General features: G+C 42.9%; 4 protein-coding genes and 1 long non-coding RNA gene across 8 annotated transcripts; all 5 read left to right on the top strand.

Moving 5' to 3' along the window:
- Positions 1-3,726: 3,726 nt before the first annotated feature.
- ACSL6 (acyl-CoA synthetase long chain family member 6) lies at positions 3,727-47,113 on the top strand. Its single transcript, XM_065643831.1, has 21 exons — positions 3,727-3,805; positions 19,990-20,210; positions 21,419-21,533; positions 23,262-23,326; positions 23,482-23,583; positions 23,728-23,827; positions 24,375-24,553; positions 25,096-25,128; positions 26,120-26,171; positions 30,950-31,023; positions 34,140-34,217; positions 36,776-36,910; positions 37,842-37,976; positions 40,235-40,330; positions 41,157-41,229; positions 41,977-42,065; positions 42,570-42,686; positions 42,936-43,079; positions 43,819-43,920; positions 44,461-44,532; positions 46,668-47,113. The coding sequence occupies exons 1-21, from the start codon at positions 3,769-3,771 to the stop codon at positions 46,806-46,808; spliced, it is 2,160 nt and encodes a 719-aa protein (XP_065499903.1). The 5' UTR covers positions 3,727-3,768; the 3' UTR covers positions 46,809-47,113.
- Positions 47,114-52,930: 5,817 nt separating this feature from the next.
- On the top strand, positions 52,931-66,918 carry MEIKIN (meiotic kinetochore factor). 2 transcript variants are annotated; one of them, XM_065644338.1, is made up of 13 exons: positions 52,944-53,212; positions 54,787-54,874; positions 55,095-55,173; positions 56,195-56,255; positions 56,705-56,848; positions 57,284-57,403; positions 57,644-57,683; positions 58,914-58,972; positions 59,728-59,822; positions 60,150-60,314; positions 60,674-60,754; positions 61,835-61,958; positions 63,456-66,918. In XM_065644338.1, the coding sequence occupies exons 1-13, from the start codon at positions 53,035-53,037 to the stop codon at positions 63,500-63,502; spliced, it is 1,281 nt and encodes a 426-aa protein (XP_065500410.1). In that variant the 5' UTR covers positions 52,944-53,034; the 3' UTR covers positions 63,503-66,918. The 2 variants fall into 2 exon arrangements, with proteins under 2 accessions (XP_065500411.1, XP_065500410.1); XM_065644339.1 differs by lacking the exon at positions 60,674-60,754 and having other exon boundaries at positions 52,931-53,212.
- Positions 66,919-68,008: 1,090 nt separating this feature from the next.
- FNIP1 (folliculin interacting protein 1) lies at positions 68,009-135,427 on the top strand. 2 transcript variants are annotated; one of them, XM_065644448.1, is made up of 18 exons: positions 68,009-68,192; positions 97,615-97,741; positions 106,186-106,329; positions 110,591-110,691; positions 110,945-111,019; positions 111,515-111,606; positions 113,280-113,363; positions 114,340-114,411; positions 115,182-115,317; positions 115,871-116,072; positions 116,886-116,971; positions 123,173-123,319; positions 125,282-125,451; positions 126,795-128,220; positions 128,558-128,726; positions 130,583-130,780; positions 131,162-131,277; positions 132,209-135,427. In XM_065644448.1, exons 1-18 carry the CDS (start codon positions 68,104-68,106, stop codon positions 132,285-132,287), a joined length of 3,513 nt encoding a protein of 1,170 aa, XP_065500520.1. In that variant the 5' UTR covers positions 68,009-68,103; the 3' UTR covers positions 132,288-135,427. The 2 variants fall into 2 exon arrangements, with proteins under 2 accessions (XP_065500520.1, XP_065500519.1); XM_065644447.1 differs by lacking the exon at positions 68,009-68,192 and adding an exon at positions 90,003-90,641.
- A 1,486-nt stretch (positions 135,428-136,913) lies between these two features.
- LOC135994137 (uncharacterized) lies at positions 136,914-148,089 on the top strand. The gene is made up of 4 exons (XR_010606964.1): positions 136,914-139,198; positions 143,146-143,227; positions 143,382-144,784; positions 146,445-148,089. It is a non-coding gene; the product is annotated as an uncharacterized LOC135994137 (long non-coding RNA).
- A 2,514-nt stretch (positions 148,090-150,603) lies between these two features.
- Positions 150,604-271,178, top strand: RAPGEF6 (Rap guanine nucleotide exchange factor 6). Of its 2 annotated transcripts, XM_065644445.1 has the most exons (31): positions 150,604-151,364; positions 175,510-175,580; positions 176,198-176,254; positions 177,489-177,572; positions 189,644-189,713; positions 195,099-195,242; positions 224,899-225,030; positions 231,837-232,020; positions 232,858-232,994; positions 233,933-234,091; positions 234,648-234,800; positions 235,324-235,488; positions 236,136-236,243; positions 236,608-236,811; positions 237,488-237,596; positions 239,528-239,771; positions 240,101-240,258; positions 241,290-241,304; positions 243,232-243,472; positions 244,564-244,947; positions 246,805-247,016; positions 247,880-248,003; positions 250,425-250,448; positions 253,060-253,280; positions 254,813-254,998; positions 256,250-256,384; positions 257,759-257,872; positions 260,304-260,529; positions 261,447-261,958; positions 265,286-265,597; positions 267,213-271,178. In XM_065644445.1, the coding sequence occupies exons 1-31, from the start codon at positions 151,296-151,298 to the stop codon at positions 267,236-267,238; spliced, it is 4,980 nt and encodes a 1,659-aa protein (XP_065500517.1). In that variant the 5' UTR covers positions 150,604-151,295; the 3' UTR covers positions 267,239-271,178. The 2 variants fall into 2 exon arrangements, with proteins under 2 accessions (XP_065500517.1, XP_065500518.1); XM_065644446.1 differs by lacking the exon at positions 250,425-250,448.
- The last annotated feature ends 16,152 nt before the right edge of the window (positions 271,179-287,330 follow it).

The raw sequence follows: 287,330 nt of genomic DNA, 5'->3' as shown, positions 1-287,330 counted from the left end.
TGAGCACCCCAGCTGGGAGCACCTTGTGAGGACCATCCTTGCAAAAGGTTCCCCTAGTCCTACCAGCATCCTGATGGAAGAACAAGTCTTGATGGGGAGCGGCTGAGGGACCTGGGGGGTTCACCCTGGAGAACAGGACCTGAGGGGAGACCTTCTTGCTCCCTGCAACTGCCTGAAAGTAGGTTGCAGCATGGAGGGTGTTAGTCTCTTCTCCCAAGTAGCAAGTGAAAGGACAAGAGGAAATGGCCTCAAGTTGCACCAGGGAAGGTTCATATTGGATATTACAAAAAATTTCTTCCCGGAAGGAGTTGTCGGGCATTGGAACAGGCTGCCCAGGGCAGTGGTGGAGTCACCATCCCTGGTGGGGTTTAAAAGATGCAGAGATGAGGTTCTTAGGGACATGGGTTAGTGCTAGAGTTAGGTTATGGCTGGACTTGATGATCTTGAGGGTCTCTTCCAACCAAAACGATTCTATGATTCTATGTTGAATCTGTGAGAATAAGTTGATTCCCACCGGGCTGTGGCTGCTGTGGGTCCCCCCGTTGCACCCCACGCGTTCCTCTATCACGAGCCAGACGGGGTTTTGGGGACACCACAGTGCCCCCTTCCCTTTGCCCCCCCGGAATGCCCGACTCCTGGTTTTATTTTGCCTGAAAAGGGCTTGTGGGTTTTATTTTTTGTGCCGGCCGCCGCTCCCCGGGCAGGCAAATCCCGGCAGCTGAGAGGCTGCCGAGGGTGGTGTGATGCTCTGACCCGCCAACAACAATCCAGGGCTGTGTTTCCTTTCGGAAAAGGCATTTGCATTTCTTCTGTTCACTTGATTTGCTTAAATACATTTGAAAAGGCTAAAGCTCTGGGTCATTGAGACTGAAGAATGGGGCTGTCTGAGGGCCTCCCCCCACCTTAACCCTTGGAAACCTCGCTCCAGTGTCGTAGACATGGCTTAAAATATCCAGAAGGGGGGATTTAAAGGCTGATTTTGCAGCAGGGAAGGGGGCCGGGGCTGGAGAAGGGGAAAAGCCTGACGGCAAGGAGGGAGCAGAAAGGTGCCGTGTATCTCTCAACTGAAAATTCGCTTCTGGGCTGCCATAGAGAGATTCGGGGAGAGTTTACAAAATCTAGCATGGACAGAAATGCCATCATGAGGGCTTGAAAATCTCTGTGAGAACAGGAGAGCAGAAGCAAGTTACAGTAGTGTCAGGCACAGAAATGCACTGCACGCTGCAGGGTGTGAAATCAGGAAGTGGAACTGACTAGAAACAAAAATACAAATAACCTAATTGCTGCTTAAGTTAACAAAATTTTAAAAAATAAACAAAACCAAACTAAAGCAACAGGAAATAACCTTCAACCTAAAGCAAATGTTTAGAAACATGCAAACAATGTAACCACTTGTTATTAGTGTGAGAAGAAAAGAAAATTCCAGTGAAGTACTTCACTTTGTGTATTTAAGAACATCTCAAATCAGAGCCTAACCACAGATTTCTCAAAAAACCTTCTGTGAGATGATGCTGACCCCCCTTTTTCCCCCGTTTTGTGGCACAGTGCCAGGCCCTCGCTGCTGGGGGTACCAGCCCTGTTGATGTCCCAGGATGGAGAAGGGACCCCTTGGACCAGGGCAGGATACGGCCCTTGCACCTCACCGTGTGCTGCACCCGCCTGCAAAACGGAGACTGTGCTTCTGGGTGCCTGGAAGCTGTTTTGAGGATGACAGCTGGGAAGAGATACATAAGCAATAAAATCATCATTGTGGGTTTATTTTTGTTCCTTTGCCATCCATTGGTATCCCTGCAGTGTAAGGAAATGGAAGGCTAGAGAGAGAGGAGGCAGAAACACTTGCCTGGCAGCCTCATATCAGTGCTTCTAATTATTGAGACTCTGGGCAATGAGACTCCGTGGAGTGATGGAAGCCCAGGAGCTCACGGGCCAGCCCAGGGTAGTTTCCTGGTGGTACAGCCTCGGTTAGCTGCTTTGATGGCTCTGCATCCTCCTGGCTATAAGCTTCACTCTGTCTAAAATTCACCCTTAATCCGTTCTTCTCATTAATTTTGGAAAAGCATAAAAAGGTCTGAACTTTCCTGAATCGCTTGTTTTACTGAAGCCCTCCACGTGGCTGAAGGCACATCACCCGCTGTCACCTCCATGGAGGTAGGCAAGAGCATCCCTTACCAAGAGGTGCTTGAAAGAAGACTTCTAAATAAATGCAGCACAGTAACTTGTTTTTAATCGAGTGTTTGGTTAAAATCTCTATTCCCACATCCCCTAACACTCCATTGCCAAAACAACTGTGTTGTATCCAAGAGTTACAGCTACCCAAGGGCTCAGCCAGCCTTGGGCTGCTCACACACATGAAATATTTTCTGACTATGAAGTCTCTGTCAAGCTGTGGCTCATAAGGAGCAAAGGGCCAAAAATCTGAACTGGTGAATAGTGTCGAGGTCCCCTTAAGCCAGCACTGTGATGCTGATTTATACCTGCAGACCATTTAGGCCACTACTCCCTGCCCTACCCTGGCAATTTTATGAATTAAGCCTCATTACAGAACACCCACATCTGAGCCAAACAAGTGATGTTTGACAAACTTGCCTGAAATCTCATTAAATATCTGTCCCACTTCATTCACAAGTGTTGTGTTCTCTGAAAATTCTCTATTATGCACTCCAAGCGCATAATATAACAAGTATGATTTAGGACAGGTCAGACAGAAACTTTATTAACTATGATCATGGTTTAAGAGTGTTCAGGCAGCATCTCCTCCTCTGTTCCTCTCTGCCAAGTGATTGTGGAGATCCAGCCTTTATATGATTTCAGGAAAAAAAGAAAAAAAAAAAAAAAAGGAGGTGAGGAAATCACTAATTTCAATGTTAACAAAGCCAGGTGTTACCCCTGGAAGGGATGGACTCCTCAAGTGCTTTGCTAACCGCCACAACTTTAAGAAAGAATCAGTAAATAAGGGGGGGATACGGAAAGAGGGCTCCTGCCCTCCCCCACACCTGGGGAGTTGGGAGCAATCAGAAACTGTTTGCTTTCAATGGAAAGGAATGTTCTTTTAGTTAGGTTCACTGTCTTAGCCAGACCTCTCAGATCTTAAATGTTAATAATTTTGCCACCACAAATGAATTCCAAGGTTTCTGTTTTGTTATCAGTGTAAATTAACAAAACCTGGTTTTGGCTCAAATGCCAGACTTTTTCTTTTCTTTTAATATATATAACAACGTCAGGATGAAGTTGGCAATAGTTATTCTCTTGATATTTTACTGATTCAGATCAATTTACATTTATTCTGCTCAAGCTACAAAGTTTCTAATTTAGCAGACTAGGACTAGCAGGGCAGACTTTCTCAGTGTCAGAAATTTCATTTTACGATTACTTTTCCCCAAGGTAAAAAAAAAAAAAAAAGCCGTCTTTAATTTTAAACTCAACATTTGCAATTTTACATCCGAAAGCCTTGCCTCCACTCTTTTAGGAACGTAAAACTCAGTATGACAAATAGATGTGTCAAACCGATGCAATATTCAGCAGAAGGGGGAGTTTTGCCCCTCTGCAAGAAGCTGGAACAAGGCTCCCACCGCTGGGAGCTGGAGCCTCCAGTGCCTCAAGGGTTACACCGGGGCACTGCTGCGCTAATACAGCCTAAGCTGATATTAGCCGAGCTTAACTTCTTTCAGCAGTTTGCAGATGGGAAGGGGGTGGGACGTCCTGGAGTCAGCAGTTCTGCAACAAGTACATGCACGGCAGCTCCAGCGGCCTGAGACCAGCCATGAGCTGATGTGTACGAGGACAGAGGAGAATTTCTCTGCGGCTGGTAAGTCTGTGGCTATTTTTTTATTATTATCATTATTATTGAAGTGCAGGTGAGGAGCGTAGGTGGCTCTGGGCAGGACCTTGGGGGGCTTTGTCCAGCGCCGGGGCAGCCGCCAGCTTTGCGGCACTTGGGCTTTGGGATACTGAGGGACGCAAAACACAAAAAAGGGGTGTGGGGGAACCCTTGGTGCAGAGAGGGACCCCTCGGTGCAGACAGGGACCCCATGGGCTCTGTTGTTGTGGGAAAAAGTTATCTCGGCCGTGTTTCTTGGCGTTGTAATGTGGGGTGAGCCTGTCGGTGTGGCTGGTAGGACAGGGATGAAACACCAGCACCAGAAAGGGTTTGTGGCTTTTGCAGTTTCCTGTTGTTTCACGTGTTTCTAACAGCCTTAGAGGGGGGAAAAAGCTCCAGCCTGGCTCTGGCTGGAGATGCCAGCGCTGAAGGCGGCTGGTCCTGTGTAGACAGGGGAGCCCCAGGAACAGCAGCGGCTGCTGCTTCCAGCCCTGGGGCTCCAGGACCCCAGCACCTCTGTGGGCTCTGCCTGCACGCTGGCCAAGGTCACTTGGATACAGAGATGGGCTAGACACGAGAAAGAAATTGGTTACAATGAGGGTGGTAAAATACAGATTGTTCAGAGAGGTGGTGGATGCCCCATCCCTGGAGACATCTCGGGCCAGGCTGGACGGGGCTCTGAGCAACCTGGGCTGGTGCAGATGTCCCTGCTCGTGGCAGGGGGGGCACTGGATGACCTTTGAAGGTCCTTTCCAACCCAAACTATTCTGCAACTCTGTTCTTTGAAAGGTGGTTTCTAAGGGTGCAGTGGAAGGGCTCTGCCAATTTAGGCTTCGTTCCTCAAAATATCAGGGCTTGTTTGCAATAGCAGGAGCTCCGCAGAAGCTGGCAAACTCATTTAATTGTGGTTGACACCCGTCGGGTTTCTAGGCCTTCTGTATATCGAATTTCAACCACCCAGACTTCAAGGCAGGTACTTTGTGACAGACGTTGCTGTCTGTGGGACCTCCAAATACCGGTGGCTGACATGTGCCTTTGCCAAAGCTAGGCAGTGGTGGCAGGTTGCAAGTGTTAAACGTACTATATGGTCTGGTTCCTAACCAAACACTGTGGATTCACGCTGCCTTCAAACACATAACCGCGTGTGTGCCTCATCCATGTGGGAAGAGCCTGCTGTGTGTGGGGTGCAAATGCTGCTAGGGGTACCATGGAGTGAGGCACAGAGCATGGAAACCTTATCAGTAGGCATGGCATACCTGCTCAGGACATCATGTGGTTTCTTTTTTGCCATGTTGCGTTAGTGTGTGCCTGTCCCTGGTGTGTTCTGTCCTTGGGCATGATGAGGACAGATTGGGGTAAGGGTTGGGAATGTAAGAGGATGCTTTCAGGGGTTTCAGAGAGGCTCCTGGAGGGTACTTGCTTGTTCTTGGAGGTGTCCAGCATGGCAGGTCAGGCATGGCCACTGGGTGCACCTGCCAAAGTGGATGTGGGCAGCTGCGGGGCCTCCTTGGAAAAATCTTCTGCACCAACCACATGTGGTTATTTGCTGTTGAGCAATGCAGCGAGAGCAGTCCCTGACGCAGCAGCCATTTCTGCGGTGATCAGTCTGTTTTTTTTCACATGCAAGGGAGAAACATAAAGTTATGTTCCTTTAAAAGCACATTGATGTTCTCACACAGAGAAAATATGCGGAGATTATTTTGAGAAGCTCTGGCTGTTTGTGGGCACTGTGTTTCAGTGATGACCGCAGGCTGCTGGCACGGGGCCTCCGCTGCCCGCGCCTCTGCCTTCCAAGGATGGAGTTGCTTCCCTTCAGGTCCTTTGGCACATGACCTGCTTCCTTCTTAACCCTTATTTCCTTGTCCCTTGTTGCACTGCAAGGTTGCCAAATAAAGCCCTGAGCTTGTCAAAGCCGCCCTCAGCTGCTGGTTTGTTTTGGGGTGAAGCCTGGGCCTGATTTGGACAGTCACGTTATGTGTGCACGGGTCTGGAGAAAACCTTGCTCTCTCCAGGTGTGCTTATGACCTTCAGGGTCCCCTCGCTCCTTCCTATCTGTGTGGACAGGGTCCTTCAGAAAAGCACTACAACTTATAGGGCACTTGATTGGTAATTAACCTGGTCTAATTATAGACAGCTTACTGTGAGTGAGGGATACAACTGTATTATAGTTAGATCATGACACTACTGTTACTTTTTTTTTCTTTGTTTTAATCTCCCATTTTCAGTTTCATTTTCTAGGTTCAGATTCCATTGTGACAGTCATAATACCATCTTAATGGGCACACCTTTGAGACACAAGTGGCAGAGGACATTTTCGTCTGCTTGTCTGTTCGCATGGCTCTGCTTTTACCGTGGTGGCAGGCCAGAAAGTTTTGGAGCTCTTCAGGCTGTGATACTGACTTAAAGAGAATTGCTCCTTATAATAAAGACAGCGCTTAGCTACTATATGGTACAAGCTAGCAGGTCTCAGTCTACATCTTCTGCAGTGGCAGACAAGATCTGTGGTGTGATGCTGCGTGGGCAGCATCCTGCAGACAGCATGGGGCCTGATTTCCAGGGTCCCCATGGCTGGAGGCAATGCCAGCTGCAATTTGGCCTGCTTAGCCCTCCTGCAAATACTTTGTACATAACTGTTGATATTACAGAAGGCAAGATGAAACTGAAATTTGACCAAGTAAGAGTTACGGTCCAGTCTGAGCTTTTGGTGAAACAACGCAGCCTAATATACCACTGGGAAGTGGTGTACAAAATGTTCCTGTTCTTTGCTATCCTCTGCAAGACTAGCTCTGAGCATGCTGTTGCGTTGCCTCTTGAGCATTATGGAAAGTCTCCTGTTATAAGCTAGTTTAGGTTCCTGCGTCACTTTGGATGATGCATTCCCAGGGCTGCCGTACTTGCAATGGCCGTGCAGGATGCTCAGAGTGTTATTCAGAAACCACTTTATTCTGGTACCGCCGCCAAAAGAAACAGTAGCAACAAACCCACAAAGGTTTGCAGCTGGATCAGTGCCCCTGGGCTGCTTCTGTGCAAATGTTTGTGCTGGCACCCAGGAAAGGCAGGAGGCAGGCAGGAGGGCTCCTCGCACTGGCAGGACTTGCTGTGCCATCCAGCTGTTTCCAGCACATAGAGGGGATCCCAGGTCAGCTGTGGTCTCTCAGGGCAGGATGGCAGGTGGGTGTGTTGGGCTCGGGACCTGCCCTGCTCCCACTGGCCACGACCAGGTGAATCTCTGGGTGACTCCTATGACCAGTCCCTGTGACCATGTGCTACAGTTACAGCTGCCAAGGTCTCCAGCTGCCCTCTCTGCGTGACTCCTTCTGGCTCCATCATGCCACTGGTGCTTGTGATGCCATGTAGAATCATTGGAAGAGACCACCAAGGTCATTGAATCAAACCATAACCTAACTCTAGCACTTAGCCGTGTCCCTAAGAACCTCACCTCCATGTCTTTTAAACCCCTCCAGGGATGGTGACTCCACCACTGCCCTGGGCAGCCTGTTCCAATGCCCAACAACTCTTTACGGGAAGAAATTTTTTGTAATATCCAATCTGAACCTCCCCTGGTGCAACTTGAGGCCATTGTCCTTGTTCCTGGGGAGCAGAGCCCGACCCGCCCCGGCTCCAAGCTCCTTTCAGGCAGTTCAGAGATCAGAAGGTCTCCCCTCAGCTCCTGTTCTCCAGCTGAACCCCCAGCTCCCTCAGCCGCTCCCATCACACTTGTGCTCCAGCCCCTTCCCCAGCTTCATTGCCCTATATGATCACCTCAGGTAGGGATTTGGTTGGAAATGAAGCATTTTTTTTCTGTTACTTTTGCACAACAGTTAGTTTTGTACCAGCTCAGTTACCTGCTCCCGCCAACAGCCATGTGCCCATGGTGGGTGTAAGGCAGAGGGGAGCACCAGTTGGTGGGGAGGAGCCCCACGGCTCCGTCCATCAGTGATGTGGGTTTGGGTCACCCCAGCCTACTGAGAAGGAGGGTTTTTTCAGGAACATCAAGCAGAAATCAAACCTGGTGCAGTATGTGCATGCTGTAGGAGAGCAGCCAGGGCCAGCTCCTGCCTTCTGGTGTCCCTTCAGCTCCCCTGTGTCACTGCGACCGGTCTCGCACATACTGACCATGCAGACATGGCCAAAGGCCAGGTGTGAACGGTCATGGAGAGCTGAGCCAGGCTGGGACCTGCTGTGCCTGTCCTTGCCTGGCAGTGACCTGATGTGGGGGCAGAGCAGAACCAGCCCACGACAGCCAGGGCGATGCACATTTGTGTGCTTGTGGTAGCAAATTTTACCCAAAATCTCTGTTCTTCCAGCCCTGGGCTAAGGGCTTTGCAGACTGAGATGAACACAGGGGGCCTGGCTCTGGCACATGAAGGCAGGAAGATTGAAAATGAGTCCCGCAGCAAGCTGTGGAGGGGACTGCATCCCCCCTGGGTGTGTTGAAGGGCAGCGTGTAGTCTCTGCAGGGGTACAAAAAATGATCCCTGGGGCTTTGGGCAGCCCGTGGGTTGGGCTGGGAGTGCCAGTGCAGCTGAAGCAGACAGCACAATGGCAAATTGTAGCTGTTGCTGAGAAATGCGAGGTATGCTTTTCATAAAAGAAAACAAAACAAAATCAAAAAAACCCAATGAAATGGGAATTGGTGAGGTCCGGAGTGGAACTTCCCCAACTCTCTGAGTGCTGCGGTTGGACACCCCGTCCTTCCCTGCCCCCCACATCTGGCTGGTGGTTGCTGCGCCTCTGCATTGACCAGCACTGACACTGCTGCAAGAACTGCAGGTTTCTGAGGTTCTTAGCTGGACCATGGCCTCTAAAGGGCAGTACTAAGGTTTGTTTAAATCCAGTTGATATTTGAAGGCAAATGTCAAATCTTTGCCTGGCAACGAGCCACCAAGCTCTTTGCTGAGCATCTTCGTCTGTCCTGCTCTGTAAAGCTGGCTGTCAAGGCTGCAGCTGCCTTTTCCCTCTCTGTTCAGTGCTTCTCTTTGTACTCTGCCCCAGATAACTATTTTTATGCAATTATTTAATCTGTTTGTTTGCTACCTGTCACACAGCATTCAAGAACCATATAGTATATGGAACAATCAACCATCAAAGTCACTAAAAAAAGATGAGAACAGCAACCTTCCTCCCTCAAACCCCACAAGCTCCCTTTTTCACAAGAACTGAGATTTACAAATGATCACAGATGCCTCTGGGAAGTGAGGGAATTTTGCAGATGTTCTGGAAGCAGCTTCCAGAACTGAACCCCAGCCCTGGCAAGAGCAGCACCATTGTGCAATGCAGGGACACAAAACGGCCTCACTTTAAGGATGCCTGCAGGTCACAGCACTTAAACATGAGCCCCAGCAAACACGCATGGGATTCACTGGCACCTGTAAACTTTGTCATAAGGCTGAGGGGCAAATTCTCTCCCGCTTTAGTCATCTCTATGGGCTGCTCCCATGGGCCCTGTGATCGCAGGGAAGGGTCAGGCTGGGGTTCGCCCAGGCGAAACTTTGCAGTGCCTGAGCTGGTTTTGGCCCAGCTGTGCCAGCGGTCCTGCAGCTGCAGTCAGAAGAACAAGGAGCCAGAAAACCATCCAGCTTTGGGAGTTAGCTTTTTCTTCTGGCCGGATCACATTTTAGCTTGGAGGAATTGCCTGAGCACACAGCAGCGATGCTGGCATGAGAGTGGCAAGATGAGCGTGATGAGGGGGACGGTGGGTGCAAAAATAGCCCAGGTGGGTTTTGCCATCTGAACTTCATCCTCTGCAGCGACAGGCTGAGATTTCCAGCCTGGTCAGTGAAACCTTGTGACTCTGGTTCATCACATGCTTGTGCTGGGTAACATTTTAAGGACATTTCAGCAGCTGGAGGAGCTTTTTCATCACCATGTCTTAGGCAATTGATAGACTCCAGAGAGAACAGAGTTCTGAGCTGTTCAGTTTTTCCCTCCTGGTAGGAAAGTTAAAATACTTACACGGGCTTCCTAGTGCTTCGTTATCCATATGAGTGGCAGATCTGGACCAGGATCTCAGTGTCAGCTTTCCTTGTATGCATGAATCACAGTGGCTTCAGAGTACTGCTGTGCTGAGCTGCTCAGGGCCGTGAAAGGTATTTTTAGGTTGGTTCACATGTGCGAGCTGTGCCGAGTGTGGCGGGGAGGTGTGGGACCAGAGGATGAAGGCTTCCGTGGGCTGAATAGGTGGGCCTGGTGCAGCGAGATGAGGATGAGCTGATGGCGTGGCCCCTGTGTGGCTCTGAGCACAGGCGGTGGATTTTGCTCTCTGAAACACTAGAAGCATATAAAATAAGATCTCCACACAGCCACTGAATCATTTATTGAATAATTTCTCTTGGCAAGGGACAGGTACACTGTAGATATTTTAGATACTTTAAATACTTCTGTTTATGTGCAATTACTCTGCTTTTGCTGTTAAAATTGGACTTCCAGGACATTGAGCTCCTTGTTAGCATTTTTCCCTTTTTAGCAGATGCTTGCAAAGATCTTATGTCTTGCAAATGCGTTTCTCGGCAGGGCCTGGAGCAGAGGCCAATGCCGTTTCTCCCGGTTGCTTGGAGATTCCCATCCTTTGTCCGCATCTTGCCTTTGCTGTTGGGGTGGCGGGGGGTCAGTGGGTCCCCACGCCGGGTCCCCAGGAGCCACAGCAGAGCGTGGGGCAGGGGCTGGGCTGGGGAGGAGCCGGTGCTGTCCACACTTCAGACACTTGGCGAGAAGGAGGTTTGTTTGGGGAGCGTGAGATGTCTCTGCAATAATGGTACTGGCACAAGTGTTAATCATCAGTCATCCAGAATAGGGGGAAATTTTTATATATATATATATATATATATGTTCTTTATGTACATATATATGTGCATGCACTTACAAGCATATACATCCACATATGCATATATATAATTGTATGTGTATATATGTATATATAATGATACCAAATCTTTTTGTAGCCTTCTCTGAGACATTTTTTCTGCATCAGGCATTTTTCTGCCTGATTCTCCTAAAAAAAAAAATCCCTCTTAGATCACCAGTCCAAATTTATGCCCCAAACCCAACCACATGCTGAACCCCTTTCATTCATCCCTGTCCTCTCTGCGCAGTAACCAGAGGTCACGCAAAAGTGTTACCTGCTTCCTCACTGTGAACTTTATTTGCTTTATTCCTCTCCAGCAGATCAAAAGGCTTGACCAGATGTAAAGCCTTTTTCCAGGGCAGATAACTCTGCCATGCTGACCAGGCAGGGACAGCACGGGGGGGTGAGTGGGACAGGGATGGTCCCTGATGGCCTTGCCACAGCCCTACGTCTGCTTCCCACAACCCAGACCCCCAGTTCGGGGTCCACCGAGCCCCCAGCCGACTCCATGGGCACGAAAGCAATTTGAGATAAAGAGGCTTATGCACCATTGGAACCTTATTCTTTAATAGCCTTGTTGGCAAACGGCCAGTTTAACAGATTGGACTGGTCTGATTCCCAAAGGAACATGGAGAAGGATGTTTTTCATTAGTAAAAATAAAATATAAAAATCATAACCTGCTTTTATTACATTTCTTTCTCACTGGGTGCTTCTCCAGTATCTGCTCCTTGGAGGAGTGCTGCAGCCTGGCAGGCATTGTGTGCCTTTCCTCCCTTGTTCGCTATCCATGCAAACAGACGTCCAAGCACAAAACCATATTCTGCATCCATCGCCTCGCACACCTTCTTATGTTGTCTGAGTCCCGGCATAATAATCCAAAAAATGCAATTTTTATCTCTAAACTGGTGTGTTTCTCCCCTCCCCCCAGTTATGACTCACTGAGTTATAGTGGAACCATAGTCAATGAAGACTAATGCCTTTGCTTTGATTCTTAAGTTAAATATACAATTATGATTTGACTCTGCAAAGAACCTAAGTAAAACACAGTAATTGTGGTTTATATATTGTTGCACTTGGGAGTTATTTCACTCACAGTGAGTAAAATTAAGTACCTGCAAGAGTTTTTGTTCTGGTTTTGGTGGGTAGGGTGTTTTTCGTGGTGTGTTTTGTTGGTGGTGGTTTTTTTTAAATGGAAACCAGTTTTGACGGAAATATACTGTCCCAACAATCACAGCAGTGATACATGACACGGCAGCTGCTTCAGTTTGATCTGACTGAAGGTGAGAGACATTAAATGGGGAAAGAGGATATAGTGAAACATCTCATTTACAGGAGCAAAAGCAGGTAAAGTTTAAGAAAATTTTAAATAGTATTAGCCTCAGTTTGGCCGATAATCCCAATAATTGCTGAATCCCAAGTGGTTACAACTGATTAATCCTTGCAGAGCACAGAGGGTCCCTGTGCACACATCTGAGGAAGCGTGAGACGGGACAGGGCTGGGCGTTGCTGGTGCCCGAGCTGCTGGCACAGGGATGCAGCCAAGAAACGTCACATTTTGGGTCACTGTTGTGGCAACCTGTTTATACCACGATGACCTGTGTAGGCTGCAAGTGGACACGAGTCCTGCAGTAGTGTGTGAGCCAAGTATCGCTGGACTTCTGCTTCATTTTGGGGCTGTTTACTGTATTTCTGCCCCCTGATTCTTTCAGTTTTGGATACCTTTGGAGCTTATATTTTCCCCTTTATATTTATCACCCCCTGTACTCTCTCTCCAGCAGTTTGTGAGGCTCACAGGTTGTCTGGCCTCCTGTCTCCTGGCAGTGCAACCCTTCTGTAAGGTTGTCAGTAGCTATCCGTAATGATCAATAACTATACAATGGAATTTTCTCTCTGTGTTTAACACTGTTCAAGCTTTGTGCCTGCTATGAAGTGTGATATTACCATTTCCATAAACAATGTAGCATAAAACTATAAAAACAGAGAATAAAATTGACCTAATCTTAAACTAGCTGAAAATAGAAAGGTGGTCGAGTTTCTTAGGCTTCTCATATTTTCTCCTCTTTAATTGAAACAAATGAGAGAAAATCTGCAGGTTTGGAATAAACTGGATGTTGCATTTGTGGCTGCAGCACAACAAAGCTGGACTTCAGTTTTTGTGGTTGGGGATCTCATTAGATCACCCATTAGTCTGTTCCAGACAAGCCAGTGTCCCCAGTCCTCAGCAGAGCCTGACCACAACCCAGATGGGCCTTAGACTGGGAACAGAAGGTTCATCCAACACATCTTCTGTGCCTGTCCAAGCAACATTTGTGGAGGTGCATGGCAGAGGCTGGCTTGGTATCGTCTCTCGTTTTAATTACAGCGGTGATTAGGAATTCAGAGCTTGTGGTGTCCTAAGAGCTGCTGCCTTGGCCAAGCTGGAGAAAGTCAGTGGTACCTGAGCAGCACTTAATGACAGCAGCTCCTCCCAGAATTGCTATCGCGCTGCATGCTCACATGAAGCTTGGAAAAAGTTTTTAAAAAAAAAAGAAAAAAACAAACAAACCAAACAAAAAAACCCTGCAGTCTGCAAACAATACACAGAATCCCCAAATGCCCTTTGCTTGTGTGGTTACAGCAACCTCCGCACATGTGTTTCCAGAAACATGTTAATCATTGCAATAGCTTTTGTTAAAATTAGAAAATGGGTTCCAATGACGCAGCCAGCTAACACCTGCCAGTTTTGTGTGTCCCTGTGAATTTTGATGCTCCCTTACCCTCTGTAAATGGAGACCCGTGTGTGGTGACATAGTCACAAGATTATTTGAATCCTCATCTCAGAATCCCCTGAACCTTGTGTACAGAGTACAACGAGCGTGTTTTCTTCTGCAGGGGAAGGTCAAGGAGAACGGGCCAAACTTTGCTGGGTGCTTCCTTGTGCAAATCTTCTGCCGCCGACCCCGTTTCAGGAAAGCAACTACAAATCTCAGAGCCCGGGGTCTGCGGAGTTGAATGTGAGAAAACAGAGCTTTCGGAGTTAAAAAAACCTACTGTTTCACTTGAGCGAAATCCCTCTAAATCTGCCTCTCTGGATTGAGATGTCTTAGATCCTGTAAATTCCGTTTCCTCAGTGAAATGAGTGAGCAGCCGGTGCCGTAGCCAAGGACACGGGTTGATGGTGAGCACGGGGATGTTCCTCTTGCTGCAGCTCCCACGGGGAAGCTGTGGGTCCGCGGGCTCTGAGCGATGGTGGTGTCCCAAAAACGGGGTTCTGTCATCCGGTGTGCAAAAAAAAAAAAAAAAAGGCCAAATTGTAGCACACAGAGATGAGATATTTTTTGTTACAGAGTTGTGCAAGTCTGGGTGAGGGAATAAAGCCAGCATACCAGAAAGAAAAGTAGCAGCCATTATATACAAAATCTCATCACTGCTCAGGGCAGACCTAAAGAGCCAATTGGTTACACATTTGCATACTGGTTACATAATCATTTTAGCGTATAATGAGCAACATTCAGCTGAAGGACACTTTACCCTACAGTCTTGAGATATGTGTTAAAGCAAGACTCAACTAGGGGCTTCAAAATGTCTAGAGCTGCAAGGTCAGTAGTCTCTAGTTTGTGATTAGGTGTTTTGCAAGTCACTCTTACCTTGTTCGAGTAGCAGACTGACCTAAAACTGAAAGGATTTACATATCTTTAGGTTAGCAATTGCTGGCAGGATTCATTCTTCCAAGTGTTAATGACTACAACGGTCTGCAGCCACCTCAAATAGTTAATTCACTCAGACAGACCAACAAGCTGTTTATTTGATTTTGGTTTTGTGCTATAAAGTCAAATGTAAATAGCCTTTTTTGGTGCTTGAATACAGGGATAGTATTTAGACATTGTGCCCAGTTTCCAGCCTAAAATAAATCATCTGCCTCTTCCCTACCCTGCTGTGAATAAGCGGTGGGCAGGAGGATAAAGGCGTCTCAAAAGGAGTTCTCCTTCCCAAGCAGGCGCCCGGGTGCTGATGTAATGGTAGGAAGGATGTGATTGCATGGACGGGTAAAATGTTAATTACATTATGCATACACCAGTAGTTTGAGGCTGTTCCCACACTGGTTATTGTCACTAAAACTCCATTGACTGCACTGGAGTTACAGAATCACTTCCAGCAGGAAAAGATGAAAACCAAATCCCACAACAGTGCCATTTGTATCTAAAAAAAATAAATAGATAAGCATTGGCCCTGCAGTGATGGCTTGTTAACAAAGGCTGGTAAGCGATTCAAAGCCCAATGTCCCTCCTACCTACCCAAAGACTGACTGCAGAAGCCTTTTTCACCCCAAACCCGGGTTTTGGGGAGGCTTGGGGTGTGCCAGCCAACTCGGGCAGCCCCAGACTCTTGCCCATGGCTGTTCCCTCCCAGCAACTAACCGGCACCTTTTCCTTTCTCTGAACCGCTTTCTTCTGCCTCGCCTTGCATATTCATTTCTATCTGTCTGTCACGGAAATACTTCAGAATTCCAGTGGTAATGTGAAGTAATGGAAATGTCGGTGTTTCCACGTGCCACGCACACAGCCATGGTGCTCTGCTCGCTCATGGGGAGCGGGGCAGTGGGCTCAGTGCGGGTAACCGATATGGGGCAAAACCGCTGGAGATGGGGTGCAGAGGCTGTCCTGCTGCTGAGACTGAGATGACAGACAGACATCTGGGGTGCGATGGCTGCCTTGCTGATGGGAAACACAGCCCCACCATGCTGGCTTTTTTTTTTTTAATTATTATTATTTATTTTTCCTGATCATCCTCGGAGCAGGCTGTGGTCTGGGCAGCCTTGAGCTGTTTCTGCAGAAGAGGGAGAAGCAGCATCCCCGGGCTGGGAGGGTACTGAGGTGTTGGGGGTTTGAGGTGTTCCTCTGTTTCTCCTCTCTCTGGACCACACTGCTCCTCCCAAACACACCTGGGCCCTTTCCTGGCCACCTTCCCAAGGCAGGTTTGCTGCCCCACACAGATCAAGTACAGGCTCATCACAAATTCCTTTGGGATGCAAAATCAAGATTAAGAGTTGGGAAAGCCAATCCCCATGTGCTTTGTAGTGCAGAAGCTGAATGTGATCAGAAACGTGTCAGTGACTGAAGTTACAGGTCTCGAGTAGAATGAGAGGATTCAAAGGTGCTGAGAACTTCCCTTGACTGGGTAAGTTCACTCCTGAGAGCAGGATCTGGTTCTTGATGTATATGTTTAGTCTTCATTGAACTTAGATTATAAGTGGAAGTGGGAAAATATAAACAGATGAGTTTATGAAGATCCTCCTTACCACTAACACTTTTCCTTAGCTCTGCCAGGGATCCCAGCACACTTGTCGCTGCACAAAGGGACTTTGTGCTTTCAAGGGACTTCTGCTTTCAAGTGTATTTTCAGGGGACTTCTGCTTTCAAGTGTATTTTCAGACACAATTTCCCATTGCTGACATTTCCTTCACTGTGTCATTCTCTGAGGTGACCTGCAGTATATTTAAAATGAGTCACTAACAAGAAGTACTTACATGGTGGGGGTGGAGTGGTGGGTGTTTTGGCGTTGTTGTTATTCTTTTTTTGTGTTGTTGGTTGGTTGGGTTTTTTTTTCAGTTGAATTGTAAAGGATCTAAAAATCCTTGCAGACTTTATTATCACAGGAGTCTCGAAGTTCACCATAGAAATGTGCTGACCTCCGTGGGCCAGCAGTTTCCCTAGAGTAGGGAAAAGTGAATTTTTATTTTCCAGTCATATGCATTTAATCCAGCTGATGTGTTTATGAATGAGGGATTCAGCCAACTGTTCCAGGGACAGAATCTGCTGCACAACAAAAACTTCAGGTCGGTGTGAAATAATGTCCCAAGTAGGAATTTAGTAGAATGTGGTACAAGTGCTTAGAAATAATAAATATACCATGAGCATTTGACTGAGATGATTGTTCTGATTTTCCTCCTAGAGATGGATGGAATTAGTGCAATTTAAATAGTTTCACTGTAGGTCTTCCCTGTACCTTTGGCTGCTGCAGCACGTTTTACCACAACGCAGAGACAGATGCTGCCAAGAGTACCCTGTCCGTGGTGTCCCTGCCACCACCCCAAGAAGGGGAATACGTTCCACGCAAACCCAAGAAGCACCGTGCGCATCACTTTGCTCAAGCTAAATACCTCCCAGCAATTATAAATGATTCTTAATTCTGTATTAAGGCATCATACCTTTTTTTTGGCAGATTGAAAGTGTGCTTTTGATGCCTCTAGAGCAAATTTTTTCAAAATCCCAGCTACTGACCTAAATGACACCTGATGCAAAGTCAGTAAAGATGTAATCACATTTTCTTCACTACCTGTATGATAACAGAAATAGTTTTATTCCCATATTGTGTAGGGGCTGGCATCCAATACTTCCTGCTTTCAGCTTGGCTGCACAGGTGGATACAAACTGGTGCTTACAGGCTGATGTCAAGGGAGTTATTCTCAAGATTTCAGTGTAACCGGCAACCGTGGCAAATTGGGCGGCTGCCTTTGGCGGGACAGGCTGTGTTTCCGGGAGCAGTTTTAAGTGGGACTGACTGAAATGCTTTTGCACAAATAGCTAATTCATGAGTAAGTGAATAGCTCCCTTGCTGAGCTCTCCCACTTTTTGTAGTTTACTAGTAAAAGCGTGTTTGGCAAGCTGCTTTTCATAGCCTGATGTTGGGAAGTATTGAGGGGAGAAATCGGCGCTCTGTCTCAGTTCATCCTAACATCATTGCAGCCATGTAGTTAATATTTTATTGTACAAGCAGATTTCTGTAAAAATACTCAAAACTCAGGAGACAATTACTCCATGGATGGATATTGCCCGGTAACAACATCTGTATGCTATTCTATTTGCTGGGATCATCACAACCATTCTTGGAGGGGCTGGCTGTGCTCCCAGAGGGTTTGCAGAATTGGGAGCCCTTGGGGGAGCAGAAGTGGGTGCAGGATGCTGGGCTGGCACCGAGGTGCAGCGGTGGGTGCAGGATGCTGGGCTGGCACCGGGATGCCATGGTGGATGCGCGATGCTGGGCTGGCACCTGGATGCAGTGGTGGGTGCAGGATGCTGGGCTGGCACCGGGATGCCATGGTGGATGTGGGATGCTGGGCTGGCACCTGGATGCAGTGGTGGGTGCAGGATGCTGGGCTGGCACCGGGATGCCATGGTGGATGTGGGATGCTGGGCTGGCACCGGGATGCCATGGTGGGTGCGGGATGCTGGGCTGGCACCGGGGTGCAGCGGTGGATGTGGGATGCTGGGATGGCACTGGGGTGCAGCATCTCGCCCAAGGGGTGACTGCACTAGAGCCCACCTGAGTGAGATGGTCCTGAATGTGGGCTCTGTGGTACTGCCACCGCTCCCTGCTGCCTCCCACCACATTGTAGCCCCACAAGGGACCAGGTTAATTGTTCGCTGTGGTTTTTTGCTCATGCAAACTAAAAAGCCTCCTCCAGAGCTCTGTGCAAGGGGTGTCCCCCTGCTTGCAGCCTGGCCTGCACCGACCTCCAGAGCTCTCTTGGCAGAAAGACAGGAAAAGGCTGCGAGAGCGTAGTTGTGACCTTCAGCATAACCCAGACACTGTTCCCAGGAGGAAAAAAGCTGGTTTGTGGTAACGTCAGTGGTGCCATTGTGCAGGAATCCTGGCTCCCCCATGGGAGCAAAGCCCCTCCATTGATCACTCAGGAGCTGCACAAGTTGGAGCGAGGCCAGAGGGCAGGAGGAAAGGGGCAGCCTGGGCTCCTGCAGCAGAAAATCTTTTTCTTTACGATCTTGACTGCTAGTAAAGTCATAAATAGAGCTGTGGGGCTTAACAGGAAACCTCAACTGTTCGGAACCCCTCCTCTGCAGTGTCTACTCCAATGGTCCCTTGCAGGGCTGGTCCTTATTGGAGACTCCCTGGCAGGGAGTCAATACTGGGCCATTACTGTAAATACCAGTTATTTAAAATGCTTCCTGTGTACTCAACACCAAAACACAAGTCCCCTGAGGACAGCCTCACCTCGCATCCCAGGAGCAGTGAGCCAGGTGCCCAGCTCCTCTCTCCATTGAGTGTTTCTTTATATGTGAAAGGGAAAATTAAGGCAGTGTACAGTGACTCTACTTGGAAATGCACCCCCTCAGCTGCGTGCCCTCTGCTTTTCCAGTGAGGAGCTCTCACTGGTGAGTCTGGCACAAGCAAGAGCCATCCTCTCTGCGCTCACAGCGAAGAGATGCTGGCAGGTCTAAAGGGAATGAGCTGGGGATGGCGGAGTGTTACCATCCTGTGTCATAAAACTTGTCCCCTTGCCTGTCTCCTCCATGCACAGCCCTCTTTACAGAAATGGAGAAAAGGCGTTTCCTTTGTTTTTCGTTTCGGTACTGTTGGAGCTGTGCAGGGGCTGGCAGTGGGGGCTGGGGGATCCCCAGCACCCCCACTGTGTCCTGCCAGGAGCCAAGGCTCCAGCTTTCGATTTCCCATGCCAGGACTGCACCCTGAGGGACTACCCAGTGGGGAATGCCCCAGCATTTCTCCTCCCTCCAGGAGCCACCCATCGCCCCATCAAGCACCCAAAGGCATTGTGTCTGGTGGGGCTGCAGGGTGGGGACCCTGTGGTGGCCTGGTCCCAGCCTGATACCCTGGCACTCCCTTATCCCCGCTCTGCACTCCCTTCTTGTTTCTTCCAGGAAACATTTAGGTAATGAAACGAAACTTTCCTTGGCTTAAGTCACCTGTAATTTACCCTGATGTAAATAATAAGGAACTCAAAGCTGAGAATGCAAAGCTGGCAGAAAGTGCTGTTTTGGAGCATGTCTGCACCCTGTTTAGCACGCAGAGCCATGTGGGCTTTGCCCCGCTCCACGTGAGCTGAGGGCTTGTGGCCGGAGCTGGCACTGTGTTGCCTGTCGCCGTCCCTGCCCTGCTGCCCATCGCTGCCCCGCTACCTGTTCCTGCTGCGGGCTGTGGCTGTCACACAGCCCTGGTCCCGCTCGGGGAAGGCAGAGCAACCTCCTGACAGCCTTGAGGGTACAGTTGTAGCTGGATCCCAGAGCTTATCACAGCATCTGTCTGCTACAGATAACTGCAGCTGCATCGCCTCGTGTATGTGCGTACTCGTTTGTCCTTTAAGAGTGAGCTGTCTGCTCCTGCTCACCCTTGCAGGGATGTTTCCTCGTTTCTCTTATCTTTTCCATAGATGCTGCTCTTCTCAAGTTAAGGCTGTTGTTGGCCGGCAGCCCCATGGGTCAGCAAAGCAGCATGTTTGCAATGGCTGACAAGGGAAAGCACATTTTCCCCTTCCTGAGCTGCACAGAGACCCGCGCTGCCCGGGGCCTGACCATGTCCTTCTGCCTCTTGCAGAGTTTGCCATTTCGCTCGTGGAGAAGATGCAGGCTCAGGAAATCCTGCGGAGCCTGCGGCTCCCTGAGTTCGATGACCTTAGCCAGTTTTTCCGCAACCTGCCGGCCACGGCACTGGTGGGCATCGGTGCCTTCGCTGCCGTCGTCGCTTACTGGTTCGCCAGCCGGCCCCGGGCCGTGAAGCCGCCCTGCGACCTGCGGATGCAGTCAGAGGAGGTGGAGGTGAGGCCAGGGGCAGCCCGGGAGGAAGGTTGGGTTTTACCTGGGGTTTGCCTGCCTGGGAATGACAGCAGGGGATGCCAGGTGGTGCTTTTGTTTGTTTAGAGGGCTCCCCAAACTCATCCTGAACTCAGCTGTGTAATCTGCTGTGCCATGGATCACCTCGTTCCTTAATTCAATGTTTTCTGTAAAGTGGAGTACTAAAATATAGCCCATTCATTTTTTCTCTTAGATTTTCAGTAACATTTTGGTCTTAGTTTTGCTTAACGATTCATGACCTAAAATTACTGGAGCTGCCATTGTGTGGGAGAAACCACCAAAAGGCACCAGGTGCTAAGGTCAAATCAGCTGGCACTTCTTGTGTGTGCCCATCACTGACTTTGCTGCTGCAAACTCTGTAATAATAAGAAAAAGTAGACCCAAATCCATGCTTAGACGCTCAGGAGTTATCAATTTTCATGCTTGGAAGAGGTTTTAAAGTTTAATGAAGCTGTTCCATTTTAAAGAGCAGAAATATTTCTGAAAATTGTTTCTACTTAAGTTAATACCTGAAAGTGTAACGAGAATTTAAAGCCTTTTGTGATGTGCCATCTAAAACCTTATTGTCTTTAATTCCAACAACTTTTTTAAAGGTTGGGGGTTATTTACATTTTCCAAGGCAGTTTTCCCCTGTGCTTGAGGCTTTAGTGAGACTTTCTCTTGGCTCACAGCGTAGTCCTGGTTCAGTCCCTCTCACTCTGCCTGCTGCCCCTTGCTCACCCCTAAAACAGCCCTGCTGAGCCCAGGCACTGGGCTCTGGAGTCTGGCCTCTGCTTCAGTCTGTCCTTCGTGTTGGTCTAGATGTTCTTGAGAGGGTGCCGATGGTGCCTGTGGAGCCCAGAGCAACCCGTTTTCCCCCCGCACACGCCCACTCCATGACTTACAGGTTTATAATTTCTCCTCAGATCTCCTTGGGCAACATCAACCATCTCCTACGTCAATGAGCCGGGTCAAGCGCTCCTCTCTGGGCAGGTGGTGCTCCATGTTACTGGGGTGCTGAGGTGGACGTCCCACCTCTCCCATCCCTTTGGGTGTTGGGGCAGGAACACATCTGTGGCTGCAGAGGCTTCTCCTGCATTTGGGGAATGTGCTGCTTTATGGTTCGGGGTGTCCCCATCTCTGTTGGGTGGTGCTGATGACTGTGTCACGTTGTGTCATGTTGTGTTGCACAGGGCCAGGCTGGGGCACGCCGGTCGGTGATTGGGGACAACCCACAGCTGCTGACACACTACTACGATGACGCCAGGACCATGTATGAGGTTTTCAGAAGGGGATTCAGCATCTCAGGTGAGGGCACCATGACAAGGCGACCTAGGAGAGGTGGAGGACCAGATGATGCAGAGACCCAGCCAGTGTGGGAGGCTCAAAGGCTTAGGGAAGCTCAGAGAGTGTAGAGACTGAAAGAACATGGGAGCCCATAAAAGTTTGGGAGGCTCAAATGATCTAGAGACCCATCTGGACTCAAAGGCCAAAGGAGAATGGGAATCCACAAAAGTATAGAACATCAAATGAGCATAGCAGCCCAAAGAGTGGAGGTGCTGAAAAGGTGTGGGAGGATGGAAGCGATTGAGGGGACCACAGAGTGGGAGGCCCCGCAAGGGGGCATCTCAAAGAATGGGAGGCCCATGGAGTGGAGGCCAATAGAGTGGAAAAAAAGTGAGGGGAGACCCAGAGATGGAGGCCCAAATAGAGTGAGAGGCTGGGAAAGTGTGAGATGCAGAGAGCGGGAGGTCCGAGGAGTGGAGGCCAAGGGAGGAGGAGGCCAGCGAGGGGCCCGGTGGGTGCTGCAGCCTGCGCTGCCCATGGTGGTGTGGATGCTGCTTTCAGAGCATGGGTATTTAATTAGGGTTATTATTTGCAATGTGCGTTATTTTGCCCTTAATGCCATTGAGATTTACTGCACAGTTTCTCGGTACCACAAGATCTTTTTGCAGCCACTGGCAGACAGCTCAACAGCCTGAACTTTGCAGCATCAGTAAAGCTCGTCACGCATTATCCATTTCCAGAACATTTATGAATACATTAAAAGGGGTTGGTTGGGCATAGAACTGTGGAATCCAAAAGAGCTCTTCCTTCATTGCAAATGCTGATACTTATTTCTGCTTGTTACTGCTTTTTCATCAGTTACTCAGCCAGCTTACCTTTTATTCCACAACACACAGGGTAAAGGACTCTGCCAAAAGCTCTTAGGAAAGCTGAGTGTGGTGTATCAGTCCCTTGCCCTTACCTCATGATTGATGGTACCATCAAAGAGCTCTCACATGCTTGTGAGACATCATTTCCCACTCCAAAATGCCATGATGACTCTTAGCTATTCTATCATAGCTGTTTCTGTGTCTGCTGCTTACAACATCTCACCTCATTGAACACAATTTCATTGTCAGATTATTATTTTTGTTGCCTCCAGAAGCCTCAGTGGAATTGCAAATATTTCACCCTGCAGGACAGGGGTAAATAAATAACTCAGTAGGTGCACGTAGGGATGGATCTTGTGCAGGTAAGTACAGTTAGCAAATTAATTAAACTTCTCAAATATTCCTCCTGTCATGTAGTGCTGCATATTGTTTTACTCTCCTCCGGAGCAGGCTGCACTAAAAATCATAGAATCGTAGAATCTCAGTTTTCACTTTGAAGTGTTTAACTCAAAAGGCAGGGAAAGCAGCAGGAGCTGGTGTTTGGGATGAAAGCCCTCATCAGACACTGATGCTCACGCTGTCTTTGGAGAAATGTCTTTTACTGAGGCTGTTTTGGGGCAAACTGCTGCTGTCCCCTCTGCAGCTCAGGGAGGAGGATGGACGCGACTGTTGGGGAGATTCCAGCAGCTGGTCCCTCGTTAGCTGCACTCACGTGTTTAATTTGATCAGGCTTGCTGCGAGCTCTGCCCCAGGAGCAAGAGCCGACCCTGAGATCAACGGATTGACTGGGAGGGCTCTGCTGCATCCCCGCAGCGTAGTACCGTGTATTAACTCCTAGCACTGCCCCCATAACTCCATCCTCTCTGCTTGTGTCTTCCAGAAAACTGCCCCTGCCTGGGCTTCAGGAAGCCCAAGCAGCCCTACCAGTGGTTGTCCTACAAGGAGGTGAGCTGGAAATGACGACCCCAAAAAGTCCTCTCCCCCCATGCTCTTGCTCTGCCTGGCAGAAGATGGGGGTGTTAAGCTAAGACTTGGTTCGTTTAGTATTGCTTGTATTCCTCTTCTTCAATGCGTTTGTTTTTTTCCTCTCCAAATTCCAGGTGGCTGAAAGAGCAGAAGCTCTGGGTTCAGGGCTGCTTCAGCAGGGCTGCAAGCCATCCACAGAGCAGTTCATCGGAGTCTTTGCTCAAAACCGCCCGGAGGTGAGATTTTAAGTTCAACTTGATGCTGTTTTAATAATGTTCCGGAGTTGTGAAATTGCTTTGTACTCGAAGCTTGTTCTCAAGTGTGTTAAATCTGCTTCCATGGCCCCCTTCTCACCTTCATGCTTTGATGTCCTCCTGCAGTGGATCATTTCTGAGCTGGCTTGCTACACCTACTCCATGGTGGTGGTTCCCCTCTATGACACCTTAGGTCCTGGAGCCATTCGTTACATCGTCAACACAGGTAAAAACAAAATTGTTGTAATCTTCTCGGAAACCAGTTTTGTTGCTCAGAATGGTTCATTTTCTTCTGCTTTCCAAAGGACAGGTGAATTTACTCATTGAGTGTCTTGAAGTCACTCAGAGAGGTTTCTGGGCAGCGTGTGTCCCCAGGCTGGGTCAGGGCTGGCTCCGCTGCATTTCCCACGTGCCCGGTTGTGCGTGGCTGTGGATGGGGCTGCTCTGGTGGGGGAATTACTCCAGGGCCACCCACTCCTGTCCTGCTTCGTATTTTGCCTCCTAGATTTTTTAGCCCACGTGGTGAGCAATTTTATTTAGTATTTTGAACTGAATCCCAAAATAATTGTAGATGTCACTACAGCTTTGGCATTGGTTTAAGTTAGCTAAAATTGTAGTAATTTTCTAAGAGAAATGCGCGTTATATTTTGGGATTTGTGATGTTAGCCTGAAGTGAATATCAGAACTGATACAATGTTAGCTATGAGCCAGCGGCCAGTATTGCATTTAAAAAGATTTCCTGTAAACAGCCTGATTTCCTGCTTTTCTTCCAGCTGACATTTCCACAGTCATTTGTGACAAACCTGAAAAGGCCAGAATACTCCTCGACCATGTGGAGAGGAGAGAGACGCCAGGTCTGAGCTCCATCATCCTGATGGACCCCTTTGAGAAGGAGCTGACGGAGAGAGGCAGACGCTGTGGGGTTCGCATCCAGACCATGCAGGAGGTGGAGGTAAGCTTGCTCTCCCTCTCTTTTTTTTTAGTATATTTTGTAGTTTCTGTAAAAAGACGGTAAAATAAACAGGGATTTGTGAACTGCGTGGCAGATTCAGTGTCTGGAGAGCACAAAAGAGCAGTTTGTGGCTGTTAATATTGATGCACAGCTCAGTGCAGTTACCTCTTGAGTGTTATCCCTCGTTGATAGGAGAGCCAGCATTTCAAACCTTCCTACTCAAGTAAGATATCAATTGCTATTTAAGCCTGGAAAGGGGTGTTACTGTTCGAGACACTGTCCTCCTACATGTAAACCTACAGCCTTACACTTGTATGAAACAGCCTCGATCCAGCTCAACCAACCCAGGCGCTACTTGAAATCCTAGGATGGCATTTCAGTTGGTGCAAGAAACTTTGGGCAGAAAAGATGACCTAAGCATTAGCCACAAATGTTCCTGCTCCAGCTCACACTCTCCCTTAGTGGTTTGCAGATTATTAGCAAGTGGGTTACACGGCAGGGATTAAAGTGGAAATAATGTTTGTTGCTTTAATCTCTTTCAGGACTGTGGCCGTGAGAGTCGACATGTGCCTGTGGTGAGTGTTGGCGTGCTGCTTTCCCCACTTACAACTGCGTTTAGTTGTGTTACATTTATTTCACTGGCAAAAGGGTTTGCTCTGCGTAGAAGGACATGTATGTGTCCATAGGGACAATGCCTGGCGACCCTCTCTGCTTGGGAGGCAGTGGAGGAGCCCAGGGACCGTCCATACCATCCCCTGGAGATGTGCAGTATTTGCTTCATATCCTCCGCCTGGGACACTTAACTGAGATAGTTCATCCTTGTTGAATGTGTTAACAAGACAGTAATTAAATGGAAGTGTTAAGGCACACAAATTCTACTACCTTACCCAGGCAGCACTGGGGGAATGTGTTTGCACCCTTGGCTTTCTGGTGGGGTTTCTATAGCTCAGAAACACTACTTGGCGGTATTTCTCTGGGATATTTTTGGAAAATTGCATTGATATTTTTCACTGGCTGCTCATACTCATGCAAAACTTTCAAAAGCAGCCTTTGATTTTTTTCAGGCTGCTTATTTGTTCATTCGTGACCCAAAATAGCACACGCATGCAGTGGAGCTGAGAATACAGAGATGCTGCTGGAAATGGGAGCAATCAGTGCTTTTGAAAAGTTGTCCTCTGGCATGGATAACCACACATTTCCAGAATTCATCTGGAAATCAGTAAACTATCTCAAGTTTTCCCACACACATCTACAGGTATAGATGGTGTTCTTGAAAGTCCTAACTATAAGACAAATATTCCATCAAAGTCTTCTTACACTAAAGCACGCCCCTAATGCACCTGGAGCAAAACATAAGGGAGGAATAGATTCTGCATTGACTGAAGACATGCGATAAAAAGGGTTTTATGATGGTCTTTCATATTTGCCAAGGGGAATGAAAGTTTTTTATGGCAGAGCTGAAATATAATCGGTTTGATCTTTAAGTTTATACAAGGACAACCGTCTACCATTGACCCTTCTGCATTTGATTGATGAGATTTTCTTGTCTTCCTTGTGTATTTCTAGCCTCCTCGACCAGAAGATCTATCAATTGTCTGTTTTACTAGTGGCACAACAGGTAAAAAAGAATAGGCATTTTAATCTTGAAGTGTTAGAATATATTATCAAATTAATTATTAATACCACCTCACTATGTGCAAACTTGCTGTTATAGTGATATGGCGATGAGATTTCTATGCACTTTTAATATTTAAGTATATATACATTTCTGTAAATTGCAAATTAAAAATAATGGTATATTTATTTTTCACCTGAATTCCCTGATGTACACTTTGGCAGTATAGTTTTCCAGTTGTCTGGAAATCCACCCATGTTTCTGCTTCCCATTTTGCAGTGTAGTTGTGAAGTGCTCAGTTGCCTGGTATTTACCTTCTACAAATGTTTAAAAAAAACCCACCAAAAAATAAAACCCAAAACACCGGCTTGCTCGCACCTTGCCCATCTCCTCAGGCTGGGGATGTGCCTGGGCAGCCCGTGCTGCCGGGACTCACTTACCGCTGGCCCCTTTTTCTTGAAGAAAAGCAGCATTATTCTCCTGCCTGCCCATAGCAGACGCAGCACTTCCTCCACTCTCCATACCCTGGTTTTCATCCAGCTTGCAGGAATTTCCAGCTCTGGAGAACTCGACCTCCCTAACATCTACCAAAAAGCCGTACAGGCAGATGCACAAGGCGTGATTGCTTGGGCAGCTGCTTTTACACGTACCTGCAGGGAAGCACCATGTTCCAGGCACCTGTGCTCTCAGGATTGCCTAACGCTTGGTCCTACCCCAGGGCATCCTCGATTTGGCCTACACAAGCAGCAGATGCTGCTTGACACCGAGCTGCCCTCCAAGAGGAGGTTTGCTTGTGCTGCTCAACCTGCAGATCAGGCTGATCAATGGGGACATCTTCATCTTCCACCTCCTGGAGAAGATCCGTACTACAGCTCAGGTAGGCAACTGCTTCATCAAGTACAAATTCAAAATGTATTCAAAGGCTTTGGGTTTTTTTACCTTCGTGTATCATTCTTAGCTTTGAGATCTGTGCGCTTTAGAGTACCCAAGGCAGCGCACTGTGTGACTCTGCTGTGTCTCAGCAGTGGGAATTCCCCAACGGAGAAGGTTGAACCCCATGCGGGACACGTGTGCGCTGTGAGCACCGGCTGGGCAGTGCAAAGTGGCCAGGCACGAATGGCAACTGTGGGAAACCAAAGGAGCCATGCCCACAGATAGAGTGTGGATTTTAAAGTGCGGCAATTATTTCTTCAAGTCGCAGTTTTGTTTATATTTTTATTTCGAAATAAGAAATTTTGAATAGAGAAGGGCGTTTTGATTTTCTTTTTTTTTTTAATTTGCAAATGCAGACATGGGCCATTTTCTGACTTTGTAATTTTTTTAGGAACGTGTCTGAAGTTACAGAAATAGAACAACCAGGGTGTTGTGATTCTGTGATTTCTGTCTCCCACCCAAACCAGAGATTTCAAATTCTGCAGGTTATCTGCAAACTAAACTCTCACAGAGCAGTGCTTTGTGAATCATCGGCCCATATTCTGCTGCTGGAGGACTTTGCACATCATCTTCTGGCTTTTCCAGGGCTTGCATCAACACTCTAGTCTGTTTTCTGTGTTATATGGCCTGGCTTGTGTATAGCCCACGTCAGAATATTTTTAATGAACAGATTTAGATTTTTCTTCCAATGGATATGTTCTCAAGGGCTTATTCAATTCTGAAGGGCTCCAAATATTTTTGTATGGTCTGAAACAAATATTTACTACAGAGTTTGTAACCTGAAACTTGTAGAATTGGAAAAAAAATCAGCTGTTTATAAAAAACCGCACAGAAGTGGACTTTAATGTGTGCTTTCCTTTGATAGGGTCAAACATCTAAATGCCTCCAGAGGCTGAATGGAGAGTCTGAGATTGCTGAGCTCAGATGACAAGACCAACTTTTATTGTTTGTACCGAGAAATCATCAGCACTCAGAAATGGGCCAAAGACACACAGATGTCCCCAAACCATCAGGGTACAATTTTTCATGCTGGCTACTCCAGAGAAGCAAACTGACATTTTTCTCAAGGATCCACCTCTAACCGACTGGATAAAAATTGCTTCCCAGTGCGTCTGTCCCAGCCTGGCAGTGCTCACCCCTCACTGCCGGAGGCTCCCGGCGGGAGGAAAGCGCTTACATCCCAAAATGCTGATGGATCTGACCACGGAGTTGATGCTGGAGCTGCTACTTGAAAGACTCATTTATCAACATGGAAAAAGTTTTTCTGTTGCTTATGAGAAGTGTCAAACCAGCTTGGCACTGAGATAAGGAAAAATCGCCTTACCTGGGCTATTAACTGACGGGGATTGCAGAGCACCTGTTTCTGTAACAGGATGCTCACAAAGCGTGTGTTTACAAGGAAATTTGAACTTGAGAGCAGCGGTACGGATCAGGCGCTGATTTTTAAAAAGAAAAGCAGTATCACTGCCAACCTTTTCATCTCCGAGTGATAATTCTGGGAAAGGGCTTGCAGCAAGCACCACCTGTTCTGCTGGGTTAACTCTTAAAACAGAAGAACTAAAGGTCAAAATTTACAGGAATCTCCCAGTCTCAAAAGCTCCAGCTCCCCTGTGGCAGTGTGGTTTGTTCTGGATTCCTCCCGATGGAGGCTGTCCTGGCTCTAACACTGCTGCGACACCCCCGGGGATGCTGAACCTGCTGTGGGCAGGACACGGGGGAAGGGGTGGGAGGATCCAGGGGTCTCACCGTGATTTGAGCAGAAGTACTGAATCACCTGAATTTCCATAGAAAAAGAAGTCAGAGGTGGAGTAAGTAAACAAGTCTGAGTTCTCAAAGCATCTGAGAAATCTTCCAAAAAAAGTTTGGAGAGTTGTGTCAAGATGCAGGAGCCAGATCTGCTGCTGGTATAGCAGGAGGGCACAGTTTTGGATTTCAAAACAGTACTGAGCACATACTCTTCACCAGAGTACATCTTCTTCACCAGCCGTGACCTGTGGGGCCAACAACGCAGAGAAACTTGTGCAACACTATGGGAATAGAGCCACTTGTAGAATTGCAGGGCCTGAGCACACATATTTGGCCAGACACAACTAAAATAACATGAGCAATATCTGGGTGGTCGGCATGTATTTACAACCGACATTGTTTTTTGGAGTTTTCTGGATGTCTGGATCCATGTGTCACCCAGCTGTGAAAATAAGTGCCTCGAAACAAAACCTGCCTGGCTGAGCTGGTGCCCACAAGCCTGTGTGTACAACGTGTTGGGACAGGAGATGTGGTTGGCAAAGATGTTGGCCTTAGGTTCACCTCTGAGCTTCAGAGGAGGACAAATGCAAGTAGGACCAAAATAGCCTCCTGTGCACCGTGTTCACCTGCAAGTATTTGGGACTTGGAACACCAAATACGGATTTTTTGGTAAAATGCATTGTGTTCAAAATGTCCTGCTTTAGTGCAATAAATGTATACAATAATTACTACTTTTGTTTGGGCTTTTATTTAATTGAGAGGGTAGATGTGATGCCAGTGCAGCCGGCATGGCACAGGCCTGGCACCGCAGCTCCCGGAGCCGGGCTGTGCCCCCACCAAAGGGCTGCCAGCCACCCAGCCTGCAAACTGCTCCCAAACTGAGAACATTGAGCATATTTTCCTCTGCTGAAACGGATTCACAAAACACCATTGCCCCTTCCTAACCTGAGGAGGGAGGCCAGAATGAAATCCTGGCTGATTTGCAATTTTGCAAGGCTGTTGGTACGCCGGTACCCGCAGGTAAAGCTCCTCCAATCTGCTCCCGCACGGCGTAGCAGGAGCTGCGCTGCAGCGGTGTGATCGAATTAGAACAATCTGCTTAAAATCATGCTGGAAAAAGAGGGGCTGGCTCTGTAATCTTTATTCAGGCTAATCTACACCCTCTTTTGAAATAAACCCTTTGAGGGTGATGCAGAGGGACAGTGCTGTGACAGGAGGACACACAGAGTCCTCCATGCCAGCCCCGCAGGTGGGGCAATTTGGATGGAGCCCTTGGCTCCAGTTTGCACGCCCGGAGGTTTGAGCCTGTGCAGTCACTGCTTAACAAAGCCCGTATTTTAGCATTCAAACAGATACACAATGCAGAAGATGTATCATGGTGCAAAGGGGGATTCTCAGCTCAGAAGGGAAAAGCGGGTGAAAAAGCACATAGCAATGGTGGGGAGGTGCCTGCGCAGTGCCTAGCACTGGGATGTGAAATGGGGGATTTGCTGGCTCCCTGCTGGGTTTGGTGCTGTCTCCAGGACACCTCTGCTCTGCTGCTGACAATATTAATGACTTCTCTTAGTTGCAGTCTTATAGGGTCTTCTAATAGTGTAATTTTTACAATGTATTACGTGTTTTCTGCATTGTTTGTGTTATCCAGTGCACTGGCTAAGGAAGACTTTATCAGCCTTTTAAATGGGGTTTGTTGATATTCAAGATCATTATTAGCAAAAATCCATATGAAATAAATCTCACCTGGAGAGGGTGGGAACAGCTGCCAGGTCTGATGGCTGTGCTGAGCAAGCGGCTCCATCCAAGTGCTCTCATAAATTGCAGTTCGGCTATTTCTGGTGGAAACTGTTGTTCAGAGTTTCCAATAGAAATATTCATGTTATACAGTGATTACAGTATCTTTTTATTAAATTTTGAGAATTGCAATAAGTTTTTTTGCATGTTACTGCACAGAAATGACTGCAAACATTACCTAAGTTTTAAAATTCAAAAAGAGAACAGAATATTTTAACATTCTTCCTGTTTGTTTTTTGTTCGTTTGTTTTAAAGCTTTTGGAAGTGACCTGCTGGCTCATCTTTTAAAATCACTCTTTGTTTTCTTTCAGGAAACCCCAAAGGTGCTATGCTGACTCATGGGAACGTGGTTGCTGATTTTTCGGGCTTTTTGAAAGTGACGGAGGTGAATACCCTGATTTAGGAAATGTTGCCATGTGCAGAGTGTGCGTGTTAAGCTCTGTCCCTGCACGGGCTGGAGTTGTGCTCCTGCAGATAAGAGGTGAAATTTCTCTTACTCAGAAGGCCAAATCCATGGAAATGGGAGCAAGTTTGAGCTTACAGCACTGGAGGGCATTAAATCCCCTTTCCAGCACTGGCTGCCTGGCTCTGTGGGGCTCAAAGTACTTCTGAGGAGCAATGGTGGCTCCTGTAAATCATTTAACTCCTTTCAAAGAATTAGGAAAGCAAACGAGCCCTGTACAGTTGCAACTGGTGCTTGAAAAAGAGTACAGGGGTCCACTTCTAAGGATGCCCACAGCATGTCCTCGTTTATTTGAAAGCTTTCTGCATATAAAGTGTGTATATATGAGAACATATACATTTTTACAAAAATGGGTTAATTTCATTGGTATTAGAGTATATTTTGGTCTCCATTATACATATTTTCAAAAAAGCATAGCACAGGCCAAGCACATGTATAACATGTTCCATGCAATGTGTAAATTTGTGTTTAGAAACAATGCAGGAAGCAGAATTGCTTTAGGACAATATATGAAGGATTATATGCAGCTTGTACCTAACAAATATAAAGATTCCATTTTTTTGTAGTAAACAGGCAATTCTATAAAGTAGCAATGTACACATGGGGTGCACAATTCGTTACCTTATAACCTCTGCTGGTCTTGTCATTGCTGCTGAAAATACTGTAGTCTTATTATCTTAATCTTTGAACTTTCTGAGATTTCCAGAGCACCGTTGTAAAGAAACTTGGATACGTGGTGTGAGAAATCCCCCTGAACTCACGTGTTCAAGTATTTGCAAGGTTGTGACTCCAGTAATTTGCAGCTGAAATGTCAACGCAGCAACTGGCTGCAGCCCTCGGGCTTCGCAGCGCGGAGCTTTCACTGGGTCCAGAGGCAGCAGGATGCACAAACGAAAGCTGATGCGTAGATAAGCCTGAGCTTCTAAAGGGCAGGAACATTTATTTTGTAAGAAAACTAATACAGAGGGAGCTGAGGGAACTTGGCATCTTACAGGACTGCCCCACAGAAATGGGTTTAGTGTTCGCTGACAGCAGCGGGACTCTGATTAATGTCGAAGGTATCAGATCGAGGCGTAAGTCTGGTGTAAGTGGTCGTAAATTCGATAGCTTCAGTCAGCAGAGTGGTGTTGGCGAGAGTGTAAGTGCCCATAGCTGACCCACACGACTAGGGCAGGGTCTAACCACAGAGAAGAAATCGAGCGAAGTGCAAAATACTTGAAAGTAGTATCAATTAATAAAATAAAAATACCTAAAGCTGAGAAGTACTGTAGATTTGCTGTTTACATACTCTTGTGCCAGTTTTACTCAGTTCAGTGATTTTTTTTATAAATGGACCATTTTTTGAAGTGAACCTAGAGCTTCACTATAGGATTGTTCTCAAATGCCAAGAAGCTTTTTTCATTTTTATGTTTAACTGGACAACTGTGCCAGCTGTGAAATACTATTCCAATACTATTCAGTGTCATCATTTTGGTCCAATTTAAAACCAAATCATGTATTGTCTGGGCACTTAAAGCAGTGTAAAAAAAAAAAAAAAAGGCAGCATAGCTAGTGATGCTAATGGTTTTACATTACTGTGCTTGCAGAAAATAAGACCAATTTGAAAAAATGAATAAACAGATCTGCAGGCCCTAATAGCTTTATTCAGACTGACACATGAAATAATATGAAACAGGATGCTGAAAACGCCCACGTCGTCAATCATGTTTGACTTCACTAGGTAATGGTTGGGAGGGCACACCCAAATCTGACTTGCCCAGATTTAACTCCAATAAAATACTCCCTGAGGAAGAAACTCCTGTGACTCCATCCACTACTGTGTCCCAGGTCACGGACTATCGATTCTGTCACAGCAGTGGAGATGCAAAGTGGGTATAAACTGCTAATACTGTCAGCTAATAGATTTTATACCCATTTTCCACTAACCACTGGCCTTGGTGCGAGTTATTGGGTAATCAAGCTTTCAGTTTTTCTAATCCATAATATTATGGCAAGCCTTACCCTTGGGAATGCAGGTGGAAAGGGGGACATGGATGAGAATAAGGCTCTCGGGCCCTTTGTTTATTCAAGCCTGCAAGACAGAGTTAAAACCTTGGCCAACCTGAGATTTCGGTCATTTTTATTTTTTGCATAATTTATCCAGCCTTCTTTTTCCCACTGCGCCTGTCTGTGGGGCAATGATAATGGCCCTAAGATCACATTTTAATAACTTGAAATTATGAGAAACACTAACAGAAATTCTTAATTTTTAGAGCTGAAAAAAATCGCTAGTTTTTTTCAACATATTCTGATTCAAATCAATGATTAACCTAAGGAAAAGAAAAAATCTATAGCTCTGACTCTAGTAACACTGTGAATCTCTGATGGGCTCTGTGCAATGTGGAAAAATGGTGCATCTGTAGAGCCTCGCTGATTTCCAGGAGGCTTCTGTGGGTTTGCACCAGGATCCTGCAGATTTGCACCACGTTCTTCCAGGTTTGCACCAGGATCCTGCAAGTTTGCACCAGGTTCCTCCAGGTTTGCACCAGGGTCCTGCAGATCTGCACCAGGTTCCTCCAGGTTTGCACCAGGGTCCTGCAGATTTGTACCAGGTTCCTCCAGGTTTGCACCAGGGTCCTGCAGGTCTGCACCAGGTTCCTCCAGGTTTGCACCAGGATCCTGCAGGTCTGCACGCAGTTGCGAGTGCAAATCATGGTCTTAGGATCTCCTGGTAGAAAGCAATGAACGAAAATGGGGTTCTCTGTCAGAGTGAGCCTCTGATTCCAGCGTGAGCTGTGTGGATGCGATGTGCCTTCTGCCATGGAGAGACCTCTCCATTGCCCTCTGTGTACATCTCCGTGCTCTTTACTCCTCCCGCTAACCGAGCTTCATTGACACTGTGGCTTAACGCTTCACTTCGTCCGCTGCTCCCTTCCTCTCGACAATCTTTACCCTTTTGCTCCTCTGGTGCCATTTTTCTTTTTGTTGTTTTATGACTTTCTTGTTGTCTTCCTGTCAGTGTTTCTTTCCTTTCTGTCTCCCATGCCCTTCACCTGCAGAAAGTGATCTTTCCGAGACAGGACGATGTGCTCATCTCCTTCCTGCCTCTGGCTCACATGTTTGAAAGAGTTATACAGGTAAGAAACCTGCCCGAACTGACGAGGCCTCGTGGGGCTCCTTGTGTTTTCTTCCAGAGTCAGTGGTCTCCTACTTGTGAGGATGTACACATTTCCTATTTGCCTTTAGCACACATGTTTGAGAGAATGGTACAGGTAAGGTCCTAGTGTCAGTGGAAATCATTCGTTTCCACACCCCAAAAATAAATAAAACAAATAAAATACTAAAAAAACCAGAGATATCTTGGAGCGCTAAGAAAGCTTGTACTCCAGAAGTGCCACATACATGACCCCAGGGCCCAGCCTCTGCTGTTGGTGGCATGGCCTCGAGTCCTGAGCCATTCCAGGAGAGTTTCCGAGCTCTCCAGTTTACACCAGTGCCTCCGAGACTGGAAAACAGCCCTTTGCAAATGAGCAGAAACTGCTGCCTGCACAAGTTTGGGGGCAGCTTTTCAAAGGACTCTAGGATTGAGGTATCATGGCAGTAAAAAGAATTCCATGCCATTTTCTACATCAGCTAAAATATTTTTATTGCATAAACAAGCAGATCTGCAAAAAACTTGGAAAAGAGGAAACTAAGATAGCGATGTGACACACATGATCCTCGCAGCAGGGCAGCCCAGTGTGGGCATGAACTAGAAGCCTGAGTTCCCTGGAAATAGTGGCAAATAGGAGCTCTGACTTGTCCCAGCCCACAAAACTGACTTTTCGCTCCTCTTTTCTGAAAAGAGAGCTGATAATTTGTGCTGCAGTCGAGATGTTGGGCAAGTCAGATGAGACGAGCACATCGGTTCTCCCGGCCTGAGAAGCTGTGAACTAAAAACTGCTCCAATATGTGAAGATTGGATGTGGATTCAATAGCAGCTTAGTACTTTATGTTTTGGGCTGAAAGCATACTTTTTGAGTCAGACAAGCATCCAAATATAAGCCTCCAAATTCTGAGTAACATCTGTGCCAGTAATAATATATTCTGCCCTGTTAAAAAATTTGCAAATTGGAAGTGAAAGTCCATGAAAGATTTGGAGAATTACAGCCTAGCTGATCTTCACTTGTAAATCTAATTTTGAAAGGCAAGTTGGGCAGCATAACCCCTACTCAGACAAACTGCTCTGCCAGCAAACAAGAGTGTAATTCTTAAAAAGTCATCTGGCAGGGGGCTGGGGAGAGAAATTAGAAACATTCGAAATAAGCTCATTTCACAGGATGTTGCCATATTGAAAGGGGCAGGCCTCCAAAGGATGTTCAGGTTTATCCTCTCTGCTAAAAAAAAAAAAGCTCATTAATATAAAGATTTTTTTCAAAAGGGCTGAGAATAATTTTCAAAGTTTTCCTGAACAGCAAGCACTGTGTCAGCCTCCCTAGTTTTAGCCCACGTTATTAGTTCCTGGAACTTACAGTTAAAATTAAACAGATACATTCTTCAAAGCTAAAATTTCTAGTAGTTATTTATAATTCCCAGTGAGCAGACTTATTACATTTTCCATTGTTTTTTAATTTGTGTGCATGTGCAGTCTAAAACACAGACTTGGCAGTGTGATGTTCATTAAACCCACATCACATGTATAGAATTCCTGTGGTTTTAGTTGATGGAGAGATGGCCTCTAACTGGTAGACAGAGCAGTGAGAGCACTCTGGTTAGTATTACAGGTTTTTAGGAGGAGCACAAAAAGTCTTAGGTGTCTCTTAAGGAGTTTTTAACTGGTTCAGTTATCTGGGGGAGAAAAATCTACCAACAGTTGACGTTCACTGGTCCGGGCTCAGGAAGGCTGGGCTCAGCTCCTGGCATCACAGATGCCTTGCTGAGGACACCTTCTCCTGCTCGTGCTCCAGAAGCAGGGTAGTGATGCTGGTCTTGAAATTCCCAGGATAAAACACCAGTTTTACCAGTTAGTGACTAGTCCTCTGTGAGGTTACTGGTTACCAGAGCTGCTGCACATCCAGCTCTATTCTGACCTGATTAAGGTGGCCTCTTTTCTTTCCAAGTACAAAATTTCTGGATCTGTAGTTTCCATACAAGTAAAGCACCTTTTATGAAGTGGGCTTCTATTTCTGGGATACAGGATCAGGCACCATATTGCTAACGTAGTCTATATTCTTGTATTTAAACAAAACTAAAGTATTAACATCTAAAAATCGGCTGCTGCTCAATATGTTTTACCATATTTCTTAATATGCATTTCTTTAGTGACAACAGGTCCTTATGGTGTGACCTGCTATGGTAGTTCTGGGCTTCAGAGGAGAAGTTCAGATCCAGAATCTGACCATAACTCAGACTTTTCTATCCCCATATGTGGGGGATGAAGGGAAATCCCTTCTGAAAGCTTTGGTTTCTTGTTCTTCCAGAAACAATGGCAAATTTGGTGGATGCTGAATTGCCAGTACTGAAAATTGCCCAGAACTATCCCTATGTTTCTATACAGTGCAAAATTATCAGTTGCTTGCCTATGTATTTCTAAAGCCCTGTTTTTGTCTTACTGAGAGTAGAATCCCAGGAATGGCACTTCTGCACTCGGGAGGGATGCTCTGCCGTGGGAATTCCAAGCAAAGAGGTTACTTGTGTTCCTTTTTCTTCCCATCAGTCTGTGGTATATTGCCATGGAGGGCGAATTGGGTTCTTTCAAGGAGATATCCGTCTCTTATCTGACGATATGAAAGCATTGCGTCCAACCATCTTCCCTGTTGTGCCACGGCTGTTGAACAGGATGTATGATAAGGTGAGTTTAATTTTGTTCTTTTTTGTAATAATAAAGTTCAGGTCCCTTTATTACTTATCTGAAAGAATTTCATTAGTGACGGGGATTTCCTGAGCAGGTTATACTGTTTCTGCCTTACTGCAAACACATTCTTGCCCTGTGCAACTGATGTAGCTGCTCCAGTCTATAAGGTTTTGGAATGTGAATCTCTCTTTCTGGTGGCAATGACAGCTCGAAATCAGAACTGCACAAGGACTATGAGGATTTAGGCAGTGTAAAGGCAAAGTTGGCTTTTGGATCTAGAAATCTTAACTCAGAGATGGTCTTGAAAGGTATGTAAGACAGGCATGTCTGGTCATCATGTTAAATCTGTTTGACCAGCTGGGAACATTTGTTCCTCAGAAGACTTATCCCCTAAAGATGAGCTTAAGCACAAGCTACTGATTTAATTTTTCCCCAAGGTCAGGGCTGTTGGATCAGGGGTTCTGGCACCTCATTAGAGGGGTGGGTGCTGGAGGTTTCTCATTTGTAGGGATGTAGTTCATGCTGGTGATCTCAGGTAAATGCAGCCCCCATCACATCATTAGCAAATGCAGCTGCCAAGTATTCACGTCGCTCTTTCCTAGTTGCTCAGATTTCATGATTTCACTGAATCGTATTGTAGAAACCATATAGGAACACCAGTCATGTAAATCTAGTCAAAGCCTACCCTACCATCCTCTCCTTTTTCCCCAAAGGAACAATACGTACAATAACGAATGCAGCAAAACAAACCACTCTTTTTTTTTTTCCCTCCAAGAAAAAAGCCCTAGTATGGTCTTATTTAACTGTACTGCTAATGTGTTAATAACTACAGTCTAGCTGGCACGGGCAGAACTGCGTGGCTGTAATTGTAAGAACAGCTGTTGATGTTTTCTCTCCCATGCCGCGCTGCCACCCCGCACGCCCACAGATCTTCAGCCAGGCAGACACGTCCCTCAAGCGCTGGATCCTGGAATTTGCCGCTAAACGGAAAAAAGCAGAAGTTCGAAATGGGATCATTAGAAATGACAGCTTGTGGGACAAGCTTTTCTTTAATAAAATACAGGTAAGGAATTTAAGTAGTGAGTCTAAAGTCAAAGAACTGCCATGTCTTCTAACAATGACTAGTTTTCCATAAATTCAGCGTGGTCCACTTGCCTGATGATGAACTGCAGGCAATTGCTACTGACCAGCGAATAGCAGACTGGAAAACTGAAGAAATGGAGAACAGTTTGTTGTTCCACTAACTTTTGCATTAACTTTTGCCAAAATTTCAATTCTGTTAGGGATAGTTTTCCAGAGGGGAAAGGAGAAACACAAGGCAGACTAAGGCGGCTTTTGCCACGTGTCTCCTTCAGCAGCACTGAGAAATCACCCGTTTGCAAAATAGTGCCTATTTTTTGGCCGTTGTGGCCCTGCACTGGCACCAAGGAGGGGGATGCGGTGCAGTGCAGAGGCACTTGCCCTCTGCCAGGTGAGGTTGCCCAGAAGCAGGATCGTAGCCTCCAACACCAGGGCTGCTGTCACCTCCTTCGGTATTTGGGTGCTATGACTTGTGCGGACCGGGCACCCTCCACGGGCTCTGCCCCGGCTCACAGGTAAATGGTTTTTCCTCGCTCACACCAGCAACAAGCAGGGGGGAGTCCTGCATCGAACCCGCTCCTGTGTCCTCCCGCTGGGGATGAAATTTGGGAAGGCGGTCAGGAAAAGAGGAGTAACTGATCAAAGAGGTGTTGCTCTGAAGATTTTTGCAAATTCTCTACAGATACAGTTGGACTTAGGGTCAGGTTTCAGTTGGGCATATTCAAAACTGCTTTTTTTCCCTAGAAAAACAAGAATAAAGGTATAGAGAAAAATCCACAAGTAAATCACGACTTAACACCAGGGAAAAGAAATCAGAATGCCCGGCTGTGTGCTACACATCTGCTCAGGAAAAAAAAATTAAATTGGCTTTAAACCAGGTTTTCTGGGTGCTGTACTACTCCAGGAGGTTCTGATTACTTCATTTTTTTTAATTGGATAACTTATCTGGAGACGTGCCACTTTATTTTTAACTAAAGAAACTGACTGTACTTTTCGTCTGCAGATTAGCTGTCCTCAGTGTGCAAAGACAGCAGAGTTCACCCGATGCTGACAGGAGTGCAGACATGAGGCATGCCAGGCTGCATATTGATTCAGGGTCTGGCGAGACTGGCAGACTCACTCAGGAGTTGTTTTCTTTTGTGCTGGGTTTCCTTTTTACTTTTGGAATAAGAAAAAGGAAACGAAGGTGCAGGGAGAGAAGTAAAATGAAGCACAGGAATCAATGTAATACCCTCCAGAAATATTTGGAGGTCATCTGCCTTAAAAAAGGAGCAGCATTATTTCAAGTGTATTAAAAACAATGAGGTGCAAATAAGCAAAGAAAACCAGAAGAGGGAAGAGTCTGGCTGCTATCCAGGAGTTCCCCAGAGCCTGGTGAGCTTCCTGTAGGCCAGGGCTGCCTCCCCACAGGGCACAGAATCAGTCCAAGAATTGTTTTGGTTGGAAAAGACCTCTGAGATGAGGTTCTTAGGAACATGGTTTAGTGCCAGTGTTAGGCTGACTGGATGATTTTGAGGGTCTCTTCCATCCAAAGTGATTCTACAATTCTGTGGTCATTGAGCCCAACTGTTAACCCAGCACTGCCAAATCCTCCTCTAAACCATGTCCCTAAGAACCTCATCTGCTTGTCTGTTCAACCCCTCCAGGGATGGTGACTCCACCACTGCCCTGGGCAGCCTGTTCCGATGCCCAACAATCCCTTCTAGGAAGAAATTTTTCCCGATATCCAATCTGAACCTCCCCTGGTGCAACTTGGGGCCATTTCCTCTGGTCCTGTCGCTTATTCCTTGGGAGCAGAGCCCGACCCCCCATGCTCCAGGCTCCTTTCAGGCAGGTCAGAGATCAGAAGGTCTCCCCTCAGCTCCTGTTCTCCAGCTGAACCCCCAGCTCCCTCAGCCGCTCCCATCACACTTGTGCTCCAGCCCCTCACCAGACAGAGCAGCTCATACTCCGAGAGATGCAGGACTCCCACCCCTGTACATCAAATGTTTTTTTCTTGGGGCACCATTTCTACCTGCAAGGAAAACAGTTATTGCATTTAAAATTCAGCCGGCTTTTTACCCCTAAGGAAAGACTCAGGGCCACTTCATATTTCCATAGCCCGGCTGCCTCTATTCTAGATAGAGCATTTCGTGCAAGCTCTGTGTAAGTGACACAGAAACTGCTGGTTTTGCCTCCTGCAGTAGGTTGTGCTGCTTTCTTTTCTTTTCTTCTCTTCTCTCCTCTCGTGCGATCCAACAGGCGAGTCTCGGTGGGTGTGTTCGCATGATAGTGACGGGCGCTGCCCCTGCGTCTCCGACCGTGCTGGGCTTCCTCCGCGCGGCCCTCGGCTGCCAGGTGGGCTCGCGCGGCAATTCGGGGTGTTCGTGTTAGCAAGGAAACACATTGCATGGAAGGAAAGAGATGGGTTGGGACATCAGAGCAGCATTTAGGACAGCTTGACCAGGGTGGATCCAACAGCGGGTGCAGGGTGTGGGGCAGGCACAGCGCCCCGGTGTCCCCGCAGCCGTGGGGCGAGTGGGGACGAGCGGTGGCCCTGGGAAGGGAGCAGCAGGCAAGAGCTGCTTTCACTGCGGGCAGCTGCCCAAAGAACCCAGAGACTTATCCCACCCGTCTCTCAGCACTTAATGGAGTGTGTGCAATTAAATGTGCTTGTGCATGCGCTAGGAGCTTCATTACACAAGTTTTATTCTGTATATAAATGGAGAAAGGTAATATTCGGATGGCAATTTAACCCACTTAAGATGTCCACTGTGTTATTTCTCTCTGACTGGGAAGCCCAGGGCAACTAAAAGGCGCCATTCAATAACTTAAAACTAGGCCAAAAAAGTTTTAAAAGGTGTGTTTTCAAAAATGTCCCACAAAAATACCATTTTCCCCTGCTATTAAATTCCTCTTATACTTCTTGATTCAAAAGCTAAGCGCCGAACTTGTCTTTTCACTATTCTCAGGTCTACAGAGTCATGGTAACACATAGTCATGTAAATGAAATTCTATGTATCGCAAGAGCCATGGAAAGTGTCCCTGTGTTAAATGTGCACCTGTGCATTGCAGCTGGCAGGATTAGCTCACAGGACTGTGCAACAGGAGAAAATTCTTAGAATTTTCTTCTGTAATAGTGAAATCATCCACACTGTTTTAAGGATACCTCTTTCTTTGTCAGGTTTATGAAGGTTACGGCCAAACGGAATGCACAGCTGGATGCACCTTTACGACGCCAGGTGACTGGACATCAGGTAACAACTTTCTTCCACCATTTCCAGGAAGAAAAGAAATGCGCATTTCTCTAAAAACATCTGGGCTGTAACATCACAGGGTGTTATGCAACATTCACCACTGTGTGAATAATCTTTAGCAAACGTAATGTTCTTGAAAGTGTCACTAGTCTGGAATAAATACACAGGGATCAGATGTTGGGCTCGTTTGCCTGGGGAGATTTGGCATTTTCCCTTGAGCCGTTATTTGCAATACCCTCCTCTCTGCATTCCTGGCGCTGAGAGTCCTCTCTAGAGCACTGGAGCTGAATTTAAAAGAATGTTTGCTATAATTAAATGCTGGAACAAAGCAAAGATTAATACATTAATGTACTTAGTGAGCAAAGCCAGGCTTTGAATACAGATCCACCACTACTCGGTGCTTTTGATATTTCAGGTTTTCTAAACTTCTGAATCTTGACAAAATCAGAGCTTTGTGTGCTTTTATAATGAGTTTAGCTTAAAAAAGGGTTTAGTCTCTTACAGGTAAGGGATATATGGTCTGTATTTCAACATGTTTGAAAATCGTGTTTCTATGTATCCAGATAAGAGGTTTGGGTATTTAGTCTTAATAGTTCAAAACCTTAAATGAGGAAATTATTTCGGCACACAGACACAGCTCCTACAAGAACATCCAGGGTATCTGCAAGTACACAAGCAACTAATAATGAAATGTTAATTATTGTTTATAAGGGAGATAACAAGTGACTTGATAACTTTGATTTCTAGGTCACGTAGGAGCCCCTTTGCCCTGTAACTTAATCAGGTTGAAGGATGTGGAAGAGCTGAATTATTTTGCTTCCAAAGGAGAAGGAGAGGTAGCAACTCACATTTTTATATCAAATTCTCACTAATTAACTCTGTATTAAGTAGTTATGCAGTTACAGAAGCATTTTACCTTTCTAAGGTGCATGGTTGCTGATGTGGTATATATTACAATCAGGAAAGGAAAATGTCAATTCAGCAACAAAGCAGCAAAGTATTAATTAAAAAGGGGCTGTGGCAGTACTTCCAGCCAATGCCACGCCTGATTACTTTAAAAGCTAAAACTGAATTAATTAGTTCAGCTAAGAAAAGCCGAATTGCTGTGATTTCTGCATTGCTGATACTTCTATATTGCACAGAAATAAACTTACTGAAAGAACTTTTTTTAACTGCAAGCTGAATGCAAACCAACTTCGAACAAATCAGTTTTGCATTCATGGAGCACAGCCATTAAGTCAACCTTAGAATATTTCAATTCTAATCAATTACTATTCAGCTTGTTACTATTTACAGCAGAATAATAAAATTATTTATCAGTAACTCTGACTGTTTTGCAGATCTGTGTGAAAGGACCAAATGTTTTCAAAGGTTACCTGAAAGATGAAGAGAAGACGCGGGAAGCACTGGACCAGGAGGGATGGCTTCACACTGGAGACATCGGGAAATGGTTACCCGTGCGTACCGAGCAGATGCTTCATTCTTACATTAATTGCATTATCCCATGTAAATTTCCAAGCACCGAACTTAAATTTCCAAGCAGATCTGTCTTTACAGAGGTTTGAGTTTATATTTCGCAGAATAAGGTTGATATGTCAGTAAAACATTCTCTGGCAATTTAAAGAGCTCTGTTAAAAGCAGACTGCTTACTGGGTCTCTATGGTTAAACAACTTATCTGGGAACTTTCACTTCTTTCTCCTAACAGAATGGGACTCTTAAAATTATTGATCGGAAAAAGCATATATTTAAACTTGCTCAGGGAGAATATATTGCACCAGAGAAGATAGAGAATATCTATATCCGCAGCGACCCTGTTGCCCAGATCTATGTCCATGGAGACAGCTTGCAGGTAAAACCAAAGTTTTTTAGAAAATATTATTTTGTAATTACTTGTAAATAGAGGACAAGGGAGCAGGGCAGAACGAGGGAAAAGTGCGAGTGGATCCCCCTGGTGTCTCCCTCCTGTTCTGGAGCTGCTGGTGTGACCCTGAGCAGCTTGGAGGACATTGGGGCCAAAGATCAAGCCTTTAAATTTGCTTTAGAGTCACCCTTTGGGTCTCTAATGCTCTCCTTTGCCATGTCACCTGCGGTAAGCCAGACAAAGGCAAAGCCACCGCTGCTCCACGAGCACTGCCTACCCATTCTGACCCATCTTGTCCCGTTTATTTAGATATTTATACAAACACATACAGCTTCTGAAACCACTGCGATTCATCCATCTGCATTTATTGGTCATAAACATGAGGCTTCCCTTGGCATCGGAGTTTGCGTGTTATGAGCTATGTTCAGCTCCGATTTATGCTTGTGAAGAATTTAAGTAATTTAATAAGTGTCCAAGTGGAACACAAACCCAGCTGAAGGTGTTAAAATTGTTGGCAAGTGCAGGAACAGTCACCAAAAAAAAATTATCTGAGAAAAAGGCACAGAGACGAAAATATACTTCACTATCACATGTTAGCAATTTATCGACATAATTAAACAAGAAGTCATAAAGATGTAGCAAATTCAAACAACTTACGTATTCACTTCGATGTGGGGTCTTTAATGTTGTTCAGCCTTTTCCTGCGACTCTCCTTCCTCCCCAACAGGCCTTTCTGGTGGGAATTGTGGTGCCCGATTCCGAAGTTATGCCAAGCTGGGCAAAGAAAAGAGGGTTTGATGGAACATATGAAGAGCTCTGTAAAAATGAGGTTTGTCTTTCTATCTATCTGCACTACAGATGTTTTTTCACTGTAGCATAACCTAGTTAGAGTAGGTGTCTATTATTAGTTATCTCAGTGAGAAGAATTATTTCTTCACTGAAAATTGAGCGTCTGTCTTGCAGAGGAGTACAGCAGTAGGAGGGGTCGTGTTTGTTTAGATGTCATAAATAAGGATCCCAGCCTTATTTACACATCTCTCTAATACTGAGTAACTGAGTTGCATCACATCAATGGACAACGATGCCACTGAGTCATGCTGCTGGTGTCTGTGGGAAATAATTCTGCTTCTGAGTCTGGAAAAGGGTAGAAGAATTGCAAATGGAAGCATCTGTGCCATGTATGTTTGAAAAGATAACTTGCATTTAATGTTTGTACATTGCTTTAATATAAGATTTGCTAATTATGTATTAACTGTCAACAAGGTACTTGAGCTTTACTCAGAAACATGTTTTCTTGACGAACAACGACATTAATTGTGTGTAAGGCTGACTGTGGTATTTCATGAGGAATTTATGTGTTTCACCCCAGGAACTGCAGCGAGCGATAATGGAAGACATGGTACGGTTGGGTAAGGAGAGCGGACTTCATTCCTTTGAGCAGGTAAAATAATTAATACCTGATTCAGTGGGGTCAGACAGGCGGTTTGTCCATTTGTATTGAATGGGGATTTGTCAGCGTTTGTGATGCTACTACATACCCTTGTTGCAGCTGCACACAATGTTTTCTGAGAGAGCTTTATTGCTGGCAAGCTGTACTTGTTCCTTTGAAAAATATATCTGCTGTGATTCTGCCTTCCACTCATGCCTGAAATTCAACTTAAATTTAGTCAATGCTTGGGTGCATAGTTAAAAATCTAATCTAGGGACATGGATAATCTCCAGGGGTCAAGATAAATATCTGTAGGACTCTGATTCTTCTGCCACTGAAAGCGCTGTTAAGAAACTGGGTCACTAATTACCGTTCTTATAACTGACCTAGGAAGTGCTGCTGGTTTATTTATTTTCAGCCTGTGCACTAATTCTTTTCTAGTGCTTGTGTAAATATTTTGCAACAGGGCTACAAACACTTCAGAAGGAGAGATCTGAAATCAATCATGGATTACATAGCATAAAAAACACAGTTAAAAAATCCACCACGTGTCAAATTCTTGTTTCAGTTAAAATAATGAACGTCTTAATCATTACATATAATTAGCAAGGGCCTTTTTTGTTTAGGCTGTTTCTGGGTGGTAATTCTAATGAGTAATTCACCATATCTGAGTGCAGCAGGAGCACCATTAAACATAAACTTGTTATTCTTCATTTCTCTGTTACATATGAAATGATAGTAAAAAGAAATTAATTTTAAAATGAAATGCAATATAAAGCAAGGTTTGTAATGCACATAATTGCCTGTGGCAAGAAGTTCGTTTTGCTCCTGCCATAGTCTTCACAGTATGAAATATCCTCAAATAATCTATTCTACCAGCAGTTCGTAATTAATGAAGTAGGGAGGAAAGCTTTGCCATCTTTCTAAAAGTTAAGAAGAATTGTTTCACATTTCAAAACTGAAGGGCTTCAAAATTAACATCTCTGTTGCAAAACGTAATCTTAAAACCAAGCTTTGAGACAGATATTACAGCCAATGCTTTTGTGGGTTGGGACCCCCATTATGTGGAAGAGCCACTCTTTATCATCTCCTTATCACCCCCGTCCTTGGCTGCAGCTGCAGCAGCGCCAGCTCGGACCTCTGGCTTGGAAATGACAATTCTGGCTTCTGTAACCAGCAGCTTCCAGGCTGCAGGCACGCGAGGGAAGCATCAACAGCACAAACACTGGTTTTGTGAAGGACATCGCTGGGGACGGAACTGGCCCACAATGCTTGCAGGGGAAAAATGAATCGCATATCTAATGGCAGTTTAAAAATTGAATTTCAGTTTATATTCCTGCAACTCCCAGTCTAATAAAATGCAAACCAATCTGGTTTGGAGAATCACAAAAGCAGCAGATGGCTGGGGAATTTTGCTTTAAATTGGTGGGCTATGACCAGTCATGCAGCAGTTTTCTGCTTTCCCCCACACCAGCACTCCCAGAAACTCACTGGGAGGAAAATCTCGCTCCCATCTGTGCTGCCAGGCTCCCTGCTGTGCCCAGACACCACCACTAACAAGGGCAGCCGCGTAAAACCCTGCTTGCCTGGGATGAATGATTCTCTAGCTAGTAAAACACCACCAATTCTTCTTTAAAGATGATCCTCACGTCCCCTCTTTGTGCCTGCAAAGCTTCGTGACAATTTTGCAAGACGGAATCAGTGCTGTGTACTTTCTTTCGCAGTTTGGTTGAGATGATGTTTCTCAGCCCGTCCCCTCCTTCCATGGTCCCTCAGCCGTGCGAAGCTCCGCGATTATGATATTGCACATGGTGACACTGTCCCTCGTGCTCTGCCTCGCTGTGTTTTGGCCTTGGTTTCAGACCAAAAAAACCCAAGGAGGTTGATGTGCTCATTCTGTCGGGGGGCTCCGTTCTGCTCTGGCTGGCTCAAGCTCAAACAAGTGGGAGAGCAGGGGGTGGTGGAGGGTTTTAGTGTCACCTCGGAAAACTTGGGCAGGTGAGAAAAGTTCTGCGGACGCTGTGGAAGGGTCCCCTGGGCTCCGGGCACAGCCAGAGGTCACACAGCAAGGCTGGCGCAAGACGTCGCGTTTATTGAGTGTGATGGCTGTAATTTTTTGCTATAAATATATCCCTTTTTTATTTTAGGTCAAAGCCATTTACATTCACTCCGATATGTTCTCAGTACAAAACGGTTTGTTGACACCAACGTTAAAGGCTAAGAGACCAGAACTTAGAGATTACTTCAAAAAACAAATAGAAGAGCTATATTCAAGCATCTCCATCTGAAATAATGGGAAGAACCTTCTGAATAACGGACTTTGTAGCAATATTAGAATTATACTCAAAAGTACAGAGCCAGAATGACACAGCTGAAATGGATAAGCATCTGAATCTTACATCTGAGCCTTTCATTGTTCTAGGATTTCACCACTAACCAGAATTTTCCTTTTTTTTTTTTTTTTACCAGGTGTGATAAAACTTATTTTTTACTTTATGTACTCAGTAGGGTACTACTAAAAATTATGCTAAATTGCCACAAAATATACAGAAATGTCAATCTATGACCTAGTAAATTATGGAAACTTACCTTATTAATAACTACAAACATTTCTAAATAAAATAGGGAAAATTTCAGGTATGTCTGTTGATATTTGATTGTATATAGCCTAATACATCAGAAGCGAAAATTGTGGATAATTCAATAATGCGGTCTACCTCAAACAATCAGTGATTGATGGTGAAAGTCTATTTTCCCTGATCTGGAACTTCAAGCTGGATATTGGTTTATATATTAAGTAATAGTTTCATATTTTCCAGGACATAAATTACATTCATTTGATTTAATCATTAATGACCTAAGTAAGAACTAGAATAGAAATAGGAATGAATCTCCCACTATTTGTACTTAATAGACCTATTAGTATATTACATCTGACAGATTAATATTACTTTTAAATTACAAGAACAGGTTAGGAAGTGATAGGATAGGATTCCCTCTGTTTCCTTTTCATCTGAACTCAATTTCTCCATGGCACGCTGGGTTGACATGAGGGCTTCCTGCAGCACAGGACACTCACAGACATCTCAGCTACTCCAAGTGAGAAGGTTGCAGAAGCATCGCTGGCTCTGGGGTGGCTTTCTGTGGGAGTTCACGGTAACCCAGATGTTCCCGGTCCCTAATTTATTATTTTACATGCTGCTAATACTGTGTAGGTCTAACCTCCCTTTTGGAAACTGCTAAAGAAACGGAGCACAAGGTATAAGCTGTGATTCTGAATGGGGCTTAGCAAAACAAATTGATTTGGGGGAAAATTCAGCCTGAGTTGCGGTGTGGAAGAGGACGGAATATTGCTCCAAAAATCCCCCGTAGGCATGGGCGAGAGGCTGTGTTGGCCATTGCTGTGGTGCCACGGTGTGGTAAAGAATTGGAGGTGGTTGCAGAAAGGCTGCTAAGAAAACATCTCTACGTTCAGACATCTGGCAGCCTCAGTTCCCGCTGTCATCGCTTCCAGTGGCCTCTCTGGAATAAAGAGCCAGCTCTCTGGATGAAACCTCGGATTTCCCAACCAGCTGCGGCCATTAGAAATGGGGTAAAATCCCGTGGGGGAGAGGAACAGACTTCAGAGCTCTCTCCTGATATAAAGCACGGTACAAAACAATGAAAACTGTAACGTCAAGTTGCTTGAATACTTGGACTGTTGGTGGCTTCCTTCTGCTAAACAGGGTCTTAAATATGTACATGTATTTTAATAGCTGCTGTTTGTTGCACTGGTGCATACCAGCATGGGGCTGTGCGTGCTAGATCTTCTTTGCTAGGCCGGTGAAAGCACACTTATTTTCTCTTTTAAACTGGAATCTACTGTAGACTTTTGAAGCTAAAAGTTTACATTTTTAATCTGAATGATCTCTCATTTTCCCTCTGAAATTCCATTGCATGCTTCAAAATGAAATAAATTGAATTAATGAGTGTTACACGAAGACTGATTTATTGCAGCAATTTCAGAACAAAATGATACACAGGAAACTGTACCAGCTCACATAATCACTCTTCTAAAGAACATGGTGATCTGATTTATCAAATGTGGAATGATATGTCTGAATCCCTTTTTGCGCCTGATTCCTCATTTGATTGCAGTGCAATGACTCATATCAGTCCAAAGAAAATAAGAAATATTGCTGCTGTGATCCGATGGTATCATACATTCATTTCTCACCATCTACACAGCAACAATATCCCTGGGGAATTCGCGTCTGCCGCATCTACAGAGGACAGGAATTACTGTATAAAATCTGGCTCTTTAGGTCAAGTCCTAAAGGATTTTCGTCTCTGCAGAGTCTAGTTCATCTCCTTTTTGTATCAACCAAAACCCAGTCATTCTATAGGCATTTTTCAAAGCAATGAAGAATTATTCTCAGTATAATTTCCTGTTTTAATGCTACATACTTTTAAAATAAAAAAAAACTAGTCATCAAATAAGTACAGAAAAGCTATTTTCCACTAACCTTTTTCTACCCCATGAATTTAATTTCTTCTTCTGATAAGATGATTTCAGTTTACCAGATTTTCTAGATAACTAAACTTTGTATAAGTATGGAAGATCCCAATGTGAGTTTATTTATGGTTTGGACAGCCGTTATTTTTAAGTATATAATGCTGAATAATGAATCTCTAGTATTTTTTGGTATTTGATGCAAAATGTCAGATGCACTAGAGCCAAAGATATGAACACTTAAAGAATAAAAAAGAAAAAATACAGCCCCGACCACACTAGGATGATACGAAATTTGGGAGAAATTGTGTTATCACACCAGAAGTGCGAATACTTTCAGAACTTGTGAAAAGCTGTATAAATAAACTAAAAGCTCTCTCTAATGCTTCCTTGTGTAATCAGATTTTCCTCTGCAGGTCACTCTCGTCATAATCATGACAAAGTTGTAAGAGATTAAAACTTGAAAAGAACACATGCGTAACACATGAGTGAAGCACAAACATCATTCTCTTCAAATTCCAGGAATGTTTGTTTTGCATTGAGATTTCTTAAACTGAACTACTTGTGACCACTAAGGAAAAATCCCCAGGGCCGTGCCAATAAGCAGTTCGGGTTTTTTGTTTCCTCAATATAACCAATTACAAAATTAAACTATAATATTCATCTTATTGAAAGAGCTGGGACTCAAGTGCTGTAGCACAAATGTCAATGCAAGTCACCCTTCTCTGTAAAGAGCCCTATTCTTCTTGATGGCATCAGGGTGACAGATTTTAACTAATCACTGTCATCTGGGGGTTCATTCCACCACTAATTAATAAGCAAACCCAACAAGCCCACTGACGTGAGTGCAGCTCAGCTTGGAGCCCCCCTGTGATGGGGCTGTCACTCAGTGTCCCAAAACCACAGCTTTTTTGAGCAGCCAAGTCAGACAAAGCAGTTTTGCAACTTCTCCCTCGGTCGGGCTGCAGGACAAGGTGCTGTGTTCTCCCACATTTTAAACACGGGAGGTTCTTCCTGGGTCTGGTGCTACACCTGCGAAATCACTGGGATACTGCCTCCAGTGCTCATACATAAAAACCAGAATAAAATACATTTCCAGGAGGCAAATATTGTTTAGTTGTGTATTTTATATGGTTTTTGCTCAATGTATTGCACAAGTGTGAGCAGAAACTGTACCAGGCAGCTGTGAGCCCACATGGGCAGGAAATAAGCGACATTATTCTGTTCTGAGCAGCACATCTGCAGGTTAAAACACCAGGTGAGACAGATGGTGAGTTGTTTATGGATAAAAGTACTATTTTGCAATCTGTTGTCACTGTTGGAAGTATACAGCAGCATCGGTGAAGTCCAGTGTCATTTTTGCCATGAATATGAAATTCTTGCATATAACAAAATAATCTGACTTAATATTGAAACAAATTAGCTATAGGGTGTTGGTTGGTTGGTTTGTGTTTTGGTTTTTTGTTTGTTTGTGGTTTTTAAAATTTTTATTTTCCATGTGTTAAAAGCACATATTGCTGATCTATATGTAAATAAACTGCTACAAGATGAATGTAAACTGGGAAAATAACTATTTTTGCATGGTAACAGATTACTTAAAGACCTCTTGATGCCTTACAGAAAATTTGGAAAAGCATTTTATTTAGAGGCAATTCTATCTGTGTGTTTTTTTTATCTTTAGCTCACTTCGGTTTTGTCTGTGGGGGAAAAATCTATATATATATATATCAGAATTAGATCTTTGTTTCTTCTTGGAGTTAACATGCTTCGGTACTTTGCACCTTCAATGGTTTCTACACCACGTTTATTCCTGTTCAGTGATGAAGCTGAGGCTTTGCTTTTTGGTGGAGAAATCTGGATGCTTGTATTCTGAGAGGGAAAAAGTTTTAGAATTGTTCCAAAATAAAATGTTTTCTGAGGCATCTAGAGCCCCTTTAAGCCCTTCACTTCATTTCTGCTTTTTGTTATGTATTTTAGCAAAGTACAAGCAGTGAACAAATGAGGCATTTTCATAAGTGTTGCCGATTCTATTTTCAACCGAAAGTGAAGCGGTTAAAATAAAACATATGCATTTGTGTAAAAAAAAAAAAAAATCTTCAGTGTAATTAAAGATTTTTCAGTTTTGGTTTATTAGCGTGTATATAAAATAATCATCTACAGGGACTTTTGTAAAGAATTAAATTGTCATGTTTCTCAAAACTGCTCATAAAGCTTTCTCTTGGACAGACATACAATAAAAGTTCTTTTATAAATCTGTTGTTACTCCAGCACTCTGTCCTCACAGTCGTTATGAAGTCATTCAGAATGCGTGCCTGTACTAAACGTGTTGTAAAAAGAAAAATAGTTAAAAATAAAATAACAACCAAAGGCATATTGGAACCTGAGATTGATTTTAGCAATCTTCTACAAAAAAATGCTGCAAAGTTCTCTGAAGATGCAGCAGTCTCACTGTAATGGTTTCATTTTTTATTTTAAATCAATAATAATATAACCAAATGTATATGCTTGTTTAATATGAATTGACAATTCGGAATGCATAGTATTTTTTCAGACTACGTGTCTAAAACAATAAAGTTTAAAAGCATTCAGTCTCTATTCCAGTTTTTGCATGCACTTGTGTCTCTTTATTCACTTGGAAATCCTGTAATGCCAAAGAATTATCTCAAATTTTTTGTGTTAATGAAGCAATGAGCTTCCTCTGCTTTGTCAAGTTAAGTTGAAACATGAAGTCTGATCAATAATAGGAATATAACTTACACAATTTTGGCAGTGAGATGTGATATTATAAATCGATCAGCGTATTTATTCGCCAAAACCAGCGAAAGGGAGCAGCGGCATCCAGCACAGCTCCGGCAAAGGCCAGCAGTAGGGGAGCAGGACCAGGCAGGATTATTTATGGGCAAGGATGCATTTCATATCAGAAGCTGGTGGCCAGTGTTTGGTTCCAGGAAACCCCGTCCACGCCACCGGCCTCCAGGTGCCTTTGCCCCAGGCCTGGCCACAGCCCTGCGCACGCGCTCACCCTGGGCACCGCTGCCCTGCACCCTCGGCCAGCTCAGAGCCGCCCTCAACGTTTATTTACGCTCATTCAACACAAAACTCCTCAGCCCGCTCGCCTGCTGAGAAGGCACCAGGGCGAACTAGCTCTCCCTCTGCCTCCACAGCTACGGGAGCAACTGTGGCCAGCCCTGGGCTCCCCAGTTTAAGAAAGACAAGGAATTACTGGAGCGAGTCCAGCGGTGAGCTGTGAAGATGATGAGGGGTCTGGACCGTCTTTCTCATGAGACTGAGGGAGCTGGGTCTGTTCAGCCTGGAAAAGAGAAGCTGAGAGGGGATCTCATCAATGAGATAAATATCTCAAGGGTGGGTGTCAAGAGGATGGACCAGACTGTTCAGTGGTGCCCAACGATGGGATGAGGGGCAATGGGCACAGACTGAGGCACAGGAGGTTCCGTATGAATATGAGGAGAAACTTCTTGACTTTGGAGCCAGAGCCCTGGACCAGGCTGCCCAGAGAGGCTGTGGAGCCTCCTCCTCTGGAGACATTCAAACCCTCCTGGACGGGACCCTGTGCGATCTGCTCTGCTGACCCTGCGTTAGCAGGTGGGCTGGACTGGGGGATCTCCAGAGGTCCCTTCCAACCCCGGCCAGTCTGCGATCCTGTGATTCCGCGCTGCCCCCCCCGCAGGGAGCCGCCCGTCGGCGCAGCAAGACGCGCTCTCGCCACTTCCCCGGCCCAGCACCGGCTGCCCGTGGGGCCGCCCCTTTCCCCCCACGCAGGCCCGGGGGCAGCGGGCCGGCCCGCAGGGAACCCCCGCCCCGGTCCCGCCCCAGCGCGGCCCCGGGTGCCGCCCCCGGGTGCCGCCCCCTGCTGCCGCCGCGCATGCGCGCTGGGGGCGAGGGGCGGTTGTCGCGGGCGGGGCTGCTGAGGGGTCAGCGCCGCGGGCGGGCGGCTCTTGTTCCCTCAGGCAGCCGCCTGTCTCCTCTCGGCTCTCAGGGGCTGCTGAGGGGACCGGCCCGGCATGGAGCGGCCGCGGCGGCAGGGCGCTTCCCAGGGCAGAAGGCAGCCGCGGAAGAAGCGGCGTCCGTCGCCGCTGCCGGGCGCTGCCCCGGGCAGGGCCGGGAGCCGGGCCGGTGTGTCCCGGCCATGCCGGCGGCGCCTCTTCGGGAGCGCGGGCCCGCCCGGGCCGGAGCCCGGCAGTAAGCGCTTCGCCTCCCGCCGCCCGTGCTCGCGTAGCCCCGGGCGAAGGGCCGGGCCGGGCGGGGTCGGGGGCCCGGGAGGGGCGGCTGGGCCGGGGTGAGGGCGGGCGGCGGGAGCAGCACCGGGCTGCGCGCCCGCTTGTGTGCTGGGCTTAGTCCAGTACTTGTGTTTTCATGGCAATTTGAGGAGTGGGTGAGGTTAAGCCACCTTCCGGGGAAGGTTCGTGTCAATAGTGCTCTGCTAAATGTCCTTCCATCCACCCCCGGCGGGGTAGCGCTGGGTTTCTCACCATTTGTGTCCAACTGAGCTGGTCTGTGCGTGGTTGGGAAGCGGTTTGCTGTTCCTCATACCCCCTATGGCATAGAGAAAGCAGGCAGCTGATCTGGAAACAGAACCGTTTCCTCTGTTTTAGCTGTTAGTTAGTAATAAAAAGGGGTTTTCCTTTTGTAAGGTACCTTTTTTCCCCCATTCCTTTAGAAATGGCACAAAACCCTTGCCTAACCTTTGAGAGGATACTTGAAAAAGTTACTTGAAGTTGTTCCTTGAGACCTTAAAAGAAAAAAATGCAGTCAGAGGGGAAAGTATGGGATTCAGGTAAAGGCTGACAGTAATAGTGTAACTTGCTAAAGTAAATGGGGAAGACCAGAGTGAGATGTCTTGGTCCCACACTGGTCTTGGCAATTTAAATATAAGACTTTAAGCTATTGCTGCAGGGTATGACGAATTGAATTCTGTCTTGATCCTGTTCTGCTGGCTTGTACTCCAGTAGGTGTTTAGTGCTCATGTACTCGACTGGATGCAACTCACAGCCTTGACATCTGTTTGCTCCTCATACTTACAGACTCTGGGAGAAAGAGGAAAGGGATGAGTCCTGGGTTGAGTCTTGTTCATACATTGTCCTGTCCTGAACTCCCAGGGAGTTTCAGCTGAGCTGGGACAGGGCTCTGGGCAGCGCTGGGGAATGCAGGGCTTCAGACCCGTTCCTTAGTGTGAGGATAGATGTGCTTTTAACCTACTGTCACAAAAGTGTAACTCTAGAAAGTCTGGCTCCTTGCTACTGAAAATAAAACACAAAGCTAAACAACTTACAAAGTGGGTTTTAGGATAAGAAAATACATCTCTGAAATTTGCTGGTTGCTAAGTATAACTGTGTCATCATGGTCTTTGGGATTATATACATTGAGGACAAGTTTATGTAGAAATTCTTAGGAGACTCCTAATAAACTCCATTTAAAACTGATTTAGACTCCAATTACTCTGCACCCACGTGAAGGTCACTTTCAAAGTGTGGTTGTGTTTGGATTTGTTTTTTTCCTTTTACTCAACAGATTTCTAAAACACATCAGGTGTTTCTTGAAGTCTCCTATTTTTTGTCTTGTTGATATGCTGCTTGAAAAGAGCTTTGGTAAAAATAATAAACCAATTCAGATGTTACAGTGTTTGTGGTAATAGGTTCAAAAATAGTTATGGGCATGGAAAAGGGGGAAGAGTTAAAGGTGTGCCATTAGAAATAATAATCTAAAGTCTAATGTTAAGACTAAAATTACTGACCTAAATACTTATTATTCTCTAGGCCTGAAGGGAAGGTCCAGTGTGAAAAGCCTACCAAAAATTAAAGAAAATCTTGAAGTCAGCCAAGTGAGCCATTCATGCAATCAAAGGTCTGTTAAAACTCACTCAAATACACCATTATTAAAACTAGCTAAGAATTTGTATTGTTTTGTCTGCATGAGATGTCTCTTGGAGATACACAGAATTCTCAGTCCACTGATGTTTGTCAGACTGTTGGCACCTCGGAAACACATTTTGTAGTTTTTTGTCGCCTTCCTCTGGAGCAGCGTAGCTCTGTGTATCGAGCTTAGCTCTGTTCTTCCACCGCAGCAATCAAGTGAATGTCCAAGAAACAACAGACTTGGAAAAGAAAGAAGAGAAAATGGAAGAAAGCACTGTATCACTGAAGGTGAGAATGCTGTTGTGCTCTTTATCTACTAGTAATTTATGGAAGCTAAATCAAAGAAATATGAAATGTTAATTCTTTTTCTAATAAAGTAGATATTCCTGTGAGTTATGTGTGTGTGCGCATGTTTTTGAGCCTAAACTTGTGCTGTATTTTGGTGATATTTTCTCGTGTCTTTGGCCAGAATAAAAGCTGTTGGAGCTATTGGTAGCATGGCAAAACACCAATACTAATTATCCTTAATGAGGAAATGCCGTTAGCAACTGCATTGTATGGAAGATATCTTATTAGACTGTGATTGCAGAGAATTGTTCGCTTGTAGTTCAGACACAGACCTTGGGCAAGCCACCGTTGTGCTCTTTCTCGTGGTAGTACAACTGGAACAAAGTATTTTGAGATGACTGAGCAGAAGGGTTGTAGGAAAGTTAATACTGCAGTGGCAAGAAAATAATTCACCAGGTGTCTTGGAAACAAAATCTGCTACAGCAAAGGGCTCAAGTGATACTGGTGTAACACTATTTTTCTTTAAAACATTAGGTCTTATTTAGAGTCCGCCAATTATTTACACTTCCTGCAAATGCTTAATTTCATAGCATATACTATGTACACAACACAGTTGTTTGTATTTATATAAATGGTCTAGGATTCTGGAAGTGAGCAGCATGAATTTGGCCTCTAAAAACAATAAAAATCTAAAGACAGGGCAATTCAGTACCCCACTGCAATCTCATGCATAACTTAAGTTGACATCAATATGCTGTCACTGGAAGTCTCATCCAGCAAAGACTGTAGGATCAAATGATTGGCTATTCATGATGAATTTCAGAACTATAAGTCAGATCGCAGATTTGTGAATGATGCATGAAAAACCCTGCTACAAATTACACGGTGAATAGCACGTTTAGGTGGTAGAGTGCCAGACAATAAGCTTCTGAGTATCTGCTTATGTGAGAATACATTTAATTGCGTATCTCTGTCTACATCCAGTTTTCTCAGGTTGTTTGTGTTGGTCATTTAATTTTAGGAATCCCCGACAATCAACTTTGAAAGTAAAGAAAGTCTGAAAAATCCTGAAGTGACTTCAGGTGAGTATAATGGCAATACATTATATTATTTAAATATGTTTTTATATATTTAAAAAACTAAATGTAAAATTCATTATATAATTTTAATTATATTTCTGTAAAAGAGCCGGTGTGCTGTTCTTGTACTGCATGATAAATAATTTGTCCTTCTGAAAACAAACCTGCACAGGAATTACCTTATTGGAGGCTCAAGTCTTCAGGTATTCCTAGTGAGCCTTGAGCAAGGAAGGTGTCTTTTGTGAGCTTATGGTAGTGTAAACTGGGCTTCAGGATGTCCTTTGTTTCTTTAACTGTATTGTGAATCTGTATAAGATACTGACTTGACAATATTTAGCTCATCACAGGAATGAAACTCGGAGAAGGAAATCCTGATGGTTTGTACAAGATGATACTTTTTTTTTTTTTTGGTGGTGCATCTGTCACGCTGCCTTTTTTGTCTCTTTCTCTAGGTACAGGAATGACTCTTCCCACAGGTGTTTCAACCTTTCTCCTACAGTGTTTAGATGAAGATTCAACTGCAGATTATAACACAGGTGCTAGTGACAGCCTGAGCAGTTGCTTATCCCCTGAAACATTCAGAGATAATATTTCAGGTGAGACTTCTGGTGTTTTTGAGCTTTATGTGATGTAGAAAATGTGGAGGTACTATCTACAATAGAAAGACTAGTGGCTTTTCTTGCTGTGACTTGCCAGGTCAGATCTTTGCTATCAGCCAACCTGTGTTGAACATGGGGACTGTGTATCTGGTCCCCCAATCCAGAGTCAATCAGGTCCTGGTGTAATTTGAATTGTTCTGTAAACTTAAAGTATTTGCTGTTGACAGAAGCTGTTTGTTGGGGATGACCAACAAATCTGTATTGAGTCAAATTCCTCCCAAACTTCTCTGAGGCTGTTTGAGCCAAGACAATGCTTTCACTTTGCTTTGAAGTTCTGGTCTTGCAAATGCGGTTGCTTCCAGTTTGGTCACAAATTTAATAACTTAATGAATTTCGGTATAAGAAGCTTGTATTTCCATCTCTTATGTCCAGAAAGAAGTAATTTTTATGCTGTGGACTCTGGCAAATATAAGAACTCTACTCTCCTGGACTCCAGCAAAGCACTGACCATAGATAAGATACCCCGGATCTCAAATCTTTCACCAATATCAGGTAATTATTTTCTACAATACTTAAGAATATGTGCATAAACAAAGTTCACTGTAGTGCAATGAACCTGCATGAAATAAGTAATGATCATTCAATTTAAGGCATGCCTGCATAATGGGGAACAGCTCCCTGTTAGTGGTCTGTGTTTGCTTGTAATATTTTGCTTTATAATTTAGCACGCACTAAAAAATTGTCTGGTCTGCTCAGCTTTTTCTTCTAAAGTTTAGCTCTGATGTTTTTTAGAACCTGTACTGGAGGATTTTCAAGACCAATACACTAGAAGGTAATCTGCAATACAGACTCTTCGATGCACCTATATGTTCAGGTTTTTCTCTTTTGAATTATATTTAAAAGATAGGCCAGTATGAATAAGCCTCTGATCCTGCAAACGCTTCTGTTGAGTTTCAGTTACCTGTGTCCTCACTAATTTTGAAACTGGTGCATTAAGTCAGGTAAGAGTTTGCGTTATAGACTTTTGTTTTGGTCTTGCAGCTGTAGGGAAATGAATGTAAGAAAACTCGGTGAAGGATTTTATGGAAGGGGATAGTGACATTTATTTACAAAATCTCTAAATTGCTTTTATCCAACTGCCCTTACTCTGTCAGACTTCAGTTGGTCACCAGCATCAAGACGCATGCCCCACATGTCAGGCCAGGGTTGCCTGTGCAGAGTGTGAGGGGCACCTGCTGTCAAGTCCTCCTTAAGTCTCTGGCATTCTGTGCTTGCCCAGGACCAAACTAGGTTTGGAGCAGATCGTTCATGTTCTTTAGAAATCATCAGCTATTATGGAGCACTTCTTTGTTTCAGAATCTTGCCAACTTCAGCCTTCATAAATCTTGGGCCAAGTTGCTGCTGTTGTCAGTTTTTTCTTGTTTGGAACACGTGTCTAGCAGGAAGCAGCACCGTGTATGTGATCTACTGCAACCCTCATGCCATCCTCCTGTTGTTAGAATGCCAGGTTTTCTGCTGACAAGTCATCTGTGCTGTGTTTGTATCACAATGAAGAGTCTTGTCACAATTCTGCCTTCAGATCCTGACAGAAAAATCTGAGTAAAATGAGGGTTTTTTCTGGGAACAGTATCCTTTCTTTTAACCCTTGTGCTGCTGTCTCCAGGCTTACATGCAGATGTTTCCGTTCATAACTCATTTATACCAATCTTGCTGTGTTACAGATCTCTATACAATTCATTCTAAATTTTCTTGTGAATCTGTTTTTTCCCTGCATTTTCTTTAAATATGTTCTGTCCCACTATGCTTCAGTGCTGAGTACTTTACTGAATGTCTTCTGTAGGTCTTAAATTGCAAGTATCTTCAGAATAAGCTGTGTGACTTGATGATAAATTATCAAAAAACTGTGGAGTGTGATGAAGTAACTCAGTAACAATATTTTTTAGAAGAGCTTTACCCGTTTTCACTCAGTCTGTATCTTCCTAAGATTTCCTTATACATTGTTTTTTTTGAACATTAACATTCATTCAGAATAGCGGTTCACTTTTTTTTCCTCTTCTCCTAGAAAGAGACCATCAAATTGCAATTACAGTTCATCATTAAATGTTTCAACTACTGTGGCAGGTAAAATATGATCTGAAGCAGTTGTACTAGCTGTGAGACAACAGAATATTCTGCCCAGACTTAAATGACGATAGAATATCAGAACCAGGCTTCTACCAGATCATTTTTCCCTTGGCACAGGCTAAGCTCAATGGTATCTAGAAGTGTGAATTGAAAATCTTCCTTGTAAATAAGACTTGGTTCTAATTAAGATGTTAGGAGAAAAAACAAAAAATCCCCCCAAGCCTGTGTTTTTCCATTTACTCACCTGTGATGCTCAATGAAAATTAGCATTTCTTATTTAACTTACCCAGGAACAGAACTGTTTGTGTCACGCTCCTTACTTGAACTTATTTCATATCAGCTCCACCAATACTATGAGAAGTCCCTCCTGTAACTGCGGTTCTGAGCTGTGGCCCAGGTACCGCAGAATTTTCCCCTGCTGAATTTGGACTGTGAGAGCAGCAGAAGTTGCCACTGGCAAAACCGCTGTGATTATGCAGTTGCTCTGCTCCCACAGAGTGTGTGTCTAGCAGTGAATAGCCAGGTGAACATCAGATTAATGAGCAGCCTCCTTTCTTCAAGGAAAGAGAGAGGATTGAAGCAGCCCTGTTGGTGGGGGGAGGGAGATGAGGATTATATTGAAGGGAGGAAGTGTGTTTACATGGGTGGCTTTGGAATAATCCCTCTTTGAAAACCATCCCGTAAGAGACGGGTTGGAGAGTAGCTGTGGTCTTTGTCTCAAAATTAATTAATTTGTTGGAAATTTATCACAGGAAAAAAAGTCTGTAAAATTACAGCTGCAAGAGAGAGAACTCCAGACCTAAAAATGGGTATGCGCTGTTCTTCACCATTAGGACCGGCAAGAAAGGTGAAAGATCCTTAATAAATCAGCCAGGTTGTAATGTAGATTACTTGCTCCTTCCTTGTGTAGGTGGAGGACTCCACCTAGAAGCATAGTGGTTCCCTGGAAAGGGAGCCTGCAGGCAGTGACGGAGAGGGAAGCTGTAGCTTGCCTCTAACTGACAGCAGAAGTAGTCACGGGTGCCCCTGAGCTCGCTGGTTTTCAGACTGACCATGTCAGTGGTACCAACTCAGTTGTGTAGAGCTCAAGTATGACAGTGGGACTCTTTGTTAGTGCTTACTATACTACAGAGATTCACTTCATAACACAACATTTAGTTGTTTCACCCTTTAGCCTGACAATCAGACTGATGAACCCAAGTGGCTGAAGTGTAAGGAAGAACAAAAAAAATGTCACACGTTTGAAGAAGGTCAGCCTGATGCTCCAGGAAACACTTCAGCCAAATCAGAGGGGTTGACGGCAGAAGTACCGCCAGCCAAACAGACAGATGCGGTGGTGGTGAGTATTCCCATTGTGTCCTGCTGATTAGCAAAGGCATAAAACTGAAGCGAGAGTTTTGAACTATGACGAAAGTGACAACTAAATATGAGAAGTGGTAGGAAGTGCTTTATCCCCTTCTTGCAAAGGGGACCTGAAACGTGTGTTCTGTGCTGCAGTAAACTGCTTCTTTGTCTTAATTTTAGAGAGCATAACACCAAAACAAAGTGAATGACAGGAATTCAGTAGCTAAACCCTAGGAACTATTGGTAATTCTAACTGGAGTTGTTATAAATAGTATTGTGTGCTAAGGGAATACTGCAGGACTAATAATAAACAGCAAAGAATTGGAAACTGATACTGAATTATTCTCTGTTTAGCAAACAAGTCCCACCTTGCTGATCATGGAGGAAAATAAAGTCCTAAAAAATCTTGGTTCTGCTCAGCCTGTGGAGCGAGATGTGAGTGCCCTGATACTTTTCAAAATTATTAAAACCAAAAAAATTGTTATGCACAGCACAATCCAATTCTGGCTATGCTTCTGCAGCAGTGAGAATTGCACAACTACATGTTAAATTCAATCAGCTGGACAGTTAAAAAACTATAACAAAAAAACTAGGTATCTGTGTTGTATTTTTACAGTATCTTCTAATGTAAAAACAGCACCCCCTAGCCTTCATTGCATTACCACTTAGATGCAAACAAACTTGGTATTTAAATGCCAGTTTGAATTCTTTGTCAGTAGAGGTCATGTAGAACTACCACTTCTCTCTGCAGGAGCAGAAGTGATGTCACTGTCACTTCCATGCTACAGCTCCAAACTGAATCAGCAAACAGTACTCTTTTTTTTTTTTTTTTTTTTTTTTTTTAGAAAAAGGGAAACTGTTACAATAGAAAAACTGCTTAATTTTGCACCAGATTATTTGTCGGGAAGACATACTGGGCATTTGTTGGAGGCTGAAGACAGGAATCACTGAAATCCTGAATCATATCTTTGAAGCAATAGAACATATTTTGCATGAGCCAACAAGTGTTGGCCGGTTGGAGTTGTTGTCAATTATTTAACTGGGCAGTTATTGCTGTATGTTTTGTATTTTGATGGAGCTGTGGCTTCACTTGTCACCAGTGTGCAAAGCCTCACCTGGAGAAGACCTATTCCTGAATACCACAGGTCCATATGTAAATTTGGAATAAATTCTTCCTGCATCTCTAAGCTCAGAAAAAGAAATTATTCCTCAAAGTCCAGAAGAAAAGAATATTTTTCAGCTTCTAATTTTATTGCATTCTTTAAATCCATTTTTAGTATGCTAATATGTAATGTACTATTTATTTAAGCCTTGTAGTATTACAAACAGCTGGAGAGAATATTTTAAGCTTTGAACCTTTCTATCATCCTATTCAATAGCATGTTAAATACACACAGGTAGTCTTAAATCTTTTCTAATGACATCCCTTGAAATCTGCACCATCTCAAATTTCCTTAGAAGAGTATTTCTTCAAGGGAAATAACCATGCAAATGGAATGTCATTAATCTTTTCAGCCTCTGTGTGGCAGACGAGCAATCTGCTCCATTGTCAGAACTTCACCGTGCCGGAGGCGTCCCGGCCTTCACCAAACTCCAGTTAACACAAAAGCGTTCAGCCTTCCCCAAGGAGTGCCCGAAGGTAATCAAATATAGAATGGGTTCACTGTGCAGATGGGAACCGGCTATTTTAGTGTTAAAAGGGGGTTTTGTTTGTTGTTGTGGGTTTTTTTTTTTTTTAAGTCTGAATATTTGGAAGAATCATAAGGCTAAAGAGTAAAACACACTGAAAACTTCAAATTTCTGACTTAACAGTGTTCTCATGCAACAGCACTTCACTAACAAACTACATGATCGTTTTCTCCTCCAAGGATCTTCAGCATAGGAATTAACACAATCCAGCTGTTTCATAGGCTAGATCATTGAGGCCAGCAGGTGCTACCATGTAACTCTGGGAATGTCTGCACCTGTTCAAGTTACTCCTAAGGACAATTTTGAGTTTTACTGCTGGTATGGAGACTCCCTAGAAAAGCAGCAGCTTGTTTAGTAAATTGTTATCCTGGGCCGTATTTCTAGGGTGAATATGTCTTGACTTCAGCTTTCAGCCATGGGTGTGTTTTGTATCTTGCTCAGCTAAACTGAGCTCTTTAGCATCCAGTATTTTTTCACTCTGAAAGTAGCTCAAGGATTAGGGTATGTTTAAAGACTATCAGTTTTCTTTCTGAAGGTTTCTGTTCTTTTCTCCTTTCCCCTTAACATAGGGGAAGCTCCTTTCTTCACTTCCTAGATTTTGTTAAATGAAAATGAGAACTGTGTACAAAACTATCCCGTCACTGCCACAGAGGTGAAGTCTCCTCCCTTTCCCATCTCTCTTGAAGTTTCTCAGCGTGCCACTGGATGGCATGTGTCTTCCTAAGTTTGAAGGAGTTCCTTACAAAGTCTGCAAGTTCTTTGCAAGTTGCATTTGTTATGTATGCTGTTTTAATTTAATACAGAGATACTGTATAAGCATAATCACTTTCAAAAATACCGAATATACACACATTTTCAGTGGAATTGCAGTTTCCTTGGTCCAACTACTCTCCTACCTTATTTTAGCTGGAGTTACATAGAGCATCTAGAATGCAAGGAAGTGCTTTTAAGTGTGTATGTATTCATTAATGACAGCCATGTGATGCTTCTGTACAGAACAAGGAACAAGAATGACAAAGATATTAAGTTATGTGCTCGAGAGAGCTGTGGTAATACAGAACATAGGTTGTACTTGATAGCAAGTGGATCTTCGAAATCAGCAAGTGGTGGTGTCAGAACACAAGTTTGGTTTTGTTGCTGCTTTTCTAGAGGAGCCTGGGAATCAGCAATTTCACTGCCTAAAGGTGCTGGGGTGGCTTTTTATGCTGAGTGTTTTCCTCTCTGCTCACGGAGTCTTTCAGGTGATGCCCTTTGTCATTAGGAGTGTAAACACGCAAAACTATTGTTCTCACTGGCAGTTGACCTACAAGATTCAGATTCCTCCAAACACATGATAGCACAGGTATCTATTGAACATCTAAACAGCTCGTCAGATCAGTGAGCTTTCTCTTACACTTAAGGATGTGCCCCTTTACTGATGGTATTTAACTTATCACTTTTTTTGCAGATATTATTACAAGTACGAAAAATTGGATCTGCTGTAAACACAAATGAGATTTATGGATTTCAGCAGGAGATTTCAACAGAAGAAATAACTGTCTCGCTACTGTGGCAGAGAGGTGAAACAGAAATACTAACCAGTAATTAATGGCCGTACCTTTTTGGCGTATACATTGTTGGAAATTTAGTATGATGCTTTGCAGTAAGCTTGCGAATACTTTACTCAAGCACTTAATATTAAATTATTTTGTACAAGCAACTAGGTCTTATTGTGGGCATTTCTCTGTAAGGACTCCATAAAGATGATTCTTCATTCAGCTTAAAAAAAAGTGTGACTTGAGAACAGCAGACCAAATTATGTTAATGGAAATATTTTTGGCTCTTGCTGTGCCAAGATTTCTAGATTTCTCTAGTAGTGTTAGCATCTAAAGGTGTGACCCCTACTTGAGTTAAGAAGTATTAACACTGTTTATAAGGGCAACTGCGAATCCTGAAAATGGGTATGTAAAGCATCCATGTTCTCTCGGCGACTCAGAAATCAATAGTACGCCACCATTAAACTCCCTGAACGCTTAGGTCTGCAGAACTTTGGAGGCACAGGACTCTGTTCTGCTGTAAATTGATTTCTAAACACGAATATAGGTCGCCTTCACCCTCCCATCACTGCAAGGTGGCTCTTTGTGATCAGCACTGTTGCCATTCTAGACACATCCACTACCCAGCCACTGTCAGCTCGGAGTCCCTCCCATTTAATCTTGGTTATTTTGTAATATCACTGATCTCACTCAGAGTTTCTTCTAGCGGCTTCAGACTTGCGCAGAGGAAGTAGTTACTTTACGTGAATACAGGGGTAGAAAAAATCCTATTGTAGCTGAACTGTCTCAAGAGCCGGATATTGGTGTTCTGGATTTTCAGGTTCCTGCTTACACTACCTGGCACAGAGGTTAGATTCCCAGTGCTTTCCGTTCAGCTTGTGGATCATTAATCCATAAAGGTCATTCTTCAGCAGTGTGCCAAATGCCTCAGAAAACACTGACAAGTACAGAGTTTTTCTCCACTTGAATTCACTGCAGGCTAAAGTAATTTGGATCCTTGCAGTGTTCTCACTAGAACACCCCTTGCTCAGACTCTTTGTAGACATAACGGAAGTTTTTCAATGTCTTTAAAATGGCACTATGGCTTTCCAAACCTCTTGAATTCTGAGTTTGTTTCTTGGTATTATCACCCAGAATATTCATGCCCTGGAAGGTAGTTCTGTATTTCCAAAAAGTGCATGTCAAGAAGACTTAGAAAATCCTCAGCTGTAATTAGTTTGACTACATTTGAAAGTACCTGTGAAAGTTCAGACCCTGAGCCTTTTCCCATTGCTCTGGGGTAGAAGGAAGTATAAATACACGCAGCTGGATTAGACTATGAACAAGTATTGTATAAACATACGATATGGCTCAAGGTTAAAAATGATACCGTTATTTTTCCTTTAAGCATTAGTAGAATGAGCTCTGCCAATAACTCCTTGGAGTCCTCTTGAGTATGCTTCTAATTATCAATATCCTTGTTCTTGTGAATACCAAGCCACTGGTAATTATGCAATCTAGAGCCCCTAGGAGATAGAGGTGAGCTCCTTGATGTGCTTTAAGCAAAATTGAACGTTCTGTATCTAGTAAGGTATGATTGTTCAAGTATGGGATGGTTCAGAATAAAATAGGTGTTTATTGTAAGGATATTTTAAGAGTCCTAGGAAAAAACACTTATTTTGCCTCAAACCATTTTGTAGTTTCTATACAAGAGACAGGCTAATACTGACAAACTAATTGGAGAGTACAAGAGAAGAAAATATGGCGTGTTACTCTGGAGTTGGCTGTAGTAGCCTGAATATTGCCGAGTTTTGTGTTTGTTTTTCTTGATGCAATGAGGTGATATAGGAGGACAGAAATATCATGAACCATGGTCTCTCTTGTCCTTCCCTTCAGTTATGAAAGCACTGCTTCTTATTTTCATCTTTTGTCTGACTCTTGGAGAAAGTAATTAATTACCAGGCAAGCGCTCTGCCCCAGGGAAGGAAATTTTATTCATTTGGAGGCTGTAACAATATCTACTCTTGTTCTGTGTTTCTCAAAGGGAAGGCATTTTCCCATGTTTTGGTGTTAAACTGAAGAATGACTACATAACATTTCATTCAAAGTGGAAATGGGCTCTTCCATATTAGTGGATAAAGGTTATGGGTCACAGCCGGTTAACGGATCGGACAGAAGGGCTGATTTGTGCAATGATTCAAGAGACAAATCTGTTCCCTGTCATAGGGCTGCTCTGTCGCAGCCCAGACATGAGGAAGTCGCAATGGCTTGAATGGAATCTCTTACAGCGAGTCAGTCCGTACAAGAGCTGTGATAATACTTTATCACTAGGAATTGTGCATGCATGGTTAGTAAGTGTATTATACAGAAGTCTGTAAGACATTTTTCATTAACACCATTCAGTTCTTTTTCTTATCTGAAGTCTACTCCTAGGAACCTTTGGCTTGAAGTGCTCGGAGATGATGAAAGATGCTTCTTGCACCAGAGTGTTATAGGGGTATGTGTACCAGCTGTTAGACACAAATGGTTCTGCTTTAGTTACAGACAGGACAGGTTTGGGGCCCAAGACAAGGCATACTGAATGGACACATAAGTTGGAGTTCAGATTCTTTGTGTAAGTACAAAGATTTACCTACAGGGAGGTTTTTCCAAGAAAATGGATGATTAAACTTGTATTTATACACTTTTTTTATCTGACTGTCCATCCTCCATTCCCTTGATTAAGGTATGTCAGTCAGGCCTAGCAGAATCACTTGCTATTAATTTATGGGGTTTGGAACAGGTTAATATTTACTTTTCAAGGGACTCCAGCAGCTTGCATTGTACTGTACTTGAGATTAGCTAAATCTGCAGTGCTGTAAATTGTGAAATTGTATATCCTGGCCATTTTTTTTCATAGTGTTCCCTGAGGACTTTTTATGTTTCAGAGAATTTACATGCCTCTCTTGAAGCCACGAAGCTTTCGCAGGGTGAAAGGATGTAAAGGTTTGTCATCTGTAAATGTATGGCAGGCTGGTGTATCTTCCATACAGAACAAGAGGAAAAAGATGCATCTAAATGTTATTCCTATTTTCCATTAGAATTATCTTCAGCTCCTAGTAGGCTAATAACAAAGCTCATGCAGATGGCTGATTGGGAGGAACCATTATATAGATATGTTACAGCTGCCCTAAGTTACGCCTTTCTAAAACAATCTGCTTAATTTAATCTTACATCATATGCTGTTTCAATTTAATTCCATTTTCTAGGGAAAGCAAATGAGTTTTGTCAGTTCTTAATTAAACTTCTAGGACTGTTGTCTCTGAACAGGGAGACATTGAAGGAGACTGTTAAATGTTACCAGTGTTTCCATCTCATGTAAATATTTACTAATAAAGAGTTTTGCAAAAGTGCAAAGCTTTTTTTGATTTTATAAAGTCTACCACACTTCTTTTTTTTTTTCTTGCTTATATGTTTGTTCTGGATTCACCTGCTGGGTATTATGTGTAGCACAAGTGTGATGGGAGCAGCTGAGGGAGCTGGGGGGTTCAGGCTGGAGAACAGGAGCTGAGGGGAGACCTTCTGATCTCTGAACTGCCTGAAAGGAGCCTGGAGCATGTGGACCAGAGGAAATGGCCTCAAGTTGCACAAGGGGAGGTTCAGATTGGATATCGGGAAAAATTTCTTCCTGGAAGGGATTGTTGGGCATCGGAACAGGCTGCCCAGGGCAGTGGTGGAGTCACCATCCCTGGAGGGGTTGAACAGACATAGAGATGAGGTCCTTTGGGACGTGGTTTAGTGCTAGAGACAGGTTATGGTTGGACTCTGTGATCTTAAGGGTCTCTTCCAAACAAAATGATTCCATGACTATGTTAATGTTTTATTTGCAATGATGGTTTCCTCTGCATACAAATACATGTGGTCCACCTTCTGTGTAGGTTTTGAACTGAGTGCATTGCCGAATCATTTCATGTACCCAGGCAGGCACATGGGAAGAAGAAAGGAGGTCGGAGGTGGATTTTCTTTAGGAGTAAGAGAAGCCCGCTGTCCCTGAAATGCTGGGTACAGCAACGATTTGATACCCAGATCTTGACCTCTTTTCGCCTTTCTGCTGCTCGTGTCTTCAACTTCCCTCCGAGGAAGCAAAACAGAACAGCGGAGTGTTCTCACCGGCCCTCGCTGCCCGGCCCCCAGGGGAAATACCTGGGCTCTGCTGCCCATGCGCGGCCCCGGGTCCCCGCAGATGCCCGCGGGGAGCGGCCCCCGGCCCCTCACGCTGGCAGGCGGTGGCGGGTTGCGCAGTCCCCCCGCCGGCGCTCACCCGGTCCCCGCCGGCCGCCGCTTCCCGGCGGGGAGAGGCCGCGGAGCTCCGGCCCGGCCCGCTCCCCACGTGGGGCCGCCGCCGCAGCCAATCAGCGGCCAGCGCAGCGCCCGCCGGGCCCGCCCCGCCGCCCTCCCCTCCTGGCAGCGGCGGGTGACTAATGTCTGTCATATGACTGTGACACCGAATGGAGCCGGGCGGGCGGAACTAGCCGCGCCGAGGGGACGGCGCTGCGCGGAGCCCAGCGCCTCGGCGGCGGGGGCCAGCGGCGGCGCCCCAAGATGCCTCCCACCCTGTTCCAGAAGCTCTTCAACAAGAAGCACGGGCTGATCTCCCCGGCCAGGGACGCCCGGGACGACTGTGTCTTCAGGTAGCCGGCACGGGGCCGCCCTCCTTCCCCTGCCCCAAACTTCTGCGCCGAGTTCCCCGCCGCCCTCCGCCGCCTGCCCTGCCCCGGAGGAGAGCGGGCGGCAGCCCCTTCCCCCTCGGCCGCAGCCTCTTCCCCCTCGGCAGCCGGCCGTGCTGCAGCGGGGCCCCTTGGCGCGGCTCCCCCTGAGCTCGTACCGCTGGCCCCGGGGTCTGTCCCCCGTCTCGGAGCCCCGGGGCCGATGAGCTGCCTGGGCCCCTCATGCGGGAGCCCCCCGGGGCCGCCACGTCGGGGCCGCCGCGCTGCCCCCGCTCCCGGCTGCCTCTCCTCAGGGCTGGGTCGTGCCTCCCCTCCCCGGGCTGCCTCTCCTCGGCACGGCCCCTCCGCCCCGGGCCGCCCGCCGCGGAGCGGGGCTCAGCCCCAGGTCGGCCGGTCGCCGCTTTCTTGTCGGTGTCTCCCGGTCGCGATCAGCGGCGGCCCGCCCCGGGCAGGCTGTGGGGCCCCGGCCCCCGCGGCTCCCTCCGGGGATGCTGCGGGCCGGCCCGGGGGGAAAGGCGCCATTCCCGCGGGAGGCGAGCGGGCGGCTGGCGATCCCCAGGGACCCACCTCAGAAACGTGGAAGAAAGGGAGAGGAAACGTGAAGTTTTGGCCGCAGCCCGGAGAGGTGTAGGGTTTCTCGTGAAATTTGTCACGCTCTAACCGCAGCAAAAGTGGATCCGCCGAGAGGTGCCAAGCACAACGCGGGGAGGCGGAACAGGCGGCCCTTCTCCGGCGTCCCGTCCCCGTCCCCCCGAGGCGGGTGGCCGCGGGGTGACAGGAGCCCTCGGCGGGGTGTCGGTGGCGGCTCCGGTTCGCTGCCCTGGCCGGGGACCCGCTGCGGGGACAGGTTGTGCTGGAGGCTGCCGCGCCAGGGCCTAGAAATCACCCAGCGCCTCCTCGGGGGTTTGCTTGGAAGCAGGTAGTTTTTGTGGCTGTAAAACGAGCGCTGTTCCACGAGCAGGTGATGATCGCGCTCGGAAGCGATGGCAGTGCCTGTCCTGGCTGGTGGTGTGAAGAGGTAACCTGCAAAATCATTTTGAAGTGCAGAGCTGGCAACTCGGATGCAAATACAATCTGCTTCATTAGTAAGTTATGCACTTGAAACACTTCTAACAGTGCGGTAAAGCTCTCCTCCCACCTGCTGCCTTCAAATTTATTACCCACAAATGATCAGGCCTTGGGTTGCGCTATAAAGGGAGATCTCTGACCGATGGGCTTAATTTTATGTGGTGGCATATTCCTTTTAATCATAGTGATACAATTTAGCAATTTAGGTGGTTAAGAGTATATCTGCAGGAATTTAAACATCACGGTTTTCACAGAATATTGATGGGGGTGTTTTTTTGTGTGTCCTTAGAGAGTCAGGGCACATTCCTGGACCCTACCTGAAATCCAGTGCTTTAGCTGCTGGTACCACCTTTTGCAGACACTGATCACAGCTGCTCACACACCTCTCTGGTATTTACTGCAAAGGTGGTTCCTTTTTCAAGAGACAAAATGTTTTAATGATGTCTGTGTCATCTTATTTTCTAAATCGGCTTAATACTGGGATCAGACCCCTTGGTGTGGAGGGGGCACTGGGACTGCTCTGATTGCCTTTCCTTTTCCACCCTGTTAAGGCATTTGTTAGTGATGGATTTGTAGAGTGATGGTTAATTCAACAGCTGCAGGACAGACCCTGGAGCAGAAACATGGGGATCATGCCTGAGTTGAGCAGAGTTAGAGTGAGTGCTTGGCAAGGCCTCTTCCTCCCTCTTCACCTGCATCGTTCTGTGCCAACCTGGACGTGAAATTTAAAACAGATGTGTCACACTGTCTACTCTGAGCCTCCTCTGTTTATGTAGTGCTGCTTCAGTCTGTGATGTGAGCTGTCAATGGGTAACTAGTGAATTTGCAGGGTTTTTTTTTTTTTTTGTGGACTCACGGGTATAAAATCCCAGGAGGAGGCTGGTGGCTCTTCTGTCTGAGACTCTTGGGGGGATTGGGAGACCTCACTCTTCCTTAGAAGAGCCACATATTATTTTTTGAAGACTAATACAGATGCCTTCTATGCAGGTTGCCTAATGACTCCTTTCATTTTCCAAATGGGGATAAATCTTTAGTTAATCCTCACGATGTATGGTTTTATCAGTTACCACTGAAACTTTTGAATAATACACAAAATAAAGACTGTAACTTATTACAGATGGGTCTTTAGAAACTGGAAACAAATACTCTGGATGTTTAGATGGTTCCTGGTTCCGGTAAACCTGAAGGCAACAACCTCATCGGTTTCATTGGGACAAAGTCGTATTTATGGATTCATATATTATCTGTTTGTATCCTATATAACAGAACGTTTTCCAAATATTCTGACTACTGTTATTTCTCACTGTCTTCACTCTGAAAGCTTGGTCCTCTTACTGAAGAGACTCTGTAGAACAACCATAAAAAAACCCCATAAATTCTCTTAATACATTTTGGGAATAGTTAGAGAGAAAAGCCCAGCTACTCTGACAGTGACATCAGTATAGCAGAATATTTAAGGATTATTTTAATGCTCATTCTTTTTTTTTGACTGTGAATATATTTTGCGTTTCTGTCAGGCTTATTGTAAAAATTTACCAGGACATAAATTCTACTTAATCTGAGCTTACACTGTTTCAAAAATAAAATAATACTTTTCAGGGGAAACGTATTCTGTTGAGTTGTCGGTTTGTTTTTCCTGCCCAGGATCTCTTTCTGTGCTGTGGGTGTGTGAAATTTTATGAGTCTGGGTCTAGCTAGACTGTGTAAAATCCTTTATAACTAGAGGTGAACAGTTCTAGTGATGTCACCAGTAAGGTAGCAACTGGTATTTGCTAATGTCCCAGTTTGCCATATTTTTAAAAAATATATATATATATATATATAAGCAGTTTATTTTACAGAAGAACCCTTAGGAAATCGCAATAGATCCACTACGTGTTAGCATATTAGCTCTTCAGTTTAACCGAGGGCAATTAGCCAACTCGGCCCTTAGACTGAAATCTCTTGGTACAGCTCGACATTCCCATGGTGAGCAAGAATATTCAAAATTTTAGTGGTAAAGTCTGTTCACAGGAAACACAGAAACACCTCTAAGTATTCTGGAGAAAAGACAAGCCCTTAAGTTCCAAGGTGTAGAGTACCCACTGTCTACTACAAATAATACTCACGTGAGTGGATTTTCCCTGCAGGGAACTTTTACTATAAATAGGAGCTCTTGGCTGTATTGTGGCATCTGGCGCTGCTGGTGACAGGAGAGCTCAGCCCAGGCTGCTACAGTATGAGCAATATGAGATTTCAGGTATGTGGTTTTCTAGAATTTTAGAATCAAAGTATTACTGTTGTAAAAACACAGGAAGCTGTTCACATGAGTTGTGTGCTGTGCATGTCTAAAATTATATACACTTTTAAACAGCAGTTAAATGAACCCTCTTCCAGAATTTTCTGATCAATTTCCCCAGTAAAAAGGAAACAATCTTACAAAAACTTCCTTAAACTAAGCAGAAGCAGCCATGTGTTTCTGGTAAGTGTTACCTGGGCACACTAAGTATTCCCCTGCAGGTTTACATTACCATACCAGTTTCTCTTCTGGCTTTCTAGGGGTCTGCTTCGGTGCTTTGGAGAAGAGTGCTAATTCTGCTAAGCCACTCGTCACTCAGCCAGCTTTTTGTTCTTCAAAACGGGCTCAGTGGAATGAGCCCAAAGCTCAGTAGATTACAGAGAGGTCTCGGGCTTTATATCTTTGTTGTGAAGCTGTGTAGGCAGTATTTCCAATGGTAAATACAGCTGTAAGGACTGCAGCAGATCTCCTGTGGAGAGTGCGGCTGTTGAGGTTGTAATTGGGCTTGGAGCACTGTTAACTATTGCAGAGGGAGTGGGATGGTCCTGTAATACTGAATTGTGGGACTGGTACATTTTGATGTTGTATGTAGGAGGGCAACTCAGTGTTTCCATCTTCTGTATAAAGTTCAAGTACTTGTTCCCATGTGTCTCTAGACATCTTTCCCACCTAGCTCGGGGATAGAAGGGTTATTAATTTGGAACTCTTTTTACACTGCAGCTCAATACAAGTTTTGGTGTGTCTGTTTTTTTTTTTTTTTAATCCCCTGAGCTCTAAAGAACCATCTCACCCCCAGGGGCATTCCACCGATGTTTGCAAACTCTGTTTTGCTCTTGTTAAAGCACCTGTTGTAGAGGTACAGCTGTGTGGTGATTGTTCAAGCTTGAAAGAACCCCTTCCAGTTTTGAGTCTTACCAGCGGTGTGGAGTATCTTTGGGCACATTCTTCCTTTGGGGCTTTGCTTTGGTTATCTGGGTATTTCCAAGGACAAGTGGAGTTTTCTAAGTGGGAAGGTACAGGAATAAATAACTTTAAACGTTCTTTTCTTGATTTATGGAAAAGGCCATTTTTGGTCATCCTGGAAATGTGCTTTCTTGGGGTCTTTCTGTAATATGTGCTGCACCTTTATTGAGAGAATAGCTTGCCAGGTTCCTGAGATATGAAAGGCATAAGGCTGGCTGCAAAGTAGTATTTCTTGAAATCTGCCAAGGCAAGTGTCCCCCATCAGCCCAGAGTCTTTCTGTTCTCCGTGGCAGTGACTTTAAATGGTATCCTGAGATTTGTTTCCTTTCACATAATTTTTGGCAGCAGGATTCATCAAGGGAATTGCAATAAACCTAGAGTTGGAAATGGGTAGCATGATACAAAGATGCTTCACAAGTCAGTTCCTCTGCAGAGCTATTGTTCTTGCACAGTAAAAATGCTATATGCTTTCTTACAAAGGCGTAATTGCCTCTTGAAATGGGAGTTAATTGATTGAAATAAACTGCAAAGAGTCTCAGAGACATCTAACGACGTGTAGCTGGGGGCTTTTTAAATTGGAGGCTGGAGTAAGGTGAAGGAAGAACATGAAAGTTGTCTTTACATTGACTTTTCCAAGTCAAAGTTTTACCCATAAAACTTGTTGGTAAGTTTTCGCATTATTTCTGAAGATGGCTGGCACTGGTGACGTCAGTGATGTGGTATTGCTACAGGGACTGTTTTGCATTTGTTCCTCCTGGACTCCAAGCAGAGGTAACCACCACAGATTGCCATGTTGCTTTCCATTTTTAAGGAACAGCTCCATGAGACGCCAAAGGAGTTCAGAGCCAGCGGTGTCTGGACACTACAGTAACGTCAGGTCCAAGGTTTGAGAGAGAGCTTAAACAATCTAACTGACAAAAACACTGCCAAAATTCTTACTGAATTAACCTTCCAGAGCAAACAAGTGCTATTAATGAAATAGTGGGTTTTGATAGTTGTTCACTTCTGGCATTCTGCAAGTCTTTCACTGATAGTTGTAAAAATTCTGGAATTTTACTAACTCAAAGTCTATCCTCAAAAAGAGCTTTAGCTGGACTTCATTCTGTAATAGCTCCAGCTTTTCATCATTTCCAGTTATCTGATGGATTTAAAAAGCTTTTGTCCCATATTTTTTTAAGACTATTCAAATTCTTAAACATCTGGAATATTCTTATGTTTTTATTAAGCTCATATCTGCCCTTTAATGTTCCTTGGTTTTGTTTTTTATAAAAAAAATCCATCTTTTCTGTAACATCTCCGGAAGAGTTTTTGGCTTTTTGGTTGTATTCATTAGCTTGAGTGTAGCAAGTTTTAATAAATATTTCACTTTGATTTATGTGGTTTTCTCTATCGCTGTGATGACTTTGGTGTGTATTTTGAAATATATTGCTGTTTTCTGAAGTACTTCTTTTTGCCAAATTCTGTTTTGCATTTCCTGTCATCTGAGCTTTTATGTACCTTCCAGTGCTTTCTGTCAACTTTCATCTTAGAAGCAGAGACACAAAAATTAATAGGTTCTAGTAAGCACCTCTGGAGCACAGAGAAGGTTTTGAGAAATTCTGCAGAAGGGGCCACTCTCCAAGCCCTCCATCACACCTCTCTGTAGGTCTCCCAGTGCTTCTCCAGGTAGGCGCGCGTTACTGCTAAAAGATACAGCATGTCCTTGACATAGCTAAGACACAGCTTAAGGGTCACCCTTTTATATAGCATCTCCCATGCTGGTTGGGGTCTTGTGGTGACTTGAGAACTTGGCATCACAAGGTCACGCTGCCCTTAGTGGACATCACGAGGCTGGTGCTGTCAGCGTGCTCGGCTTCCTCCCAGCCGGCAACATCGCTGTCTCGCCCTGGGATGGTAGGGCTTGTCTGAGGATGGCCTGTGGTCTCCCGCCTCGCTCATCTGCCCTTGGAACTGTCATTTTCTTAGTTCCCCTTCCAGCTTCTCAGATCCTTCCTCTAAGTTAGAAATCATTTGGAGAAGAGGCTGAAGCAAGTGAATCATGTGGTGCCTTTTTACCACGTACTAGTTTGGGTCTTGCCAGCTGATCAGGTGAATCCTTTGATTTTACTTTGAGTATTTCTTGCATTTCCAAGGGTACACGCCAGACAAGCGTGTGTGGCCGTTTTCCCTCTGGAAGCCATGGATGTCTGCTGTCCTCTTGACCCAACAAGGCTGAGACAGACCCTGCATCTCTGCTTGTTCTATGGAGACAGGGTGAGCTGGCCCATGCTCTTCATTGGGGCAGAAGGAGTATATTGACTTCTTGCCATGGTTTCTGTGTGTCTGAAAAATGTGTGTGTAGGTATACTAGAGTAAAAATGCTTCTCTATGCTTGGGTTACGCTGGCAAGTGTTGTAGGAAGGTGTTTCTGCAAACTTGGGGGTGCTGGTTTTTTTTCTTCTTCTCCAGGTGAAGTCACAGGGGCATGAAGATGTCCCAAAAGCATGGGGTGCATGTACCTGTTTGTCTACTGTGTGGTTTTCTCATTTTCTGAAACAATTCCACTGTTCATTTTCTGGTGACTGAAGGTATGTTTACCTGACTTGGGTTGTAAACCCTGCTTTTGGGATGATCAGCTCCTCTGGTTGACCAAGGGATTGTGTTTTCAAAGGGGTTTATTTTTTGCTGTGTGTATGCTTCTGAGTTAGCGTATGCTCATGGTGACAGCTTGGATGAATTCAGGCTTCTGTTCTGGAATAAACCGGACCAGTGTGACTTGGAGCCCAAAACTTGTGTTGTAATTTTGGCTGCATGCTGGAGGTGACCACTTTAGAAGCATCTTTTTTGAGTGGAAAGTAACACGGTGGTTTCATGCTCAGCGGCTGTGTTCTCTCCTGTTGCTACATCTGGAGCAGAATGTCTGCAAGATCACATGTTTGTGAGTAACGTTAGGAAAAATGCAGAGCTCAGTTGCACCAGTGAATCCACAGCGTGGTTATGCTGGGCTTCCAGACTTGGCTGACAGCAGAATTTGTCTCTGAGGACTTGAAAAATTTTGCATTTGTGATATAGATAACCTTAATCTATAAAATGCCTGCTGGAGGAAAAAAAGTTATGCCCATTAAAAACAGGAAGTAATTTTAGTCATCTGTAAATGACTTGCTAATGCACCAGCTACCCCACCTTACTCTGAGTAGTAACAAAATTCATATATGGGAAATATTCCTTTGAAAAAACTCATTTGCACAAAATACATGTGATTGTGCTGCGCCTAAGGAATGTGACCATAACAATTACATTCAAAAGGGGCAGTCCTCTCTGCAGGATTAATCACCAATTTCTAAAAATACTTGCCCAAATGTGTTCTGCTTTGTAGAAGTGTGAACGGTTATTATGTACCCTTTGTGTTAAAAAGGATTTATTTATCTTTACAACAATGCATTGTGCTGTTGCTTGGTGCTCAACTGAAGCTTTTAATTGAGGTAATTCTGCATATTTGCGTAAGAAGTACAACCATTTTCTTTTCTGAAACCAATAGTTTCTGTAGATACTATTATTCAGAATACAATACGCTTCAGAGAAACTTGTTCAAACATGTGAATTGCAGCACAGAATACTACGCAAACTACATATAGAATATTAACAGTGCGTGCGTGTAGCATGCACTCACCGGTACAATGTCTTTGCACAAACTTTTCTGTCTTTTCTGAAAAAGTAATTTCATAGCCCTTACCATGTCATTAAACTTTTGGACTGAAGCAGTTTGACTACATGTAAAAGCTCTTTCTTTTAAACAGTGTTGCCTGATGCTTTTGGGGTGATAATCTGGGTATCCTCCAGCTTTTGTGTGTTTATCTTTGAAACTACAGCCTTGAAAGAAACCCCCGTTTTGTACAGGTGAAGGACTCTTTGCAGTGATGCTGGTGTCACTTGGTAACAAGTAGACGCCCGCTGTCCGCTTCCGCCTGACCAAGTGAACAACCCAACAAGACTCCGTGGTGGGGTGCAACACCAGCGTGGACCTTTGCTGAAAGCAGTGCTCTTGAAGCGTGGAAACGGTCATCTGACACCACTGATCCTTCTCCAGGATGTTTCCACAACATCATCAGCAGTGATTTTGGCCTAAAATTAGTAAAATACATCACAGAAACAATCGTACAAAATACATCACAGAAACAATTGTATCTCCTTTAATATAGGTACTGTTCGTGCCTGGCGCGTTCTTGATATTTGGTACTTCTCCAGATCTCCGTGTGCCTCATTAGCAGCGTCTTCAAACATCTTTCCCTTGCTCCAGCCAAAATGTCAACAAAACATAAAACTTCTAATAGTACCACAAACCCTCTACCCTTTCAGTTTGTGTGATATATAACTGGAAAGAAACAGGAGCCAAATTACAGTTCTCTGCCATCTGTTTTAGTTGATAAATGAAGAAACTTAGAGCTCAGTTCAGCCCTGACTTAAGGTCTTGGCATTGTGCCTGTTTAAGGCAGAGCAGTATCTTCGCCTCAGTTCCTGTGCCATTTTCCACTTTGAGAGAGAGAAGGTGTATTTTTTTGTTTGAGCATTGCCCATAGGAGCTGTTGCTTTGCTATATGCTTGCTTTGTTTTTCATTTCAGGCTCAGTATCTCTGGAAATGGTGGCTCAACCAGTGCTGCGCTCGGTCTCGCGCTCCTGTCTTAGTAATTTCTAAACCTTTTGATCGACTTCGGTCGTGTGTGGTGCAGAATGTGAGAGCAGAAGTCTGAGTGAGCTGAGTTTCTGTAACTTTAGTGAAAATCCTGCACATGCTGTTGGGTGCCTCCTGCCCATTAGTAGTTGGCTACACCTTGTTGTGTTGCTCTTTCCAACGGGCATGTCAGAAGAGACATGGGGACAGGCAGAGTATGGGCATATTGGAAGAAGACAGTAAACATGTGGCTTCAGGGTTTGCTCAGGGAACAGCTATAGTGTGACCACAAGAAAGTCTAGTCCTGAACTACTGTGAATACCACAATGTCAAAATCTCTGCTGAATTATTCTGCTTTCTAGCTAGTACTAAAATACACACCATCTTCTACATACCCACCTTTCTCTCGCCTCACACCTTCCATGTACAGCTTTGTCCCAAGGGAAAAACAGGCCTCCAAAGACCATGGGCTCAGTTTGCCACATCTGGGGGTGAATTATGAAAGAGGAGGTAAGTCAGAAGGAAGCATGTGTGAGCAGTTAGCTAAGAAATGAACTATCAAACAGGAATGATGTTCTCGTTGGGGGTTTTTTCCCCTTTGGAGACCTACCTAGAAAATGTTCTTACCATTTGGAGAGTTGGCTGAATGGTTCGTTGACTCCTTTTCATAAAACTTGACACCAGAAATTGTTAGAAAAGTGGTGTTAGTTCAGATGTTGATGAAAAATAGGTACAGATGATAAACTGTGAGTGGTTGTGTGTGCAGGGAAGAGAGGCTGCAAAACATGGGCTGACCATGCTCTCCTCCTCAGCAGCTTGTTCGAGCTGAGTGACATTATCTGAACATCTGAGAAGCTGTTAAGGAAGAAGTCTGCCAGAGGTTTCTTGTTCCTACAGGAAAAATAACTGTATTATCTCCAAAGACAGAGTTAAAGAAATGCCTCAAAGGTTAAGACAGTGAACTGGCTCACAGCGCTAACTGTGTTTCTGTTTAAAGGCAGCCGAAACTCTGCCATATAACTTAAATAGGAGGACAGAAAAAGGTGGTTGGTGTTTTTTCAGTACTTAAACATATTTCAGCTGCTATGGCTTACTGGAAATTACTTTCTTAGTAGAAAAGGAAATTGTTCTACTGACAGCATGGAGGGCTAAGAAGCTGTGAAAACGAGCATGGTGGTTTCTTATGTGTATTTTCTAGTCATAGAAGAGATGCTAATTGTGAACTCATGACCTTTTTTTTTTTTTCCAAAACAGACATAATTAAAAAGCATAGAATAAAAAAAAAATCAAAGTAACTTAAAAAAAATTCTTATGAGATTATAGCGGAATTATATCTTTATATAAACAGAAGTTTTTATCAGACTTTCTTTTTTCAGATAAGCAAAAATACCACTTTGGAATAAGACTGATTTAATTTGTTTGCTTTATATTGTAGTGGTTTTTGTCATAGTATCTTCTGTGCACTTCAAATGAATTATTTTGGTTAGTCTGAAAGTGTATCTATTTTAAAATGTGTCATCAGGTTTTCTTTTTCAATTTGAAGAATGCTCACACAACTGCTGGATAGCTTGTGTTTGTGTGTTGTTTTCATGATAGGGTTAGAAGGTAACACATTGGATGTTGGGATGTTTGTTTGTTTTTCTTTGTTTTTCCCCACCTGGATTTGGTATGTATTCATTTAAAGACTGGTCTTCTCTATTATGAGCCAGCAGGACAAATCGCTAAATTACACTCAGGAGATGACCTTCGTCCACACCCACACTGGAGAAAAAGCCATCATCTGTATGGTTAGAGAAAACAGAGGAAAACAAAATGTACAGGAAACAGGGAGTTTGACAAGAGATTGTTTCTATATAATTTTTTTAAAATAAGAGAAGCATAGAAATGAAGGCAAATACAACATGTCACAGTCCTATGAAGTGCTGAGCATCCTCAGTGTAACTCGGTGGGGTTTGAAGGCTTTCAGTGCTGCAGCCTTGAGCTTTGCTAGAGGATATTTATGCTGGGAAAAAAAGAGATCCTAAGAGCCCACTCCCAGATCTCTGTCTCATATGTATATATGTATATATACGTATATATATGTATATATGTATATAAAATCTATGTGTGTCTATATACATATATATGTATATTTCAAAATCTCCCCAGGTGCCTTCATTTGCTCCATGGCTCTGAGTGTATGTGCGCCCAAATAAACTCGCAGTCATCAGAAGACCACAAAGCAAGCGCCTCCTTACCTTGTCAAGCAGAGTGCTTGACTGTTGTCTTTCTAGTAAGGTCTTTTGTGAGATAAGTACATTCGGTATATGCATAGACTGTGTAGACAGGCCCAAATTGTTTTAATATAACGCCGGACAGGCTCGTTTGCTTTTTAGATCAGAACCATAGTTCCAACATATTTGTGTTAGGATCTGATTAGGGTAAATAGGTGCTGTATAAATATAAGCGAAGATACTAGCAACAGAAAAAATTGAGAGACTTTTGAAAACTGTGATCTTTATTTTCCTTCACTTTTTCTTGTCTGCAAGACAAGATTGTTCCCTGTGTTTATTGGTGCAGTGCTGAGCAGCTGGAGACCAGCGCTGGTGGATCTGGATGGAGAAGGGGCCAGGACTCTGGGCGGTCTGGCCGCACCTTCTGCATAGCAGCAGTGGTGCAAAGGGAGAGGGCGGCAGTGGGCTTTTATAATATTTGGAAGGTATAACATGAACAGTGACAGCTGCTAAGTACAGAAATTAAAACTCAGGCTGGAAATCCTGGATGTGAGTGTAATGAGTATAAAGTGGAGTTGCTCTGTTTTCAGAAAGATGAAAAGATAATGTGTGCAGGTGAAGTTGGAAGCCGTCATTTAATGCATATATTTTAAAGGATTCTTTCTGCTTGGTATTCCCTGAGTCTCTTAATGTTCTCCCTCATCATCACTCCCTGTTGTTTAGTGCTCTGCTTTGGAAACTAGTATTTACATGCATGTGCGTGCACACACATAGAGGAAGGAAAGAGTTAAAGCGCAGCTGACTTTCCCTTCCATTTTTGTGTTTTCTTCTTAGTTTTGTCCTGTCTGAGACCTGCATTGCTGCCTTGCCTTTCTGAAGGTTTCCCCTGGGTGCTGTGCCATCCCCTCCTCCTCCTGCCACAAGCAGCAGGGTGCATCCTGTTTGGGTTTACTGCTGTGTCACTTGAAATGACATGCGCTAGCACGAGGAGGGGAAAGGAAGAGCCAAGTGAGCGATAACTTTGCCAACAGCTCCTTTCAAAAAAAAAAAAAAAAAAAAATCCAACAAAAACCCAGTCCAAAATGTCCTGGTGGCATTGACAGCTATTGCTGCCCAGCACGTGAGCCTTTCTTCCCTGTTGATGCAGCAGGATAAATGGTTTCCTGTGGTGCTGTTACTGGTTCACAGCAGGATACCCGAAGCACTCGGCTTCGAGTTCCCCATCTTAGAGACGCGCATGTGGACGGACTGAACGGGGAGAAAAAAGATGAGGCAAGAAAATGCTTTTGAATGAGAAAGCAAAGTGATTCTGCCACTCCGTAAGAATGAGAGGAAACAGTAAATTATTTTTTTGTTCGTTTTAGACTGTGGTATGTGCAGTATGGAAGATGCAATGCTGATGCTGAACCGATCAGAGCTGGTCAGAAATGGCTTGTGCTGCTGCAACCCCCAGCGAGACCCTCTAGGAGACAGGCAGGAGTTGCTCCAGCCACGTCTGTTGGGTGGGAGTGTCTGTAACTACATACTCATCAAATCCATTGCCACTGACAAAAAGGAGTTTATTGAACATACACTAAATATATATATATAGAGAGAGAGATATTAAATGCAACCTCTCCCAGTGGAACAATGTAGGTTTTGTCAAGTGTTTCTGTTGATTCAGTGAGCTGTGAGGCCACGCTGGTTTGGAGTGTGTGTTCCAGCTCAGTCCCACGATAAGGTGTGTGTTTGGAGTGAGTTTCGGTGCAGATACCCGGGGAGGGGATGCCAAGCTGAACCTGCAATTTCTTTATCACAGACCAAGCTTTTAACAGTAAGAAAAGCTATGTGGACATATAGGGTCTGTTTTCAGGTGATGCTCAGAGCTTCTATGTACCCATCTTGCGGAGTTTTCAGTAAGACTCGACCAGTTCAGCTGTTCTGCAGTGGAAAATCCCTTTAGATGGGCAGGTGCGTTGAAAAGCTTGTTTTGTTTAATCATCATGGGCAGTGGGCAGTCCTACAGTCTATTTTCCATTCCTGCCATTCTTAGAAACCCAAGACTGTGAGCATGTAGTGGGACTTAGAAAACCGAAGGGAACGGCAGACAATGCGAGAGTAGAGTTCAGGATGACAGTGAGCAAAGCACTCTGTTGCAAACCCTGCAAACCACTTTGTTAAGCTTGATTTAAAGACTGAGCAGCTCCTTTAAGATGAGAGGGGCTACTAGCTAGCTGACAGCTAAATGCATTCTTAAATGCTCTTCTGCTTTGGGGAACCAAAGTATTCAGAACCTCACAGTTTTAGTGCATTTGTTCGTTAAGTGCCAGGCTGTTCCATTATTCTGGCAGTCTGTTTTTTGCAGATATTAAATAAAGTTGTATGGCCATGTGGCTTGTTCAGGCATCTGATTTTTATTTGTCCCCATGTCCTTATGAGTTACATAAAAGTAAAGTCAAGCAATGCCTTTTTGTCTGCTCTATATAGATCTACCTGAAATAGTTTCAGGTCACCTTTGCATGCTTAATTTGGAAAAGAATTGAGCAGCATGACTCCTGCCTTGGAGAATTGAGCAGTCTGGGCTCCTCACAGCAGTCTTGGGGCTCTTGCAATATCTACACAAATCAAGATCTCATCCCTTCTTCAAATTAAATAGGGGCCCGTTCAACTCGTAGAGCCAGAAAGGGAGGGATGTTCGCTCCAGGGGCTGGAACCAAGTTAGAAAAGTCTTCCCTCCTGAAAAGCAGCTGTTGGATAGATCCAGTCCACTTAGACCTTCATTAAAGTTATTTGGCAGATCTGTGACAGTGTCCCTAATTGTTTCTGGTTCAGAGCCTGGCAGTGAGGGTCTGGTTGGTAGTTGTGAGGGTTAACGAGGGGGGTGCTAAAGGCTCCCAGGCACAGAGCTGTCATGGAGCCAAGTAACCACACTGTGTGCAGAAAGGCTGAAGAATTGAGCCAAGCGTCGCATCGGACTTCCGAAGGTGTTGGAGGGTGCTCGGATCGCAAGGGACAAACACAGTAGTGTCGGACAGTTGCTGATTCACAGGGACTATCTATCATTAGCACTCGTGGGATATCAGTATAAATGAGCATCACGTACACATAGGCCAGACCAGGATCTCATTCCATAGATACTAATTTATTATACTTGTTTATACAATCATCCTCTGCCTTTAGTTTGCAGTTGTTCCTGTGTAACCGAGACAGGTTTTTGGTGAAATCTGAGGGGGAATAAGACTGAGTCAGCACTCTGCTTAAGCCATGTGCTTTACTTTAAGTATGTAAGTAGTTTCATTGCTCCCAATGAAACCGCTCATGTGCTTAGCATTAGGCATGTGTTTTAAATAAGTTGCTGATCCAGAGTCCAATTTTTTTTTTTTTAGTAAAATCTACACAAATGAGGGTAAGACTACAAACATACAATGTTTAAAATGTTACAAATCCAAGGTTTAAGGCAGTATTCTTCAGCAAAAAAGCTTTTGGCATTTAATGCATTTTAGTGACATGCTGATCTTAAATGTAGTTGATGGAAAAATGATCATCATCTGTTAATTCTATGTGACTGCCTTGATAAATGACCTGGTAACACAGCAAGCTCAAGTTCACCGTGGTCCTTTACAACACCAGGCTTTAGACTGAAAGCAGCATTTTGGGATTATCCCTACGTCAAACCTCAGTTGAACTGAGTGTGTATAAATAATTGTCCGCCAGATTTTCCTATTCAAATAGACACAGTTTGTGAAATTGGTTTACCATGTGCTGAAAATTTCTTTGATATTTTTAAAAGCCTGTTGCTATGGCAACCGGACCCCATAACAAAAAAGCTTTTTGGTAATATGATGGCTAAGAAATTCTGTTCACATTCAGGAATAAAGCCATAGCAAAATAGCTTGTATTCTTTTTTTTTCCAAAAGCAAACAAACAAACTAACCCCAGCAGAAAGCAAGATATCCCGAAGCAGCTTGGACCTGGCGGAGCAGCTGGACAGGCACACCCAGCTCGCAGAGCTCACACCGCCAGTGCTCCAGCTGGGCTCAGCTCTCACAGTGCACAATAACCAGGGAGTTCACAAGCATCTTGCTCTGAAATCGTTAAGATGTCTCTCTTTTTTTTTTTTTTTTTTTCATATGGAAAGGTTGAAGTGATTTGATGGTTTGGCTTATGGGTAAGGAAACATGAGTTTTGCTTCTCAGAACTCGATGTCCCCTTTGTGCTTTGCTAATACAGAAACTGGCAGAACAGGCATTACTTTTTCTTTGACGTTAGGGCTTGCAGCCCTGTTTCCTTGTGTCTCATGACTGAGTGAATCAACACCTAATTAAACAGTCACATGAGGGACAGAGTAAAATGTTGCTCAGACACTGATTGTTGTGAATCTTTGGAGAATAACTACTTGCATCTGTCTTCTTCCTTTTTCCAAGGAACTCGGAACAGCTGCAACATTGCTTCTTTTTTTTTTTTTTTTTTTTTTTTTAACCCCCAAGGGAAAAAAGATCATGTAAACCTCGGCTAAAGCCACGGTGTCTGTACAGATAAATGAGACCTGGGGTAGGGGAAAGAGAAGACTTGGAAGTACCGCACAAGATCTTGAGAAATCAGAATGACTGGAGTTTGTGCTGGGGATGACTTAGCTGAAAGCTCGGAGTTGTCATCCTCATGCATTTGACACTCCTGTAATTTAACTGAAAATGTGAATGTTGGGCAAGGAAGTTCTGAGTGGTCTGGGGGGATTCTTGATATTTTGAATATTAGTTGTAATTGTTTTGCTTGCAGTGCGTTATGAAGGGTCCATAACAATTGCTTTCCATCTCCAAGTGGCAAATACTTGTGTGCAGATTTATTGGGCTCTCAATTATCACCCAGTCACAAGTGCAGCCACCTTAATCAATTAGACGGACATGGCCCACAGCCAAGGAAAGCTCAAATCCCCGTGCTGCCTGCTCGTACCATATGACTTTCAACCACCAAGGCAATATTTTTTCCCCTTATAAAACTCACAAAACAAGTATTACAGGATGTTTTAATCAGCGTAAGCAGACAGCTGCCCTCACCCTGACACAGCGGTGGGCTCCCAGGGAGCGTGTGGGACGCACTGGGCTGCCAGCGGACGCCTGGGTCTATAGCGGGTGGCTTTACTGCCCCTGTGCCCTGGCGGCAGGGTTAGCGGTGGGTTGGGTGCTCCGTGGAGCGATGGTTCCAGGCTGAAGGTATCCACCGGGATGAAGGTGCCCACCACACACCAGCCTGGCCTCAGCAGGGGCTGGGGGCCCCGGGCACAGCATCGCCCATCCCTGCACAGCTCACAGGTTAAACAGCACAACGTGAAAAAATGCAGCTGTTTACATTCTAGTCTTTTAGCCTTCAAAGTTATTTGTGTCTTGATATATCTATCCGATAAAAAAATGCTTATTTGGATGTGCTTACTCAGTGTTGGCGCAGAAATCACATGGCATGTCAGGCATGGCTGGAGTACACTAGCAATTTGTTTATGTACCTTGCAGCGCTTTTTTTTTTTTTTTTTTTTTAAATCTCCTGAAGTAAGGTATTGAGAATCTCAGTTTTCACTTGTGTAAAAAGAAGAAAGCTGCTGTAGTCCTTACAGTTGCTGGGAAGAGCATGAAAATAAAAACCTTTAAGACTCTTTAAACTGGGGATAAATACAGGGAATTCAATGTTTGTCTACTAAAAAATTAAAATATCAGGATTCCTCGACCAGTGTACTCTTGTTACATCAGGAGTCATTGAAGGATTTGTTATTAATATTAGAATTGATAGCACTAGTGGAGCTATAGTGATCCCTCTAAGATGTGTTCATTTTCACGGCAACAGAGTTCTTGCAGTCAACCTTGACTCATATTAATATATCTTTTTTTCTCTTAATTGTATCATCTATTAATGTCAGCGATCTCCAAAATAAAAAGCAGCAAGTCATCACTGAGATACCTAAGCAGTAAACTTTGCACTTGATACATCTAAGCCCGTGAGCAGATTTTTGTTCTATCTATTACAGCACTGTGAAATAGTCACTCCTTTATCATGTCAGTAATTCCCAACAGCAGTAGCTCGGATCTAACAGAGATGCTGGTTTTCACAGGCAGAGTTTGCTTTGTTGTGTACTGGAAACTCTCATGTATCAGGCAGGGATAGATGCTGCATGTCACTGGGAATCATATTGTCATTCACATTTAGAAGAGGGGATGGAAAACAGAAGTTAGTTTTATGTGTGGATTTAAGGGTTGAAGAATCTATCTAGACATCTTCAGAATTATACAACGTAAAGCAGGGAAAAAGCGACTTCCACCCACAACCGTCCTCTGCTACACTAAATAATTCTGTGTGACTTCAGAAAATTCTGTATTTCCAACAACCGTTTATGTGTATCAAAAGCAATTTGTATTGGAATGTTTTTTCTTCCAAATTTTTCATTAAACACAAACAATACTGAGCTATTTGCACTTTATTTTTAATAGCTACAGCAAAAGATTATTCTACTCTGCACACCCGAGAGTGCACAATAAAATGTGCACAATAAAATAACTGTTTGGCAGGGGGAAAATGCCCTGTTGTCTTGCAGTACCAGTTGGTATGACAGAGGTTTGTTTGGTGTCTTATTTATAGTAGATTGCAATTGGAAATGTGATACAAAACAAACACCAATGTTCCAGTAGCTTAACCATGCATCAGATTTTTACTTTGATAGTTATTTTTATTTTAAGCATCTTTTATCATGACTTGAAAAATTACAACGGTGAAGGGATGGTCAGACTGCTGAGGTTTCAGCATCCACCTTCTTAAAAGAGATTTAATGTTCCATGTCGCACCCTCCAGGAATGCTCCCAGGCAGATGCATATTTATGCTGATGCTCCTTTACAGCGCCCGCTAGTACAGAGTTTATTCCAGTCATGAGACCTCTTGCTGCTGCTGAGAATCCTGTGTATGGAGAGCTTAGAAACTTTGGTTCTCTGGTGATTTTTTTTTTTAAATTATTACCTTTTTTTTTTAAATTGCATCTGAAAAGCACTTTTTTTCAGTATTTAAAAATCTGGTTACCATTCAGGGAAATCCTTAAAGGAAATCCTTCCTAACTTTTGCAAAACCTTTGGACTGCTTGCAGTGATCTTTCTTGACTTTGTGGCTCTTGCCGACCTTTGGCTGGGCTTCTGTTTTTTGTGTGCATAGCTATGTTTTGTTCAGGTATGTGTACGTGCTCCAGTTGCATGCAGAGGGTTTGTGCTTTAACACTCTGCACTCTTCTTCTCCACTAGTGAGGAAATCAGTGGATTTTTTTTTTTGCAGGGATACAAAAATGCACAGAGAGCACATTTTTAAAAAGTCTAGCTCAGTGGTAATCCTACTAGCGAGTATTTTGTAAAGAAATGGTATCCAAGTATTTCTAGGCAGATTTCAAGTAAAATCCTAATAGTTTTTCTCTCTTTTTGTCAAGTGTGTCATCTAGCTCCTACCTTGGTGCATTACTAAGCAATAAACATATCTTGGCTTGCCTACTAGCTCTTTATTAAGTGCATTTGCAACATGTGTAAGGGAAGCCTTCTTTCAGGAGAAAGACTCAAAAAACTCACTAAGGCAGTGGGGAACAAAAATGAATCATTTCATTACATTTTTAGCTTGTGGTCGGAGCAAACTGTTGTTTCCTCGGTTTAAAATCAGGTGATTTATACCCAAAAGGTGTGTATGAGCCTTTAAATGTTTTGAAAAATGCCTTTGGATAAAAAGAAGAAAGTAACTCTCTCTTTGGTCCTGTTTTATTTTGAGGATTTTGTTGGCTTATGTATTTTTAAGAAGCAGCCACAGCCCCAGTCTGGTGTGGGATGTGCTTCATCCCCGGGCTGGTCATCTGTGCACGGACCGGGATGTGTATGGGTGCTGAAGTGCCCTCCCGGGATCTCTCTGGAAGGTGATGGGCTAAGGCAGGAGGTGTTGATCACTTTCTTTTTTGAAGTTAAGTGTTTTTATGAAGCTAGATAATAATATCAGCTTTGTTATCTAAGTTCAAATAAAAAAAAAAAAGCCAGCAGTCTTTCAAAGAGATGGAGAGTATCATATTCCCTGCAAAAGCAAAGTACTGCCTAGGTGGTAAATGAGGGACTTTTTGCGGAATTGGGGGAAAAAAAGAAAAAAAAAAAGCTGCCTTTCTGGAGACACCTTTCAACAATAGATGATGCTCTAGGCCTGGTGCAAACTCTATAAAGCTTCCACAACATAGATAAAAGCAAGTTACTGCGTCTGGAACACAACCAATATTGTAATTACAGCTTTTTTACTAACTAATGGCCCATTTGGGATTTTATTTTTATTTTTCCCTCCTAGAAACAGTGCAGATAAGCAGCGAGGAGGAGCGGCTGCAGGGCTGTCAGTTGAGCAGGGGGGTTATGGTTCTGCCCACCCGCCCCGTGTCCCCCCATCTCTGCGCAGCCTGAAGCTTCTCTGAGCGCGGGTTTGCATCTGCAGTTGGCAGCCAGTAGGTTTGGATTTGAGTGCAGTCTTGAACCCAGGTTTAAAATACCATAAGTACATATTGGTGTGACCAGAACATCTCACCGTCCTCAGAATTTTAGAAACAGGCGTTGTTTTTGAAAACGTATCTCCTTTGTTTCCCATCAGTAAATAGGATGGTCACTGTGCCTGCGCTGTATAGCTAGAGAAGAGGATGGTGCACGTTCAATCTTAAAGAGGCTTAAAGAGGCCTGAGTGTTTTCTTGGATATGGGAATGGTGACTGTGATTGAGCCAACACTGACTACATGAAGTCCTTCCTCGAGCAATAAATATTCAGTAATGTGGCTAAGGCACTGTTTATTCTCCGTACGCTTTGAGTCTGTCTCTATTTGAAGAGAAATTCCTTCCAATGTTTTTCCTGGGCAGTTGTTGGACGGATGCTGGGTCTGCTTTCAAAGCACTTGTCTGTAATACGCATCAGGTTACCCTGAGGTAAAATGGAAACCTTAGATGTTACTCCTGTAAATAAAGGTTTACATAATACATTGCACTGAACTTCTCACCATTGCATGTCTAAGAAAAAAAGGTCACTTTTGACATCAGTAACCTTTAGAGAGTGATGCGTAAAGAAAGGTAAAGAAAGTGACTGTTCACAGCACATTCCTTGCACTAGATCAAGAAGGTAGCAGAGGGCAAATGTTACTGCTTGCAACTCCCAAGGCTTGGCATTTTAAGCCTTAAAGGCAAGATTTGGTTTTAAAGCATGGGTCCTGTAAACACCACATGCCCAATTTTGCTCATTTGAGTAATTCCATTGGATTCCCTGGCACTAGTCACCTATGAAAAGCCACGTCTATAATGTATGTCTGTGTGGGGTCAGGACCTCAGCTCTTCATTTCTAAATGAGAAATTTCCTATAACACATTAACAGTCACAAAAGAGAGTGGGTTTGAATTTGGAACCAATTATCTATTTCTTAGTTTTACTGCTTTTGTGTCAAGACACTTGCCCAGCACCAAACATAAAAATAGTACCTTCCTGTAGGTCAGCAGTAAAACTGTTGTTGTGTCAATAGATTGAGGATTTCTGCTTGAACTTAATCCAGGAGATGTGTAGCAGAAGAGGGAACTTGGTGTTCTTGGGTGGAATCCACCCTGGAGGGCAGAACATCCTCTGGGCTGTGGGGATTGTTAGGTCTGGGGGCCAGAGCCCATGAGCAAGTGCTGGAGCTCACCTGCCCCTGCTACCGCGGAATCGTCCATAGCCCTGAACTTTGTGTTGTGGGGTGCAGAGGAACAGGAGATCCTGATGATAAATGGATTTTTGCTGCCTTTGTATTTGAAATATTGGCAAAACGTGTAGATTTTCAGACGCTGAAAAAAGCTGTAGTAGGAGCTATAGTCTCCTGCCTTTATGTATTTCTTGATCGTTGCCCAAAGATAATACAAAATGAATAGTTTGAATGATTGCCCCCGCATATATCTGTGACAATACTTGATGGCTTCTAACGTACCCTGCTTTTTTGGATGCCCAGCCCCTTCTTCACTTCCCTGTCCATCTCTCTCACTCCTCCCCCACAATTTAGAGAAAAAAGTTCTTTAGATAGCAAGCCCTTTGCTTCTGTGATGTACCAGGCAGCCTTCCTAGCCTGGCCTGGGTTACCACAAGAGCAATCACAACCTTGTTTACAGCTATCGGGTCGGTCAGGATTTCTTTCTGGGTATTTTTTTTTTTTTTTCCGCTAAAATACCCTATATATTGCCATCCAATTGTCCTGCATATTCCTGACGCTTCACTTGTACCATTAACGAGCCCTCGCCCGGCATACAGTGCTTTCTTTGTTCTCATCCGCGCCGATGGGCAGGGGGAGCGGGTGGTCCACGGAGCGGGTTTCGCTGAGCTGCAAAAGCGCGGAGAACCGGCCACGCACCTGCCGGCAGCACCCCTGCCCTCTTCCCAAAACGCGTGCAGACGAGACCCCGTGCAGTTAAAGATTTAAAGGCCTTTATTTCGGTGGGGTGGCCGCAGGTGGCTGCGCTGACAGCTGGTCACATGATGGCTGTCAGCGCTGGCGCTTCACCCGCTGCCTCCGCTCCCGGCTCCGGCACAAGCATCCCGCTGCTTCCAGGAATGTGAAGGCTGGGGGTGCAGTCTGGAAGGAGGCCACCTTGCTTTGGCCCCCCCTTCCCCCTCCTCCTTCTTGTCCGAGCGGGCTGAATTCCCGACGGTCGCGGCTCGTGGAGGTGCAGGACGGCGGCCGCAGTTGCCAGGGGACTTGGGTCATGAGACTCAACTCCCATCGCGTCCGCTGGAGGAGGATGGATGGGACTGACATCTACGCCCCAGCGGCTGCCAAAGCAGCGCTTGGCTTTCCCATGAATTAGATCGATCTTCTCTGCAGCAATAGACGGGAAGAGACAAAGGAGCGGGGCAGGCGGGCGATATTTCCTTGAGCAGAAATCCCGGGCTGTGCAACAGAATGGAGGGGCAGGATTCGGGTTATGAAACTCCAGGGCAGCACAAGCGCAGCCTGGTGCAAATGCCTATATTGTGCTTCAGCAAAGTGCTTGCTTTAAGGTGGTTTTTGTGATCCTGTTGCTAGGATTAAGCCTTTTGCATTGCAGCATGGAGAGTCTTTTGTTTGAGTTAAATTCAGACCTCTTGATATGTCACCTGACAGTCTTGTGGTTTTGGATGAATATGGCTCATTGCTATTATTAACCTGAGTTGGCAGCCGGGCACAACAGGAGTTTACAGGGATTCTGAAAAGTGGAACTGCCCGGGGGACAAAGATGCTTCCCAGGTACGGTCACTGCACAGTTCTTGAGATTATTTTATTTATTTGAAAGCTTAATATTTTCATTGTGATGACAGTACGTCTTTTCCAGAGTTGTGAACCTTTTAGAGATTAAATTTTTTAATGATTCTTCTTACAATTGTATCCTAAATGACGCTAATGTATTTTGTTTCCCTAAATTGCTTCTGTTGTACTTTTGCAAAGGGAAGTGCAGTCTACTTGCATAATGTAAAAACATTGTGTTAAATGCTAGTGAAAGTATCTGAAAGGAACTGTGTCTGGTCCGTGTGTGGTTTTTATTAAAACTGGTTTTTCAGAAGAGCACACAGCTTCTGTGTGTGTGCGTGTATGTACATATATTTGCATGCATGTATGTGCTTAAATCAGCTAAAAGCTGCACAGGTACTTTTTGAAAGGACATGCATGAATTACTCCCAAAAATATTCTATGAAATTACTAATGCTAATTGTAAATTCTAAAGCTGTGTAAATTGCAAAGTTACTCAACATGCGACACGTCTCTAACAAAACCTTCCAACCTACTTATTTTCAGTATCACACTCCAGATTATGGTTAATGTGTTGACTAGACTGCACCTAACCTGTATAGGTCTTTTTGCTTGTGGAAAGGCATCTGGCTCATGTATTGGACTTCAGAGTAAAAATTAGGTATCTTAATGAGAGCCAAGTAAAAAAAAATGAAAATAAACCCAAGTCAGCTTCATGTACAGTTGAAGAATTGAACAGAGCCAAGAACCCTGGAAGCCAACTGAAGTTGAGGTCCAAGTTTATTATACTGAGTGTGAAATATCTGGCTGACTGCATATGTGCCTAGTGTACAATATGTGCTTAGTATAAGCAGCAGAAGTTTCCTGGAGCTGAAGTAGTGCAGCTATTCAAGGTGAGGATCGCTAAGCTGGTAAATGAGTGAGACAGATTTATAGATGTAGGATGGAGCTGACCTCTGCGGTGCTGCAGTGCCTGTGGACACCTCACCCTCCTTCAAAAATGAAAAAGGGACGGCTTGGATTGTTTATTTTTTTCTAAAGACGTGTTATTTCCTTGCAATGAACCTGGAAAACGTAAGCGTTGCAAGCAGTCACCTGTCACGGGTGGTTCTCCATGAGAGGATCCACTGCCTCTCAGTCCTTCCAAGCTACCCAGAGCCCAGGTCCTTTGCCTTTTGTGAAACCCCCGCTGAGGTGGGAAGGAGAGGACATGTCACCTAAAGTGCTGGTAAACTCCTTCCAGCCACTCATCACAGGCTCCCTCCGTGGCCTTGGTCAAGTCACAAATGCTGGTTTTCTCTGCAGAATCAGCAGGCGTTCACCACAACTGTCACACAGCCCTGCAGTGACCTCAGCTCTTGTAAAGACAATTATCTTGCAAAATTTTTTCTAAGTATAGGTCCCGTGGTTTCTCTAGTTTAGGGATCTTCTTCCTCCTCACGGCCTTATGGTCACGTTATGTCACCAGCATTGAAATGGAAGCTCTCGCTGAAAATGCCGACTTTGCGAATTGGAGATGCAGTCTGGATCATCCTTATCATGTGAATCCTGATAAAGTTTTTTTGCGTTTCAGGTGTTATTAAAAAAATAAATAGCCTGCCTGTGCCTCTTTAAAAAAGGCTAATGGATGGTCTTGGAAAGCTGGAAGCATCATTAACATGCCGTACATTGCTGTTTTCATTGCTTCCAAATTAGTTATGCTCTTTCAGAAAGGTCTGCACAGCTGTCCTTGTACAATAATGGTCAAATAATAAATGAATTATTGAATTGCAGTAAGAAGGTATTAAAATAAGTACAATATCTCCCATGTGTCTTATACTCAGCTTTTGTTGTATCTTCTCAAAGCCAAAAGAAAAAAAGAATCCAGTAACAGATAAAAGAATTGTGCAGGAGAAAGGAATCCCTTGTTGGAAAAGGCCTTTCAGTCAGGGGTGAGATTTGTATGATCTGATGGTTGGACCATTTGCAAGATCCTAAATTCTGCTAGGTATATATGTACAGGCGAACATGCTTTGATGTGAACACACGTCTCTGTGGAACGCAGAGACAATCTGCGTCCAGAATATCCCAGCGCACCCAGTGGAACAGTCTCTTATTAATATAAGCTCTTCAAGAGAGGGATGGTCAGTCCAATGCTTGCATCAAAGTTGTCTGGGTCAGAGCACCCCCATAACAACCACGGGATGTGAAGAGCATGGTCTGCAGGAGCTGGAGATGAGCCCTGGGGCTCCCTGGACCTCTGTGGTGCTGCTCACCCACCGGGGCGCAGCGACACCTTTCCTCGGCGCGGAGGGCACGGGGCAAGGTGGCCCTGCCGGCCGCTCTGCCCTGGCCGCGCTGCCAGCCTTTTAAAAAGGTGCTAGCACGAAAAACACGCAGAACAGATAAGCTAGCATAAACTATAAATATCATTTGCGTAGATGCTTTTAAAAATAGTTGGAAGTGATTCATCACTAGGCAGTTTTTATAACTATGGGTAACATGAGGTAGGAAAACAATAGTTTGACTGATAGTTTCAACTTACTTTTTCAATGATTAGTCATATTTTGGTTTTGAGCAACTTAACTTTTTTAGCGTACTCTTTTGCAATTCCTGCCTGCTTAAGGTCTTCATCAGTTTGCTTCAATTGCTTTTCTTTAAGACTTTTAAAAAATCTGTGTTAATTATTAGAAAGTAATTGGATACTACCTAAGCTGTATTAGTATGACGTTTTTTTAAAAGTAAGGCCTCAGGCAGGAGGAAAAATAGTATTAAACTAAACCCTTAATGTAATGAAGAGGTGCCGTTCATATTGTAGTGGAAATGAGGAGCAAAGAATGTCCTTGCTTTCAACTACAGGGAAAAATCTTGTCTTTTAATTGGTGGAGTGGTAACGAAAGATTTCTGTGTCTGTCGTTTCATCTATTAAAACTTGCACGGAGTGTAATAATACCAGTTTAAAGCCGTTCAGCTGCCTCTTGCTGAGAAATGTCTATAGCAGTAATAAATTCCAGGCATTAGATACATGAGAAAATCTATCCTTGGAGAGAATTTGGAGCTCTGGATTGCCATGCAAGTCACAGTAGAGGTGTCAGGAAGCATGTAATGGATCTGTAAATGTAAACTTCAAATAATATTCCTAGTGGTTGAATATGAAAAAGACAGGAAAACGAAACGGGTGAAAGAGAGAGAAGAGCTGAACAGTTGTAGCGCTTAAGTGTGAACGTGCATTAAAATATCATTTTTCGGGCCTTGATTTCATGATTATTAGTTTCTAATATATTTTCTTGTGGAAGTTTGCCTTTCTGTCCCAAATAATTCCTTTTCCTTTATGCTTTGTACTTGCATTAGCATCTGGGGGTGGGGGGGCTGGACCAGGTGGCCCCCAGAGGCCCCTTCCAACCTCAACCCGGTAGTGATTTTGTGAGATCTGGTTTTATGTGATTTGCTTCTGAAATATCCCACACAGCGTCCCTACATTGGTGATTTCTACCCCATTCTATTCACACGGGTATTTCTGAACATCTCATTCTAGAGGAATTACTATTGGTGTAGTGGAGGTCTCCACAGGCCTGTTCAGAAACATGGAGTGTCTCAAAAAGATGGACTCAATGTCAAATTGAAATTACTTGGAAATTGGGTCTGTCTTTTTGAGACATCCTGTAATTTGTTTATCGCTATTTCTTTTCTTGCACCAGATGTGAACTCACAGCACTGACTGTGGCAAAGTCACGGACGCTTCTGCTGGTGGAAAGATTGTTGGGTGTTTCTTGTTGGTAGTTTTTATGTTTGTTTGTTCGGAGTTTGGTTTTGTTTTGTTTTCCTTTAAATATGTTCAGTTTCAAAGAAAGATCAGAGAGTGGTAGATAGGTCACGCAGGAAAACGTCCTCATTAAGAGAGCCGTCATTTCCAGAACAGCGTGGGAGATGGAGACTCACCTTTCATTAACATTACTAGAACGTCTGATTCTACGTCTCCTGGTTTTCCTGTAAGAATCTCAAGAAAACATCAGTTAAATGTCAGAGTTAGTTTCCATTTATAAACAGAACTAATTATATTCAGAAGATCTAGGTCAGTTTTCATCCCCCCTGAGGAGCAGCGCTGGAGTGTTGCCCTGTTATATTTGTTTTGAGAATGTGCCCTGTGCATTGCATGTAGGAATTTGTACGTTTCTGGGGATAATCTGCTCAGATATCGCGCTTAATGGTACTTTAAAGCTTCTCCCCATCCCGCTTCCCCCAGACAAATGTGCTGGGCTGGGAGCGGTGGGTGAGCTGGAGGTGCCAGTCGGCCGCTGTTTACTGTCTGTCTAAATGAACTTTCCCCCAGCTCTCTTAAAAGTTTCTTCTGGTTTGGGAAGTGGCCCTTTATTGCCAGGGAATGTTTTTGCAAGGCCGAAATGTGCTTAAGGACTCTATTATGTAACACAGATAACGCTTATTTGGAATTATCGCGAATTAGGATGGATAATATCTACTAAATGCTTGTCTAGAGAAAGTTAAAATGTCATGTGAAGAAGCTGAGAAGTAAACAAGCTCTTGTTACCTTGATCAAATATGTTTCTGAATACAGCAAGAGTTTTATATTTAGCTTTCTCTCCTCTTCGTGTGTAATCTGCTCTGGGAGCTTTTTATAAGTAGACGACTTTCCTAAGATCTGGAACAGCTACTGCCCTTCTTTGCCAGTAATTTCAAAGTCAAATATCAAAAGTACTAGGTAATGGAAGATGTGCTTTTGTCTGAGGGCGAAGGAGATTCAAATACGTTGCAAGGGTGGAGCAAGCAATAAGCACCTTTTTGGCAAGCAATTTGTTGTTGTTGTTGTCACATACAGTGGCCTATCTGGAAGTAAAATTAGTTTCCTGACTTCCACTGATTTCACTTAACCCTAAGGAGGTGGTTCCTCCGGGAAGCCAGATTGTCCATGGTCTCATTTGGCTCCTCACCTTCAGCAGAAGTCGGGAACCGTCCCCAACTGTGGTGCCTTTGGGCCTCTCGGTAGCACTCTCCAAATGTGCATCAAACAGTATGGATTTGGTTTCCTCACGTTTTCAGAAATGCAAGATGGGGCTTATTAGCTGAGCCCTCGATAAATGAAAGCTCTGCTCTGAGTTTGTCACTGTGCTTGTGTTTTGGTGCAGAATTTGCTCAGTTTGCAGTCTGCCCTTGGCATGGGCATGGACCTCCGTGGACAATGCGTGGCCTTAGGTGCCCTAGCAGAGACGTTGCAAAGCTCTTTTCCCCCGAATCTAGACATCAAGTTATTTCAGTTTCAAATTGCTCAAGCTTTTTTCTTGTAATAAGTTGCTTTTGACATTTGTTGCACACTGTCTTCTCTGCAGCTTCTGTTTTTCTTTCCTGTTGCTAAATGGTGGGGCTGAGCAGATTAGCAAATGGATTTCCTCTCTCAAGAGAGCGAGTAACTGTATGACTTGGTGCTTAGTTTCACCTGGCTGGGACTACACTAAGTGTAAAGCCTTTGAATTTATATTGGACAGTCCTACAAACTTCTGATAGGCAACCGTGGCTTTGGTGATCAAACTGATTCTCTGCTGTGACCTGCTAAAGAAGTTGTTGGGTTACAAATTGTCATTAGTGTACTGATGAGATAAAGCATGGGCGCAGAGATGGAAACCTTTTGGTTGGTGTGAATTAGAAGGACAGAGGAGGGGAAAATTTACCGTAGCCTTGGAGTCTAGCATGCCACGTTTACTTTCATCTCCATTATCATTTATGGGTGTCTTTTTGCTGAAATGAATGTACAGCTGCTTCTTGTGAACTGGGAGCCTGGATCCTTCATTAATGGCTGGAAAGTTCCAGGTCCTCATTTCCCACCTTGCTATTTTATGCTAACGCCGCTTGCCTAAAAGCCAAGGATAGAATTTCATTTGATCTAGGAAATGGCTCGTAACTAGCTGAAAGATGATTCCTCTTCATTTCGTGGATAGAACAGGCATCTCGTTTCCTATCTTCCAAGAACTGAGAAGCTATCAGTGAAAATGGATTCCCGAGCCCATGGGCAACAATGTTTGCTGGGCTTTAAAGTGATGACTGGCTTTTTAAAATGGAAACGTAAGGTGTTGGCTACAAAGCAACCATAAAGGCAAGATCATGCCATGGTGGTCAAGCCTGAGCTGTGCAAGTTGTCCCTTTGCAGAGCTGCTGTGAAGTCAGCGGCCCTGGGGAAGGCAGAGGCTCAGCAGAGTCCTGTCCTTGCTCCTGGCTGCAGCAGCGCTTTCGGAAGAGGTGTGTTGGGAGGGACTGGGGTGTGTGCTTTGCTGACCCACACAGCAGCACTGCCTGCAATCGTATTGGCTTAAGTGGAGATTATTTCTAAGCCTGAATGCAGCAAGAACCTGAGTGTAGTCAGAACCAGGCTGCACGTGGCTCTCTGTTGCCCAGCATCACGGTGTGTTTATTAGTACCTGAGGAAGGTTAGGAAAGGTATTTTGCATTTTTTCAGCTGTGGAGTTCAGTGCCTTGCCAACCCATGGGGCTGAAAACCCATGGCTGCTAATGCAGAACTTCATTACTTAAGGGAGAGGTCAGTGTGAATGTATACTACTTTTTTTTTTTTTTTTTTCCCCTTTGAATTGTGAATGCTTTCAAGCTAATGCTTGCAATGATGAGGGACTCATTTTTTTGTCTTTAAACACAAAACCTGAGTTCTTCTGTGAATTTGATTTCAAGAAGGTAGAGCTTGAAGAAAACATGAAATATGCACAAGAGCTAGTAATGCTGTGCACATTGTTGTGGAGTGGTTGTAGTGGACTGGTGCCCTTTTATGCCAGTGTAATTTGGCTACTTGCAAGTGTAGGGGAAAGGAAAAAAAAAGCACAGTTCTGGCTATCAGATCAAAGGGGTTTATGAAATGACATTGTATTTGCTGGATTTTATGTTTTAATAAAGTTGGATATACAGATAATGTTGAAAGAACAGTGTAATAAAGAGATGTGGTAATTGATCCTTCTGCTCTTTTCTTTTTTAATTAAAGCTGGCCTTTGCCGGAGTTTGACCCGAGTCAGATCCGACTGATTGTGTATCAGGACTGTGAAAGAAGAGGACGGAATGTCCTATTTGACTCCAGTGCTAAAAGAAAAATAGAGGATGTTTCGGTGTCGGTGAGTATTTTACTTTATGTGCTTATAGTCTATGTTTTTTTAAATTGTAAGGTTGATAGATCACAAATGTTCTGTTTTATTCTCATTAACATTTAAATGTCGGTTATATGCAGGGCTATATTTAAATGCCTGTTAAGTTGCAAATTATTCAGGCTTCAGTGATTTCACTCTTAACAGCTTTAACTGCTATAGTGATCTTTTTATTCCTGGGCTCTTCTACTTTCTGCTCTTCCAGAGAGGAGGATTCCCTCCTGGGGCTGCAGCTGGCAGTGCGAGGGGCTGAGGCAGGGCAGAAACTGATACGTATGGATGTGCTTTTATGCCATGGTGGGGTCTGCATTCTTAATCGGAAGGTCCTCCCAGTCCTGTGTCCTCTTCTGTCCTGCTTGATTAGCTTTTGCCAGTTGTTGTTTCTGTGCTTTGCTGACAGTTGTTTCACACAAAGTTACTTGAAAACTTTTCCTCTCTTTTTGCCTTTGGCATGGTCTGCATGGTAATCTATTAATTGAAACCGTAGTGGATTCAGTCAGATGAGGATACTTCCTTCTAAGTGCTCTGGCCAGAAGATTAATTTCTAGCCACAGTGCTATTGTAAGTGGTTGTGTGAGGCCGGACGACTTATTTAGCTGCTTTGAACTTCCTTTTCACCATCTCTAAAAACATGTGCAAAACATTTTAAGCTCTGCAAGCAGAAAGCACTGCGTGAACTGAAATTTATGATCCCAGTTGCTTTTACCCATAGGACCTGCTAGGTTCTGTAAGCAGGAGTACACAAGATAACGTGTTACCCCCAAGCCCTGGTTTTCATGTTGGGTGTTGGAGTGCAGCCAGAAGATTCTTCATCCAGCTTTGTAAATTTTTCCAGCTTGTTGCTGAGTGCTGCCAGCCTGATGCTTCCCACCCTGGTCCCAAGTGCTTCCTCCATCCACACATCCTAACCCTGAGAGTCAGTTTGTGTCTCACCAGACACTAACTTCCAAGCTTCTCCATCGCTTACTCTGGCACTTTTATAGCCATGAATCAAGATCCCAATTTCCTAGTACTTTGTGAGAATTTGTGAGGTAAAGCAGGCTTCACAAATGTTGAACTAAATATAGCTTTCTTTTTATTTTTAACTTGTTAGAATGGCTTTATAATTTATAGGTTCCTGTTCTTGTAGGTGTTCTTGCCAGGAAAACAGGTTTTTAAAGACAAGAGTTCTTTAAAGTGGTTTATTGGTATGAATTGCTGGCTATGCTTATTACTATTACTTCATTACTTCTAAAGTATTACTTCATTGCTTCTAAAGTATTACTTCATTACTTCTAAAGTATTACTTCATTACTTCTAAAGTATTACTTCATTAATAAAAAGACACTGTACAGTATAAATCCTCTTGCCTTATTTTGGTTGATTTCTTGAAAGCCTAAATCCTCTTTAAGATAGATCTGTACTTGCATGGTGAACTCGCAAACTTCACTGCCTTGGTTAATTTCAGAAAGATTGGGGACTGTGGCAGCTCAACAGCAACAGAATAAATGGCTGATAATGAAGTTAATATGGTTCCATATTAATATCCCCTTTATTTTTCTTTGCTAAGGGGGAGGGGAGAGGGAAATAGCTGTATTCACCATCTCTGTGAAATGAGTATGTGACACTGGTGGAGGAAGACTCTTCCCAGGGTGTTTGCAATGCCTACCACTCAACTCTAGTAACTTGATATATTTCTTCTTTTTTGTGTTATTAGGAGAGTTTGAAAGAGAATATATTGAAATGTTTGTTTGCTATGATATCTGCCTGCTGCGGCACTCAGATAATGTCATATCAGGCAAAACTTGCCTCATAAAACAAAACTTTGCAATAGCAGAAACATTATGCAGGTAAAAACGTGCAGAAGAGTCCTCGGCTCGGCTTGCTGTGAGCTGAGTGCAGGCTTGCGCAGTTAGCAGTATGTACTGGCCATTTTCAAGGAATTGCATAGTTTATTTTTCTCGTTCGTTATCATGATTTTCATTAATAAAGACACACCCTGCCTATACAAAGCCCGATCTTGGCACTAAGCACATTCCAAAGCACTTTTGCCCTTTTGCAGCAAGACGTGTGTGGGCCGGGTGCTCTCCCTTCTGAAAGGGTATCTGTTCACCGCCTCCCAAAGGCCAACACTTTCTGCATCTCTCTCCCCCTTCCCCCTTTTCCTAATGTGATTTATACCTCTGGATTTACAAATAACACTAGGGGGGAGATTTGCAAGCGTGCCTAGCCATGGCCAGGCCATTCTGGTTGAAGTCTAATCAGTCTCATGCAGAGAACCCAGAGGGTGCCAGTTTTCTTTTATGTTGTGCTCTTCAGTTCCTATTTTCTGATACTTCTGAGACGTGTAACAAAATTGTCTAATTGAATGCAATTGTAATGTAAGATTTGTATGCCTGCAGCAAGGTGAGATGTACTTCGCTCTGTATATCTAATGTCTACAGATGTTGAGAGTTGTGTGTGGTGGATCAAGGTTGAACGTGGCTCAGTCATTTGAATTCTGTAAGAGGAGGTACGATTATAAAATTTAAGGAGCATCAGAGCAAACCTTTCCAGACACAGATGTTTCAAGAAATAAAACAGTAGGCTCTGGCTCTTTGAGTGAAAACTGCAGCGTTTGTGCTCACACCAAGTTGGGCTCTTCATATTATCTGTGAGGGAAATGTGACTGTAACACAAATAAGGGGGTTGTGTTTTCATTAGATATTAGATTGGCCTCTTTGCGTCTTCAATAAAGCTAAGTATTAGGTAAACAAGAATTTTGGAAGGACTTGTTGCACAGAGACAGACAGAAGGCAGCTGAGACTTTGCAGTATTGCCATTAAAATATTTTAATTGCGCAGAAGCGATGTTTTCCTCAGGTATTTCTGGAGTTAAACTTGGCGAGCAAAGCCAAGAAGCAGTCTGGTGACTGGGAGGGCTGGCGGCCGCGCACCGGGAATGTTGGCCGCGGGCTGTGCCAGGCGTTTCCCCGAGCCCAGGCAGGGATCCGCCTCGGGCAGCTGCGGGCGCTTGGCCTGGGGGAGGCAGAGAGATTCCCCTTTGTGAGTCCCGCACCTTTTTTGGTGCTGAGCAGGAGAGGATCTTCCCCGGCTTTCCAGGGCATGGGCTATTGATCAGCCGGGCTCTGCAAGCAGAGCTGAAAGGCTGGTGGCCTCGTGAGCATCAGAAGATTGGGCAGCTCTCCTGTTTGAGCTCTGCCGGGGTATCCCAGAAGACAGTGGCTGCGCTTTCCAGCCCTGTGACACTCAAGTCATGAACGAATGTATCACGACAGGCGTTTGCATATTGGGTATATCAGGGCAGTGTGTGATATGAGAAGTAGGCATTAGTGATGCCTTTACTAAACAGCTTCAGTCCACACCCAAACATCCACATCTCTTGAGTTTTTGGGTATCAAAGTACTTCTACAGGCAAGCTGGTGGGTTTGATCTGCTCTAGAGAGTTACTTCAGAGTTTGCCCCTCATACTAAGAAGTCTCTCATTTCTAATGAGACAGTATTACTTGATTTGCAGGTGATAGTATTACAGGCTATGACCGATTGCTACTGGCAGACTCATTTCTGTGCTTGTCTGCTCGTTTTGCTCCAGCATCTCCCTGCATGGCGCCCATTGGGTTGTGCAGAGCTCCCAAGCTTGAGCTGCATGTGAACACAGGTATACTCTTCCAAGAGCTGCAATACCCAGCCTGGTTTGAATTTCAAATCAAGCATGACAAGCAGCTCCTTCTCCTTTTTAAAGTGCAGAGGCCAAGTGGCCCAGCCAGTGCTGAGCTTTCAGCCTTGGCTCTGCCTTTCCTGACTCTTGTGTGCTTGGCTTCTCAACCTTGACACTGCATTCATGCTAACCTTACACAGAGACCGAGATGTATTTTACTCTGCTGCCAGTGTTGTGTGACGCATGAGTTATGTCACCATAAAATATCAGCATGCAAAGACCAGCTGAAGTATGAGGAGTTTTCCCCCAAGGGCTGGGGTAAGGATGGCACAGAAGTGGGGAGTAAACCAAAGAAGAAGGTGGGAAGGGAAACCTTGCGTCAAGGCTTTCCTTGGAGCAGACAGAATGAGTTCAGGGACGGGGGTTAGTTGTCTCATTTAACTGCTCATTTTCCCATTTTTATGATGTCTGCTTGTGATTTATGACAAGATGGCATTTGGGTTTGACTGCAGAGATGTGCTGATGGACAAGTAAGAAGCTAAAAGATTTCCTAAATCTAAAGATCAGCCTAGAGGAAGGTGTGGAGTCCAGGGAGGAAGAAAGGTGTCAAGGGACCACGAGGAAGAGGAGGGAGGAAAGAAGGCAAGAGCCAAGCTCTGCACTAAGCAGAGATCCAGAGTTCGGGTGCTTTGGCTGGGAAGGGGGAAAGACAAGGAATCAGACGAGGACAGTGGCTTGTTCCCAGGACCCAGGGTCAGAAGAGGATTTTCAGAAGCAGGGTTTGTTTTGGGTTTTTTTTAAGAAATGAAAGAGTAGCCCGGGGTGCAGAATTTGAGATTGAGAGGTGCGATAGTGGACTTGGATTTGGGGAGCAAAAAGTTTGCCACGTAACCTGGTCATCTTTATCTTTGGGATAATTTAACTGAAAAGTCATATGATACTCAGTCTCCTACTGTGGCAATTTCTATCGCTCCAAATGTCGTATTTATCCCAAAGTAGAAAAATGGCATGCTGATTTAAACAAGCCAGGATTAGCCACGTGTTCTAATATACTTCAGCACTGGATAAATGTTGAGCAGCAAATTGGTTTGAGGGATTAGTAATTAGTGAGCCTTTTGCTTTTGGGTGAGTTGTGTGAAATGGAAACTCTGGTCTCTGGCTCTTGGTGGGCAGGTTTGCAAAGACTCAGGCTGAGCATGCAGACCGAGTCGCACCTTCTTTGCCATGCTTATTCCCTCTAAACAGAAATGGAAGAACACAAGTGAAGTGGAGGAGTATAGGGTTGTCTTTACTTCTTTCACTGACCTGTGAGTAATAGAGGAACTTGATGATTCTGGAAATACAGGGAAAATGTAGCACTTGACAGCTGCGTTTTAGGAAAGATATCTGAACTTTTACAGCAGCACTCAAATATATATTAATAAAGCAAAAGAGTTAATTTATCTATTTTGCAATATTTTTTTCATCTTTGCTGAATAACCAGCTCTAGAAATGAAGTACAGAGCTCTCAAAAAATGGCAACTTTACTTGGATACATAGATTTCTCTATCACTACCACCACAGTGGTATTTGAGCACCTGCTGTTGCAGAGAGGTAGAAAAGAGTAAAACATATGATGACATTTCTCTTTCCTTCTGTCCCTCACAGCCCTAACACACATCAGTCTGGATTTAGTTCAATGCACCAGGCTCCTTTCAACTGTCTTATTATCCCCAACCCCAAACTCACCCAGCAGAAATTCTTCTTCCTGTGCACAGCACTGGGCACGTTCTTTCCATTTACCGAGGAATTTATAGACCTTGTGGCAGAGAGTTAAAGGTCTTTGCTGATAGAGCTGAAGATATTCCAGAAGCAGAACTGTAGGAGAAAACTACTTTGTACCCTGTCGTACTATAAAGCCATTTTACTCTAAGTTATCTGCAGCACTACCTGACAGGTCTTTGGAGCTGGGTGGCATCTGCAGCGAGTTGGCAGAGAAGGAACAAAGAGCGTGAGCCCAGCGGGGAGAGCAGCATGGCAGGCAGGACCGGCAGCTGCCTACGGCACCCTCATCCGTCCACCCTCATCCGTCCACCCTCATCCGTCCACCCTCATCCGTCCACCCTCATCCTTCCAGCAGATGCGCTGCTCACCAGCAACAGGGAGCATGCAGGGTGACTCCAGCAGCACCTTGTCCAAGGATCTGATTTGTTGCAACAAGGAAGGAAAATCCACAACTTTGAAATTTTCCCTCGTACAGTTCTTAAATAATGAGGTTGCCTTTTTATTTTTGGAAACATGGCTTGAACATCTTCAGAATATTTTATTGAAATGCAAGTAATCCCACTCTTTTGCATAATATCTTGAGATTTCTAATATCCCTTTCATTGATATTTGGAGTAAGAAACTACAGAGGAGAAGCGGTATTGCAGGTCCTTGTTGTCCAAATGGTTATTCTTATGTACATGCTAAGTTTGTCAAAGAGCAAACACCACAATTTGTCAGTGATCTGCATTTTAGGAGGGATTTACTGTTCGCAAGTTGATATCTGAAAGATTCTGACCTCTTTTACGGACTCCTCGCAGAGTCTTGGTTTATTAAACTCCACTGCAAAGACCAAACAGCCATTTTCCTGGTTTACTATTTAAATTAGGCAACTATTACTTCAAGATACCAGATTCCTCAGTGGATCTGGGGAAAGATACTGTTCAGAAAAATGCAGTGATCATGAGAAGAAATTATTTAAAAATAAGTAATTGGCAAACAGCCTTTTTTTTTTTAATGCATAGAATTTTTTTTTCACCTGTAGAAATGCATTTAGTGGCTTTACGGTCTCAAAGAAGCTTAGTTATAATTGTAACTTTGTAGAAGGAACTTTCAACATCTGATGGAAAATGCAAGCTGAAATGTGGTTTCCCTGCAAAAGCTTCTGTAACCCTGTGGATTTTATGCGGTTTTATCACATGATGCTTGCCTAGCCTAGGACATTGTTGTTTGTGTCAGAGATAAAATGCAATTCTAGTTCACGAGTTCCTACTGAAGTCATATGATGATCATTCACATGTTCCAGTCATTGTGTACTGTGCTCAAGCCACAGATACCAGCAATTAGCAAATCTGCATATTGCATGAATTCAACGTACACACCATGATGTGGTAATGAAGAGGATATTACTATATGTCAGTAAAGCCCAGGACTCAGCGGCTACTGAATATTTCCTTCCCCTCCACCACAGAATTACTGATTTGTTTGCACATTTTTCCTTAAGGCTTTCCGAGGCAGCAGCAGGGCAGGCTGCCGCGTGGAGCTCGATAATCCCTGACGTTTTCTGCTGGTTTGCTAAATCTCACCTACAGTTAAGGCCAAATAAAAGCAACCTGGCCCTAACTGTGGGTGAGATTTAAAAAAAAAAAAAAAAAAAATAAAGAAAAAGGTGGGCTGCAGAGCCTAGGACAGAGGTGTGGGATTCCCCTCTTGTCCCTCATCAAAACCACTCTTGGCAGTAAGGACAGTTGTCTTTTGTATAGCTGTTGCTGATACTTGAGCAGAGTCATGAAGTTAACACCCTATGCCTTGGATATTTCACACTTTTCCATCTGCCTTTTCCTTTTTTTTTTTTTTTTTTTTTTAATAGCTATTACAGATTTGAGACACACTTGTGTTTTTGAATGAAGGGGGAGCTTGTGATGTGGACCTGTGAGTCCAGAGATGAAGCTGTGAGGTATCACAGCACTTCTGGATTTCCATCTGTCCCTTGAACTTTGCTTCCAGCTTGCGCTTACTGGTTTGGTGTTTGTATAGGAAATGTTAATTTAGAAAGTCTTAAAGCAGAGTTAGTAGGCAATTTTGAGTAGTGTAGACTATTTCTGTCTCCTACTGCTGCCCACTAGCAAATGTAAATAATGTCAGCCTTATGTGAGTGTTTTGAAGTGTAATGAGTATGTGAAAAGTACGCTGAAACTTTTGGGTGAAGAGGATTGCCTAATGCTATATGTAAATAGCATTAACTAACACGGATCCTGATTCTGCTTGGGGTGCTGAGATTCGCAGGGGAAATCATAAATGTTTATAAATAGTGAACAAAACAGTTGTGGAGCATCTCCAGGGCCAGTGATGTGTAATACAGATCCCACCCATGCCGTGTGTCAGCTCCAGCTCCATCTGAGCCCTCTTAGCTCCCCTTTTTGCTGAGCTTTCTCTCTGAATCTCTACCAGAAATCACTCATTGGAACATATCACCTTTGTGCCACTCTTTAAAAAGACTGGGAGACTTAGACACAGCTAGGGGAGGACTATCAAAACAATGTATTTTCTCTCCACTTGTCACATGAATCTCTTTTGAATTCTGTGGTGTTCTTGCTTGCTAATTCCTGATTTGTGTTTTTTCTTGTACATCATGATCTGGCCCATCGTGCTTCTGTATCACCTCCACCCCAGTGGGCACAGGCAGCGACATGACAGGTGGAGCCTATTGTTACCATCCTTCCTTTGAGTGCTTTGATACCATCCTTTCTCCTAATCCTGGGTCTAAAAAAGTCATTTTTAAAGCTTCAGAGACAGATGGCTTCTTAGGAAAATGGAGTTGGAGTGACTTGTTAGCTCCTGGCTATTGGGAGCTCAGCTTGCTTTCCTAGAGCCAGGCTGCAAGAGACACCAATAAATATTCTGTTAAACTGTTTTCCTGGGGCATAAGCCTTTCTTCCATTAAATGTCTTGCCTAAACAGATAAGTGCAGTGCTCCTAAACAGTGATTTTGAGTCATGGGTCTTAGTGTGGCACATATGTTGTCTGTATTTCAGAAACTCTGCAGCGATGCTCAGGTGAGAGTTTTTGGGAAATGTTGCCAACTGAAGCCCGGAGGAGACAGCTCTTCTTCGTTGGATAGTTCAATCAATTCGTCCTCCTCATTCTCTGATCCAAAAGATCAATGCCCGAAATACCAGGTGAGTCATTCTTCCTTTTTTTTTTTTGCATAACCCATGTCAAATACTAACGGCAGGTGAGGTACTGAGTGTTGTAAAATGCTTGAAATTGGAGGCTGGCAGTGGAGAGCAGTTTTCAGTCAAAATCAGACTTTGGTCCCAACTCAGTAATGTTTAATTCTGCAGCTTTGGGTTTGAACCAGTCTAAAACCAACCAGCTGGTTCTCTTGAGATGTGTCTTGAATGGCAGTAGTTTCCCCAGGGCATTTGTTCTGTCTTATGACCCGGGTGGTAAAACTCGTTTGGTACAATCAGACTTGGCACACATATCTTATCTTGGTATAGGTGAGGTAGTTTATTTTACTTCATTGCTAAATAGCAGGGAAATAACAGAGAAACGTGCTATCTGCAGGGATAGTCCCTGTAACAGCTTTATAACAAGGGATTCAGTGCACTTGAGGTACATTTTACATAAGAGATTTTGGCCATGAGAATAGCTGGAGTCATCTGACACGGATATATTTCTGTCATCTCTCCTTCCATGGATCACAAGTGTTTTATATTAAGCCACCCTAAAATAGAACTAAGCCCTTCTACTCTTTGTAATGAAGTAATTGTGTGTTTGAGGGAAGCTGCTATCTCCACAGCCTGTTCTGAAGTACAGGACTACTGATGTCTTAATCTGCCGTAGATATAAATGAAGAACCTTTCGGTGCTGGCTTTCCCACTGTCATGTTAGCTCCTGCTATATTTGGCCAGCTGTGTATTCTTGTTTTCTCTTTCTCATCACGCTCTTTTCCACAGCTTTAGTAAGGTGGCCGAAGATCTGTTTTCCATTCCTCCCTTCCTGGAAGAGCATTTAGCTGAGGTTATGGAAGGAAGAGACGTTTCTGTCAGCAGCTTCCTTCCAGCACAAAATAACCTCCTTCGTGTATTGTGTGACCAACAAAAACGATGCCCCCACTATCCAGAAATTGTCTCTCTGGCTGGGTAGGCTCTGTGCAAACAATGGTCAATGTTAAAGGAAATTAATTGTAGTGGTTGGCATGACAGTGTATTTTAAAGCTGTGGAAAGTTTTCCCTTTTAAGTCCCCATTTCCTCACTCATATCACTTAGAATCTTACTGAGTTGAACTGAATTGATGTGTGGCTCTTTGACCGGCTCAGAAGGTGTGCGAGAAACTTTACACTTAAGTTGATCTGCCGCGGTGTATTTGTTGTAAACTATCTACTGTGTTCCCCATCCTCCTTCCGGTCCTCCCCAGCAAGTGAGTAGAGAGCCATAAATACAAGAGTTCTTTACTGCGCAATGAAATTTTGTATCTTGGATGCAGAAGGGCCAGAGTGACTTTGTCCAGACTTCAGCCAGCCTGGCATTTCCTATCCTCTAACTCTCTGTCTGGTAACCTCTGAAGTTAATTAACGTACTTGCAGCATTTATAAGTTGGTTTTTTTGCGTGTATGTATGTGGTGGGATTTTTTTTAAAGCTATAAAATGGAAGTCCTAATACTACAATGCTATAGGACTTAAATAGTTCTTTGTTTCCATGTTTAAATACACTTTGACTATATATGAGCAACTTTAATTAGAAGGAGGAATGCAGGGGTTTGTTCCAGGCTTCCATGTTTTTATGTATGTCCTATCTAGATCCCTCACAAATATGATTGGAATCCATTAAGATGAATCTGAATATGGTTCTAGGGTTGAGCAAAATTAATTTCACATTATGACGCCTCTGGACCTGCTTGTTGGTTTAGTCAGGACTGAAAGTCTGATTTGTTGATCATGGCATTTGACATTTATATCTGTACTGCATTTTTAATTTACATATGTACTTATTGATAGGACAATAGGTGCAATAAGTGGAATATTAAATGCTGTAAATATTTTATTCAGAAATGTAATTTACAAATAATGCAAATTTTATTCCCTCCAATATGCTAATGTGCAATAACAAACACTTGTGTGTATTTTATGATCAGTTTTTGTGAGCTTGTAAATATGACCTAGGGAACAGGTTTGTGTCCAAGCCGTCAGTGCCAGGGGTTGTGCCCTTTTTGCCAGATGCTCCTGGGCTATTTTTGAGTTTTTAATATTTAACCTCTTTCCTCAGTTGATTGCACTCTACTTTGGTCTTGAGTGACCTTTATTTTGCAGCACTGAAGGCCCAAAGAGTTGAGCTGTAGCAGTGTTTCCGTATTAAGTGTATTAAATATGTACGTCTTGTTATGCATGGTGAAATTATTAAGTGTAGATGAAATGCCAGACTGAAACTTGCCTTGGGTACATCTTATCATGCTCTTTGCCTTCAGCATCACTTGTGTCTGTCTTTCAGAGGAAAGGGAAACCCCTATAATTAAATTAGAAAGCACCTGATTTTCACTTGCCTTTTTTTTTTTTTAATTTGTTTGCTTGACAAGGAAGATCAATAATTTATCTTAAAGTATTTTTCCTCAGCTTTAGAATTAGATTTTCAAAGTAACAGAAAGTTGAAACCAAAACCAACCATCAGGGGCTTGACATTTATTCAGAATGAGTCCTTCAGTTGGAAATCTGCAGCAGATTTAAAAATAACAATCATAATGTTTGGCTGTAGTAATTTGCGGTGCTCTTACTTCACAATTTCGTGATGCTGGCAGGCCTGTCATTTCCTAGAGCCATTAACATCCATGCTTATATTTCCTTGGAGCTGCTGGGTCATACGGGCTGATTTTAAAGTCCAGTTTTTCCAGTACTGCCTCCAGTGCCCCCAGGCAGTGGGATATCCTGGGAGGGAAAGATGGAAATTTCTCTGAGACCCAGGTAATGATCACATTTTGCCCTGTCACTGACAAACCTTGCCATTGTATCCTCATTTTTGTAACTGCAGTTGCTAACTTAGTCATCACCTATCTTTCTTGCACAGATAGCAGATTTCAGAGGTTAATGGTATGTCTGTTAAAGTACCATCATCTTAATTGAGAGTGCTTGAGAAGAGCTAAAAATTGAAAAGCGTTACAGGTGTGTTGCCTTTTGCCCGATGAGCATTTCCCCGTTCCTGCCCTTGCTCTGCGGGCCGGTGTGAGTGGAAACATTGAGCAGTCATTTTCACATCGCTCCTTACTCCTGGTAGGAACTGTGGTGTGGACACCCCGTGCTTGGCTGTGCTCTGAGCCCACTGCTTGACACTGGGCAAAGTATTGAAATCTATTCCATGCCTGTGTAGGAATCTGGTGAGGATCCTGGTTGTTCAGAGCTTGGATAAGAGATATGGAGAGATGGTACTTAGCATTTTCCAAACACAAGGTTATTTCTCTGACTGGTTCTAGGAACTTTTTTTTTGGAAGGATTACTCTAAGGAAGTGTTAATAGTTATAATGCACTTCAAAGACCGTGTACTGATTTTTGGCACAGTACCTCACCTATGAACTGTGTGAGCTCTGTGACTGAAGGATCGCGATATTTTCAATTATTCAGGGCAAGGCACAAACAGAGCGCCAGCACTAATACTCTGCTTGCCTAGAGAAGAAGCAGCCCTGGATAAGGAGACAGTAATCTCAGTCATTGAGAGCACACAAATAAGATGACTGTCAGCTGAGCAGTCGTCTCCAGTCGATTGCCCTGAGTAAGATTTTAATTTTAGGGTTTTGTTTGCAGTATTTGATCTAGCCTATGATGCTGCATAGACGTTCCTCCTTTGTGTAAGCTGGTGTGCCTTACAGCAAACTCTCACCAACCAGAGCAGGAAATGCTTGGCTTAACCCTGGCACCGTGACGCTGCAGCCCTTTGCTGGTACTGTCACAGCAGCACCAGGGAGAGATGCACCAACTGTAAAACACCATCCATGGATGAGTTATGAATCGGTCTTTGTCAAAAAAGCACTGGGCCAGTTTGGCTCTGGTGCACAATCTGTGTAAGATCTCCAGTGAACTTGGGATTCTTCTTGTCCAGCAGACACAAGGTTTGGGCTTAATGGTTCTTATTCAGTAAAGTGTGTTATCACACTCTTAAAACGTTTAAATTTCCTGACTCGGCACAGCTTGAGTCTGCTGCCTCCCATAGATGGGTTAGGTTTGTTGGATGATTTTAGTGATTTAGCTCACAGACAATGTGAAGATCACTTTCTATGCTCACAATGTCTTCATTGAACTGTTCAACTTAGCATGTTCAACAGTGTTATAGCAAGATATATTTTGCATTTATCTTTCAAATAAACAATATTTTCCTTAGTCATAGGTTACCTTAATAGAAGTGTGCTTGTAAAATGCTTAAAAACAAACGTCGGTGGGGTTTTTTTGCAGGGTTCTCGGTGCTCCTCAGATGCTAACATGCTTGGAGAGATGATGTTTGGCTCTGTGGCCATGAGCTACAAGGGTTCCACATTAAAAATTCACCAAATCCGGTAAGATTATTTTTTTTACTGCTGGTCTTTTCAGAAGACTTACTCCTTGGTGCTTATATCTAATGAATTAATACCGCAAGTGCCAAGTAAAAGGATTTTCTGGGTTTGCTTAAAAGTTATTCTGATATCGCTTTTGGCAAAAAAGGCTGTTATGTTGTCTTTAGGTCTGTGAAACCTGGTGGGTTGTGAAATGGAAAAGAAAGCCTGTCCTAGCACTGGGTTTGTGACTGACAACGTCCTTTTTCTCCTCCAGTTCACCTCCTCAGCTGATGCTCAGCAAGGTGTTCACAGCTCGCACTGGAAGCAGCATCTATGGAAGTCTGAATACGTGAGTCTGTTACAAATGGTATCTCTATTGCGTATAAGCAGATGAATGTAAAACCACAGAAGACCTTTTTCTGGACCCTTTAGATTCTTTCTCTAGAAAAGTAACTTCTCCTTCCCTGATGTGTCACACCCTGTCACTAGTGTCCTCACCTCAGTTTGCTCTAAGTGAATGAATGAACCATTCCGCTAATGCCAACGTGGTGAAGCTTGGTATTGTAAGGTACAAAATACCTGCAGACAGAACACTGGAGTTGGGGAATTCAGTCTGAGATGAAGAAGAAAGTGTGACAAAAACATCTGGATTTAGAGAGTTCAGTGTTTAGTTTTCTCTGTATTAACTGACCCAGCTGAGAACATGGCTTAGGCTGTGAAAGCTTTCTCTAGTGGAAGCCTGCGTTGTTATCTTGCCCGTTCCATTTGGGCTATAATGAAGTCACGCTGTATTCTACTGAAATGCAAATCACTGATTTTCTTGTATGTTTGATGTTTGTTATAGGTTGCAGGACAGTCTTGAGTTCATTAATCAAGACAGCAATACGTTAAAGCCTGACCACAGTACAATTATGAATGGACTTCTTGGGAACATAGGTATTACAAACATTTAATTTCCTTTTATCTCTAACTCTTCTGCATAGTGTTACCAGCTCTGGAGCGAACAGTGGCTGAAAAACATGCAGTGAACTTCAGAAAAGCGTGGTTACTTAGAAGAACTTAGCTGAAAGGAAAGTTCACCAAAAGAGAATTTGTCTTGTTTTAAACAAAACCAGGATAACATTGTAGGAACCTTTTACTAAGTCAGGAAGGTTAAAAGATGCCTTTTTCTTAATATTCAGTATTCATTTCAGACTTCGGCTGTGATTTTTCCCAGTGCGTGATCGAATGAGGTGCCCGATCTAAGAGAGAGGGACTCACTTCTTCTGCTTTTAGGGTTTTGTTGTAGTTTGCACTTGGCAAAAGTTTGCTCTATCACCAGCGTGATCTAAACAGCGAGTTCACATTGAGATAAAGCAGCTATTATGGACTCTGCATGATCTAGGTGTAGCCAGTGCCACGTGTTCATCGCGTCCCGCTCCGTAGCAACGGCAACTCTTCCCACCGCGCAGAAAGGACAAGGGCCTGGGAGGTGCAGGCACCGCGGTGCAAGGGCGTGCAGCTAGAATTGACGAGATTGTCCTCTAGAAGAGGATGCTGAAACCTTATTTATGATCGAACTGCACACGTTTTCAGTCAGTTGGACAGTGTTTGTTTGCAGTTCCCGTTTCAGCACAGCAGGACTGTGGGTAACATAGCTGAAGAAGTTAATCTTCAACTGCAGCATTTCTAATACCTGTGTTCAATAGCAAAGACTGCTTCTGACTCACTGGCTCTCACCAGCCTCTGACAGGAGAAGGCTCTATGTGTTTTGGTTGGGAACTATTTATAATCTGCTTTTTTTAGATATGCTGGTTAAAAAAAATAATAGCAGCACTGGTTGTGTCCTTTCCTTTAATGAGTGAAAACTGAAGAGAATGGAAGGGAGCTTTGTTGAGGTGCAGCCTTCATCTTTTGTATAATCAGAAAACTGAGTGAGCGGTAGCTTCAAATTTGGAAGAGGGACTGGCAATTAACTCATTAAAAATACCCATGTGTTTTTTCTGGCTCCATGTACAGTTAAATACACTCCTTCCATGGTATATTCACAATCCAGTATTACTTCTAAAATGGACTACTAAGACGCCTAACATTTATTTTCTAAATTATCATTTCACTAAACTGATGCACTGACTGTTCTCAGCCTACTTCAGCCTATAATTTTCTGTTGGTTCTACTAAGATGAATTTCTGCCGCCTTCTCCCCCATCCTCCCTGTCGTCTTCAGTGACACTGTTCATCAGCCACCCCACCAGCGTGGATGTTATTAATAAAACAAACATTGTACTCCACGATGAATCTCCTGTTTGTGATCAAGTGAGGCTTTGAGCCTGCATAAATTAATCATTTTTCAGCTAAAAAATAAAAAGCCATTGGAGAGGAACCCCATCTTTGTATGGGAGACAGTGTAAAGCTGGATCTATTATTTTAATTCTATAAATACTATATAGTCCAACTGTAAGCTGTATCCTTGAATCAACGTTCTTGTTAAGCGTAAGAGCTGTTCTCCTGCATATATTACTCTGCATTTATGTTGGCTTATATCTTCTCCCTGCCCTGGCCCCCTCCCTACAGACTGTTCTGCTTTACTAACCTCATTCTTTCATGTGTATTTTACGTTTTGCCGTGTAGGTCTTTCACAGCTTTGCAGCCCCAGGCGGGCATTCTCAGAGCAAGGTCCGCTCCGCCTGATCCGGAGCGCCTCTTTCTTTGCAGGTTTGCAGTGTGCTGTGTGCTGTGCTGTGTGCCTAGTCTAGCCGGTGTGACAAAAAGTGTGGATTTGTAGTTTAGCTCTGGAAATAAGATTTCAATTTTTTTTTTTTTTTTAATATGAAATGAACAGTGATGTCTGCTCTCTTACTTTTCTGGATCCATGCTTTAAATCCCCAGAGGACAGCAGGCATTTTGATAGTCCTCTTTGGAGTTGGTTGGTTTTCTTGTTTTGTTTTGGAAGCATATATTTAATGGTGGATTCCATATCTCTAGGAATAAAATTGCCCAATAGTGTCAAGCTATTTTGATTGGGACTTGTTTCAACCAAACTATAAAAACTAAAGCTAACCTACGTTCATTTAAAATGGACATTTCTTGCTTTTAGTGGCTGGGTCTTATTTCCATGGCTGAGTAGCTTTTATTTCACACACACATTTGTAAAATATATCACCTTTAAAGACTATTGAGCCTGAGACACTTTTGATCTTGCGTATATGCAATCTGCAAATCTGGACAGTTTACGGCTTAGTTGAACAACCAGCGCACTGCTCACAACTTCCAAGTATTTATTTTCTTAAAGACAGCATTGTAAAATCCTTTAAAAATGATATATATAATACCTGAGAAAGCTGGTATATGAATGAAGTCACGTTTATATTGGTTTTTGGTCATTGTTTTGTCTCTTCACCGTGTACTACCTATGTGACCAGCGTCCTTTTGGTACACTAAAACTTAATTGGAAAATATCCGTGTAAAGAAACAAAGTGTACTAGTTCTAGTTTGTACTAAAAAATACATACGAGCTTTTCAGATAAGCAGTTTGGCTTGTTCAGCTAAGCAGCCTTTCTTGGTGATGGCCTTGCGCAGTGCTGTTGATCTGAATTAATGAGCATGTTTTTGTTTCATTAATTACATGGAGATCTGCAAACAAGAAAGGAACTGTATATTCCCCTGCTAATTGGTATTCCTTGTGTTACAGTTCACAGCAACCCTATGGATATGCCTGGGAGGGAGCAGAATGAGGACAGAGACAGCGGTATCGCAAGATCTGGTAATGGCAATTCCATGTGTTAACCCTGTAGACTCCAAAAATATTCAGTAATATCCGTCACTGAGATGTCTAGACATCATCAAATAGTTTTTCCTGTGCTGAAATGTGATTTTTCTGTTTTGTTATATATAAATATTATAGTAATGCATATCATGCATTATATATGTTAATGCATACCTATATGTTTATGTACAAATGTTGTAGGCATCAAGGGTGTTCCATTAGGATCCTCACAGGGCTAATCTAAACAGCGGTGCGATTTATTAACACATGCTGCAAATGAACAAGCCAAATTGATATTGAAATAAGTTTGCAGCATTTCTAAATGATACTTGTCATCCTTCCAAATTGAGGAGGATGGCAATGTTAAAACATGCATTTGGCTCCACAACACCCCTTTCCTCCCCCCAGATTCAGGATATTGGGCACTTAATTTTAGGATTGGAAAGGCTGTTAAAGGATGTGATTAATGTTACCCCTTTCCACAAAAAATTTATTTCCCGATACTCAGGGTTGATGAGCACAAGGCAGCCTGTATGTTGCCTGTTATGTAAAGCTGCAGGACGGTGCCACCCTTGTAGTGCTTGTATATCTTGTTAATGTTATTATAATCTGGTTATTTGTAGATAAGAAACATAGATAAGCAAAAAAGGAGGGACTTGAGAAGCAATGCCAGTTTATCTCAAGGGACTTCGTTCAGTTTGCTGATATTATTTTCCAAATGCTCTTTCTTCTGGAGAGATTTTTATTTATTCCTCTTATTATTGCAGCATCTCTTAGCAGTCTGCTCATCACTCCATTTCCATCTCCGGGCTCTTCGTTTAACAAAAGCTGTGCTAGCAGTTACCAGCGGCGTTGGCGTCGCAGTCAGACTACCAGCTTGGAGAATGGGGTCTTCCCTCGATGGTGAGCTGGGAATGAAAATGCTGGTTGCTGCCCATACATTTTCCACCATTGTCAGCTTGATTCTGCTCTTGCATATGTACATCTGCTCTCGCTGTTGCTTTCGGTGGGGTATTTACAGAGGTGTGAGTCAGGCTGCACTTCAACGCCTGATCTTTTTTAGTATCAGATTTCTTCATGGCATTCATTGTTTTGTACTCACTGGAAAGCCTTCAACAAAACGTAAACCTGTAGGCTGTACTTTTGAGGATAAGAAGCCCTAAAATGCAATTCAAAACACAAATTCCTGGCAGAGATAAGAGAGAACTAGAATACTATATTCTAATCCCACAAACACTTTGAATCTTGTTCCAGCCTTTGTGACTGCAGGATCAATTAATGGTTGCTTGTAAAAAATTGCAAAGTGGGATGTTATCAAAGGTGATGATTTAACAACACATGCAAACAAAAGGTGTTTATTGAAGTTAAATGTTCAATAATTGAATTACACAGGAAACTAAGGTACAGCTTTAAGCAGTGGATTACATTAACTTTCTATTTTTTTCCATGCTTCAAGGTCCATGGATGAAAGCTTTAACTTGTCAGATGACAGCTCTGGTCCTAGCCCAGGAATTGTTAGGAAGAAAAAGATAGCAATTGGAGTTATTTTTTCACTCTCAAGAGATGAAGATGAAAACAACAAATTTAATGAGTTCTTCTTCTCACACTTCCCTCTTTTTGAGAGTCACATGAACAAACTGAAGAGTGCAATAGAACAGGTAAACACAGTCCTCTTGATTCTTGCACTTGTATTGCTGTGTGTTCCCCCCATCCCTGTCAGATTTAACTCTCGACTCCTGTTACTATTTTACAAAAGTGGGATCAACTTGCTGTTGGGTATTGGACTTGCACCAGAGAAGAGCTTTGCTCTACATCATCTTTGTTTCTTATTGCTGGCAAAAGCACAACGCAGGGTGAAGACAGAGCGTGCTGCCTTGTGCTGCAGGGACTGCTGCAGGCCAGAGCGGTCGCTTGCCCGTGTAAGCTCCCAGTAAGGCCTGGACCAGCCGAAGGGGAAGGTGATTTTTAGGCCTCCTCTTCCTCCCTGCTTCAGCTGAATCTGGGTCTAGCGGATCGCAGGGTCAGAACCTATCTCTAGGCTATTCCAGACTGTAAATAAATATCCAGCTTTTTTTTTTCCCCTCTGTATTTTTACCTCCTGATTCTGTTCTGTAGGAAGTTTTCAAAGATCAAAGTTTCAAATGTGCACTTAGATTTACTTCAAATCTCTCTTCTAGGAAATACTTAGTGGTTACTTTGCTACTGCGGTGAAAACTTTGACCCCTTTTATGCCTTGAATGATGAAAAAGCACAGGAGCAGCAGAGGCTGCAAGTGCATGTGCCTCACCTATCCTTCCTCAGAAATGAAAGTTGGCACTTGTACCATAATTTTATCACTTAAAAAAAAAAAAAAAAAAGAGTATTTGCATGACCAGTTGTGTGAAAGATAAAGTCGAACACATGACTTTGTTTTCCATTATCTGTGTTTCTGTAGCTATGTGTTACTTACCTGTTTAATGATTGTTTTCAAGGCTATGAAAATGAGTCGTAGATCAGCTGATGCCAGTCAGCGGAGTTTGGCATATAACAGAATTGTTGATGCCCTGAATGAATTCAGGTGAGCAGTTTGTCTCCTATCTCTGTTTCTTCAAAAGCGCTCAAGTCTGTTTTAGAATTATCTTAGTGCAGGATAAGTAACTTATTATGTCTAAAGTCTTCTGCAAAAGTAAGTACAATAAAGGTATTGGTGATTGATAGCAAGCCACTGTATTCTGTGTTTTCAGATATTGCCAAGTGTGTATATCTATCAGGGCTTGGTGTGAACAGGACACGGTCAATCAAGGTTTTCTGTGCTTTAGGTCGTAATGAAGCTCCCAGCAACCTCTTAAATTACCTTTCATGGCCTGTTGAGAGGGGGAAAAGAATTGCAAAGTCGTATCAGGGGAATATTATATATTTTCCTGATGTGTGAGCAAAGCAAGACCTTTACCCTGCTCTAAGTTCTGCTCTAAAGGAGTTTCAGATAACCAGCTATGAAGAAGGACGTATCTTTTTCACACAGTAAAATGCAGTCCTGTAATCTCTTGCTATCAGTACCTGCAGAGCGTCTCTATTCAACTGTTAATATACAAAGTAACACAGATAAGCACATCCCTGGCATTTAACTGTATTTTCTTTCCATGGTTCAAGTCATGGGGAGGGAATTAAGATGAAATCCATCTGTTTCAAGTGATTCATCTCCTCCCAGATGGGAGTGGCAGGGTGCTTCCTTTTACAACCAGTGCAGAGCTACTTTAAAAAGACATTATAGAAGACAGTGCTTTGATGTTGTAAAAAGACAATCCTGACATCAGGATTGATTTTACCAAAGAGTGAAGGATCCTGAGGGATCACTCATTTTTCTACAATTCCACTTACTACCTGAGTGCCACGGATCAGGTGGTGTTGCAGGATGAAGCCGCAGTAAATTTTTTTTTTATTTTTTAGAACCTCGCCTCTGGGCGGTTGCGAGGGAGGGCAGGGGACACGTTGGGCAGGGACAGGAGGCAGGGAAGAGGGAGCACGTGGGCTTGCGGTGAGAGGTGGATGGGAGAAGTGGTGCCAAGAGAGGGAGCAGAGGGAGCTCGTGACTGCGGGGAGCCGAGACGAGTTCGGCAGCTCTGAGCAGCCGTGGTGGTTCCTCTGCTCCCCCAGCTCTGCCACCCCTCCCTGTCCTCACCCAGAGCCGCTTCTCTGCCCTCCCACCCCTTGATAACACCACCTCCCCAGCTGTTTTTCTGAAATTTCCCCCAAAACATTCCCCCTCAGGACACATTCAGCAGACTTTGCCGGTTCTCCTTTGTCCTTCCCAGTTAAAGAGTTCCAGGGCGGTGGGGAGGGGTGCGTATCCTGAGTTGAATGTAGGAAAAATTACTCTGAAAACACAGGCCAGATGCCCCTTGCTAGCTTTTTCCTCCTTGGAGGGCAGCTCGGCGGTGCTGGGATGGGATGCGGACGGCTGCTCTCGGCGGGCCGAGGAGGAAGACGCCGTCCCACTGGACGCGGCAGGGTTGGCACTCTGCTCTGGAGCCGATCGTTCACATGACACGGCCATTGTGTAACCAGCGGTGTGTCCAACTACCCGTTTTATGCAGAGGTTCCCATGGTGATATAAATATTACTCTTTAATAGTGTAACGAGGTAAATTAAATCCAGTTTAATTTCATATAAAGTAATTTCCTGGGGCAGCAGACTTTGGCGATTCCGGTTTTTTTTAAGCGGGAGCATTCAGAGATGCCCCCAGCCATGGCCGCTCCTGCCGCTGTGATGTCTTGGTGTGACAGCGTGCGCTGCCGTCAGAAAAAGCGTTTCTGTAACGTGCAAGAGCCACTTGCCTTGCAAAGCAATGCAGTAAGTGTCTGGTAAAAGAGAATAAAAAAAGGCATATTCAAATACTGAAGGCTGGATGCAAAGGTGCTTTGGCGCAGGTTCAGCAAACCCATTTAGGGCACTATTATCTCTTTAGGCTTTCCCACCGAAGTCACGGGGAAGTCAGGAGCCTGAGTCCTTTGGTGAACCTGAGACTTGTGTTGATTCCTGCCCTCTTAGCAAACTGTGCTGGAGGGAAGAAGGGTGCTGACTTCAGTGGGCTGGTGTTTCGTAAACGTAATCCTGTGCTGGTTTAACTCATTGCAGTATTTTTTTTAAGGAGAATTATTTAAAAAACAAACAAAAAACCAACAACAAAAGAAAAACCAAACAAACCCAGAATTTCAGAGGTTCTCAGGTGTAGCTGACGTGCACTCCTCTGGTGATTAGAATCGCCTCAGATAACTGGGACGTGGGGACAGGCCACACGCTGCCGTGCTGATCGGAGAAGGGAGGGACGCGTGTGACGGTTGTCACCGTGGCCTCTGGCGCCCTGGAGTCCCGCTCTGCGGGGCAGGGGCTGTGGGTCAGCCCCCAGCCTGCGCCAGGGTTATTGCAGGGACCTGCACAGTCAGACGGGCATTTACAGGCCTTTGCCTGCCGGCACTGGGAGCCGAGGGGGAGAAAAGATGGCAAAACAGACCCTTCCTTTGCTGCCGTCATCTCGTCCGAGGAAGCTGCCGCCTTTGAAAAGCCTAGGCTGCTTCTGCAAATTGATGCTATTGATAAATTTACCATCAGTTCGGTGCCCAACTCCAGGCCTACTGTTGTATCATTATTCACTTCACAGCAATTTTTAATTTTCTAAAGCACGGATGGATTTAGCTATTAACACTTGACTTAGAGGCTTGAAACTCTTTTCAGATGTCAGCCTTGCATACACATGACTTATGAAGTAAGCTACTTGCATAAATATTTCGACTCCCCTGGTCCCTGAGGCCAAGGCAGCACATTGATAATACAGATTATGCATCTGACTAATACCTGTGTGGCAAATATGCAGACTGGCAAGGAAACACTGAATGCAAGGCCTAGGGAAACACCTCTCTCTGTGTTCTGGCAGCCAGATTTGATGCTGGTTTATGCCAGTAATTTTTAAGCGGCTTATGCTGCTGTGAAGTGAGTGGTGCATTTTGCTCAGCGGTGCAGGCTGGCCTGTGCCAGCATGGGCACAGGAGTCGCGTCGGCTCATTGCAGTAATTATTGCCTTCATTTTCCTTTTTAAGGAAAAATCATCTTTGGAAGGAAGGCACGAGGATAGGGTGCAAATGTATGTGAATGAAGCTTTATAAACCACTGATATTTCTTCTTTTTTGAAACAATTCATGTGAATTAAGCTTTATAAACCACTGATGTTTTTTTCTTTTTTGCAACAATCCCTGAAGAGATCCTAAGCTCTGGCATTATGTTGCATCTCTCAAATAGCAGAGCGGCTCTCGGAGCCCAGTGCTGAGGGTTGGCAGTGTTTCCCTGGGGAGGAAGGGTGTTACAGAGGGATGCTCTCATCCCCGAGGAGCCGTCTGGCTCGTTCGGTTTGTCCAGCACCGGGGAAAGATGCTTGGACCAGTACTAAAACCCAGGACAAAGGCTGGGAAGGTATACGCGCGAAGGAGGAAGCAGAGAGCAGCTCAACACCGGCACCAGGAGCACCGTCCTGGCTGCCATCTGTGCCCACAGAGCCGGCAAACCCCAGCGGGTTTGCAGGAGGGGGTTGCTCAGGTCTTTGTTTTCCTGCGGCTGCGCTGGGCTTTGGTTTCACAGCGCCATTAGACACAAAGGTGTTTCCTGAGGAGCTCCCCCAGCCCCTGCGCCTGATGCACCCGTGGAGGTGCCCGTAAGCTCCAGCTGGTGCTCAGCCTCCCAGCAGCGTTTCCAAATGGAAACCATTTTAAATGTACTGGAACCCTCAAAAGAACAGAGGCTCTCACTAACTGGGTTTTCCCTTGCGTGCTGGTGTGCGCAGGGGAGGGGGCTGCTCACTGCAGATGGCTGAGAGAGGACAATTTGATTTTTAATGGTTGTTATTTTTTAAATCCGGTTAGCTTCCCTGCCGTGGTTTTTTGTTTGTTTGTTTTTTGTTTTTTGTTTTTTTTTTTAATTTTTTGTTGTTTAATAGATGGAAAGAGAGCATTTCCCCGCAGTCGCGGAGCTGGAAAGCAGTTAATCCTTGCCCTTGGTGTGTGTGCCATGGCTGCCTGCGCTGGCACGGAGGTTCCTGCGCCACAGTCACATGCCTGCTGGCCGCTGGCCAGGGCAATCCGATCTCTCTCTGAGGAAACACTATCGGTTGCAGATGCAGCCAGGGTTACCAGAATAGTAAATAACGAATCACAAGACTCGGTCTATCTTTTCAACGAAAACAAATATTTTAATATGTTGGGTTCGGTATAGAACTAGTTTTTTTTTTTTTTTTTTTTTCCCCTCAAAACAGCCGAGCTGCAAAAGGTTTGGCTTGGTTAGTTTGCATATGAAGGAGAAATAAGCTGTGTTTTACATTAAGTTGTTGGATTTATCTTCAGCTTCTAAGGTCAGCTGTGTCTGGGGGGTGTAAGTTCCGATACTTGTTTTGAACTTTGAAACTCATCGAGCTTTGAAATCCCTGGACTGGAGGTTTCTCCCTTTCTTTGGGCCTCTTTAACATCCACTCCAGTTAATGGGCTGTGAACAGAAAGCTTTCCCTTAACAATCCCACCTCTAGTCCCAACTCCCTACAGCCAAGGCCCGAAATCCCGGTGCCCCCAGAGCCCCCCGGCTCCCCTGGCCGTGCGGCAGTGCCGGCGTCCCCCGCTGCGTGTCCCCTCCCGTCTGACCCGGCAGGACTGGTGTGCCCAGGCCCATAGCCGGGCTGTGCTTTCCCCCCAGGAGAACACCAGTAGCAGAGGGTAACGTAGAGCAGCTCTGAGGCTGCTCCAAGCTGATCCAGCAAACCCTCTGGGTGCCGTGGGTCTGTAAGCACAAAGGTAACTTGATTTTCCCCTCTCCAGCCCATTTTCTGGCTTTTCCCATCGTGCCTGTGGCAGTGGGGTGTCTGAAAATCCAGCCTTTATGGAAAACGAGTTTGATTTGGACTATTGTGAACACACAGGATGGATTTTGTATTTAATGAAAACTGGTAGAAAAAATAAGTCAGGAAATGCCGCTGCGCCCCGTGAGTCACCCCCTTTCTTCTTGAGCAGTCTCGGTGGCTTCAGCACCGTGTCCCGTCACCTTTGCTGCCCTTTGGGGAGCTGCTCTGGGCTCTTGTCGCTGTACAGCTGCTTTCTTCTCTGCCAGACAACCAGGAACAGTTTCTCCCTCCCCAGCGCCCCTGGGCCGGTGCTGTTGTGCTGCGCTGCTGCTCTCGCTTCCTCGGGAGTTTCGCTTTAAACACTAAACCACGGAAGATTTGGCAGCTGCTGCTCGAGCGTGTTTGCCTGCCTGACGTGCAGCCATTGCTTTACTTCTGGAAGTGCCCATAAATTGTTAGACCAACATATCCGGAGAGGATCTTTGTAAATCAAGGGTGGTACTAGGGATAATGGGATAATGTAAATCTTTGTCTTGTAAAGCAAAAATATCTCTTCTAGGAAAAGTAGTGCTTTAGATGGGGATAAACCTGAATTCATCAGTCATTTCCTTTGTTGTTTTGTTTTGTTTTCAGGCTTACATTTTTACTGTGATATAAATACAGGTTCCCATAGTGTCATAATGTAGGCATTGTACTTAAAATGAAACTATAATTTGGTTTAGATTTTAGAGGAGTTTAACAGTAATCTGAGGGGTTTTAGTCTGGTGTTTTACTGCAGAGCCAAAGTTTTAATCATACATTTACCGTCATCTGTAGAATCAAAAAATATGTGGGTAGATGCATAATCCTTCAAACCGTGGGGTAACTTTGATTCTCATACACTCTATTTAAAGTGAAAGAAGTAATCTGGTCCCCTGCCCTACAAATCCACAGCTCAGTAGGTTTGGCCTGCAGATACACCAATCTTTTAAAGCAAGGAGGACATGAGGGTATATTTGTAAGTCAGATACACATAAACTTGCCCTAGTCATAAATAGCAGCACTGTGGCAGATTTATGTATTTTCAATTAAATGCAGAGAAAGCAGGGGGGATAACAGCAACAAAAAATCATTCATTTCCTCTCCGTTCAGAACAGGGCAGCTCTTGACTTGGCAGTGAGTGTTACTGTGCTTGGGATCAGTTTGGGTAGATGGATGAAGCACCGGTGGGGCTTAACTCTCTGAGGTGGAAATGTAAATTCATGGTATTGAATGAACAATGTGGTTTGGATAATGGTTGATGAGAGAAATCTTGTTTCTGACAGCAATGACAACTGCAACGAAATGTTGCAGTAAATTATTTGAATAGAGATCTCTGCCTTTCGTTATTTTGTTTAGTCTTCTGGACTTGTTTTTGTTTTCTAGAACAACTATTTGCAATCTCTACACGATGCCACGGATTGGGGAGCCTGTCTGGCTTACCATGATGTCGGGAACACCAGAAAAGAACCAGCTTTGCCATCGCTTCATGAAGGAATTCACCTTCTTGATGGAAAATGCTTCTAAAAACCAGTATGGTGGATTTTAGTTTTTAAATTACATACGTGTTTATGCCTTTTCATTTCAAACCATTTTTTTAATATGTTTTCAAAAACTGGGTAGTCAAAGAATCAAAAGACCATCTGTGAATGCCTTTTTTTTAAAACAAGAAAGAAGTATCTCAGTAAATTCCTGCTTCCCCACAATCCTCTAAATCTTGGTAGAGGCCAAACATTTGAAATGTATCCATAGGAAGCGCGTGATGGGTGTGTATGTCTGGAAGTGGCTGAACGTACCTTATGAAATGCATTAATCTGCCTTTCAGAATCGGTTATTGTATGATGAGCAAGGTCAGACATTCAGTAAGAGCCGTGTCTGTAATACTGTCTGACCGCAAATTGCTGTTAAACCTGACTTCTGTAAAACGCCACTAAAGAAATCGTGCGCTTCCTTAGTGCTCACCTTTCTGCCCTCAGGACAAAGCTAGGAGCGCTTGTTAAAAATTGAGAATGTTCTTGATAAACTTGGCAGAATCTGATAAATTTACTCTTTTGACAACACTTCATCCTCTTTCCCCAGGGCATGAGTAGGGGAAGTTTTTAAAGTGTTTGGCTCCCCCAAAGTCCTAAAACGAGCACAAACATGTGAAGTTGGAGTGGGAATGGCACTGAAAGAGCAGCTGTAACTCCAGGGAAACTGCTTTCTGCAGGATGGGGAAGGGGCTGCTGCTCACCTTCTGCCCGCTTTGCCACCAAATTGTCATCTTTTCTGTCCCCCAGACAGGAGGGTGACACTTTCTGGTCAGCATCTCCTGCCTCAGTGCAATGGGAGAAACCGTAGGGAGTTGTGAGTGCTTCACATGTATTTTCCTAGAGTAATTGCCTGCCCCAATGGAAGCTTTTTCCTGGGCTTAACTCCTTCTGTCTCTGCTGTTCTGAGCCCTGTACATCTTGGTTACATTTAAATGGTCGTTTGTTTGCATGCTTTATTTTAAATATAGTAAGATTTACACTGATGGGAGAAGGAGGAAAATCAAGCCACATATCCTTTTCAATCCGATTTTAAAATCTCCTTTCCTCCTTTGGCTGTCTCCAGCGAGGAAATGGCTAAATTTCAGCTGTCGGGTTCCTGATGCTTGTAAACTATTCCAACAGCATTATTTGGAGGCTTGCCGGCATCTGACTGTTTTCCTCCCGGGTACCTGAGCAGCTGTGGCCGCCAGCACCATCTGCGGGCGAGCGGGAGGCTCCTGCGCTTCTGCTCGCTCCTCCTGCCAGGAAAGGGCGCTGGGAAGGAAAGTGTTCCCTCCACGGAGCAGAAATCGCGCTCTAGCGTTACAATAAATCAGATAGTTAACATGTTTCAGACTGTTTTTTCGCCCTGCCTAGCTAGTGGAAACTGGTTTGCTGGTGTAAGGACACAGTCTTCCTGGCTGAGCTATTTCGTTTAGTGGTGGTATTACAGGAATTCGGGGCTTTTATTTTTGAAGAGGAGCAGCCATATGTGCTTAAATTGTATAACAGATGAAAGAACACAGCACCCAGCTGTTGTACGGGTTTGGTAGCAATAGCCTTCTTTTTCATCAATAGTCACAGAGCTTAAGGGTTCAAGATCTCCTTTGAGTACAGAGGCCATGCGGCGCCGCTGTTTATTTACCGCGAGCAAAGTAAGGTGGGTTTGAGATATTTTACAACATAAAGCTTGCAAAACGGGAAGTCTCATAATTACTGCCAAACAGGAACTGAGATGCCATAGGTCTAAAATATTTCATGTAACTTTAAACGTCTGTTCTTAAAAAGAGCTTTGCAGGAGTGGGAGGGAGGGTGCAGTCCTCCCTTATCTCCCCAAAGAACCAAGACCAAAGGGATGATCTCTGCCAACGTTGTTAGGTTGTTTCTGCAATCCTTGATCCATATAGACTGTAGAACTGCTGTCAGTTTAACATCCTGAGTGCGTACCTGGAAAAAAAACCAATGTTGAACATTTTGCTTTCAGGTTTTTACCAGCTTTGCTGACTGCAGTCCTGACTAACCACTTGGCCTGGGTCCCCACCGTCATGCCAAACGGCCAGCCGCCTATCAGGATCTTCCTGGAAAAGCATTCTTCCCAGAGCGTGGACATGCTGGCCAAAACTCATCCGTACAACCCCCTCTGGGCACAGCTCGGTATGTGGCGAACATCTCTCAACCATCCAACAGCTTTGCATCAATGGTTATGTGCACGGTGGTTTTTATGGATGCTTGTTACTTGCCACCCCCAAGTTAATTTTTTCTTTAATTCAAAATGAGACTAAAGTGTGTATTTCAAGCTTAGAGATAGTCACTGTATTTTTTTTAATATGTGCTGTAATTTCATAAGGTGTTATCATTTATAAAATGGCAGCCAAAAAGTAAAGCCCTCGTTAGTAATTTCTGGCAGGTCTCTTAAGGTGCCCTGGTGATGATGGAGGATTTCAGTCCTGCTCTGGTTGTCTCTCTGTAAGGATAATCAATTTTTATTTTTGGGGATGCTGCTATGAATAAGCCTGGTTCTGGAAAAAGCAAATCAAGGAAATCCATCTTTTGATAAGAAACAAACATTGCTGTTGGTATGACAGGCAAAGGAGTGATACAGGACAGGAAATCCTGAGTGGGCAACCCCTGGGTGAGGTGTCAAAGCCCACTGAGCAGCCAGCCACCCTGCCTTCTGATTGCTGAGCAGAGGAGATGAGATTCCTGCTCTCTGGTCAGGCTGTCACACAAAGTCTCGTGGAATTTGGTGAGGAAAAGAAAGTTTTGCAAGGTTGCCCTGTTCTGGTATGGGCAGGAATGGCTCAGGACTTGGCAAGAAGACTTGATTTCAGAGCTTGGGGGACTCAAGGGACCCACTGTGGTGAGCTTGGCCTTTGAGGCCTCTTGAATCCCTTGTCCTCCTGTCCCTGCATTCATCCAGTGCCCTAATACCTCCAGAACAACACGTGCACCGGCACTTGCCCAGGTAAATCTGGAGTACAGTCAAAACAACCCATCCAACCCCTAGCAGAGCTCCAGGGGAGGGCAGAAAAGAAGGCTGGCTTCAGCTGCGCACCCGCCACTGTCACTTTTTGTCCTCGTTCTTGGCATAGCTTTGTTTCTCCTTCCAGCTTTCTCTTGGTGGGTAAAAGTTCAGCCCAGTTTCCAGACTACCCAGGGTAATCCAGAGCAGATGCCTCCTCTCTGCCATGGCTATGTAAGGAACCCAGGAGACGAGCCTCCAAAGCTGGGCACTGAAGTTCTGTGGTGCAAATGCTCCTAATATGTGAGATCACATGTCCCCCTGACCAGCGTGTCACCTTACAAGTGATACCAACAGCATCTTTGGGATTCTCTGTATTGAAAGCAAAATACTAGCGTAGCTGTCCTCACTCTTCTGCTTTAGGTTTTTTCTGTTGTAGACCTGGCCTTTGAAAACTGGCCACAACAATAGTCTGTTAGAAGAATAATTTATTGTAAAGATGCAATGTAATTGTCTGTTTTATTTCCTGTCTTAGGTGACCTGTATGGGGCTATTGGCTCACCCGTGAGATTAGCAAAAACAGTTGTGGTGGGCAAAAGGCATGACCTGGTACAGAGATTGCTTTATTTCCTTACTTACTTCATCAGATGCTCTGAACTTCAAGAGACGCATCTTCTAGAAAATGGGGAAGATGAAGCCATCGTCATGCCTGGAACTGTTATAACTACCACACTGGAGAAAGGAGAAGTAGAAGAATCGGAGTATGTGCTTGTCACAATGCACAAGAACAGGGGCAACTTGCTACCAACTGAATCTGAAGAAATGACAGCTCCTAAGTGTAGCTGTAAATATTGCAAATGTCCGATTTCCCTTGCACAAAACATAGAAGGTGTTTCGCAGCAGGAGAGAGAAGATGCACAAAACACTCCTGAGGTAGAGCTGGAAAGTTCTTCAGATGAGAACAGAACTATTGTTCCTGACGATTGCCAGGAAGATGCTGTTGATGTTAAGCAACCGAGACCCTGCCTGGACACAAAACTAGAGACTGTGGTGTGCACGGGGTCAGCTTCGCCAGAAAAACGTGTGGTGACGGAATCTGGTCTGGAGCCAACGGCCAATGTGTGGAGGAACGAAGACTCGCTGGAATCAGGCAACCAGGTGGTCGGTGTACCCAGGTCACCCGGTTTAGCTGTGGAAAAGAAGCCGCCGGATAAGCTCTTCTGCGATGCGTTTCCTTGCAGCGCTGCTGAAGCTCAGACAAAGGTGACTTTCCTCATCGGAGATTCCATGTCACCCGATTCAGACATCGAACTCCGAAGTCAGGCAGTAGTGGAACAAATTACGAGGCATCACAGCCCACCAGCAACGGAGGAAGGAGCGTCTGCTGATCAGAACTGTGAAGCTAAACAAACTGTTGAGGACCAAAATAGAGACTGTGGGACAGCTAAGCCCTTTCCTCAAGTTGCTAGTGAGCATCAGAGCTGGAATCCAAATCCATACAATGCTGAGAGCATGAGTTTGTTTGATGAATACTTTACCGATGACAGTTCAATTGAAACCCGGACTATTGATGATATTCCAGGGCAAGCATCTACAGACCTTCTTTCTCACAACAGTAGTTTAGAGTTTTCTAAAAAGCCGTGTACAAAGACTAGCAAACCACCTAGTGAATTTTGTAAATTCATGGACTCTGTTCGACAAGAGACCTACAAAAACTGCTTTAATGAGCAGGACCAAAGAGAGAGAATCTCTATTCGTGTCCCCCATGGGGACAGAGAAACCGTAGAGAAAAAAGTCGCCCCAGGAATTGATTGGGACATTCCAAGAAATGAGAGTTCAGATAGTGCCCTGGGTGACAGCGAAAGTGAGGATACAGGTCATGATCTAACTAGACCAAGCGGCAACTACTATGGAGGAGAGCAAGAAGATTGGGCAGAAGAATATGAGATTCCTTTTCCTGGGTAAGTACTACTCAGCAGTCAGAGCGCCTCAAACGGACAGAGCCTCTTCCCATGTCACATGTTTGGAGGAACATAGCCCAACTTGGCATCAGTGGTTGGAAAAGCGTGTCTTGAGCTTGCTGCTTGTAAAAGAATATAGAGAGATCTGTGGTCTGGAAAAAAATATTAATTGTGCTTCCACAGTGATCCGACTGCAAAAGCTGACTTTAAACTCCTTCTTTTTAAAAAGTGCTTGAATGGAAGCTAGAAGAGATAGGACAAATGTGAGAATGCAACCTCTCTGTAGCTGAATTTGGTGTTTACTATTGTATATCTTTTTGATGTGCCTTTCTTGCAGGTCAAAATTGGTTGAAGTGAACTCTGTCCAGCCCAGTATTGCCAATTTTGGAAGATCCTTACTAGGTGGCTACTGTTCATCATATGTCCCTGACTTTGTTTTGCAAGGAATAGGAAATGATGAAAAGCTGAGGCACTGTTTGGTGTCAGATTTGTCGCATGCTGTGCAGGTAATTAAGCTATATTTGGTAAATGTATTTATCACAGTAGGGAAAGGCAAATATTTTTTGAATGTACAAACCTGCTGGAAGTGGAAATATTTACTGTTGCAGCTCTCTTCAGGTTTCTCCAGTCCCAGGTCACAAAGTTTTTGTTTCTGTTAATGTAACTCAGTTAATGTATTTGAAAAACATGGTTATTTCACTGTAAATCCAGAGCACAAAAACTTAGACTCCCGCTGCAGCCAGCTGAGAGGCTGGCGCCCTTGGGAACACGGATCTCTGTGCTACGCCGTAGAGAAACCATCGTCTCCCGTAGGCATGGCAGCCTGCTGATGGTTAAACTGGGATGGCATGATGTTAAAGAAGCCCAAACGCTGAGGTCACTGTGTATCTCTTCCCAGGCCCGTGCCCAGGAAAATCCTGCTCTAGTTGTTGTGCAGAAGCTCCTCTTTCTGTGCGCGTCTGACAACGTGCTGCTGCTTGTGGGGCAGAACGTGTTCTCTGCAGTGAAGCCATCAGGAATGCTCAGTATTTTGGGGACGTTACTCCTTTTTTAGCACTGTAGTTGAAGTGTCTGATAGTACTGGCTTTGTCAGAAAAGGAGAAACCAGTATGAAGATAATAGTCCTAAGGGGCTCATGCTTCTTGAGTGTGCTGGAAATCGTCTCTTTTCCACAGAGGCTTTTTCCCAGATGAACTGGGGCAGGACTGGGAAGCGTGGGATTTCCTACCCCTGTTCCAGTCACTGGGAGAGGAGCAGAAAGCAGCTGTCACCGAAAAGCGTGATGCTGCTCCGCTCTGCTTTATTCCCAAGGGAACAGGGGAAAGACCCATGCACAGACTGGTGAGCAGACAGGCTGGTTCCCCGGGAGCCTCCCCAAATGTCCCCTTTGTCCACAGCTCTTGTTAAGGATGTGCATCGCACCCCATGCGATGGCACCGCCACCTGTCCCTGCTGTCCCCTTGTGCCCAGCCCTGCGGGGGCAGTTCCGCACCCTCATGGCTGTTCTGGGTGCTGCTTTAGGCCGTTGTATTTTAGGCTGAATGTTTAAGCCTTTGGTGAAGCATAACTGAACTTCAGCCAAGAAAGACAGCAATGTGAGGTAGCTGCTGCTACAGAACAGATAGATCTGAAATACGGCCTAACAGTGGTGTGTGTCCACCAGCAGAATTAAAATTCAATTGCAAAAATCAAAAGATTGAGAGGATGCAAAAGGACCGAGCAAGATTTTATATGCGTATCTTCAGTAAAATAACTGCATTGTAGCCCTGTTTGAAGTCCCCGTGGGACTCTTTGGAAGGAGATGTTTCTAACGGTTGAACAAAAGAAGACAGTGGGGTTCCAAATAATCTCTTTTTAAAACCTCCGTGGCTTTAGATAGGAGGTGAAATGCTACTCAGAAGGAATGGAGGAGCTGGGTGCAGGCTTGGCTCCTGACTCCCTCTGCTGGCCTTCCCACAGAGGGAAACCAGTGACAACTGGGAATAAAACTGGCCTGGTTAACACAGCCATGTTGAACAGCAACTTGGATTTTCGGTACTTTCAGTTTTAGGGGTTTAAATTATGCTTTAGATATGTCAGTACTCTTTATAGCAAATATCAAAAGATTTCATTGTCAGCCAGTGACACACTTAAAAACCTGGAAGAAAATGTAAAATAGCACCTATCCTTCTAAGACTGTGCCTTACTCACAATAAAGCTCTGTTTTTAATAGACAGAATGCAATTCTTAGCAGATGTTACTGTATTTTAGATGAAGCAGCATCTGGGACACTGTCCCTGCTATCCAGGATGGTGATGTTTTGTGAAAAGACCGTTGTCCTTTGTCATTCTCATGGTTCTGCTATTCATTTTTCATTTTCTAGCATCCTGTTCTGGATGAACCGATTGCAGAAGCCGTCTGCATTATTGCAGACACAGACAAATGGACGGTGCAAGTGGCCAGTAGCCAGAGACGAATGATCGATAATAAACTGGGAAAAGAAGTGTTAGTCTCGAGTCTCGTCTCTAATCTGCTTCATTCCACTCTTCAGCTTTACAAGCATAATTTATCTCCAAACTTTGTAAGTATGAATGACAATGGAGAGGGTGATGTTTTTTAAAGCATCCTTTTGCTTCATAGATTAGAGAGGCTGTAAGGTTCTGCCTAGTTTATTTATCTGTAGCCACAATTTTAGCAGCCAGTGCGGCCCCCGATGTCACTGTTCGAGCTGCCCATTTAAACGCTGCTCTGTGATCAGGACAGCTGTCTCCTTAATTCTGATTTAACATGCAATCAAAGGCTTCTGCTCCAAAGTGAGAATCTTGCCAGTGAATATCTCACTAATTGTTCACCTAGACACGGCCACAGAAAAGGCAATAGACGTGTGAGGTCCATGCTGGTCTGCTCTGAGGCTGGCTGTGCTTTGCGTGATAGCACTGACACGACTCCCTTTGCTTTCTAGTGTGTTATGCACCTGGAAGATCGGCTGCAGGAGCTGTATTTCAAAAGCAAGATGCTGTCCGAGTATCTCAAGGGCCAGATGAGAGTTCACGTCAAGGAGCTGGGCGTTGTGCTGGGGTACGGTCACACACTCCTCCGTGCCCCGGGTTTCCTGCTGCCAAACCCTCCGCCTGCACTTGTTCTAAGCACAGTGAAATGGATTCCTAGATGGGACTGGAACCGTAGTGTGGCACAAATCACCCGTGGCCGCAGGCTTCTCCCTGGCCGTTGCTTGATCCCAAGGATCCCCCGGCCTTTCTCTCTTCCCCATGGGCAGGAAGATGGGCGCAGCGCTCCCGAGCTTGTCAGACTCCTTCCTTAGTTGGTCAGTCGTCACTGAACAACGCAGAGCACCCGATCCCTCCAGGTTGACTTTCCCTATATGACAGAAAACACCCGCTGTGCCCTACATGGCACATAATACCTCTCTGTGGGTGTGGGGCACAGGAGCTATTTACGGGGTGTTTATAGGAAGGCTCTGAATATCATTTGGGGCAGAGGGGCACAGGGTGAGCAGGAAGGCGCACGGAGCACGTGTGGAGCTGGAGCTGCAGCGCGGGCCAGGCCTTCCTGGGCAGCTGCAGAAGTAGTTTAGTCCAGTCCTCTGCTCCTGCACTCTGTCCCCAACCTTTACTTGGAGGGCAGAAAGGAATCTGTTGGTTTTCCTCCGTCCATCTGCTTGCTCACCTGTTTGTTTGCCCTGTGAAGAAAAACAAAAAACCAAACCGAGGCAGGTGGGAGCTACGGCAGCGTTGACAGTGCAGAGCTGCCGCTCATCAGGCGTGTCTGGAGGGGACGTTAGACACAAGCTGGTGTCTGGAGCGTGTGGCCCTGCCAGCAGAGCTGCGTTAGGGCAGAAGCGCAACTGGCCTCTGTTTTACTTGGAAAATGTCCTGCCACTCGGAGCACAAACACTTGTCCCGGAGCGGGCAATGTGTTTCCTAACACACGTGTTCAGCCCAGCTACGTTTCGGGTTAGATTAAATGTGACTCCTCTGCTTCCTTTCAGGATTGAATCCAGCGACCTCCCTTTACTGGCAGCTGTAGCAAGCACTCACTCGCCGTATGTTGCCCAGATCCTACTGTAAAATGCCAGAGGCCGCAGATGGTGACTTGTTTTCCCCTCTGGAAACAAAGTGGAAGACAACTTGGTCTGGCTTCTTTCTCTTTGAAGCAACTCAAACAAACTGCTCGTTGAGCTGCAGCACCTCCATATATGACTGCACGTTACACAAACAGTTGGAGACTTTTCCTCTCCCACTTGGTCGTTTATAAAAAAGGATAAAGAAAGGAAAAAAGAAAAATGGGTAAGCCCGAGATTTCAACCACAGAAAAGCAAAGATTTTAGCAAAAGCTGAAGATCTGCATTTTTTTATCTGTTTCTGCCACGGTGGCAAACTGTAATTTATACTGGGGAATGTGAGGAAGAACTGCTTTGAGAAACACATGATGCCGATTCTAAACTTAACCAGAGAATGGAGCAGCTGTCTTCAGACTGGCTTCTCCTGATGAGGATCTCGTTAAGATCTGTAATTCTCAAGCTGCAGTAATTTGTAAACAACTTCTACTTTCTCATGTCATAGTTGAAGTCTGGATACTTCCCAGAGGAAGAACAGGGGTTGGAGGGGTCGGTTTGTTTTGTAAAAAGCTTATTAATGACACTCAGCTCCAAAATTTATTTATGATCTTTCTTCTGGGGAGAGGGAATAGTGGGGAGAGGAGGGAGGAAGAGGCCAACAGACAAACTAGCGATGGAGATTCTCCTTCTTGGCCGGATGTTGTAACCAGTATTAAATGTTTATAATGTTTAAATCTTGCTTTATACTAAGTGATGTTTTTCTTCCACAACGTAATGGAAATGTTAAAAAAAGTATATAAAGAGAATGTTGGCTGAAATTTCCCCCTGGGGTCCCCAGAATGACGTGACTATTACCTCTAACTTTTTTATGGTCTATAATGTTCTTGCAACATCATATTCTTTTTACAGCAGTCAGTCAGCTATTGAAATAATGAACTAGAAATAATTGTACCAAAGCATCCGGGGAAAAAAAAGCAAATAGACTATTACCCTTAATTGCTCAGGTAACTAATTGATATATTTTTTAAAACCATTCTACAAAAAATGAACATTGATTACACCATAGTATAGTAATATCAAAATTATTTTTTAACAAACATACCCTTGATGCAGATGACTCTAATCCCTTTTCTACTCACTTGTGTAATTACCAGCAGGAGATGTTGTTTATTTTATTCTCAGCATTTCTCCTTTACTCAGCCATCACTGTTTTGTCACTGTATATACAATAGTTGTAGGAATAGCTGATGGACCCAATCTGGTGTAAGTAATGTAAATATGCAGTGGTAGGTGGATTATGTTTTCAAAGGCTCTACTACCTCAGTTTAACTGGACACTTCATTAGAGGCTTTTCTTTGCGTATTTGTCCTAGCAGCCAATTAATGTTGCTGATTTTTACGTTCTGTTTTCATCGATTACGTGCGGTATATTGAAATTCATGGATTATCCACAGAAGTAGGAGATATGTGTTCACTTGGTTGCTAAGCTCTCTAAACAGCTCTATAAATATGTCATTCTGTAATCTTTTCAATAGTACAGCACACCTGCGATTGTTGTTTGCAGAGTTATTTTAAATACAAATCTATTTTAGCCATTTGATAAACTTGAAAACAATAGGAAGGATCCCTGCCCTGCTGCTGCCAATGACAAAACTCTCCTCCCTTCCTTCGCTGGGGCCAGGATTTCACCCAGCGTGTTTTATCAGTAGTGTTTAAAATCTGTAACTTAAGTCTCTGTTCCAAGGAAGATCTACATGGCAAACCCACACCTGTGTCCCTGTAGGACTGAGTCTACCTTCATAAGAAAACCAAATGTTGATACAGGCAGTGTCATTTGAAACGATTTTGTATATAAAATCTAATGCTGACTGCTGCAGGGAAGAAACTTGTGTTTAAGATGTGACCTAAGGGTGTGTTTCTCCCCTGTTCTTCAAACGTCCTTTCTTCACCACACAATTGTATTGCATCTGGCTTTGGGAATGAGCACAAAACAGAGGGGCCCAGTTGTGCAAACATGTTTTTAATGAAAATATAGGATTGAGCTCTGAATACAAATTTTTAACTCTTCATTATGCTACATTATATAGCCAGTAGTTACGATTCTGAACGTTGTACGCAGATTTGCAGCTGTAACCGCTGGTGCTGGTGGAGGGGCCGCATGTCCCTGCCCTTGTCCCCAGGGAGGTCCCTGTCCTGGGATCACCCCTGGGACAACCCAGGTTGCTGGGGAGCTCCACACCGTGACCCCGGCACCTCCCGAACTGTCCTGTAATGCATCCTTACAGGAAAACACCATTTCTCCTCCATTTAACCATTATTAGGCAAATTGTGGGTATTGCTTCAGAATGGATTTGACTCTCCAGAAAGGCCCTTGCTCCACTTGAAATGAGTATTAACGTGAGCAGGAGAACAAGGCGGCTGTTGGGCAGCGTCCTTCTGCACCCAGTGCCACCCAGTCACGTCCTCGTCACCACGTGTTCCGTCAGGCCCCGGTGACGCGGCTTCCCCGTTGTCCCCCCACAGGCGCCAGTCCCCAGGCTGGTGGCATCCTCATGACCAGTGCTACCAGCGTGGTCAGACCGCAGCCAAAACCCTCCCGTGGTGGGGAGTTACTCTGTAAGTTCACGTCTGGGGTACATGAACAATGCGGTACGTATGTCTATTTGTTAAATAATACAAAAAGGGATCTTTTACAGGACTGTAGCATCGACTTTTAAGAAGTATATCGCGATTTGTTTTATGTTAATAGAAAACTAATGTTTGATTTCTATTTTTTTTTCCCACTATTACCCATCTCCATTAACATGTCTTAATTTTCTGGCTGAAAGCTAAGTGTACTAGGCACACCAATTAGCAAATTTGTTTTTGTTGCAATTGGCAAACACTGGGCTGCTAAGAACAAAAAATATTTAAAAGAAAGGATTTTACACCTTGCATATGTTTTCCCTATTACTTATTATAGATGTTTTATGACAATTTTTTGCTTTCTCTAAATTATTTAGATGGTGGTACTTGTAAAATGCTGGGTAAAATGTACATACTTGTTATCTCTTCTGTTTTTGTATATATTTCCCAAGATGTGCACTTGTATTATAATAACCATTCCCAATTTTAGGGGAAATTTGTGCAATAAATACAGTCTGTCAATTTACTTCTGCTACATTTTGTGTCTGTTTTTCTACATGCAGTATGAGATTTGGTGAGTTATAAACTACAACCATCTCCAGCTTGACATCTGTCCGTCTGCTATTGATGTCCCTTTTGGGATGTGCTTCCCAGTACTCAGAGGTGCTGCAGCCATTTATTTGGGGTCTCTTAAGGAATTATTTGTTTGAAATAATTGGTGTTTGAACTTGCTGTCCCGTCAGTTGTGATTGTCCTTGGCCCAAAAAGCGACAGGAAGATGGTCCTGACCCTCCGTGCTGACGCCTGACTTTGCATGAGGAGAACAGATGGATGCACAAAGCTGTGGTCCTTGCGCTGGTCCGTACGTCCATTCCCAGACTCACCTGCAGAGCAGGTTGTCACACCAGCAGAGCATTCGTAATTCTTCTGGTACAAGTTACCATATTTGTGCCCATCTGCCCAGTTACAATCCGTTTTCTGTCTCTCTGGGCTGCTGCACGGGAATAAAGGTTATGGCAAAGCCTTCACAAGGTTTTATTAAATATAAGTTGAAATTATGATGCAGTGCTGTCAAGAAAAGCGAAGTAATAATTGTACGACAAGAAAAAAATTAACTTGGAAAAATGTAGCAGGTCATGTACATACGGTGGCTTTTAAAGCATTCAGCGCAGGTCCTGGATTTTTGAAGATGGAATATACAATCAGCAGAAGCTGGAGACCTTTGCCTGAAGTAGCTGCAGACGCTGTTTTTGCTGAGCTTTCACGTGGTTCGCTTGCCCGGTACGTACCTCCCGGGTGCCCTCATGAGGTGCGGGGCGGCGCGGGGAGCAGCCGGCTGGGGTGCAGGGAAGCGGCAGCTCCCGGCCCCGTCCTGCCCGGATCCAACCTGCAGCGGAGACTCACGGACACGAGCCGTCTGGGGTCCCCACAGGCACCTGCCACGTCCTGTCTTGTACAAAGGTACCTGTTACCCGACTGCTTGAGAGAATGAGGGAGCTGGGTCTGTTCAGCCTGGAGAAGAGAAGCCGAGAGGGGTGGATGTCAAGAGAACGGACCAGACTCTGTTCAGTGGTGCCCAACGACAGGATGAGGGGCAACAGGCACAGACTGAAACACAGGAGGTTCCATCTGAATATGAGGAGAAACTTCTTTACTTTGAGGTGCCAGAGCCCTGGACCAGGCTGCCCAGAGAGGTTGCGGAATCTCCTTCTCTGGAGATGTTCAAACCTGCCTGGACGCATTCCTGTGCGATCTGCTCTGCTGACCCTGCGTTAGCAGGTGGGCTGGACGGGGGGATCTCCAGAGGTCCCTTCCAGCCCCGGCCAGTCTGCGATCCTGTGGTGCCGTGTCCCAGGGGACAGGCCGAATGCCGGGTCCTTCCAGCTGCAGAGGAGAATGGAAGTGGGACACACGTGCTGGAAGGCAGCTTTCCTGCTCCCCAACCAGTCTGCGATTCTGTGACTATTTTGTTTCATCTCTAGGAGGAACGAGAGCTTTAACAGCAAACTCATGGGTGTTTGAACTGCTCCTGTAACCCGAGCTTTCCCTCCAAGCAGGGTTGCTCGGACTGTGTGTTCTCAGTTCCCATCCTGCATAGCATGACACCAACTGGCTCAATGCCCCATGTGAGTGGGGCAACGTAACAGCAATCGATAGAGAATGATGGATACAGAAGGCAGAACCTGCGACCCCACGGCAGTGCTGGGGGGGTGAAGCGGCAGCACCGAGTCTGGGCTCCAGCAGAATCTGCGGCAGGGGACGCTCGGCCGTGGCTGGTGCCGCGGAGAGGCAGCGAGACTCAGCCGGGGGATGTCGGCGATGCCGCTGGAGCTGCCGCGGGGCTCCGGGGGCTGGGACTGGCTGGGCGCACCCACGGCAGGAGAGAGAACTTGGTGTTCCCGGAGGAGACGGTCATGAGCTCTCCTCCTGACAGGGGCTGTGCGAGGTGAGCCGGCGATCATGTGTCTGTGTGATGATGTTAGCAGTAAATTCAGCAATGTAATCACCGCAGCATCCAGAAAACGCTGATGTTAATGCCCAGAATTGATTTCCTTTTTAACTCTCCAGCTAGACTGGGACACAGCACTTGCTAGCCAATATTTTTAATGTATTGTTCCTCCTTTGCTGCAATTCCCTTAATTTTCCTGAAACAAAGGGGAAAGCTAATTCCCTTTTGCCTAGGCACGGGCAGGGGAGTGAGCCACAGGCATCCGAGCGCCACAGCATCGTTCACCTCTTGCGTGATTACCCAGGGGTCTGCAGAAGGGGAGGTGATTATGGTCATTATTGTCTGTGCGGCTGAGTACAGAGCAGCCCCGGGATGATCTGAAGCAGCTCCCGTGTCGCTGTGTCCCCGTGTCGCTGTTGGCCGCGCGGAGCTCCTGAGCAGCTCACTGCAGAACCACCGTTGCTTTCTTCTCTCTCTGCAAATGTGACTCAAACATTTATCATTAAAAATAGCGGCCTTGTAGCTGGAGTTAGGAATGAGCCTACACCCGGGAGGTACACGCGTCTTCTGGACTCTGTGCTGAACGTAACGCCTCTGTTTATGTGCTGCAGCCTGGACATTCTGTTCCAGCCAGTCCCTCGTTTTCTCACGGGCTGCGGGAGCAGTTACAGGCTCTGCGCACCGACCTGCCTGTGTACAACAACCTCATCTCTGTTATTGCTACGGGCAACTCTAAATACTCTGGTGCTCGCGTTTTTGAAAACTGTTGCTAGAGCTCGCTGGAGATGCTGCTTTACTGGAATTTATGCTTTTCAGCCCTGACAGTCGAAGAACCACAAGTTCAAATCCTGGGGGAAAGGAGGAGAAACACGAGCAGTGTTTGGATGCGGTAACGCCAGCAGCACCGCGCAGCTCCCACCCAGCAGAGCAGGGGTTCACTGCTCACCCCGGGCGTGCACTTCTATACTGTCCCTAACATGAAAACATTATTTTAAATATATTTCCTCCAGGTTTCAGCTGCAAGTGTGCCAGCTTTGTCAGAGTGACTGCAGGACACGCAGCTTGCTCAGCACTGAGATGTGGCGGTGTCAGATCCTGCCCTGACGTGGAGCTTCCCACGGAGCCACAGATCCCCACGGGGGATTCCAGCGGAGGGGCTGTGAGTCGGAGGCGCTGGGGCTCTCCTGTCCCCCGAGGGACACTGCTGGGCAGCGTTTTCTGCCAGGACCCCGGCTGCTGCCCGCCCTGCAAGGCTGGACACGTCGTGTGGCCTCTGGGAATGAAGAGCTTCATGTAAACCGTCACACACTTGGGTCTCGTGCAGGTCCTGTGCTCTCCTCAGCCTCCTCCGAGGAAGCACAGTAGCAGGAGGAAGCACATTGCTCCCCTTTCTTTGTTTATTTTCATTACCAAAAATATTTGTGCAGCGGCAGAATTTGATTTCTAAGCCTCTGCCTGTTCCAGCTGTTTGTTCGCAGCTGGAGCTGAAGGCATCTGCTCCGAGGGTGGGGAGTCACTGAGCTCCTGCGAACCAGCCGCAACAGGGCGTGGAGAGCTCTTAGCGCAATCAATCACTGGTAATTACCGCGCAGAAGAAAAAGGTGTAGAAGCAAGACAGACGACAGTAAGTAGCTGGTCCTGTGCTTTGAGACGTTCCTACTGAAGGAAAGGCTGCCTGAAGAACATCACAGGGCTTTGCGAGGCTTTGCCACAAGCCGGCATCTCCTGAGCAAGCTCGGAGGACGGCACAGCGACACGGGCTCCTTCTCCAGCTGTGACGTTCACACACGTCAGCTTGACGCCAGCGCGGTCGCTTCCTCGGCCTGGCACCGGTTGCTCAAAGCCCCGGTGAGTTTGGGCAATGCCCAGTCTGTGGGCAGAGCAGCTTGTGCCCACCGGCACCACCAGAGCCCCGCGGGGCTCGATACCCGGTTCTGGTGGCTTGCTCAGGCTGGGGCTCGGGTGCTCTGGTCCTGCCGCAGATACTCGCTGTTGTTGCAAGGCCAGGTTTGCACCAAAGCTCCGTCCTGGAGCCTGGCAACGAGATGGAGCCAGCTGGTGGGCGCTCAAACACCCAGGAGGCATCCGGGACCTGGCAGCAGGTCCTTATCGCACCATCTCAAAGGAAGTATTTGGGCCGTAGGTTGGTCCCGGGTTTCCAAAGCAGCACAGGAGATAAGCAGGTGCCTGTTTCTTGTGACACGGCTGCTCTGCCAGGCCCGGGCAGGGACAGGAGCCTCCAGTCTGCCCCAGTCCGGGTGCTGGTGGGGGGTGCCGGGGTGATCCACGTCTCGCTCCCCAAGCTCCTTTGGGCTGTTTGCTGTTGTTTGCTGTTGTTTTCCTTTGGTGACAGCTTTTCTGTAGATACGTCTTGTCAGAAACGAAGTTATAATCCAAGAAAAGTCTCCAACTTTTATTATCTTGGGGTGGTGGTGGTGGTAGGAGGGAAATGTTCTGCCCGGGCTCATCTTTCTCCCATTATAAAATCAGCACCTTGTGTGATCAAGAGGGAGCCGCTTCCTCCCACGTCGGTCCCAGCTCTGCCCCGGGGTCCCGTGGCCAGGGGTCCCCCGTGGGGCCGCAGGTGCTGGGGCCGTCTCTGGCCCCGCCAGGTTTTAGCCCATAAAGATGTTGTTCAATGCTGGTATTTTTTTGTTTCAAGATTTCATCTTTCCTGCACTTTATAACCAGCTGCGAGAGAGGAACTTTCTCCAACCACGGTGTCTTTGGCTGCTCTTGCTGTTCAGTTTGTAACCACCATAACCAGAGCGCCTGTTTAATCTGGAACTCGCCTTTTCTTCTTCGTTAACTCCTCAGTGTGAGTTTTGGTGTCTCTGGTGGGACAGACCCAGCTTTCTTTCTTAGGGAAAACCACCGAGGAGGAGCAGGGAGCTGCAGGGATGCCCCGCGGGGTTGGGGCGATGCGGTCCGTGAGATGCTGGGGCTGCCCTGTTGTTTCCCTCTCGAGCAGGACGGGCTGAAGTCGCAGCTCTGGGACACGCGTGCGTCGCTCCTGGCATCGCCCGCGCTGGGTGGGACAGCTGAAGGTGGAGTTTGTCCCAGCCTGTTAATGGAAAACAAATGTTTGCCTTGAGCGCCGTAGAAAATGAAACCCGTGTTTCTTATGGGAGTGTGTGCAGTCGGGCTGAAAAAGATGGGTGAGAGCATTTCCTTGAGAAGTGAGAGTCTGACTTCCTGAAGGCATCTGATTTTAGCTTTCTTGGCTAATAGGATGAATTTCTAGAACGTCTCTGCTGTCACTAAAAGAAAGGCGGTCTATAAACGGCCCAGCACCAGCACAGGAGGCAGGGAGGCAAAGCCCAAGTCTGCACAGGGGCGATCATGAAAAGTCACTCAGTCGGCTCCCGGCGCTGATTCTGGACCAGTGGTGGGATCACTCTGGAGCAAACACCCGCCTTTCGAGGCTCTGGTGTGGGGGTTGCAACACTTTTTCACGCTACAAAAGTGTTTATAAACAGGGACTTTTGGGAAGGGGGTACAAACAGGTTCGTGCGTTTGATTTTCCTGCCAGAGATGCTTTTTGCTTTGGAGAACTTCGATGCATCTGAAAAGAGTACATTCAGCGATTCTTCTATAATTACTTCAAAATTACAGCCACGAGCAATTATATTTTTCAATAGCTTATTGAGTGCACTGAATCCTAAGAAATTAACTACCCCATTTTCAAGGAGTAGATTTATTAATAGCAGCTGTAACTAGAAATCTTGTCTAATTTTGATCACTACCGAAAGAGCAGAAAGAATAGGGGCTCCTGTTTCCATGTATTAACAATATGACTGATAAAATTTGTGGGAGACATTCTTGGTGAACAAGATAATTACAGCTGTGTTGCTCGTGCTGCAATAATTAATGATCGTGTGCTTTATTCTCCAAGCTTGTTTTTCTTGTACAACTCCAACAGTTTAAATAAAGGCCTCGATCTCTGTCATTTCGCATGACATTGTTCTGAAGCTGGTTAGGCTGTAAAAGCCATCAGCCTGGAGGCAAATTTATTTTTCAAAATACGGTTTAAATCTGCAAACCATTTTTAAAATTATGGGTTAGTGAAAAGGAGGCCCTTCCCACGGAAACAGATGCAGGTTTTTAAGAACTGTAGGCTTGAACTGATTCAGTATTAACACCGAGAGCCCCGTCCTGGGCTGGTGAGAACCTCCACTGCTCCTGGCAACCGCAGCTCTTCACAGCTATGAATTCAGAATCCTATTTTTAGGGTGAAAATAATCCTTAACCTAAACACAACCTGTCAGATATGCTGCAGTCGACTGTCGCATCCTCGTCTGTTTTTTCCCAGGCTTGTTTGCTGGGAAGCTGCCGACCCCGCGGGATCAGGTTCCCTCCGGACTTGGGCAGGACTTTGTCCAGTGCAAGTCATCAGTCTCGGAAATACGGGGTGAATTCCCTCTTTTTCAGAACGTGTATAGTGGAGGCAGTTTTAGAGGAAATGTCTTCCGTCAGCAGTGTCCATCCTCTGCCTTCATCGCTTACACTCAAAGCATGAGAGCTCATTAAGTGTTTCTAACTAATTTGTAAGCAGCTATTTCCTCTCCAGCCTGGCAGCTAAAGATGCGGCTGAGCCCATTACTGGAGCATGTGGTGGTTCTGCCATCTCAGCAAGGAAAACCCTTTTGTCAACAGAACCTTAACCCCGTCCTTGCCCACGGTGTCACCAACAGGTTCACGGGCTGGACCCCTTCGCTGGGCTGTGTGACAGTCACCGCACTGTCACCTGTGCGGGGTCTCTGGCACCTGTCCCCACTCACAGCAAACCAGTGCCAGAGCCCCGGAGACACCAGCAACTGCTGGTGGTTCCCATCCCAGCCATGGGTCCCCGCCGAGCTCTGCTCTCTCGGTTTCTGACTGCAATAGTCTTCTGCCAGCTTTGGTTGCAGATTCGTTACCATTTGTGTGCACATCCTTGAAACCACAACTGGGAAAAATGCTGGGGTGGTTCCTGCCGCCTCGAGGTCTCCTTATCTGTGAGCCCTCAAACTGGTTCCGTTTCTCTTGGTACCTTCTTATGAAGTACAGCAATTTGTAATACCCTCCTGGAGACGAGCTCAGTTAGTAGTTCACAAAATAGCAACTGTTTATATAAAAGAAAACATTTCTACTGCAAAGGCATTCATTGCCTTGGATGCAATGAAACCCAACTGTTGAAACCAACAACTTTCTTGTTGGTTGGTTGGTTTTCTTGTTGAAAACCCAACTTTCTTCCGGAAAGAACCTGCCCACTGGCCAAAGCTCTGAGGAAAATATTAATCACTAAAACCGTTTGAAAAACTCAGATGTTGCGGTATGTACTGGTAGCATCCGTGGCTTTTGCCTTGCTGGCCCGGCACTGAGAATATTGCGAACGGCACGGTGGGGAGCTGCAGCGCACCTGCGACTTGTCAAAACACACACAGCCCCCTGCAGCTTTCCAGAAAAGTCAAAGTTTGCTGGTTGAAGTTGCACAGTCATTTCATATGCAGTTGTTAAAAATAATATTTCCTTGACAAGATTGTTCTTGGTGTCACGGTGTTTCTAGAACTCAGTTTGCTTCCTATAGGTCTCTACGTGAATTTCAGTGTGCAAATACATCTCCAGACACAGCTCTGCCGATACCCCATGGCGGCCTCCATCACCTCTTCAGTATTTCAGACTGGGGGACGCTTGCATTGCAGCTGTCACCAAGGTTAAATGAAATGCCTAAAAATCCAAAGAAATTGCTTCTGCTTCAATATCATCACTGTTGTCCTACCTGATAGATTTTTTCCTGATTTTTAAATTCACAGTATTATAGTAAGGAATTAAAGAAAAGCAGCCCGTTTGCTCTGAGCAAAAGCAATTACTTCCACGTGGGGTAAGTGATTCTAGGTAAGTGATATTTTGTGTACTTGGGTGGTATCTGGTTTTATTGGGCGGTGCGCTGAGCCACGCACTCGATAACTTGCATCACCGTATGATTCATACGCTCATCTGACCTTCATCTCGCTGCTGTTCTGCTTTTATTTCCTTTGCTCCCTACAAGTTGCAGCAAAGGAAGTTCCTCCTGTGCTTCACACACAAAGCTTCCCTTCATTCCAAGAAGACTGTGAACGGTTGCGCTTTGAGCATTTAAAAACCCAACTGGTACAATCAGCTATTTGAAAAGCACAGATGGAGCGACACGTCCCTCTCCCCTCACACGTACCCCCCACACTGTAGGCGGTTGGGACTTGCTGTATGTCGGCCATACCCTCCCCTCCGGGGTGAAATCCCTCTTGCGAGACCCCGCAGACCCTTGTGGGGATGAGAGGGCTTGCGGGGAGTGTCCTTCCCCGTTTTGTGTGCTGTTCTTCCAGGAGGAGCCCAGCTCTGTGCACTGGTTCTTGCTGGTCCTGTGCCTTCAGCCCTGCTCAGCGAGGCTGCTCCTCCTCCAGTCCCTCCCCTGCAACTGAGGGTGGATGGATGGACAGACATCATCCCTGGATGTCTTGGCTTTTTGATGCACGAAGGGAAAGGAGAGTCCGTCACTCTCTCAGCAGGAACACCTTGGTTTGCCGCAGCAGAGCTTCTGGGCTGTGGGACGAGGCCACCCCAGGCTCTGGGATGCTGCTGTGAATCCATGTCCCCTGCCACCACATCGACCGTGCCACAGAATTACTGTGTGACATGACCAGGCCCTTCAAGGAGGGGAGGAAGGGAGGGAAACCACACCAAGTGGAAGAAGAGTCATCTGCAGATCCTTTTAAAGTTAAAAATAGACAGGATTTTGTCTGCAGAAGGCTGTTCTGCTGTGCTGCGGACATCATGCGAGCACGCCGTACGCTTCTGCATTTGAAGACTAAACCCGACAACGCTGAAAACAGGAACTTTCTGGATATTCTGCATGCCTGAGATTTAATAGCTCATTAGCTCTGTAGGGTCATTAAGAGCCGGAGATCATAAGGAATAATAAGGATGTATGTCATCGTGTGAAGACAGATGATAAAAGCAACCGTCTCTGACACCTAGTGCTTCGATGTGAGGGGACCCAATTTACCAGCGCGGAGGAGCTGAGCGCTTGCTAACTCACTAATGTCAGCGGGAGCTGTCTATATGCTCTTCATCAGAAAAATCAGGCCGACAGCATCGAAAAGTGCCTAAAACCAGAGGATGATATAGGGACTTTTGTCCTACATAACTGTGCAATGAGTTCACTGAGCACTCCTGGCTCCCAGGCCTGATCCAAGTCTACTAAACTGCGCAACATTTCTTCATAATCAAATTATAGTTTATACACACACAGACACGCAAACACACAGACGTGTATCTTCCTAAAAACGTACAAAATATACGCACACAGCGAAAAGCTGAGGTGATTCTGGCTGAATTGTTGCACTGGTCTCGGCTATGCCAGCAATGCCCACAGTTGCAAATTACCCTGACACCGACACTTGCAGTAAGAAAATGGTAAGAATTGGGAGTCTTCCCCAGCCTTGGTCTTGATTCAAATGCTGTGATAGGTCTCATAGGCTTTCACAAATAAGTAGGATGTATTTGATTGCATACAGCAGAGAAATAGCATGTCAGGTGTTTATTATAAATTTCTTAATCTAGTTGATTGCCAGTTAAGAAAAAGTCTAGGCTGCAGGCCTGTTATTTGGCAGCAGAGAGGTCGTTTGTCATTTTTCCACATGCTCAGAGAATTGCTGCATTTACTTAAAAAAAGAGGGGAGGACTGAAATCCTATTTGCTCTAATCTTTATCATATTTAAACTGGCTGCTCTCTGCAGGCGTGCTCTGTTCTTTTACTCGCTCAACATTGTCAGCCCAAGTGTTGGCAACTTACAATTGTCATAGATACACAGAAAGATAATATTATGTTATGCAAGTGTTTGGCTTTTTGCCTCTGACAATAACTACTTGGTAAAAAAATACAAATACCTCTGCGTGTTCTCTCTGGGTTACAACAGGTCATCATCACAAAAATCCCCACTATGAAATCTTGCAACTTATAGTTGTACAACTTCAAGCAGGCCCCAAAAATTAATGAAAGAGATACCAGAAAATTTGGAATAAGGTACGTTGAATTGGCTCCTGATGCCAGATGACTGGTGGGGAGTTTCCCATGGCGAGAGTGTTCCTTTTTTTTTTTTTTACACTTTTTAGTCTTCATCTACATCCAGCCCATTCTCTTACTCTCCCTTTTCTAATGGTTTTCAGCATGAGGTTTCCTACAACAGCTGAAGAAAATCTTTCAGTTAAAGTTTTAATCTGATTATAACAACAAAGAAAATGCAAATGGGGTAGTCACTAGACTCCAGATTGCCTCCTGTCAGGGCAGGTTTTCCCCCGCCACCCTCATCTTTAATTTTTTCAGGCTAGAGCCTGGACATCTGTATGCTGTTGCTGGATACCTCTGATATCTAGACAGGGCCATATGTTCTTTCAGCTTTTGCCAGCAAAGTGCTGGGGCTGGAATCAAATATCTGTAGGTTGTGCGTAGTAACAATAAAATGGCAAAAGACAGACAAACCATTTGACGAAAGAGCCTGTTTCATACAGAATGACAGAGCTGTTCCATTGCAGAGTGTGTGGGTTTGGGGCAAGAACTGCTCTGAGCAAACCAGCTGTTTTTAGTTTAGGTGGTATTTTATTACAATTTTGAATGTTTTTGTCAGTTCTTATTCTGTTTTATCAGACATTTTTGATAACGTTCTATGCTACAAACCACGCCTGTGGCAGATCGGGTGCTCTGGTGACTGGCCAGGAGTCCTTTCCGTCCTGATCCCGCTCGCTCCCATTCGGCAGAGCTCAGTGATTTCCGCAGCAGGGAGGTGGGAGGTGCGGGACGGACAGCCAGCCATTCAGCTGCACCTTCTGAGTGCAGAGAGGGACAGGAATCCCCTTCTCGAGATGTGTCTTCTCCCATTTGGCCATGGAAGGAAAATAAGGTAGATGAGAACATCCACGTAAGCAGCGCAGGACAGCCAGCACTGTTTCAATATAAATAGCTCTTACTGTCCTCATCAGCAGCTTTCAGAGAGTCAACATCAATGCACGTCTTTGTTTTCATAGAAACTTTAGTAAATGAATAGCAAATAACCTAATTCACCGTTTGCTTCACCAGGTTGCTCCTAACTTGGGGATCAGGACTCCAGAAGCCGGGCATTGCCCAATACGATGGCGGGCGTGCGATGTTCCCACTGTGCATCCCCAAGCACGAAATATTTGTTATTTCAGAATTTCCACCCATCCTCTATCAGTCGAGACGAGACGATCCCTTCAGCCGGGAGCAAAGACGTAGGAAATGGTTAATTTCCCTGCGCAGGAGCTCTGGTTCACTTTGCTCCAGGGAGCAGCTGGGACTCCTCACCCTCTCTTTGCATGTTAATATTGTCTTAAAACCCTTCAATCTTCAGGTCGACTGTGTTCACAGTACATTCACACCAGCACTCAGCACGTTAGAGACCATCAAAGACGTGTGACAGGGAACAGGAAAAGCACGGAAAATTGCCGCTGAAGGTAAAGCATAAGTAGAGAAGGCCTCATATCCGCATTTTAAAGTTGTAAAGCTTCCCATTTGTGTCAGGCTGAAAAACAAAGGTTTGGCTGTCACGATGACTTCTGTAATTGCTTATGTGTACATGGCTTTCTAGTTTTACCCTTCAGGAAAAATCTGTAGAGGAAGGAAAGCCACGCTTGTCTTGAGTTAAAGGGAACAAAGACGGGATTTTAGTTAAAGAAAAAAAAATAATGATATAGCAGAAAGATAAAGATCTCACAATTCTCATGCTTCATTTCTACATTTTACCTTTATCCTTTGCACTGAAGCTCTAGGAATATGCACAGTGCAGAACTTTGCCTCATAAGGAGCAAAATTAGTGGTACAATACCAAACAACTGTTTCATTCTTGCTTTTGATTTTGCAAAAATAATTCTCTATTTCACATTTTCTGTAACATAATTTCGGATACTGAAAATTCGATATGGAAATGCTGTTTTAGACAGGAGATCAATGTTTTTATCTGGGTAACCTGATCAGTGCTGTGCCATTTGCAAAAATGTAACTTTCCTCCAAAAGGTGCACTTGCACAAAAATACTAATTATCCCTTTGCCTCCCTGATTTCATGCACTTTTACTGAACGATCACAAACCTTCTACTCAAGAAGTTAATCATCAGAATAAGCACATATGGTAAAACAGTCTAAAGAGATTCTTCCTATTGGGGGATCCCAGAACATTTTGTTTTCCTCCACTCAGGCAGAGAATTAGTTTGTATGTCGTCCTTGCGGCGTGTTAACCACATACCCAGTTAGTAGTTGTTGCCAGTGATGAGAATGGATCTCTGAAGAGGAATTTTCTTCCAAAACTAAGAAATTTTTTTAAAAATAGCCTAAGAGGCATATGGGAGAACGACAGGAAGGAAAGGCTGTAATAAAACTCACAGGAACAAGAAATATGTAGAATAGATAAAAATACAAGTAAAAAATAGTTCAGTGCATGATGATTGTGTATCTTTCCCACTGGGAGAGGTGAGGAAGTTGAGTTTTACCCTGAAGAATCTGGGATGTACCCATGGTGGTGAAAGGCATGAGATGAAAAGACATGTTTGGGAGTGTCGGTGAACACAAGCAATTGAAGGAACATACCAGGAGGAGGAGGCGTGCGTTGTAATTTAGCTGTTCTTCTCAAATCCACGGATGTTTTAAGCAGAAACATTTATTCTCCCGAGACTGAAAATAATCTGTATAAATAGCAAGACACCTTCGATTCTCCCACGTAAGACTACAGATATTGTTATTTTTCAATAAATAAAAAACTATGTGATAAGTAACGATGCTTTATTCAGGCAGTGTGACACAATGCAGACAAAAGGGAAACAAATTTTCCCCTCTGCACAGAGGACAGTCATCCTGCTTGGCCACATCCTTTAATCCCAGCCCTGAAATTACTCATTTGTGAAAGCTTCTTAATTGTCTTTAACTACATAGACTTCACCACGTGGAGACACAGGCTGTAACACCAGTAAGCAGTTACAATCGTGACACTCATTTCCATTGTTCTCCAGATATTTGGGAAAATAAACCTGACAGCTAAAATAGCCCCTGGAATAATTGCAGCTATTAGAGCCATTACCTACCCAAATTCAGGTATTTTTGGAGTGAGGAAAGTCTCGTTTCACGGGTCAGTTGAGCCAAGCAATTAAATTGGGATAACAGCTTTGGTTCCTATTGAGTTCCTCTGTCTGCCCTACTGCTCCACGCATGTCTGGTGGCTCATGTACAATAAGTAAGATAATTTGTGTGCCAAAGAAAAAGGAATTCATTGGCTACTAATTTTATTCCCGTGTTGAGTGCCTGCTTCTGCATTATTTTGATTACAGGAATGCTGAACAGCTAGAATAGGTGGGAAAATGAGTCGCCTTCTAAAAAAATGGGATGAGGATTAAAATTATTACAGATCCATGAGAACAGAATCATTACATTTTTTTTCCAGCCACCTGCACTTTGGGAGTATTGCCTAATCTTTTATGATACTTAACTATAAACTGAGCTGATAAAGAAAAAAATACTTTATTTGCTATTACATCTCTTAATAATGAAGGATTTATGCTTCAGTTCTTTTCTGCTTGCATCTCCTCTTTGGGAGGACTTTTTATCTCCAGCTTTTCAATTTGTGTTCCTGGCAGGCAGTCTCAGAAGATTCCCACACTACTGGAAATAATATTTTATGTACTAAAGTTGAAAAAGGATAACATGTTCTGCCAAATAACTTGTACAAACTTCTGACCTTTGGAACAATAATAGACGTGGTATTTAGAAATGTTAATCTCACCACGGAAGTTCAAAATGATGTAAAAAAGATAACAAATTAGTCTTGATAGACTTTAAGGGATGGGAATTGTGTCCTTTACCTGACTGCCATTTTTGAGAGCATCTGATACTGTCTCTCTAGTGGTCGCAGTGTCAGGACTTTGTGATGTTAAGAAGAGTTGCTTTTAAGATCCGGGTTATCCATTCCACCAAAAAAGTCTGCAGTGGAGGAAATGCCAAATTTTGTTTGAAGGAAACACTAGAAATATTATAAAACAACTTGCGATGGCCAATAAAGTCCTCCAGTACAACAAAGACTATTGTGCCATAAAGGGCAAGTGGTAAAAAGAACAGGAAGGAATAGCTGGAGAAAGGGAAGAAACAAAACCGCTCCTGTTTATTAGGAAGGAAAGAGAAAAAACAACAAAAAAACCCCCCAAACCAAAGGACAAACACAAGCTGTGTGCCTGCAGAGCTTTGATCTCATAAATGTATGAAACTGGACATGGCGTAAGGAATAAAATCTTACAAGGCGGCTTCTTCCTGGTGTCCCCGAGGGGCCGTTGTCACTGGAAACACAGGATTTGAGAGGACTCGGCACCAGCCCAGGTCCCCTCTGTGAAAACCCCACCGGACGGAATTCTGAGAGGTGCAACCGCTTATTTGGGGGCAAACGCCACAGCCCGTGGGGCGGCCTCTTCACCCACGAGGCCCCCACGGGCACGGCCTGCGTGGGGTCACGCGTCTGCGGGACCCGACCCCGGTGCCAGAGCTGGAGCCCGAGGCTTTGAGAGGCTCCGGAACGTTCCGTTCGTGAGGAGAAGGCGGGAGCGGAGCCCAGCGTGGGACGCTGCTTGGCGTGTGACACGAGCGTCTCTGCCCGCGGGCACTCCAGCCGCACAGTTATGTCCCAGGGGACGTCGAGATGCAACTGAGGCAGAGAACGGGTTGTCTCAGGTGTAAAGGTGGAACCGATGCTGGTTTTAGGAAAACTCTGTGGGCGCCCTGTGGAGAGGAGGAGGGCGCGGCGACACCGGCGCTGGCCGGGCCGCACTCCAACGGCTACCGGCTGCCTCTAACCGCGGGCCGGCGCTCGGCGGAGCCCGCAGCCCTGCTGGGAGCTCTCGGCTCCGCGGGCCGGGACAACGGACCCGATGCCCGGGCCGGCAGAACGGAACGAACCCGGCCCCGGGCCGGGCCCCGCCCGCCGCTCGGCCCGCCAGGCGCGCCCCGCAGCGCGCATGCGCCGAGCCCCGCCCAACCCTCGCGAGCCTTCCCTCCGCGCGGCTCTTTGACCCCGCCCCGTCCCCACCCCACAGCAGGCGGAGGGCGGTGCCTGCCCCAGCCCCGCCCTTCCTTCCGCCCCGCCCCTCGCCCTTCTTGCTGATTCTCTGGGTTAAAGAGCCCGCTCTCACACTTTTCTGTTTGGGGGGCGATGTGTGGTGGGTGAAGGGGGCAGCGGGCCAGGACGGCGGTGGTGGCTGCCGGCGGTCTGAGGGGAGGAGCGGGTCGAGCTCCGGGCGCGGGGCGAGGCGAGGAAGCCTCCGGCGCCGCGCGGCGCAAATTCTCGCCCGCCCGCGTCGCTTTGTGCGGCTCTGGCGGGCGGAGCCGCTCTGCTTAGGGGCCGAGCGCGCGGAGAGTCCCGCTCCGGCCGGTAACTTCCCGCAGCCCGCGCACTTCTCCTGCCGGCGGGGCCGCGCCGCCGCCTGGGCCCGCGCGATGGGGAGCGGCGGCGGCCGCCCGGGGAACGCGGCGGCGGGAGCCGGCGCCACCTGCCCCGCGCGCCGCTGCTGAGCCGGCAGCCGGAGGCGCCCCGCTCGCCGCGGAGGAGCCGCCCGCCTGGTGAGCAGCCAGCCCGGCAGCGGGCACCGCGCCCGCCCCGGGGCCCGCCCGGCCCCCTCTCCCGCCTCGGCCTTCCTCCCGCCCGGCGGCGGTGTGCGAGGCGGCGCGGCCTCCCCCGGCGCGGGGCAACGTTTCGGGGCGCGTCCCCGCCCCGCCACGGGGCAGCGGCGACAGGGGCCGCCCGGGCCGAGCTCCGAGCCGGCGGGTCCCGGGCGGCGGCCGCGGCTGAGCGGTGCGTCCCGTGTGCCCGGCCCGCCCGGGGGCAGCGCCCCCCGGCAGCGATTTCCGAGGAGTCCCGGCCCGGCAGGAGCAGGGGAGTAGAATGAGCTCTCCGGTGGACCCCAAGGTGAAACAGGCTTTGCGGAAGAAACCAGCAGAGAGGACGCCGGAGGTAAGGGGGCTGCAGCGCCTTCCCCGACGGCTCATTTTATTTTATTTTATTTTTAAATTTGAATTTTTCCCTTGCTTTGATCAGTGTTCCAGCAGGTTTTCTGCTCGGTGCGCGGCCCGTGTCTGTGTGCTGCACACGCCGAGGCCGGCGCTCGCAAACTTGTGTGCGCAGTTCGGTTATTTATTCATTTCTGCTTTGCAAAGCTGGACCTTTCAAGCCCAGCACTGTTTTAAGCGTCCGGTAACACGCTGGCTACAGACACAAGGTGCTTTAGGAACTACTTCAGGCAAGCTGTAGGGTGAAGAAGAAGAGCTATACCACTGAAAAGTGAAATTGTGCATATTTCAGTGATGCAAAACCTCTGGGAAAAGTTAGCGAGCTGAAAGACTTCGCTTACCTGTACGGTGATGCAGATTTAAGCAAAACCAAACTAATTATGCTGCACAAACTTCATAAAGAGATGTTTTTCTGGTGAGTGGGAGTGTAGAAATGTGCGAGGTTGGTTAGCTACAATAGAACGTATTTTCCAATTAACTGCCTTCTCTGGCCCTTCCCCACAAGCTAGTCTGTAATCAGCCATGTATTTTGGGGAATGCTAATGTCATGGAGCATTAATTTAATAATGAAATGTGTTAGATAGCATTTGCATTTCACTAAAAGGCTGGTTGGAGTTTGTTTGCTTACCCTAGCCTCTTTTTATTTGTTTGCCTTACCGTGATTTTTGATTTTTTTTTTTTTTAACGTGCTTAAGAATTAGTGGTATGAAATGTTATGCTCTTGAGTTTGTCCCTTTGAGACCGGGAAACATCTGTTCTCCCTTGATACTTCACAGAGAGCGCAATGTCCTGCCTGGTCTTCCTTATAAGTTAATTATCAAAAGGCTACTCGGGCAAACTGCTGCAGAGGCTGCTCAGAGTATGTCCTTGCAGGACAGAGACCCCCAGTTCCCTTCGGGTCAGTCTTTTAAGTGGGTGAAATACCAAATGTTTACTTGCCTTGGGACATCTGATACATTCCTCCTTGTGTCTTTGCTCCCTAAATTAGTGATGAGGTAGTCTCTACAAAAGAGCTGTCTCTCTGTTCTGTTTTCTTATTTTTATCACTCCGCTCTTGCTTCAGACCTTCCTTTCTTTCTCTTCAGCTGTGGTCTTCAGTTAGGAAAATTCCTTTGCCGGTGTGGTTTGCAGTGTTGGGCAACTGGCTTCATCACAGAAGTGTCATTCAGGAGCTCGCATACCGAGCTGGCTCGTCATGGCTTTGTCTTTGGGGCACAGGTAATCTGGCCTGGCCCAAAACATCTGCCCACTGCTGCTGCTTGCAATACCGACATCTCACAGCTGCGTGGGGCTTTTTGTTCTTCAGGACTCTTTTTTTTTTTTTTTTAAAGATATCCTCAATTTTCTCCCCCGTGGAATTGTCATGGAATTCTTTAGGGTTGTCACCTTATTTTGGCTAAAATTGCCTTAAAATGAATATGTCGCTTAACCTTGTAATGTTAAACTGTCAGCTGTCATGATGTCCAGCTGCACTGGACCACGCTTGTGGATCTGTGTAGATTCCCATTGAGACTGACATTAGGGTTGTGTGCAGGTTTGAATTTGCCAAGATATCTCAATTGTGGGGAAAAAAAAAAAATTCGCTAACTAATAGCACTCCTAAAATGATTTTAAAAAAAAAATCTTAATTCCCTTGTTAATGTGGCCCTTTTTAGGCAGGCACTTAGAGATACTGCACAGTGAGACTACTCGTGATTAAAGTTAAATGTGTACTTAAAACTTGGCAGGATTGGGTCCTCTGTTCCTGAGTGGATAATTACAGTCCAATCACTTTTGTGTTCTTGGGGTACTTTTATTTATACACATTTAGAAACTAAGCTGGGTTCAAGAAGGGTAGTTCCCTGTTCCAGTCGCAGGGTGTATCGGGGTCCTCTTGCTGGATCTGTGCTACCTGTTGAGACACAAAGCCAAAATCCAAACCTTCTCTCCCTGACCACGCTCTGCCAGATTTCCCAGGCTCCGAGATGTGATGACAGATGGATATAGGGTGATAAGAGAACCGGAGGAAACAATTGCAATGTAATTATTATTATTATTATTATTTTTAATTGTGTTAAGCATCCTGACTTGTCAACTTTCTTCTGTAGGCAGCAAGACTCGGGTCAGGGAGGTTGAAACCTACTTAGCACAGCCCTGGGGGTCAGACCCCGGTTTCGGGTGTCCCCGCGCAGGGTGGACAAGCTGGTGACTCCTGTCCCGAACTATCCAGTTGTGCACGGACAAAAAGTTCATCTTCATTGCTCCCCTCCTACTCTCCCAGCAAGGTATCATCAGCTCCTCCCACGTGAAATCAGCTGCGTGGGGCTGCTCCTGTGCTTTGACTGCGCTTTTATACAAGAAAACCCCCCAGAATTCCCCAAACTGTGATTGGGATTTTAGGATGAGCCGAAGCTGCTCGACCACCCGAGTTTCGATCACTTTCAGTCCCTTTCGGCCCTCCTGATCCTGCAGTGGATCGGAGCAGTTTACCTGGGTATCGCTAATTACAGGGTTGAGGCTGCGCTGATTAGTAGCATGGTCTGGTGCTTCATAACTATCATCTGTACAGCAGTGTCTGGAAAAATACCGATAAATAATCCACACATCAAATTTCGCTTATGAGTGGTATGATTATCTATATGATTGTGATTTTTAGGTCTTTTTCCTGACAAAATCTCTTAATTTGTAAGATCTAATGAACTAAGCAGGGAGATATTAAAATATTTTCAAAATTTACTTATTTTGGGGAATTATCTCGATGGCTTGCTCCAGTAAAAATTTAAATTCTTGATGCTACAAATATTTTTGTTTGGAAAATCTCTGTTAGGGCAAGTTTTCAGTGTTGTGGTAACATTCCAACATTTGCTAATTGTTTAAGTGTATAAGTTATGCATATTAGACATGTACACACTTGATTTTTTTTTTTGGTTGTTGCTGCTCAGATACTTCATGTGTTATAATCTTTAATTTATTTGGCAGAGGGAATTATTTTGATGAACTCCTAGAGACTGTAGCTAACATTTAATGATGTATACATTTTTCTGTAATTGCTGTTCTGTTACTCCGTTTAGAAATTTTCTTTGGTACTACCCAAGTCTGGGAAATCTCTTGAATTAATTTCTTTCTTTTATTTTCTTTCTTACCTCTGCCCTGGTGCATCATAAAATTGTACAGATACATGATGCAAGCTCAGCTTTCTTGTGGAAAGACTTTTAAAATGTTTGTTTGTGGGCTGATACCCACAGATGGGGCAGATTGTCACTCTAGGATGTGAGTCTTGCTTCTGCAGAATTTAGGACTCACTGGTTACATAGATTGAGTGTGACCACATGCTAACACCATAGAACTCTGTCTGTCTGTCTCAGATTCAGCCTGGAAGTGCAGAATTTGTGGGAGTTCTGCCAGATGTTATTTTCAATACCAGGTTATCCCAACAAATCACCTCTTCTGTGCACACTGTCTGGTCAGGTGGAGGAAACCTTGGCAGTAATTGGATACTTAATCACTTTTTTTTGAAAGAAACCATACTTATATTTAAACTGTAGGATTTCACACACTTGTTTAATATTTTAATATCTGCATTTGTCTTCCAGGGTTATGCTGATGTCTGTGTGCTGTTAAACGTGGGAGTATTTATACATGCAGATCCTGCAGTTCTTGCAGGTCGGGAATATGGGATTTAGGTAGTTCTGTGCTTTAGCTTTGTCTTGCACATCATCCTGCCTGCTTCTTGTGTCACAGGTGTGGATATTAAATTGGTAATTTGGGAATATTTTAATAGAAGGAAACCGTTCGTTCAAAACAGTAGGAGGGAAGGATGAATGTTGATGCCACTGTGAATGCTCTCTCATTAAAGGTTTAATTTTTGAAGCCCAGAATTCCTTATCAGATCGGTACAAAGGCTGGGCTGTTGGTCTTTTGGGGAGTGGTTCAATGCCTGCCACAGATAAGGTCTCAGTGGCTGATAGGGCAAAATAGCAAATTATTGTGCCCCTTTTTCTTTCTCTTTCTCTCTCCTTTTTTTTTTTTTTTTTTTTCCCCCTCCCATGAGCATCCTTTCTTCCATTTTTAGTGGATCCTTTTCCCAACATAGTCTCCTTTTAGTTTTTCATGACTTTGTTCTAGACGGTGTTTCCTTTCCGTGGTTCAGAAATCTTTGCCTTTATTGGACTTCAAAGACTTAGAGTTTATTTTTATACTCTAAGCTCTTGTATTTTCCTGTCTTTGTACTATGTCTTGTTTCAGTAATTCTTGATTAATGTTAATTCAACTTCATTTGGCAATACTAACTCCTCCTTCTCTTCCTGTTCCCTTTTTATTAATACAGTGGAAAGAGAAAAAAACTAATTTGCACAACTATGTCATAACAGGGTCTGCTATTTGGAGTGTGTATGTGATGCTTCTTGATGGCTTTATATATAGAGAAATAGAGCTGCATGAATCTAAATCATGCACAAATAGTACATTGATGGGCATTATAAAATGGCTGTAATAAATAAAATAAATTATTACTGACAGTATAACAAAGGCACTCTTGTACTGTAGCACAGCTGAGCCAAAGAGGAGAACATCTGCTTCTTGTTTCCAGAAATAACTGGTATTTTGAAGTGGGTTTTTTCATCCTTTTAATAATTTTCTGTAAACTCAGTAGGTGAAATAGAGGATTAGCCTTTGTTAAAATCCATTGTTTTTGTAGTTTGCAGTGAGCTTTTAGCAGTGTTAATGGAACAACGCTGCTGTTTTTGGAGAGCCATTTAACATAATCAGAATTGTAGAATCACTACAGGAATCTAGATGCTTGCCATTATCCTAAAGCTGAAAAGAATTTTTTATTAAATGAAGTTCTAGATGCTGGTTTGTATTTAATAAAAATTCCTTACTGTTAGGGTGCAGGCCTCCAAAACCAGGAAAGAGAAGTGATGGAAACCTGACTGTTGCCATCATTTTCTACTAACTAACCTCTCTTGCATTTTCATTGCCATTATTTTGTTAGTGATATATTCTTTTATAGGTGATAGTTTCTAAGACTTTGGAGGGCGAGTAACAATTCTGGAGCTCCGGTTGAAGACGACCAACAGTTACCTGGTGTAAAATAGATTGTTCTGTAGCTTTGTGCTTCGGTGTCTGTGCCAGAGGACCTCCCCAAACTGAACATCCAGTGTGAACCAACCGCTTTTATCCCGTACGCTGCAGACTTGGTTCGGTCTTTGCACGAGCGTGCTGGGAAGTGGGAAGAGACCTTTAAAGTTGATGTATTGGTTATCACCGGGTGATAACCGAAGTGATTGTGAACACGCACTGATGTGCCTGCAGTTTACTACTAATAAATTCCTGGCTGGGTTGTTGTGTGCCTTATGCAGATTGCCTTTCTGTACTCATGGGACAATTATTATTTACAGTTACAACAACATACCTTGTATTATAATTAGGAATACTTTAGAAGCAGTCTCGTAAAGGCGACAGATGCAGTTTAATTTTTGTTCTGTATGATTGAAAAATGCAGAAAAGTCGATAGTTTTATTAGCAAAAGTGCTCAGTAACCGCAGCTTTAGAGAAAGCCGTGGGTGCATGCATCCAGGCCTGCGTGCTGCTTCCGTGACACCACGTTCTATCAGCATCTTCCCAAGACCAGAAAAGGCCTAAACTGTGATGTTTTCCTAAGTGTAAGATCAGTCTCTTTAAATAAAATAAAAAGCTTTTTCCTTTTTATAGCCGTCTAGTAAAATTAAAGTTCAGAACAGTTGTACCTGAGGAGTGGATATCATATTGGTGGCTGACAGCTCTCAAGATTGTTATTAAGAGTCTTATTCACAAGCAGAATATAGTTTTTGTTAATGAAGCATGTCCTGAAATTCTTTATTACTTTAATGAAACAGCAGTAAGCCTCTTCCCCTCCTGCACTTCTGTGCCACATAGGAAGGTAAAACAAAGACACTTTTTTTTTTAATTTCCAAAATTGCTAATTAAAGTAACATATTTAAGCTCCTGATAAAGACAGTGTTGACAATCACGGCGGATTGTCCGCCAGGCTTCGGCACTTTGGGAGAGCTGCAGCTCATCAGCTGTCAGCCTGGTGAGTTAGGAAGTTTTTAGTGCTTACGTTTTTCCCATTTTGTCTTGTCAGAATGCTTTGAGTGGGTAGTTGTCTCTTACTTTTCTGTTTCTCAGTACAGTGTAGTATCGTGAGTCTTCAGTTAGTTTTCCTGTAATAAAAAAAGCCAAGCACTACCTCACTAAAATGCTTCTTGATAATTCCTTTTCATAAACTTTGTGTTTGCACCTTGTTTTCCGAGATAATCAAGAATGATGTTCTTCGATAGACACGTCTCAATCTTTTATTACAACAAAATAAAAATAAAGACCAATGGATGCATGTTTGCCGGTAGTCGGTCAGTCTTACTCAGCATCCCTGGGTTCAGTGCAGGTAAAACGTGGGGTCCCCATCTCCGAGACTGGGCAGTGCCAAATCTTTCTTCTGGATAATTAAAATTAACCTCCTTCTGCATTATTAATCTGTGACTGATTGTAGGATTGACTTTGAATTCACCAAGTCTTACTTAAAACCAGCGATATTTGGTTATTTTACTGCAGTTATTTTCAATGCTGTGTGGATGCACTTGTACAGTCAATTTGCTGTGTCTTGGCCAAGAGTACTCAACAACCTGGCATATGTTTCAGTATTCAAATAATTCAGATTATCGCTAGTTGGAACCGTAAGTGTAACACACTTTCTGAAGTTGAAATCAGTCCTAAATTAGTTGCACTTAAAATTTAAAATCCATCTGTTGTTTCAAATGAACCAAAATACAGTATTGGAGCATTTACTAGTGTTTAACCAAATGTTAATATATGTAAATATTCAGCTATAAGAGCTTCAATGTCTGTCTTAAAGAGGGGTTTTTTGTTTGTGTTTGACCAGCTTTTTTGAGCTTGTTTTTGTTGTGCTTTCAGCAGCAAAACTGAATGTGTTGCTCATATTAGTCTTTTGATTATTTATGTCTCAGAGACACAAATAATGTTATGTTGAGCCTTGGACAAGGTATCCTGTTCACAGAGGGCTTCTGGTTTAGCTGTTCTGCAGCTGTTATCTGTCTGGAATACCTGCAAGGAAACTTTGCTCGTGGTTCACAGAAATAAATATTTTTTTCCAGCTTTCTCAACAGTTAAGGCCTGTTGAGTTCAGTTAAATATAGATTCATGGTTCCAACCAAATAAATCAGGTTTCAGGGCACTGTTTTACTGAGTTTACTCAAGTGTCATTGACAAATAGATTTTTTTAAAAATTAAATTTAGAGTAACAAAGTTTCCTTGTTCAAAAAAATTAATATTAAACAAGTAGAGAAAATAGCATGAATATTGCTGGGCAGGTGAGTTTTTTGGTTTTAGAGTCTATGTCCATATTAACCCCTATTGTGGGTAAGGACATTGAAGACTGTCCTGGAAAGGAGAATTTAGGCAGGAGTGAAAGGAGTGAAAAAAACTAAGATGGAAACGGGAAAACGTAGCTCTTAAGGTTTTCTGAATTAGGTGTATGAATTATTCTGAAAAAAAGTCAAACCCACAGAAAAACCTCTCCATAACCATGGATGTACTAAAGAGAAAATCAAATTACAGTGGGCTAATAACTCTGTGGACAAGAGCTGGTATATTGGCTTTTTTGCAGAAAGTGCAGAGTTTGTGCTCAGTGAGTCACCCAGTTCCACATGAGGAGCTGAAAAGCTGTTCCCCGTCCTTGTTTGTCTACAGGATGCAACTTCCAATTCTGATTCATTAAAATGAAGCGGTGAGTAGGATTGTGGTTCTGTCACGGGACAGAAGTGAATGGATATCTTCAAGCATTGTCTTGGCCTTTTGAAACACGTAGTACTAGTCCAGCTCACCTGGAGAAAAGAGCCTGGTTAGGTCTAGCTGAGACAGAGCCACAAGTCTGAGCCTTGGGGAGCTGGAGGGATGTTGTGTGCTGGCTGGTCCTGTGGCTTCGGGCACTTCTTGTGTCTAGAAGTTGGTGGAACTGTTGAATCTGAACATCCTAACTGAATGTAATGAACAGACGGTATCTCTTTTGTGTGCAGTTACACAAAAAAGTCAGGTTATTGCCTAATCTTACTTGCTCCTGCTTGTTGGAGTTCATTTAAAGGAAGTGGGGCCACAACAAAAAGAGGTAACAAAACATTTTGCCTTTGTAATTGTATGTCAGCATTGTTTACTTTCTATGACCGTGTATGGGTGTTTACTGCACACCTTACATGTATGGTTTTTAGGTATCTTTTCTGGAAGGTATATATAAAATAAGGAAAAAGACGGCCGTGGTCTGCGTGTGCTGCTGGTTCTGCCGCAGACCTTGCTGGATCGGGGAGTGCTGGCGGGACCGCTGCTCCCTGACCTGGGGGAACGTCCCTGGTTGGTGACGGCAGCCGGTGATGTCCTCACTCGCCTTCCCTCTGGAAGGGCCGTCCTCAGCACAAAATAAGTGCTCTTGAGTATTTTGTGTCATGCTTTAATGTGTCCAGGGTCTGGTATGTGCAGGAACAGCTTTCTCTGAAACCCCTGTTACCAGTTGTGGTTTGATCTCTTTTCATTTCTTTTTTGTTGTTTCTTTTTTTTTTTTTTTTAAGCTTCTTATTCTATTATAATCCCAATACAGAGAGATACTGTAGCTCTGATTTCATTAGGATTGTGTCTCCTGATTCAGTGCTGGTTGTTGGTTAAAGGAATTTGAGAATCTGGTGTGGGTGTAGGTAACAATATTTAACCGAACATCTCCAGAATACATGAGGTTCCTAGCCTTCCTGTGAAATATTCTTGGAGCACAAAGTTTTCCCCAGGTCTCCCACCCTTCACTCTTCTTTCCTTCACCCCAGTTCAGAAGGTGCATCCAGGAGGTTTGGTGTTGCAGCCTGATTCCTGACAAGGGCCGATTGTATTTGGAGAAGGATTTTGTTGCGGCGCTGCTGCCCACGGTCACGGCGTGCAGATGGCTCTCACCGCTTCAACCTTTCAGTCTGTCCCAGCAGCAGCCCCCAGGAATCATATCGTAGAATCATCCAACACCAGGTTGGAAGGGACTACAGGGATCATCTGGCCCAGCCTTTCTTGGCAAAAGCCCAGTCTGGACAAGCTGGCCCAGCACCCTGTCCAGCTGCATCTTAGAAGTGTCCAGTGTTGGGGAATCCACCACTTCCCTGGGGAGATTATTCCAATGACTGATTGTTCTCATCAGGAGAAATTTCCCTCTTGTGTCTGATCGGAATCTCCCCAGGAGTAACTTGTACCCATTGCCCCTTGGCTTTTCCATGAACTCCTTGTAAAAAGGGAGTCTCCATCTTCTTTGTAACCACCCTTTCAATACTGGAACATGGTGATGAGCTCCCACACCATGGTTCACCTCGGCGGGGGGGTTCGGGTGGTCAAAGGGAGACTTCTTCTCTTGGGCTGGTCTTTCTGGTGGCTTCTGCTCTGACTTGGGCCGTGTCAGCACTGTCACATGTCTGCCTTCGAATGCCTTGGTGTGCAGCCTCTTTTTCTGTAGCAGCAAGCTTTTGGGATGGCCCAAAAGGGATGTGCATAATTCTGACTATTTTCATTGTTTTTTTGTTTGTTTGTTTTGTTCCAAGAAACTGGCTTTAGAAGATGCACGCAGTGGTTCTAGGGTTTTCTGGCCTGACAGCATAGTTGTCAACAAGGCTTTTGTATCTGGGAGTTTATTGCAAAACAGAAACTCACCGTTTTCACTGCATGATTGTCAGAGCACGCTGGAAGCTTACACAGATAGTATTTACAGATCTTTTTCAAGCTGTTGGGCAGAGTAACTGTAACTAAAGAATAGAGATCACAGCAGCTCGCTTTGCGATAATCTTCACAGTAAATGCAGGATTTAGGGCTCAACAGATGTGATTTTGCAGACTAGGTCATATGGTTATTATTGATCAAATATTTCAAGGCCTGGTTCTCTAAGCTGTGATGATAGGGCGGTGGTAAATTTAGCTTGTAGGAGGTTGAAAGATGACTCCTGTTTTGTGACGATCGCTGTCAGGGAAGGTCTGGATGCCGCACAACAGCTGTGGGGACGGGTCGTTCCGCACGGTCCTCAGCGAGTGCTGCCGCGTCTCCTGGTGTGAACTCCAGCCTGCGAAGGTCACACTGGTGACCACGCAGTCCGGTACCTGTAACTTTCCAGTAGCAAGCTCTGCTTGGTTCTTTTCAGAAGGTAATAAACCTTCTGCTTCGTATGAACCTTAAACCTTATTAAAGGAGAAAATGAAGTGAGAGTGGATCAGGGTGGCTGTTTCCCAGTGATCTTCCAGGGAGTGTGTGAGATGTCGTTGCTCTAAGATCTACTTTTCCTGTCCTTACTTCCAGTTACTGTTCCTGAAAAACTGGTTTTTCATTTTAATGGCATCTGTGACAGCTCCGAGAGTGAAACTAGAAATGATGATGGAGTCTTGGAATTCTTTATTGGAATTTATTTCCTACACTATATACCTTGGTCCGTGCAGTGGGGTCATGCACTTAGTTTCATCTGCTTAGCAATAATGTAACTGACTAATTAAAATTTAAGTATGTAATGTAACATTTTTCTAAAAAAATATTTTCTGTTGTATTATCTGAATTTAAATATTGAATTCCAGAGACTTCTTAGGTAGTAAGGATGTGTTTTACAAAACTGTTGACCTGAGCTAAAAGGCAAGCCTGGTGCCTTGTTACTGACCTTGCAATAAGAACTCTCCCTGGAGATACTCAAATAGTGAAGAAGGGCGAGAAAAGGGTGTGGAAGGAGGTGGGAGAGAACTGCAAGTACACTGGGCATTCAGGAAAGTTGCCAAAGGGAAGAAAAACACATTTCTTTTCTGCTTTTGTTCTCCAGAACTGCAAAGGGTGGAGGGCAAGGAGTCAAGATGTGTAGGTGTTAAATTCCTTGCAGAAAGAGTATTAAAGCCCCAAAATACCATGCTACATAAAAGTAAGCATAAAAAAGATAATAATTTTGAAAAGAAAATACCTTTGAGTAGTATACCAAAACTTATTTTGTATAAGCTTTACAGAGGAGTTTTCCTGTAATATTTATTTTGACAAAACCAATGTTTGCATCACTTTGGGTAAGGAGAACCTGGGTATCAGTTTATAGTGCAGATAAGAATAAGAAAATAATACTCAACAAACTTGCATCTATGCTGTTGGAGGAGAAATTGGGGTGAAAGTGCCCAGGTGTTGCCCACTTGTGCCCGGGCACTGCTTTTGGGGAGAGGAAGGAAGCAGAACCTTTTAAGCAGTTGTTGGAGCATCCCTGACATGCTGCTGGTGTTCGCCCCGTGACTCTGCTCATCCTCCGCAGGAGTGAAAAGCGCTGGCAATCTGCAGGTGGAAACGGGTCTCTTGGCATTAATAGGTGGCTTGTGGTGGCCTTGTCAATGGCAAAGAAGCTGCACGTTTCCGAGGACCATTCATTCCAGATAAACTTCCAGTTTGCAGAGTTTCTCCCACCTCCTCCAAGCACATGCAAAAAATGTTTTCATTAGGAAGTGCATGGGAAAACATATCTATAAAGGATGGTCAGAGCACTGATGGCCTTTCTTGTAAGAGGTCTGCTGTTGCCATAAAATAGCTGGGCTTACACTGGTATTGCCAGACAAGCTATTTCTAAAACTAGGAGGTCTTCTTGTTCCAGTAACCTCAGGCTTAAAATCTAGAGGGTTTTCCTTTGTTTGATGAAACTGTGATACTCCATTCTTCCTCTTTTGATGATTGCAATTCAGTATTTTGGAAATACCCTTAGTTCAGGGAAGCACGCACAAATTATTTAGCATTCTGCATCTGGTTTTGCTACGTTCCTTAGCTCTGCTAATTACTGGTTATCTTTTAGCATGTTGAGAGAGTCTAGCAAATTCTTACTGAATAGAACAAAAATAACTGCCTTAAGGGATTTTATCTTTGTAATCTTTTTGTGTCTGATTAAAGCAATGACATTTAAGCCATCCATCCTCCACAGACTGATTAAAAATGAGCCTCAAATGTTGGTCCTTTTTTGCTCTGGAGGGAAAGAATTCTTGTGGTGTGGTGGCGTGTTGCAGGCACGTACAGTTTGACCTTTTGGCCAAATATGAATTCCTACAAAGAGAGAGTTCCAGAACTGTTGTAAAGTTTTTCACCTTGACAATTTGCATTTGAAAGAGCTGGAGAGTGAGGTCTGCCTTTGTAAACCATATTGCGTATTTAGCATTAAAAGGTGATGGGATCACTTCTGCTGTTGAACCTCAATTCTGAGAGGTTTTTATGCTCTTGTCACAAAGGGTTGTGCTTGCCAGTAGCTACTAGACATTGTGGGTTATCTCGGGGGGATGTTCTACTTAAAGCTGGTTTGTTTACCCTGTGTTGTCAGGGTTCTATGTAATATTATCCAGCCTGCAGTAGGCCGTGTTGGTTTGGCTAAGTTAGAAGTGGGCTTTCCAACTGTTGCAGAAGGAGTTTCTGTTCCTGTTTCCCATCTGAAGTAGGAAGGAAACTGGCAGCCCTGCGTTGGGCTCCTGACCTCCTGTCAAAGAGATTTGTTGTTCCCATTTGTGTTGGATGATAAGGCTTTTTTTCAGCAAACTCTTCCAAAGATGCCATTATATGTGGCTTACAACATGCTTGGCGGAATCTTCAGAACGTGCTGGTACCTCCCAACCGATGGGCAGTCCTAGTACCAAAGTTAAAGGGTGTAATCCAGCTGGTGTGATCATTAGGAAAGATCTCTTGGCTTGCGTGTCAGTGCTAACCTACCATGTCAGCCTGGCCCCTGTGCCGATGGGTTGCAATTTGGGTATACATTAGCTAAAAGAAGGGAGTTATGGAGTATAACAGACCTGTAGGTAACAGATGTTGCATAAACAGAGTTGATCACAAACATATTTTTAAGAAAAGCTGAAAATTTCCCTTGTTCTTAGGTCACTGAAATCTAGCAAATGTGGCTGTGTAGAGTTTGGAGGTCACACAGTTCAGTGTTTAGTATTGCAAACAGTAATGTTGCTTTGAGATTTTTTTTTTAAATATATTTATGTCTGAAATAACTATATAGCTCTCTGTGAATCTTACGTAATAAAGTGAGAAGCTTTAGGTCTTCCCCTCTTTCTGACACTTGTACAGGGTGCATTTAGTAAGTACTGCAGCAGACGGGCTGCTTGAATGAGAGGTTGCCACGCTCTGTGTGCTGCTTTTCTTGAAAACACACAGCAGAGATGTCTCAGTTTTCAGTATTATTGTGTAAAATGTCTGAACTGTAATACTAGATCCTTCCATTTCTCCTAGCGGCTGGGCTGGGATGTAGAATGTGTGTTCTCCATGGCTGCCCAGAGACCGCGGTGGTGTCATCTCCTATTGCTGCATTCTGCTGCTGGGTCCAGGCTTCGCCTTTCATCATCCTGTGTGAATCTTCTTCTTTAATGTGAGCTGATAAGTCAAAAGTCTGAGTCTTAAATCAATGCATTGCATTGCTGCTTGTAACCCTAAGTTTGATACTCAGATTAAGTTTAGTATTTTTTTTTTCCATCTTCATTGAATAGTGGTAGTCTTGCTCTCCGAAAGCAGAAGTTGTCGTCTTAGATGAAATGCTGATTTGTTTAAAAGCAGGTTTATTATACTTCTGTAGAGGCTGTGGCTGAATAACACTGGAAGAGTGAGGTGTTGGAGGAATCTCTGGCATGTTGCGTTACAAATTAGTGTTGATCACGGTTTCATAGGAATGAGAGAGTTGAGATCGGCTTGTTTTGGGTTTGTATTCAAAGGTAATTATAGCTTTGGAAGTTTTCGGTCCCTCTGAGGATATAATGGCTGGTTGGAGGAAGTGTGCATATCATCTCATGTGCTACAACCCAACCGAAGTAGCCCATGTCTCACGTGTGATCAGTTAGTGCCTGTTTGATGTAGTACGGAGGTGGAGAAGGTGGTTGCTCAGCATCTCGTCTGTAATTCGGTGCATGTTAGTCATGAAGGTGGTTGCTGTTTGGGAAGCTGGGTGCCTGGTGGGGAGGCTGCAGGATCTGGAGCTGGAAATTCCCGAGTAACAATATTATCTTGCGGTGGATTCATTCCCTGACAGTACACTCATTTGTTGTTTTTCCTAGTGTTGAAGCTGTTAATTTTCTTAATTGAAATTATTCCCTTTGTAGCATTATGCATCAGTGATCAATTGTAATTATTAGGGAAGTGCACAGGTGTCAGTACCTCTGATATTTACGTCGATTTGATTTCAAACTTTAAACCCGTTAACCTAGATATATGAATAAATATACATAGAATATAACTTGTCAGTTTGGATCCGTAAGCTTCTTTGTGGTTTATGGCAGAGGTATTGTTGAGAAATACAAAAGTAGATCTTAAAGCAGTGGCGTAGTGTCATTTTTTAAGAGTTTTGCTGTGGTTTGCATTCAAATGTCACAGTAGGGTAAATTTGGCTTATTTTTTTGCTACAAGCGAAGATGCTAAAACTCAGTGATTGCACTTTTCTGTTTGGTGAGGGAAATATGTATGCTTGCTAATATATGGATATGCATGTACACAGGCATGTTAGCATTTCTCTGCATGTGAGAGGATATTGTAGTTGTGGCAGTAGTAGAATTTGATTGTGAGAATCTGCAGTGAGGTATTTTACAACTTCTCTGAGGGATATAGCCTATTCTAAATTACAGTAACTTTCCTGTATTGCTCTATCTGGTAGTGCTTGGGTACACTAATGTCAGGGAACAGGAGGAATTACTAGTAAACATGTTACTGTTGTTCTCTACAGGAATTCCTTTGCAGTTTGTAACAGCATTATTATGGGAATAAAATATCTGGAGCTTGATTTTTTTTTTTTTTTTTTTTTTTTTTTTTTTTTTCCTCCCCGATGGTTGGTACTTTCTTGCCTACTTCTCTTAAAAGAGCTGGGAGTTTCTTTGTGAATCAGGGAAGTCGATGTTTTTGGAGTCTGACAAAAAAAGGTTTAACTAAAATATTGCTATTTGATGGGCGTTTGTCCTCTGGAAGGGACATTGTTAATCTGACAAGTAGTCAGCTGTTTGACTGGCAAAGTGTTGACTGAACTCGAAGCATGAAATTGCCCATTCTGCTTGTTGATTTTGGGTGACTTTTCAAGAGCCTGAGTAAGGAGGCTGCTTTCATGGTCTTTGATCTCTTACTGAAAAATGTTTGGTGTAAAATCCTGCTCTTTGATAGATGTGAGCATTGAGATTAATTTTGGATATTCTCAGGATCCCATCCTATTGAACTCCAGGAGCTCAATGCTCTCAAGGCAGCTTGCTTTTTGGTTTCTTTTTAATTAATATTACCAGCATGTAAGTCTAAAAGATATTTTAAAACGAAGTAATGAGTGTCTGGGAACTTTATGGTAATGTTTGACTGCAAGGTACTTTTTCATAGCTGTACTTTTGTTCTGAACCATGATAAGGGCTGAACTGTTCTTCAGATATTCAAAACTCTCCATAAGCTGCTTGCTTTGAAGGAATAACATTTGACATTCCCGTCTCTCCAGTTCAGGGCCCTTGGTATTTCACTTTGCAAAATCAGCTTTTCCAAAGGAAGTTTCTTCTCTGGTAAAGTCAGAGTTCCAGAAATGCTAATGCAGTGTGATGAAACAGCAGTAAAAATAATATAAAATTTCCTCTCCCTCATTCCTTTGAATGTTTTTCTTTCTACCAAAGTCTTATATCAACATAGTCCAGGGTTTTAGGTGGAAGGTGTTTATCTGTATTGGGTGTGGGGAGCTATTGGTGAGTAGAGAAACTTTTTGTTTTATTTTCATGTAGAAATACTTAGCTCTTTTATTTTCAGAAGTATTCTGCTGAATGGAGGTACTTTCAGTCTATACATAAGCTGTAATAGTGGGTCTATGGCCTCTGTTCTTAAGTAAGATCCGACTTTTTCAAATCTTAATAAGGATACTTCTGTTCCTAGGAGTGGAATGTAATTCTTAAGTTTGTGCCTGTAGTTCTGTGTGCATGTTATAAGGAAATATAAAGATATAAGGAAACGATATTAACCCCATTGAGAGACTTAACTACTTTTGCAGGAAAACAAAAGATAAAAATCCAAATGTGCAGATGTTACTTCTGATAGTCTGCAAAAACAAAACCCAGATTTTAGTTTCCTATTTGTGGCTATGCTATTATAAACTGGAGCTGTCGATTGTAATTGCTTCCTGGATTTACAGAAGAGTGAAATGAAGTCCATTTTAATCTCTCTTCTCCTATATAAAGATACTACAATAACTAGACTGACATTTCCTCATTTGGAAAAAATGGTATCTGTCATCCATATGGGTAAATGTAAAGTTTACAAGTTTAGGCAGGAGTCTTGTATCCTGGTCATAACATGGACCACAGCTGTCTGATGGACACGTGCACCAGGAGATTGTGGGCATATGAAGGATTGTAATTCTAAGAAATCAAGTTCTCAGTCATTTGAAGCTGTTCAATGGATCAGATGTGGTGATCCTGTGTTACAAAATCATAATGAATGAATGGTGATTTTTAGGAAGGTCCTTTGAGCATTGCTCAAAACACCTTATAGTGAGTAAACTGCCAATTGAGGCCAGAAAACCGTCACCTGGTACCACAGATGGAAAACTTCTTTATGGAATATATGCTGTTTTTTCTGAATAATAGAATATGGCTCTGAAGTGTCTGACCCAGTTTATTTTATACAAATGTTATTGGGCGCAGTCTTGGGCAGTGATTTAGGCTCATGAGGAGTTTGCTGCTAGTGTGTTTTGTGAAAAGTTCTTTAATAAGGCTTTTTGCATTGGTGGTATTTCTTATATGGCATGATGACATGTTGTTCCTTACAGGTGCTACTTACACTGTGTCTTTCTCTGCAAAATATTTTGTTAAAGTCATTTGAGAAGGTTTTCATTCATCTCACTAATCCTTTCTCCTCCCTAATAGTGCCTTGTTGCTTGTATTTAATTTTTTTAAAAGGCCTCCAGCTAAAAAGGAGGATACTTCAAAGGGAGTTGTTACTCTAGATATGCTATCCAGCTCTAAGTGAAGAGTCCTGTGCTGATATTCTTTTGCATCCCTTGCACTTTAATAAAAATCGAAAGTTTATGTCACTGAACAGGGAGAGTAAATAATTAAGATGGAGGAGTTGCTTTTTGGTTCATCTCATCCTGTTAGTCGAGGGACCGCATACTCTGCTGCACACGTTTAAATGTATTTGATGGCTCCTCCTGCAGATGTCGGGGGAGCTGATGGTTTGTGTCGTCTGGGTCTGCAGGTTGAGCTTCTTGAACCAGCATCACTAAGGATGGTGAATTTGCTGTGTATATATCTGAATATGTAAAACGTGGATCAGAGAACTTAAGCGTGTTGCTGTATTTTTATTTCTGGTATTACATTATCAGGAAAGAATTTGGGAGTACTATTTTTACAATTGGCCTTAAACAGGGAATAAAGGAAACAGCACGGGTTCCAGCCTTCGATGAAGTAACAGGAAGGGAAGCAACGAAAACCATAAACTGTGCTGAGTAACATTTCCTCTCTCTTGCTACACCCCCTAAGGGTGACAAAGTCTGTATTGAGCCTGACAGGATTCCCAATAAAAGATGCTTTCAGTCTGTCCGAGGAGGCTGCTGAATCACGGGGCCGCGAGGGCTGGCGGGAGGACGGCCTGCCCCTCACGGCTGGCATGGCCTGGCGTGGCCTGCCTCTCACGGCTGGCGCGGCCTGCCCCTCACGGCTGGCATGGCCTGGCGCGGCCTGCTCCTCACGGCTGGCGCGGCCTGCTCCTCACGGCCGACATGGCCTGGCGCGGCCTGCCCCTCATGGCTGGCGCGGCCTGCTCGCCCTGCTCCAGGAATCACCTCTGTTCGCTCCGCTGGCATCGAGGCACTTCAAATCACAAATTTAATACGGAGAAGTTCAGCCACTGTCCAAGAGCATGTTAAAATCCTTGTCCTGATACCAAGCGAGTGCTTGATTCTGCCGGAGTTTGGCTCTGGCCGTGTTTCCTGCTTGGCACTGTCTGGTCAGAGCGCTGCAGAGAAAGCAGCAGCTCTGGCACAAACTGGGAGGCTGTGGCAGCTTTCAGCTGTGCAGCTTCCTTCCCTGCAAGATTTCATACCACATGGTCTTCTTGAGCGTCAGTGGACTTTGGGAAGGTGTTAGCATGTGGCTTAACTGTTGTTTCAAAGGCAGAAACGTGTATCTGTTTCTTTTAAAGTAAATTATCTGTAATACAGCTGAATCTGTAGCGCATCTTTAGAAGATACTAACATTTTTGTTTGCTCCGCAGTGTATAAAATACGCATCCCGGCAGGTGTGTTGGCTTACCTTGGTGAAAGCAGGAAGGCAGAATCCCATCAGCCCTTCTTTGCGCTTCCGTGAGGAGCAGGTTCTCCTGTATGAATCCTGGTGGCTTGGCAGGGCTGGGTGTGGGCAGCCTCTGGTGAGCCAACCATGTGTTCTTGCAACAGGAATGTGATGCATTTGGGGTGGAATTGAGAGACAGGTTTTGCGTAGCTCTTCAGGACAGGTTTGCATGTGAGAGCAATCTGTCTGGAACTTGCTGACACAGCCGTTTCTTACATGCACTTTGAAGTGGTGGTTCTGCTGTGCAAGTTTCTGCTCTTTTCTCATTCCCTGTGCAAAACTCTGGACTGACTGAATGCTACCTGCTAGTCTGCATTCTTTGAGACCCCTTGTTTAATGTTCAGTGTGGGTCTAGGGCATCTCTGAAGTCTGTACATAACATACCGGGCAGTTCTAAAGGGAGTCCAAGGGGATTTATGGTTTCCTCAGCTTCTCCAATACCTCAGTGCAATCACTGAGGATGGCTCTTTGTGAGATTTATCAGAATTTACAACTGTGAGGTCATTTCAGAACAATTTACTCTGTTTTCTGTAGAAATAGAACAGATTTCCTGCTTAGTGCTTTAAAATAATCATATGTCACTGGAACACCTGGCTGGGGTCACATCATGTGAAGCATCAGGTTTTCATTTTATGTTTATCAAGAGCAAAGTTGCTCCTGGTGCAATAATTTAATCCTCATTCCAGAGCATCACACTGCTTTTGTCCACATTTAACACTGAAGGGGGATTTGTCTTGGACCTTATTGCGAATTTACAGTGTATGAATGCAGTTGATGTGAATTACAGTTGTACTGGCTGGATTTGTTGGTGTTGGTTGGAAAACTTTGTATTCAGAACTCCATACTTGAGACAACTGTCGTTCCATTGGAGCCTTGATCCCAAGCTTTGTAAAGTTGCTCCCTGGATTAAAGGTGAAGATTGGGAGAGAAAAGAGTGAAGCAGAAGGAAACGATACAAGTACACAAACTTTACTCATCAGCTCAGGTGACAGGGAGGGACAAACTCCTTATTGAGGGTGGACATTAAATTGTTAAAAGTTAACTCCAATAAACTTCAAAGGTGACTGCAAAAATCAGTTCGGCCTTAGGAGACTAGTAAACTATGCTTCAGCAAGTTTTCTGGATTAATTGAAGGGTACCCAGGCCCTTGTATTGCTTGATGTGCTGCTGAGGTAAAGGTGGCCGTAGAGGGAGAGGATGGATTCCAGCAGCGCGCGGTGCTTCTGCACTGTTCTCCTTGTTCGGAAGCATCCAGATCTTTAGCTGTTTTTTAAAAATGATGAAACTAAGGGTGGTCACCACTTCTACGGCAGTTTTGAGGTTTGATTGTGTTTTCACGATGACTTTTTTGGCTGACTTTTTCTTATTTTTAAAGTTATATGTTTACATCTAAGAAATTATTATTTCATCATCCTTGTAAAAATCAGAAGTAGCACGTTATTTTCAAATAAAGGTGTTGTGGGGTAAATGAGTGGTGGCAGTAGTTATTTGGTTTGCTTTCATGTGATAAGTTTTCAGTTGATGCTACTTGGTGCTGCTTTTATTTTCCATTATTCTACAGTTGTGGCATCTTGCGTTAATTATGCGAGTTAGCATCTGGCAGGGGAAATGAGAAGTGGTCTCGTTATTCAGGTGCCTCACTTCACAGTATATTGGGATGGGGATGTTACTATAAAAGGAAGTTGATTTATATAACATTATATTGTTGCTCAAATCTCCATGTTTTTACATTGCCTTTGGTTTAGCGGCTGGGGCAGCTCATTGTCGGAAGGATGTGTGTGTCAGGGATGATAAAAGCTGCTTTGGGATGGAGCTGGGGGCTCTGGGGTGTTGGGGCTGGACCACGCGTTCCTTGGGGCTGGGTTGGGCGATAACGGTGCCACCGCAGAGCATTGATTTCTGCACTTCTGCCTAAACACACGCTATTTTATACAGTGGATTCCTTCACGTGAAGAATGTGAAGGAACAGATGTCCTCTGCTTTTTAAACTTAGCAGCTGAGAACACCTCCGCTCGCAAACTTGGTGCTTTGAGAACTGGAGGCAAAGAAAACATCCCATCCCAGGCAGCTTTGTGCAGCATCACTGAGGTTGCAATGTTCACATTTTGGCTCTCTGTAGTCTAGAAAACCTCCATCCTACCAAGATTAACAACTTCTGCCTGCGTCCCTCCACTCTTGCCCGAGCTCTGCTCCTTCCCTTAGCTCACTGGAGCTGCATTTTCAGCCAGTCGGATAGAAAATGTGAGTTAATTCCTCCTTAAATAACCTAGGCAAGGTAGTTTTCTGTCAAAGATTGAATAATATGTGTGGGCATACCATTTAAAGGTAGATACTGTGCTTTGTGTTCAGCTATTATTTCAGCTGATGAAAAGCTCTGAAAATGAAGATCACAAAATAATGTTGAACTGGGTCCCTGGTTTAGAGCACGTGGAGAAATCATTTTTCATCAATAATCGTATTTTGGTTGGGTTTTGGCAGAAAGAAGTACCTAAAGAGATGATAGGGAAGGGTATGGAAAGGCTCTGTAACTTTTCAGCAAATACTTTGCCTTCTCGTGTTGTAGGGCTGATTGTTGCCCTTTGGCATTGTCCTTTTACAGCCCTTTTCATAGAGGGTATCTGTGAAAATTATCTCTACCCTTTGTACTGTGGTTATATGTTTATCTGGTGTTTATAACTGGTGCGGCAACATAAATCTGTTTTTGAAAATAATCTTATTTTCAGTTTTATAAAGCTTGAAATAGAGAAATGAATGCTTTTGTCTCTGACGGGATGTTCTGTGCTGGCAGGTTCTGTGTGAGGTGGGCACAGCTCACTGCCTCCAGCTGGGGTGGGTTAAATTATGTTCCTTGCTTGCAAAAGTATAGAATGAGCCTCTAAAGATAGCATTGAAATTATGTTTGGGAGACTTACAAGCATTTATTCTTAAATGAGATGAGGCTAATGGACGACACTTCACCAAGGGTGATTGATATGTAATTTTCCTCTTATTAGGAAAAACTGGGCTAGGTTAGCTGCATGTAACCTCCCTTGTTAGACTTTGCAGGGGCATGTGAGGGAGAAGAAGAATTTTGCCCAGCTGGCTGTAAGGAATCTATTTAAACAAACACAGAAAGCAGTGTTTCAATGGGACATGTAAACCACATTGGGTTGGTATGTTTGGTGTGGCGGAGGAAAGAGGCAGCTGACAGACCTGCCTGGGAGATGCAATCACTGAGTTAGACCTTGTGCTTGGTGGTACCCAACAAAATCACCGGCTCTGCTTAATTAGAGAGCTGATTGCTTTAGAAGTCAGTTATCTTTAGGGAGAGTGTTACAAGTGCTGATTTAAAATGCCTGTAGAAGCTGGTGCATGGGTAGCTGATATGTATAGCTCGTTGAAATGTCACCTGGCTGGGCAGTGAACAATACGATGTTCCTCATTTCATTTATCACAATTAAAGCAGTAATGTCCAGCTTAAGGTCGGTGCGTTTGCTGTGAGGAGGCGATGGGAAGCTTTGCCTTCCTTGCGCTGTGCTCTGGCTCAGCTGTTCTTTCTGCAACAGCCGAAGTCTGAGCTGGGAGATGCTTCCCAGGCATTAATCCCTTTAAGCAAATGTTTATCTCTTTAATTTCCCAATTGTTTATTCATCAAGTTCCTAGATAAGCATGATGGGTCAGTACAGCCATTCCTGTTTGGTCAATCTGGGGCAGGAGACAGCCCTTGCTGAATTAACAAGGGGCTGTGCTCTCTTGAGCTGTAGGGAATAATTCTCAAGTAAGGACATGGTCCTTTTTCATATATGTATCTTGAAAACTTTGTAATGAAACACGAACATAAGCTTTTGTGCCACTTACAATTTTCTCTAACTCATGACAATAGAACTGCTAATCTAAAATGTATTTTAAAGACATTCTGTTATATCTTAGTCTCAATTATGTAGAAAAATGTTGGAAAATGTAGGAAAGCATATATAGACATAATGAGTTATGAAGACTGAAAAATTTAGCTTTAATCGTAACGCCAAATACTAACTCCCCATGGCTGCCTGGTAGTTCAGCATCAACAGGAGCCAAGAGCATCTGCACTCATCTGTCCTCTACCTGCCTGCCTGGGGGAGGAAGAACGTGGAACACAGGGGTTTCATTTCGATTGTTCCGTAGGTTCTTTAACTACTAAGATACTATACAATTGGAGGGTATCATTGCTGCGTTCCTGTGCCTGATGCTTTCTGGTGTTGTGGTCAAGGTGGTTCCTGCCCGGCAAGGGCAGCGCTGGGGACAGAGCTGGTTGGTCCCTGGGTGACCGTCCTGGGCTCTGCTGTTGGTGTCTGATCCCCACCAGCACGTGTTGTCCTTGGTTCACAGCGAGGGCTCCAGGGTGTTGCACTAAGGAAATCAAGTTTGTGGCAATTCACAGCTGGAGGATTAAAAGGAGATTGGACTGTGTGAAATGGGTGCTTTATAAATATATATGTTAAGCATTCAGACCCTTCTGTTTGATTTTTCACTGGTTTGGGTAATGACATTTAAAAAAAAAATAAAAGCAGAGTTTTATTTGTTTTACATGGCCTGCAATTACATATGACCTTTCATTTGGTATAAGTCTATATCCGTTATATTTCTAAACATTGAATATTAAGCCAAAGAACTTTTCTAAAGTAAATCCATTGTAAATTCTGAGGCTAGCATTCATATTGATTTATCTTTTGCAAACAGTGTAAATGCAGCACTTGAAAATTCAGAACATATTTTCTGAGGCCAAGCTGGAGAGACTGCTGTGTGGTATATAATGGCTTTGTTGTGCATGTATTTAATGCTAACAGCCCACCTGTTCAGGACAGTAAATTAAAAGATGAATAGCCCTAGTGAGCTTTTCCCCAGCATGTGGTCTGCACCATCAGCACAGATATTTTTGTGACTGAAGAGGATCCTGTGTAGTGAGAACTTGAAACAGCTGTATCTCCTAATTACAGCTTCTATGTAGAGTCCAATTTTTAAAGAGAAATAATATTCACGTTTTAATATTGCCGCTTCAAAAAAGTTGTTTGCCTCTGTGGTTGCTAATGGATGTCACTGGTGTGATGCCAAGCCTTGGTAGCAGGAGGCAGGCGGCAAATCTAAAACTTTGTTGTCTGTATCTTTCCCAAAGAGTATTTTGGAGTAACTTTGAATGTTACACTCCCGTCAAGGACTGGGCTGAGTTAGAGAGGGGTAGAGTTTGTGGTGGGGCTTCCAGCTACATCTGAGGTAGACATGAAATAGCTCTTCTTCCCTAAACATGACACTTCTACTATGAAAAGGGACTGTGGTTCTCTGCATCATACGTAGTGGCTAGACTTCGTGGTTTAGGTTTTCTCTAAGGTTCTTTGCTATTCGCAAACTAGTTTTGCAAAATTCCCTCTTCAATGCAGTTTTCAAATAAGGTTTCGAAAATTTTTGACCATGGGTGGATTGGACTGTCCTGTTTGGCTTATTCCACATGTTGCTGCTATATCTATTCATGTAAACAATATTTTCGGAGATATTTTTAATAGATATTTTTCAAGTACGTATTTATGCATCATTTGGACTTCACTCTTTTCACTTCTACAAGCTTAAGTGTGGACAGGGTTCTTCAAGTCTGCATGTGTTCTAACCTACCTGTCTACTCATTTGGGCTTCATCTCTGGAATTATCTTTGTGTAACATATTGTAGAATATGAGAAGGTAATGCTGAAGTGGTTAGATGCTGTGAATGAAGTTGCTAATGTCTTTTTTTTAATTTTTATGTTCTCTCTTTCATTTTAGGACTTAAGTACTATCTACTCTTTCCTTCATGGACTGGACATACTCTCACATTTCAGGGAACATCAGCTAAGGTAAAGTACTGCGGAGCGAGCTGGCATTGCAGAGCACAACTGGCATTTATGACTGTATTTTTGTGGGGATGAGCAAAGCGTTTGTCTGCCTCCTCTCAGAGGTGGCAGAACGTTGGCCAAGTCCATTGCTGAGCTAAGTCATTGCAATAATGTGGCATGGAATCTCAACTAATTAGCTCTGCTGAGAATGAAGGCAGAGCCCACCCCCACTTGTCTACAAAGGACTGTACAGACAGTGCCCTGTGCTAACTCTAGATTACAAAAGCTTTTTAATGCTTCAGACATTCAGATGATCTCAGAATACATAAAATGGAAGGCAAACAAAGCACAAAAAGTGCGTTGGAAGTATTTTAGTTCCTTCAATTCTGTTGCTATGGGTAATTCCAATGTGTGGGAGTGATTTAAACACTTAGAGAACATGCTGTATATTATCTATTTGGATAATGAAGAACACCGTAATAATTTGAATTTTTATGGTTAAGCACATCCTTTGTTTAGAACAAAAAAAGAGTTGAATTTGAGGTCTTAGAGCCTTAAAGCAATTCTACTGAAATGTGGTGATTAGTGACTTATAGTCTTTGGGGATTAAAATTGAACTTAAACTTCTTCTCCCTCAGAATAATGTCATCAAGTGCCCGCTATGAGAGGTACAAGGGCAACCAAGTTCTCTTTTGGTAAGTACATATTGCTTGTCGGACTTCTTCAGTACAAGCGTAAACAAAACCATTGGTTTGCACGCTGTCATATATCGCTTGCTTTTTCAGTAGTTGTAAATATGAGACTTTACAACATTTAAGCTTGGCCAGACTGGTTAAAAGCTTTGATGGGGTGGTTGTCACAGCCTTGGCACTTGAGAGGCGCCCATGAATTATCAGCACGGCTCCCGCGGACACCAGAGGTGTGTCTGTGCACAGGAGGATCAATGAAAAGCAGGTAGTGTCACCTCGGCGGATGCTGGGAACTGTGGTGACATCTCAGTAGGTGGCACTCTTCCCCTGGAGCTGACTCTGACCGCGCTGTTGGGAGGAGTGTCCTGGATCGGAGGAGGGATGGAGCTCAAATGTTATCTCTTCTTTAAATTACTATAATTAGTACTTCAGCGTAGGCTTCCTTTTAGGTTCCTGCTGGGAGGCAAATATATATATATTTTTTCTCATATTTTAGCATTTCTTACGGAGCATTTATCTTCTCACAGCTAATCCTAGCTCTCTGTGTAAGACATGTCTTCTAGCACACCTGGGTCTAGATGAGATGCCACCTGTTCGGGTGGCAGGTCGCGGTGTGTCTGTGAGCTTGTGTGCTGGGGAGGATGGGGCTGCTGGGCTGTGGCTGGGAGGTGTCAATGCAGCGCTCGAGGAACAGGCAAAATCTGCTGCAGTAAAACACAGGCAGTTCTGTGCAGACCCACCGCCCTGGGCTGGCCTTGGATCGTCCCGTCTGTCCACCTGCAATCAAGTGGCACAACGGGAGACGATACCGCATGTGCACACATGGAGGAATGCACAGCAGGAGTCACGTATAGGAGTCTCATATTTTATCCATAACACTTGATAGGTCTATGTAGTATTACTGTCCGTGTTGAATTGCTGATCACTTTAGCACAGAATAAAATTTTCCTGTATTAGTAGTTTTATGTACACTTTAATGGGAGTGAAATTTTTTTTACCGAAAATAAATAATTTCATTTTAATAAGACGTCAAATCATAATGTATAAGAAACGTTTTGGATGTAGACATTTTCAAAAATGTTAATTATTGGTAGCATTCAATGAAAATTCTTAGAATTCCAGTCCACATATGAAATTGGTAGAGTGGTAGATCATTATTATACTACAATAACATTTTGGATAATATATTACTGAGTCACTGTAAGAAGAAAGTAGACATTAATGGTTTCTTTTCTTACAGCTCAGAAACTATTGCAAGATGCTGGTATATACTGCTTTCTGGATCTGTACTCATGAAGGATTCCATGTTTTTACCACCTTGCAGGTATGTAAAGTTTTTGTTTGTTATTATTATTTAAGGTAGGGCAAGATCTCTTTTTTTTTTTTAAAAAAAATAAATGCTTTCTTATATGTTGATGTTACTGTAAATTTTCCACAAATTTTAAATATTTTTTTTTTGTTATTTTGTTTTTCTAAAGTTTGATAGTGGAAGAAATGTTCCGCTAATTTGATTTAAACTCCCATTCGCTCTTTCTGCACCTCGAAATTTCTGTGTGAAATACCTTACTTCGTGGGGTTTAAGTCTCATTTGGCTTTTTACATTTATAAGATAATTTGTTGTTAGCTTGTTAACTTGGAGGCTCTTTGAATAATTCCACTTGTGTAAGTGTTTAGTATAGCGTTCCCTGTCTCAGACAATGTGACTGCAGATCACAGCTACCACCATTTGCTCAGAGCCTGCGTTTCATGGCAGATAGGGTTTTTATGCGCAGCGGGAGAGCAGAGCCCAGCAGTACCAGAGTGCGTGGCAGGAGTCTGACTGTGCCTCACATTTGAAGCCCAGTGAACACTGTGATGGGCTTTCGGTGAAGCACAGTGTTTGACTTGAGCTGGACCTTGCTGTGCTCTCGTACTCTGCTTGACCTTCTGTATCACTCAGAAGTTTTACTTCACTGTATCTTGAAGCTGCACTTCTGTTCAAGCTGCACTCCTAGGCTAGGCAGGAGTGGTTTAGAAAAAAAATAAATAACAATTTAGATTGGCCTTCGTACCCAGTTTGGATAGTTTTTGGTGAGGTTATCGAAAGTGCTGTTGTCTGTTATCAAATGACATGAAGGCTTTTCCCTGCGGGATGGCTCTGTGCTGGCCTCCATCCCCCGCAGGCAGCGGGACACCGGTGACCCCCGTGGTGACGGCTGCTCCTGTGGTCACAGCGCGGTCCCCTTGCCTGCTCCAGCAGAAACACAGCCCAATCAGATTGATAATGAGTGGAGACCAACCTGCCGCAAATGTCTTTGTTTCTTTGCAAATGCACCTATGCTGAGGTGTCTATGAAACTAGGATTAATCAGTGGTGCTTTACTCAACATGAGTTGACCAGGAGTTGGTAGACTTAAAAATGTCAACTCCAACTCAAGTATATTCCCATGTACTTGAATTTCATGGTAGGTACCAACAAGAACATGCAGGACTGCATCTTTCAACTCTGTTGTTGCTAGTTTTAAGTGCCCTATAACAGTGGGATAAAATTAAACTACTTTCCCTGGTCTGAATACCTCATATAACATTTTTAGTTGAAGGAGCTGCACAGTCACCAGTCATCTACAGATTATTTTCATATGAAACAGTACTGTGAATAATTTAGTAGTATTTTTTATAATCATAATTAGCACCATTTTAATTACATTTAAAGCAATATTTAATCTTCTGCTTTATTCCTTGTCCCCAACCGCATTCGTGATTATGTGAGTCATTCTGAAAATGGCTTAAGTACATATCTGTAAGGAAATGCAACATTGCCTGCATTCTCATTGCCTTGGGTGTTACAGAGCTATCCTTTTTGATAGGAAACAAAAACAAGTTGTTTGTTTTTTACTTTTATTTAAGCTGTAACAGCGGAGATGACCCACAGTATCTCTTGCTGCAGTTTAGTGATGCCCCATGCTTTGATTTTTTGAAAATGACTGACAATCTTAGGAAATATTATTTACTGTAACAGGAAAAAAATTGTATGAGTTTAAAAGGGGATATGGAGGACATTTGTCCATTCAAAGAATTAATCTTTGTCTGATGAAGAGCTCGATGCCATGCTCTCTGTGCCTAATGAGCATATAATCCTATACCTGTATGGTATTAGTGAAACTAACTTTATGTATGAGTATGTTATTTGGGATATTGATTTATCTGTGCTTGTTTTTTATCTCGACAGTAGGAAAGTGGTGGGCAAGCATAGAGAATTAAAAGAAAACCACGCATGCAGTGTTCTGAGATGCTGAAGGGAATGGAGACATCCTTCCAGACAGTTAGGGGTTTTGGTAGGTTTACTGCTGCTCAGACACTGGCATCAGATAAAACTTACCTCTTTGATTAATTTAATATGATATTAATGCAACATATGGGCAGAGGTGAGTGAGGTTAGAGACAGGTGTCATCTGCACAAAGATCATGCGGGAGATGGGTGGTGGCTTTGAGATGTCCAGGGGGAAAATGAATGAGGATGAAATGGAATCTTTAATGAGAGGAACGTGGTGACTCCCAAGGATTAGCCTCCCAATTTAGGCTTTAATCTGGAGACCTCCTAGCGCTTTGGAAAGGTCAAGAGCTGAGTTTGAATAATGGTCATTTTGGAAGAACTGAGTAGACAGAGGCTGTTATCTGTAAAACAGATAATAGTCAGCCAATGGATTCTAGTTTGAAACTCAGTCTTTGCGTATAACGCCTCCCACTCCCCAGTTATCTCTTTGTAATGTTCATGTGGTAATTTCAATTTTTATATTTGTCATCTAGAGCATTTGACAAACCCTTCATATTTAAAGAACTTTTGTACATTTTAGGGTTCTTTTGCCAGGAATACTGGAACAGTTTTTCATAGAGAAGCAGGATATCAGTGTTATTCAGTTAGAGGAAACTGGTTTCCTGGGCAATAGGGGGTTTTTAAGGCCTCCTTTTCTTGTAAAGTTGTTGTTTTTAATCTATTTGGCAATCATTTCTCAAAATTTGAGATTGTATTATAAACTAACTGCCTAGCAACTTTTGTTTAATAATTGAATGAGAAACTGCTGTTACAGTTGATTGTTAATAAGATGCTTTCCGTCTCCATAAATACGACTGGAAGGTGATGATGATGATTTACGGTTTCCTGGTACCTCCTCACAATAGTTGTCTTTTTTCTGTCATCTGCCCCATGATGACCTTGATAGGTAGGAGGAGACTTTGGCAGACAACCGTGAACTTACCCTGGTCAAGATGTTGGTTACGCTCTCCTTTTGTGTGTCTCTTTTCATCTGCTGTCTACCATTCGATAATTTGAGAGTTGACAGAGCTTCAGGAAACCTTGCTTTTCTTCTGCAGATCTTTTTGAATAAAATATTCCTAGTTTCAAACCTGAAAGAGGCATAGCCCCATGGAAGCACAAGAAGGTGGGCAGTCACTGCTCTATTAACATTCTGTAAGTATTTGAATGAGTAAGGGTGTCAACTGTGGCTCACTGTGTTTGAGAAGGGCTTTTTATTCAACTTGGATGAATTTATATGCAAGTGGTAGTTCAGAAATTGGCTTTAAAATTGGAGGAGTCAAACTTGCATCCAGTTACGATAGATCTGTGCAATATTCTGACACTGATGATCTTGATAAGAAAAGCCCCATAAGATTTTTAAGGTAAGAAGCAGATCAGTCAGTAATATCGAGTACAAAGATGGCATAACCTTGATTACCCTATTGCCTGGAGAATGGATTTGTGAATAGATCTGGCGTAGTAGGAGAAGAATTTGCTTCTAACATGAAAGTGATGGCTGGAACAACAGAATAGGATTGATAGATTTTGTGGAAGGAAAATCATGTCAGCAAGTTAAAGAATTTTTGTGTTAACCTTGCTTGTTAATCAAGATAATTCATGTGAACAGGATATTTGAAGGAGATTACTCACAGCAAGATTAGCCATAGGAAATACATCAAGGGCTGGAGGAACTTTTGAAGCCAATTACGTGGATGACAGCCTCCTACAGCTGTGAGAATTGAACCTCCAACGGAAAAAAAACCCGAAGTCTTGAAACATTCAAGATGTAATCTTATTAAAAACAAACACTTCTCTTTTCTGAGCCCTTCCAAGAAATTAATGAACAGCCCTTCCAAAATCTCACGAGTGGATAAAATTCATATCATTGTCCTATTCAGGTAGTGAATTACTTTGCTAAAAACACTTAGTTTATCCAAAATGGACTTGTGGTCGTATTGTGGTATCTTTTCATGAGAGTTGTCGACATGTCAATGACTCAATTAAGCCATTTCTCTTTCTCTTTTCGGGTAAAAGGAGAAGGTGCAAATGCTTGGATCAAGAAAATTGTCATAATGAAAGAGGAATTCCAGCGAATTGGGTTGAAATTATTTTAGCTTGTTTTGTGTTAATATTTGTGAATAACACTATCTTAATATATTTTGAAACGTACTGGGACTGTTAATAGTTGTTCAGCCTATTCTATGTGAAGTACCAGAAGCACAGAAAATTCTGTGCTTTTACAGGACGATTAGCGTTGATCGATAAGGATGCACGATTAAAGACTTGCCATTTGCACAGCTGAAATGTCTTGTATTTTGAAAATCTTTAAATTTTGACGTAACTTTGTTTTCAAATATATTTATACCTCTAATATATCATCTAAAACCAGATCAGTTTTACTTGTAAAACCTGTGGTGCTGTTTTCTGCAAACTCTCTTAAACACTGCAAAAGTAAATGAGCTGCTCCAAGCTCCCTCATTCCCAGCATCTGCCAGTAAAAGGTATACTGGTGTTTTTCTCCCTCTGAGCCTTCCTTCTGGATTTAGCTTTATTAAATACTGCTTTCCACTTGACGTGTACCTGCTGTGTCCAAGTTCTGTCCCGGTGCTCTTCAGCCTCTGCTCTTCTCTTGTCTCTGTCCTTCTCTCTGCCCTTTCAGTGTGCAATTTCTTTTTCTCCATCAGCTGCCAAGGTTTAGATACATACGTGTTCACCAGTTCACTGCTGGCATCCAGGAAACATAATTTTTGACAAACTTGCAGTTGCCAATAAGGTTCCGAGTTGTGATGCTGTTTGAAAGAATTGTAATTTAAATCTCTTGTTGTTTCTGTGACTGTAAGAATTGCAGAGGTCTTGGGATGATACTCTGTCAATGTGTGTTTGCTTCAGACTTCAGAGCTCTTTGCAACTAACTGTTGTAGACTGTTTTTCTATTGTCAAGAAGAGAGTTTCAGGCTTACATCCCGTGTTTATCAAGACCAAATAGATTTTATACTCACATCTGGGTAAGAAGCAGTGGTTAGTCAGTGCATCTGCGGCTCTAGATGAGGTGCTGTTTTCCCCCGGGTATTTCTGCAAGTGGTGGCTGTAACTTGTAGCTTTGCCTGGCAGCCAGGTAGTAAACTAACGCTGTGATACCACTTGGGAATGCTCCCAATAAATGTATTTTGTAAAACTAATTAATTCAGCTATGGTTGTTCGTATTGAATTTTTTCTGGCAGTGCTAGTGCTGTGATGAAAACACTGAGGAAAAAGGGAACGTGGTGAGAACCCGCGTGTCCTGGTCTCCAAGGTGCAGCTCCCCGTACGAGAGCTGCTCCCTTGAGTAAGGGCTGGGGAGGTGTTGCAAACTAAGAGCACCTGCTGCATCTTGTTTGGCATGGAACAATCCTCTAAGAAAGCCAAAAGAGTATGTAGTGAAGGAAGACTGTATTCAGACCTGTCACAACTAAACGACCAAATAATCTTGTCCACAGTTCCCCACCCCCCAGTAATTTCTTTTTGTTCTGTTTGTAGTTTCTTTCAACAGCTGCACTGTAGAGGTTTTATGAAGTGCAAGGGATGCTGATCTCACCAAAGAAATATATATATTTTTTACTGGCTACACTAAAAAAGTCCGAAGGATGTGAAATTGGAAGCAAAGGGTAATGTGCAGTTTGTTTATATCTAAAATATGTTTTTACTAAGACTATCTAATCACATGGCCTGGAATAGCTGCAAAGCTTCACAGAAAGTGGTAGGTAAGATACAGGCTGCCTCACAGTATCATCGTGTTCAGAATATAAAGTAATTAGTATGGACATCTTGAGTTTGTAGCCTGCAAATTGAGTAGCATGTTATGCAGCCTCCAAAATCATTCCCAATTAAAACTTTCAGCAAGCTGAAGAGATAAACCTGCTAAATGTTGTTACTGAGAGCTAATGCCAAAATGGTTTTTGATGACTGAGCATTAATTGAAATTGGTATTTTGCATTCAGCCCTCTATCCTGGGGTTTCAGGTTTCCTTTAAATCATTTGCTGATGGACTTAAATATTCTAATATTTTTATAATTAAGTTACTTTGAAATGCTCGGGACTTGCACAGCATGGAGTATCTTGAAAACCCTGCCACCTACATTTGCTGTAGCTTTTGGTCTGTGCTCATGTCTTTTCCCCATCTCCTTACTCTGTTTTGCAAATCGAGAGCATTTGGGGCTGCTCAGCAGTTTGTAATGCAAAGGGAAACACTGCAAACTGGTGCAAGGGCTCCTGGCATCCCGTCCTGACAGTCCTGGGCGCTCCAGAAGGGGAACCGAGAGACTCCCCAGGACCCCAGTTCTTCAGATAATGGTCAGTCTGAGAAAAATCTAGAGAAATTAAGACCTCCATGCAGAAGCTCAGAAAAACAAGTTATTCCTGTGAGGAAATTCCTAGTGTCAATTCTGCCTTCTCTATCTGCAATCGCATTGCTGTGTTACTGCTGATTTAGGCAGCTGTGCAGATTTTCTCCTCTTGGTTACTTCTCAGGAATTTAAATGTAAAATTACATTTTTAGACTATTTATATTGGGGTTTAATAATACTAATGTCTCTTCCAAGCCTTTGATAATATACTTGTGTAGTACATTCAGTGGTAACTGAATGGATTTTATCTCGAATCTGAGCAGCAGCAACATTGCAGTAGATGTCCGGGTGTTTGCTGTTTTGCACAAGAGGAGGTATTTGAGAAGAGGAAAAATGAAATGCTTTTCAAATGAAGGATAAGCCCTGACTCGTGAAAAAATAAACACTTTCATCTGTTAAAAACCAAACATTTTTCATCTGTTAAATAAACAAACAACATGGCCTTTTTTTTTTTTTTTTTTTTTTAAATGCAACTTGTCTCTTCCAGGCCAAGTTGTGTGTGCACTTGCATGCAAAATGTTTTCACACTGGAGAAATCCAGCCAGGTAACTGGATGTGTGGGGTCACAGGGTTCTCTTTGCCGTGCCAAAAAGTACAATTTGTTTTCATCTTTATGTTCCTAACAGCAGCCTGCCAGGCAGACAGGCAGTTTGAGAGACAAGTATGTTCATAAGAACAAAATATCTGCAGAAAATTGCAAACCCTTTGTGATACTGATAAACTGGTTAATCGTTGTCCGAGCAGAGCCCTGCGTGTAACACAGTACTGAGAATTACTGCAGGCAGCTTTAGTCGACAGTCACAGATAGTTGTATGTATGATCGATACCAACTTATACAGCCAGGATAATTTTACGATTTTGTAGTTCCTAGAAAATATAGAACAAATCTTAAAGTGCCTGACATCTCGTCACTGAAAGCTTTGATGCGTGAAATATCTGAAAATACTGTTTCAGGATGTAGTAGAATATTGTGAAATGGAAGATGCCTGCTAATTAGTGTTCAAACAAATAATTCAGTCTCGGTCTCCATCTGTTTGTAGGCTGAAAGCTGTTCAGGACAGGCTGTGTTTTTACCTTTAAAGCATGTACTGTATTTTGAGTATTGAATAATGAGAAACCATCAGTAATTAATAACTTCAGCATATTGCTCAAGTTAAATGTGATGGCTATTCTTGAAATTTGTCAGTCTGGAAATTCCAGATGTATTTCAGCACCAAATAATCAGGTCGCCTAACAGCTGCATATTAAGCGTTTTTAAACGTGTGTTTAGAAAGCTATAAGTGTTTGTATACATCCTATTTAAACAACTACTTTATTGTGTTCAAAATATGTTAATGTTGGAAGCTTTTCTAAGTAGTTTGCTTTGTAAAAGTAAGGTTTGTTATAACAGATCCAGTGCCTTAAAGAAGCTTTAATGCCTTCCAGTATTTTGGGGAGTGGGCATGAGTTTGAAAACTGAAGTATTCTCAAATATCAACGGTGGCAAATCCTGCACTGGAAAAGGGACAGATGAACCAACTAAACCAGCTGATCCCGAGAACCGTGTTGTTTGCAGTTCTGACCTTCCATTGATGGCTGGTATATGGTATCATGCCAGTTTAACTTACATTCCTTTCTCACATGATGCAATTGCTTACGTATTTTTAATTATGAAAGCAGTGAATCAGGAGGAAAACAAGCTTTTTGCAAATGAGGCATCCATAAATGAAGGATAAACAAAGCTGCCTTTGGTACGTGGAAGGCTTTTTTTTTTTTTCTTCCCATGACGGTGTTGCAAGCCACAGAATCACAGAATGTCAGGGGTTGGAAGGGACCTCGAAAGATCGTTCAGTCCAATCCCCCTGATGGAGCAGGAGAAGCCAGTGAGTGAGTGTCTGAAAACTAATGATGCAGACGTAATAGATGAATATTAAGTGACAGGAGCATACAATAAAATTATAAATTAAAAAAGCGTAATGTAGTTTACAGTATTGACTTTTCTGGGCTTCCAACAGTGGGAAGCTATGGAATAATGATGTTAAATTTGAGGTTTATCTAGATAGTTTGTTGGCACGGAAATCTTCCTTCTCCTTTGGAAGAATGCGTGACACGAAAGCTTACTCTTGTCTTTCCAAATAGGATTATGTCTCCTCCATTTCCAAAGCTTTGTTCAACTTAACCTTTTCCATTTCCAGACATTCTCTTATGTTTTGATACTGAAATCAATTAATGGCTTGAGAGTTTTCATACCTTTGTAAGTACTGTACTATTAATTTTTTAAATGTAAACATTTAGCTGGAACATGGCAGGTTTAATACATGACTAGGTGACTCCAAAACCTAATAATTCTGTTCTTTTAGTTTCACAATGCTTGTTATTAATTTAAAGCTTGAAATTATTTCTTTTTTTAAGAAAAGTGAGTAACTGTTGATTACCCCAAATTTCCACAAAGACTTGAACCATCACTTCAGAGCAGATGTAGGTGACTCTGGACGCTGCTGCTTGCTCCTCCCCAGGTCTCCTCTCTCTATTTATTTCCCTTGGATGTGCGCACACTCTGCTTCTGGCTATTTTTAATTTTTGCTAACGTATTTGCCTGAACTAGTTAAGACACTAATTCGGTGACAGCAAACCAATAAAGCAAATATTTGAACTTTAATGTTGATTAATGGTCTTTAGTTTAAAAGAAAAAAATATATAATTGTGGCAAACGTCATACATTATCACCTTCTGTAAGTTAGAGAAACAGATGTACATCTTTGCTTATGTATTTGCTAATGATGTTTTATTCTTTATTACTACTGAAGAGTCTTCCCCGGTGAATTGTTTCAGGGCTGAGTTTCTGTTTATTCTAAACATTTCATTGTGTAATCTTACAAGACAATTAGGAATGAACATTATTTTGAAGCCTTGATTAAAACTGGCAGATTAATGAAATATACTGACATTGGAAAACTTCTTAAATGATAGAGAAGCTACACATTTGTATTCTTGAGAAAAATATGGAATAAGTCATTAAGAAAGTTAAAATCCATGTTTCTAAAACATGACGGGTATATTAATTAAGAAGAATATTGAAAATTGTTGTTTTTAAAATGTGATGGTAGTTATGGCTGGGGAAAAAACATATGACACCTCCTCATTTTGAAGGAGCTCTGTTGTGGTATAATTGATGAAACATCTCATGATGCACACCAGGAAATAATTAAACCTGACCTATTGACTTGTAAATATGAGTATTCTTTAGGATTAGAAGGGTGAGTTTTGTCTTTGGAACATAATCCTTTTCTGAGCGTTCAGTTGTTGTAAAGTGCTTGATGGACCAGAAATGATAGTGCCAAGAGCTTGACCTTTGCTACATGCGGTGTTCTTTTCCTGGCAGTATTTACAGCCATTACTTAATTAGCAAATGTTGGAACATAAGCAGAGGGGGGAGTTTGACAGGAGCTGAATTTCATGGATGTGTTTATGTAAAACAAAACAAGAAAACAACCCTCCCTCAACCTCCAGTAGTTTGATAAATTGTTGTTACACAATAAAAATACAGTGCTTGAACAACCTTCAGCAGAAAACTGTAGCTTTTCCGAATGACTGGGGATATAGCAATAGCAGTAATCTGTTTGTGACAAAACCGGTAATGATTATTTCTCTTTAGAAAGCTGCAAAAACGGTATCTTCTAGTTGCACGTAATTACTTTAGAATTTTGAGGGAAAAAATCTTGTCTTTCTCTTTGATACAATAGAAAACTAATTAGAACTGTTTAACTTTTTTTTTGCAATTGCAAATGATACTTGGCAAAGTTGGCTTTGCCTTGGTTTTTGGTTTGTGGAGAAATCGTAACATGGAATTTCAGTTCACCTGGAAGTTAGAGCTTATATTGAGCTTACTTGAAAAATGACATTTCTGTATTTTCTGAATTAAAGTAACTTTGTTGTAACAGCGGAAGTAGTTTGGCCATTCTTTTAGATATATTGCCAACACACAAGACTGTCGTGCCTGGATCACTTACTGCATGGAAAGCACATGAAAGAAGGCGTGAAAATTTTAGTGATGAGTTGCTCACTATAGGTGTGTGAAAATGCCAGTTTTTAACACGAAACTTGTGCTTCTCTGGCCTGCTATAGCATGGGGCGAGAAAATATCAGTTGTCATTTATGATTCCGTGGCAACCATGGAATTTAAAGATTTTTTCCTTTTTTTTTTTTTTAGTAGACCATTAGCAAAATCAAAACTTGACAGTTTAAACCACTGTGCTGCTTTAAATTGTAATACTTTATTGTAACAGATTACACTGATAATTTCTTTGTTGAAATAATCCGAAGCTTCACTTGAATAACTTCACAGTTCAGTTGCTTAAGTTCCTTTCCCCAAAATGCACATATCCAACAAAAGTTTATAAGCGTGAGTCTTTTAGATGTTTTGTACAAAGTGGTGGTGTTTCAGTGCATATTTGCTGTAGAGATGACCGTGTACGTAATAATATGTTTTGTGTGGCTGGAGTTGCACAGGTACTTTCCAAGCATAACCTTGATGAAATAGATGGAGCTGACCCACTTGTTCAGGATTTGTCTCCCCACTTGTCTTAGTCTCCTTCTAATTTACACCTTAATCTCTGCTTTAACTGATTCAGGAGTTATTTCGTCTGCTGATCTGTGTTAGAATGTCATTGCTGTTGACAGTGAGTTTGTAACACAGCAGCTACAGCTACTGGACTGCTAATCCAGCCACAATGCTGTTAATCAAGTAGTTATTTTCTAATTTAAGGTCTGTATGGGATCGCTGTCACCTGAGCTCAGTTGGTGGGATGGATCGAGTGTACCTAACTTGAGCTAACAGGTCTATAGTGAAGACAAAGTTACTTTGTGAAGCCAGAGATTTTTTCAATTCCAGGTGTTCCTACAGTCACAAATTAAGTGATTAAAGAGGTTATTGGTCTGTAACACCACCACCCCCTGCCCAGGTATCTCGCTGAGCTCTTTCTTGCTGGTAGTTCCAGCACCCTCAGATCTGCTTGGGTGGAACCTTCTCCAGAGTTGATTTCCCTAAAGTCACCTCTGTCCTTAGGTGTCCTGAAGGTATCACCTTTTAGAGTCCATCAGCTGAACCACATCACATTGCTTTTAGCCTCTTTTCCTGCATTACACTGCCCATCGTGTTTCATTGCATTTGTGTTTTTTCGTATTTATTAAACAGAACCTGTCACTATGATGTGCTCCTTGTGATGGTACAAGAAGCAACGTAAAGACAGAGGCCCCAAGTTAAGGCTCGGTTTTACAGAACAGGTTCTCTGTCCTCCCGTTTGCTGGGAGGATGAAGGGGTGACATCGAGTTGAGGGACCTGTCATTAAAAATACTGCGTGCAAAGTAGTACTTCGGAGTTCTTGGAATTTATGTATATTTGTTTCTACGAAGCCTGTTTAATGCTTAATTAAATTTTACTAATGTTTTCTTGTCAACACTGAAATGCATTGTGAGTGGTTTTGAGTATCTGCAATAATGATTTTACAAAAGAACATTCTTTATGTTAGGGCTTTACATAGCAGGGAATGATGAGAGGTGGTGAGTAAATAAAATATTATGATAATGGTGCTATCTGGTTAGAATTTTTCACACAATAGTTTTCATCAATTTTTCTTTGTCCTCTTTTGTTTTTAAGGATATTGTAACATACACCATTGCCAATTATTTTTATTATTGAAAAGGTAAAATAGGCTGTTCATCTGATTCTTTTTCATTTGCTTTTTTTTCATCCCACTCTAGTTTTGGCAAGCAGTCTGGAGGAAAACGAGGATGCGAATGTATCATATTGGAGCCTTCAGAAATGATTGTGGTAAGACAGATTTTTTCCAAATGTATTTAAATCTATTGCTGGTTTCAGCAAATTCTTTCTGTTTTATAGCAGAAAGCTTATTGTAAAGCATTCTATAAAATTGCATCAAAATTGCCTTGATTTCAATTATACCTATGGCTGCTATCGTACAGCAATAGCTATGTAAATTTAATCTAGATGGGTAAATGGTGATGATTAGGTCATTCTTTCTAAAATTATGCTTACTTGAGTTTCAAAAGCCTACCAGTGATGGCTGAGTTGAGCATTCCCGAGTGAGGCAATGATAGACTACTATCTCGAATATTTTATTTACACCCCCATGCCCCATTTCATTGCATTTTAGCAGCCATGCCAGCCATCCTGGATCTGGTAGGAAAGGCCTTCTTAGTCCTCGCCTTTGCAGTTCTACAGAGCATGAAGGCTTTTAAGTAAGAGGAGAAGGAACATAAGAGTTTTCAGCTTAGTCGTCATCAGCTTTTTCCATGGCCAAGTTTCCTTCTGCTTCAGAACACTACTGAGTTCGTATGTGCCAATAGATTGTAACTCAGTCCTTCCCGGGTTGATGTACACATACCGTCACAAGCTGGAATATTAGGATTGCGTTTCCGTCATGCAGACCAATGTTGTACCCGAGTAGTGTGGCTGGGGACACTAGAAGATCTCTTTCAATTTTGATCTTATGAGATCTTGCTAATAGAGCTGGAATAAAAATGTTTGTTTTTCTGGGAAGCCACATGTCCGTTAAGCAGGCTTAGATCTCTAAACTGCTATCGATTTAGCTCCCTTATATCTAGATATGGTAACACTAAATAGAACTAATATTTGAGGATGTCTCTTACTCATTGAGTCCATAAATGTTCAGCTTCTATGAGAAATGTGTTTCTCGCAATATGCTACCAGCTGTGGATGCCAGCGATGTCCTGTACCGAGTACGTTTGGTGTCTTTTGTGCCGTTCTTTCTGTGCAGCGTCAGTCCGGTTCTGCTCCCGGGCTTTGACAGCATCAGTAATTTGCTCTTTGCTGCAGCACATTTTAAGCCACAGTCTGATATGTCATGAAGTGAGCGTAGGTAAGCGTGCAGGAAGCCTACATCAGTCCTCTGGAGTGAAGTAGTTCATTTGTGTATTCCCAATTATCCTGCCTCTTCTCAAAGCTGGAGGTTTGGGGGGGAGATCTATGCCTTGAGGGGTGCCACAGGACTGCCTGGGTGATGATGTGTGCAGCCACGTCATGTGTATGCCCCAGGCACTCTCGTTTGCTGCTGCTGCTTCAGAGTTTTGCCTGTTAACTGCTGCTGCCAAGGATTTGACGTGCGGAGTACGCCCGAGTCCATGGCCTGGGCTGAGCTGGGCCTCGGCTGAGCCGGGCCTGGGTGAGCCAGGCATGGGGTGAGCTGGGCCAGACACCTCAATGCTCCTGGCATGTTGTAGCAAGAATGACAAACGCTCACTCACTTGGTCATATATAGACCTCTCGAATCTCTGCAATCCTTCAGGTTGATGTAACAGAAGAAGAATTTGGTCTGTTTGGCTCGGTTTCACTAACAAATGGGTTATACAACTCATACCCATCCTTATTTGGCCTTGTCACCATTGTTGTTAAAACAAACAACCCAAACCAAACCAACAACAAGATGCAAATTAAAAAGTAGCTTCTGTGTAGTGTGTACTACTGGAGAGAAAATGATCTTATTAAAATATTTTATTGAGAAACCAAAGAGTTTTGTGTATGCATAGCTTGAGTAGCTAAAACTGAGTTTTTTCAGAGGAGCACCCTGTCACAGTCTTCGGAGAAACCGGTTGTCCCTGCAGGCAAATGCACAACCTGGACAATCATCCTGTGTGTTTTAAACCTCTTGAACTTTCTGTAATTGTAGTTAAATCCCACTGAGAATATAGAGAGTATAGAGATACCTGGAAGTACCTTAAATCCTTTTCTGGAACTTCACTATATTTTTTTCTGTAGGAAAATCAGAAAATTAAAAGCACAAAATTGTTTCTTCATTATTTTTATTTTCATGTTTTACAGGTAAATTTAGCTAAAGATACTGTTAACTGTCAGTTTTCTAGGTAGGACTTCAAATGGGATGAGAAAAAAGCATCAGTGTGATGGTATGCACCTTGCTAATGTTCTGTGCTGACACAAGGTGTACTTGAGTTTCATTTCCATGATTAATTCTTATTAATTTATATTCTTTTATTTTCTCTTAATTTGCAACATACTAATAAGGTTTGATACATAAGGAATTTTTATCTTCAAGCAAAAGAATTAGCTACTTCAGTGTAGTTGAAGAACACCATCATTCTCTACTGCTGACTGTTTTGTTTTGTTGTGTATGTTGGTTTTTTTTACCCCCCTTATCCCTTCTTGTTAGAATGTAAATCAGCTCTGTAGTGGAAATCCTCTGGGAAGTGACCCATTTTAAAGGCCATAAAGTGTGGTCAACTTAAGTTAATGAGGATAACAGTGTGTGAATGAATGTTGTAGCTCATATTTTTGGAGCCTGAGCAATCTATTGAATTAATAATAGGCCCATTTATCATTTAAGAAAATGGCCCAGAATTGCAGCATATCTCAGTGTACTGAAGTGTCCTTTCTGTTGTTCCTTGGTGCTTTCATTTTCTTCTTCAGATCGTAAGTGTAAGACAGCGTGATATTTGAAGTTAGAAAATACTCCATTGTGGCACGGACTGCACGGTGGATTTGGGGACAGTCTTACAATCCTCCTCAATTTTTACGTGGCAGCCAGTGCTGTGGGTGAAGCCGGCTGTATGGAAGCATTCTTGATTAGAAACTAGTTGGTTAGTACGCTATTCTGGACTTCTCATTGCATATTGAAAATCAAATAATAATAAAAGTCTGCGGGGCAGCAGCGTCCATCTGAGCTGGCGGCCTGGTCCCCCCTGTGCTCCCACACCAGGACACAGCGCGCAGCATCCACAGAGATGCTGAATTGCTCCGTACCAGTGTTTGTCCCGTTCAGGGGGATGTGAGGAGGTTGGATAAGCTCTCTGCCAACAGAAACTTTTGGTTTTAAGCAGGTCAAAGCATGGCCGAGTGATGAGCAGTGCCAGGGAGCCCTGACCTGCTGATGTGCAGCGTATCAAAACTCATTTTTGTACGTTATTGTAAATCATAAGTACAAACAATGCAATGGTTGTCTGCACTCAAAATCCTGATGGTGCGGGTGGTACTAAACTGGAAGTTGTGTAGTGTGAAGCTCTTTCCTTGCTTTCTGTTGGGTTTTTTTTGTTTTGTTTTTTTTTTTTTAATTTTTTTTTGTCACAGCAGTGGCAATAACCGAAGGAAGCAGCTGGTCTCAGTTTGAGTTTCCACTAGCAGTTGCTTGTTTTGCCTTCGTGCTAACAAATAATACATTTACGCTCACTTGTTAGTTTTCAGTTAGAATTGTGGAAGAAAAATAACTTCATCTTTCACCGAGTGTTTGTTTTACTTCAGTCTTAAGAAGTCCCAAAATGAAAAGTTATTTTTATTAAATAAGGGTTCACAGTATTGGAAGAGTTGTTGTCTGACCACTCCAACAAGTCCTCGGTGTCCAGGTTAGTCCATTACATTGGAGAAACTCAGCACTTGTTTTAGTTTCTGTGATCCTGTAGGACTGAACACAGAGAAAAAAGGAAATAATGCATTTATTGAAGGGGCTCACATACTCTGGCACACATACAAAAATTATAAAGGAAATCCACATGATGTTGGTTATTTAATAGAGTAACTGTACAAAACCAAATTTTCTTAATTCTGGAAGCCTTCTGTATAATTTGGGAGCCACATTTTGCTAACTAGAAATCCATATTTTATGCTAGGTGAAGAAGGGCTTCTCTATCCAGTGTCTTGCTACTTTTAAAATTATACTAAGTGGTTTATTTAAAAGGATTTTTTTGTTTTATTTTTTTGTCAACCTATATGCCTTGTGTATATATGTGTGTGTATATATATGTATATTCTTTTTTTCTTACGTCCTTATACCATCATGCTTACAGCAACGGTGCTGCTGGATATCTTTGCTCATTGTTCTGTGCCTTTGCAAACAGGTAGTAAAATTCTAGTGAAAAGTGTGGTTGTCCCTTTCTGGGAGAACTCTGCTTTTCTTCTTGCTTTTTTGACAACACTGTGGTATCAGGTTCACCCTTCTTTTTTAACTATATCTTTAACCTATGTTGTGGTTGCATATTTTTCTCTATGGAATTAAAAATAACCCATAAGGCAAGCCCAGCTGCTTGCATCTTCCTATGACCTCAGACAGACTTAGCTATTTGGAAAAAGTGATGTGGAAAGTAGATGAGATCTTGCTTTTGTGATGGTTTAGGTATTTTTGTTACTTTATTGTTCCTGTCTGTTCATTTCTTTATACCTTTTGAATTTTAATTTTGAGATAATTTACCCAAGTACAGGACGTAAAGGCTGCATAAGACCACATAGAGGTTCTTCTCCTGTTCCAGTATTGAAGTCTTATGTTTAGGATTTTCAAGTGAAATTTGGGAAAAAAAAAAAAAAAAACCACAACAAAAAAACCCCCTCACTGAGGACAGTATAAACTCCTATATAGTAAATGTATAGTAGAGGAGCTTCTTGCCCAGCTGCTGCCTGTTTTCATGCACGTCTGTTCTGCTTCCTGCTAGGAGATATTTTTCCAAAACATCAGAAGGAAATGGGAAAGGATGAGACTGCTTTTTATAGAAAAAAAGGAATTGGAACTAGCGAGATCAAAAGGTTTCATGTTGGCTTTTACTAACAAGATAGATTTACCTGATTTTTAATGTTTAGTCACAAATAATATTTAACATTAAGATTTGAATCAGATTACAGTTATTTCTTCTTAATCTGCTGGAAGTGATTAGAAGTCAGTATGACATAGTTGAAGTAGCTATTTAGAAAAAGCTGGAGTATTTAAAGTTGTTCAGCTGTGACTGGTACTGGAAACAAGTTACACTTTTAAAAATTACATCAATAAGAATAGGATATAATGCAATGCCTTTAGCAGACTCTGAATACTCAAAGAAATAGTAACTTCTGTGTCGAAGATACACTTGAAACGAACTGTGTCTGTAACGTGTGTGGTACGTGTGGGCGTAAAAGCGTTTTCTACTGGTGAGTGACATTGTTTAGAGGATACGTGTGCCTTTTCTACCTTTTTTTTAAAAAACTGTTTCCTGGAAGGAAACTGTGGCCTCCGGCTCATTGTAATAACGTAGTTCTGAGACATGCAGCAGTGGTTCTCCGAAATGTCTGCAATCGTTTTCTCAAGACAAGTTTAACTGCTCTGAACTTGTTTGTTCCTTCCTCATGAGCTTCATACGGCTCCATCGACTTTCGGTGCTATGGAAGAACTGGATGTTTAACCAGGAGCCTGAACATGTGTTTCAGGTGGAGAACTCCAAGGACAATGAGGAAAACATCTTGCAAAGAGAAGTCCCGATCAGGCAGTCCCGTCGGAGGTTTCGGAAGATCAACCAGAGGGGCGAGCGTCAGACCATCACTGATAACGTGGATTCCAGCAGCTACTTGTCGGTGAGTCTGCTCTGCCTTGGCCCATCTCCTTGGCATCATGCCGTCTGTGTGGCTGGCTGCCCTTGGTTTTATTGAGAAAAGCTGGTGAGATGAAATTTGCCATGTTTGTCACTTTCGACAACACTTTTTTTCTTGTTGGGGAGCAGGAGAGTGCTTTGGATTTTAACAGGATAGGTGGAAGTAAAGGTTCAGGCACTAGTTAGAAAAGAGGTGTTTTGGTTTAGGGGTTTTCAGTTGAACGCTATAAATAAATGTTAAAATATTTGCTGGATGGAGAAATGGTCATTCTTGGTTTTTGTTGGTATGACCTGGAGTTCTTTTGGCAAGATGTAGGAATTGGTGGTTTTCTTTTTTTTCCTTAATAAATTTGAACTATGGTTTGGAATTTAATCAATCGTGAATGCTGTTCAATACAACATTAAGAATATCGTTGTACTTGGTTGTGTTTACTTGCTTAAAAATAGCATAGTGGTAATTCAAGCATCAAAAAGAGTAACGGCAACTCATTTGCTAGTCTTAAATAAATCAGACTGTATAATCTGCGCTGTGTGAAGGCACGTACGGCTGTGGTTTCAAGGCCACAATGCCTTTATATGGAGGTTAATCTTTACCATTATTTTTCACATACAGACTTCCTGTTTGGTAGCAGGGTATACCTGTGATCCAGACAGATTATTTCATTGAAAATAATTGTTCTGGATATTTTGATTTGCTTTGAAAATCAAAGGTTAAAAAACAGTACTAATGTTGAAGTACACAATCTGTCTTCAAGCACAGGAAAAAACAAATTCAATTTCTCCCCTTTTTTGCCCATCTTCCTTTTCATCTCCTCAAAAGGTACAAAGCCTCTTTCACTTGATACACTTCAAAATATCTGATGTGTGCAGTCTTGTAAGCAGCAAAGCTCTCGTTGCTGTGACAGGAAGAGAATACGCTGCTTGAAGTTTAAGGTCCTCCACCATCTCATTTCAAGAAGTGTCACGTGTTGGATTTTGTCATTAGTAAGTAATCTGAATCAGTTATTGACGAAATGAGATGTTGGATCCTCATCCTCTGGGCAGTTGTGCATAAGGCTTTATTAGGAATTAAATTCCAGTCTGTGGATGACAAAATCTGTCTCTTTGGTGTTTGTGATAATGAATAAGCTCGCAGGAAATAATTTTGAGACTTCGTCGCTAAGAGGAAAAGAATCCCAGGAGCAGCCGATGCTGGTGATACCTGTGTTGTGTGCCTGGAGGGACTCGGCATCTCTGGTCTAAGAAAGACCAAGTTATTCGTCTTCCTGAACGATTTCAGAGATTGTAGGTTATTGATGCAAGGAGTCAGTGTGCTACACTTGCAGAGTTGTGATTAGTCAACAAATGATGTCCTCCTTAGGACTTCATGTTGATTTATTTCTTTATGTTACCAACTACATGGAGCACATGCGTGTGTCTGCACGCGTAATTGCATGTTGCAAATCTAGTGGCTTCTTCAGCATTTGATGGGAAACGGTATAAACTTGATAAATCAACAGCATATTTCTAAGTCTGCTTTTATGTCAGTTAACTAGGGATATATAAAAAGAGGCCTGTTAATGCTGTTAGGTGTTTTCCTGGATGAACGAGTGCTAAGTGGCAAGGAGTGAACAACCACCTCTCTGATAGCAAATCTGCAAGCTGTTGGGTTTTCAGCAGCCTGAACCGAAATACCAATCCTTGCTTTGTAGACTGTGAGCTCCTAATTGGAAAGTGTCATGCAGTACTTGGTGTATCGAAAGTAATTTGTAGCTCAACAGATGACTAAGAAATTGAAACACGATAACCAGCTGCCTGTTTGACAAGTAAATAAAAATTGGGTGCCTATATTTTCCATATTCCATTATAATCCGATAAAATAATGAATTTTTCTGAGGGATGGTTCGTTCTCTGCCTAGGTTTAACTCTTACCTATATGAGTCTGCTCATACATGGCTGGTCTTGAAAAACAGACTTTATAATGTGGCCCTTCATCTCAGCTCATGTGAGAATGGGCAGGATAAGGAGGGGAGGCTTTTTGAATGAAACTCTTATTAGAGGAGAACTTGCAGTAACGTTTTCTGCCCGAGTGGGAAAAATTTACAGACTCGGCGGCAGGTTTCATCATGCCGATGAATGAAGGCAGTGTTGGATTTCACCCTCCAGCCTGGTGCTAAGTGCCCTTTGGCAGGCGGTGGGTGATGGACCTTGGGGACCCTCCTTGCTCGGGGTCGAGGCTCTGCGGGGACTCCGTGCTGTGATGTTGGAGGACTCAGTGTGACACTGTTTAAGTTTTTAAATGCCTCACCTCTCAGACATGGGTAGTTTTCTGCTTTTTAAAGAAAACTTAAATGCTATAGGTGTTGAAATTTGGTGTTTTCTCCCAGCTCAGAATTTTTCCTTTCATGATTAAATAGAAGATTCCTTGCGTTTGCTTTTAAGGGGGATTATCTATGCGATGTCCATCAACTCCTTAAAATGTAAATCTCTGTGCATTAAATATACTATGATTAGTATTTATGATTTATTTAATGTATTTTATGGAACACTGCTGAGCAGCTTGGTAGCACTTGTCATCTTCCGGGGAGCTGATCAATCTGACCTGGGGGTTAAAGTCCAGAGGGGGCTGAGGGGGGGCTCAGAGGGGCTGGGGGGGCTCAGAGGAGTTGAGGGGCTGAGGGGGGCTCAGAGGGGCTGGGGAGGCAGAGGGGCTGGGGGGGGCTCAGAGGGGCTGGGGAGGCAGAGGGGCTGGGGGGGGCTCAGAGGGGCTGGGGAGGCAGAGGGGCTGGGGGGGGCTCAGAGGGGTTGAGGGGCTGAGGGGGCAGAGAGGCTGGGGGGGGTGCTCCGAGGGGCGGGGCCAATGGCCTGCGGCGCGCGGGGGAGAGGGAGCGAGCTGCTATTGGTCGGCTGCGAGCGCTCCGGGCTGCCGCGCGGGGGCGTCCGGTCGCCATGGTGACGGACGCGGCCGTTGCCGCCTGAGCCGCCGGTGCGAGCGGTCGGGCCTCGGCTGCGGCGGAGCGGCCGGTGTGACAGAGCGGGAGTGCGGGGCTGGCGGAGCCAGCGGACGCGGAGACAGATATGCCTTGCGGGATCAGCTGCGGGCCCTTCTGGAGATGGGTATGAGCAAGGCCGGGCCCCATTGCCCTCGCCCCATTGCCCTCGCCCAGGCCTGTTGAGGACATGAGCCCTGGGGGTCACACCACAGAGTGCCAAGATAACGGCTGCCCTGGGACTGCTCCCCAGTAACCAGCGATAGGATGAGAGATGGCCTCCCGTTGTGCCAGGGGAGATTTAGATTGGATATTAGGAAAATTTCTTCCCGGAAAGGGCTGTCGGGCACTGGAACGGGCTGCCCAGGGCAGTGGTGGAGTCACCATCCCTGGAGGGGTTGAACAGACACAGAGATGAGGTTCTGAGGGGCGTGGGTTAGTGCCAGGGGTGGGTTCATGTTGGACTTGATAATCTTAAAGGTCTTTTCCAACCAAAATGATTCTAGAATTAAGGTTAATCTTTGTTTTTGTAAAAAAATTACCCATTAGCTTGTGACATGAGCTTGCATCTGCTTCTCACATGGAGTTCCCTGCTTGTTATTGCTGGAACTCATTCTGTAGAAAACCCTGTGAATGGCCATCAAATAAATATTTGTATGCAGATACTTTAAGTAATATTTGAAATGATTGTTACCGTCTTTGAGGCTCTTCCTTTCTCTTATGCCTTTTACTTGGCAAAAGAGCCATAGTACTGAATTTAACTGTATATCTTCAGGACAGTTGATATTCAAATTAAGGTGGGTATCTTCATTTCCCCCCCGCCTTGCTTTGAATGAACTAATGTTAAAAGTGTGTCATCTTGTGGGCTTCTTTGGTGGAGGAGTTATCATTTAGACTCCTTTACAACATTTTTGTGGTTCATAGAGCAATATTGTTTCACAAGAGCACTGGTCTGCAGAATAATAAGTAGTATTTAAAGTTGAGATGTGGTGTGGTTTTTTTTTTCCTTTTTCCAGTAAAATACAGTGAACATATGTGTTCTATATTTCTGTTTTTACCTTCAAAGCACATAATGACACAGATTTGTTCTCGCAATACATATGCAAGAAGGTGTGTTAGACTCGCTCTTGTTCGGCAAGTGAACAGCCTGAGGTCTGGCTTTGCTCACAGTTCTGTCCAGGTTCTGCTGGTGCTGGGCTTTTCACTTCTACAACATCACTAACCAGCAAGGTTGGGGGTTAAATGTGTTTTTGGCGAAACACTACTCGAATGGCGGTTTTTAGGATGTGGATGGGTCACGATGGCAGCCCGAGTGCACATGGCTGGCTCTGCCTGGGGCAGGTCTGGGCATCCATAATGACGTGGCATTTCCTTATCCCGGGGCATTTCTGGGCTCTGTTGCCTTTTTCATTTTTGTCACTTAACTCTCTGAATTTTCATGTCACCTCCACAGTGTCATCCTGACTGGGTGGGGAAAAGCGAGGCTGGAGTCATTTGGAGAAAGCTCTTGCTCACACTTAATGGATTAGAAAGAGATGTGCCATTGGTATTAATTATGCCTGTTTGTGCTTCAAATCTGACTTGTTAGTATGACTGCATCTCTTTTTGGAGATATGCACTCTGTGCATGGACTGTCTAATGTAGATAAGAATCCACACAGCAACCCAGAGTCACACAGCAGGACATCATCACAACTCAGATAAATACTTTGTCATTTCTAGTTTGTAGTCTAGTTCTTGACCCAATAAGTAATGCAACTGTATTTCTTAATTACAAAAGGAAAAAGTAATTGTGATCATCTTTGTTGAACTATGTTCCGAACTTTTGTGTCCACTCAGCAGGTACTTATAAAACTACAGCCAGACTGAAAACAGCTGATTTCTTTATGTTGATACTTTTAGGGAAAAATGTTTAATGGTAGTTCTGTTGCTTTATAGAAGTGAAATTGCTGTTTTGATCTTGGATCAACTAACCGGAAAGTAGAAGGTTCAAGCGTTTATATTCACTATTAAAAAATAAAGGAAGTTTTGCACTTATGTTTCTTGTAGAAGTCAAACCTAAATGGGGTTTAACAATTGATAGAAACTTCTACATTACCCTCAAATCTGTAAGCTCAAATCTTTTTTCGTTTGAATAAGATGTCTCTAATTTATTACCTACGTACGTTTTTGACAGTTCTTTTCTCTCTGTAATTTTTTGAATGAGGAATATTTGTATTTCTAAAAATAGTGCATGTATGATGTGATGCATATTTCTGTGGAGTTGTGACAACATTTTGACTTTTTTCAACTGTTAGTTCATTGTCAAGCAGAATAAAGAAATCAGCACCAAACTTTTACTAGTAATCTTCTTTCTCAGAGATGCAAATTCACTTTTTTTTTTCTTTAAATCTTGTAAGAGGATGATGAGGTTTGAAAGATTTATTATCATATTAAGTTTTACGGACAGTATCTTAATACTTGCATCATGTAAAAATTTTCCTGAAGCCTTGCAGAAACATTTATCTTCAGAGAAGTCTGTCACTGAAGACTGCTTGAGTGGCAAGTTTCTTGTTCTTTGATCATTGCTTAATGTAATCCTGTCAGAGGCTTGAGTTAGCATAGAGTATCTCACAATTTAGGAATTTCAGTCACATTTCAATATACTGGATCAAACCCATTAGGTTCTTTACTATCACTAATCCTTTTAAATGCTATAAACCACTATGGGTCTTTTATAATGTATTTTTAACTACCAGGTAAATACGCTGAAATGGTACCTTTTATTGATCTAAAACAAAGACCGACTTGCAGCATGCCTCCAGCTGCCTTTTGCTAAACTTGAACACAGCATCAGCTGTCATCTGTTTATTTGGAATATCAGTTAATTTAACGAGGCTGTGGCTGAGCTCTGAGTGGCTAAAGTCACTTGTTCTTGAGCTGGAGGATGATTCTCTTTTCAGCTTGTTGCTTTTTTTAATGTGTTTTTTTGTCCACACTTCCTCTTTTTGACACTCTTAAACTACCTGACAGAACTTCAGCTTTGTTAACTAAGGAATCAGAAGAAAATTTGGGTCTTTCTGAAATCTGTGAGTCTTGCTGTGTAGATACAGAAATTTATGTCATTGGTAGCTCTCTGGAGGCGTCATGAGATGCAAAAATATAATGCAAGTCCCTTCTTCCTGACACTGTTTATATTTACAACATGGAGATCTTCTTTGTTCTAATTTCCATCTTAAATTTCGCACGGTGCTGGATGACTTGCAGGTTGCACGTGCTGCAGAGCGGCAGCGTCTGCAAGTCCCCCTGTCAGCTGGGCTGCCCGGGCAGGACGACACCTGTACAACCTCCTGCGCACACTCGCTTCTTTGCATCTCTCTTGAACTCCTGCCATTTTCAGTTGTTTTCTTGCTTCTGCAACCAAAAAGAAGCTTCGTCTGCAGCACATTCACTTCCTGAGCAGACAGTCTGGGGCTGGTTGTGGCTGCACTCAAGCAGAGCCGGCTGTGGAGGAGAGACGGCAATGCACAAGCAAGGGAGGAACTGCCAAATCCACGTTCACTCATATTTTATTTGACATATTGATTTTTGTCTGCTTGTTTTGTCAGCAGCATTTCTGTCAAGGACTCCTTGAAAGTCTGTCGCTGGTTGTGATGGTCATTAAGGAAACACCAAATCCTCAAAGTGTGCCAGGCATTCAGATTCTTCCTAGGAATTTCCGTGGACTACCGGTGCTTCCCAAACCAAGTCATGACTGTTTGCTTTTATGCACAAAATAAGAAAATACTTACTGAAAGTACTGCCCTTCTGTTAAGATCTGTGGTTTTCAGATTAAAACTTTATTTTTTAAAAAATAACAATATGTGAAACAAGTAAACTCAAATTTATCCACAATGAAAGTGGTTGTAATTATTCAAATCTTGTATTCAGGAGTTTCGCTGAAGATTTTCCAGACTTGACAAGCAGATTATATATAAACTGTGAATTACAGAAATCACCTCAATTTGGAGGTGACATGTGCAGCTGTTTAACAGCATTTAAGAGTGATGCACAAATGAAACTACATCAAACTGAAACTAGGGAGGGTTTATTTTAAGCGAGCACCTGTATTTACTCAAATCTGGCTGCCGGCAGTAATGCACAGCCCTTCTCGTTGGTTACGGGAGAGCCTGCAGTGATGGGCAACGGCACTGTGTTGGGATGTGGCATCATTCTGCAGGACAGACGGCGGGATAGACAGACAGACGAGCATCCTCCCGTGCTGCCAGGGCAACAGCTCCGGTCCTGCAACAAGGTACCGAGCTGCTGTCAGGGGCAGCTGCGCTGTGAGGTTGCTGACAGGGCTGACTTACCCATCTTTCTTCAGGGCTTTTTATGTGTAAAATAACCTTTTCTACAGCTGAAGAAGCAGCTAATTTTTGCCACATGGACTCATACATATCTGTCAGCTGCTTTAAAAGGGTTTTCTCTCTCTTTTTTTTTGGTGTTTTTTTTTTTTTTTGGTCTCTCTTTCCTACCTGTGCTTACACCATTATTTTCTCTTGCTTCAAATACTTTCTTTTTTTAAAAAACCTTTCTGTATCTCAAGTAACTTGAGCACTTAGTTGTTCAGCTGCTCCCTCCCCAGGTGCTGGGGAAAGCCGTGGTGACGGTTGTCCCCGTGACCACAACATTGTCCCTGCAGCAGGTTTGTGTGACCTTCCCTTGCTCGGCAGAGCGGCAGAACTGCACTTGTCCATGTGATAATTCAATAAAAACTTGTGGAGATTTTTCCACTTGTTTCCTACTTGCAGTCCAAACCCATCAGTGTTTTTACAACATGAGCACTTTCACCAGGGAGCCTGGAACTGTTTGGAAATGGATCCTGAGCACAGTCCATCCTTCCCAGTGAAACCTCCCTGCTCCATTAACTGGGATTGAACTGGAGAGTTGCTCAGACCTAGACCTAAGCTGGTCCTGGCAGAGCTATGGGAGGGATGCACTGTTGTACTTGGTGTTGCTTCATGGCAGCTTGTGGCAGAAGAACCTTTCAGAAATTCTAGATATTTTGCAGAATAACATGCACAAGAAGTAAAAGCCAGGTCATTATGAAGGTGTTCTCCACATAATAATCAGTTATCTGTTTCTTCCTACTCCTTTCACTGCATAGACAAATTTACACCATGGTTAGAAATTAACTCAGTTCCTTGGAAAATGCCTGAGAAAATATTTTATGTAGCATGTTCAGAGAGTTGATTGCCGTTTTGATGGACCCTAAGGGGCTGGGTGACAGTTCCAAAGTCATTAATTCTTTATAAGGAGCCTCTTATGCAAACTAGATTGAGAATGATGTGTAAGGGTTGTGCCCACTGCTCATAACTGTATCACTGCACCCAAGAAAGACATTTCCATCTTTTTGGGGACTTCAAAACGTTTTGCATATAAGTTGCAGTTCTTTGTCAGATCCTTCTTTTCAACATTATTGTTTCAGTCTTTTGAAATGACATATTGAGTGGCTTCTTGTAGGAAACCCACAGGGTAGTAGCCAGCAAGCTGGTCGCCTGCGTGCAAGGGGATGGTAGCGTGTGTGGATTTGTTTTTTCTTTCCTGTCTTCCATCTGGGCTCTTTCTGTTCAATATGTCGTACTGAAGAGTAGCAGCCTGGCTGTATTCTCGCTTGTAGCCAACTCAACCTTTTGCTTCGGTTTAGGTTTATCACTCCTTAGAGGGAAGTAGTGATGTGAAGGGTCATTTTGTATTTCAGCCTGAAAAAGTGTAAGTTTGAGTCGTTGGGTTCAATGTCACATAGTGCTGAAGGACTTCTTTAAAGGACTGGGATGGTGTCATCTTCAACTCTGTATTCAAGTTAAAACGTTTTTCTAATTTAGAATATGGAAATTTGCATCAACTCAGTCATGTTCTTCAGAAGCTTTCTGGACCAAGTTAGGGACTGAGAATATCCTGAGCAATTTTCAGTTAAAATCACCATCAGAAAATGTCAGTGCATAACACAAGCATTTGGATGCCCTGTTTTCCTTGAAAAACTTGGCATGAAAACCACTATCTGTACAAGAGAATAGCTAGAAGAATATCTTTGGTTTTGGCATAGAACTGATTGCTATCTAATGACATTTAACAGCATTCGTAATTTTACACTTGATATGTGGAAACTTTCTTAATGGGGATATATTTGACAGATGAAATACTTGAAATAGGTGATTAAATGAAGTCTCTCGCTAAATGGGGCGATCATTGTAGCTTAATTCCTTGTTGATACTTTCTTCTTGCAAGTCAGAATTGTTTTCTGTCGCTGAGTATTAGAGTTTTTTGTTCTTACATGATGAAGTTTTAGTTTGAGGTAATGTAGCCACAATGCTTATATGGGCTTTATGATTTCAATTTTTGTTTCCTTTAGAGTTTGCTTAACAGTTGTGGTTTGTCAACTTGGAGCGTAGGTTTGGCATCTGGCCTGTCCCTTGCTTTAGCTGTTCAGTTTCTCAGACTGTGTGAGAATAACTGGGCTTTTGCTGCCATTTTGCTCAGAGTGGAGGGAGGGACCCCAAATGATGCTGGGGTAAAATTTCCAAGAGTGTAGTCAGCTTCCCACTTTCAAAGGCAGTGAGGGCTGGATGACATCAGAAAATGAGAAAATTTGGAAAGCGTTATGGTGTGACACTTGGTCTGGTGAGGGAAGAAGCCCTGCAGAGCTGCTCGGGGGCTGTGCTGCGCTCCCCAGCATGGCAGGTTTGGGGATCCCTGCATCGTGCTGTGGTTGCCCTTGTAGTAAACCCCTCGGGAGCACTACCTTACTCACCCTTTTCTCCCTTCTACTTGCTATTGCCCAAGCTCAGACTATGCTACACCTGGCTGGTCCCAGCCTGGATCCAGCGTCGGCCAAGATTCCTGTGCGTGAACTATGGCTGACTCCAGGCAAGTCTGTTCATTTACACTTTGCTGTCTAAAAGTGGTGCCTCCAGACATGGGTCTATTCCTAAGAAAAAACTGTTCATGAGATGTCATGCCTGAGATGATGCTTGTGTCACATACACTCTGCAAGCTGGGTGCCCTGGCTACTGTTAAATGAAAGTTGACTGGTCAAAATCACACTTGCTTAGAGAGAAATTTTGAAATTTGCTAGGAAGAGTCAGATCCCTCCCCCCTTCTTGCTTTCAGGCTTCCAGTTTGGTGTTAATCCTCAAGAAAAATGACAGAAGAAATATTGGGAGTGGCATTTTAATGATTTTTAACCTGATTGGTGGAGTTAATGTATTATTAACAAGGTCATTTAATCAGAGGCCTTTTTCTTGTGGGAGGTGTGCTGGTACCTTATGTTCTAAATGGTCTTAATCTGCTCATTTTAACTTGAGATACAGTTTTTATAAATGAGGGAAGAAAAAGTGGTATTTCATATTGGCTTTCATATCAGCTTTTTGGGGATGAAAATGAATATATACATTGATGGGCTTTACAACTTCCAAACCTGAAACTCCAACTGGCTTCCCAGGTAGGTGGCACCTGAGGAAATTACAGTCAGGCCCGTATCAGGTTTGGGCTCTGATTTTGGCATGGAGACTAGATTAAGGTAATGTTTTCGTGAGCAAAATTCTATATTCAGAGAATTGTAGGATGTTTTGGGCTGTAAGGAACCTTCCCAGCTCATCCAGTGCCATGAGCAAGGACATCTGCACCAGCTCAGGTTGCTCAGAGCCCCGTCCAGCCTGGCCTGGGATGTCTCCAGGGATGGGGCATCCACCACCTCTCTGGGCAACCTGGGACAGGCTCTCGCCACCCTCACGGTGAGGATTTTCTTCCTTATGACTAATATAAACCTACCCTCTTTCAGTATAAAGCCATTAGAGATTTCGTCCTTTCTGTATCTCTGGGTGGATTCAGTCCCTCAAACTGACCCTTCTGGGGTTGGTGCCCACTTCTTCTCGTCACCAGGGATTTTTGGGTAGTGTACTTTCCCAAACTTCCCCACCCCTTGCCGAAATGAGATGTCAGGAAGGAAGGGAGGAGCCTGATATGAATCATCTCTGTTCAAACCGTAGAAATGAACTTTTTGTTTGAGTCTGTAGCAGAGGGGACTGTCCTCTTCCTCCCGTGCTGGCCCTGGCCCTGTTTGCAATGCTGATCATGCTGCTGCCCGACTCTGCAGAGCGTCTGCACCAACAGTCAGATCTGCAGGAGAGCGCTGTAATTTATAAATATATTTAAGAAAGTATTATAAACCATATAAATCTGAATCGCCACAAATAGGAGATGACCTTTCCGTGCTTAACACAACAGCTGAAGAAAGATGGTCGGGGTAGTGCGAAAGCGATGGAGAAATTGAATCCATGGTGCCTTTTTATTGTTCCTCTGTATTGCTGGTGCTATATTTAGAAGCTTACATCACTTCGGGGATGATGACAGTCTCTGCCCTCCCTCTCCCGCTCCCTCCTGCTCTCCCTCCCTCCTTCCCTTAGGATGGATCGTGTTTTCATACCACTTGCGAGTCCTACAGATCTTTCGTTAGGATTTTTCTCCAGCCTGTTAGTAAGTGCTACCGTGGAAAGCCACAGACCTAAGGATGCGATTGTACCGTGTAATGTCACCCTGAAGGGGCAGGGGAGCCGGCAGTCCTGATTTCCCTGCCTCTGCCTGCTAAAAGGGTCAGGAACAGGGTGGAGAGTTGTATTCCCCCCCCACCTTTAAACAGAAATTCCTGAGAAGCCTTTGTGAGGGGCTAGCCCTTGCCATGAAAATACAATGATTCATTTAAGATGCTTAAGTTAAATGGGGGAGAAATGGGAGAAACATTCCACAGTGACACAGAATTGAGCGAGCTGTGCCAGTGTAGCAGGGGCTGCATCCAGCTCCCACTGCAGCTGCCTCTGCTGCTGCACCCACGCTCCCCACCTCCTGAAAAAAGATTTAAAGTACTCAAATATATTGAAATCACCTCTTGATGCAAGGTGCCCTTAATACTAAAATATTTCTGCGTTACGCCGTTGTGTTTGGCAATTCCCACTCGCAAAACTGTATTAGAATGAATTATTGTAGCCTGAAACATCTTTGCCCGAGTGTGTGCAATGACAGATTGCTTTCCAAGCAGCTGCTCTCCTTCCCCAGCCCCCAGCCGGGGCTTGGAGGCTGGATGCTCTACCTTAGCCGCTCTGTTCACGAGAGGGGAGTGCAAATTAAGGTACCTGCTCAGACCCAGGCCCCTCGGCTCGCTGGCACCTCGGCGGTTTCTTCTGCTTGTTCAGCCAGTGCCATGATGGTTTTGAGACCAGCGCCCGTTCCTCCCCTCCGGTGCTGCACAATGGGCTTTTCTTTCTCTGATTAATCAGGAAAAAGCGGTGCTGCTGGAGGGGTTCCTCCTGCTGCCGGCTGCGAGTGCGCTCTGCCTTTGCAGAACTTCAATTTGAGGTGTCCTTAAATGAGAGGAGACCCTAATCCTGCTGAACTGAGCGTGCATTTAAATTATGAAAGGCCTTACTGTCCTTTTAAAAACACCCCATTTTTCAGTGACTTGTTAGACAATTAGAACATGCAGATTTATTTACCAGTCAGGGGGATTCAGATAGTGTTATGGGAGGATAAAGGGAATATGATGCATAGAAACGTATAGAGTGATATTTCAAATATGGAAAGAAATTGGTGTTAAGAAACAAAGACCACCTTTAATTCAGAGGTTGTAGGCTGAAGGGCTTTTTTCCTTAAGATTCTCTAAAAACTTAGAATCTGGCTTAAAATAAAACTGATGATGTATTGTTTGTGATTCTACCCAATGCTGCAGTTCTTCATAAGTATTTTTCTCATGATCACTATGGAGCAGCTTTTATATCATGTTTTGTTTGTTTGGTTGGTTGGTTTTATTGTTGTTGTTTGGGATTTTTTGTTGTTTGGTTTGTTTTTTTTCATCTCAGTTGCTTTAGTTTTGAGATTCGCCCTTTAAGCAGACAGTTTATAAAAACTTACAGCTTTGTGCAGCAGGGGGCTGGGGCTGCAGAAATGTGTGTGTTTAAGGAAAGAAAGAAAAAAAGAAAAAAAAAAAGGAGGAGAAAAAAGAAAAAACCAAAACCCAACTCAGCAATGGGTGGGGGGATGCCCCAAAAGCTGGGCTGTGGAAGTAGGTCAGGTTTTCCCCGCTCGGGCTGGGGCGCAGGGCTGGTCGCAGCCCCCCGGGACCCTGCGGCCACGCTCATTGGCGGGCAGGCAGAGCGATGATGTCATCTGCACTTAAAGGCAAAACTAGAAGGAAATAGAATTTTATTCCCATTATTGAGCTGGTGTTTACAGGAGTTGTAAAATATGGCATCCGCGCTGTAGTCTGTAGTGGATGGGATTTAATGCAGAATGCAGCGGTTTAAAATGCGGCTGGGAGGTGAATGTCAATGTTGGTGCTGGCGGTGTGCGTGCAGGCGGGGAGAGGTTTCCTTTAGCTGGGTGGATTTGCTTTTCTCCTTGATATAAATTGTGATGGTGGTAACTATAACACAGGTAACACTGCATAGCAGTATTTGGGTGTTCATTGCTGCTGAAGATTTATCATTGTGGCGTGTTATTAGATTTTTAAGGTGGTTTTGAATGCAATTTTGTGAATTATTAGAAAAGATGCAGTACAGTTGTATGGAAGGGGAGGCTGACATATGTAGCCTATTGTTCAGTATTGAGGAACAGTACAAGAAACAGCTATTTGTACAGCTGGTGTAGTGCATTTTAAAAATCTGAAGTAATTATCTAAAATTCTTTCAGCTTTTAAAAATGAAATAGACTTTGAGTTTGCGAATTTTGCAAGTGCAGGAATGAAGTTCAGTTTTGCTTTTATGTTTAAATACAAATTAAACCCAGTAGTATTTATGAAGGCTGGTTATATCTGTTATTATTTCCATTGTTTGATAGAGGTTAATTGAGACATCAATACCTTCTCATTTATTTTTTTTTTTAAAGGCAATTTTGGAAGGTGCTAGGGGTAGGGTTTTTTCTTAGTTAAAGTGCAACTCCCATCATAAACCTGGGTTATATCCTGGGAAGAATTCAACTTCGGTATGACTGCTGGAAGGAGCCTGTGGTTTGACATGCGGTGGGGTGTCCCCTTGGTGCAACTTGACTTCCAAAATGTAAGAATCTTCTTCCACCTGCCCCTTGGCACGGTAGATGAAAAAGAACTTTGGGTGGATGGCCTCAAACCACCTGGTTTAGTATTCAAGGATAAGCAAGCAAACAAAAAAGTGGATTTTTGGCCCTTGCTGCCACTGGGCCACTCGTGGAAGCTCCTCTGCTGTATGGCCAGCAGGGCCTGGTTTGGATTTGGAGATTTACCCTTGAGTCTGATGCAAACTGGGCATAACGAGACACGTGACAATGAAAATCCTTTCCAAAGAGAGGAAAACGGAAACAGTGAGTGCCCCTTCTTGCAGATGAAATAAATGATCCAGAATACTAAATAATGGCTTTGACAGAGCCAGCACCCTCTGTCCCTCCCCACCTTTCTCCCCTGTGCGTTCCACCCTTCTAAGTCGTTTGCCTTCGAGGAACTGAAACCATCGCGGCGGCCCCAGCTCCAAGGTGGGGGATCTCGTAGGTGCTTCCTCAGAGCAGCTCTCCAGCAGGCTGGGCTGCCATCCAAGATACTAAGCTGCTTGCAAATATCTCAGGTTTTACTTGCAAAAATAAATTATGAAATTAAAGTGACTACTCTAGAATTAAGGTGATTTTGTTTAGAAGCAGAATTAGTCCTGATTTGGGGGGGGGGAACCCCACCCACCAAAACTTTTAACGTGGTTTCAAAAACACTAAAATTATGAGAATTATAAACATCACCTTGCAATAAGAAATTTACTGCCCGTTCTAGACAGAAATCTCCTAATGAGTGTATAGGATGAGATAAAAATGTTGAGGCTTTTGTGTGACATACATACATAAAAGCAGAAATTATTTTATTGTGAACTGGTTATGGGTGTATCGTGTGTGCATGCATGTGAATGCCTGCAGATATTTATTTTAGTTATTTATAAATTTGGATGCAAAGATGAGAAATAATCCACCTAAGTGCTGTTGAAAGTGTTAATAGATACAAGAGATTAAAAAAAAAAAAAAAGGAAAATATTCAGAACATATGCATTAATAGATCATAAAATGAAATAAAATATAATGTGGAGCAGGGGTGTTTTGCTGAGCAGCTGTACCGCTATGTGTGTTTATATTAGGTCAGTAAAGATGCTCTGTTGGCTGCATCTGCAGATACAGTAGCCAATTGATCTAATGCAGTTTCTAAAGGCTTTCTATCCAGGTGATGTCATCCTTTTAGCTCCCTTCCCCTCCCACTCTCTTTCCTCCTTATTAGATATTTCATCTTGCTGCGGAGCATCCAATCGATGGGAGCTTCTCCTGAGGGAGCTGCTGAGAAGCCAGCAAAGATAGTAGGAATTAGGACTCCAGCAGCCAGGCTTGCTGTAGCTATGGACGTACTGGTTTGTTGTGCATTACAGAAATGTTTTAATTGGAGAAGCTAGGCGTGGATTAACCGGGGTATCTGACTGATGCATTAGAATACTAAGCAACACTGCAGAGTTGTAAACTGCATTAAAAAAAAAAAAGGAGGGGGGGCAAAAGAGAAAAGGGTTTGTATCGCAGAGGCTTTTAATACATTCCACAGTGCAAACCTGTTAGAGCATATATCCTGGAGCTACAATCTGGACACTAATTCAATTTTTGCAGTTATGATGGACAAGAGTATAAAGAAGAAACTTTAATATCCAGGGTGTGGGATTCCTGAATCGCCTAAGATGCTGAAGAACCTCTGCAAAATTTCATCTATAATGTGAACGTGAAGTTTCTGAAAAGTGGACCCGAAGATAAGCCACTTGTAAATGCATTTTAGTGAAGAGAAAAAAGGAATTTGAAGAATTGATATCTCACCTTTTAATGCATTGTTGCTTTAACCTGCAGTTCTAATCCATTTCAGAATTAATTCAATTTTAGCAGCACTTTTTGGGTACATGCCTCTTGCCTGGGGGAACGTATGGATATTTGTATTTTAAAAGCTAGGAAACATTTTGATTTGAATTTATGTGCTTGTTAAAACCGGAACATTTTTATAGGAATTGCTGCTGCTGCTGCTAACTCACTGCAATACTGAAAACTCCTCAGATCTAGTGGAAGCTGTAATCGAATTCAGTGTGAAATTCAAGCCTGAGAAGTTGCGTACATGTATATTTGCTGCTTTGGTTTATGATTTTTAAAGAGAATCCAGAAGGGATTTTACTCCTTTTTTTTTTTTTTCTGTGGCATTTATTTGAGAAAGGAAACTTTTTTTCCCCAGCCTAAGAAATGGCTTTTCTCGTTCGATGTTATGCCAACTGCCTGCAACCGTGGGCCTCCAAAGTAAGTAAGATTTTTGTCTGTGTTGCATTTCTCTGACATATATTGACAACCGTGGTGCTGTTTGAATGTTCAGTTCTCAAACCCCGAGTGCTGCTCGGATGAGATGCTGCACTCGGGGCTGTGCATGGACTGTTCTTGTGGAATCATTTCTAAACGGGAAGAGGGGGACCTTGAAATCTTGGAATTGTTTTCTAGACGAATAGCTTACAAATTAATAGAAAGTATAAAAATGCCATTTGCTTATGAAATGTGTAAAGCTTGCTTTTTAGCCTATAAATACGAAGCAAGTGTTATTGAAGTGTAACATTTTTGTGACTGCTTGCATGTTTTGCTAACTTGAAAATATTGGTATACAAACCCACTGATGTTCCAATTTTCAAGCTGTATGAAGCTGTACTGGTTGTTTCCTTTGTGCAGCGTTGTGGAATTGGTTAATTATTTAGCTGAACTATGTAATTACAATTAGCTTTAAAGGGCCCAAATTATTTTGTGTCTGAAGATGCAGAAACTGGGGAGGGAAGGATGTTTCTCTTAAAGGAGGTAATGACATCTAGAACATTCGAGCTAAACCTACCTATTGAGATAAAAGCCTTTAAAGAAATAAAAAAATACAGTATTTGTCAGACTCTTACTATTTGATGTGCTTGTTCAGAAAATTAGCTGAGTTGCTGATGTTTTATTAACGCTACTGCCAAGGAGTAGTCACCCAAGACAAGGGAATTGCCTTATAAACCTGAGGCTGGGCGTATATTCATTATTATTTATTATTTATTACAAGTTTGTATTCGTATTGCAGCTCATACATGCTAGAATAAAGACCGTGCAACTTTTTGCATGTGAAAGCCGGCAGGGCTTGAAGGCAAAACCCTTCTGCTCTTGACATCACAAGATATGACATTGACTTTGGAGCAAGAAATTTGCTCTTGACTTTGGTCTCAAAAAGTTTAGAGTCTAAGTGACATGATGGTGTGGAGCAGCAGAGCTGGGTGTGTGGAGTCCTTGTGCAGGGTGGGGTTTTTTTTGTTGTTGTTTTTTTTTTTTACTGATAAAATACAAATGGAACCTCACTGTGTATGGGGGCAAAAATGTTGAGCTTTGGGGTCTCTGTATGGAGTTGTCAAAGTCAATGTGTAAATTGGTGGGTGTATGTGTGGCTGAATTTTGCCTGTTTTGCGTGTGCTGAGTCCACCCCATCACGAGGGAAAGCGGAGCTGCTGGTACCCCGTTGCCTTGAAGGGCTCAACCAGGTAATTGCGGCTCCTCACCTTAGAGATGCTGCTGGCAAGCGTTGGCCTGTTTGTATCATCATCTGTGTCTCCATCTCCATGTAGACCCCTTCGCTTTCTTCCCTTCCTGCTCTATAGACATTAACTATGAAAGGATCAGTTTACTTAAGCTTGGCTTACCTGCACCACTCTTATTAAGGAGTTGTGAACGTGTAATATTGCTTAAAAAATGGGAATGCTTAGTCACGTTGGTACTTCAGCTGAGATTGCTCTTTCTGTAGAGTTTGGGCCAAAGTGAGGAACCACAGAAAAGCAGCCCTGTGCTCAGATAAGGGTTTTGCAGGGGTAAGATAACAGTAAAAAAAAAAAATCATAAAGGTTTTTGACGCCCCGTGTCAGTTCTTTGGATGATACCCAGTGGATTACTGCCATACCGGTCAAGCCATTTATTCACTCATTTACTATTCATAAATAAAATGGTATAAAGTGTTGGGGAGGGGGAAGAATGTTTCTCTTTCCCTTCCTTTCCTTTTTTTTTTTTTTTTTTTTTTTAATGGCTAATACAAACTGATAAACTGGTTTTGCAATCCAATCCATAAGTAAAAGTTCTTTAAAAGCACCTCTAATCCTCTTCTACAAAGCCCCCCAAAACTCTTGTAGACCCCCACAAACTTTTAAACTGATCTGTTCATGATGTTCTGCAACTGTGAGGAGAAATGTGCATAGGATTAAACACACTGATCAGCTGAATTATGTCCAAGTTTGTTCCATTTTGGTTTCAGCTGAGCTTTGTACCACAAATCTGTTTCTGTGACAGATGTTTTATAATAATACATATTATAGCAAAATAACTGATGTCAGAGTTTTAAATATGCAAGTTTCTAACTTTTAACTTGAAAGTGTATTTTATGATACTATTTTGAAACTAGAACCATTTTTTGCCATAGAGCAGTGAATATCTAATTTTTCATTTACTTTCTCAGTGATTAAATTCAAAATTTCCTAGATTTATGTAGATATCTGTCCCAGAATTTTTTTAATTAGTTGCTTTTAAACTGGTATAGGACAATAGTCTGAAAATGGGCTGTTGACTCAGTTGTAATTATAGCTGTTCCGAGTGTGCCAGTGTAATGATACATCTATTTAATCAGAGCAAAATGAAGACATGTTTCAGATGACTAATCAGAAAGGTAAGCTTTCGTAAAGGTATGTAAAGGAGAACACTTGGGAAGGTTAACCTTCACTGAGGAGGTTAATTTGGCTGTGAGTGACCCACGGGAGAAGCAGCTTTAGGAGCTCCGTCACCTCCTGGTAGAGATTTTCCGAGCACCAGAATTGCACACACCAGTTTGCATTGCACACACCAGTTTGCATTACGTGCACCCCTCATCTCCGAGAAACTCTGCTGCTTTTGGATTCCGAAAGTAAAAGGGATGGACTAGATATCTGTAAAGTAATGGATGCAATCTCTTCTCCTGCATGGAGGGAGGACAAACTGAGACAGAGACCTCCGAGGTTATGAATTTCTGCATTGCACCCAAAGATGAGCTGTATGAGCTTTTTGGCCCTTCTGTGCAGGCTCTTTTAGAGCTCAGCGTTATTTCTCAAGACTCTGCTGATACATGGAAATGTGTCCAAGAGAAATCACCATCTCCTTTGCAGAAAGATGATGGTCGTTCCTCTGTCAGTTGTGTCTGGAGGTACCAGGACAGGGGCAGAATCCCGCATCAGAAGAAATGGTCTTTGCCTGTGCACTTTCTGGAACGATAGACTACCAAAAAAAAAAAAAAAAGAGATAAATAGATGCAGGTGTTCCTATGCAAACATGGTGAATATGCTGAGCAGCGAGGAGTGTGGAGAGCAGTGATCAAAGCAGCCCTGGCTGTCAAGTCGCTGCCGCTCCAGAGGAGGATGAAGGTTAGAGGACTTTGCATTGGTCTTGTGGAGATCTGCTTCTGTTTGCAAGGACAAGAGGCATTCAGCTGATATTAAACTAAATTCCTCTGATACCAATGCAATATTTTAAGGCAAAAAATTTAAATATTTCTTATGTATCTCAGCAAGATTCTGATTGTCTTTGTAATTCTGGTCATAACTTCCTCAGTGTCTGTTAAATTGTCTGTAATGCACTTTGTGGTATTAGACTCTTAAACGGAGACGCGTTATGAAGTCACTCTGAAAGAAAGCTCTAAACTTAATGATTTAGATATATATGGTTCTCCTGTAATAGGAATTTTATGCACATCCTAACAATTTCCCAAGCCTAGAACGCATACACATTTGTGTAGCAGGAGGGTCTGATGGGGAAAATACGGAGTGGTTGGATAATCTATCTATAGAGGATATTTAAAAAGGGATGCTTTTTGAGATAATGTGCTTTTTATAGAAAATAAGGGGGTTTGAATTAACATCTAAGGTTCTAAAATGTTTGTTCCTGAAGGAAAACAGTTTCATTTAAGATCCCAGGTGCATGTTAAACTTGTCTTATGACTGTAGACAGTAATTTATTTTCTCTGGGCTTCTGTGTTGTTCTTCTCTTTCTGCCGTTTAGATAAAAATCTAATAATGCTGAGCATAATAACAAGATACGTTTGCTCGGTACAAGTTTGTGTTTGGGTTAGAGCGGAAGACTCAGAGTAATTTTTCAGTCCCATTCCTATTTCTGCTGTTGTCTCAGAGGGACACGTGATGCAAGTTTTAGTTACCCGTAACTAAAATCAGTGTAACACCATCTTCTGATTCCAAAGGGTATCAGTTTGGCCTCCAAGATCTTGAGTTGAAACCTTCATGCAATTAAAGATTATTTTCAGCTCCTCAGAAGAAAAAAGCAGAGCTTGGATAGTGTGTCCTTGATTTGATTCGATGTCGTCCTTGTCTGTGTTAATGAACTTACATGGAACATAGCCCTGGTAGTACGAATTTTAAATGTTTTCAGGATGACTAGCTGATCCTTTGCTTTCTTTTCTCGGTCTGTGCGAGTCTGTGTGCAGTGGGTGAGTTCCTCCAGTCTGGTTGCTGACTGTTTTCTCCCCTTCTCTGAGCTTTGGTTTGCATGGTTGAGCCCTCTTTTGAATTTTTGGAGTTTTCAACCAGCTCCTCATCATATTTATGATCTCTCCTTTTCCATATTTTTTGACCTTTTTTTCCCCTCCATCCCCTGCAACAGAAGGATTGCCTTGTTACCCCATCAGAATTGGTTTGTAGGAGCACAGCCTCTTGGTTACTCGATATTCCAATCCCTGAGTGCTTGGACTGATGAATGCCAATTTTCTTTGCGCTTAGTTAAAAGTTTAGCTCTGGAGTTTTTTTTTATAACAACTTGCAAGATACTTTCCGCAAAACTTTTTAAATGTACTTTTTGTTTGATAGTTTATAAAGATAAAAATGGTTTAATATGAGCTCTGTGGCCATTTACTCTAGAAAGCTTGGATTTTCTTATACTCTTGTATATAGTATGTTGAGGTTAAATGCAAGTACACATCGTACTACTTTTCAACAAAAAAAAAAAGCCTTTTCCTGAAGTATTGTTTTTGTCGGAAATCGGCTCCTAATACACAAATAAACGCCTATCTGTTCATTTATTTCCTTTGTTTGGTTTAAACCAGCTTTGTTACAATTCTGCTTACAGCTACAGCTGAGTTCGGGACCACCCTGTTTTGCTCCTCTCACTTCCACGAATGCATTTCTTTATGAATACAGAAAGAAAGCGTAGCTGGAAGACTGGCGTTCTTTTGTTTCTCTGCATATGCAGGACCTGGGGGCCCCTTAGCTCTGAGCTGAGAGGTGCTCGGTGTTGCTCACAGCGTCGGCGTCCTCGCCCTGAGCTCCCTGCGTCCCCGCAGCCCAGTGGCACTTGCATGATGTCATTACAGCGACGTCAGCTTGCAGCAGCCTGGGGCTGTGCGAAGAGGGACCATCATCACCACGGTAGCGTTGATAACTGACTCAGCTGAGGTGAAACTCGCTGCAGATGAGGAATTTTGGGTGCCCTGCGGTGTTGTCCCAGGGCGAGAGCTCCCTGCCGTCGACTGCTGCCCTTTGGTGACCTGGGAACACACTTTACAGCATCACCAGCTGCTGGCATGGCTTGTTTGCTGCTGTAATTATTTAGACATGGCTTTTTTTTAGTCTTGTATTATTTTTCAGTGGCAAGAGCAGTGAAATTTGAACTCTTGGCATTGAAAATAAGTCTTTTTGAACACTCCTGTTACATTTTCATAATAACAAAACACAATTCTTGATATTTTAAAAATGTTACACTGTGAATGGACCAGAGAAGAGTTGATCTATATTAGTTGGTGGTTGTAAAACATGCAACTTATGTTTGCGTGTCCGATATTCCCAGTATTATGGAGCTCTCATCAATACTGGTACATTTTTTCACAGGTGAATTTTCACAGCTCAAGTCCCCATTTCTTCTCCAAAGCAGAGATATTTGCATGTCAGACACTTAGCATTATCATGAGTTAAGGCATAGCAGTAATCTATAATTTAGACATATGAAAACCAAATTAAAATTGCATTACATGTGTGGTTTAAGGCAACACCAGAATTTAGTTTGAAATTCTGTCCTCATGTCACCTTATTGTAACTAAGGAAACGTAACACTTGAGAGGATTTTATTTTTTACATGCTGTAGGAGCCATGAAGACCAAAAAGCTCTTGGCTGCCAGGGGCGTAGAACAGCCTCTAGGGGTTTTTAATTCTTTTAGATGTTTTGTGTTGTGGCTTTTTTTTTTTTTCTTTCTAAGCCTGGGGTTATTTTAGGAAGGCTACAAGGATAGTTTTGAGGGCAGTGCAAGGCTGTCACGAATGGTATCAACTTGGTCCTTGTTTCTTTGAGATTCATGTCTGTAGCACCAATAATACTGGAGTAAGTATGTACTGTGGCCAGTGAATTGAAACAAATATTGAAATATATATTGTCAGCAAGCCCATCTTTTGTATATTTCAAAAAAGATGATGATCTAAGGTTTGTTTAGTTGGATAGGCATCATTTTTCTTTGCATGATGTTGGAGGTCATAGGATTTTATCTGAACCTGTTGGCAATTTGATCCATCAGTTCGCTCTAAAAACAAAACAAAAGACATCACTGATGCTCTTTAAAAATCTGAAGAAATCTTCTTTTGTGTCACTGGTGGAACATCTGTGGTCTTTAAGGAGAAAATGGTTTTGTTTGCATTCAATTGGCTGAGGACTGATGTCAGCACAGGCGGCTCGGCTGGGCTCAGCTGCCCCTTGCTGCGGATCCTTAAGTGGCCTCTTTCTGAATCTCTGAGGAGCAAGTTTCTCCTCTCCCATTACCACAGCTCTATGTGTATTTTAAACATTTTTAAACTGGAGCAGAGTTGGAGCTCATCTGTAAAGGTGAACATAAACCAGAGCTAATGTACATAAATCCTTTGGAAGCAGGCTAATGAAAACGCTGCAGAATAACTTCAGAGAACTCCAGTTGGTTTTGGTGGTTTCCAGTTGTTTTTGGTGAGATGGTTAAAGTAATTTACTGATGCCAAGAAAATATGTCTGAGAGGGTGGGTTTTTTTCCTTTTATGTGTGGGTGAGGTTTTTTTTTTGTTTTAGATGGAATGAATGGGGTGGGTGAGAACAAAAAGTGGGATACAGAAAGGTTTGCTTGGTGAGAGACTGACTGCATGTCAGTGGGAGTAAGCACCGCTGCTTTTGTTTTGGTAGGAATAATAGAACTAATTAAAGAAATTTATTGTCTTGTGAAAATGAACAAACTGACGATGGAACTGCAGGCACATAGTGAGACCACCAAAACAACTGGCAAATAAGATGCCACAATGCCGACTTTGCTCAAGTTGGAGGCGAAGGGAAACAGCATTGACTGTAAAGCCAGCAAGGGGTCTGGCAGAGAAACTACCAAGGTACCAGAGCTAAACCGAAATCCGGAATAGTGCTGCTGTGCCCAGCAGAGCCACTTGGCCGCTTCTGGGCAGAGCTTTTCTTCTGCCGTGGTGGGGGTTTGGTTTGTAGGAAATCACAAAGGTATTGGAGATGTACGTGGGAGTGCAAAGGGAAGGGGAAAGCGCCCAGCAGGGCTGCCAAAAAACAGGGAAACCCGAAGACTGGAAGTGCAAATGGGAATTACAAGGAAGGTGTTTAGACAGAACTAATTCATTCTAATATTAACTCTGTGAAAGGTGTTGAGTCAAGGGCGTCAGAGGTAATGGCGTATGAAGGGAATGGAAGGATGGAGTGATGAAAAGTGGGAGCTGGCAGAGGGCTCAGAGGGCTGTGTCCCCTTCAGTTCTGTGATCAGGTGGTCTCTTTAATTTGGCACTTTTTAATTTTTCAAACTGAAGGCAAACATGCTTTTTTTAACAGTCTAGACTTTCTGTGTCATCTGAGAAAGGAAAATTGGAACCCTTAAACCACTTGGGTGCAAGGGAGGCTGGGCAGGAGCATTTCTGAAAGCTCAGAGGTCATCATGTGCGATCACAGTTAATGATCCAAGGGTGTGTTAATGGGTTCCAGCTTAAAACAGTGAAAACCTCTTAATGGAAAACCTCAAGCAATAAACAAAATAATAAATATGTATGCCTTAAGACTGGGATTGTTAGGCTGTGAGAGCTGGTGGGGTTGGTGTGGCAGCGGGTGGTGGTTTTTAGGGTGACACAGCAGAGGTGTGTGTGCCCTGACCCTGCTCGTCCTCGGGGGTTTCATGGCAATAAAACCCCATGTTGGTGCTGAAGATTATTACTCTTGTTGGCAACATTTCAGGGAACTTCAGAAAAGCAAATAAGGTATGAGGTTACTGACAATCTGTAAAACCAAGGACATAAAATTTTGCTTACGCGGCCTGTAGAAGGACAGACTGTTCCCTCAGAGGCTGATGTTTCTGATGTGTACAGGCTAGGTCGATTGGTTGTAAACATCCATACAGGGACCTCGGAAAACTGATGAAAAACTTTGCTGTCAAGGAGTATCAAAGAATGAGGCGAAACTTCTGCTTCCTTATTGACCTTTCTTTCCATTAATTTGAATTTTTAATGGACACTGTACATTGAGAGAATTACGCAGACCTTTAGTAATTTGGTTTCAGGTTTAATAAACATGCCATTTACTGCAGGTTGAAACACAATGTTGAAGCTTATTTAACATGTAGAAAAAGATAATTCATAGGTCTTGTGTCCATCCATCAAGACTATTTTGCAAATTCATGTTGTCTGTGCCTTTTCAACATGAGTTTTTCGGATATCCAAACTGTACCAGGAAACACCGATATTTATTTTAAAAACTTGTGGTACAAAGGCACAGATATGGTTTTCCATAGGGAAAAGAGACCAGGAAATGCAAAAATAAGTCATGTAGGAAATACAGCATGAAGAGCTGTGCTGAAATAGGTTCTTCTGATTCCTTTCCCTGGAAAGAAGGGTAAATACAAAGACAAAAGTCTCAGTTTAGCACTCCTATAACAAAACTTCACTTACAACTTCTGTGATTGCCTTTCTCTTTATATAAGCTCTGCAATGAATTTTCTATAGCCTTAATTTTTAGCAAAACCTCCCAGGTGAGCACATAAAGGAAAGTTCTCCTCAGGGTAACAGTCATTTTTAGTGTGCTTCTCAAAAGAGTTAATTGGTGGTCATCTTGTCGAAGATCACGTCATCTGCTCTGTGATACGGGGCATGTGCAATCTTAAAAATCTGTTATACCAGAATTGGCTTTTAATTTAATTCCCGAGTATTCTGTGTGATTTCACTGCTGAGAGTAAATGGTGTTTACGTAAGAAGTAAATGTCCCTGCAGACGCACTCGATGTAGGCCTGTAGAAATGGTCTGTTAGTTTGCGAAATGGACCATGTATTGGAATTTATACTTCAATTAATTTCAAAATTGCAGACCTAATGCTTGAAGGAAGTTGGCAAATTACTTCTTGTATAGCAAGTGTTGCCATAGGTATAGATAGAAATACTACTGCAAAGCTAAATTAAATACTAATTTAGAAAATTAGTGTTAGTTGGGAAATCTCTGCTCAGACACGCGTCTTCCAGTTGCATGGCAGTTTTTGTTGTCTTGCCTGCGTCTTTGGTTATCAGACACCTCAAACTGGATGTCTTAAAAATTAGATACTTCCAAATGAGATCAAGTGAGATGCAGTTCAGTCAACTGCACTGGATAGCTTGAAAATTATTTGTAAAAGGTCAGTGTAGTTGTAATTGTTGCGGAGTGTTCTGTGGCTACGGAGGAGAAGTACTGCCTCGCTGTAAATTTGGTGTGGTTTTGGTGATGAAAGCGTAGTGAAGTAATAAAACTGAAGAGTGTTACCTTTCTGTTATCCAAGAGGAAATGAACAGGACGTCATCTGGTTGATTCACCTCTGATACTCATCAGATGCAGAAAAAGCTGAATAACCCATGAGATTTTGGCAATTGTGCAGCAGTGTCAGTTTGTCAGTGTTGGCACCAACGTGGTCGTTTTTGGAGAGGGACCCAAGGTGGGATTATTTAGCACCCTGCCCCATCACATCTTGAAAACTTCACATTTTGTGTGACCAGACAGATTGACGCTCCTATTAGGACGAGCTCCCGAAGGATTTAGTGTTTTTTCTTTCTTTTGTTCCTATTGCAATTTGCAATATCTCTTTAAAAATTGCCTCGTCGATTCTGATTTTCTTGGGTGTAATCACCGACAGTATTTGCCAGACTCTGTGGGAGGGCAGAGCTGTGGGTGGCTGTGCAGACCATAACTTCTATTTCCTTAACTTCCTTTCACGTACAACTCTGAACCGCAGTACGGCATTTCAGCGGGGGGTTTGGTGCTAAATATCTCTTTGTTGGGAAAGGTCAGTCACAAGGATGTGCTGGCACCGATGTAGGGACTGGCTGTGCCAGCACATCGAATGCGCTCATATTCAAATTCCAAATTATCCTTTCTTGTGAAAAAATGAAATTGTGATGGTTTAAAGTGGTAAGTAAGTAGTCTATTTCTGTGCTGAGTGTTTATTAGAATTTCATGAATGTTTGGGGCTTTCCTATCTGTGGATGCTGGAACATACAACTAGTCAGAAGATAATTCAGGTATCTATGTCTGCATCTGAAAGCATCTAATAAGGACATACTGACGTTCACCTATTTTGAACTTGTTTCCTGAACACATAATTTTTCAAGATGTTGGTGCAATTGTAACAATAATTTATAAGCTTCTCCCACAAAAAAATCATAGTCGAATAAAAAGTGAACGTTACTCACCAATAGTTAAGACAATGTTATATACAACACTTTCAGCAACTTCACCACCACATCCAGCAAGTCTTTCCCGTGTCCGCTGTCCTGTTACAGAAACACCCTGTCCATGTATTGCTGCTTAGTGAGCTCTGAAAAAAAGAACAATCAGTTTGGGTAATAAAAATGACACACGAAGACAGAAGCTGTGATTTATTTTGGGAGATGGAGTAGAGTGACAAGCAGCACTTTAAAGGTCACTTGTCTCAAATAAACCTTATCTCTCTCTCAAGTTTAAAGAGATATTGCAGTGTTCCCTTGCATCTAACCTGCATTAAATGTCTTTTTATGAGAACATATTGCAGAGTCCAGCCGGAGCATCGTATATGCCCATGTGCTTTATAGGTGATTGAAATGAATGTGAGTGCTGGCAGGGGAAGGGAGATCAGTTTTAAGTGATTAACGAGTTGATTAGAAATACTCGTTTGGGAAGGCTGGCGGTGTTTTGGAGTTGGTCTTCAATGTGTATTTGTGAAAATGGCATTCAAAGTACATACACAACTTACTTATTTTGAGAGATGTGTCTTGCTCCAGCACTACTTCTCAACCTAGGTATATAGAACAGCCTTCATCATAAGAATCTTAAAATTTAAACTAAATTAGGGAAGAAAAACTTTATGTGGCAGTTTGTATCTATGTGTGTGTCTCTCTGCCTTTGAGCCAGAATGGGCTTCAATAACACCAGTTTTTGGGAGACAGCAGGTCCCTTCCAAGCCAAACTGTCGTATGATTCTTGTTATCCTGGGAAATCTCACAGAATTGGTTCCGCTTTTGGTCCTGCTTGTTGTCTTTCTGGAGCCATTCTGAAAGTCTGAAAATCATTATGAACCTGGATAGCAGGGAGCTTAAATTAGATTTCCTTGTATCTGTATTACCACAGTCAGCATGGGACTTGCTCATGGACGGAGAGAAATCTGATTGAATCTGAACTCGGAGCTGGTGGTTGGAACCAGGAGGTTATAAAGACAGGGACAGGCTGAGGAGGTTGCAGCAGAACTGCAGTCTCGTTAAGCTGGGAGTAATTAATCCGTGTGGGTTGATTTGTTCTGTAATGTACTAAAACTTCCTGCTTTGCTTTTATAGGTTTTTGTTCTCGTCATTAAGAGGTCGCGTCTCGGTGCACGTCGGCTCTTGCCGCGTGCGCTGGAGATGCCGACTGCACCTTTGGGCTGCGGGATTGAATTTTGTCAGCCGAGTGGTTTGACCTTTTTGCTGTTCTCAAACCCTGAGAATAGATTTTTTTTTTTTTTTTTCGGTCTGTAAAACCTTTTGGTGGCTAAACATAGTCTTCAAAGTGCTGTGTTTCCTTCATATTTGGATGAAGTTCACTATTTTATACCTATTGCTTGGAGATTTTTTTAATGGGAGTTTGTGAAAGCTAGCAATCTCTCACTTTTCAAACTTCTTCCTTTTCCAAATACATGTGAAAGTAGATATTAATTTACAGGTTGGATATTTTATACTTTATAAGTAAAATAAATACAAAACTAGTATAATGTAAATATTAGGATAGTGGAAAATAGTTTTGCAGTCTTTCCCTTTCCCAGAGTTACTTTGCAATTAATGATCTGTGCTGGTTTTTAGAGCCTGTAGGATGGTTGGATTTGAATAGCAATTGCCAATGAGAATATCATTGCGAATTACAGGTGACACAACATCCCCCATGTTTCTCATAAAAGTTTTGATAATCAAAATTATGTTACACGTGTCAGAGGTGCTCTCAACTTTTGTTCTGGACGCGGGAAAGGTTTCAAGAGACCAACCGTGCCACTTACGGTTTTGGAAAATACGTGAACAAGTATTTGGTAAAGTGCTTCTCTTGTGCTCTTTAAAAAAATTGACATAAAAAACGTGATTCCAAATGAAGATCTGGTTTGAATATCAAGTGGCTGACACAACTGGGTGGAATTTTGTTTGTTTTGTAGAAGAAACTTTTCATTTTGATGGTGGTACTTGATGCTGTCAGAGTAGTTTTGGCCTTTTTTGCATCAGAACATTTTTTTTTAAAGGAATAATGCATAATTTTATCACTTAAAAATGGGACACATTTTATCATAAAAACTGTGATTCTCTGATACGATGTTCTTACCATATAGTTGAGCGTAAATTTTAAAAATACCAGATGTAAATGTGGCAGAAAATAGATGGGGAGCTGAATTAAAGGACTGGCTATTTTATAGTGTTCTATGTAGGCTTTTGAAGGATCAAAGCCACTACTGGCTTTTACTTTTTTTCAATAGAACATGTTTGTGGGCTTCAATCATGCACTAAAATTTATATATCTATATATGTGTGTTCATTTACAGATAGATTTATAGAAGTAGTATTGTACATGCATGTACAATTTATGAAGAGTGCATAATATTCTTTCTATGTACTTAATTTCCTAAAGAAGAATCAAAAGTGTTTTATGGACCAAAACTTTTGTTTCCTTTTTTTTTTTTTTAATATATATATTGATGGTTTCTAGAGGCTATTCTTGAACTAAGGCATGAACTGAATTTATAAACCTGCTTCATATTGGGTTGCAACATAAGCAAATATTTAAGAGTGTGGGCTCTTTGACCGATGTAACTATTTGCCATCTGATGTGCTCTCAATCCTGTCGGTGTATGTCAGTGAGCTCTAAAGAGGCTAGAGTTTTGTTTTATGGAAAGGTGTGTTGGTTTTTGTCAGTCATAAAATCTGAAGTGTGACTGGGCAAGCTTAGTCTAAATAAGCTTTTTCTCAAAATGTACATCAAGTTACAAATGCATATTCAAATGTTTAACAAAAGTTTTATGGATAACTTTGTCTTCCAATCAGACTTACACATCTTTTTCCCTTTCTTTTTCCTGCCTTTTCCCAAATCCATTTTATTTACAGCTTCCAGCTGATCTTACCAAGATGCATCTTACTGACAATCCTCATCCTCAGGTGACTCACGTCCCTTCAAGCCAGTCGGGATGTAGCATTGCCAGTGATTCGGGGAGCAGCAGCCTGTCTGATATTTATCAGGTATTATTGCTTTTGTTTCTTACTTTTCCTTCCTTGGTGTTAAACGTTCCATGAACAAAACCAGTGGCCCTTTAGCCAAGATTTCCCCTCTTGATGCTTCTGCATATCTCCGTGTTGTTCCTGTGACTTGCGACCACCACACGAAAGTGAAACAAACTTCTTTCAAAGCTCTTTTTGTTGCTTTTCGCATCTTTATTTACCAACAAGTGTGCTGTTGCTTTCAGTGTCACAGCTGATGATTTATGGGACCGTTTTCTTTCTTTCTGAAATGGAGTAAATTTCATGAAATTGTTCTTGTGTTTCAAATACCTTCCTTGATTATTTCTATTTATTGCTAATAACAGATGTTCTGTTCTGCAAACAAAAGCATGGTAATAAACGTGACCTCTGCACTAATTGAGTATAGAAATTCTAGTTTGCTTGCTTGAGAATAGCAGTTGTCTGAAATCCAGAGATATCTGTATGTAAGGAAATTAAAGCTAACATACTTAATAAGTTACCTGTCACGTGTCAAATTGCAGAGGTAGTTTCCTGGGTTTTTTGTTCTGATTGATGAGGATGCTAATCTTGAGTTTCTCTTGATCAGTAATTTCACTTTTTTTTTCAACTTTCAAGTTGAAGTCTGACTACAATACTGAGTATATAGCAACCATTTAGCACGACATAGTTGTAACTTGATTTTAGACACCTCTTCTCTTGGGTGCTGTTTCTATACACTGAACAGAGATTGGTGACGTATCTTATTTATGGCAAAGTATTGCCAGGTAACTTTAAAAATAAACCATTAAAAGCAAAAACCATTTTAGAACATTAAGTGTCTCTACGCATTTTTGTCCTATTTAATCTGTTATTTTACTTCTTCTTTAGATGTGCTTGCTGCCAGGTGGGTCAGGAGTAACTTGCATCCCTGAGAGAGTCTTCTTAAAATGCTCTGAATTCTCTGATTTCTGAGAGGCGGTGCTGGAAGACTTTGTTCTATATCTTGATTTGATTAGTCAGAATCACCAGAACTAGTTGTGTATAGTACCTTAACATCTCGTATGTTGGGATGCTTTTTGACAGTTTTCCTGACCATTGTCTGCCTGTCTGTCTACCTGAGCAGTTTGGAGAGGTGGCTCTGAGTGAAAAGCACTTTAAATATATTATTGATAAAGAAAATATCATTCCAGTAATGAGTGAATATCATGTGTGGTTAGTTACATTTGAAATGCTTTATGTCTACTCATCAGAAAATGCCAAAAGAGCATAATTATTAAACAAATAGAAATTATATAAATAAAAGAAATAAAGGAGTAGCATATTTATATGCACCGCAGCATATAAACAGTGGTGAAATGTATTTTTTTACCCTAAGGAATTATTAATTTATTAATGTGAAAGTTACTGCAGGTTTTCTATTAATTTTGAGGAGTGAGGACCCTTAAGGTAAGAATCTCCTTTTCCGTGACATTAGCCCATCTGTGTTTGCATCCTGAAGGAACACAGACATCTGTAAATTTTGCTGACACTCCCTGGGCAGTTGGGGTGATGTCCGAGGCATGTTACCCCGTAGACTCATGTGAGGCCTTCAAAGGCAATATTACAGCAATGTCACTAGTCCTGAAAGATAGCATTGGAGAATCAAGCGTTTGAACTGTGGGTGAAGAATAGATGGGCAACAGGCATGTCATGAGGGGAAAAAACCCACTTCTTATATTTTTAGTGAATTTTTTGTATCTTGTTCTCATATGCATAATGTGCAAATAGTAACCTGTCAAAAGCTGCTGGGTATTTTATGGGCTTTATGGCAGTCGCTGTAACAGTTTTGGCGAAGTCGCTTATTTGTCACACAGTTATAAGCGCACGGATAGATAATGTGTAATAGTGTCATGGTACAGTATTTTAACATAGCACTATATTGCAGTGATGCATCAATATAGACAGATTTTGAAATCTGAAGGAAAAAGAAAAATGTTTCCCCCAATATTCATCGTGATATTATGAAGGCAGAGAATCTCTTTGATACACAATAAACCTGCATGTTGAGTATAATGAATCGGCTCAGTAGCTGGAAGCATTTTGGGTACATTAAAATACAGCGCTCCAGGAAGGACTTGGAAAGTGCTGCTTTGCTTTTGCAGTCAGCTTCATACCTATTACATACCAAACTCTCTAGGAGTATCATTAGAATCACAGAATCATTAATGTCAGCAGAGGAGAGCATTTTTGAATAATTTTGATTAAAGTAGCCTTGAAATGACCTTTTGAATTAATGGTAGCTTAACATTAATTTTTTACAGTAAGTAGTGCAAACATGATTCCAGAGTAGGAAAATACGATTAGGATGGTAGAACCAAAGAATGACACAAATTTTATTAAGATATTTGGAAAGGGTTTCCATTCGTCTGTGTACACTATATTAATCGATAGTGTTGAAATGAAGTTTCACGTGTTCCAGTTGTTTTGCAGTCCAGGATGTTAAACAGGAAATGATGAACATAAAGCTTAAGGTGAGATCAGCAGCAAAGGAGTCCTGCCCACAAGCAGTGCCATGAAAACATTGTGCTAAAACGCTTAGTCAGTTGTAGAAACTTCTGAAAACAAATATAAGAAGACAGTTTTCTCCCTTTTCCTGTACTATTACTGCTCCCTGTTGGAACTTGCAGTCTTTATGTGGTAAAATATCCAAATGTACGTATTGTAAAGTCCAACTTGCTTAGAATATTGCAGAGAAGTTATTTTTCTGTTGGACCGTAGACATTTTTTTTTAATATAGGAAAAAAAATATTCCCAACAATTTTTAAAACAACTTCTTGAATTTGTTTGAAGTGGATTGATTTTTTTTTTTTTTTTTTTTCTTTCATTCAACCCACTTTGTACTGCATGCTTGGTTTCAGAACTATGGGGAGGCTGCATGGCTATGTGTACAGAAGTTGAAATGAGAGATTATAACTTCTGCAAACAGCTGCTGTGACCTGCTGTAGGTATCCTCAGGGAAAAATAATTCAACAGGTATTACAGAGAGAAAACACCTTTCTTTGCCCTTTCGCAGGTGGCCAGCAATGGTACCATCGGGAATCCAGAGCGTATCTGACGTAGGTGGGCAGGGTCTCACTTCTGCCATAGTGAGTTAGTTACCTGATAAGAAGCTTGCGGTGCACTTCTCTGTATGACCAGCACTTTTGTATCTATTTTTTCTTATCTGTTTAGTTCTGTCAGTGATGTGCCTGAAGTTTCTTTCTCTCTCTCTCTCTTTTTTTTTTTTTTTTTTTTTTTAAATCTTTCATTTATCCCTTTGGCAGTATATATTATTCGTGGGTAGAAACATCATTGCCCAGCAATAATTCAAATTGTGGTTAAGGTTGTGATATTAAAATGGATTATCTATAAAATATGCATCAGAGAGTAGGCCTTACTGAGGGTTTTTCTGTCAATTCTGAAAAAAGGCTTGGACATTTTTTCTGATAAAATTGACAGGAGAGAAGGGGAAAAAAAACCAACTTGTTCTTAATAGCAGGTTGCATCTGGAGTCACAAGCACTAAAATACATTATCATATGGAGTTACTATGGCACAGGAAATCTTTTACATGAGGCTTTTCTTTTTTTCCTGTCACTGCCTTTTTCTGACACACGTTGTGGTGGAATATACATATAATTATCACCAAAACTTTGCAAGGGCTAATTCTTACGTCTTTGGCTTCCAAAGTGGAGACCAGTGTACAGGACATATTTGTGATCAACATTTGGCAAACATATCTGAAACATGTAAATTGGCAAAATCTGCACTGCTGTATATACAGTAATAATAGTATGATTTTAAAATAGAAAATCTTTTGTCAGTAAGCTGGTGTTACCTTTCCAAATGATCTATGTGAGTCTGTTCTTGCTGCCTTCTCAGTAGATATTCTTGCCCTATAGTCCCAATCCTGAAAATCCCGATTTGTGTCAGATTTGAGTATTGCAGCTTCTGGTTTCATTTTGCAAATTAGTAGTTCATAAATGCATCCATTAAGAATGATTTTGATATTTGATAATGGAAACAGCTGGGGCATCGTGCTTGGGAAGAGCAGCTCCTTGTGCAGACAGCTTGACGAGCAAAACCCTCCTGTCCCTGCCCACGCTTTGTCAACCAGCTGCACGTCAGGTTCGAAACACAGCTTGAGGACCTTCTCTTACTTCATAGCTCGATCAAATTAGAACTTCTTTATCAAGACAGGATTTGTTTATTGTCCTATACAGGATATACAAGGAAAATTTTAAAGAATCACTTTTCTGTAGAACCTATAGAATCAGTTTTGTTACCTTAGCTTGAGGTTATCAAAGTGGGAATTAGTACTGTAGTCTCTCTGATTCTGCCTGGAAAAGCTGATCGAAATTGTGGCTTTTTAGAAGAAGAAATGCTAGAAAAGTCCTTGAATAAAATGCTGTATTGATCATGTGCCGCTGAGACTCTCCAAGCACAATTTGCACTTGGGCTTAATTCCAGAACTGTTAATGTGAGCTACATAAGCCAGTAAAGTGATGTAATATAGAACAGATTTAACCCTATATGTATTATTATCCTACTCTGAAAGAAATACTTATGTTAAATCATTTAAGCCCGATTTAGCAGGCTCGCTGGGTAATTATTAAAATGAAGACCAGCTGAAGGTTCCAAGGTTATATCTAAACCCCAGTATTTTTCTGTCTAGTGAAAGAAGGAAACGCTGCTCATCTCTCGAAGTGCTGGGACTTGCATTAGCCCGTCAACATGGAGGTGTAGGAAGACAGAGGCAGTGCAGTCTGCTGGGTTTAAATCACTTAAAATGTGTGTTGTTTTTTATGAGGCGAGGAAGGCAGGAGACCAGAATGGCTGAGCAAGGACCTCCTGGTCAAACTAAGGCACAAGAAGGAAACGCACAGAGTGGAACCAGGGACATGTGTCCTGGGAGGAACATGGGGACACTGCCTGGACAGGTGGGGTTGGGACCGGGAAAGGATGGGGCTGGATTTGGCACGGGATGTAAAGAATAACAAGAAGAGCTTCTACACGTACATTGGTCAGAAAAAGAGGATTAAAGAGAGCGTCCTGCCCTCCCCACCGTAAATAAGAGGAGAACTGGTGATACAGAGAAGGCTGAGGCACTCAGCAATTTTTTTTGCCTCAGTTTTCACTCATGCTCATTCTTCCAACATCTCTCAAGTTCCTGAACCTCAAGGTGGGGACTATGGAAACAAAGTCCTTCCCATGGGAAGAGAAGATCAGGTTTGAGACCACCTGAGGAACTTGAACATACACAAGTCGATGGGACCCAACAAGATGTACCCCGGGGCCCTCAGGGTGTTGACTGATGCAGTTGCTCAGATTCAAAAAGTCGCGGCGGTCAAGGGAAGTCCCAATTGCCTGGAAAAAAGGGAATAAGGCCCCAGGAAGACCTTTCAGTGCTTACAGGAATCTCATAAGAGACTTTCTACCAGGGCCTGTAGTGACAGGGCAAGGACAACAGTTTTAAACAGAAAATGGCAGATTTAGCTTGGATATAAGGAAGAAATTTGTTACACTGAGGGAGCTGAGATGCTGGAACAGGCTGCCCAGAGAAGCTGTGGCTGCCCCGTCACTGGAGGTGTTCAAAGCCAGGTTGGACAGGACCCCATCCTTTATTTTGGAGATTTTGTGAACCTGCTGAGCATTTGATGCACAGGTTTGTCATCAGTGTTTTTGTAAAATCTCAAGAATTTTTTTTTAAAGCAAAAGTGAATTTTGTAAGTATCTTCATTAAAAAAACCAACTGAGTTTTCTGCAAGTCTCTATATAATTGCTTTATACTTCTCAGTGACATATCTTGTTCAAATTTTTGAGTTTGAACATAAAAATGATTTGCATGCTGACTTAAACTAAAAAAAAGTGATCGAACAACTACTCTGTGGAAATTGAAAATTTGAAACTAGTTTTTTTTTTTTTTTGCCTTCCATCTGTCTGGAAAGTTATTTTCATGCAATTACATCATTTAAACTTTACATAAGGAATTATTGCAAATTATTCCTATGCGATTCTGCTTTTTGTTGCCAGCATTGCATTCTCCTTCACTGTTGCTTTATGTGTCTGCTCCATGTGGTGTCTATATTGCCATCTATTGATGACAGTAGAAATGTGTCTACAGGCGTTGGGTAACCAGTGGTGTAACTGAATTATGTTATTATTTCCTTAATAATACAGACTCTCAAATTGTGAAAAAAACCCATTTTGTTTACATGAATCAGCAAGAAAGAGTAAATGCTATAAAGTGAGAATCAGCTAATATGGGAAAGAATCAGGATACTTATATCCGTCCGTCCTTCCTTCCTCTCTTCCTTCCTTCCACTCCCAATTTATATATTCCACGTGACATACTTGCTCCATGCCAGGATTAAAATTCATGTTATAAAACTGAAATTAAAAATGAGATCAAATCGCTTTCATTTTAGCCACTCAACCTGCTTTGTTTTTCCCATGTTACACGGTTAGTATTGATGGGTTTATATTGCCTGTAGTTTGTTGGGCTGTGGAGGGATATAAATAAAGACAGATAACAAATGTCCCAGTATGTTAATTTTGTTTTCAGAACTTGTGATCATAATTCCTGTAGCATGGTGTTGCTCTATGCCAATGATAGATATTGGTACCATCCTGTAACTGTAGATTTCAGTGTAACATGTTTATTTCAGTGTTCAGAAAGAGAGCTCTTACAATTTCTAGTTTGAATTGTTGGGCACAATTTCTTTTGTCATATTAACTACCTAAGATAAGACCATGAATCATCAAACTGAAGACACTGAACTCTTTGTCTGATGGATATTTTCTCTGTAGGCTACAGAAAGCGAGATGGGAGACGTTGATTTAACAGGCCTTCCAGAAGCCCCTGTAGACTCTGAAGATGAAGAAGAAGAAGAGGATGAAGATATTGACAGAACTTCAGATCCACTTCTAGGGCGAGATGTTGTACGAGAGTGCCTTGAGAAAGAGCCTGCAGATAAAACTGACGATGATATTGGTGAGGAGGAAAAAAATAGATCTTTACGTAAAACTATGTCATACAACTTCTGTAAGAGAAGCATGTCTGAAAACTATTTAATGAATTAATGTTAAATGTATATCCTCATAACTATGAATGATGCCTTCCAGAGGTCACTCTGCTCTAGTGATACTGTTGATTGAATGATTTCTTCTCTTACTGAGACAGTATTTGTTCTGAGAAACTAAATATTATAAAATACTGCCTTTGAGATGGTGACGATGGTATTAGCATCGTTGTATGTGTTGATATAAGGGAGGGATAGGTAGCAAGGTACTTTTGACTGCCTGAAACTGTTGAATCAGTTATTAAATATCAGAGAGAATGTACTACTACTGCAGTATAGATCTACATAATTGTAAAGTGGAAAACATTTATGATGAAAATAGTTTACTGTGATGTTTAACTAGAAATTTGCATTAGTTTAATAGTAAAATTTGTGTTATGCTGTACTTCATATCACTTCTTTAAACACTGGGAAATAATTTCATGCTTCTATCAAGCTTATAATTACTGTACTGTAAGGGTATTTTTACATTTTCTACATGTTTGAAGCTGAAGTGCTTTTACACTGTAGCCAGACTGCTGCCGTGAGAGTCAATCAGAGCACCATCAATGCCGTAGAGCCGAGTTCTGGTTGTCAATGACAGAATGCGCACTGGGCTCATTTAGCCACAGGCACTAATGGGGATTCTAACACCACCGAGCAATTTTTCCATTAATTTAACTGAGATTTAGTATACCTGTGGAGGCTAAGGTATCTAGGAAACCCTTGGGCCTTGCAGTCTTCATACCAATGTTTCCTTTGTCTAACAGAGCAATTATTGGAATTTATGCATCAACTCCCTGCCTTTGCAAACATGACGATGTCTGTGAGACGAGAACTTTGCTCAGTGATGATATTTGAAGTAGTAGAGCAAGCAGGAGCCATCATACTTGAAGACGGTCAAGAAGTAAGTTACTGCTTACAACACAATTTGAGTGCCATAGGCAGTAGGTGACCAAGGGCATCTGAGGGCAAAAGGCTGGAAAAATCTGTTTTCCATATCCACAACTCTCCCGCACCTGAAAGTTAGAGAGTTCTTATCTCATCGTGATCCGTATCCTAAATCCCCAAACCTTCACCCATGCCTTTGGGAGATTCTGCCTGTGTATTACTGTCTCATTCAAGACTTCAACATGGCCAAGTGTAGCCATAAACGAGCACTGAGGATGTTGTTATCAGGTAAGTGCTAACAGCTGGAGGAAATACTTCGAAGATTATTTGTGACATAGAAGAATGCATCATTTCCGTTGGTAAAATAACTCTCTTTTAAATTAAAGTAGGTTTTTTTAAATACTAACATGAAGAGGTATCCTTGCCCAAAAATGTAGGTATTATAACATAAATGTCTTAATTAGGAGCAGTTTCTTAACATATTCAGTGGGAGGAGACAGATGTTCAAATTAGTCAGTGCTCATTTCTCTCTGTCCTTGGATCCAGACCTCTGGAATGGCCATAGCAGGTCGTCCCTGCAAGAGGACCAGGCAAACTCTCGTCTCTGGTCGTGACCAACTGGGTACCCAGGGGAAAAGTGTTCTGACTAAATGGTATAAATATATTGTAGCAATTAGCCCACTGATTTAAAAACGCAATCTATTAATCAGCATTCCTCCCTACTGAATTAGTTCTGACATGAATGAAGAATGCTGAAAAGCATTCTTGTTTTAGTCATCTTTTTTGCTTGCCTTACAGTGCAGATTTTTAGTGAATTAAGTGTTGCAAAACTGTAGTGGCAACAAACTGGAGACCGCAAGAATAAGTCTTTATGAGATAAGAGCATTGGAACAGCTTATAAAAGTTGTCGAATTAGCTTGACTTTTAAAATGTGTGGTTTTTTACTTCCTCTAGCTTGATTCTTGGTACGTTATTTTAAATGGCACAGTGGAAATCAGCTATCCTGATGGGAAGAGTGAGAGTCTCTGTATGGGAAATAGTTTTGGGATTACTCCCTCTCTGGACAAACAGTACATGAATGGAGTGGTCAGAACCAAAGTAGATGATTGCCAGGTAAGATTGCAATTCTATACAACTACCTCGTGTTTTTAAGCATCTAATAAAAGAAAACAGACTACTTTCATCTTAAGGCATGATCTTCATTCCAGGAGCAGAAAAAAGGAGATTGGTATTTTATGAGTCAAGGACTCCGATGTTGAGTTAGTTGTACACTCTTTAGTAGCTGGGATTTATTTTACACCGCTGCTATGGGAGAAACGGGAACTTGTGCTTTGTGCTGCAGTGTGAGTGGAGTCTACTCGGTCACACTGTGCGTGTGATTGACATGCAGTGAGAATAGATAAATAGAAAATACCCATTTCCACTTCTTACAGGCTTTGTCCTCTATATGTTTAGCCCATTTGAACAACTTTTTGGAGATGTAAGAAGATGACCAGTTCTACTTGTCTTCTGTTTCTAACTTTATCTCTCATGTAGTTGGGCAGAACAGAGTGGGGTTGGTATCAAATGCTGTGCTGTCATAATTTTGTCAGAACAGCCCGGAGCTACGGATAGGCGATACGTTCATGTTTGGGATATTTATTAACAATCCTGTGTTGTTTGGGGATAGTTTGTGTGTATAGCCCAGCAAGACTACTGGAGGATTCTGAACCACGTGGAAAAAAACACTCATAAAGTGGAGGAAGAAGGAGAAATTGTTATGGTGAAGGAGCACAGGGAGCTGGATCGCAGTGGAACCAGAAAAGGACACATAGTTATCAAGGTGAATTTATTTCTGTGCTTTTCTTTAATCTATGAAACCCTTATTTACTAGTAAATAAATACAATTTTGGTTTGAATCTACAAGACATACTCAGTTTTGCCTGTCTCAGCTCAAAACTGATGGGAAGGAATTGATATTATTTTACAAATTTACTTCCATCTCCTTTTTAATAAAATTAGACCTCTTCAGCACATATATTAAGTTTTGTATTGGGAACACCCTTTGTGCATCTTTATGTATTGACCTGTTTTTTGTAATCTGGAAGAGGAACTTAAACTGTTGATTAAAAACAAAATTAAGGGAAGTTATTAATTGTTTTAGCTAGGTATTACCTATGCAAAACATTTAGGCTGAGAGAAACATGAAGATTTGGTTTAAACACACTAGTGTGTTTTGTCCTGAGTTGACCATAACTGAAACATGAAAAGGGAGTACACTGTTCACATGGTTTTCTGTTAAGATACTCTCTAGAGAGAGATAGTGATGAGATATATCAGTTATTTTTTGCATTTAATTTTTTAAGGCAACACCTGAGCGACTCATCATGCACTTAATAGAAGAACATTCTATTGTGGATCCAACCTACATCGAAGATTTCCTTTTAACGTACAGAACGTTTCTAACAAGCCCCCTGGAAGTTGGAAATAAACTCTTGGAATGGTTCACAGTGGACAGCCTCAGGGACAAGGTTGGTTTGAGTCTAAGAGATTAGTATTTCTGGTGAAAATGTCACCCAATTGATTCCTTTTTGTGTTGCTGATAAACTAGGATTATGCTCCAACTATTTTATATGAACTATTTTAAAGCAACATGTTTCACTAGTATCAAGAAAGGATTCTACTCTGTGTTGTATGGGTATGGTGTCCTAAATTAGGTATGAGACTGCTTCTTTTCTGCAGAATGATAAATACTCTTTTCTATTTAATTTAAAGATATAAATGCCAGTCCCTGAAATCCTTTTTCACCAGAAATGCAGGGAAATTGTGCTCATGATCTCTTGGACATAGCATCTTTCTTTTCACAACAGCATTGTGCTTGTCTTCCATAATTTGCTACTGTAGAGCTTTTCAGTTTGTTGAGCGCATTTTGTTTGAGCAGCTTATTACAAACTCTGCTCAAGACAGGTGCAGCTGATAAAAATGCATAAATAGAACCAAGTTCAAGGCTATGTAGCTGTATGCATGTACGCATGAAGAATGTTGAGTCTGGAACTCGTATCCATGTCCAATTTGTTGAAACTTGTGGCAGTAAGATTCTTAGCCAGCGGTTTTATGTGAGAAGAATCGTAGGTACCTTTATATATACATAATTTTTTTTTTTTTTTTTTTTTTACAGGTTACCAGAGTGGTCTTACTGTGGGTGAACAATCATTTTAATGACTTTGAAGGAGATCCTGCTATGACTCGCTTTCTGGAAGAATTTGAAAAGAACTTGGAAGATGCGGTAGGAGCAAAAAGGAATGACTTCCGTACTTTGTAATGCTACACGTTTTCATTTTCCAGTGTGTTACCAGTGACTAAGACATTGTAGTCACGAAGTCTAACAGTCAATAGATGGCTTTTAACATGGATATATTTGTTCTTAAATATATATTTAGATATAAAGCCCATATAAAATAGTACATATGGCACTTGTTTATGTGGTTTTGCATTACTGCAAAAGAGACAAGGTTTATTCAGTAAGATTCCAATACATGGCATCGTAAGTCCTTTTGCTGGCACTTTGGTGGGTTTTTTTTCACAGCTGTCTTTCCATTTCCAGTAGAGAAAATATTTTACTCCATTTTGTTGTATCTTCTCTGTTACAGAAAATGAAAGGACATCTCAGATTGCTGAACATTGCCTGTGCTGCCAAAGCAAAATGGAGACAAATTACCCTGCAAAAACCTTCTAGAGATTCACCATTGTTCTTCAGCCTCCTTGGAGGAAGCGACAAGGGTTTTGGTATTTTTGTAGAGACTGTGGAAATGGGCAGTAAAGCAGCAGAAGCTGGACTCAAGCGTGGTGATCAGGTAAAAAGAATAAAGTTAATTTAAAATGTCCATCTCTTATTTTACTAAAAAAAAAATCTGATTCAACCAACTGTAGTGTTCCCAACAAAAAGAATGTGGTGTTTACTAAGAACAAACAACTGACCAGTATTCTGCTGTGAGTGGAACAGTTCAGCTTCAGTCTGCACGTGTTAAATGGGTTTCTATTAAATAGTTTTCAAAGTATTTAAAATATTTAAATATTTCAAAAACAGAATGGGAAAAGAAACCAAATTGTGGTTATCTTAGGGAACTTTGAGTGGAGACATAGTTAAGTTGAAGCTACCAGATTGCTTTATTGAATTAATTTCCCCCTAGTGTAAATCATCCCCTTGTACTGAGGCAATGACAGTTCACACCAGGTGAGAATCTGGCCTTTGATGCAATATCAGTTCTATGGTTCACAATCCACCATTTTTGATTCAGGTGCAGTTCCTAATTGCAAGAATGTCATATTATCACAGAAAATAAATTGATTTAAAGCATTTGTCAGGGAGAAATGGAGGTACTGGCTTGTTCACAGCATATAACTTCACTGACATGATGAAAATATTTATTTTACAAGGATGGTATGCTAACTTCTGGAAAGTTCTTCCCTTTGTATTTGTAAGCCTGTCGTAAACAGTCGTTCTTCTAATAATCCAATTTTTTCTTAAAGATAATGGAAGTAAATGGACAGAATTTTGAGAACATTACCTTTGTAAAAGCTCTGGAAATCTTGAGGAACAACACTCATCTCTCCATTACTGTAAAAACAAACATTTTTGGTGAGTAGACTTCATATATAATGTATTGCTGTATATGTGAAGAAAAACTCCAGTCTTTCTGGCTTTAGAAGTGCAACAAGATTCCACTTCCCGCCCCCCCGCCCCCTGCCCCGTTACTCGCTGTAGGAGTGCGAAGTTGTGCAGAATTCCCATCCTTGTGCCTCCATTTGCTCCGATAAGTTCTGGTGTGCCAAGGGCTGGGCGGCACAAAGCCAGCGCAGGCAGCTCTTTCCTCCCCGAGAAATCCTCAACTGACTGTTTAAGTGGCTTTAGTGTCCCTTCATGCAATATGGCTGAAACAGAGCCAAGGGACCTGGGCCAAATTATTTCTGCCAAGAAACAGCAAAAATGTAAAACTGGGCTTTCATAAAACTTTTTATAATGGCTGCAAGAACGACAGGATAAATTGCCTTTGTATCTAAAAAGGAAAAGGGGATGTAAAAAGCAGTGTGACATATAAATGTTGGCTTTTAATTGTCAATGTGAAGATAAACGCATAAATACCTCTTTAAAATCTCAGTCAAACCATCTGTTCTTTTTCCATAATCCTGTTCAGGCAACAGAATAACCGTAGCTACAGCAAGACCGAGACTGTGCACAAGATAGTTTCTTCCCTGTAGTCGCATCTGAGACCTTCTGATGGGTTCCTTTTCTTCTTCCTCCACTTAGCTGCCCTTGTTCACTATTGATTTTCTTTTCAATTATTATTTTCTGTTTAGTACTGTGCAAGTAAAAATTTCCAAGGTTCTGCTTATTAGCATAATTGCAAAAAAGCATAAAACAACTGTGGTAGCCGATGGTCCAGACTCATGTGAAATGACATAAAAGAAAGCATAACTGTAACTGAGACAGTGAAAGATTGTTCATTTGTATTATAAATGTAAGCAACCTACTTTTATGAGTAGATTCTAATATCTTCCTGCTAGCTGATACAATTTTAAGGTGATTTCTCTGATAAATGTTAATGCATTCATGTCTTGAAGCTTTTTTCAACAGTGATACTTATTATCCTGTCTTTGAGTGCTAAGTGCCTGGTGCTGGCAATGAGTAACTCCTGTTCTTATATTTGAATCCATAATGTGAGGCTTCTAACCTTAAATTTTATTGTGTAATAGAAATATGCTATTTGTCGGGGACTTCCTATACGGAAGGTCCTGATTGCCTTGCTCACAGCAGCAATCTGAGTAATTCGCTCTGTAAAGTTCTGCCTTCTCCCAGTATTGCCATGTTTCTGACAGAAAATATGGTAATTCTGACTTGAGTGATTTTAAAATGTTTTAAAATATTTTAAAAATATGTTTAAAAATAATTTATTTTGATAAACAAGTTTGAACGATTTGTTTTCACCTTTTATGTTTTTCCATGAAATTATGTCTTTGGGAATGCCCATGTTGGTAATGGACTGGCTTAGTTTGATAAATGCAATAGGAAATTTCATGCAGCTTCTGTTCAGTAGTGTTACTAAAAGCAAACAAAGGCAGTTTTGGAAAATATCAGTCTGACTTGCAGTTATTCTTGAGGAAACATCTGCACTCCATTACCTAAAAGATGCAGACAAAAAAGTCAATAAATACCTAGAGCTGATGGCAATGAACACAATGTTTCCTTATTATCTATCCGGTAAGGGTAGACTAGGTCTATTAAATTTGCTGTGATATGTGCTAATTCTGCTCTGTAGAATGTTTGATCTTTTTTATTAAACATTTATTTAGGGGCTACTCTTTCTGCCAAGGTAATCAAAAGCAACACTTAAATGGGAAAAGATCCACACCCTTCGAATCAAAATTAAAATGCAATGTATTTCTTGCTTTGTACCTCTTTGGTTCACTTTTTCTGCAGGGATGTGAGAAACAAAAGGTTCAAGGGGAAAGAATTCACTAAAGTTTTAAGCGTGCAAAGGTTAATCATGGTGATTGTATCTTCTCTTACAGTGTTTAAGGAGCTGCTCTGCAGGATAGGACAAGAGAAGAATGGAATTCCACATATTCCGAAAATTGCAGAAAAGAAAAACAACCGTTATTCCATCCCAGATATGCCTGGAGATGTGGAACAGATGTTTCCTCGTGAAAAGGGAAACAAGAAAATGAAAGCAAACACTGTATCTGGTGGGAGAAACAGAATCAGGAAAATTTTAGACAAGACCCGATTCAGCATCTTGCCTCCAAAACTGTTCAGGTTTGTCAGACTCTTCTGCTCAAAAAGTAATTGTTCCTTATTAAGTTGTTACATTTTAGTTGCTTAGTATCTTCAGTCATTATATCCAGGTTGTATATGTTTAAAAAAAAAATGCAGCAAATCTGTGATCCATAAATGCAGAAAAAGACCAAAACATCTTTTCTCTCCCAGTGAACACTTTAAAATATGCTTTTCCTCTGTCCTTGTTTGAAAGCCTGTCTACAACGTGTAATTAAAACATCCGAGTGCCATTATTTTCCTTAGTTTTGTTCATCCCGAGATGAATATAAGGACTTCATGCAGGTTGTTGAAAGCAGATTGTTTTGCAGTGACGGCAGCGTGAGCCAGTCGCAGGACGACAGCATCGTGGGGACACGGCAGTGCCGGCACAGCCTGGCCATCATGCCCATCCCGGGAACGCTCTCCTCCAGCAGCCCCGACCTCCTGCAGCCCACCACCAGCATTCTGGATTTCTCTAATCCTTCAGGTAAAACAGCAGCCTTGGCTTCATTTACAGGATGATTACAAGGCAACTGGTTCGGGGGGAAATTACATCTCTTACCAGCTTCAGACATGCTGAGTGCAGTTGCTATCCAAACTGGAGATGCACTGAAAATCCAAACTGCCTGAACCTTTCTTGCCTGTGTTTTTGTAATGTGACACTTAGCTTGTTTTTTCACAAAGAAATGTATTTTGCCACCTCTGAGAGTCTTTAATTTGCTGGAGTTTACCAGAGCTCTGGTGGAAGCAGATTGTCCTTGTCCTCACCTTTCTCTTTTGTCATCTCTTCCCGATGCTAGTACTGGTGATTTGACTTGTCCATCCATCATTTTTCAATATAAATTTCAAGCAGTATTGTGAGTAGAATAGCACTGCCATAGTACCAGCATAGCGATATTAAGGTTTAGTGTTTTACAAACATTATTCAACTGTATGTCTGAAAAAAACCAAAAAATGTTTTGAGCTGTGCAGTCCATGTTTTCATTGGCATTCCTGTAGGAATACAGTTCATGGGCTGGCTGCAGGAGACATCTGTTGTTATACACAGTTGCCTGTAATCATGTCAGAATCTAGTTTCCCTATTTCAAGTGTAAGTTCTGTGTATAATTAAATATTCTGTAAAGCCCCTTGTGGCTATGACCAATGTTTATGTAAACTTGCAGATTTCCTCTTTAAAAGGGATGCACACAGATATATCCTATTGAGTGCATAAGTATCCATAGCAAATAAGTTCCCTTTTTGCTGCAAATCTGGGTTCTTGCTGTCTGCATGAGGGCTGCACACATGTTCTCTAAGAATATTCATTTAATACTGTCCAAGTTACAGCATAATATGGAACGTGTATAACTAGTACTTCTTACCTTTAAGTTTACTATAACAAATACGCTGTCATTTTTGAATGGCAGAGAAAACCAAAATATTTCTGACAATGTACTGCATACCCTTGATAAGTTTTGTAAACATCTAAATCTTGATTTGGTGTTGACACAGTTTTTTTTCTTTTTTTCCTGCCTGCAGCTGTTGGGTTTTACTGTAAGTATCCTGATGTGTAGCGTCCTGTAGACCTTAATATTGCATGGCTTGCCTGTTAAACTTAACACTTTCATATGCTGCATTCATGTAGTTATTACTGTTAGAGCATTGGATAGTCTTGTGTCCTGTAATCTTCCCTTAAATAAAACAAATCCATGGGTTCTCTTTACGGGCAGGCTGGGACCTGCATTTTATTCCTGTTTCTGCGACCAACACACTCGATGACCTTTGGCAGGTTCCTTTGCTTCTCTGTGACCTCACTGTAAGGGAATGAGGTTCCTGACATCACTTTTATAGAAAACGAAGTTTTAGATGATAATGTAGTTCGAGATACAGTTTGTTCTTCTGGTGGACTTTGTGTAACTAAAAGTATGTGCATGCAAACTTGAAATGTGTTTTGTATTCTCAACACAAGCTGAATAATGCATAAGAAAATAATTTTTATTAATGTTTATCTGCTTAGAAGCAAAGACCGTGAAGACAGACATGTCCTTGTCACATAAGTTTCCCTTACCTGTCATGAGTTAGGCTGAGTTTTGGTTGCATGGTCATGGTGATACCAGGGCATAGATGTTTGCCTCTTCTCTTGATTTATTATGATTTTTATAAGCGCAGACATTTTCCAAATTTTTCGGTGTCACTTTCACCACTTTGATTCTGAAATATGTAAATAATGTTTATTTTTTCGCCTTTATTGCCCCCATTCACGTATGCATGGAGCTTTTCAAATTCAACTAGTCCTCAGCTTTTAAGGAGACTGTTCTGGTAACGTGATAGTCGCAATAATGAAACTGTTATCTGATTGAAAACTAATTCTACTTTTTTTTTTTTTTTTAATAGTTTCCTCCCATCTCCCAATTTATTTGCAGCTAATGTTAAGGCTTTCTTTTTCCAATGGGTGGAAACTTTTGATGCTGGATCATAAATTACCTGCTCACTTTTTCCCCTGAAATTCCTGCTACTTGCCCCCATAACACCATTAAGTCCTGATGCAAGAAAAAGTAACCCCAAGCTCACTGTCCCCTTAAAAGAGGTCTTCATTTCTTCCTTAAGCAGTGGATTTTGACAGAAGAAAGTTAATGTATAGGTGATGGTGCAAGCAGCATGTAAAGGTTCTCAGGTCTGCAGAAAACTTGGGAAGTTTTAGTTTTCAGAGTTTAGGGAGGGGGAAAACTCTTTCCCTGACTTTCAAATTAGTGTGCGCTCTGAGTCTTGACCTTTTTTTCCCCACTCAGTTTTTTTTTTTGAAAATCAAGCCTTCTGTAATAACTAATGGAGAAAATTATTTACAGTCATCAAGCTGTAGACTAAACGCTTTAGATATTTACTTCCTGCTGTAGGCTGCCTCAGATAAAGCTATTCTCTAATGCATTTACAATACATAAAATGTGCTATAAATAAATACACTAGCCAAAGAATTAACTGCTGGCACCAGCTTAGTTCCTTCAGGATGAGAGAGCGAGTGTAAAAGTTTGCAGCTAGTTATGGGAGTAATAAAATCTCCTTTTCCTCTTCACATCTTCCTGTCCCCAGCCCATCCTCACGTGCTCAATGGCTTCTCCGTCCCTGGAAGAGTTCCCCAGCACAAATGTTGGTTCCGGCTCTCACAAAGATGAAAGCCAAGGAAAGAATGATGCTTACAAAACTGAGACATGCTGAGCAGGACAGTCTTGTACTTTGATTGTGGTCACGGGATAATACAGAAATCAATTGAGCTGTGGAAATGCAGAAAGAAGATTTGTCTTTTTTTCCCCTCTCAAAGTTGGAGGAAATGACTGAATATTTATCAAGTCCAGCATGGCTTTTTTTTTTTTCCTTGCTAGCTGTTTGTTTGTTTTCTGGCTATCAAACGATACAGTAAATGACCTTGTGTCTTTTCAAGGGAAAAGGAGCTTCATACCTTAAAGGTGGTGTTCTGTTGTTCTAGATATCCCGGATCAAGTCATAAGGGTTTTCAAAGCAGATCAGCAGAGCTGTTACATTATCATCAGCAAAGACACTACGGCAAAAGAGGTGGTGAGTCACGCCGTCCACGAATTCAACCTGACGGGAGCCCCCGAGACCTACTCGCTGTGCGAAGTGTCCGTCAGCCCCGAGGGAGTCATCAAGCAGCGGAGGCTCCCAGACCAGTTCTCCAAATTAGCCGACAGGATTCAACTCAACGGACGGTAAATGGACCCTAGTTTGGATTTATTTGCCTTTTTTTAGGATGGAAATATTGAAAAGAAACATTGGGGAGAGATGCTTTGATTAAAATAGACACAGTCTCATAGAAGAACAAACAAGTAAATGTCAGTAACTTGCATTTCTCTCTCCTCTTTTTCTTTCTTGTTTCACCTTCCTTTTCTGCACCCAAAAAAACCCTTCCCAAAACTACAACAAGCTTGCTTGATGACAACTGAATTTAGCAAATCAAGCTAACTTATATAGTGGCTTACACGTAAACAGAAAAAATATTATATTTATTCTAGCACTTTCCACATGTACTTCATGATTAAAACATACGATTTAATTTCTTTCTTGCTGATGTTATGTTCCAATGAACTGATATTAACCTGAGATAAATGCTTCCATTTTTATGTAAACTGTTACGAATGTTTCTGAATTGTTAAGTGCTTCAGTTTTATCTGGTGACCTGATCCATACCAGAAGAAAGTTTATTAAGTAAAAAATTATTTAGTCTTTGCTAGGCAACAGAGGGAATTTATAAGGATTAAACTTCTGTATATCTGAAAGTGATCTGCTTGGGACCATGGAAATGAATTTTCCAGATGTGTTTTCATTTCCCGAATACTATGTGCTTCATGTAAATATTAATACACCACACTGAAGTTATGTAAGAAACCACATTCCATTTGTGTAAGAAATGAAGAAATACATTAACAAGAGATTTCTCAGGACTATTGTATATTTAAAGTGTTACTTCACTGCTGACTTTACAAATGGAAAAGTAACTGACCTTTTTCTGAAGGTGAACACTACAGCATATTGTGGAATACAGTATAGAAAATATTAGCAAGGAGGTAGATTAAAACAGCTTCTGAATTGTTTTTTTACTGTTGCAATGGTGGTAAAGTACAAGGTTACGCTGTCCTTTCTTGCCTCTTACTCTGGGTTGTCAACAATAACATAGAAATATTAATACTCTCATATGAGCACCCCTCTGGTGTCAGTAATGTCTGGTCCAGTTCACCGTCCGTGTTCACAAACCGTCTGCAGAGCGTCTCTAATGTTTTATTGTAACGCAATTATTCTTTAGGTATTATCTAAAGAACAATATGGAGACAGAGACCTTGTGCTCTGATGAGGATGCTCAAGAGCTGCTGAGAGAAAGCCAAATCTCCCTCCTCCAGCTGAGCACCATTGAGGTGGCCACTCAGCTTTCCATGAGAGACTTTGAATTATTTCGCAATATCGAACCTACAGAATACATCGATGACCTTTACAAGCTGGACTCCAAAACAGGGAATGCTCACCTGAAACAGTTTGAGGATGTCATAAATCAAGAGACATTCTGGGTTGCCATGGAAATTTTAGCAGAGCCCAACCAACTCAAAAGAATGAAGATTATTAAGCATTTCATTAAAATTGCCCTCCACTGTCGAGAATGCAAGAACTTCAATTCCATGTTCGCGGTTATAAGGTAAAAACACTTCACACTTGTCAGATCTGATTTGTGCTGTCAAAGGCAATTCTGTTCATCTAAATGAAAGGAAATAGGTATATCCTGAACAGATTACCAACACTGTTGGGTGATTTTAAGGGAATTACCGAGCTTTTCGAAAGCCAGGTGTCCAGTGTTGTCGCTGCAGCCTTGTCCTTCCTCAGCCTCATCAGCTCAGTTGTGCAGCGGTGCTGGATGTGACTGTCCGTTCTTTACCTGGCAGGGAGACAGAGGATTTGGCCAGAAGTGCTGTTTGGTTGATGAACTTCAGAAACGTACCTGAACATTGCTGTCATTTTCCGTGATTCCCGCACCCAATTTCCCTTCTTTTTACGGTCGTTGTAACTTTTTTCAGTTTGCACTGAGTCATATCTGTGATGATGAGATTACTTTATTTCTTCCTTTCATTGTAAGGACTTCCTCAAATCAGTCTTGGTTTAGATTAATTTTCTTTTTCATTCTTTCCTGTCATCCACTTGCTTCTCTATTTTTTTTTTTCTTCTTCATTTGTACATTTATACTTTTCTGATTTATACTAGATGCTGCTACTTTAACAGCATTTAAGCATTTCCTCTATTTGCAGTTATGTTATAACAAGGTTTTACTTTAAGGGGAAAAAAAAAAAACGGTGCTGAGATTCATCAGACAAAGATTCATGCTGTATCCCAGCACCAGCACTATCTTTGAAAATACCATTTTAAAATGTTTTCTTCCATGTCTAGACAGTTTATCAAATGGTATTGATTTCAGTTTAGTCATACATTAAATAATTAATGAATTTCCTTGGAAGGGTACTGGGCAGCCGTTGGGACTGTGGTTACTCATTATGTGGGGAATACATATGTGGATACAGAATCTAATTTCTATATTCTGCTCCCTGGTTTCTCATGGTTCATTGTAGGTGGAGAAATGACTCTTCCTACTTCTCAGTGAAGTCTAATCAGGCCATGACTGCAGTGGACTTCGGTCAAAAAAACCCTCAAATAAATTAGCTTTTGTTTTACCCTTATTTCCAGAGGAGTATGTTTTTGTTAGCATATGCCACAGGAGTTTTTGTTCTTGCCTTGCACCGTGTATCAATATGATGCCATATGTTTCACAAAATACGAAGATGCCATCCTAACATAGTGTGTGAAAGAGGATCTGTGTCGTGGCATATGCCTGATTTTTCGCATGAGAGAAGGCTTTGTTTGTGATTTGCCAATAGCATGGAGGCAATCTGTATAAGAAAAATAAAACAAATACAAAATAAGTTTTTGAAATTTTCCAAATGAGAACAAAATCTTCTTAGAATAGCAAATTCAGTAATTGTATGATTCTGAATTTACTAATGAATGCTGGAGAATATCGCTTTCCAGTTAGTTCTGGATTTATTTTCACTTAATGAGAATGAGGGCACAGTAACGATTTTAACATACCTGATGTGTCTAATTCTCAGTCTGGTGCTCGTTTACAAGTGCTGCCATCCTCTTAACTCTGACCGTGCCCTTTTGTCACCTCATTAATTTTTCACCCTTTTTGTCCTTATCAGGGTATTCATTTTTACAGGGGAGAAATGGTTCTTAAGTTAAATGGGCATTGAGAGTTTTGAGAGAAATCTGTACCACGTGAACAGGAAGCAGTCGTACTTTTTGCAGTTCTCTTTTTCACATGCTCACACGAGTGAACAGCGGAGTTTTGTTGGGATGGACTCGCAGCCTGGTGTTCACCCAGCTTTACAGTTAGCCTTGTGAAACCTACTTTTAATCCTTAAAAAAAAAAAAACCAACCCTTTACTTCCTTATGAGAAGTAATGATTCTGCTAACAGCTAATGTTGAAACGTATCTGCCTTACAGCGGGTTAAACCTGGCACCAGTAGCACGTCTCAGAGGCACTTGGGAAAAGCTACCCAGCAAGTATGAAAAGCACCTCCGAGACCTGCAAGATCTTTTTGATCCATCTCGAAACATGGCAAAATACCGCAACATCCTTAGCAGCCAGAGCATGCAGCCTCCAATTATTCCACTTTTTCCTGTTGTCAAGAAGGATATCACGTTTCTGCATGAAGGTAATTTCAAACATAGGGAAATTATAAACCGAGCACTGAATATGCTTTAGCCCGTTCTTCAGTGCTCCATGATTCAATAAATGTCTAAAAGAAGCTGCCACCAATAGGATGCTTTTGATGTGGCCTTTGTAGGAGTAAAATAAATTACATCTCTGAATGCATAATAGGAGAGACTGATCCTAGACAAAAAATAAAAATTAGGTGCATATTTTTAATATTTCAAAAGCGATACTTAATCTTCATCACCTGTCCTAAGGTTTAGGGTGGAAGAGCAGGTGAGTGTGACAACTGGTGGTTACACTACTTCAAATGTATTTCTCTTAAATGTTTCTAGATTTTTGTTCCATGTTGCGGCTTTCAGACAGCTACGATGATATAATGCCTCCTACTCTTGCTTTCAGCATTTTCAAGGGTTTTTGTTTAAAAATTTCCATTTTTTTCCTTTTAGACAAAGTTCTGTTCACAATTGGTTAAGGTGTTAAGCATTTCCACATATGCCCAATTCTTGGTTGTGATGTTTCAGAACGATTTGAACTAACTTCAGAATGTGAACGCTGTTGATGTCAGTTCTGTATTTCTATTATTTTAATATCTATGCCAATGAATTTGGGCATAGTTCACTTACTCCTTTTTTTTTCCTGGTAATACTTGTTACTTTAGAAATAAATGAACAAGAACAATGCTCGGGAGTCTGAGTGGGCCTGAGCATGATTTGTGTTTTGCCAGAGTTTCCTGTTTTCTTGCTTAAAGCAGTTTTGGTGTTGGAGGGGCAGGGAGGATGGAAGCGCTTAGAAACACATTGCCCATTAAAACAGTATTCTTACTCTCTTTTTTTTGTATATGTATGTGTTTCAATTATGCAGGAAATGATTCTAAAGTGGATGGCCTGGTAAACTTTGAGAAACTCCGAATGATTGCCAAAGAAATTCGCCAAGTTGTCAGAATGACCTCAGCAAACATGGATCCGGCGGTGATGTTCAGACAAAGGTGCGCAATTTAGAAAGACAGTAGGATTGAAGGTGTCTCCGAGTGGGTCGGGATCTGGGTTTGTGTGTGTTTGTGTTAAATTTCATTGTGTAACTTACCCATTGTCATTTACCATCAGTACCACAACCTTTATCAAATTCTGACCACACCATTGATGCTTCCACAACCCGCTTTTAATGACTAATAAATCAATTTGTCGTCTTTAAAAAGCAAAGAATAGGCTCTAATTTTAACGATTCATATTTTTGCTCAGTAAAATGTTAGTGTCGAGAGAGGTTTTGGAGAGGTATAATATTAGAGGGAGACCATGTCTCTCTCTATGTATATCTATGTATATAGAGAGATATATATATATAAAGTGTCTAAAAATCACCCATGTATAAATCTGAAGTGCTGGTTCAAATCAAGCCCCACTAATAACATGTTAAAACCAAACAAAATATTTTTTATTTGCTCAAAATACAGCTTGCTCCACCTACATAATATTTGATATCTTCAGACTGTAAACAGGTGGAGGGTGTTTTGGTTTTTTTTTTCTGATGCACGCATAGTACATCAGGCTCTATGTTAACAAACTGCAGAATAAAAGCACCACAACTTCTAATCTGCTGCTGATTAGCTCCATATTATATTTAGTGGAACTAAATAATTTCCTGCATCTGTTCGCATCCCACTGGCTGAACTAAAAGCATCAGCATCGCTGTGTCGGTGCCGCGTCTGATGCCTGTCGGTCCCTGCCCTCCAGAATAAGGTGCCAGACAAAATCCCTCAGGATTCAGTTCAGGTGGGGAGTTGGTGACAAGGTGATGTCCTGTGCTGAATCACAACACTGTGTCTACTTCAAAAAATGCCAGAATAGCCTTTCGAGACGCCTGGTAGGTGTGTGTCCCCGGCAGCGAGAGCTCTCTGGATGCTGTGGAGGGACCAGAGCCCAGAGAAAGGTTCCTGGAGAGGTTTTTGGGTGAAGCATCCTTTGCTTTCTACAAGCACTAAATTCCAGTTGAGAGGTCACCTGAGCAGGTGTAATTATCTTCGATTTATGAATTTGGTTACATCTGTGCAATGGAAGGATAGAGCATGTGCAAGGATACGTAGCAACCGTAAGAGCATAGAGATTTGATTCCCTGTGTTCTTGCAGTGGTCAGGATCCACAGACAATCCTGAATCCTCGCTGTTTTCTTTGCAAGGCTGACTATCAGGAAACATAAGTATTTTGTTTACAATTGGTCCAATTGAGGTTTGAGGCAAAAATAACAGATTCCTTGTTCATGTTGTTTAAAGGTTCCTAGGGACATGGTTTAGAGGTGGACTGGGCAGTGTTGAGTTAATGGTTGGACTTGATGATCTTAAAGGTCTTTTCCATCCAAAACAATTCTGCAATTCTAAGACGGATTCATTTCAAAGAGGAGACTCAACTTCATACTATTGGATTTGAATTACCAAAATTTTCTTTTAAAGGAAAGTTATAAGGCTACTTGCTGATAAGTTATGATTACTTTTCAGAAACTTTGGCATTCACAGATGAAATCAGTCTATAAATAAATTTCCCTGATGCCCTGTGCGCTAAGACCTAATTTGGTCTAATCATTAAATGAATTTAATAGTAAATAGTTACCTTTACTATGTTTTTCAGAATTACGGAACACATTTTAATGACCATAATTTAAATTATGCACACTGACATAAAATGCTTAGGCATCTAATTTTAGAGAGAGTGCCAAAGATTAAAAGAAAATAATTCCATGTTTTCACGTCATTTATATTCATTTTCATTGCCTCTGGTGTTTGATCTATCAGTTTGTGTTATGAAGCACCAATAAATGCTTTTGAAGATTAAAAATGAACAAGAAAATATGTTTGTTAGCGGTAACATGAGACTTGCTAACAAGTTCATTACAGATTAATGTAGAGCATCTAGTTTTTTGGCGTGTATTTGGCAACTAGCTCATTTTCCAGCCAAGCAATCAAGAGAAAACAACATCATAAACTTGAATACTGATGATGATTTCTCATACACTTACTGCAGTCCTAATGCAAGGAATAAATTAATTTAATCACGCTTTCTGCAATATGAATACGTTAAACAGTTTTCGCTCACTCCATCAAAATTGAATTTGACTTATGGGAAATACTTAACAAGAAAATTGAATGCAAGTTTGTTTTTTAAATTTGTAGGTTAAACTTAAAAATAAGCAAAAAACTGGTAGATAGTCTTCCATATTAAAGTATTTGAGCAAGTCCTGCCCTTGCATTCCATTAAAACATTGTGTTATTGTTTGAGAAGAATTTTGCTGTATAGAAATTTTTTCTTTTCTGTTCTTTCCTGTCTACATCTTTCTTCCTGACTCTCAACTGTTTTATTTTTTTCCTGTGCTTTTCTGTTCAAATACATGCTTCAATGTATATGGCTCTTGCTTACAGGAAGAAGAGGTGGAGAAGTTTGGGGTAAGTGTAGAGATGAATGCAACTAAGATAAATAAAGATTATGCAACTCTTTAACATACTGCATCCTCCTCGTTAGTGCATGCATCTGAAATACAGCATGCATTTTATTAACCTTGCAATACATGTTTTTCGGAAAAACAGGAATAAGGGGTAACAGTCAGCATTACACTGCAGCTACAAAAATTCTGAGTTGCTTTTGTGTACTAGATAAGTCATTTGAGTTTTGGCTTTATGCATAAAAAAATCCTCCTGTGCGGTTATATTGGAAGGCAGACTGTTCGGGGAAATAAAGAACTTGCCTTTAAACATGTAACAGAAAAGTTTAAGCCGTTCCGCATTTTAAACTATAGTGACACTTCGCATTGTGATAAGGATACAGTAATTTCCCCCAAAGTTTGAGTTCAGTCTTTATTTATTTTTAGTATATATTTAAAATGTATCGCACATTCCATATACCAAAATCCTCATTGATTTCACTGGGAGTCTTGATTGTGCAAGGACTGAATAATGAAGTGACTACAAATGAGAGTACCAAGATTGGCAAGTGAAATTCCCAGCTGACAGGTGGCAGTGGTTTTCAAGATGACATTGTAGCCATATTTTGTATGTTCTTACATGTATTTTTTCCCATAAATCATGTGTACCTAAGTTGACATTTTACATAGAGGACGGAGGCAGAAATGCTCATGGTGCTTTGCCCTCCTACAATCGCTTTGCAAGCGGTGGAAGAGCCTGTTGTGGCAACACGATTTATCAGCAGCGGGTGTCCGGGCACGGGTTGTTCCCCCAGCAAGGATGGGGATGGTGCAAACTGCTGAGAGCAGGTTTGGATGCTCGTCCCCGGTGTGAGATCCGCAGCATGTGGATGCCCCAGGGGCAGGAGGGCTCAGCTGGCAGCGTTAGGTGCTCAGCAATCAGCTCATGGGGAGAAATACCTGGGATCCAGCCGGAGCCACCGAAATTTCTAACCCTTGGGATTACTGTCAACACAAGTGAATAAGGAAAACTCATTTTTAAAGGAAATGGCATTAAATTGCCGTAAAAAAATCAAGTCCAGACTTAAAAGAAATACAGTGTGTACATAAGCAATAAATATTTATATCATTAAAAATAAACATAATGTAGTTTCCTATTTCATTATATAATAGATCCGTAGGAGATAGGAGTGCCCCCTTGGTTTGGATAGGTGTGAACAGTCCATTGTGCCTTTTGCTACTGTTTGACTGTAATAAATTATTTTTAATTTAATTAAGCTATACATTTTTGCCAGTTTTTAATCTTATATTTTCTCTTCAACTGATTTATCTAACATCTTTGAAAATATTGCAGTCAGCTGTTTCCCACCATTTCTTAATTTTTAAGCTCAATGTACTTGATTCCTTAGAATTCCTCAAACAATATGTTTCATTCTGACTCTTCTAGCTGTTATGGCTCTTCTGTGCTGGAAATTGTTTGTTCTGCCACTTGTGATTCTATAAACACTCCCAAGATCTTGACAAACATCTTTAGAAATAATTTAGCCTTTAAAAATAAGTTATTCTTCTGAAAGTTTAAAAAAACCCCCAAAACCAAAAAAAACCCCACAAACAAAAAAACCCCACCAAACAAACAAACAAACAAAAAAGCCAAAAAAAAAAACCACAAACAACTTTATAAACAACTTTGTTGACACTTTCCATTAGAATTTTCATATAACATATACTGTGACCTCACTTTATTGAAAAATGGGTTAGAACTGGTGCGGGCGTAGGACTTTTGACAGTTCAGAGGTGATGTGTATATTTGAATGATACCAGTATCCGTTGTTTGGTCACTGATTCAGTGTGACCAGGAGTGACTGTCAGGGAGGGTTACTGATGTACGTGAACCATTTGGGGATGATTTATTTTTTGCTTCTGTTGCTGATAGAATTGGCGGCTCAAAATTAGGAGCACTGAGGAACATCATCTTTCATAGGTGGAAGTCTGGGCATATGTATATTATCGCTGCCTTGCTGACCTTAGTTGGGATACATTTTTTTAATGAGCTGCTCTACTGCGGATGTTTTTAGTTAATTGGAGAAAGAAGTTAAGTGCGTAATATAATGTACTTTGCATATGTAACGTAATTTTTCCCCTTATTTGAGCATTGTCAGCAGCTCAGTTTTCTAAGAGGATTACACGAGTCACTCACTTCTGTACTCAGCTGAATTGCAAGAAGTTTCTGTTGTAAGCCTGATGCAGATAGTGGTACCAAATTCCTTAATCGAATAAAGTTATCAAGTTTGTCCACTCTTAAAATCCACAGCTGAAGTAGTCTGTGTGGGTTTTGCAGAACAAGACTGCGATTTGTTAGCAGAGCTAAACGGGTCCTTTAGGCAGCGTTGTGCCTCATTCTTGCTGGTTCCGCACTTTCATGCGCAATCCTTTTCTAGGCTCAAATTGCTGCTATCAATTTACCAGAATATTTTAAGACAAGTGTTGTTTTAATGCTGTTCATCTTTTTAACTCATTTACATCAGCATGCACTAGCCCTAACTGAAGATAATTGGTATTAATCTGCTTTGGCGTATGCTACTGTAGCTCCTCTTTGCTATTGAGAACTAAAAATTTACCGCTTTGCTTTTTTCTAGGTCTCTGAGCCAGGGCAGCACAAACTCCAACATGCTGGATGTACAGGGAGGTGCTCACAAAAAACGTGCCCGACGTAGCTCGCTTCTGAATGCCAAGAAGCTGTACGAGGATGCCCAGATGGCGAGGAAGGTGAAGCAGTACTTGTCCAACCTCAGCGTGGAGACAGACGAAGAGAAGATTCAAATCTTGTCGCTTCAGTGTGAGCCAGCATATAGCACTCGTAAGTAAGGGATCTAGGATGGTGGTGTGGTTTGTAAAAATAAATGTATAATATAAATATATTATAAATAACATATATTGTATATTATATATAAGTAATATATAAAAATAAATTTATAAAAACCGAGATTTATAAAAATCTTGTTCCTTCCCTAGAAATACTCACTTAAGATATTTCTCCCCTCATGAAGAAATACTCTAGTATTAATAAGTGTATTCAGTATGAATAAATTCATGTAGTAACAGTTTCAGCAAACCGGCATTTATCTTCTGATCTTGGTTGAGCTCAGGAAAACTGCAGTGATGTTTTCTATTTTGACCTATAGTTCCTAAACAGTGTGTCTTTTCATCAGCCTGGAAGGAAATTCAATAGTACATCAGCTCTATTCTTGCCCTGTTGTCCTTGTACAGAATTAGGAAGGATAAAAGTAACATCTACCATATGAACAGCAAGAAAATGAAAAGAGACAAAATCAATATAGAAACTGCAATGGATTACAGCTTTGAATAAATGAAGATTGTTGAGAAGGAGAAGTTAGGTCAATATTGACTGATGGGATTGACGTGGCTTGACAGTCAAAAATTGAGGGCTACAGCAGGACAGGTTTCATCATTTGAACTCCAGTGCAACTGTCCAACTAAACAAACCGTTACCTGACCTGCTGTCTTACACAGTTCAGGAAGTTCTTATTTAAAAATCAGAAATGGTAAATACTTTTTATTTTGATCCTTAGAAATTTTCACTTGCTTGAAAGGCAGGTTTGTTTCAAAACAGAAGAGTAGCAACCTTGCTCATCAAAATAACGTTTGATTCTCCTCTGTTATCCAAATGTAGAATTATAAGACCTTTTGTCCTCAAATACTGTTTTGTCTCTGACAAGGTAAGTTAAAAGCATGACTAGGAGATGGCATCTTGAAGATAAAATGTTACACCCTTTCCATTATTCAATATTAAGAATGCAAATCCCTGTTATTTCATAAAGTGCCTTCCTATGCATTTTTTTAACATTTCCTTTTAAATAACACTGATGTAGGAATCTTGAAAATGGCCGTAATTGATTCCCTTTTTAAAAATTTTAAATTCTGTGTATTCACACTGGTCTTGTGCTTGAGGTCACCAGAAATCACAGATAGCTCTGACTAGAAATATGCACAGCATCATTCGTTGCTAGCAGAGGCGTGCAGCTTGTGCCGTGTTCAGCCAGTAATTCTGAAGGAGATGCCGTTATGCTTTAGCACCTTCTGTACAAAAGTCTACAACATGGACTTTAATTGTGGTAGAAATTAATCATATTTTTTGTCTTTTGATAAAGTACCTTTAAGAAACTTTAAAGACACCAGGTTTTTTAATGCCATTTCACATAACAGCCTCTTCGGTATAACAAGATAGGTGTGTTTGGAATAGAAATAGTTTCAAACACGTTTTATCTGCTTCGTGCCATGGTGGCTTTGTCTGGAGAGTTGTACTCAAATGACTGTTAGAATCCTGCAGTTCACAGTGCAAGATATTTATGTGCCATTTTTCCATAACAGTGACAAAGAATTTAAGTGAAAGAAGAGGAGCAAAATCCTCAGAAATGTCTCCAGTACCCATGAGGTCAATTGGCCAAAGCACTAAAGCCCATCAGCAAAACAGGATGAGTCAAGTTCTTCAGGTTCCGACTGTGAATTTATACCCCAGTAGGAAAAAGGGGCTGACAAAGGATCATGTCACATTCAGTGAGTATCTTCAGTTCACCTGTCTGGAGAGTTTTATCGGTTAAGTAAATAAGAGGGAGGAGCTGTTTGTAGCTGGGTGGAGCATTTGAGATACCATTGGGCTTCATTTACTTCGTTCCATTTAAAATAGCTGAAGCGTGTTACTGTGTTTTAAAGGAGTGTGCCATGTACTTAGTCATTTCCACAATTTTTAATAACGTTTCTTAAAACACCTAATAGCAAAGCACTGTCTCCAAATATACTCTTTATTTTTTTTTTCTTGAGCTAAAGAGTGTGTTCTAATTAAAGTGATATTAATATCTCTCTTGAACCGATCAGATGTAGAGTGTTAAGTCTTTTACTGTGTATTTCTGCATTCTAAAGGTATCTTACACACATGGAGGAGAACAACATTGCTTGTTTGCTTACCTGACAAAATTAAGCATTAAATATTTTGGCGAAATCATTGAAACAAATCACAGACATTTATTATTTTAACCTGAGAACACCGTTATAACAATATTATTGTCAAATGGAGCAACGTGTGCTATTAGTTGCTCCTAGTGAGCATCAGTTTTTTTCTGTCTCCATATTGGCTAGTTACAAAGCAGTATTAGGTATTAAAATACTTTTGTCCTATTTGCATAACCGTTGTATCATTTGAAAGCTACAGTTGTGGGTTATTAAATAGTGTTAGTTGCAGTCAGTGAATGATATGAAATGATTCTGTGATACACTGAGCATCAATATCTATTAAAATAGCTTCAGAAAACAGTATATTGCAGCATACAAAATAATGTTTCCAGCTAGTATTTATTTCAAGTCTCCCCTTAAAAGCCTATGCAACTTGCTGTGTTCCAGCGGCTTTGCTGAGAGGTGTTCCTTCATTCCCGTGTTAAGTGTTAATCTAACAATCTATTGAGAACTTAAATTAACCTCTCAGCACTGTGTCCTCTGTAAAGTGAACAAGAAATACCAAATTATCAGTTTGCAAAGTACAGTGGCACGAAGGTTTTGCTAAACTTCATAAGTAAGTGCTGATTTGAAAGCTCCTGATTCAGAAGATCTTGAACTGACTTGTTGGCTGTGACAGAAATAGTTTTAAATTTTAAATGCATGCTGCCTCCATGTGCAGAATTCGTCTGAGCATCTGCTCCTCTCTTTGCTGAATACTCCAGTGGTTGTTTAACATGGTGTTGTTTGTAGTTTACACAGCTATCACTAACTTGAAAGAAGAATAATATGCAGTAAGTGATTCTGTTGTTTTGGTAGGTACAGGCTCCCCACAGAAGTCATTAAGCTTGTCGGAGGAAGTAAGTAGTAAGAAACAAGCGGATGACACCATGTCCATGGCGTCATCTTTGCATTCCAGCCCCCCTGCTTCTCCTCAGGGCTCTCCACGCAAAGGTACGTGAGCTGCGGGGACGTTCCTGGGACGCAGGTCAGCATCCCTCTTGGGAGCTCCTGCCTGTGTTGGACTAAAACCAGGGTGGGCAGTAGAAGGAATATTTGTTGGTTATGGCATGTAAGAGAAATCGTAGTTTAGAGTCTTCATGTCAAGGACAGAATCATGTCTAAGAATAGACATAGATTTTTAATGTATTTATATGTTTTGGCCTTGAAAGTCACCTACTGTTTAAAAAGGGGAACAGGTTTTTATCTTAAAAACTACTTAAGTACTGACAGAATTCCCAATAGATCTTAAGTGCTGACACCTGCCAGTGTATCAGTTCGCATTTAGGTGGCCGGTTATACGAATGGGATTTGCAAACCTGGGGATTTCTTGAAGACAACAGAGTTGCGCAGAAACTGTGGCTGTTGAGGCATCTTATGTTTTTGCCTCAGGTAGCTGGAATATCAGGTGATTAGATGGAGCTGGAGATAAAATGCTGTCGTAGTTCTCCAGAACACACGGTTTGGTAGCTGCAAAAATAGTGCATCCAGATCCTCAAGTCGCTATTCATATATTTTGTTCTTGTGCACAGGGCTTTGTATACATCCCTGTCTATCATGATGCCCTGAGAATCCCTTTATTTTTGATGTCTTCGTCTTAAAAGACCTGCATCACTTCATCATTAGTCAACCTTGGATGGGAATTCATTTGAAATCTCTTTAACACCACTCTGTAGTCGACCGGTGCGGTCGGTGTTGGACGGTGTAAGGCGTCTCTCCCTCCCTTCTGTGCCGCTTTGACTCACTGAGGGATTCGCATGGCACCGCACGGCGACTTTCTGCATCTTCTCACCCTTTCAGTGGGAGATCGTGCTGCTCCGTCTACTTCTGCCTTCACAAGATCCTCTTTCCTTTAGGAGAATGCCACTTCTTTTACTTAAACACAGCATCTGTATAAAAAGCTTAATTACTTGTGTTGCCCAACTTAGCTCCACTGAGAGTTTTGAGCATTGCTTATAAACATGTTATTTTTGTTAACTTTCATCTTGCTCTTTGAAAAGAATACTTTGTTCTTCGGGATTATTTCATTAATTCAACTTGCTTTAAGCGTATTTTTAGCACTGATCTAATTTGACTGGGGTAATCCGTACTTTGTATGTGTTGTGTTAATGGCTCATTGAACTAAAATTAGGTGCTCCACAGACAGCTGAAAGATACAATTATAGGCATGAACACGTTCCACTTGATCTTAGATTTCATTTTCTTTTGAGCTATGCCCAAGTGATATGCAAATAGCATTGAAAAAAATTGTTTTGAAATCAGCACATTATTTTTGCTGTGATTTATCTCGTCACTTACCAAGACCTGCCTGTCTGTACTTTATTGTAGTTGGTAACATCCAAAGGTCGGATAACTGCAGTCAGATGAATCTCTCTGGCTCTTCCTCATCACTCGCCAGCGAAACCAGCAACAAGAACAGTGGACAACGCAGCTACGGAATAGGTGGGGCTTATTTACAAAAGAAAATTTGGATGATTGTCAAAGCAAGAGACAGTTCTGACATAAGTGAAAAGGGAGAAAGAGAGGATGAGAGTGAAAAGGCAGAAGCTGAGCACAGGAGAACGATGGGACTCCGGTTTAGAAGACTTAGGGAAAGAAGCTTCTCCAGGGAAAGAACAGCTTTTACTGCAAAAAGGGAACCAGAGCACGTTGAAGCCTCGGAAGGGAGTGAAAACCAAAAGGAGAAAGACAGTGATGCTCTGAGTACAGCGAGTATCTGTAGCAACAGCAATCTGTGGACATCTTACTGCCTGTGCATGAAGTCTAGAAGGAGAAGGAAGACGATATGATGTATTTTTAGAATAAAGATTGTGATGTCCACTTTGCGTCAGATATAGCAATATTGTCTAAGTTATTTTAGCATTATTCATTGATATGTTTAAGCTGTTCAGTGTGTTTCCCTTCCAGATATTTGTGTCAGTTATGTGTAGCTAATCACCCTTACAGTGCAGTGAAGACAATAATGTGAAGTTTAGAAAATCAAGGAACAGGTACAGTGACAGTTCTGTTACTTAGTGTTTCGCAAATGCCAGTGAAACAGTAAGTTCTGCAACATTCTCTTAATTAGGCTCTAGATAGTCCCTCATATGATATAAATCAAATGCTCAATTCCAGTTGGTGTATATTTGCATTGGTTACGTCGTCTTTAATCTTTTCAGCCCAGCAAAGACTTGCATTTAGTCTGTTTGCATATGTGTGCCGTTATTTAATGACTCAACTTTCAGATAGTGTTAATCTTTTTAATGAAGAAGAGGCCTTTTGCTGTCCAGATCTTTGAAGTTCTTGAAGAGAGCATCTTAAAATTACATGCACTGTGAGAATATTACTTGCTGCAGTACAGTTGTGTTCTTAGCTTGATAGTATTGATATTTAATGCTCATATTTGCTCTTAAAATCTCACAGCAATAATCCAGTTTAAGCTGTGAAATCTCTCAATTTATGAGCTGTATGCTCAATGGCACGTATGCCAGTGGCTCTACGTGCCGTATTGTATGACCTTTATATTTTTTTACAGACTTTATGGCATCAGTCTTCTGTATTAAGTTGTGTGTATCACTGGTGTGGCTTCTGCACTGCCTGAGTGTTTCATGTTTTCAGCCAATTGGTGTAAATATATGGCAGTCAGCTCAAAGGCACATGTAGGTAGAAATGAAGTGAAAAATTGAGTGATTGGCAGGAATTTGAGAAAAATGCTTATCTGAGGGGTGTGTCAACAGTGTATTAATATGGGCTCCTGTAAAGAAAGACCATGTTTTGGTTAATTTACAGATGCTCATTTACCTATACATGAAGCAGTTGATGATCCAGTATTTTCAAATAAAGGTTCTAATTTTATAGTTTTACGGGCATAATGTAAGGCATATCATAGACTGTTTTCTCTCAGTGAAGGCAGGGATATCTTCCCTGACATCCAGTGAATTTGCTATAGAGAAACTCACTGGGAATTTAAAGAAAGAAATATTTAAATAAAAACAAAGAAAAAACCAACAAAACAAACAAAGAAAAACCACTAAAAACCCCAAACCAAACACCACCACAGTCAGTACAAGACCTTTTGCCCTCAGATAGTGGGGAACAACACACAACTGCGGGCCAGAATGTTCCTGGACCCCACGGAAGTCTCTTTCACTCAAGATACTAGGAAGAGGAGGCGTTGGATATATGCGATGATATAGATTGTGTCTGAAAGAAGTTATTTGAGGGTAAGGATAAGCCAAGCAGAAAAAATGTATTATATATTTTGCTCTGAAACTGGTGAGGTTGTCGGTTGTTTCCCTTCTGTGGGAGCGACGCCAGTGTCTGGTCCAGCTCCTGCCAAAGTTGTGTTTCCTGCTTTTGCTTCCTGATCTGTTAATTTTGGAACAGATAATAAACCTGAAGTGGGCCATATGGCTAATCCCCGAGTGCTAATAGCTGGCTTTTACCTTAGTCAGCATCTCCTCGTTCACTGCCAAGGTCTTTTTGAGTCTCACATGAGAGTAGGGCAGAGGGATGGTGGAAAGCGCACTGCATTTATACGAGAGGACTCGGCGCTTGCAGAATCAGGAAGACCTGGTCTGTCCACCCACTATTCATGCTGCAAATGTCGATTCTGTTTACACAGGATTAACCACCTGATCTGGAGGGCAGTGGAGTTGCAGGTGAACTATTGGTGTCACCAGACTTGCATTAATAAATGACAGTGCTGGATGTTGATAGATGCTAAAAGCTTTAGTACCCTAAAAACTTCAGCGGACCAATTGTGTGCAAACAGGGTTTGATTGTTTCTTCTTCTAAATATCCTTGCTGAAATGTGCCTGTCAATACTTCATTGTCACACCTAGTAAGCTCTAATTACTCGTTGACCAAGAGGTTCTCTTCTCCTCTCCTTTAGGCTATGCCCTCATACCTTCCACTAAGTCTGATAACTTCTCGGACTCCAGCCACAGTGAGATTTCATCCCGCTCTAGCATCGTGAGCAACTGCTCGGTGGACTCGATGTCGGCAGCGCTGCAGGACGAGAGGAGCTTGTCCCAGTCACTCATTGTGGTGGATTCGGGGGGGGCAGAGAGGAAAGAACATCCTCAGCCTCTGGCTGATTATGGCCAGTCATGCCCAGGGTAAGACACAACTGGTTTTGGTTTCAGTGAGTTTTGGAGGGAAGAAAGCAGTTTTTATGCTAGAATTTATAAAATGGAAAAGCAAGGGGAAAAAAAAAGTTGTTTGCATGTGTCTAAGAGATATTCCTCAATTTCACAACATGTCAGTAAACTGCTGAGGGATAGTGTTGAATTTTAATGTTGTGCTGTCCATGCAGTTGTTAACATAACCAGAAATAGTTGTGACTTAAATGAAGTCTAGCAATTGTAACTTGATGTGTTCTACATTCACGCAAATCTGGCTTGATTTTTTTTTCCCCCCCTCAGTTATGTATTGACAGCAATTAGAGCTTTTAGCAGCCATTTCTTTAAACAAGAAATTTTGTGCTGGAGTTTCAGAATCTGTCACTCCAGATCATTTCCACGAATGTTATTTGCGCCCAATATTTCCAAATATTCTTGAAATATGACTACCTCCCCTCTGTCTAAACAACTTCAAGTGGCTGCCAGTGAAGGGGTTGGTTTTTATTCTAAATATTTATTTTGGTTTTAGTTTATAAATGCAAAGAAAAAGGTGGTAGTAGTCTGAAACTAAGAGGTCATTACTCCTCTGCGCGCTGTCAGGCACCGTCTCACTGTAGTTGATAGAAGAAAGCCTCTGTGGACCAGATTTTTATGGATCTGGGGTCAAGCTTGTAATGCCCACTGCAGACTTGTTATTCCCTTGGGTATAACTTGCCTGCTGCCATGTGCAGTAATGAGTCAGGAATAACAGTGTCTCTTGGAAGGGCTCCCGTGTGCCTTGACCTTGCTGTGTACCTGTTCCAAAACCAGAGATTAGTTGCCTTTAAAACCAGATAATTGTCTCCAAGTACGTCACTCTTATTTTAAAAGCTGATTAATTTTTTTTTCCTGCTTTCTGTTGTTTTCAAATGTAGTTGGTCAATCACTAGGCCTGCTCTCATCAGAGGGATGGCTTTCACATCCTCCATGAGCAACGAGGAGATCTCCCACGAACACATCACAGTAGAGGCAGCAGACAGCGGCCGGGGAAGCTGGACTTCGTGCTCAAGTAGTTCTCATGACAACTTCCAGAATATCCCCAACCAGAAGAGCTGGGATCTCCTCAATTCTTACCGTCACACCCAGCTGGATGGACCTATAGCTGAAGTCGATCCCACAAACTGTTACTCCGAGGAGGCTTATTTGTATTCTGACGCCTTTTCCAAAACCAACAGGCAGTCAAAAGCCAGCGTGGAGCTGGATCAGTCTCGGCAGAGCTGGGCCTCCTCTAGCTCCTTGTCGGACACCTACGAGACAAACTATGGGACAATTAAGCGAAGGGGGCTGGAGAACTCTACAGCAGAGCAGACGGAGGTTTTGGACTCTAAACCAGGCACTGATACAACTTATAAAACTGTTACTTCAAGTACAGAAAAAGGCCTGATAGGTAAGCCAAGCCAACAGCTTGTGGAAGCTTCTACCTCTGTTTTTCATTTTAATATTAAGTTGTTAAGAAATGACATCAGTAGGTTTGGGGACTCGATGGCATGTTAAATTCAGCTTTACATGTGGTTTTAATCAGAACACTGCACAGACAGTGTGTTTTCAAGCCACCTTCTTTTGCACCAGGAAAACTGAAATAATAACCAGCATGCTTCCCAGTCACTGTGTGGGTCTGCACGAGAACTGTCTCCATGAAAATGTCAGGCCAGTTCCTCTCAGTAGTATGACCTTTTATTTTTTTGGACGATTTTGGAAATAGTCATCGCTGTAGATGTTCCTCTGGCAAGAAGCAACAGGCACGGCTTCTTGAAGTCCATATAATGCAGGCTTTTAATGAACCTGAGAGGGAAAAGCATGACGAGCTCTTCTGGCTTTCTGGAGCTGGGGCGCAGGGCTCTGGGCTCTGGAAGCTCAAGGGGAAAGCAGATTCCCCTCTTATCTTTGCTGTGCTAAACTGCCATTTATTTGGTCATACAACTGCAGTTTGGCTCTGTATGAAAGGAGAAAAACTTACGTCTTTTCAAAGATGGGTAGTTCTACCGAGCAAGATGTTCTTTCCCTATCCTACTGAAACTAAAGGAACGGGGTTAAGAACAAGATAAAACACGGAGTGCAAAGCTTTCTAGACTAAGTTGGGGGTGCAGCTGAAATGCGATTTAATTACTGACTAGATTGCTAGAGGCGTTTATGTTATCAAAGATAATTGCCTGAATAAACATCACACGTAGGGTGGAGGTCTTGGATTGCGTTCCTGCTCCTTGCCTTTGCAGAAGAAAGGCAGCGTGGTGCAGCCTTGCAGAAAACTTGCTCACTCCTGTGCCTGTGCTCTGCCCTTGCAGCTTTCAAAGCTGCTCCTGAGCCTCTGAGCTCTTTCAGGAGACAGTGTGTTAGCTCTTCAGTACATGCCATCTTTGCTCACAGCTCTTCCCCTTCTTTTCAGTTCTCTTTTACACACTGCACCGTATAGCTTTCCTCCCTTGTGCAGTCATAGCACAGTGGTAAGAAAGACTGAGCACCGTGCTTCAGCAGGGCATGCTTATGTCTCCTTAAGCAAACCTGATATAGGTGGATATAATTCCTGGTTTGCAAATGTAAAGCTGTTAGCCATTCACCATCATACAATATGCCAAAGGTATTTTCACTTCATATCACCATTTGCTTATTCTCTACAAACAGTTTGTTGCCAGAGTCTGTAATGACTGCATCATTTCAGAGTATTGTAAACAAAACAAGAATCTTTGGTTCATTTGCTTAATGAGTGCTGGTGTTGAATAGTCCCCCAGAAGAATTGGCAGAAGCTTTCTTGCCTGAAACCTTTAAAACAGAGCTGGAAAGACACTGCCCACATACTGGTGGCAGAGTGTAGCCAAGGGAGAGTCCATAATTGCGATGGCTTCAGAACTTCAGGCGCATTTCTACCCTCTGCAACACCGAGCGTTTCTTGCTGCAACCTTTGCTTTACAAGAAGAGAAGGTGTGGAGAGGTGATGTGCCATTGCTGTACATCCAAATGGACAAGCTTTCCCATTACTTTTCCCTATAGTATACATTAAAATGTATATTGTTGCCTTTTAGTTACATTTCCCTTAACCACTGTGTGGAATTTCACCCTGTTTTCTTTACAAAGTCAATATTTGAGTAGTCAGGTGCTTGGGAAGGAGATGCCTTGTGAAGGGTTTTTGTAACCTGAGGCTGTGGGTGGGCGACAGAAATTACAGACACTTAATGCTGTGGATGTGAAATGCTCTTAGAATGCTTTATTTGTTAGAATTCCTAAAATACTATGAATTGGAACTTTACAAAAGGGCACATTATTCCCACTTTGGTTGTTGCAGTAGGCTGGATATTGGCTCTAGGAAGCCGGTAGCTTTCTTCTTTCAAGGAGAATATTCCCACCCTCATCAGTCCTGCAAATCCAACAGAGACTGAAGATGGGGCTTTGCTGGGAGGACCCAGCCCTTCCCCATCTCTTCAGGGAGATGAAGGCTTCCTTCGCTTCCTCTGCTTTTTCATAGGAGTCCAGTTAAATGCTAGTTAAATGAAAATGGTTATTATACATCAGCAGTATAAATTTCTACCTGTACTCATGTGTATCTGCTAAAGACCCAGACTACATGAATTCAGTTTTCTTTATTTTCCTATAAGCTCAAGCATGAACCAAGGCCATCAGGTAGGAACTCGCTCTTATTCCTGATACCAACACCCAGAGTCTCACAAGTCCACAACATAAGAAGAAATTCTCCTTTATTTTCACTCATTCACATTCTTGTAAGATAATATTACAATTGCTGAAATAAATGAAGCTGTAATGAACATGCATCCATGTTAAAACGTATCAACAGAAGAATGCAAATTCACTCAACTAATGGATTTTAAAAATTACCCTAGCTTTGAAACTCTCCTGTTGCAGCATGTACATGGAAAAAGCCCAATTTAACATGCACATGAGCCCCAGGGGGGTGGGTGGGAGGGGAGGGGACTTTGAAAAAAGTTAAGTTTTGGTTTGAGAGTCTATGTGACCTGAACTGCTGATGAACAGGGAACTGTGGACATGATAAGCCATTGTTTGCTGTTAGAAAATGCAAAGTAATGAATGCAGGCTCTATATTAGGTTTGCCTCACAGGAGCAGTTTCATGTGAGTCTGGGGTTTGTTCATCCTATAGCATAGCTGATTGGATGGTTTAATGTCTTATTATACATCAGTTGATACAGTGGTATTATAATGGGTTTCTGTTAAGACACTGGATGATGAAGTGGATGCTGTTGAAGTCAGCCAACAGTTCTTACTATCGGATACTCACACGCTGTGCAAAGTACCTTTGGGCTAGTTGCCTTAATTTCTTCCGTTTCAGTTTGCCAGCCCGTAAGGGAGAGCGGCAGCGGCCGCGGCCGGTGGCGTTGCTGTGCTGGCTCTCCCTCCGGCCGGCAGCTCCTCGGCGTCCCGCCACGGAGTGGTGCCCCAGGAGTGGGGAGTACGAGGAGTTCTGCAACTGCAGGCTGAACACAGAGAAGGTTTTAGTCTTCTTTCTGCTTGATTGGCATCTTGCCTAATGAGTTCATAGGTTCTGTTGCTGCTCTGACTTCTTAAAATAAGTAGAAGACATAAATGAAAGCGTAAATATCTGCTCCTGTCGTTATAACCAGTGTTTCTGCATTTGCATTTTGTTATCAGTTTCTGTTTTTTCCATTGTAACATTTCATGATTTTTTAACGTTTTGTTTCCTTTGTTTTTTTCTTCTTTAACATTTCCATTGCTTATTTCTCGTGCCAGTGTACTGTGTCACCTCACCTAAGAAGGACGATAGGTATAGGGAGCCACCGCCCACCCCTCCGGGATATATGGGGATTTCTTTAGCGGACATAAAGGAAGGATCGCCCCACCACCCACACCTAAAACCTCCCGACTATAGTGTGGCAGTGCAGAGGTCAAAGATGCTGCACAGTGACCTCTCTAGACTTTCATCAGCTTCTCTCGGTAGTGAACCGGTGGCCTGTATTTCATCGAAGATGCCTCAGTGGCATAGTCGGCAGCCGTCCAGCCCCAAACTAGCTGATATGCCTGACGCAGATAGTGAAGAGGATGGTATGTGCAACACCTGGCTCGGGAGATGTTGAGTGAGCTGCTGTGTGAATCGGGTCTGGGCAGTGGTTACTTCACAATGATGTTCTGGGCTTTCTCTTGGGCATTCCTGGAGATTAACACTTGATTAATCTCTAAATATGCAAATATGTTTGTATGGCTGTATACACATGCATATGTGTATGCATGGTATACACACATTGAAAAAGAATGCTTTCCCTTTAAAAAGAGGCATGTTGACACCGAACAGACTTTGAATTGTATATAAATATACATACGAGATCTCCCAAAGCACAACTGAGACACTTAAGAGCATGGAGCTACTATTTTTTTTCTTTAAAATCTGTCCCCACTCAGTGGTGACAATGGCTTTAAGGGACACTGTCAGGCTATAAATGACATGCAGAAAAGCTCCAGCCTCTCCAGGTTGGTTAACCGATGTCTCGCTGTTTTGAGGATGGCATCAGGATGATGACCTAAAATAAGTAATTTGGAACTGATGAGTTGTTGTACAACTCTTTAACTCGTTTCACATTTGTATTCTTATGTGCCACTGTTAAGCTGCCTTATTCCTCAACAGAGATTTCTGGAGACTGAGTTTAAAAATCTTGAACAAAAATAACAGTGAATCTCTGTCCTGGAAAGTGCATTTAATAAAACCTGACTTCTCAGCCCAACTTGGCCTGACAATGTCTCTTCCAGTTAAATTCTTCATGTTCTTGTTTGAAGCAACCAGCCAACGCTGCCGAGCACGGCACGTATCGGGTGACCAAAATGCAAGAGATTTTTCTGAACGAGACTGCTCTTACGTTGTGTCAAAACTAACTTCAAGTTAGCGGAATTTCTGCTTAATTGTTTATCTGCTGATTTGCTTTCAGTACCTCTGCACTGTTGGGATCTCTCTGTACCCTTTGCTAGTGAACTCATTTTTTTATTATTAATAGAATGGTGTGATCATTTCCTTCCATTTCATTCTGGCTTAAAATGAGTGTGGATTTAGACTAAAACAATTCCTGATGCAAAATGATCCTATCTTGGCCCTTTAAAATATGTAAAGAGTGTTTAACATGTATATTAGTACTGCAATTCAAACTTACGGTAAAATGTAAAGTTGCCCAGCATTAATTCAGTTGTGATATTAGTTGGTTTTGATGTAAAAATAAAGAAATAATTGCTTCAAACATTTTAATCTATTTTTTTTCTAAATTAAATTTAACCATACACTTTTAGATACACTATTTTTAAAGTGCTTGGTTAATTTTGTTTGCGATACAATGCTCACTGCATGTTGGAAAGTAATTTTCTGGCTGTTCTCCCAAATCAGTAGCTTTTGGGATATTGGGAGCTGCATGCTAATAATTTTTGGAGGAGCTGGGATCTTCTGTTTTGCGATATATTTTTATTGTATGACTATAATGCCTCAGACTACTTGAGGATTTGATGAATGTTGATACTGAATATGTCGTGATCAATGATTAAGACAGTGAAAACATCACGATAAAGTAGTGAAATCTTCACAGAACCAGTAATTAAATATATTGGTACTGTTCTGTACCCTCTGCGTCCCAGACAGAGGACTGATGGAATAATTTACTTTTTTTTTTTTCTTGTTTTGCAGAAGACGAACAAGTGTCAGCTGTCTAACCGTTGGGCTATTGATGGAAACCGCAACGGGAGGGATGTGGGAAGGACCGCACGGTTCCGTTAGCGACCGCTAACGCCTTGCTGCTACTGACCTCAGCCGTCGCGTCCGCCTCTGGCGCGGACGGGACGGGGCGCGTCGGGTCACGTCTCTCCACCTTATTTCACTCTACCGCCGCCAAAAAAAAAAAAAAAGCTATTTCTGCCTTTGAAATAGGAAACCATTTTCAAGGAGCGTTCTGACTACCTGGGTACCGACATCGGTATCTGGAGATGGACCAGGCTTCACGCATTCGGGAGGACCAGTTGTCAGCACCGCTTGAAACTGGGAAGCATTCTTCTGTATCATACCATATAATCCTTTGGTAGTTTTCCATCGTCATTATTTTCTACATGACCATTAAAAGTCTAAGAGTGTTATTTTATGAACTTCAAAAAAAATATATCAAAATGTTGGCAAAAGCAAAGGACATTGCTGAAGTATCTGAAAATAATTTATTAATTTTTTTTTTTTTGGATGGGAATTTCCTTTATTTGTGTTGGGAGCGCTCTGGTTGGCTAATATAAATCTTTAGTCAATGCGATAGTAAATCAGCTACACATAAACTGTTGTGCTCTCAAACTAAACACAGAAAACTAGAAACGGGACACCACCTGGTGAAGAAATACATGGATTTTAGAGTGGTTTTAGATTAAATATAAATAGAGCACAAAGCCCTGCAGAGCGGCGTGTGTCAGGCAGGCAGCCCTGCCGCCCGCCGTTCCTGCACAGACCCCACAAAACCCTCTGCCCCTCAAGTATTTTTGGAATTTTTTTAGCTGCCAGCCAACTAAGGCAATAGTTGGTGCTCTGCTCCCCTATAAAATAACGATTTGGAATGCGGAAGCCGGAGCTCACGGGGAGCTGGGAGGTGGGTCTGGAGCTTTCCCAAAAGAGCTTTCCCCAGGTTTTGCCCTGCGGAGTTCAAAGCGCGATGCTACAAACCAAAGCTAAACCATGTGTTGTGGGTTTTAAGATCATCCCACATGTTCTGGCCTTTTACCAGAGTTGTGCAGGATTTGGGTGCAAAGGTTATCTTAAAAAAAAAAAAAAAATTATAAATCACCTTCATTTCACAGTAAAATTTGTGAAACTGGATTAGATGCCATAATGCTTATATAAGAGTATAATGCATTTTATGATGGGTTAAAAACTCCTGTTGTGTTCATCTGGAAAACACCGATGATCTCAAAACATTTTGTTTTAAATCCTAGGTAAAAATTCTGCTGGTGTCGAGATCAGTGAAGTTCTGACTTACAGGCAGCCAGTATTAAAACGTGATATTCTAGTTTGGCTGTGGTCAAATAAATTGCTGCTTTGATTTTGCTTAGCCAGCCGGAGCGCAGAGGGGTAAAACTGGAAATACCTGCAGTTTCTTTCCTCTAGCACACGTTGCCCCATTCTAGTGTTAAAATTGGACATGAATGTGTGAATATGTATTTAAACATTTAATTGTAAATCTTTGTTGTGATGTTTACAGCCTAAGCTAGAAAGAAGATGTTTGTCATTTTTACAGTGCCTCAAAAATTATTTCTATATCCACAGTTGTGAAGAGCTTTAAAGTTTGGTTGTTGTTTGTTTTGGGTTTTTTTTTCTGTATGTGTGCAGGGGGTGCAAGGTGAATGCAACATTTTCTGAAAGTGACACAAGTACCAAAACCAACCCAAAGCCTTTGATGTGCTTTCCCCACAGCAGCTCGGGACTGATGCCTCCGGGTGACTGTGTGACCCAGCCTGAGGCTGCAGTCGTCACAGCGCCAGGTTCGATATCACCGTGGGGCTGGAACTTTCCCAAATCGATTGGAATTTGGGAGACATAAATGACCAGCGATGCTGAGGAAGGGACGCCGAATTCATAAGTAATTGGTTGGCCGTAGGAATTTTTTGGCACAAGTATCTGAGGAGCAAATGGTTGAAAAATTATCTTAAAAATCAGTTGAGGTATATCATAATAAATGCATTTTGCTTTTTCGAGGCCTTAATGAATATAATGAACCTGCACAGGCCTTAATGAATTAAGATTAATGTGTCAAAGCAATGCAGGGCAGAGCAATTATTTTCAGCACATGTAATGTTGATAATATAAGTGTTAAATTGATATTTTTGTGGGATATAAATCCAAGTCCTTGCAGTCCCACCATCAACCGTAGTTGCTTGTTAACTTCTCTGTGGAGTGTGCAACAGGCTTCGTGTTTTGTCAGAAAAATCATCAAAATCATCTGTGGTGTGCCAGGTAAATTAAATCATACGGTTCCCATGACCTCGGGTGTTGAGCTGTAGCTTATTTCAGCCTGTTGAGCAAAAGTATAAGGGATAAGGGGTTGTTACTGAAGTGACTCCCTTTTTCCCCAAAAACCTGATCGTGCTGTCATTGGGGATGTGGTAAAGCTCCTGGAGCGGGGTCGGAGTCTTCGGCAGCCGTAAGAGCAGTTGAATAAATCACCCATCAGAATGTGGTGTTTGCACATCAACAGCATCCATCTGTTCTGCAGGGCTTTCCAGAGACTGGGAAGTTTTTAGAATGGAAGTCTTGCTAATCATATTTTCCTAATATCCAATACAGCTGGTGTAAATAAGTCATTGCATACACTATGGACAATGAGCTACTACTTCTACTTCTCCTGCCTCGCACAGTGTGGTTTGCCGCTGCTGGTCCTTGCTGGGATTTGTTTGTTTGTTTGTTTTTAAATCAACCGATCACATTGATCGGGGCCGATAGCCAAATGTAGTGTGTCTGGTATGGATTTGAAGAGACATTATCCCTTTTTTCAGTCATTGAAACGGAAGCAGGGTGGTGGTTAGTACCTGTTGTACACTGCTCCATTGAAGTGAGGTCTTCTGCGTCACAGACTCCTGGCTCGGTACCTCCGCCGGGTCCTCGAACTCGGGGTCTGGTTTTGATTAACAGTTAAAATGCCTCATGTCACGTTCTTCCACTGCCGTACCTCGGTTTGCTCGCTGTCCGCTGTTTGCTCTTGACTTGCGGGTAAAAGATGAGTTTCAGCTATTTGGGATTTAACCATACAGTATTTCATTATGCTTTATAGAACTTAAACTTCCAAGTAGTTCACCCCAAAAAGCAGTGTGGTTTTATAAACTTTAATTGGCCTCTCCAGTTGCAGAAAGGGGAAAATGAGATGGCTGAGCCCCTGAGTCCTGGTTTCATCTCCCAAATATACAAAGTAATGGAAAGGTGATGTCTGCAGGTGTTTGCAGGACACGTTTTTGCAGAGTGCACGTGCAGGAGTGGGTGGGTGTTTGCTCACAAAGTGTTGCTTCCCTGGCTCATTTGCTTTGCCTTTGCCCTTCCCCAAGAGCTGAGCCTCTGGGCGATGCCGCCTGCAGAAGGAGCGGGGATGCAAAACCTCTTTGCTCTCATCTCCCCAGTCAGTGCATCGCAGGCAACAGTGGTAACATGAACCTGCCACATAAGTTTTTATAAAACATTAGAATTAGATTTTTAAAGGACAAACTTCCCACTGCCTTCACAGAAAAAAAAAAAAGGGATACTCTCTCTTTAGAAAAGCTTTACACATTATATTTTAGAACGCTTGTATAGAGGGTAATCTACCTTGAATTCCCAACCCAGCTTTTGCTTATGTTGTGCTTTTTATTGTTTTATCTTTATTTTTGATATACCTGGAATGCAGTTTAGCTTGGTATTAATTAAATTCTAAATATGTGAGCATATTGGCAAAACTGCACAGATGTAATGATATTCCAATAGCAATTGTACTGCACAAGTCAGTGATTGTAAAGTATTCTGTAACAAGCAATGTTTGTCTCCTATTTTTTGATACCTCTTACACTTATGTCTTTTAGAAAGACAGTGCCTCTGTATGCTTTTTGTATTTTTACTGAGTGATTGTAAATATTTGTTATATTTTTGGTTAAGAGAATGTTTAAAAGTACTGTTTATTATCCAATCTATTAATATGTTGGAATCAATAAACAATCTACATATATCACTTGTTTTCAGCAGATCTCTTCTGGCAGCCGGTGGCGGGCGGGAGCCCAGTTGCTGCGGGGCCGGGCAGAGCCTGGCGGGAGTTCTGCTCATCCCGGGCAGCTGTCGAGTTTTTTGTGGTGTTGGGGGGGGTTGTGTCTGTTTGGGGTCTTTGGGGGGTTTGTTTGTTGAGGGGGGGGTGGTTTGTTTTGTTTGGGGGTTTTGTTGGTTGGTTGGGGGGTTTTGGTTGGATTTTTTGTTTCGGTTGTGGGGTTTTTTGAGATCTTGTGGATTTTGTTTGTTTGTTCTTCTGGTAGTGAGTGATGGCCCTTCAGGTTTTGGCTTTGTCTCCCCCCATCTTGGCTTGCACCATGGGGGGAGCAGCTGGAAGAGCACATGGTTGGAGGGGTGTGCGCACCCGGTAGCGTTTGATCCTCAGTCCCGCAGGGAGGAGGCGATGGGCTTGGTGGCAACGTGCTCCTGGGTCCCCGTCCAAAACCGGCATCAGAGCAGTTGCTGCCCCAGGTCCAGCGGAGTTTGGTGTTTGTCCCCTTGGCTGTGCAGCAGCTGGGACGCTGGGGACACGGGGACAGCCAGCCCAGCGGCCACGGCAGCCTCAGTCAGGGGAAGGGGCGCCAGGAGGGGAGCGAAGGAGCCGCTGCGGCTGCGTTGGGAGCCGGTGTCCCCACCGCTCTCACAGGCAGCGCCCATTGCTCAGTGCTTCGTACCCCCATGGTCCCTCATCATCCTCCCTGCGGGTCCTCCTGCCGTCTCCCTGCCTGCGCAGATGCTCTGGGCAGCCCCTTGCCCTCCTCCCTTCCCTCCGCAAGTCCCCTGCTCCTGGCTGCCGTGTCCCCCCATTTGTCTGCAGCTCCGTCCTTCCCAGCACGGTGCTGGAGCCCTCGCTGGGATGTGACACACACAGTCATCTCGGGGACGCCAAGGGCCCCATGGACCTGTAGGGCGGCTCTTTGGACAGGGACAGGGACTCACAACGTCCCCCTGGTCCTGTGACCCTGCCCCAGCCCAGAAAAATCAAGGCGAGACCAAGTCTGATGCAGAAATGGCACCGGGCTGCATACTGTGTCTCACAGACTGTTACAGCCTGGGGAACACAAATACGGACCTGTGCAGGGAGTGAGGGTGCAACCACAGAGCTGAAAATTCTCTTTTTTTTTTTTTTCCCCCACATTTTTGCAGGCTGGTCCGTGGCCTCTGGCAGCCACTGGTGCTGTGGGTGGGATGGGTGAGGGGAGCCCGGGCTGCACCGGGACCCCTGCCCCAGCCGGCAGGACCAGCTTCTAACTTCATCTTCTCTCTATTTATTTACTGATCATCCAAAAGGTAAGCTACATGGGAACCTCATGGATAAGTACATTTATTTTGACTTCTGTAAGGGGTACACTCTGGCAAGAAAAGCCTGCAGCTTTGCTTCCCCCGTGCAAGCGGCATTTTCTGCCCCCATGCAGCCCCTTTCCCCGCCGTGTACGTGGGGATGCGGCTGCACACGCGCTGCCGGATCTGATAAGAGTTGAGCTCATTTTCACCATCCTATTTCCCCCAGTGGGGCTTTTCAGCTTTCTTCTCAGGGATCTTTGATTTCAGGCAGTTTCTGGGAGGTTGTTAAGTTTTTATATTTTTCTTTTCAAACTTCTGAAAATTATCATTCTTCTTAAAAAAGGAACAGGAGCTGCCACAAGAGGACAGCATTGCCTGCGCTTTTATGGGCGCCCGTGTGAAGTCCGCTGAGCAGTGGCCTTGCCGGAGCAGGTTGGTCCCGCCGTGCCCAGCCGGCACCCATCACCCTCGCGGGGGGCAGCGGGCACATTTCGGGTTTTGCCCATCGCTCCCCACCCGTGGGCTGCTCCGGGACCCTCGGCGGTGGCTGTGGGGACAACGTGACTCCCAAAACCCGTGAGGTGCGGGAGGACGCGGGGTCTCAGCAGGTCACTTTGCATTTTGGATTTTCCAAGGCTGCCCGGTATGCGGTCTGGATTTCCTCCTCGCTTGTCTTGACTGTACTTCTTCATCCATGATGTTTATCTCACCTCGTAGGAGCTGTGGCTCTTTCTCCTCTCGTCTCCATCTGCCTCTGGACCCTCGGCGCACCTCGCGGGGCGGGAGGTTGTTTTCCCTCCTGCGGGTCTGTGCGGCAGAAACATCAGCAAACTGGTAGGACAATCTGGGAAGGCAGCAGGTAGCACTCAGGTTTTGTTGGAAAGCGCAGTGTCATTATGGCCATACTGCAGTGAGCAATTAGTTGTGTAAAATCAAATTAAGAAGAAGCAGTTTCATTAGCGCGCATTCCTGCTTAAGGAGATATTTTTATTTCAGGGGTTTCTTTTACCTTTTTTTTTTTTTTTTCATTTTTTCCTCTTGCATTAGTGGTTTTAAAAGCTGTTTGGCACAGCCCTATTTGTTGCTGTTTATCTAAAATGACTTTAAACAGGAGGAAGCAGATACGTACCCTCATCCCCGATGTAGTTTCAGCCTTGCCCGGGTCTGATGCTGTCCTGCTGCCAACCTGCACCTCGGGAGTGCGGATTTACAAAACTCAGGCTGCGGGCAATTCAATTTTATCAGGAAGAATTAGTAACTGCTTGTTAGGCTGCAGTAATGCTGGGTATTACGTGCTCAAAGAAAAGTTGAGAATTGTCCCTCCAAAGTAAATATGAAAAGAGAGATTAATCCCCTCTCCTAGCACAAAAGGCTGCTGATTTGGTAGATGTTTCCTGCTAGAAAACTGCTTTCTGTTGGCTTAAAGAGAGAAGCGAGGAGACCCAGCCCGAGGAGTTCCCGCTGCCCGGGGAGGTCGTGGCTCTGCAGGCAGGGTCAGTCAGACACTCTCAGCTATTTGTCGTTTATTCAGAGGGTAAAATGTGCTGGAGAGACCGTGTTTGGGCACCAGGAGTGCCGAAACCTGCCCCTGCACCACTCTTTGCTCTGTGTCAAATTCCTGCACTCTAGGGGCTGGAGAACAAACATTTCTCCTCATCCAACCTCGATTGAGGAGCAGCACTGAGCGCCCATGACATTTTCTCTATGTGCTTCAAGGCTGTGGCATCAGCTCTTGGGGTTTGTCCCAGAATTTGCAATATTTTTAGCTTTCCTGAAGATCCAGGTCCTGGAGGCACGTGATGACATGAACCAGTGATGAGGGTTTGGGGTACATAAAGCTCTTGTTGCTATGAAGAAAACCTTGAAAACGCAAACTATAAAAGGTATTCTTAAAAAAAATAAGTGGGCAGGAGATTAAGACCCATCTTTATTTAAACTGCTCCCAGCTCTCGTTGTTGCTGGCTGCTGGCTCCCGGTGCCGGCTTTCTGCTTTTCTGGCAGCCTAAAAGCACAAAGTCTTTTCCCGGGGTATTGCCACAAAGACTTGTGTTTTTCTGGGTGAGGCAACGCTCCTGGAAATGCAGGAAGAAACAAGTTATTTGCACAAGACAAATGTTAAATGAGTTCCACAACCATTTCTGTTCATTCCCCTTCATTCATCAGAGAAGGAGAGTAATTACCAGTGTGACAATGCTGTAAGTCAACCTTGGCTTGGGAAGAGATGAAGAAAAATGGTAATAACTGGATTTCAAGCATAGATGTAGTTGCATTTAACACTTATGAGCAGCAATAAAGATGAAGGTTGTAATTGTATCTGCAATTTCAAACCTCACAACATAATTTTATGTACTCAAGCATCTGTTTTAGGATCATAGCTGAGAGTGTCAGATAATTGGCTTTTTTTTAGACCTATCAGTTAGGCTACATCAAGTTTATTATACATTCAAACTCATTTGTTAGTAAACATGACTTGTGTTGAACAGCCCCACAGTGCAGTAGTCCTGGGGATGGTACGTGCATGTGGAGCAGCAGAAGTCCATTTGCCGTTCAGCAGGATGCTGATACAAGACTAAACTCATGGGTCCCCAAGGGAGAAGGTGACCAGCAGTGCTGACCCTCCCGGGAAGGTGCCCGTGTTTTCCCCATCCTCTGGGAACTACGGCTAATGAGCGTGGAGGAAGCCTGCTGCAGACCTGGGAAAACCTGGGATATCAGAGGCTGATGGACACCTTCCTGACCCGCTTACCCAGGGTTATGAGCACACCTTGTCTCAAAGACTCATAGAATGGTTTGGGTTGGAAGGAACCTTAAAGATCATCTAGTTCCAACCCCCTGCCAGCGGCAGAGACACATTCCACCAGACCAGGTTGCTCAAAGCCCCGTCCAGCCTGCCCTTGAACACTTCCAGGGATGGGGCATCCACCTCGGCGTATCGTATTTTGGGAACACACAGCACTAACACATGGTTGCGATGCAATGCCTCCTTTGCTTCCTCTCATTTTATTTTCTCTATTAGCAGGAAAGCTGATGGAGAGGAAGGTCTCATCCTCGGCTTCTGCTGGGAGGTTCAGAGGAATGATAAGGGGACATTTCAGCAGGAAACCTGAGCTCGGCCAGTGCCATGACTTGGTGTCCGTCACCGTGAGTCACACCTCGGCCATCCGCCTTTGCCATCTGCAGAGGGAAGTAATTAAATTTAATAGAAGTCACCCTCGGTTTTACAGCAGTAGTAACTAAATGTAATTGGAGATGTGACTCCTAAACAAGGCTGTATGTTTTTTCCAACAGTACATTCGACATCAGGAAGAACAAACAAAGAACCAAGGACGTGCAGGAGCAGCATGGGGAGCGGAGCTGTTATTTTACCCCGTCTCTGTCAGTGGTGTCCATTGCGGCTGCCCCAGCTTCGACACATGCTGCTGCTGGTCAGTAATGGGTGGGACAAGTCTGCTGGGTTAGAGTACCTTGTGCACCCTCAACACATGTTTTTAAAAATAATAGCAGCGGCAGAAGCTGAGAAAGTTAATGGATTTCTGCTGCCCTTTCTCTGGCGGAGGCTGTTCCAGCCCAGGTCTCCGTGCAGAGGGACCGAGGGGGAGGCACTTCATCGACTGGCTTTGCTGTAAAACCTTTGCTACTTTGAAGAGCCCTCCACGACTGAAGCACATATTAAAAATAACATAATTGTCAGCCAATTATACAGTTTGAAACTAAAAATCCGGCCTTTGGTGATGGTGTGGTTTTCAGAGGTACAGAAACCTGCTCAGTTAGAAATGAACTAATTAAAAAGACTACATGTGGCATTGGCTCTTCTCCTCAAGCCTAGGGAAAATATACATCCACAAAAATCAGTAACTGCTGCTTCCATTACCTGTGTCCTTCATGGAAGCATCACTGCAGCCAGGGGGAGCAGACCTGTGCCGGCGGGAGCTCCGGCCGCGGGACAGTGACAGCAGCTCTAGCACTGGCTGTCAAGTGCCCTCGGTTGTTTGAACTTAGGAATGTCACCCTGGAAGGTGTGGGCTGGACCCTCGTGGGGAATTGAACATGCAGCACAGCCCTGGCCTCCAAACCTGGGAGCTGCGGGGCAGGTTTTATTTGCAGAATTGATTATTGCATGGGAATAAAGAGCCGAGCCTGCGGTCTGGCACTGTGCAAATCCACGATGCAGAAAGTCCACTGCTAACTGACTGCTGGGGAGGACTGAGAAAGGCTACGGTTTAATTTTTTTAATCTGAATCATTTTTCCACAGATGGATACCCGGCAGATTGAGAAGTTCAGTGCTGTGGTCTGTGTGCCGGTGTTTGATACCAGGTATCTACATGATGTGTGGACAAGTAATGCGAACGTGGATGGCTTTCAGGTATCATTAAATGTTCCATCTAGGCTTGTCAAAAAAGAAAAGTTACAGCGAGGGGAGGACCTGCGGTGCATGTTAACCCAGGTCTACCTGCGGTGTTGCTGCTGGCTTTGGTTTTGGGTTGGCTCCGCTTTGTACGGCAGCCGGGTACCGGGCAGGGGTGTTCGCTCCATCGCAGCCGATGCCTCTGGCAGCCGGGATTGCATACAGCGAGTATCAATGGCACGGCAGATTTTTTCAATGGGCAAATGATGTGTGGCCAGCTTGAATTCTTCAGATCAATAATTCAGTGACAGGCAGCTCAGGCGCTTGGAAATAGCATTAAGCCCAACATAGTTGTTCTGCTTATTGCAAAGGATCGAAGAAACACCGGAGCCTGAATTGCTGAGCTCTATCACTGTGTCGGGGCTGTGAGTGTGAATATTAAGCGCCGTGGCAGAAGGAGGCCACGTGTGTACGTGGCCTCTTTGACAAGTGAAGAGGAAATGCTGAACTCCTGGACTTGCCAGCTGCTGGGGAATGGACACGGGACATAGGACCACTTTCCACCATGGTGCCACACATGGTCACCATGCCCATCTCTGGCTCTTCTTCAAACAGCGGGAGGAAGGATGCAAAGCCATTTCTAACAAAATTATGAAGACTCTAATTTTTTCCTTTTTTTTTTTTTTTTTTTTTTTTAGCATCTTCCCAAAGAAAAGCAGCTTCTCCTGGATGCTTTATGGGTAGCTTTGCTCCAGATACATTTCAGGTTAAGCAGCAGCAAATAAGGTGCAAACATGTAAAGGTTTTCCCGATTTAGCTCTGCTTTGGAAGGGGCAGAGAGGAATGGTTGAATTGTACCGGCTTCTGGCAAGACCGTAATGTGCTTAGCTGAGTTGTCAAGGAGAATTAGTGCAGTTCGACCTCATGCGGCGCTATCCTTAAATCCTGTTTCTGCTTCTCACAAAAATCAAGTGTTTCAATGATGAAGTAAAATCTGTTTTGACACACTTCAGTGGTTTGGGTCACACGCCCCTATTTGATTTTATTGTCTCAATTTCAGACATTAGCCAGGCTGGGTGATAAGTCGATAAATAGCAGAGTTAAGAGGAGAAAGCCTTTCGCATTGCTATGTTTTGATGAATATTTTGGAATTGGGAGTAATAATACTAAACCGACATTGCTTTGGTGTCAAAATTGGTGCTCCTGAGAGGCATGAGGCTGCTTATTAAGGCTCAGGTGTCAGAGAATTTCTCAAGGCAACAAGTAACTTGATTTTCTCTGTGGTGTTTTAGTGATGTGGGCTCCCAAAGGCCACAGGGTCATATTAAGGTAAATGTCAGGTTTTTTGGGACACGCAGTGGATTTCCAAAATGTATTTGGTCTTGTTCACTACCTGTGTTCGATTTCCGTGGGAGGACAGTGGTTTCTGCATCCCTGTCATTGCTTATCCACATCCTAAGGCACTTCAGCACTTCTGGTCTGAAAGACTAAGTCGTGGCTGAAGACGGGAACTGAGGTTCCTAAAGGCACTTAGATGTGTTACTATTCTTAACATTTCTACTTGTAAATAGAATTTTTAAAAAAAGACAACCAGAGCACAACACGAGAGCCTGATCGCTGCGGCAGCTCAGGGTGGGGTTTGTGTGCAGCATCATCTGCTCCCCGCCAAGAGGCTTCGAGGAGGCAGAACCACAATGACCCGGGGCTGGGCTAAAATGCCATTTCTGCTCATTCCCCGCTGCCAGTTGTCAGTGGTCATATGGGTGAGGGCTGTAAACGTGAGATTTGAAAGTGGTGGAGGACTTCAGCAGCTATGAAGAGTTTCTTTTTCTGTTCCTAGAGAAATAAGCCCTGGATAGACAATGCAGTCCTTTTACATTGCAACATCTTCTGTGAGCTGCAGGGAATTTGCTTGCCTTATAGACAGGATCCACAGCAAGCCCCTTTTCCACTTAGGCTGATGATATTTGCCATGCATCAGAACAATATTTCATCTCTATCTGTGGTTTTTCATCCCCCAGAACACACACCTCTTACATTCATGTTCATGAAATTCAAATGAGCAGCGAGTCGAGCAAAAAGATTCTGTGGCACGAAGTTTCTGTAGGGCTTGCAGGGGAGTTTTATACAGTTTTATTCCAGATGATACATTTAATTTGGTGTAGCTGGTTTTTAGATGCTCCCTCTTCTAAAAGGTTTTTAAAAAAAAAACAAAAACGTCTTGGACATGGTCTAGCTGAAGAACAAATAAACAATGCAGTACTTGAAATGGTTAAGTTATTGATGCAGCTTGGGTTTCCCCTCTTTCCTTTTGCATTTTTTTTTCCTGAGTTCTGTTCTTTTAAAAGCTACTGGTGGTTTTCAAGCTTCAAATTGTTGTCTTGGGGAAGCAAATGCCTAGGGAGGAATTTTAATATTGCGTTTTCTAGTTGTTGGGAAGTGAAGGTTAAGCAAGATAATCAGGCGTTCGGCAGAGCTGGCAGATGACAGTCATTACAGATATAAAAGTCTGGTGTCAGTTGTGATACGGTTCAGCGTTGTAGCAGCAGTAAAACCAGCACAATGTCATTAGAGTCTTTATAGGACAAACATTTCAGAAACTGGCTTTATATCCCCGTGATGTCTGCGCAAACACTCCTGCTCGCTTTTAAAGCTTGAATAAAATCCGAGATGATTGCTAAGCTAGTCGTAACATCTCCAAGGTCAGAGGAAATTCCCCATATGAGCTTCTCTGTGTAAAAGGAAGAAGAAAACACTCCACCAAAAAGCCAAACTAACCCTGATGCCTAAAGAAACAACATAATAAAAGGCTGCATAAAAAGAGAAGGTTTAGATAGCTAAATTGTGGAGGAAAGTTTTTTTTTTTTTTTTTCCCTGTGGATTATGAACATCGCTACCGAGCTCAGCAGTTGACTCTATTAAATACATGTTGACTTTTGTCCTTCACTTGTTTTGTCTTTAAGCTATATCTATATGTATATCTATATAATTCAATACATATTTATTTGTTTGTGTTCTTGAGGCTTTTTAATAGATGTCATCTGCCTTTGAACAGAGATTTTCCTTGGTGATGACTCTCCATCACGGCTGTTAGCAGCTTTTGCTGACTAATCAAGATGTAGCTTTGTCCCGTTCTTGTAGCTGGAGGGTATTTTTGCAGCTCTGTAGGGTTTTGTCATTCATTTGGATGCTTTGCCAGTGTGTTGTGCACCTGTACAATGTCAAATACGTATTGCCCACGGCAGCATTTAATAGACTTCCTGATGTCAATGTGAAGTCAATAACTCAAGATCTTAATTGCAGGACATGTCTGGATGCTGGCTTGCCTATGATTTTTTCTGTGTCAAATAACTCCTGATCTTTGGAACAAAACTAGAATATTATTTTCTCTATGACCCTGGGAAACAAAAATAACATCGTGAAATGTGGTGCTGTAGCGTAATGTTCATTGGTCTGGAGAAAGAGATCCGAAGTGTGTGCTTTTCTGGGTACGATAAACATTTACCAAATTATTCCAATAAGTCAGTTTGATAGAATAAAAAGGAGAGTATTTGAAGATTCTCATTTGTGAGACTAGAAAGGAAAATGAGATATATAGGCAGAAATACTGATTAAACCCCCCTCACTCGTCCTTATGAGATGAATGCAAAATATTTCAATATCCTGTGTTGCGCTTTGGGAATGTAACCTTTTTATGTAGTTGATTATTGAGCTACTACTACCCTTAATCAGCCAGCAATCTAATGTAGAGCTGAGGCTCACATTCTCTCCCCTGATTTTCAGAGCCTTGTACTGGAATTAATCCTGGCAATTTGTCAAACCGGGCCTGAAAATCAGCAGTTTTAAATCTCCCAAATCGAGAGTCAGGAGTGGCCGTGCAGGGACCAACTCAGGGGGGCTGAACGGCCAAATACTTTTTTGCTGGCTACATATTCACTTTCTGCTGTTGTCAAAATATGCCAGAACACCTGGCTGGGTTGATGGATATATATGAGATATATAGAGAAAGAGGAAAAAACTTTGGACTGTACTTAACATAAGTGGCTGAAAAGTCTTTCCATGCTGCTCAGGTGCTGATGGTATTTGCTCTTTTGGTTTAGAGCTGAAATCTCAGTTGAGATCTCATGGGAAAAGTTTGCTCTCCCATTGTTGCAGCACTTTTCAAGCACATGTACAGTATATGTGTAAGGTGTAAGTGTGGATGCAGCTGGACATGGCAGGTTAGCCCAAAAGATGGCACTATTTTTCTATTTCACTGTAAAGCAAATTCCCTCTCCAGACCAGATTCATTCATGAATGAGCATCTCTCAGCAACATTATTTTTCCAAGGCTTTACATACAGTAAAGTCCATTATTGTGAAGGCCAAATTGCTGCCAAAAAAGCCTTCAGCTAAAAAATATATATCTATAAACTAATAACACATCATTCTGATGAAAAATAATATGCAGGGAAGGAGTTTTTCTCAATTATTAATGGCCAATGTCTGTTATATTGTTGTGTTTAGTCCAAGAAACCTTGATGGAGAGAGGCAGCTTTTCAACATGAATGGCACTTCAACCGGCATTTTTTAAATTTTACAAAGAAAAGCCTTGGAATATTTAAAACCCTTGCTAATGTTGAAGAAAGGAAGCTGCAGGCCAGGAGAGCGGGATCAAACGCAGGTGCTGCCATCCCCAGGGAGGGCAAAGTACAGGGTGTATTCAGGGTTTTCCTCTGGTGGGAGCATCCTCGGTGGAGCCCTGTGAGCCCTTAACATAAAGAAATTCCAATATTAGCCAAGACAGACATTAGGTCTTATTGCAGGGAGACAGCTCTTGTCCCTTCGGGTGCCGTAAAAGGGTTTTTTTCCTTTCTGCAAAGGGCAAGTGTCTTCCCAGAGCTGGGCACCGGTCCTACAGCACCTCACCTCTGCTTATCCAGCTCCAAGATCAATGAATTATTTAGGGCCAGAATGTAATTTAAAGACTTGATCACAGCGTGTTACAGTTGTCTCTGATGTTACGCTTTGGTTGCCCTTTTACTTCCCATGGAAATAGTGAAGATGTGGTTATCTGCCCGGAGTGGAGCCCCCTTCGTGCATCTGTAGGAGGTGAATGCCCAGAAATGAGATCCCTTTTGAAGGCCATTTTAAAAATGAGATGGAGCATATGTTGGGTGCTTTTTGTGTTTGTTTTCTTTTCTTTCCTTTCTGCCAACTTCCCCCTTTTTTTTTCCTTTTTTCAGTCCCTCAGACTACCATTGGCTGGAATATCGCATCGTCTGGTTGCTCGTTGCTGGCTCAGACCCTGCCCAGAAGCCGTCTCCTGCTGCTGGAGGGGTCGGCAGTTGCCCTGTCTGGTGGCTGGAGACATTTGGAGACCAGCGATGGTTTTCTAAAGGCTTCATGTTTCCCCACTGCTGTGCAGCACATCGTGCTGCTCCTGCACAACTTAGTATTTCAGACCGAGCTCGGTGCCGTGCATACAAAACTCTGCAGCTTTAGGTATTAACGCACTGGTGGAGACTGGGATAGCCTGTTTGCATTGGGGTTTTTTTTGAGAAGCAGACTAGCTAAGCTTGGCCTTGCAGGGCTGTGAAACCCCCCTGGCCCCAGCTGCTGGTTGGCATAACCGATGGCAATATTTCTGTCCGGTATAATGTCCCCAAAGCTGACTGTGGCAACCCCAAAGGGAGCAGAGACACCAGGCCGAGTGATCTAAAGACACTCCTGTTCCCTGGTGAGTTCATTTAGTCTGATTGCTTAATTGGAGGTGATAATGCAGCCTTTTTTTGATCTGGCAATGTCTATGTTGCAGTCTATGAAATGGGCTGAAAACCTCAAAAATAGCTGAACAGCAGATGAAAGACCCCAGCAAAAATGACAGGATGAGAATAAAGTTTATTTCATTAAGAAAATGCAGGAATAAAGGTATAGAGCTTTTCAGACCAGCCTTGTTAAAAACCTAGACAAATTAGTGATATTATGATTTATTAAATATCATTATGCCAAGGACAAAAACCCTTTCCACAAAATGTTCACAACAATCACAAAAAATAAAAGCTAAGAGAAACTGTTTTCTCACTTAAATTCTGCCCTTTAATGTAACTCTGAGTACTTTTGCTTTTAGCTTTTAAAAAACGAGACCATTTATTTAAACATAAATCTGGAATTGAACTGTCTGTGTTTAGCACCTGAATTTGAACATTTCGACCAAAGATCTTGAGTGATCTAATAACTTCAGAAAAACACAGCCAGTGAAAGTATTTTCCAAGAGTCCATTTGTGGGGAAGAGACTCACGCATAGATTTTTTTTTTTTTTTTTTGAATGTTAATTTGCAGTGCTACATGTGCAAGTGCATACATATTGATTTTATTAATGAAAATTAAGCATGTACAAATTTGCCTCGGTGGAGACTGCAGGGTAGGGAAAGGGAAGGTTAATCACACTTAGCATTTCTGTAGTTTCTGTGTTCAGGATTCTCTGCACATCGGCACTGCGTGCCAGACCCCTGATTGGGATGCAGAGCTCCTCGCTGCCCGGCTTCTGTCTCTAGACTGTGGCACACACTGCGAGGAAGATAAAACAGAAATAAAGATCTCTGGGCCAGCTGATTGTAATGCAAACTCTGAGCCGTTTGGCAATGCCCCTGGATTTATGTGCAGATCTGTTGTCAACAAGGGAGAAGGGTTTTGGGTTGTGATGTGGATGTTTCTTAAGAGCAAACCAGATATCACGAGGTTGTTCTTGGGCACGGAGAGTGTGGAGCAAACCTGGTGTGAAATAAAGAAGATGCTGCTTAGTCTGCTCTCAGTGTCTGGGCTGAGCAGAAAGTGAACTGATATCCTCGAGGGTGAAATCTAAATTAGATTAGGGAGGAGAAAAGGCCAGTTTCCTTAGGGCAGGTGTGCACTGCACCCTGAGTGCGAGGTGGGTGCCCTGAGCTAACTGGGGAGCGTGGCCCCGGCTGGGGCAGCCCAGCACCGACCAGCGCCCAGGTGCTGTCCCTCACCCACAGATTCATTGCACAGCCTTGCCCTTTCCTAAGCTGAATATGTATTCCTAATGCAAGTGAGGCATTTTGTTAATTTAAGCTGATTTTTCACTGACAATGCCCCATGAATGTGCTGGAGTAGAAAGGCAGTGGAGGGCTTATGGCTTGGTGCTACACAACTGCAGCCCAAGCCAAAAACAGGACTGTCAGTCAGTAGTATTTTTAGGATTATTGCACAAGTACATAATTCCTGACAAAAACTTGGACAGCCTTTTTTCAGAGTTGACTCTCACATGAAGCCGCAGTGGGATTTTTCAGGTCTTGTGCCCCACCGGACAAGAGGGACCCCATGCTGACAGGAGTGCTTCAAAGATGGGGCGAGGTAGCAGGTCAAGGATGATGAAAAGCAAAGCCAATGTCCCCGTCCATCTTGGCTGGTAAAAAGCTGTCTGCATGTCTGTGGATGGAGCTAAATGGGTCCCAGTCCTTGGTCAAGAGATTAACATACTGTCAGCCCACAGAACCCATTAACCAAGTACCCGCTGAAGATGATGGCCCATGTATGCAGCACACATCTGCACGGCTTTCCATTTTGCAATGGCAGTGGTGTCTCCTGTAGGGATGACAGAACTCCAGGACTCTACTGGATATGTGCCACGCTCGTGTTTTTCCACTTTGTCCCCAGGCCATGTATGTAGCAGAAGGACCAGCTGAAATGCACGGACCATGCTGAACGCGCGGGTGCGCAGCCATGAGTGGGTGTTGGACTGTCTGTGCAGGAACGTGATGGAGATGTTGGTTGTGTTGCTGGTTGTTATGAAGCCCAGACGAATTCTTACAGAGCCTGACGAAAATAGCCTAGTTCCCATTCATTTCAAATCCCACGAGGTGCTCGTCTTCATTTTTAGGCACCTAAATACTTCTGCAAATCTCCCTCTTAGTGCTTTGTGGGCTTGGGGACTGATCTGGCAAATCAAACTTCAGATAAAATAGAATTTTCTAGATCTGAGCAGTTTCTGAAATGAGAACCAGAACTTCTCAGATTTATGACGAGGACAAAATTGCTCATGCCAGTGAGAAAGTAATTTCTGGAGATTTGCAGACTTTTTTTAAAACGTATTTTGAACGGCTTTTGTTGCAGTTGTTTTTTCATTTATGCTAAAGTGAGAAGCAGCAGAGATTTCTATCAACAGTAACATATAAAGCATATTGGGAATTGTTTAGGTCAAATAATTTTGCCCTTTTGTAAAACGATGGTTTAGGAATATTATCACATATATTGGTTATATTAGAAATCTGTTTATCCAGGTAACTGAGAGGCAAACAGAGCCTGCCAGTCTCCCAGGAAGACAAAGACAGAGTGGAGAGTGTTTATACAATCCTGCATATAAATGACTTATTTATTTTGATAAGATTTTACTGAAATCCGACTGAGAGATTGGACATATAGCTGTAAAATACTTATCAGCATGAAATAATGTCCACTTTGAGTGCCTTATGTGCTGCATTGTTGGCAATAGCTGGTGCTTTGGGGTGCAAGGGCAGCCTCGCAGGGCCTGGCCACCCGCTTTGTTCTGAGCTTGGTTTTTTTCTTGTCTTGGTCAGCACTGCAGTTGCTTTGCCCTTGAGGTGGAGTCTGAGCTGGGTGGAGTCTGCGGGGCTGGTTGTCGTTAATCCAGGTGGATTCACTTTGGTGAATGCCACAGCGATGCTGGGACAGCGCTTCCCTCTCACCGTTAGAGTGTTTCGGATGGTGCTAGACACAATGCATAATGGGTTATTAGGTTTGTCTTACTTAAAGAAATAAAAAATCTACCTGAGAATGAAAAATTACTTAGAATACGCTGTCAAAACAGCAATGCTACGATGCCACTTCTGCAATTACAGGGATTGTGCATGCACGAGTGATGAGACTTTTACATATATGAGGAATGAGAAAAAGTTCTTTTAAAATACACTTCAGTTTTACTTCATAATTATGTGGATCCAGGATGATGTATCACAGAGATATCACTATGCTGAAGTATGAAATTGTTTGAACATTTATTTTTATCCAGTAGCAGTGCCAGGAGCAATACTTCAGAATATTCTGAGTTGACTAGAATTATATTAGTCCTATCTTTATAATAAAGACAGTAATTTATTCAGTAGATTTAGAAGGTTTTGATTTTCATCCCTGAAGAGTTGAAGGGTCAAAACATAAATTAGAGTAGTACATGGCAGTGTTGAAAATCTGCGCTATGTAAGTACTAAAGTGCTAATATGTTTTAGTAAACTGTTAAAATGTGTTGTATGAAATGGAGAATTTGTACACCTGGAAGAAGTGATAATGAAATAAGTGGCAGTATGGGGGAATTAAGTTTTAAATTCTAGTGATAAATGAAAGATATGCATTATTTCAAAAGTCATCCTGGGAGCTGGAGCCACAATTTGGCATCGCAACTTCTAATCACATTGGAGGCACCATCGCTTTTTGCAGCCTTGTCCGAAGAAGCCGAATGCAGTTTTTGGCTCACTTATCCATAAAAGGAAGGTAAAGTGTCCTGCAGGAGGGATTTTTAAGAGTTACTGTTTGCAAAGAACTTAAAATTCTTTGCATGAAAGATACTGAATGGTGTAAACACTACAGTTATTCTGCATACCACTGTGTAAAAGCTGCAAATTGCCTTTTGTCTGGAGGGTAACGGGCTGTACTTACCGTTCACACCCGCTGGCTGCTGACAGTGAACTTAAAGATCACCGTCCATAATAAAAATAATTAATCCCAGAGAAGAGGTATTCCAGGTAAGCCTGAATTTCTTGCATTGTATGCGATGACATAAAGACCTGGTAGCCTTTAACGTTATTTTTCTGTTGTTGCTCCAAGGAGCAGGCTTGGAAATCTCCAGTGTTTGACTGGGAACGTTTGGGCTCTTTAAAGCAGCCGACGCGGTCGGTGCTGGGCTGCGTAAGCAGGACCCGCTGCCCCACGTGCAGAACGGCGATGCCACACACGAGATGTGGCATCTCTGGTTTTCTTTTCATGTACCATGTCTTGGTGGTTCAATGCGTTGGGGGTAAGCACAGCTCATTTGGATTCTCACTAAAAGATAACGATTTGTTTTTATTTGTAGCTTGCGCAAGTACTATAAAAAGTAAAAGAATTTCAGACTAACAAGAGATAGGTGTGCAGGTGAGAACCACAGCACTGCTTTTGCAGTTATTAACAAGGAATCTGGTATTCGAGAAAGAAGTGTGTACATTGGAAACTTTCCTGGCTGATCTGGAAAATTCAGCTGTTGCTCCTGTTGAAGGATGCAAAGCATCTCTCTCCAGATACAGCCTCTGCCCGCTCCCCTCCTCGCTGTCCCTTCTGCAGATCCTCTCTTGCAGATGCCTGTTTTACACCTGCTTCCCAAGGGCACCGTCATTTCTACCCTCTTACCATACTTTTTAGCTCTTGTCCACAACCTT

This window comes from Caloenas nicobarica, chromosome 13, assembly GCF_036013445.1.
Source record: "Caloenas nicobarica isolate bCalNic1 chromosome 13, bCalNic1.hap1, whole genome shotgun sequence".
In the NCBI taxonomy this organism is placed as follows: Eukaryota; Metazoa; Chordata; class Aves; order Columbiformes; family Columbidae; genus Caloenas; species Caloenas nicobarica.
This window is presented reverse-complemented; position numbering and strand designations above follow the sequence as displayed.

Excerpts from the sequence above, each read along its gene's own strand:
- FNIP1 (XM_065644448.1), top strand. The coding sequence starts at position 68,104 with ATGCCTCCCACCCTGTTCCAGAAGCTCTTCAACAAGAAGCACGGGCTG. Across the intron at positions 110,692-110,944 it reads TTAAAAATTCACCAAATCCG|TTCACCTCCTCAGCTGATGC; the intron begins GTAAGATTATTT and ends TTTCTCCTCCAG. Across the intron at positions 128,221-128,557 it reads TATGAGATTCCTTTTCCTGG|GTCAAAATTGGTTGAAGTGA; the intron begins GTAAGTACTACT and ends CCTTTCTTGCAG.
- MEIKIN (XM_065644338.1), top strand. The coding sequence starts at position 53,035 with ATGGAGCGGCCGCGGCGGCAGGGCGCTTCCCAGGGCAGAAGGCAGCCG. Across the intron at positions 56,256-56,704 it reads AAATCCTGAAGTGACTTCAG|GTACAGGAATGACTCTTCCC; the intron begins GTGAGTATAATG and ends CTCTTTCTCTAG. Across the intron at positions 60,315-60,673 it reads AACAGACAGATGCGGTGGTG|CAAACAAGTCCCACCTTGCT; the intron begins GTGAGTATTCCC and ends TTCTCTGTTTAG.
- ACSL6 (XM_065643831.1), top strand. The coding sequence starts at position 3,769 with ATGTGTACGAGGACAGAGGAGAATTTCTCTGCGGCTG. Across the intron at positions 23,327-23,481 it reads AGTGGTTGTCCTACAAGGAG|GTGGCTGAAAGAGCAGAAGC; the intron begins GTGAGCTGGAAA and ends TCCAAATTCCAG. Across the intron at positions 31,024-34,139 it reads GCTTTTTGAAAGTGACGGAG|AAAGTGATCTTTCCGAGACA; the intron begins GTGAATACCCTG and ends CTTCACCTGCAG.
- RAPGEF6 (XM_065644445.1), top strand. The coding sequence starts at position 151,296 with ATGAGCTCTCCGGTGGACCCCAAGGTGAAACAGGCTTTGCGGAAGAAA. Across the intron at positions 232,021-232,857 it reads TAAAACTGACGATGATATTG|AGCAATTATTGGAATTTATG; the intron begins GTGAGGAGGAAA and ends TTTGTCTAACAG. Across the intron at positions 236,812-237,487 it reads GACTCAAGCGTGGTGATCAG|ATAATGGAAGTAAATGGACA; the intron begins GTAAAAAGAATA and ends TTTTTCTTAAAG.